At 37.2% G+C, this 243,793-nt stretch overlaps 3 protein-coding genes, 2 long non-coding RNA genes and 1 other non-coding gene across 13 annotated transcripts; 2 read left to right on the top strand and 4 right to left on the bottom strand.

Moving 5' to 3' along the window:
- Window positions 1-1,023: 1,023 nt before the first annotated feature.
- On the bottom strand, window positions 1,024-207,037 carry LOC5564645 (casein kinase I). Of its 8 annotated transcripts, XM_021853318.1 has the most exons (13): window positions 206,803-207,037; window positions 185,810-186,009; window positions 150,510-150,620; window positions 149,994-150,163; window positions 114,355-114,469; window positions 87,594-87,862; window positions 86,807-86,977; window positions 86,365-86,439; window positions 63,500-63,580; window positions 62,864-62,932; window positions 51,248-51,352; window positions 17,680-17,786; window positions 1,024-4,830 (listed from the first exon to the last, which is right to left on the bottom strand). In XM_021853318.1, the coding sequence occupies exons 1-13, from the start codon at window positions 206,850-206,852 to the stop codon at window positions 4,779-4,781; spliced, it is 1,575 nt and encodes a 524-aa protein (XP_021709010.1). In that variant the 5' UTR covers window positions 206,853-207,037; the 3' UTR covers window positions 1,024-4,778. The 8 variants fall into 8 exon arrangements, with proteins under 8 accessions (XP_021709010.1, XP_021709011.1, XP_021709015.1 ...); XM_021853319.1 differs by lacking the exon at window positions 62,864-62,932 and having other exon boundaries at window positions 51,248-51,349; window positions 206,803-207,031; XM_021853323.1 differs by lacking the exons at window positions 51,248-51,352; window positions 62,864-62,932 and having other exon boundaries at window positions 206,803-207,031.
- Window positions 64,853-65,405, bottom strand: LOC110679205. The gene is made up of 3 exons (XR_002502302.1): window positions 65,126-65,405; window positions 64,964-65,059; window positions 64,853-64,903 (listed from the first exon to the last, which is right to left on the bottom strand). It is a non-coding gene; the product is annotated as an uncharacterized LOC110679205 (long non-coding RNA).
- LOC110679206 lies at window positions 71,435-71,991 on the bottom strand. The gene is made up of 2 exons (XR_002502303.1): window positions 71,546-71,991; window positions 71,435-71,485 (listed from the first exon to the last, which is right to left on the bottom strand). It is a non-coding gene; the product is annotated as an uncharacterized LOC110679206 (long non-coding RNA).
- Trnar-ucu lies at window positions 96,811-96,883 on the bottom strand. The gene has a single exon. It is a non-coding gene; the product is annotated as a tRNA-Arg (tRNA).
- Window positions 164,951-166,049, top strand: LOC5564644. The gene is made up of 2 exons (XM_001648927.2): window positions 164,951-165,724; window positions 165,784-166,049. The coding sequence occupies exons 1-2, from the start codon at window positions 164,990-164,992 to the stop codon at window positions 165,973-165,975; spliced, it is 927 nt and encodes a 308-aa protein (XP_001648977.2). The 5' UTR covers window positions 164,951-164,989; the 3' UTR covers window positions 165,976-166,049.
- On the top strand, window positions 180,878-182,638 carry LOC5564658. The gene is made up of 3 exons (XM_001648928.2): window positions 180,878-181,254; window positions 181,317-182,261; window positions 182,321-182,638. The coding sequence occupies exons 1-3, from the start codon at window positions 181,201-181,203 to the stop codon at window positions 182,510-182,512; spliced, it is 1,191 nt and encodes a 396-aa protein (XP_001648978.2). The 5' UTR covers window positions 180,878-181,200; the 3' UTR covers window positions 182,513-182,638.
- Window positions 207,038-243,793: the final 36,756 nt, after the last annotated feature.

Below are 243,793 nucleotides of genomic sequence, written 5' to 3'. Positions count from 1 at the left end.
CTGAAAGTACCGGAGAAGACCGAATGCGAAAAATAAACCGTGGGGACATGATGGATTTAAGGTGAAACAGTTCGGAACCTAACTTCTAAGATTGCACTAAAACTTCGAAGGCACAAATCTCGCGAAGAAAGCATCCAGCAACAGTGCGCTTTCTATTTTGGCTTTGTGCACTAGCAGAAAGCTTAAAAGAAGAAGATCAGAAACGTTTTCCAAATATTTCTCCAGTTTAGTGTCTTTGAAAATGTGAGTAGTGGCACAACTCAGCCATTGTAGTGGCCATCTTTGGATTCCGAGATGTTTCACCTTAAAGGCAATTTGAGGGTGATCTGAGAGACAACCCCAAGTAGAATTCTGCATGCCTCCATGAAAAGTTGTGCACAGTCTTGGAACGCGATTTTGGCTTCCCTAACAAACTCTTACGCTTCTCACGAGATATATGAGCAAGTATATGAGGGGGGTCATGATGAGGCATAATAGAATCTAGGGAGGCATAATCGAATAACTTAAGGGAATTTGAATATAAAGATGGTGGATGTAAAGGATTTACACAAAGCCCCTACTGGAATCCTGCATGTTAACCACCCCACTTGAAAATATAAACTATAAGCTGATGTAAGAATGGGTCATAATGGTGTCTAGGGGTGGGACACAACGGATGTTGAGGCGATTTGTGAGGGAATTAGAATATAGTAAGAAGCGGGATGTAAAGTAGTTACACAACGCCATATACGCCCCGACTGGATTCCTGCTTGACGTGAGATAATACAGTGAAGTCAAGAATAATTAGAAAAGTATACAAGTATACTACATTGTAGAACTAGAATTGATACCCAATGTGATCCTGACTATTTTGTCTTTGGCTCTACAGTAAGAAACTAAATACACGCGGCGTTACCTGTCACTTGTAAAACAAAGTAGTAAAGTGCACAAAACAAAGATACAACAACCAATGGGATAAAAACAAAACGGAAACAGAACATAAGGATGTGAAATTAACACGCAACAGAAAATAACAGCCGAAAATTAATATTTAGCTACTACAGTCGTTTCATTTTTATTGTTTAGCTTTTCTTTTCGCAATTTGTTTTATTTGCTCATTAGATAACTGCTTCCTACTAAACGCAACATTTTCTCTTCCATCGCGCTCTTCGGTTTCTCTAACTCTCGCTCTCTCTCTCTTTCTCCATTCTCTCATCATTTGCTAGTCTAATAGTTTTCTTTCAGCTGACTTAAATACAGACTTACGGCTTACTTGGTACGCAGTAAAAATATACACTATACAAAAGAAACTATTTATATCACAATTAGATTAAACAAAGAAGAAAAGTAAAAGAAAATCATGTGCCTGATCGCTTCCTTCCCGTCGTTCAATCTTTCTCTGATGTTTCACTTAGCTGTGTCTACTACTAGGTACATGCTCACGAAAAACGAAAAATTGCTTTGGACATAGAACATACTCAGAGAAAAGAACAACAAAACGTTATAATGCAACTTTTCTTCGCTCCCGGAAATCATTCATAAAAAATAAACAAAACATTACACGTTTGTAAAAAGACTCAGATGAAAAAAAAAGATTCCAACTAGCAATTATTAGTCCTAACAAACGGAAAATAGAGTACTAGAATTCTAGGAGAAACAATATGCTGCCTACTAGTGTGATCTTTTCGTTCTTTCTCTCTCCCGCACGCTCTCGCGACACGTTTACGATAGGTGTTTTTTTTTGTGTATTAATGTGGGGTTCATTCTGCTTTCATGACGTACTAGCATAACTGCTGCTGGTTTTCTGATTACCTTACTGTACAAATCGAAGAAGGAAAATGACTGATTGGTTTTTTCCGTGCTTTGAGTCGGTTCACGTCGTCTAATACAAACACACGAACAACAATAGCAAAGAGAACAAAGTAAAAACAAAAACGCCGCGGCTTCCAATGCCATTCGGTTGTTAGATTGGATTGGGCGAGCAATAATGGGGAAGTCCCGGTAGTACTAGATCGACCCAGCTGGTACCGCTGAAGTGACCGAACTAGTACTGCGTTGCAGTGCTTGGGCTTTTCGTTAAATGCATGGCTGGCTAAAATGAGCATGGTTTTGTATGTTTCTTGGAAAGTTCGGACGCGATCTAGTTCCTCACAATTAGTAATATTCGGTACTAGATCCGGATTTTCGAACATTGCTTTGCTGCGCTCCAATCGCGATTTCTTTGCCCGGTTTTTGTTTTGACATTCAAAAAAGAGAAATTGACGACATCCTCAATACTGATAAGAAGGCGTTTCGCGGCTAACCCGTTTTGTCGCGAACGCAAGAAGGACTAGATCCGAGTAAATTCCGTCGCGTTTTGGGATTTGTTCCGAGTCGGTATAATGTGTTTGAATCCTGCTACGACCAGTTGGAAATTTTGAACGGCTGCCGCATTGACGTGCCATACGCCCAGAGAAATTGAAATAGCACCAATCTGTTTTTCCACTGCTACGTTAAAAACTATTTAGCAAATCCTTTGGGTTTAAGAAATGAGCACAAAATCCAATGTTGGAATGATTCGTGAGGACTAATGACATTTCATCGCAATGATACATTTTACAATACTGAACAAACAATTTCACCAGAGTTATCATGATTTGAACTAAATACGGCTCCAAAACACGATTTATTTTGTGTTTCCGATAATAGAACAGCAGATTAACCCGTTGTTCTTTTGCGAAGGTTGCCGAAGAAAATAAGGCTGTCAACGTGACTATATTTGATGGTGCGATGCCTTAAATGAAATTTGGAAGAATCCATAGAGATTTTACATGAGAAGCTAAAAGAAACTTGATACCAGCCCTGGAGTGGACTTCGGAAGCTTTTAAGAGGCTTTAAAAAAAATAGTGACCAAGTTTCTAAGAACAACCTTCTACCAGCTCTGAGTAAGGCATTATTTCTGATGAAATGTAACAAGTTCAGTCAATTCTTGAATTGAAACTCAAATTTTTTAAACGCACCATTTTTTTCGTAAGTCTTTGTTGAAATGTACATGGTTTTCAAAACGCTCCAATCTAGCATACATTCATGTGCGCTCATTTTACAGTGAACACCGGAAAGATAAGTAAAATAAATTTGGTGAAACAGTATAAAAAACGGGGTGATGCCTTTTTTGATTTCGCTGAGTGTAGTGAGGAGTTGTGGAAGGAGTACAATGTAAGCTTTGTGAATTTTACATTCATTTATAAATATCTGTGAACACATTTAACGGGTTACTTATCCCCAATCTAGTACTTCACTGTTCCAAAAATACTGTACGGCATAGATAGTACTATATCAAAAAGGATGATTTTTCGATTTTATTGCACATTTTTAATTGTCAATTGCGGCATGGTTGCCAGTTTTACCTACAGATTTGCACTCCCTGTCACAAACTCCCAAAGCAGGGCGCCAACGGCATCAGCCGGCGGGTCAAATTTTCTGGGAAATGTTGTACATGTTGATATATGGCAGAGAAAAGAGTTTTTTTTTTTTTTGTATTAAGGCAAGGTGGCTCGCGGTGGCCACATGATTCTATCTATACCTAACGTTAGTTTAGTTGCTTAGGAGGCACTCGCTGCAGGGTGGGATCGCGATTGTTGCTTAGTGGTGTGCAACGCGTGAGGCGGGGGAAGTCGGAATGTTTTTTTTTTGTAGTAGTAGATTATTATTTTGATTCTATTGCTTCTGAGCTTTGGAAGTTTGCTAACTGGTTTTGTGATTCGATAGCGAATAGATAGAGGGAGATGAAAGAAGCTGCCAATACTGGGAGGGGATTGATATAGTTTCTGACATAAGTTTTTTTTTCTAGAAAAGAGAACATCGTTTTGCCGTGTGTCGTAGTACTAGAGGAGAAAGTAGTAATAGAAGGTTTGTGTGGTACAAAGGAAAGGTTGCTGGTGATCGGTTGATTTGTTGTGTTGTACTTTGTTGTAGCAGTGGTGGAAGAAGAAGAATTGGTGGTGGCTGAGATGGTGATGTAGTACTAGAGCTACTGAGAGTCGGATAGACAACACATACACACACACAGGTATGGCTGATATTGTGGTAACGGTAGCAGTGGTCGTCTGCAGGATCCCTTCCGGGACACCCGGAAGTCGATATCAAAGCTTACGGAAAAAGTGTAACAGGATCGTAAGGTCGTCGGGGTCGAAATCAATGTCATCATCAAAGTCACTACTCATCGGTGATCGTTTGGATTGTGGGATGATTATTGGGATGATCGGTTTCGACACATGTATGGGACACATACGCACGCACACACACATACGCGCGCGACGTGTTCACAGAAAATGGGCCACGGCGGGTTGTTCCGATTTTGGAGGACGCGTTTAATTGAAGTGTGTGTGCGATTTTTTTCGTTATTCGGGCAGAACCGGGGGTTACGCGACAAAATAGCGTATTTACGACCATGATTCGTGAATGGAAATGGTGGTGGTACCATTGTTGTATTTTTTTGCGATTTGTGTGTAGTTTTTTTGTTTGATGTTGGGACGTAACACCGCGCGGAAAAAATTATAATAAATAATTTAATAATTAATTAATTAATAATCTGGATTAGCATAATAATAGTTAGCAATAAATTACAATGGAAGTGTCGGCGTTTGGGCGGTCGGTGTCGATGCCAGTACAGAGGTGGATGGATATCTGATCGTATGCTGCGACGAGGCCTGGATGTAATCCTGGCTTGGATTCAGCACGCTGTCGCGCGAGTTGGAGTGTGACGTTGCACGTAGCAGCTTGACAGCCTCACGTTCCGGACTACATTGCACTGCTTCTAGTCATTTCTGGCGGGTCGATTTCTTCTTCTTTCGTTTAAAGAAACAACAACATCTGTAGGAGGAAAAAACACAGAGAGAGGAAAAATCACAAGATTAGCATTCGGTAACTCAATCACCATCTAGTACTTCAGCTCAAATCAATGGGCAAAAATCTCGAAAACCTAATCAAAGAATTTCAGCTGTGATTACGGGGGCGAATCTAATTTACTACATGATGACACGTATCTGCCACGCAATTCCTATGATTTGGCTTTTGCCGCCTGTTACTTTTTGTAGGAATTCGCCAGCTGATGCACAGGCGGCTGCTTGCCAGCAAGCAGATTTATATTATGATGAAAAATGCGTGGGAAGGCATTCCAAAATGAATAGGTATAGGTTGGGCACGCTGCTATGCCGGGTGGATATGGAATGGCGCTGTGAACCATGTTCAGAGAGTCTGAGGCGTTATGGTTTTAGGAAAGATATTTCTTGATCCTAATCATAATTCGTAATATGGTTACAGTTGTATGGTTAAGTTCAAGTAAATGTTTTATTGTGATATATGGCTAGCTGACCCGACTAACAATTTTAGCGCTATAAGGTGAAGATGAATTAAAACCACACATCATATTTTTGAAAGCACAAATCTGGAAAACTAGATATCTGTTCAAGCTGATAACTTGATTGATTGCGCACTCGGTGGTGGTGACCAATCGATCAAATTTTCAGCGTGATCGGTTGATTGGTTTTTTAGATTTGTGTTTTTGAAAATTTGAGGTTTGACTTTCCCATAAGCCAAGATTTTTTACTTTCTGCTGTATAACAGTTGAAGAAGCTGATGAAACTGCAAAAAATGATTTATTTTTTATTACATTTTGCAACAAGACGCCTGAGAATGTAACTCAGGGAGTGTGGGGATGCCGCACCAACGACGACCCACTAAAATCAGCCCAGTACATAAGCAATTCTTGCTGAATCGCTCAAGTGGTGTACAGAGTGCACCGACATTACCTTTGGCCACATACCCTCATCTCCCCGGAACCAACTTACGGTATTTCTTCGGGTAGGATCCAGTGCATATAGCACTTAACACATGTAGCAGAAGTAGCCTAGACAAACTGGTTCTCATAGCCTACTTAAACAATGTTACAAGGGACCAGTCTCGCAGGGCTAATCTTCTGCAGCCGACTCTTGATCGGCATACCGTTTTAAATCATATTACACTTAAGGACCTTAAGGCCTCAGTGAATTGTTACACATCAAAAAACATTTACAATAAATCAGTTTGTATGATTCTTTTGCGCTATCGAGCCTTGAAAACCTTTAGCTTTCGAATGGTGGGTGAAGATTTTGATTCCGCAAAATGAATAATTTTAAATAAATGGAAATGTGTGGACTTCCCATGATTCTTATTCCGGACGCTACCTTACTTTTGCCTTGATTTCCGGACACTTTGATTCGAATTTCGGACAGCTCATGAAAATCATAAATAGAAAAGTCAAATAATCGATTGAAATCGCCAAAGCACTGGGCATTGAAAATTTTCATGGATATTTATGAAAAATGCTTATTAATGCTGTTTCCATTTGACGTGCAAATCCAGTCTAACTGAGCTTCAAAAACGGTAACACAAAGTAACCAAAGGATACTTAGCAAGTTGCTAAGGCGCCAACCTACCAAAGAAAATCAAATTTTGACTTCGCCTTCCTTGTTGCAAATCTTACCGCATTTGGTGTTCCCGCATTTGATATTTGCATTTCAAACGCACACAGCAATAAAACTAGCTTCGAAAGTGCGAACTTTTGAACGGCAAAAATTGAAACATTTCGTGTGAAATGTTTCCCATACAAAGAAGAGTGTCCGGAATAATGTCCGTAATATGAATCAAAACGGTACCATAAGCGCTGTAATTCTAACAAATTGTGTGTGACAGCCGTAGTTACTGCATTCCAGCACTCGGCATCCTCTCACATGCTCTCTATTATATTATCGGAGGACGTGTCCCTTCCGCATGTAGCAAGCATGCGACGTCTCACAACAATGAAACGGGGGACAATCCACCACGACATGCTCCGCTGTTTCCTCCACACCAGCACAATTGGGACATGCAGGAGATTCTGGTGCCCGCACCTATGCAAATACTGTCTATAGCAACCATGTCCTGACAGAAACTGCGTCAGATGGAAGTTCACTTCCCCATGGTTCCTTCCATACCAATCTGACACATTTGGTATTAGCCGATTGGTCCATCTAGCCTTAGTAGAGTTATCCCATTCCTGCTGCCAACTTCTGAGCGTTTCCTTTTTACACGTGTCGCGGACTCCTCTGGTACCCCTTAGGTTGAAGCATTGAACCCCTTCCTTGATGATGAGCCTGATGGGCGTCATCCCGGATAATGCTGATGCACACGACCTCTTTAGATACCGTTCGGTATGCGCTTGTTACTTTTAAACATATGATCCTATACGTGCTTTTCAACCGCTTTAGGTTTCTGCTTGTTCTAAGCGCTTTTAACCAGATTGGTCCTCCATACCTTAGTATGGATAGCGCCACGCTTGCCAGTAGTTTGCATTTGCTGGCAATTACGGCAAAGCTGTTAGACATCATCCTCGAAAGCGCCGCTATAGCCGTAGATGCCCTTTTACAGGCACATTCAACGTGGCTAGCGAAGCTGAGCTCGTCATTGATCATTACCCCAAGATGCCTAGGGATCGCTTGGACTCTATGGTGCAATCATCTACCGAGATAAGCGCCCGTTGCTCGGACTTGCGGTTGTTGACCACCAGCACCTCAGTCTTGTGACGGGCTAATCCTAGACTTCATCCATTCCTTAACTATGGAGATAGAGTGCGCTGCTGTCAACTCTACTTCCTCCATCGATTCGCCATAGACCACTAGGGTGATATCGTCGGCGAAGCCAGAAATCTTAACACCCGTAAGGAAGGGGCAGCCTCAGTACGTCATCGTACATCGCATTCCATAACATTGGGCCCAGGATTGAACCTTGATGTACTCCCGCGGTAATTCGAACGCTTTTCTGCCCCTCCTCTGTGTCATACAGTAGAATCCTGCCATCAAAATAGCTTTCTAGAAGCTTCGGTGTCACATTTTCTGCACATCTTACAATTCCACAACTAATGGCCCTTCCCGAAACACTTGAAGCAAACTTCAGGAGGCTGCTGTATGCTCAGCCGGCAAACCGACCAGCCTACCTTGAGTATGCTCAAGTACTTCGCTTTGATGGCCTCTGCGACCGGCAGCCTGATCGCCGCCACCTGGGTGCCCTGCGGGCCCTTTCTAAGGTGGATGGCCTTACTGGCACGTCGATGTCACACTGCTCTTTGAGGGCCGCCGAGACCTCCGCTGCATCGGTGACCTCAACCAGATGTTTACACTGTAGAGTCGCTTCTGCAAGTATTTCTTGTGCCAGTTGCTTATAGACTGCACCCTTTTCCTTGGCGTCCTTCCTTAAGACTAGGATCATTTCACCAATCCTAGTTCGCCTTATGCTCCGCACGTCTGCACCCAATGGCGATAGCTTCTCCGTGCTTCGCATTGCCTTTAGATCCTCGGCGTATTTCGCTTCCTCCGTTTTGATAACGAAGGCTTCGCCTAAATTCCTACGTTTCGTTGTTTTTGGTTTAGCGCTTTCCTTGGGCACCATTTTCAGTTTCCTCTGTTTCTTCAATTATGCTTTTCGACTACGCAGTCTTAATTTTTACAACGACTTATTTATTTGCCCGACGTTTCGACAAAGCATAATTGATTACAACCATACAGTCGATTCCTTACCAGCTCTGTTTTTTTCTTATTTCCAACTCGTATCCACGGGCTGCTGTTGCCTTGCGCCCGTGGTTCCTGTGGATGCACTAATATCATCAGATATATTCGCGTTGCCTGTGAAGGAAAACACTTCGGTCTGACACGACCTAGTGTCTTTTTTGCCTTCTACCTTGCCAAGTTGTTCCTTGGCTTTCTCGTAGTCCTGCTTTGCAACTAGGACTTATTGTCGCAATTTCAGTAGACTTGTTTTCAAGTCTTTGCTGATATTGCTTTTGCTCTTAACAAACTTGATGATGACATCAAGTTGCTCAGCAGCTACCTGCATTTTAGGGAAGTATACCCCATTGCGATCCATGGCCTCGATTAGTCCCAGGCCATCGGTCACCTCACATGTTGCACTGGAGCGGCCAGTGCCTGCCGTCGTCACAGTATCTAGGCTTCTGCCCACACTGTTTTCACTAAAGTTGATGTTGGTCGCCTCCTTCCTTGGCGGGAACCTTAGCCCGTTACTGATAGGTCCAGAAGCCTCTCCTTCACATTCCGCTAGTTCTCGTGTCGTCTATGAAGATAGTTTGCGTTCCCTGTATCTTCTTAAGTAGACGTTGAACTAACATTCCTTTGCTTCCCCTAACGATTTTGAGGACGTGGCCAGGTGTACAATGTGATGCTTGTTTTATGTATTTCTAATATGTAGAAAAAGACGTTCATCCCAATTTTTTTTTTTGCGACACTACATATAGATTTCTCAAAACCAATAAAGTTGAGCATTGTACAGCCCCCTACGATTTGTACAGTCGTTAATGCTATGCTATTAACTATTTCAACATGCTTGCAGTCTACAAACAAAATTCTTCGTTTCTCTTATATGGCAAAATACAATACAGGAAAGGAAAACAACCAAACACAGTCCGATTCCAATACGGAGAGAGTAGTTCGACAATTGAAAACACATGATGTGATCTACTCTCGAGCCGACAAGGGGAACACTGTGGTGATGATGGATAAAGAGGACTATGACGCCAAAGTTTTGGACATGATCAATTTCGGCCCATACGGTGAATGTAAATTCAAGAACCCAAAGATCGAAGAAGCAAACAGCACACGGCGAAAGATTGCACGTTTGATGGGTCAAGCTTGAGAGGAGACTGAATTTCCCAAACTCAAAAGTTGCGTCGTTGTACTGCCTCCCAAAAATCCACAAAACTCCTATAGCAATGAGGCCCATTTGTTCCAATATTTGCACTCCAACGGAAAAAAAATGGCAGCGTGCTTGGTAAATGAAATGAAGGGCTATGCGGTCACTCACGGAAAGAGTGTCAAAAGTGACACATTATTGCCTATCTCACCGTGGCAGAAGTGTGCATGAACCAAAACTACTTCATGTTTAGGGGTAAGCTTGAGCTTGAGCTTGATTGGCCGCCTGTGGTTGCTATTCCAGTATCGCCAGATCAGCTGCACTTACACAAGGAACCAATCGAATGACTGCTTGGGACTAACAGACACCCGCAGTGTATAAGTGCTGGTGATCTTCTATTTTTAGGCAACAATGGCGCCTGCCACGTCAGATGCAGACCAATGAGGGAAAGGGGAGGAATTGATGATGCATTAAGGCGCAAGATGGCACAAAAGTCAAAACTGAAAAAGCAGTTTCTCCTTTCAAAACTACAAATTGATGAAAATAAAAACACCTTTTACGCCTTTTTATTTGGCAAATAGAAGAGCTGTGTGTTTTTGTTTTCTTCGATTTGTCTATTTAAAAAGAGAAAACTGCTTTTTCAGTTCTGACTTTTGCACCATTTTTACTTGGGCTTTAAATTGGCTCCGACAGTAGACCGTATATACCACTGCATCTACGCCAGTTCATGCAAGAGTGTATGGGTTGGCGAAAAGGCATGGCAGAAAGGTTTACAACTACAAAGTACGAGGAAAGAGACGGGCCTGGTATTGAACCATTTCTCTCGAATTTGTAGACGCTACGTTGACGATATTTTTTCAGTAGTGAAAGAAAGCTATTTGTCACAAGTTCTCGAAATGGTAACTGCAGTCAGTTTGCCGCAGCAGTTCAGATTTTTTACAGGTGAGTTGATTTCACCTGCTTATAAGAGAAAAAAAACGCTTTGAATATACTTAACCTAACTTAACCTAAACATATAACGCATTAATCGTGGCAATAGAAGATTGTAACGATTTTTGCCTGAAATTATTAATTATTTTATTTGACATTTATTCCAATGTTTCAACATTGGATATTCTATGTAACTCATTGGTACTATACCAGGGAGGAAGCTTCAAAATCATTTTCAAAATTTTATTTTGTATTCTCTGCAGAGCTTTCTTCCTGGTATTACAACAGCTAGTCCATATTGGTATAGCATACAACATGGCTGGCCTGAAAATTTGTTTGAATATCAAAAGCTTGTTCTTAAGGCAAAGCTTTGATTTTCTATTAATAAGAGGATAGAGACATTTTACATATTTGTTACATTTGGCTTGAATGCCCTCAATGTGATTTTTGAAAGTTGAATTCTTATCTAGCATGAGCCCTAGATACTTAACTTCATCTGACTAATTTATTGGAACTCCTCTCATCGTGACAACATGTCTACTTGAAGGTTTCAAATAAAGAGCTTTTGGTTTATGTGGGAATATTATTAGTTGAGTTTTGGAGGCATTAGGAGAAATCTTCCATTTCTGCAAGTATGAAGAAAAAATATCCAAACTTTTTTGCAATCGACTACAGATGACACGCAAGCATCGTGCTTTGGCGGAGAGGCCTGTGTCATCCGCAAACAGGGATTTTTGACATCCCTGAGGTAACTCAGGTACCGTAATTCGGGGTGTAGTTGATCAGTGGGGTGAAGTTGATCATTCCCGTACCCACATGTATGAACTGCCAGGAGAGCTATTATCCGTTTTCAATTATCACAAGTTATGTCATAACGTATTACCTGATAGCTGCTCTTGATGTTTCTAAATTTGGTTCGTGATTGTTATACCATGGAAAAAACAGATTTTTAAGGAAATGTTCGATGAACTGTTGAAGGGTTCTACCCCAAACATTCGACTATTGCCAACGCTATATACAGACACCATTTAAATAAACTGTTTTGTACATTTCATATATGTTCTGTGAACCCAGTTTTATATTTGCATTGAAGATAAAAAACCATTTACAGAGATAAAAATGTTCTTTTTGTGAGCGGGTTGCTAATTTCAAAGAAAATTGCATATCTTTAGGCGTTTTATTTAATGTATTCTGGATTTCACAACATTCAATTCTAAAATTGACCGATTTATCAACAAGTTATAAGATTTTTGAGACTTGATTCGGGATCAGTGATCCCAAATTTAGTAAATAGCATATCTCTTTATTTTAGAAAACGTGTCACAGTAATTGATCAATTTCACCCCGGAATCAAAAATTCCATTATTTGATATCTAAAAAATGTTTTTGTTATTATGATAACAATTCGTAAAAATTTTGTTTGTATAATTTGATAAACATCCAACCAGTACAGGTTTTAAAAATATTTGGATGAGAATACATGCATGCTACTAGAAATTATAGAACAGCATCGCTCAAAAGTGATCAACTTCACCCCATTTTACGGTAAGTCAGATGTGAAAATATTGTATAAAATTGGTCCCAAAATGCTACCTTGGGAACACCAGCTCTTACAGGTAGTCTTTCAAACCTGGAGTTTTGATAATTAACCTGAAGTGTACGATTTGACAGATAACTTTGAATTATTCTAACAATGTATGTTGGAAACAGAGTTGCCTAATATCAATCATATCAGCTGATGGCTGATGGCCTAAAACCAGTGTCGTAAAAATTCAGCCGAATGATACCCGATCAGTGCGAAAACGAACAAAAACAAACTCCGCTAGCAAGAAGCCAACCTGACTTCGAGTGCGAATGCGACGAGAAAGAGAGTGGGTGCAGCACACGCACACATTCAGTTTCACCCACTGTTGGTGTCATTTCAAAATTCAGTTTCACCTAGAAGCACTGAAATTGAAAATTGAATATAAAAAAATACAAATGAATTTTATATTACTGGTGTAAGAAAACGGCAATGTGATGCCTCCAGTTGATGAATCATGATTGTCTTTTAATAAAAAAATACAACTTTTGCAATTTGCGGATGTTTTGTGGGGTATTCTGACGGAAATGATTTTTTTCACTAGTGAAATTGAATTTGAATGTCAGTAGTGGATGAGAATTAGTGTAGCAAAAGTAATTGAAAAACTGAATGCACGTTCTACCAGATTCGTGTATGTATTGTCAAACAAACATTCACACAAAGAAGAATTCAACGATGACGGAGCCTACTGAGGATCGGCGTTGTTGACTGTATATTGAAATATGCAGACACTGCCTAAAACTATCAATATCACTTGCGAGCTATCAATATCACTTTGATTTGACAAACAACAGCAGTGATGCGACATCGCACTCTAGATCATAATCACAGCAGAATGAGTGATCACGTGGTCATTATCCATGCTATTCATGTTTTTCAGTGACCAACACATAGTTTCAGTCTAACTGCAACACTGTCAAAAATATCGTACTGATAAATTGCCATTTTATCTGTTTAATTTAAAGCTAAACTTAACCCATCAGTGATATCCATAGTCTATCGCCATCAATGCACTGGTGATGTAGTAGACAGCATGATGTTGATGTGATATGGAATGATCCGATTTGTATCGCAGTCGGCCTGTACAAATCAGCAAATTTTAAGCATTGATAGTGACAGTGAGCAACTCTGGTTGGAAAATTAAAGTTTTTTTAATTTTACAATCCAACCTTCATGCCAAACACTGTCGAATGCTTTTTCTATGTCTAGAAGAGCAAGACCAGTAGAATAGCCTTCAGATTTGTTGGAACGAATCAAATTTGTTACACGTAAAAGTTGATGAGTAGTCGAATGTCCATGGCGGAATCCAAACTGTTCATTGGCAAAAATTGAATTTTCGTTGATGTGGACCATCATTCTGTTCAAAATGACCTTTTCAAAAAGTTTACTGATGGAGGAAAGCAAACTGATTGGACGATAGCTAGAAGCTTCTGCAGGATTTTTGTCTGGTTTTAAAATTGGAACAACCTTAGCATTTTTCCATTTGTCAGGAAAATATGCTAATTGAAAACATTTGTTAAATATATCAACTAAAAATGATAAGCTACTTTCTGGAAGTTTCTTGATGAGGATGTAGAAAATTTCATCATCGCCAGGAGCTTTCATATTTTTGAATTTTTAATAATAGTTCTCACTTCTTCCAAATCAGTCTCCCAGGCATTTTCGAAAACGTTCTCTTGATTGAGAATATTTTCGAACTCCTGAGTAACTTCATTTTCAATTGGACTGGTAAGTCCTAAATTAAAATTGTGCGCACTTTCAAACTGCATAGCAAGTTTTTGAGCTTTTTCGCAATTAGTTAGTAATAATTTGTTTTCCTCTTTCAATGCCGGTATTGGCCTCTGGGTTTTTTTTTCAAAATTTTAGATAATTTCCAAAAGGGCGTAGAGCCAGGGTCCAATTGAGAAATTTTATTTTCAAAATTTTTGTTTCTTAATTGAGCAAAACGTTTCTTGATTTCTTTCTGCAAATCCTGCCATATAATTTTCATAGCAGGATCACGAGTGCGTTGAAATTGCCTTCTCCTCACGTTTTTAAGACGGATCAAGAGTTTAAGATCATCGTCTATAATCACGGATTCAAATTTTACTTCACATTTTGGAATTGAAATGCTCCGGGCTTCAACAATGGAATTTGTTAAAGTTTCAAGAGCATTGTCAATATCAAGTTTAGTTTCTAAGAAATGTTAACATCAAAATTAGAGTCAACATACGTTTTATATATATTCCAGTCGGCTCGTAAATAATTGAAAATGGAGCTGATAGGATTGAGAATCGCTTCTTGGGATATTTGAAATGTAACAGGGACATAATCAGAATCAAAATCTGCATGAGTAATCAGTTGGCTACAAAGATGACTAGAGTCGGTTAAGACCAAATCAATCGTAGATGGATTTCTAGAAGAGGAAAAACATGTAGGGCTATCAGGGTATTGAATTGAGAAATATCCTGGAGAGCACTCATCAAATAAAATTATGCCGTTGGAATTACTTTGAGAATTATTCCATGCCCAATGACAAAAAATTTTGACTTATTGCGAGTCAATTTTCGCAAGTCAGTTTGGAGCAAATTAACTTGCTGTCCAGAGCATTGGAAAGGCAAATAGGCAGCTATGAAAGTATATTTACCAAACTGTGTTTCAACAGAAACACCTAAAGTTTCAAAAACTTTAGTTTCAAATGATGAAAACAGTTGATGTTTTATACGCCTATGAATGCAACTCCCCCACATGATAAACAAAAAAGTTAGGATCTCTTTTGAGTTTAGATCCAGGTTTTAAATACGTTTCGGTAATAACTGCTATATGCACGTTATTAACCGTAAGAAAATTAAACAGCTCGTCCTCTTTACCATTCAGAGAACGAGCATTCCAATTTAAAATATTTGAATTATTATTTGGATCCATTAGAAAAACGTAATCCAATAACAATTTGATTTGTAAATTTTACACTTACTTGGACTGCTTCAGTCATAGTGGTGGCTTTGAACATTGCATCAATCATTAGATTCAATTGTTCAGTTAGAAAATTAAAATCTGAGGCAGACATATCACTTGAAGTGGGTCCATTTGATGATTTCCCATTAGAATTTTCGGTAGACGAAGAAGCTGAGTAAGAGTTACCTGTGGCGGTAGGGTTTTTTCCATTTGATTTGAAACAAGTGGAATTGGTACTCATGGAACGAACAGGGGAGGAGTTCAAATTTCCTGCTACGATATCGGCAAAGGATTTTCCGTGGGTAGATACATTCGAAATTGAAAGATTCGAACGGCTACCCGACGGATTAAAATTAGTTTGTGAATGAGCATGATTATGATCTTCCTGATGGGTATGATTCATGATCAAGCGATCGTTAACTGAAAAATGAGCATTGTTCGATACTCTACCAGGGAAATTCCGGAAACGACCGTTATCGTAACGGATCTTATCTTTCATCTGCCTGGCACGAGCCTCAATGACTCTATTGCGCGAAGGGCAAGACCAATAATTGGACTTAGGGGAACCTGGTCCAATACGGACCCTGTTCTAATTCGGACCATCAAGCATTTCTCAATACTAGCGTAACTGTAGAGATCGTGAGTACCGTTGTTCTACCCACCGTCTGGCTTGGATCTAACACAATAAATTTGACGCCTTTCAGTTAATTCGTTTGACTTTTATAATAGTTTGTTGTTTTGAGGTGCTCTGGTGTGCTGTCGGTTAGCATTTTTCCCAAGCTTCTGTAAGTGACAATAAATCTCCAATGTTATTTAGTTCTTTTTTGTTAAAGTGAACTAAATAAAATTCTTGAGAAAGCCCTTTCCGAACAATGCCAGATTGGGTTCTCTTTTTCATAATGATTACTTGGACTGGGGAGAATCCAAGTAAATCATTTGTTCCATTATTGATCTCTTCAGGTGATTTATAGTCACTTGAGAGACCTTTCAAGACGACTTTGAACAAACGTTCAGTTTTGTCGTCATAAGTAAAAAAATTGTGCTTCTTCTCTTCAAGATGCCTGAGAAGAAGTTCACGATCTTTAAGAGTTTCCGGCAAAACGCGACAGTCTCCTTTCTTTGCGATTTGGAAGGAAACCTTGATTCCCCTAATGGAGTTCAAGATCTCCTGCCTAAATCCCCCAAATTCGGAACAACTGACCACGATAGGAGGCATTCTTTGCTTCCTCACTTGAATCAAAGAGCCTGGGCTAGAGGCTGCTTCGATTTGGTATTCGGAAAATTTGTCTAGAGCATCGAACTGATTGCTCATTTCGATACAATTATTCATTTCACCCTTGGAAGAAAGTTCGCATTCCGGGGAAACGTCCTTTCTTCCATTCTTGCCACGTGTAGTGACAGTTTTAAAACCCACTTTTTTGGAAGGAAGTAGTGAATTCAGAGATTCACCCTTCCTTTTGTTAGTTGTTGATACCATGTTTAGTTAATAAACGAAAGAAGACGTGACCTTCGAGAGGTTTTTTCCCAAGACGGTGTCCAAGAAGGATTACCACCGCTAGCTTTCGCCAACGGGTCCAACGAAAAATCGAAGGCACGGGTCCTAACAAGGATCGTAAAGGGATCAATAGTAGAAAATATTACTGAAAAGTACTGGTTTAGTAGCACTGAAAAGTACCGTTTTTAATTTTAGCACTGAAAAGTACTGTTTATGAAGCACTGAAAAGTACTGTTTTATTGCTTTAGGTAGTTTTTAAGAAAACTTCCAAGAGCAGAGAGAATTCGTGTACGCACAGCACGAAGGTACGATGCGCACTGAATGAGGCTTAATTGGTGAATGTGATATGCTTTGGACAAAATTAGAGAACAATTTACTTAAGGTGACATGCTTGCCCCAAATTCCGCTATGTGTATCGTAAGAATTCGTTACACAACTTATTTTCGTTAGTTTACGATTCATCACATAAGTAAAATAAGTTTGCCATCAACTTCCACTAATTGTAAAATTGTAGTAGTTACGTTATTAATTGTAGTTACGCAGCTTTATATAATTTCTGATATCCCAAAGACGCGTTTTTTGAAATAGCAAAAAAAATATTTTGCAATTTCTCATCATAATAGGCTGTTTTTCATCATGCCAATCTTTCATGAAACGACCTACTTTCCTGCACTGAAGTATACAGTGCGGGAATAGTCATTATACGACTGAAACCAGTGCTGTGATGATTCATTACGCAACGCTTTCTCATTAAGCAACTGTTTGGAGTTTTGTAATGAATCATAACACAACAATTTTTCAGAAATTGTAAAATAATGGTGAATGCATTCCGATATAATTTCTGATACCCTCAAGTGGTCTTCTACAAAATATAAAAAAAAATGTTGTACGTAACTCGTTGCAGAACTCGATTTTTACAGCACTCATTGTAAATATCCTACTCGGCAAGCCTCGTAGGACAAATTTACGACTTGTATTGTAAAAATCATCATTCTGCAACTTGTTCCGCAAACTATTATTACTAACTATTCACCGAATGCGAAATCGCTGAAAGGATACTCACTTTGTTTCGTCGACCAGTTCCACTTCCGGCTGCTGCGTGATGGGCGTGTTCGAATGCCCGGCGGTTGGGTCATCGGCATTCAATTCTCCGTTGGTTGAACTTACGACCTGTCGGGGGTTTGAGTGTACATTTTTTTGTGTGTTGTTTGCAAAAAAACATGGGATTTCGGGGACATGGTGAATTTGGTGATTAGGATATGGAAATAAATCAAAAATTAAGGATCAAATTAAAGGATTCGGGACGTGGTGTGGAAACGGGGAAAAAGAGAAGAAAACAATTTGATTAGTGAAATTTTAATTGACGGCGGTCACGATTAGCTTGTGACTGGTATCGAAACGAAAAATCAATATCACTACTAAGTACTGGATGTAGAGTTTAAAAGTGGTGTGAGTACATAATATATTGAGGTTATTAGCGCCATTATCTACATGACTTTAGTGTTTCCTGTGTACAGTGAAAAAAGTCAGACGTGGGGAAGCCAAGGTGTGTAACTGAGTGTAAGGTGTTTGTGATAACAGCAAGAATGTGTTAAGAAAACCAGAAAACCAGGTGCGTTCTGTAGCTCAGCTTGTGGGGTTAGGCAACAATAGTTGGGGTTTGGGAGTTTAAATTCGCTGTTTACACGAATTTGGAAATTGATTTGTGAAGAGGGTGGACGGCAGCTTTGGTGCAAAGTGAGTAACGTTACTAAGGGCTACAAGATTCTACTTTAGCAACCCCGATCGAAAAAACCAGTGTGCAGTGAGAAGGCTGTGTGGTTTCGTTTCATCTTTCTGTACATAAATTAGGACTAATTGTTTCCAGGGATCCTGATTTAGCAGAATTTTAACGAAAATAAACAAATAAAACGAAAAAGATGAAATTAATTATCCATTCCTAACGAAATCACAAAAATAAGGGGGAAATGAGTGGCACCGATTTAAATTTATCGGAGGATTAGAATTTAGCGTGACTGACGGATATTTAACATCCGTATTATAAAAAAAGCACAAATCCCATCAAATATAAGCTGTTAGAAGCTTTCGTTTGTCAGCCCGGGCAAAAATTCAGATTCATAGAAGTTTATGCCAATCATAACATCGCTTCAAGCCTATAGCGCGAAATGCTCACAAAGTCTAAAAACATGTTTTCCACGATAAGGAGCAATCATCTAAGTATTTGTTTCAGCAAATTCTGTTGAATCAACAATTCAGGGAGTCAGGCAATTAAATCCATGCTGTGTCATGACAAACGTTCATTATTCTAATCAAAACGACGGAAAATGGTGCTTAAAAAGAAGAATAATCATTCCTGGGAAACATAATTGAAGCAAAGCGTGTGTAGGGGGATTATGCAAAAAAGGTGAAAATGATGTGGCAAGCAATGAAAAACGTAAGCCGAAATGAATGATTGAATCTGATGTCATAAGTCAGTACTATTACTACTATTTTACAACGATGTATTCGTTTGAAGAACTCTTTTGACAAAATGATTGAAGGAATTGCTAATTTTGAAGTTGTGCATTGAAGTGGATTTTTACTTATTAGTGTTTCCGGAGAAGTCCTATTTAATTAAATCGCAAGGACACAAAATCAATAATTTGAAGGGAGAAAAGAATCCTAGATTCGGAATGGCCATCATCTTAGATGGAAGACCATTATTGTAACTACAGGTCCCCATATCGAGTTGACATTCGTGACAGGTGTCCGAACTACAAATAGCTTTTTTTGAGGTGACACTTTCCTTGGTTATTCTTTCCTTCGGGTCACTTTCCGACACCGAACACTAATGAGTTAGCCATGCATATCAAGTGGCCTTTTCCGACATTGGTACCACCTGTAAACAAATCTCTGGTCGGATTTCCTAATAAGCTGCTTTTACTCTGCCCATTGCCATTCGGTCGTCATCCGTTTGGATTGAAATGGTAGATGTAGAAAGGTAACATTTTACCGCGCTTTGATGTGTTCATTAATCCAAAGTCTGATCGCTTTTCCAGCGTGATGGATTGCTGTTTTCCGCTTGAGAAAGGTGTACGCAATAAGGTGGAAAATTTGGATTTTCCTTTTTTCGATATGGATCTCGTGAACCCTGGTTGGTTAGGCGAGAATTAATTGATCATGAAATAAAGTATGTGCTTTGGTTAGCAATCACTTTCAAATGAAAGATTTATGATTGATGAAATGTTTTGCTTTATAATGTGACATTAAATCGTTTGAGCAAAAAAGTAGTGAACTTGAGTTTACTACGTTCTCGATTGTATCGAAAACTTCTTTACTACAATACACCTTTCGAGCATACTACAAAGAGCATGTTCGATATGAATAAGGATAGTATTTACTACAACCTACTGATAAGAAGTTACAAATGTTGCTACTCATGATTCAATATTCGTTGTCGTTTCCCAAAAGCACTGTTCTAATCGAACGAGAGAGACAGAGGAGAAAATCTCTTATTGTTACATAGGTTATGTTTAAAAGTTACGCGACATTTGAGATTTCCGTTCTGAAATTCAGACAGGAATTTTACGATTGAGGTTGCAAATCTAAATTGCTAGTAAAAACTCTGGTATTCGAGAGACATTTTTGTTTTTTTTTTTTTGGTACGACACCTGGAATTTCGATGAGAGTTCAAAGCTTTGATAGGCATTTCAGGGTTCCGCTATAAAGTCTCAGAATCTGGTAAGATTTTTTTCGGGAATGTTAGAAATCACATAGACATTCTGATATTTCCGTTGGAATTGGTTAGGAAACCGGAAAATCCTATGAGAATTCTGTAAATCCAATAGGCCATATGGGATTTTCATAGAAATAGTTAAATTTCGTTGGGAATTCAAATATTCTTGCAATACATTTGAACGCCTCCTCGAGGTATGGAACGCTTCATATTCGTTTCGAAAACCGATTAATCCATGTTAAATTTAATGTCGTAACAACATTTGTTTTTACAATAACATTTTAAGCAGAATGCAGAAATGATCAGACTTTCTTTCGGAAGGCTATCAAAGTTACAACATTTTACGGTACCCATCGCAATTTCAATATTTACAACGGCGTCAAAGAAATCTATCACCCAATTTCCAAAGATTTCGTCAGACATTACCATCCGAAAACAAGAATTACAGAAATTCTCAAAAGTACATTGTGGTTTCTGCGGATTCTATGCTATTGGATTAACAAAAATATCACTGATGTACCAATAACATTATTCCTACTAACATTAACCCGTATAGAGTGAAAGCAAAAATACTAAAACCCTCACCGCTCAGCGAATTCTTAACGGATTGAAATGTTTTTTGTAAGTTTACTGGCCCACATATCTAGTTTCTAGAAGTGGCCAGAGGAACTCGGAAATATTCCTGTGGTCGGAGTTATTCCGATGGGTCACTGGGTCAAGTCGGGTAAAAAAGGGCTATTTTTTGGGACATGCTAAGTTAGGGGGGCTGGGGGCAAGAAGGACACCTTAAGATATATAGGTTCAAATCATGGTTGATTAGCACAATTTTTGAAGATCATTCCAGTGTAGGGGCAAGCTCAGCTCTTGTTCTAAATGATGTTATCGATAGATTACAAAAATATAAGAAACACATGATGATTTGAGATTTTTGAAAATGTCCCTTCTTTTATGAGGTTTTTAAACGAGGCACGGGGCAAGAGTGCCACTCGTATGGGGCAAGAAGACCACCAGAGCAAAATGCCACAAATTTTGTATATTATTATTTCCCCACCTAAAGGATAAATTGTAGAGTAAGTAAAATTAAAAACTGAGGGATAAAAGTTGACTTATAGTTAAAAAGAAATTTTACGAAATTAATTTAGTCATTTCATTTGACTGTAACAATAATGGTAAACATTTTCAGAAACCATTTTGAATGTCCAAGATGGTTTATTTTGAGTTTATTTAGTAGGAAACATTGATTGAATGCAATATTAAACAAGAAAAATAAAAGTTCATTTGATTTTATATGAGAAAATTGCGGTGTCCCTCTTGTCCAATAAGACATACTTTTATTATATATGTAAAATTTAATGTCAAAAGGACTTTTTCGTAAAAAAATCCTCACAGCTATATTAAACAATTGAAAATCATCAATACTGTGCGGAAAAATCAATATGTTTTGTATTTATTGGGAGCCAAACCTTGTTTTCCAGCCTTACATTCTTATAATATTTCGCATATTTTGCGTTGGTGAGTTAAAGACATTTTTCTATTTTTTTGTACTAAACATTTTTAACTGTAATATTTACACAACCCTCAATTAGTACTCAATTTATACTTATCCTGCTTTAAACATCAAAAAATTGATTTGAACTACGTGAAATTAGAGGTGGCACTCTTGCCCCGGGTGTCCTTCTTGCCCCATGTCCCCCTACCTTTATTTATTTGCAATGACAATCATTTTAATTTGCATAAATCATTAAGATCTGATATTCAACATTATGAATGCAGAGTTTTGCATAGTTTAAAATATACCGGATGTGGCAATTCGGACGTAATGCCCGGAAGAACCGGCTATAGATTTGTTGGATAATAAACCGTTTCAATTCTCGAAAACTAGAAATCAAACATAATTGTGCACTAAAATGCGTTCCCATAAGCTTGGCCACTTTATCGTATGTTTGAGGCGGGACCCGAAAATGATCATTTGTAGGATCAATCAAATGCAAAACTCATTGTTATCCAATTCAATCGTTTCTCAAAAGGTTCACAATGATGCAATTTTCTTAAAACTCCGACATATAGTGGCCACATTATAGCCGATTCTGGAAATTATCTGTGACTTGAAATTTGCCTACCTCCAGGGGCACAAACGCACAGTGACCTTTTCACCCGACCTGACCCAGTGACCCACCGAAATAACTCCGGCCACAGCAATATTTTCGAGTTCCTCTGGTCACTTCTAGAAACTAGATATGTGTGCCAGTATACTGACAAAAAATCATTTGAATCCACTAAGAATTCGCTGAGCGGTGATGGTTTTAGAATTTTTGTCTTCACTCAGGCCTATACGGGTTAAAAAAAAACATAGAAATCTGGTAATCTTAGAAATTCTACTGTCATTTTCTCAGAGTCTTACGAATCCTACTGAATGTTTTGAATCATTTGAATTATAACGATGGTTGTCGTAATCTCAAGTTTCCAACACATATAAAGATGCAAACGGAAAACCAAAACCATTTAACCTTTCGGTTGTCGCGCGAATTTTTGTAACGCGAGTAGTCGCGCGTTGTGCTTTGTACAACACCCTTGGCTTTTCATCTTCAACATGAAATACCTTGCGATCTACATGGAATATAGAAAAAAAAACATATTCGACAAAATTGTTTAGGAGACATGCGGTGGTCATTCGGATACGGAATTCCACCACCAGACGTGCGCTAGTGCGCTTGAAACTTTTGTTCTGCACATATCTTCGGCCTTGTTGCTTGCTCCTGCGGGGGCGGGCGACGAGGGCAGGATCAAACATGTCGCGCGTTCTTCGCGTTAGAGTGAAAAAGTGCCGCGAGCGTCAGTAGTGTATGATCTATTGATCGTGTCGCTTGCTCCTGCGGGGGTGAGTGATGAACATTCTTTTGGCGTATAATGCGATTATCGAATAATATCGCGAATCCGGTTAGGCGTGATTATATCATGGATCGCATCACCAAACATTGGTGACTCCCAGATCTATACCTTATCCCACTAACTCAATATCCTGTCATGGAAAGGAGATGCAGAGGTGATCTCGGTCTCTAGTAACAACGGTTGTCGAACTAACATTCCTTCCCTTCCTCGATGACTGTAAGGACGTGGCCGGCGCCGTTATTGGCACCTTTATTTGAAGAAAAAAGGTTTGATGAAGAGTAATCGTGTGTTACGTTCACCCAAATTACAGCTCATGCTTGAATTAGGTTCCACCGTTAGGCACGAACCTTTATTTTTCCAGTAGAATAAAGTGGGGCAAGAGTTTTTTTTTAATTTCTAGCTCACTTTAAAACAAAGCTTTTAATGTCATGGTGGTTCGAATTCTAATCAAGTTAGATACTTTCCCTAAACATATCATAAAAAATGATTGAGATTTGGAAAAGTTATGGCTATTTGTTGTTTTTCAACGTGAATATTGTAATTTTCGATCAAACTTTCGTTACATGGAACTAAATGAAGATAACATCTATTTCAATATTCAGTGTAAGGGCGTTTCTAGGCCTATCATAAGGATGCTGTGAGGTGTATTAGTTTTTGCATAAATGCTTGAAAACAATTTTTGGCCCATAGTAGGGCAAAAGTTCGAAGCATGTAAATATTTTGACACAAGTTTGTTCAGCAAAATTATAGCCAATATGTTGGAGGTACACTGTATAGTATTTGTTTTGTTTCAACTGCTATTGTTTTCCTGGAAACTTTGATTATACTACTAGGATCGAACTTAAAATTTGATACTAGCGTTACCTTGCGGTAGAATTCTCAATCAGACTTTTCATGGCTAATTGCCTTGATCAGATGATAAGGATCTTGAGATACAAAAATTTGTTACTAGCACCATCTAGTGGATGTGTTTCAAATCAGATTTTCCACCACAAGATAGTCCTTAATCTGTTAAACGGCTTGGCCAAAGACTTCAACCTTCGAGCTGATAAGGGTCTAGCGCAACAATGCTGTTGCATATTGTTGCTGATTTGCTTCGGTTATTTGTCCAATCAGGTTTTCGAACAGCCCTTCCATAACCTATCAGTGAAGACACCTTGTAGCCCTTGATCTACTGAACAGCTTTACCGAAGACATCAACCTTTAGCTTATAAGGATCTTAAAATACAAACAATTGAAGAAAATTTGTTACTAGCGTCATCTAACGGATAAATTCTGAATTAGATTTTTCACCTCCAGAAAGCCTTTGATCTACTGATTAACTTTGCCGAAGATACCAACCATCTAGCTGATAATGATCTTGAGATACAGAAGATTGAAGAAAAACTGTCACTAGCGTCATCTAGCGGATGAATTCTCAATCAGATTTCGCCAGATAGCCCTTGATCTGCTGAACAGCTTTGCCGAAGACTCCAACTTTCCAGCTAATAAGGGTTTTGAGACACAAATGATTGAATAAAATTTGTCACTAGCGCCATCTAGCAGGTTTCATTCTCAATCACACTCTTCACCACCTGATAGCCCTTGATCTGCTGAATAACTTTGCCGAAGACATCAACATTCTAACTCATTTGGATGTTGAGATACTCGTTTGGGCCAATTTTGGACCCCTCGTGTCCACGCTTTTTCCGTTACCTAGAAAAGGGGGAGGGAACCATGGACGTATTGATCATGAATGAATCAAGAATGAGTCAAAGCGGAGTCCAGAAGAACCCAAGAGTGAGCAAGATGAATCATTTTCGTGCCCGATTCACTATTTCGAGAATAACTCATAGTGAGTTGAGTGTGTTTCGAAAGTGAGCTCAATGACGGTCAGTATTAATTTCACACCCTGGATATGCCCTATTTCAACTGCAGCGATTGCCAGTAGAATAGATGCCCCGGGCCCGATCCATCTGACAAGCCAATCGGGCCCGCTGCCATGAAACTGAGTCAAGCATGAGTCTAGAGTGAGTCGAACACTATACGAGAGTAAACATAGTGAATATATGGATGATCAGTACCGTCAAAACAAAGTGAGATTGTGTCAAGGGAAAATCTAAAGTGAAAGTCGTGAAAGCACTTATTCTCGATTTATAGTTTATAAATTGGCTATGCTGAAGGTGTTAGAATATTACAATTTTCACTTCAAAAAACCTCAAATAGACACAACTGGCTAAATCTAAGCCGAAAAATGTTTGGATTGAAAGTTTTTCCATTCATGACATTTGTTTTCGATCTGTCTAGAAATTCAAAAAAAAAAGATCTTTTGTCTCACCTTACTTCGTGACTGTTATTATAATTAGGGCATCTTCATAACGTTACAAGTCATATGACGAGTTATGTTTTTTTGAAATTCGCCTTGCGATTTGTAACTAAGCAAAAAGATGCCCTAAGCTTATGAGTTTCAAAATAAACTAATTCAAGTAATTGAATCATGAGACAAAATGGGTTAATACTTGTCATGATGCAAGTTTCAAACTTTATGACCTTTCAAGTTATTTAAATTGTAGCTTACTTGTATATTACATAAAGCCTGTCCACGTTAAATTTCGGACACCCAAATAATGGCAGCAAAAAAAAGTTACTCATAATTCAACAAAAACAATTGTTTATTTCAGAATAAAAGAGTTATATCTACAAAATAAACAGTTGACAAGGATGTTAATCCTTCTTTCTGTAAAATTCTCGAACTTTCTGTGGTACACCCGCCATCCGTGTCCGAAATTTATCGTGGACAGGCTTTAGCCTAACGAGAAAAATAAATCCCATATGCCATGGAAATCTATAAAAAAAATAGAATTAGGGGTTGACATAGTTGAAATGCATTAAATGGGATCTTTTTCCATTTTTTTTTTGTTCTAATAAATGTTAATTTCATAATAAGTACAATCCCAGAGTTGCCTGTCTGTCGGTAACGCTTTGAAATGCTTCACCGAATTTTTTTATTGAGCACGACATAAATTTATAGAACACTACAACAGTTTATTTAATGTTTAATTTATAATTGATAATGTTAAAAATGGTAATTTTGCAGACTATTCGAGATTTTTAGAGACCCTTTCATACGTAGAATGTTCTGGAAGTTCTGAAATTTTACTAGCAGATGAAATTAAACCAATTCTCGCATAACCTATGATCTCGCCCTAAAAGACATTAGTAATCGAGTGTGTAGCTTGTTGTTTCCGAGCAAACGAAAGGATTTAAACGTTATTCAACAATGCAACGATGAAAAGAAGATCCTCCTCTATCTCCCAGTGTTGATCCTAGTCTCTTCGTTTGCTCAGAAGGAGCTACACATTCGTTTACCAATGGCTTTTAGGGCGAGATCACAGGTTATGCGAGAATTGGGTGTTAAAATGTTCACTGAATTCTTGTTGAAAGAGCATATTTTTGCAACTACTTAAGCAACTTTTCCAGCTCAAATAACAGCTATAACATATTTACACTTTAATTTTAAAAATAGTTCCAAATATGAAACTCGACACTTTTGATCATGAACGTCAAACACACACTTTGTCGAAAAAAATACCACAGGGTTTTTAGTTTTAACACTGAAGTTGTTCCTTAGCCTGGGACATGGTTATATGAAAAAATAGATTCTCGCACTAATCCACTTTTTGGATTGCATTTAGGGCCCACAACAGCTGTGCAAAATTTCAGCTCGATCGGAAAAACTATATTTACGCGCCAGCTGTTCAGTTTGTATGGGATTTACTATGAGAATTCTCACTTTTGCAAAGAAAAATTGCCAGAGGTCGCCCATTGACCTCTATAAAAATATTCAACACAAATCTCGATAGGTATTTCTACAATTAACCACATTGTCGAAGACCGCAAAGCAATCCGATGCTTGTGAAGAAAGTTAGTACCGTCGTTGGGGGTGAGAATGGGTCGAAAACGGATATGTACGATTTATTTATATAATAACTTTCGCAATTCAACTCCAATAAACTTCAAATTTGGTGTGTATGTACTTTGATGGTACTTTAACAACTGTCCAAAAAATATGGAAAAATATTTATTCACTTCGGCGCTATAAGTGAATGAAAAATGATCCAATCTCACCCCACAGAGGGGGTGACATTGGGTCACTGTAATTGAAATAACTTGTTTTTGAGAATCTGACTGCAAAACCATTCACAGTAAAAAAATATTGATGAAATACGATGCAAAAAAGACGAAAAGATATCTAAAATGTTTTACAAGTATGATAAACCCACTTTAAAGAACGATTATAGCAAAAAATTGAAAACCTATGAGAAAAAATATGTAAACCCGGCATTTCTCGTCAAGTTTACACAAATTTTCTTGTTTTTCCCCTCAAATTGTCTTCAAAGTCTCATTCCCATTTTTATGGCCTATTCAGGTTCCCTAAAAGTTTATAGAAACAGTGATTATCTGAAACCTTCGCAAGTAGTTAAATTTCGGTGCGACATTCCACGATCAATACATTTTAGGCAGATGTTGACGTCATAATCCCGGTATTTCAGTGATCCATCTCATTTACACTTCCGTGTGTTGTTTCTATGATATGAAAACACTAATAAATAATTAAATTAAAAATAAAAATATTTGATAAAATATTACGATGTTGTTGAACACGACAAGCAGTTACTGGTTTTAGAAGTTGTCAACATGCGTTACATTGTTATTCAATGCACGGAATCGTCAACTAGACTTGTTTGATGTTTCAGCGATGCTGTATTTAGAAAGAATAAACACATCTTAAGGCTAAGTAGCCCGTCATTCGTTTTGGCAACAATGATGACTTTTCAGCTTGCATTTCAAAGTGATAAAACTCAGTCTCGATAGTTTATATTGACTTTAAAAAGTATCACTGTACGCGCTTACATGCATAAAGTATGCTGATACTTTTTCAGCAGTGTCAGTGCAAAACCAACTGATTTTCTTCGATTCGAAATCGTGAGATGAATTAGCAACAATCATCAACCACGCGTACAAATTTTAATGACGGCCTACTTCGCCTTAATGAAGAAAGAGTGCACATGGCACCATAAAACGACAAAAAAGTAGACTTGTGAATTCATTCACCATCGTTCTTGCGTGACCCAATATCACCCCCATTTTTAATGTTTTAGACGTACTGAAAATATATGAAATTTTTGTGGAAAAATCAAATAGATGCCGGAAAATACATGTGAAGTGTATTGAAAAGATTTTCAACCTTCTACTAATATAACAAAAGAGAATAAAGTACATGCGTTATACTTTGCACAGGAGAAATTTAATGTTGCAAATTTTGTCTAGTTTCAACATACAAGTTTGTTGATATATTAAACAAAAACTACTTTGTCTTAAAATGTATATTGTGATTAATTATGTGTAATAATATGTTCCCTATCATATGAATTATAAATTTTAGTAATATCAGCGTTATTAGCTGAAATATTTCATAAATCATATTTTTTTCCGTTTTGACCCAATCTCACCCCCCAGACTCATTGTCACCCCCATCGACGGTACACAAATACTATTCGGAAATTATGCTCAATTTTGTTATTCCTTTACGTGTTAATCAACAACGCCTTGTTAATAGGTTTCCATTAAAACACATTGTTCACACATGTCGGATTGTTTCGCGGTCTTCGACAATAATCTTCATCGTATCGAGATCGATCTGTGTTTAGAATTGTTATAGAGGTCGATGGGCGACCTCTGGTGATTTTTCTTTGCAAAAGTAAGTTTTCCCATAGTAAATCCCATACAAACTTTGAACGGCTGGCGCGTAAATATAGTTTCACCGATCGAGCTGAAATTTTGCACAGTTGTTATGGGACCCAAATGCAATCCAAAAAGTGAAGTGGAGCGAGAATCTAAATTTTGTCCCACACTAATGTTCCTATCTGACATTTCGGAAGGGACACGGAAAGCAAAATATACTCAAAATTTGAGTTTAAACCAAAGGGTGTGACAAAATCTCAAAAACCGTAAAAAAGTGCTTTTTGGACTTAAGCCAAAAAAATCATTTGAAAAAATAGTAAACTTGTGTTTCTGACTTTTGGACCCTATTATAACCAAATTATAATCAATATCATTTCTTGACATTACATGTCTACTGGAACGGCCACTTCTTAGATTTGTTTTCTTAGAGCGTTTCAATAGATGTTAAGAGATTTTTTATTTGCCCAAGCTACTGTTTGGCATTTAAACATGGAAATTATCAATCTGTGAAAGGCTTCCATTGTTTTGGACCGTGGTTAGCCACGTTGGGTATGCTAGTTGTTGAATTAACTGAAACCTTACAAAAGTATAGAAAAAATCGAGTGCTTCTAGAAACGTGTCGTTGCGATATATGTTTGTGCAATATGATGTCTTTTGACCACATACATCACATTGTTAGTGTCAAATGTATCAATTCAGTTCAAGAGGTCGTGCAGGAATAGGAAAATTAGAACAAATTTAAGCTGTAGAGACAGGAACTGTCGAAACTGTCGACTAAAAGCTATCCAGCGTAACAAAACACAAATATTTAAATGATTGACTTGAGAACCCATAGCATTTTATACGAATTCTTGTCCCGTTGGGCTCAAAGATTGACGTTCCTTACACTAGAGACAGAGGGAACGTTACAAATGTCTATTTGTGATTTTGTTCATTTCTTTTGTACCTTAGTTGTACTTTTTTACAACCAGACTCAGAATGCTAACGTTGTTTCACTCTGAGAGATTCTGAGAGTATATCCAAATCGATCAATTTGCATGCACTCAATCTTACATGAGTAAGGGCCACTTTCCTCTATCTGTACCATAAATTTACAAGAAAATATTTACAAAGCATAGAATGCATGAAACGTATTTTATTATAGCGTCATGGTATACAATCGACCCAAAGCTCTGATCGTAGAGTGTGCGAGAAAAACTATATAATCATATAATGTTTTTTGCTATACACAAAGAAAAATCCCGAAAACCGCAATTTTACAGCAACGGCGCTAATTTGCATAACATGAATCTACTAGAGAGTGCATAAAATAGCGTATGCCGTGATTCGCAGTTATTGCTGCTATTTAATTTCAATAACTGATAGTTGGCTCATCTACTTGCTACGAAGTGGTTCGGAATGGAAAATACTCTAGAGCATCTACTAAAGTCTACCACTACTACACAACGTTGCTAGAGGTGGTGGGGATGGTGAGACTACAGGGAGTTTTTTTGAACGGTTAGTAAGTAGAAAGAACACCACTCATCAAATACCTTGAAATTAGTATGTAGAGCATATCAAGGCAAAATAGTAGAACATAAACGACCAAAAATAAGATAGTCAGCTGCGTTCAGTAGGGGGGGTGATGGTAGTAGAAGTAGTAGATTATTCTTTTTGGATAGGGCTCTGAGACGGTGATCGGGAGTTACAAATCAATTGCAAAACTAAAAGGGCCACTTGAAAAGTGACAAGAAGTGGTTCGGTGTTTGGGGAAAACTTGAAGGAACAGATAGAAAACTTTAACGGAACAAAACGAGTTCAAATGAGCAAACATCACTTGGAACTGAAATCGAGTAAAGGCGAAAATTCAAATGAGTATGCTTCAGCGGGAAAACCGAAGGGTTGGGTTGAAACGAAGGGAATTTGGAAACGACAGCAGCACCAAAAGCTGAACTTTTGGTTTGCTAGAAACTTTCCAACGATGACGACAGCGGCGAAGCTACCGTTGCAGGGAAAACTGTTTTGTCTGTTTGTTGTTTGTGGTGATGAAGCGGTCCAGGGCTGGTAGCGACTGAGTAGCTTTAAAAAAAAAAACGAATTTAAAGGGCATGAGCTCCTTTAGGGCATGAAAAAAGAGTCCAAAAAGGATCCGAGAAGAGACCAACAGATCAAACAGGAACTAAGATAACACTTCAAACTAAACATTCCTCAGAAATTCATTTCATGCATCCCTTGAGAAATTTTTTAACCAATTCCTGGTAAATAAATTGCTGAAGAAATCTCTAGAGGTATTTCTGACGAGATAGCTGAAAAGGATCTTTAAAGTATACCAGAAGAAGACTGAAGCGTTTCCTCGAGGAAAATGAGAAAAGAAACGAAAATTTTTCACTCATAAGGAAAAATGTGACCAAATGTCTTAAAAAGAGACTTGCTACCAGCCCTGTGATGGAGGAAAAACGAATACGGAAAATGATGAAAATCTAGGTCAATCGAGAAAAAAGTATAAGGAGGATATATTCTCACTTCTGGCAGCAGCTCAACCAGTCGTTTACAATTATATAGTTATACGCGAATGAGGCAAATGGCAGCATATTGGGACGAGCTCGCTTATCTAGGAAATGAATATTCGTTGAGAAGGAAGAGGTACGCCTGCAACTAGGCTAGAAGGCGTCTTGGTTGGGTTCTTTGCCCGGATACCGTGACTAATGTCGTCGAGGATATTGGGAAGGATGTGTGTGGCAAAGCGTCCGGCTGATTATGACGATGGTGATGATGCAAATGTTAAAGTTTAAACTACGACAACCGCTTCAAAGAGTCTTGTTTGCTTGTTGGTAAATCAAGGCATATTGATAAAATGAAAGATCAAAGAAGTACGCTTCTACAGCAACATTCTGGTTCTACTGTGGGATCGAGCTTTCCCGTTAAGGCCATCGCATCGAACAAGCAGCGGCTCATATTACTAGAAAATTAATGCGACAAGGTGATCGGCAACAATTGCTTGCAGTAATCAATCATTCATTCATTATCGGGGGGTTCGGTGGATTACCTGACGATAGAAACGTTTTGAGAGCGGTATTTTTTTTTATTTATCGAACGGAGTTTAAAGGATATATTGATATAACAATAAAAGACTAAAGTTAAAACGAATCTGGTGCCGAACAGAAATGCAATAGGACTGGAGGTGATCCATCATGTTTTGAGTAAACTGAACAGAAAAAAAAACCTTACCTCGTGCAAAATATTTCAATAAAAGAAAATGTAAGGATGACACGCTGAAAAATATGTAGTTTTACCAATAGGCAAAACCAAAATAGTTGATACTGATTTGGAGGCATTATTGTCGTTTCGAGATGATAATGCCATTTTTCATAATGGTCACTTGGCATAATAGCCATTTGGTTTAACGGTTATTTGGCATAATTTAATAAAATCATACATTTTTTTTTAGTTTTTTTTTCTTTGACAATTCGAACGTTTCTAATTCAAATTGAAAATTTAGTACTTGAAGTTGGAATTATGTTTATCTCAAGTCATTACTGATATAAGGGGAAAACATTGGCCATGATTTTTAGTAAAAAAAGTGAAGTGTGCTTCAAACAAGGAATAACTTAAGGGAGACATAAGTGAAAGATACAACTACAATGTACGAGGAGAGGGACATATATAAGAAAAATAATATCTGTAACTGTGTTCTTAAAATTATTCCAAATGAACATTATACCAAATGGCGTTATGCAAAACGGCATTATGCCGAATGGGATAGAGTCCGCTGTATTGGATAGCAGATGCTCTGCACAGCTCACTATGTTTATCATACAGGAAAGGCAGCGTAAGTATAAAAGCGGAAGGAGCTATTCGGTTTAGTGCCAGAGGGACGATGTTGGTTGGAAGGGCCCTATTTTTGCGAACTTTTTTTTTCCTTCTTTTCCAAATTTGGGAAAGAACTCTCCAAAAAACCGTTGGGATTTCGTTCTGAATGATCGATGAGATTGTAATCTGTGAGTAAAATTGAAGCGGCAAAGATTTTTTGATTAAAATAGTTTAGTTTTAAAAAGGGTACAATAACACCAGGAATTGAAACTTCTAATGAAATTCTAATGCTCACAAATGTCTGGAAGGGGGGTCTGTAGCCTTGAGGTTACGCTTTCGCTTCATTAGCGGAAGGTCATGGGTTCGATTCCCAGCCCCTCCACAAAACACCCGTCCAGCCACCAGAAGACGCCTGACGGAGGACCGTGCTTTGGGGAGCACATCCATCCTTCGTCAGTATCAGATGGTGACTGAGACAAACTGACCCTCTTCGCAGGCAGCTGTGAGAGTAAAAGAGTAGGAGAGAGTGAAAGTAAGATGTAAATATAGATAAGTTGAAAATAGATCTGTATCGGTAAAGAAGAAGCTACAGAACAACTGATTCCGGCACAGTAGTGGCCACGAGCAAAGAGTGCCTTAAAAAAAAATGTCTGGAAAACGGTTTACAGAAAATCTCGAGAAATTGTGGGCACCCCAAAGAACTCTGGAAAAAAAATCATGGAAACAGCTTGGGAAACCACCTTAGATATCCATTCTGTACCGTGCAGGATCGAAATCCATACACCTAAGAAATGAATCAAAATCCATCCTGTAACGTTCTACTCTGCTCCTCAAGCAACGGCTTTAGCACCACCTTCGACTTCCGAAGGACCGTCACTCTGTCTAAGCCCGGTATGAGACCACCCTTCTCAGGGCAGGTCGCAAATAGTTCAATGCAGAAGCGAAAACTCTCCAAAATGGCACACACGAAAGGACAAATGAACGGAAATTTAACTACAAACCAACTGAAAACCGGAAACCTAAACCAAAAAGAAAAGAAAAAGTCAACCAGAACTGAGCGGCAGAAAAAGTCTTAACTTAAGGAACCAACAAATCTAGATATTTACAAAAAATAAACGTAAAAGAATGGTAGAGTCGTTTTCAATCCGAACTCGAAATAAATATTATGAAACAAAGTCAATTTAAACGAATTTATTTAAAAAAAATGAATTTAGAGAGTTATTTGCATAGGACCTATTCAAAACGTATGCAAGCTCTCAATTTATTGTGAACATTCAAATAAAACCTAGTAACTTGTCTGGTGACGTCACGCATTTAACTCATTTAGCTTATTCTATATATACAATTTGCGGATACAATCAATCTGTTCAAAAGCTAGTGTGGATCTGACCTTAACTGCATCGGCGTGGTGCTCCAACGGCGATGGCTTGATCGTCCCTCGACGGCAGGAGAGCTTCGTCGGATTCTAATTGGAACGTGTGCTATACGGTAGGTTCGCGCGTGGGCACGATCTTCAGGGTAGAGGCGTCCCTGGCGGTTGGTGGAGTTAGAGCGGGTTGTTGTTGCTCTACGCCTCACGCTTTGGCGAAACGAGTCCAATCGTCGATAATTCTACTCGATTACAGATCGGCGACTCGAGCACACACTTGGGCACAAGCTCACGTCTGAGCTTATCGATTCGGGGGAACGCTTGTTGGACGAGATTTTCCACCCACAATGGCCCACTAGTCGGAACAGTCTTCGGCTAGACACAGGAAGGAACTCCGTAGTCGGAACACCTATTGGAACACGTGGGCGATTCCCGATCACGTGGACTCGAAGTGACTCAGGACAATCCAGGGACAATTTGCACCAGCCTGGACAAGCTGCCCACGTTGGATGGGCTTGACGCTGCCTATTCAACGTGATAAATTCTCACTAACATGAATCTCATAATAATTCTTCACTAAAGGCTTACCTGACTAATCACAATAAATTATTCACTTTATTCAATTTACCGGTCAAACTATTTAAACTCTGAAAATTCAAAATACTGAACCACTCGATTAAATAACTTATTCGAATAATTATGGAAAACTCGCGAACTTACTTCGAGTTCGAATTCAAAGCTCACAAATTAACGATAAGTTCACTTTCGAACAAAGACTTTCACTTTTAAAGAAAAGCTTACTACTTCGGAAAATGATCCGTTCACTTTAACTGACTCCACCAGAATAAAATGGAAAGCGCACAATAAACTTGTTCGAGCCTTAAAGCTACGACGTAATTTCCACCTAATCGTGTACAGTCTTTTTTGTACGATCTTTTTTATTGGTCAGCTCTGGAGGACTCAAAATAATCTAAAAACTTTCCACTGAATCGCTTTTCCCGATTGGTGGGTTTTCGAATTTCAAAGGACCAGGTACAAGTTAATTTGCGGAAAATTCCATAACTTATCGATTGTTTCCTAAGCGTCCAGTTCATTCGCCTTTGGTTATGCACCTTGCGCAACACTTACTTAAGCTTTACTCTTTTGGGCACAAAAGCTACTCTTGAAGCTTGCTGATCTTTTGGTTACGAACAAAAAGGAATATTATTAGACTGGCACAAAACATTTAAGTGTTACATATTCGCCTACACTAATAATAATAAAAATTTTGAAATTAATTTCAAAATTTTTATTAATTTCACAGATTAAACATCAAACTCTAATTTAATTCAAACTACATCGAAGAACATACAAGAATTCAGAACTAGTAAACTAAACAAATACAAACAAATGATTGGTCCTGCTATGCCATATTGAACTCTCACATGCTTTACAAACAACCGTACTCATTCAACCAACTTATCTTAACCGAAATGACCTCAGAGACGTCTGAGAAAACTAATACCTAAAACCGAATTTACCTCAGAAATGTCTGAGCATCTTCAACTAACGAATTACTGACTAAAACCGAATTACCCTCAGAAATGTCTGAGCATATTTTCTTCCGAATAACCAACGTACTTCAGAACAATGGTCTGAAAATATACATGATTACTTAATAACTTATCATACGCGAAATCACTCATTAATTAATTAACCGCAATCATTCATTTCAAAATGTCATAGCAAAAACACGAATCACGAACGCATAAACATCTCGACAAACGCTTCACACATATCCCGAACTTTCAGTACCGGGTTCTAACACGAAAGCTTTTTGACGATCTGTCAAAAACGAAACACGAAATCGATCAACACAAAAAACGAACGCGAGCTGTGCTGATGGGATAGAGGTAAACTAATTCTACCTAATTTCTTCAAAATTAATGATTTTAACTGCGATTCGACGACGGAAACTACTGTGAAACGATTTTATGCTAACTATAAAGTGAATTGTGGATGAAATCTATGGTTAAAGATTGGAAATATTGAACAGATTTTGTGATTCCGGGCTATTGCAATTTGTAAACAAAGTGAAATTATTCGATTTGGGTCAAGGTCAACGAAGTGCATCATTGACCTATATAAGTTGCAAGCAATGCAACACAGCTCAACACAAACATAAACGAAACGATATAAGCAAGATTCTAATTGGATATCTGTTCTAGGTTTGTTCGACTTATGCAACTGCATGAAAGTGCTCTACGATGTGAGGAAACATTTATGGTGACTTCTCGAACATCGGAAATATGGATTTTTCACCTCAAAGAGTGTTTCATTGCAGACTTTTGGTTTATGTGCCAATTAGGATGCACCGTCATAGCTTGTTGTTTTCTAGTGCTTATCAGTTCGTTAACGATCGAGGGAACACTTGGACGTCTCAGATCGGACTGCATCGTTGCACCACAGATGTGTATTTTAGATTTGAAGTAGTATATGCATTACGCGGCCGTAATGCAGTCATAGCTTGTGTTTTTGGACAGAATATTTTTAGTCGACAATGTGAGGAAACAGAACTAGCTGACATCTCGAACATTGGACGTAGTTTAGGAACCTCATTGAGTATTTTCAGTAATAGTTTCGTTGTTTATGTACCTTCTCGCGAAGGACCGACATAGCTTTACGCATTACGCTCGTTTCAAGAATGACCCGTGATAGCTTCCTGCTATTCGTTGGCCATCCAGACGTTCTAAGACGTAGGTGTTCGTACCAACGACTTCTTTCACGCGAACTTTCTCGAATTTGTTAGCAAACTTGCCTACGAAATTTCGAGACTTGTCTGAGAGATACATGGTCTTCTTGTACACCACGTCTCCTTTCTCGAACTGGTGTTTCCGATTAGCACGCAAGTTATATGGATGGCTGTACTTTTGGTACGCCTTAAGCAAGTTTTCCTTAACTTTGCTGTAAAGAAGTTCCATGTCTTTGCTGACTTCTTGGGGACTTTTAGGTGATTCGCTTTCTCGCAGGGCTTCGTACTCACTACCAGAACTTATCATATTTCGCCCAAAATTAAGGAAGTAGGGGCTGAAACCCGTACTTTCGTGAACATTAGTCCGTATAGCTTTCGCGATTTGGTGTACATCCTTATCCCAATCGCGGTGATCTTTTTCTCTGTTCAACGAGCATCTTATGGCTGTCACGATGACTCTATTGACACGCTCAGCCGGATTAGGGCTGGGGTGGTAGACGGACAGGGGCCAATGGGTCACGGAGAATCTTTGCAACATTTTCTGGAACAGCTCAGATTTGAAAACTGTTGCATTATCTGTAATGCAAATTGATGGTGCGCCAAATACATTGAAAATCATATTCTCAACGAAATTGCAAGTGGACGCAGCTGTCGCAGAACGCAAGCATTGTACCATGACGAATTTTGAGAAAAAGTCGCTAACCACAAGCAACCAAACATTACCTCTCTTGGACCTTGGATATGGGCCTAAGAAGTCCATTGATATTAGTTCCCAAGGGCGAGAGCAATGCTTGGGCTTTCCGCAGATTGGTTGAACGTTAATGTTGGGTGTTTTTGACTCACGACATATCTCGCATTGGCTGCAAAACCGCTTAACGTCTGAAGCTAAGCGTGGCCAATAATGCCTTTCGCGAATTTTGGAAAGTGTCTTGACGAACCCTAGGTGGGCTTCGCTGTGAATTCTTCTGATGATTTCTCTCCTTTCAACAACTGGAACAACGTATTTCCAGCGGAAGGATGGATCTTCAGATACAGTTGACCCAATTATATACTTATAGACCTTTCCGTCTGATATACGAAAATCGGGATAACGTTTGGGTACGGTTTGAACCATCTTAATTAGTTGGGTGATGTACGGGTCCGAACTAGATGTCACATCAATAGTGTTAACTGCACGAGAGAGTACATCGGCAGGTACGTTGTCGCTCCCTTTCTTATACTGCAAGAGCATGTCGTATTTTGAGAGTTTTAACGCCCATCGAGCAATTCTTGGAGACTTACTCTCGATGGACATAGTCTTTAGGAACGTTAGACTCATCGCGTCAGTTTGGATGATGAATTGCGACCCTTCAATGAAATGTTTAAAGTTTTCAATGCTCAAGAGAACTGCTAGGCATTCACGCTCTGTGGCACTATAGCGTCGCTGAGTACTCGAAAGTTTTTTGGAGTAGTACGCAATAGGTTTGCGTACTCCGTCATGAACTTGAGCTAGCACTGCGCCTACAGCCAAGTCAGAGCTGTCAGTCTCAATTATGAATGGCAATGAAAAATCTGCATTTGCCAATATGGGAGCAGATACTAAGGCCGTTTTAAGTTTTTGGAGAGCAGCGTCTGCCTCTTCAGTCCACTGAAACTTTTTCATTCCCTTTCTCAGCAGATTCGTAATAGGGGTTGTAATCTCCGAATAGTTTGGCAAGAATTTCTGATAAAATCCGGCAAGTCCTAATAACCGGCGAATATCTTTAACCGTTTTCGGAGCTGGGTAATCGAGAACCGGTTGAATTTTGCTTACGTCCATGGACAGACCTTCTTCCGATAATACGTAGCCTAGATATTTGATCTTCTTTTGGCAGAACTTGCTTTTTTGGAGGTTTATCGTTAATCCTGCTCTACGTAGTCTCTCTGCCACGATCTGAATAAGCCTTATATGCTCGTCGATACTGTTGGACACGATAATAATATCGTCCAAATAAACGTATACATATGGCTCTAAATCATGACCTAATACACGCGTCATCAATCGGGCCATGGTTGCTGGAGCGTTTGTCAACCCGAATGGCATGACAGTATATCGGTATAAACCTTTGTTCGTACGGAACGCAGTCTTGTCCTTCGCTGAAGTCTCGAGCGGCACTTGGTAGTATGACTCCGACAAGTCAATCACCGAAAAGTATTTTGATTTGGGAATTCTCTGGAGAATTCCCATCATGTTCGGGAATGGAAAGTCATCTTTCTTGGTACATTGATTCAGCCTGCGGGAGTCCAGGCATATACGCCATTTACCGTTTGCCTTTTTTATGGGTAAAAGCGGATTGAGGAAATCAACTGGACCATGGCACTCCTCAATAACTCCTAACTTTTCCATTCGTTCCACTTCGGCATCGATGACACTTTCGACATTAGGTGACCAGCGATAATATGCAATACGTTTGGGTTTGGCATCTGGTAACAGATCAATACGGTGCTGTATCAACTGCGTCCTACCCAAGCTGCCTTCATGAGTTTCTGGTAACTGCTTGATCGCTTCAAACAAGGCTTTTCTTTCCATGTCCGAAAGGAGATGTTCTGTACTTAGGTCATCTAAGGTTTCAAAGGTCTTCTGTGGTAATTCTACGGTTGGCATCTCCAAACTCTCATCGATGTTTTCCGTAGGATCTGACAAATTATTATCTGAACTAGGCACGATCTGGAAGCAAACTTCTTTACTGCGATCTCCAAAGTAGTCATCTGCAAATGGCATGGTGTTTGAACTACTTGTTTCATCTTGACCTCCTGCTACTGTTGCTGGAGATGGAGGAAGAAGTCGAAATCCAAATTTATTCAAGAAGTCCACGCCCAATATCAAGCATTTTGAAACTTCTGGAACAATAACTGTCTGAATCACATGAGTTTTGTCCTGATATGTGAAAGGTGCATTGACGAAGCCTAGACATCGGTATGCTGTACCGTCAGCTGTCGAGATTTTAACAGCTATCGGATGAATTTTCAAACCCAATTTGTTAACTAAGTCAACCGAACTAATTATCGTTAGGCTTGCGCCAGTATCTGCAAGGCCTTCGATTTCTTCTGAGAGTATCTTGACTTTCAAGTGTGGACAACGATGAAACTTTGTGTTGATTTGATGAACATTATTGAAGATGTTATAGAAGGGTTTGGGAACCTCTGGATCGTTGCGTTGAGGGCAAGGATTCCCAGAATTGCCCACGCCTACTCGTTTTTTGGCAATTCCTCTTTCTGGCCTAACTCGTGTTTGTTTGGACACCTATAGGCCGTAGTATCGGCTAATCCACAGACGTGACAGAAGATAGTCTTTCTTTTATCGCATTCTCGCCACATGTGACCAACGCATTGACAATTCCAACACATCGTTTGCTTAGTTTTATCCTTGCTATCTCCGGGGGTTGGTTTGGTCACTGGAAATCGTTTATTGAATCTCGCCTTGAGAGCGTTCAATTCTTCCGTCTCCTCAAGTTCACGTTGTTCATCTTCGTAATTCTCGTCACAATCTAGTTGATTGATGGCTGGCCTCGAATGTGCTGCAGTTGAGTACAAATTCGACTCGAGAGCGTCAAATTTGAAGCATAATTGCGCCAGATGCTCAATCGAGTGAATTGGTTCTAACGCAAGTCGACGTTTGTACGATTGCTTCATATTTTCCACAATGACTTCAAACTTCTCAGCTTCAGTCATCTTTTTCATCATTCTTTGGGCTAGCATTTCCATTTCCGTAAGGTAGGCGCTGAATAACTCTGTAGGTTTTTGTTTTCTTGCACGCATTTCTTCGCGAATTATGCGATCCCGGTTGGGATTGTCATACCGCATCTTAAGATAAGATTCTAACATTTCCCACGACGTAAACTTTTCCTCATACGTTGTGTACCACACATACGCGCCATCTTTGAAAAGTAGGTGGGCGTGCATTCGTAACTCTGGTTTTGTAATATCATACGATCTACACAAAATGTCTATTTGTCGCAGAAAATCCGTGACAGGGACCGAATTGGTATCGCCAGTGAACTTCGGCCACTTCTCTATTATGCTACACTGCTGATGCGGCAAACGTCTGGGGTAACCGCTAGCAGACGACCTGCCAGAATTCATCTGGTTCATCGGAGCAAACGTGACGTTTCCTACACCAGAGTTAGCTGCGGATCGGAAATCATTTCTTGGTCTACTAGTTGAATTCATCGTATTCCAACCACTTGGATTTGTCACAGGGGTACTACGTTGTTCCAAAGTAGGACCAGATAACTGCAACGGTGGCGAAGGATCAGGGAATCTGAATGTCTGATTCACACTGGTATTCCGAGTGTCACGTAGAGCTTGAGTCCGAGGATGGAAATTCATTTCGGCCAGATTATTCGAAAGTGCATCAACGGCTGGGTCCAACCGAACCGTTGAGAACCTCTGGCGAACCAACTGATCGAAGCATCTCTGGACGTACGTTGAAATCTCGGATATATGGACATACTCATTATTCTGCAAATTTATATTTTCAGGTACGGCATTGGATACCGGACTAGACCGGATAGGGTTCGGAACTGGCGTCGAACAACCAGACCTTGAACGATCGATAGTCGCCGACATTCCCCGCAATGGAATTGTCGGACGGAACACGTTTGGTTCAGTTACCGCTCCAGTCTGCACTCCGTGGTCATTCGGTGCATGGTCAAAGGTAGGACCATCTCCATGTGCTATTGTGGAAGGATTACCACACTGCTCTGGGGAGGCATCCGGTGGATTAGCTTGACGCGGAACCGCTCCGGTGGTCTGTGTTCGATCCTGGTTCCGAAAATTCAAAAGATTTTCAACAAGTGCTGGTATCACACCCGTCGTATCATCCGATCGTTCCATGTTTCCTCCAACCGCTTCTTCTGCCTCATTCCAGGTCATCAACCAGGGAGACTCTCGATTACGCTGTGTAATCTCATGTTCAACTGCGGTATTTTCGGAAATGGATTGAGGTCCAATGATCACACTGGACGGTGCACCTGCGGTATTTTCGTCTGACCGAGGTACCCGAACTGTGGATTCAGCAATTGGTACTGAACGCACTGTATCGTCAAAGTTAAGGCCATAATAATGCATGGTTATCCTTGCAATCAGATCGAGCAAGTACTGCACATCTTCTTGCTGACGACGAGTACGAGGCTGGTAGCGTCGAATCCTTTGGTGGTAGTGCACCAAGCGAGAAAGGCATGAAGGATCAGATCCACGAAACAGAATGTCCGCAATCTCCTTCAACTTCCTTGGTACTGTGCAGAGGTCATCAACCATCATGTGCTCCGTTACTCGCACTAATCGTTCCGATTGTGGATCACGAAGTAACGCACGGAGATCTCGTCTACGTTCTTCGAGCGATCCTCGCGTAGAATAGTCACGTAACAAAAGTTCATAATTAAGTTCACTTTCGTCCAAGTAACACGCGTTTATTTTATACCACTCCATTGTCAAACAAACCAAAATTCAATTCAAAAGAAAAAAAAATTAAATTAAAGATTTTTTTTTTAACAAATTTAAACACAATTCACTGAAAATTTTACACAAAACCGATAATACTTATAACCGAAAACCGACACTAATAACCGAAAACCAAAACTAATAACCGACCGAACTTAATCACTAATTACCGAAATTATCAATCAAACTTAAACCTAGCCGCGCATATACTGAAAAAAAACAAAATGAAATTGACAGAATATGTTGAAAAAGTAACTGAAAATACTATGTAAGAGTTCAATTCAGCAATGAATTCAATTTAATATGTACAAAGCCAGTCAAAGAAAAATAATTAATTAAATTTGAAATTTGAAACTATTGCTTTCCGAAGGCCCCACGTTGGGCGCCAAAATGTAACGTTCTACTCTGCTCCTCAAGCAACGGCTTTAGCACCACCTTCGACTTCCGAAGGACCGTCACTCTGTCTAAGCCCGGTATGAGACCACCCTTCTCAGGGCAGGTCGCAAATAGTTCAATGCAGAAGCGAAAACTCTCCAAAATGGCACACACGAAAGGACAAATGAACGGAAATTTAACTACAAACCAACTGAAAACCGGAAACCTAAACCAAAAAGAAAAGAAAAAGTCAACCAGAACTGAGCGGCAGAAAAAGTCTTAACTTAAGGAACCAACAAATCTAGATATTTACAAAAAATAAACGTAAAAGAATGGTAGAGTCGTTTTCAATCCGAACTCGAAATAAATATTATGAAACAAAGTCAATTTAAACGAATTTATTTAAAAAAAATGAATTTAGAGAGTTATTTGCATAGGACCTATTCAAAACGTATGCAAGCTCTCAATTTATTGTGAACATTCAAATAAAACCTAGTAACTTGTCTGGTGACGTCACGCATTTAACTCATTTAGCTTATTCTATATATACAATTTGCGGATACAATCAATCTGTTCAAAAGCTAGTGTGGATCTGACCTTAACTGCATCGGCGTGGTGCTCCAACGGCGATGGCTTGATCGTCCCTCGACGGCAGGAGAGCTTCGTCGGATTCTAATTGGAACGTGTGCTATACGGTAGGTTCGCGCGTGGGCACGATCTTCAGGGTAGAGGCGTCCCTGGCGGTTGGTGGAGTTAGAGCGGGTTGTTGTTGCTCTACGCCTCACGCTTTGGCGAAACGAGTCCAATCGTCGATAATTCTACTCGATTACAGATCGGCGACTCGAGCACACACTTGGGCACAAGCTCACGTCTGAGCTTATCGATTCGGGGGAACGCTTGTTGGACGAGATTTTCCACCCACAATGGCCCACTAGTCGGAACAGTCTTCGGCTAGACACAGGAAGGAACTCCGTAGTCGGAACACCTATTGGAACACGTGGGCGATTCCCGATCACGTGGACTCGAAGTGACTCAGGACAATCCAGGGACAATTTGCACCAGCCTGGACAAGCTGCCCACGTTGGATGGGCTTGACGCTGCCTATTCAACGTGATAAATTCTCACTAACATGAATCTCATAATAATTCTTCACTAAAGGCTTACCTGACTAATCACAATAAATTATTCACTTTATTCAATTTACCGGTCAAACTATTTAAACTCTGAAAATTCAAAATACTGAACCACTCGATTAAATAACTTATTCGAATAATTATGGAAAACTCGCGAACTTACTTCGAGTTCGAATTCAAAGCTCACAAATTAACGATAAGTTCACTTTCGAACAAAGACTTTCACTTTTAAAGAAAAGCTTACTACTTCGGAAAATGATCCGTTCACTTTAACTGACTCCACCAGAATAAAATGGAAAGCGCACAATAAACTTGTTCGAGCCTTAAAGCTACGACGTAATTTCCACCTAATCGTGTACAGTCTTTTTTGTACGATCTTTTTTATTGGTCAGCTCTGGAGGACTCAAAATAATCTAAAAACTTTCCACTGAATCGCTTTTCCCGATTGGTGGGTTTTCGAATTTCAAAGGACCAGGTACAAGTTAATTTGCGGAAAATTCCATAACTTATCGATTGTTTCCTAAGCGTCCAGTTCATTCGCCTTTGGTTATGCACCTTGCGCAACACTTACTTAAGCTTTACTCTTTTGGGCACAAAAGCTACTCTTGAAGCTTGCTGATCTTTTGGTTACGAACAAAAAGGAATATTATTAGACTGGCACAAAACATTTAAGTGTTACAATCCACTACATACAAAACACCTACTATTTGTATGAAGTGTACGGATTTCGGACCCCCACTGTATAACCCAAAGCTCCGTCCACTAATTACTAAACGCTCTAGGGGAAGGGGGAGTAGGCTCAAGCGTTACGGCTCATACAAAAAATTGAAAATTTTCATTCGAAAAGCGTTACGGACGGGGAGGAGGGGGTCAAAAATTGCCAATTTCAGCGTTACGTAATAAATGGACGCTGCTTAACAATACAATTAAAAACACTTGAAAGATCACCTCCAACGAAAGAATAGGTAAAATAAAAGAATTTAATTCGTATAAAATTATGCATGTATAATAAGTGAATAACGATTATTTCATAACATTGAAACAAACTAACAAACATGCTACACTTGAGCATTTTATAAATAATCCATTATTGCGGTAAATTCCAATAACCAAATCTATTATCAGCATTTTATGGATTATCATATTTAAAAAAACAAAAGATTCGAAAATGAAACAAAAATGTGGATCAGAAAAAATAAACAAAAGAAATATCAGTTCAAAGTTGAAACAAATACGCACACATGAGTTCTAACAGTTATTCCAAGTAGTATTCGGAGTTAAATAGGGATTCAAAAGATAAAACACAGGAAGGGTGAGAAAATCGGCTCACACACACGAGGGCACTCAAAACGAACGGTGAATGTTTTGGTGTTTGACACCAAGATACACACGGACACGGTTGTGTTGGAATTTCGATGGAGAAACAGAAGAAAGTAAATTTAGATTGTTTAAGGAAACAAAAACAAAGTGGACAACCAGCACGCTTCTGATAAGGGTGGGAGGAAAATTTTCGAATGTTACACCAATTTTTGGCTGAATTCCATAAGAATTTGCAATAAGTTTTGAAGAGACTATTAGGATTGTAGGGGCTAATTAACGTACACACTAAAAAATTTGCATTTTTAAAAGGACTATCAGTTGTTTTTGATACTAGTCGAATTATCAGATTGACCAGAGAGTGATAACGACGTATCAAGAAGACTGAGCATGAAGAGATAACATAAAGCCATTTGGCACAAGGTCATTTGGAATAATGGTCATTTGGTAAAACGGTCCTTTCTTGATGAAAAAATGTTATTCCAAATGTCCTTAATGTCAAATGGCGTTGAGCAAATTACCTCATGACAATATGCAAAATGATCCAGACCCGAGTATGAAGTATAGCGGATCATTAATAAGTTTTTGCCAGTAAATTTAGGAGTTTTTCAGTTGAACACTACTATTATTGTTTCACCTTATGCGAAGCGCTCTAGTTGAAGATTGATGTACCAGTATAGCTCTTTTATTAATCCGATTGCAATTTTTAACGGAAAGACGAAAATCGGTATTGGAGATTTACGTCTTCTTATCTCTGGGATTGATGTGACCTGGTTAAGTACGTTGAAATCATTATTGATTCCATTTTTTCCTGAGCTCTTTGAATTCATAAACAAGGAAGTATTATGGTCTTTGGTCAATATCGGCGTACTTTTAGGGCTTGGAAACCATGTACCAAAAAAGAACAATACAATCAAATTTAGTCTATCTTCACCGGATGGTATAACAAGAGCGTTTGACGTTTCAACGTATATCTTTAAAAAAAAAAGCTCTTTCTTGCTCTTTGTAAGTGTTGTTTCCACTGAAGGAAAATCGCATGAATCGTACCTTTAGTACCTCTACTAAAGATTCTTTCATAGATTTGTTATGAAATTCTTTAAGGAAACTTCAAAAAGTCCTCCATTTAAAAGCTTTCTCAGAAACTTCTAAAGCATTTCTCCGCATTTTAAAATTTTCTGGGAAGTACTGAGTGGACCTTGCTATTTAAAGCAACATGTTATCCGTACTTTAGGTTGTTCGTTTCTTTACGGCTTCCAGGAGTCCCTGGAAACTCTTAGAGCAGTCTTACTGGAGTCTCCTTGCCTGGAACTGCTTTCGAAATTCGTAAAATGGTATGGCAACACATCAGAAGCTGTTAACTCCTTGGAAGCCCTGCAATCCTGGGAAGCAGAGTCTTTGGTGATCGATTTTTGCAAAGAAACATTTTCAAAGGGCTTTTGTGGCAGAGTCTATTAAGGATCCTGTTAAATATAACGAAATATTGAGAAAAACCATCCCAGCCTGTTTGCAAATCCTGTCCAAAATTGTATAGAAATTTTGCACAAAACTCTATGAGAAATCCGTCTTGAAATCTTACGGAACCTTGGATTATTTGAAGATTCTATTACGTTTTCATCCAGATTTTGTCGGATTCTGCCCAGAATCTTTTTCAAGATCCAGTGAGACTTCACTTCTGCACTTTTTGCCAAAGTGTGCAAAAATTCTGCTCAGTATTTCGCCCAATCTGAAGGATATAACAGTTATGTGAACGTCTTCCCCGAGAATGTGTGGTATTTGCTTTGCAGAGCTATTTTATGCGCAGAATCTCATAGATATTTGTTTCTAATTATGCGAGCTTGAGAACTCCATTTACTGTGAAAAACGGGAAAGGAATCACATTGGGCCCTCTTGCGAAACTTTGAATATCTTTTAGGAGTTTCTTGGAATCCCTGTCTCTGTTGAAACAACTAGGGCAAACGCTCCCTTAGTGGAGGTAGCTCCAATAGTGGAGGTAGTGTGTTTTGGCATGTTTCGCGCTTATAAATGATTATGTGATATTTTTCTATTATGTACGATGCGATGTATCATTATCGCAAAGCAATCGAATAAAGTTCATGAAATTTAACCGTAAAACTATTTAAAACAATTATTTTGCTTGATTTTTTTGCTCCTTTGCACCTATAGTGGTGCATCAGCACCCATAGTGGAGGTTCCCATAAGAAATCAATAGATTGCGCCACTAAAGGAACCATTCTTAAAACATACTTCCACTAAAGGAACAGTGTTCCTATTATTGGTGCAAGCCTTTTTGTAGGGAAATTTCAAATGAATCGTGATTTTTATACATTTGAATGATAGAAGGATTTAAGATCTATCGAATGATACGTTAAAATCATATATTTCATGATTTTAACACCATGTTTTAGCAGTTTTCCCTTAGGTGCACCACTAATGGTACACTTGCCCTACAAAACCCTGGGAAATATGGTCATTTTTTGAGAATCCCAGGAATGTAGGAACTCAAGGCCACATAGAGTACTCAACGGAGCTCTTAGAAGCTTTAAATTTCTAGTCAAGTTCTGAAGACCATCTTACGCAGCTCCTAAAGCTCATAAAAGGGTGAACTCTTATTAGTAAAATCGTGAAGTACACTACAAATTTAAATTAACCTTTACGTCCCCGACTCCTAACAAGGCATTTTGAAACAGCTGCTATTTCATAAATTTTCAATCGATTTTTTTTGGAACCACTCCCGGCTGACTTTGAAAAGATACCAGTGTAAATGTCATAAATGGACAATGCTGGATTCAGATCCATGCCGGAGATATTCCGGATTGTACTGGGGTCAAGGGGGCTGAGAAAAAATTATTGATTATTCTTTTATTTATTGATGTTACAACACAGAAGTTTTTATGTTAAACGTAGGATAATGATCAATTGTGATCTTTTAAACATAATTCGAATTAGTTGTCCATTTCGGAACACCGTTGCAGCAGGGCCCTTTTGGGAACATTCCCGTTTCATGTCCAAAACATACCGTGCGACGTCACAATCTTCGTCAATTTGAGAGAACTTGTCAATAAATGAAGAATGAGTTCGGAACAAACATATGTGGCCACTACAGAGCTGTTATTATCACATTCTATCCTAGTAAGATCATGATCAGACACTGATAGATTTATTTATTTATTTATTTATTTGATTTCGTCTTCGATTGGTTCGTACAGACTACTTCTAATTAACTTAAATTAACATAAACAATATTGATTCAACGAGACATGATACAGAATTTGAAACGATATTAAAAACGTAAATAAAACAACGTGAGACATCAAAACATATTCAACAGAAGTAATGCTAACAGTCAAAACATTCATACAGTTAGTTTGGAACACAATGAAAATTATTCAGATCTATTGTTGAGCAGTTGACGGTCTCCAAGCTCTTCGAGTATAGCTTCGAAATTCGCGACATCTTACTCCATCGGGCCAGCTTGAACTTTTCGTTGCAGTACTCCGGAATTGTGCGTCGACGGTCACTTTATACGAAACGTAGTCCAACGTTGCAATATTCGTCCCATATGCAACTAAACGTTTGATGCCCAATACTTCTCTTGCACCTATGGACTCGCACACCATATCTTTAACTTCATCATCAGATACATCGTTAGCAATATTCGTTACGTACAATTGCAGATTATCATCTGTAGAGGGGCTGTGATTTTCAACTATTGCATCAAGCTTAGTAGACGACAATGGAGAAGTATTCCCGGTAAGCTCCTGGCTACATTGTAATTTCGAAGACTCATTCGGATCAGTGAAATTTCCTTCAATTTTCAAGACCGTTTGGCTGATTCGATTCAATTCACTTTTAATTGAATTTAATTCCGTTATCATGGCGAAATTGTTCACCTCTTTCATTGCCTCCCGACAACGACCCTTTGCGATGACATCTTTGCAGGTATCGCACATCCAAAATATATTTTCATGCAGGCAGGCACATCCTTCATCATAGGATAGTCCAACGCATTTCGCATGGAAGTATCGGAATTGTTCGCAAAATCCTTCGCAGCTTACAACTATGTCTTCTGCAGTAATTTCAACATTGCATGCCGTGCATTGGTTTCTCATTTTGAATTTTCGTGAACCCTAGCGTCTATCTTCCACGGTAGTTCACAATATCACGACTAGATGGCAAATGCACTGCGAGTGTTGAGGCGGTCGGCGTAGTTCGGTGTAAATATCTCGATAATCAGAAATGGCAGCACCGGTGTTGTTCGATCGTTGTTTAGGTTTCTCTTCGGAGTGGAAAAAAGAAACAGGGAATGATCAGCAGCTAGTTGATGTGAAAATCCACTACTTATTGCACTTGAAGCACAAGGAAAACCGGAGCAGAATGATGTGCAAAACAATATCGAAGCAGCAGAAAAACGATCGATTTTTGCGGAAACAAGAGCGATTGAATCAAACACGATCAACAAAGCCACTGAGAAGATTTCATAAAAAAGACATCGATTATTCACCACATTAATACAGGATTTCATGAACTGAATGTTATGAGATGATTCCCACTGCTTTGTGCAGACTTTAAACCTTGAGAACATACTTGTCAGATACCTAGCAAAATCAAAAGTCAGAACACCCTAGTGTCTTCTGAAAAGTGATAGATGATTGTCTTTGCCAAAAGATAATTATATTTAAAAATTTAAACTTTTGCCCATACCCGCCAATTTGAAGTTTCTCAAGATCGTACATTACAAGTCTTCAACATTATAAATTGAAGAAAAAATCTTTTATAATCGCTGCTATTGAGCATATGAGCCGTGTTCAGATTTTGAGATAAAATGGAATTTACAAAGATAAATTGTGAAAATTGCCAAATTTCCTGATTTTGAACCTCCAGGATATGATCACCCTATTAAATTTGGCTGTTTTTTTCTTCAAAGGTCGAAGAGAAAGAGTAAAGAGTTTTACCTCTTAGGCTTTTGAATAGAAATCGCCAAAAAATATTAATAATGTGTTCAAATTAGTTTGGATCAGTCTTCTTGATACGAAGCTTTTACCTGAAGATGGAATTTGTAATACTAAATGTGTTTTGTTAGTTAATGCATTTAGAGTTTTAGGCGATAGAACTAGAGATAGATGAAGGGAAAGAAAGAGACAGATAAACCGTTAGATTGATTATTTGTTCGTTTATTGTGGCTAAATTGAAGTTTTGTCAGTTGTTTGTGTGCCTACTAAATCGGTCATTGTACCATCAAAAACCAAATCTAAGTTCTTTCTATTCGCAAAAAAATCACAATTTCCTCACACTACACACTTATAAAACAAGGCAATCCTTAGGATTGGGACAGTTCAAAAACCAAAACCACACTAGGCGTCTTGTAATACTGTGAAGGTATTTGGGAATATTCTCTGGGAGACGCCACTAATGGAGGGAGCTTGCGAAGAAGGGGGAGGGGGTTAGATGATATAACGTTTCCAACAAAAAAAGCCCAAAAACCGAATACCGAATAACACAAAAACAAACACCATATTGAGAACAACCAAACAATAGAGAGAGAGAGACAGTACATGGGGGGAACGGGAAAAGAAGTTAACGTTTGAGAGGGGGTGAGTAGGATGGCCCATTATGATCAAACTACAAAAATCTTTAGCTACAACCCCCCAATTCGTTCATTTGTGCCCTCAGAAGCTACTGTGAAAATTTGGGCAGAGTTCGTTAACTTTAAGGGGAGCTACTCGAGCTTGAAGTTTGTATGTAGAAAACTCATATATTCGGTCGGTTTAATATATCTTTATGTTAAAACAAACAAAAATGTGAAAGCTTTCGAAAAACTTACTCATATGTAGCCAAATAGGGAACCAATCATAACATAACTGTTCGATTTTCTTCATACAAATTTCAAGCAGGTTTGGCCCTCCTTATAGTTCACGAATTCTGCTCAAATTTCCTCAGAAGCTTCTGGGGGTCCAAATGCACGAAATTGAGGGATGTAACTAAAGATTTTTACAAGTTGATTTTTTTCATATAAAAATGGGCCACCTTTTGTTAGGAGTGAGTTACAGTTATGGTGGGGAGGGGGGGTCATTCTTTTCAAACATCCCGGAACAGAACACGGAGGCAAAAAAGCGGTTAGAACACACATACCTGAACCGAGCCATGTCGGTCGGCCGGCGTTAGGTTGCCCAGGGTTCCAGTCTGTTTGGGCACATCCGGCCAAGCGGCGACACCTCCTTTTGAATTCGTCTGCTGCTGCGCCCCCACAGGTGTGATTTGTGCGTGTTTTTTTTTTGAGTGGGGTGTAAGTTTGTTTGTGAATGATTGCGTTCGGGTGCGTTAGTTGACGTGAACACGTGTTTTTGGTGAAAAATGTAGTTTCGATGTGCGATTTTTTGTTTTGTTTCGTACGGGATTTCATTGATCCGTAATTTTTGATTGGCCGGATGTTGTTGTCAATCGATCGACGACGATTCGATTCGACATTGCGGAAACACGGAGAAAAATGGTAGGAACGAAAGTAGCGAGAAAGAAAGAAAGAGAGAGAAAAACAAGGCAATCAGTATTTGTGCTGTAATTCGACGATGCACAGTGGTCAAAAACGGAACCAATATTACAACTTTGGGAAATCGCTGCTGGTTTGAAATGTTTTTTTATATCTTTTTTAGTGTAAAAAACTACAAGGAACCAATTGGTCTTCATCTCTTCTTATTCAGACTTCGGAAGTGGCTGATTTTACCCTATCATGATCTATTTTCATACGTAATTAGTTGAAAAAAGCACATTTTTTTGGGCGGGCTGGTGTAGTGGTTAGAACACACGCCTCTCACGCCGAGGATCCGGATCGAATCCTATCCCCGAGATAGTAACTTATGACAAAACAAAGTTATAGTGACTAGTGTTGTGAAAAACTCAATTTCTCACAACTCACGCTTGAAATTTTTCCTGCGTGAGTTGTCAATCACGCAACGCAGTCAATTTCTTGTTAGTCTGGTAAAATTATAGTAATCCTTTCTAACGTAAACAACAACATTCGGGTTTCACGAGTTTTTGCCCAGTTTTGCGACTGAATCATTTTTTACGGTTTGAGTTGATTGAGTTGATTTTGCATCAAAATCTCAAGCGTGAGATTTGCGAAGCAGATCTCTAATGAGTTTGCTCTCACGGGAGAGCGTATTGATTGAGATTTGAGTGTGAATCTATCAACACTGATAGTGACGACTTCCTTCGGAAGGGAAGTAAAGCCGTTGGTTCCGAAATGAACTAGCCCAGGGCCCAAAATCTCGTTAATACAAATTAAAAAATATGATCCAAAATGGCTGCTCAATATATATTTATAGTAAGAATGTAAAATTTAACCGTAAGTAGGCAGCAATAGTCTAAACATGTTTTATCGATATGATTATGTATGAAAAACAAACGAAATAGGGCAACATTTACAACTTCCTCGCGATTTTCACATGTAAATAAGTATATGATAAAATTTCAAACCAACTGCGGTTATATATCCATTTCTGTTCACAAGCTGCGCTTTCGAATCCGTTTTTGCCCACTGTGCGCGATTGGGTTGGTAAAAAGCTGTTTCTATTGGGGGGAAATATGGAGACACTACTTCTTCTCGGAGACAGTTATGCAACTCGAATAACGGGGAATCGTTACGGGGGGGTCAGGTTTTCAGGGTCTAGTGACTACAGTTGGAAAATTTTTAATTAGGGAAATCAACTGACACCGTTATGAAACTTTTAACGGTAATGAAGTATGGTGGAAAGGGCGGGGGCATCAACGAGAGGACGACAACTAGGACTTGCTTGCAATAAATGGGGAAAAGTTTCTGGCAAACGGCAATGATTTTCAATTGCTTTGTTGGGGAGAGCTGACTTTATGCGCATCTGCATTGTCTGTGTTTGTCATCGGAATTGGTGGATTCTACTGGGGTTGAATATGAACAAGGGGTACAACTTGAACATGGAATCGAGCGTTAAATTTATAACGTTGAGAATCATGTCATAAACAACTAGCAATATCGATACATTTCTTGGAAGTCTATTACGCAAATCGAGTGTAATTGTTTTCCCGTAAGGATCACACAAGTAGTCTTAGGCTATGCAGTATAATTTTATCAATTAAAAACCTAACAATTTTAAATAATTATATGGTTTACGGCTACTCAAAAGTAGATCGGAAAATTGATTCAATGAATGAGCATGCCCTGCTTAAAACACCCGGCTTAAAACCGTTTTAAAACTTACATTTCTGCATTTCCAAAATTAATAACAACACTACCCAAGTAATCAAATAGCACTATATAGCGCTATAATACAGCTTACATGCCATATATTAGCTGTATAATAGCCCTATAAGCCCAAAAAGGCGAATTAGCGTGCAAGTAGCTACTTGGATAAGACTGAATCTACCAACAATTATGCTAATTGTAACCAAACAATTCACTTTCACTTGTATTGCCCAAATCTTATTTTCTGAGGGATATCTGAAGATCGTATCTTGCATTATATCTAATAAGGGCTTAAAAACCATTGGTAACCAAGTGTGTAGCTCTTCTCTCTTAAATGTATATGTAAATATTAAATTAGTACCACTATCTCTCGATCTACGATCTCTCTTCTTCATCGAACCAGGTTTTGAATAACGTAAGAACTCGTTAATTTGTTCAGAAAAAAAAATGCTACACATTCAATTACCAATGAATATGTGTTATCTTTTGACATAGTATGCATATCCTATCCTTACAGGAGAATTTATCGACTCGCGTTGCATAACAGACACCTAGCTTGCAACTATTCGCAATGAAGCCGTATAACTCTCTAGTTAACGCAAATATTCTTCAAATGCGACGCTCCATAGAGGCAAAATGAGATACTTAGTCGTGTCGTCAGTCAGAATTCTAGCTTTTGGCAAACCTACATTTCTGCGCTTGGTCTGAACATAAGTAACGCCGTTTTGTGATCCGTAGTGACTCATTAGTATGATTGTTATAGTTTTTATTTATCATTTTCTTCGCTGCGCATAACTTTCTTTGCACTATTGGCCGCACATTTTGAATACAAAAGAATCTTGTACTCATCACCCTTCAATAAAAAACTATGCAAATTATATTTGTTAATGAATATCCAGAAATAAACTTATTGCGTGAGAATTCGTTTAAAATATCACATAAAAGATGGTTTCATTCACGCCAACAATATTATGCAATGCGCCAAATATCTTCTTCTTCTTCTTTTTGGCATTAACGTCCTCACTGGGACAGAACCTTCTTCTCAGCTTAGTGTTCTTATGCTCACTTCCACAGTTATTAACTGAGAGCTTTCTTTGCCAAAATTGCCATTTTCGCATTCGTATATCGTGTGGCAGGTACGGATTATACTCTATGCCCAGGGAAGTCAAGGAAATCTTCATTACGAAAAGATCCTGGACCGACCGGAAATTGAACCCAGACACCTTCAGCATGGCTTTGCTTTGTAGCCGCGGACTCTAACCACTCGGCTATGGAAGGCCCCAAATGCGCCAAATATTTTTAAGGCAAAAATAAAAATCAGCAGAATCTAGTCCAGGCTTCCCGACAGAAGTTGTTACTCACTTCGCACGTTTTTTTTTTGATAACTAAATATGTTATAATTTTGGCTGGCAAGTAGTCAAAATAACAAAAAATATAACATTACATTAAATTAAATTGAGACAAAATGTTATCTATATAAATAAAAATGGAATGTTGTTTGTATGTCACGAAATGGCTTACGAACGGGTCAATGGATTTGGATGATTCTTTCTCTGCTTTGTTTATTAAGGGATCCGACGTGTTTTTGTGTATAAAAAATCGGAGATATTCTCCGGGAAAGTTGGAAAAACGAGAGTTAACGAAACTGTCAATTTGTATGGGACGATCCATAACGTTTTTCAACAGCATACTTGATGGCAAGACGAAGTTTGCCGGGACCACTAGTAATTAAAAAAAAAAATAACCATATCCTATCTCAATAAAAACAACCATAAAAAACAATTGAATAACATATTATTCCGCAGATATAAATTTTCTCATACGCTTCCTTTTCTGTTTGGCATAACGAACCAACCGGAATAGACCTTTCTTTGCAAATTCAGATCTATTTTACACTGATTTCATAAAATTATTGATAAACTTTCTTGAATTTTCAAATCATTTCCATTTCGAAAGTCTAAAACTATCAATGACTTCGAAATGTGCAATGCATGAATCAAAAATATAGCTCATATATGATTTTTACTGAAAATTTAATCAAAATCGTTCGACCGATTGCGAAGTTACAGAATTTTGAAACTCCGATGTCGGCACCCAGCACTGTAAAGGTTAAATGTGTAACCGTCAGAAACGTTGATTTTTAATTGATTAACGATGTACTTTAACACCTAAAGTCGCTTTGGAATGTTTTAAATTATATAAAATCATATTTAAAAAAAAACTTACGATAACTACTTGAATATGGGCAGGCTCAAGTGACATTAGTCATTGCGGAGCCGATTAAATTTTGTAATTACTTACAAACCTCGTTTTTCAACATAACAATCCTAATAAATTTGAGAATATGAGTGCTGATGTTCAAATCATTTGTTTATGTGTGCTTACTAAGTTCAAGTTATATTACAAAGCATATGTTTGTTCCGAAGAATTCCTAGGGGCCTACAGTTTACGTACGGTGAACGACTTCTTGGTACCGATTTCGCATGGTTATTTTTTTTAGTTTATTAATTCACATATTAGGTTTGTGATTCAATCCCTGATATAGAATATACAAGATTGTTCAGATTAGAACAACGTTTGTTGCTTTTATTGTATTTTTTGTATGGAAAATGCAAAAACTTTGTATGAAATGTTGCGTTTTTCTGATCCCCCGTCACTCCCTAAATGCGTTACATAATTTATGGATTACCCTTTACATGTGATTACATAGAGCATTGGGTTGTACTGCGGACGGATTTTTTGAATATAAGCACTATACAAAATTTGTTTCTATTTTCGACCCAACATTTTGTTCAGCAAATAATAAGGAACATGGTGTGCCTAATTTGACGCACAATATTTTCATACAAAAATATGTCTTAATCCTTTAAAAAAAGAAAAATTTCGATGTCAATTCTTGAATAAAAGAATATTATTGACTGTTGTTGATGATATTGTTGTAAAACAGCACAATATTTTCACGAAAACTGATCAACAATATTTAGCACATTCACTAAGGATTCAAAAATTGACGCACTTGTCGGATGCATTTTCAAATAAATTTTATTTTTTGCCTATTATTAATCAAAAATATACTTCTTTTCGATTGAAATCCTTCAATAACATGTAATCGAAGATTAAGCACTTAATTTCCGAGTGCTAGTCTGAACTAAAATTAAATTTATGATAAAATTAATTAGAAAATGCGTCAAGTTTGGACCCGCGTCATATATGGTACGTTCACGGTACTCCTTAACCAGCACAAGTATGAGAATGAGTTGTTTGTGATAAAAATCCAAAAAATTTGCCACGGTGTGTGATCTTGGCTCAACAAGAGCACCAGAGCAAATATCCTTGCATCTCCATGCATTCAACGTACTGTGGAGCGTTCTGAACCGATACATGAGAGTTAAGAATCGAGTTCGGTGGTAGCCGTTGCTGAGTTTCTACGTAAATCTTCCGTGTGTAGGATTCTGTAAGAATTTATATTATGATTCATAAATACAGTCACCCCACGCAGTTGAATCACCCCCATTTTTTGAATCAGTTAATTTCGAAAGGCAAAATTATTATCAAACTTATCACAAAACAACACAGAATCATTTTTACTGATAAGCAACATATAGTGTGCAGTCATTCCAAGGCTTTTTATCTCAGTAAAATAGCTCTTGATCGCGGTATGATATATACAATATTATTAAACTCTTTTTGTAGCTACAGTACTGGACAGAATAAAGTACGCATTGACCGTTTTCCCATACAAAATGGTCAAGTTTGGAGATCTGAATCTCAGCTTTTAGTGTTCCGATTGATCTGAAATTTTCACCACAGCCTAGATATAACATAGATTTTACTCCATTAAAATATCACTGCATTTGAAACACAATCTTTTAAATTATTGAAAATCTCTCAATTTGCAAAAAAATGCAAAATTTAATTTTGAAAACAATCAGTTTTACCGAAAAATGATGTTCTGCAAATTTGTGTGTCTTATCAAATTGTACATTTTTGCAGAAGGACATATTGCTCTAAATATTTTCATTTAAAAATTATTTTTACTTTAAAATTTTGTCATTTTTATCAAAATTTGAGATTTGCGATAACTTTAAAGTTCGTTAATGAAAAACTATGAATTTCTAGCCTAGCAAATTTGAGGTTACTTTCAAGCTGCGGTTTCAGGTCAATCGGACAACTAGGAACCGAGATATAAGACTCCAAACTTGATCATTTTGTATGGAAAAACGGCCAATGCGTACTTTATTCTGTCCAGTACTGTATTTGGACTGTATTTTTGGCCAATTTTGTAAGCCATGCGCCTATTGACGCTTAGCTAGAAACAACGTTTTAAAGTATGTTTCAAAGATTTTTGTGAGAGTTTGAGACGCAGACAGCATTTACAGATTCAATAAACATAGCTATGAGAGATAAATGCGTATTTATACGGATTTGGTTGAGATTTTTGAGTAAAATACTCGATAAATAAATTGTGGGAAATATACACACCAGTCACAATTTATGAATCAGCGTTAAAACTACTAGTACTTAATATTTTTAAAAATGATTCTTAGTTTTAAATAATTTTCAATGTAAAATTTTGTTACGGGAGAGCGAAAGTTGTTTGGGACCGTTCATAAACTACGAAAATTTCTTTTTTTTTTGTGGACAATAAATTTGAACATACTAATGAATGAAAAAATCAGAGGTCATGGAGTATCGTTTACATTCATGCAACAGATTTTTTCACGTGCGTAATTTGCCACCACATAATCGCCATATGGCCGGCAGTGTCGTAAAAATTCAGCCGAATGATACCCGATCAGTGCGAAAACGAACAAAAACAAACTCCGCTAGCAAGAAGCCAACCTGACTTCGAGTGCGAATGCGACGAGAAAGAGAGTGGGTGCAACACACGCACACATTCAGTTTCACCCACTGTTGGTGTCATTTCAAAATTCAATTTCACTTAGAGGCACTGGAATTGAAAATTGAATATAAAAAAATACAAATGAATTTTATATTATTGGTTCAAGAAAACGGCAATGTGATGCCTCCAGTTGATGAATCATGATTGTCTTTTAATAAAAAATACAACTTTTGCAATTTGCGAATGTTTTTGTGGGGTATTTTGAAGGAAATGATTTTTTTCACTAGCGGAATTGAATTTGCTGTCAGTAGGTGGATGAGAATCAGTGGGGAAAAAGTAATTGAAAAACTGAATGCACGTTCTACCAGATTCGTGCATGTATTGTCAAAAAAACATTCACACAAAGAAGAATTCAACGATGACGGATCCTACTGAGGATCGGCGATGTTGACTGTACATTGAAATATGCAGACACTGATGGCCGGTGTTCTGCGGGGATTGAATCCTGAGAAAATTGAAAGAATCTCTCACGTATCGCTCTCTGTAACTATCATAACATGCAGCACATTTTTAGAGACTGTTTATCGTGTACTGCTACAACTTTGATCAGATCGGGGGGATAGCAGTGCATGATGAAACCCCTCTAAACAAGCTCCAAACCTGGGGAACACTATTGCTATCGGAAGTTCGGGGATTGTTTATCGTGCCAGTAAAGTAAAACACCTACCCCCAACGGTAAACAAGCGAGAAAAATGGATTTTATCATCGCTATCTCTTTTTACCTCTCGTTCGCTGCTCCTATTTATCAGAGTTGTTACAACTTGCGACACATTGTCGATCATAAACCGCAACAGATGGGATGTTTTTCTTCGCTTGCTTTGATCGTGCTTCAAAATCAAATGAGATCGGATTCTGCAATGCCTGGTGTTCAGACAGACTGCGGACCAAGTGTGTTTTTAAGAGTTTCAGGAAAATATTCCCCAGGCATTCGAAATATCAAAATACTTGCATAATTTGCTGTAATAATGGAATTTTTCTATTTGATGATACACATGTTTCATAATAGCACCGGAAAAAATGATGGAGTTCTTGACATAACTATTGAACACCAAAATATCATTTAGTCCAGTCTGTCTGAACACCGACCATATAATATTGGAATCCTTAGTAAAGGCAGTCGAAGAGTCAAGCATTTACGAGTTCTGCCATCTAGATCTAATGATTGTCTAATTACACTACACTGCCATCATCTTCCAAATAAACATGCTCCAGATGCATATAAATCCACAAATTCAAGCCGAGTAGCAAAATTAAAATCAAGCAATGTCATGCAGATTCTTGAAATACTTGGCTGCAATTCACCCCCCGGATATAATTAACGTTGTCCGAGGCAGAGTTCTTATAAATGTATGAGCTATATTGAATTTAATTGCAAAATAATTAAAAGTAAATAACTGATTCATAAATCGTGTACACATTGATTCATATTTGTGGACAACTTTTTTGCCGATTCATAAATTGTGTTTTTAGACAATGTTCAAATAAGTGAAAATTTCAAATGTTTTCAACCATTTTAATGACAACATTGTGCATGAACTGCAGTGTCATACCGCACTTTACCATTTTACATTGATTTTATCAAAAAATATTGTTTATTTTGCTCTCTATAATTTTTCAACTTTAAACAGAGCCTTAGAGCCCTATTTTGTGAATCGAGCAGATGCATGTGACTCGTCTGTATTCACTGTCGATCAAAGTAAGCATGCATATTTCATATGTCACCCGTCGACTCCCATAGTAATCCAGTCACATAGAGTGACAATCGTCGAAAAATTCGAGTGACAGACCCTAGTCGAGCGAATTTTTCGGTCGACAGCGACTCCAGTCGAGTCATTTTGATCGACTCGACTTATAAAATAGACCCCTTAAATGATTCATAATTGTGGGAGCAGTGTATTACTTTGATTAGTTTCGGCTTTTCACAAAAACCGACACGTATTCAAACATTTTTGAACATTTATTCAGTGAATTGACAAATTTGTATAAACAATAAGCTAATTAGGATCAATGAGCAATTGAATAACTGGGCCCAAATGAGCTGTTAGCGTAAGAGCCTGTTTTATAAGTCGAGTAGATCAAAATTACTTGACTGGAGTCACTGTCGCAGGGTTGGTAGGGACAAGTATTTAAAAACTTCAGAAACCTCATGCTTGAAAAAAGAGATCAAGGAGACACTGAACTGAAAACTAAAAATACCAAATAGGGACCAGAAAATACTTCTAAGTTGTAATAAGGATTGACACATCTCTAAGAAGTAATTCCTAAGATTTTCTTTAGAGATTCATCGTCACGTTACGCCAGGATTTCAGCAGAATGTAATTAAGGTATTTGTTAAAAGTTTCATTCAAGTATTACTCTGAAGATTTCTTCAGGAGTTGATCCAGGGATTATTTCACGGGCTCTCCAAAGAATTTCTCTAAGATTTTCGTTCAGAACACTTTCAAAAATTTAACCAAGAATTTTTACAAGGATACCTTTAAAAATTACTATAGAGATACTTTCAGAATTTTCTCCCAGAGATTTCTCCCAATGCATCCAATGATTTCCTCCAGGATTTTAAGTTTCTCCAGAATTCAACCAGTATTTTCTCTAAAGATAGGTTTAAAATTACACCAGAGAATACCTTCCGAAAATTCCTCCCAAAATTGCCTCAGGAGTTTTTCAGCAGGTACTTGGAAGACATCCTAGAATAACTGGAAGAAACGGTTGATGGAGGATTTCATCGGATCATCCCATGAGAAATTACCAGAAAAACTGCAAAACGAAATCATGGGAAAATTAGTGGAGGAATCTTGAGGGATCCTTGAAGATTCTGAATAAATTCCTAAATCATTGTTGAGGAATTTGTGAAGGAATCACTCCTTTATCTCATTTTTAACTATTTTCAAGAACCTTTAAATTTAAATTTCGTCATATTTATAAGCGGTTTCTTCACCACCGCTTAGGCCTTAAACCTAGTTTAACCATATGGGTAAACATGGTTTACGGCTTAAGCGAAAGTGAAGAAATCGACCCTTAGAGCGATACAGCACATAGCAAATAATTGAATCCAGATGTTGATTCGTTGTTGAAACTGCAGAATTTCTTTTCGATCTGCAGTTAAATTCGAGGTTAAGGTATCGCCACAGGAAGGAATTTATGAAGAAATAATTAAGTAGTCTCGTAGGGATCTGGACATGTCAGGTGTCATGGAATCATAAAGTACGGATTGACCACTCCCCCAGCAATCTTGTGAGTTTTTAGTGACTCCGGACAATAACCACCTCAATTATATATTGAGCGTAACGTTGATTGGGGTAACGGTCGTATATTGGACCATTTAAGGGGTTTTGTTGAAAATTATTATTTGCACAGCGTAACTAAGTCAGGGAACATGCTAAAATTTAGAGAAAAACTCCATCTATGAGATAAAAACGCTCACATGATCATGTAGAGTTTGAAATACGTCGGAAATAATTCAATTTTGAAGCACTGTTTTTTTTTATTATTTCGGACACTCCATTATATTTTTGATGGATTCAAATTCTGTGTGTTACGTGTTGTAACGGTTGAATGGATGAATCGATTTGCCATTAATTCGGAGTTTCAGTCAAAACAAAGATATTATCCATACAGAAACGGTTGAAGCAAGTATAAAACAGTTTTATCTATCCAAATGACATGCGAACTGAGTAGGTCTTATGATTTAAACTGCGAAATATGTTGGAAATGGCCCAGAGGGTTCAAATCACATTGGTTACCCGTTCTTGTTGATTTATACTACCCGCCAAAAGTATGAAATCGCTTCACCGAGTATTGCATCATTCGTTTTGAATTTTAGAATCAGCAGAACAGCAAGTTGTGTTTATCGGTGTTTCTAAATGTTCTGAGGTGTTGCAATGTTCAAAATGTGCGTTGCAATATTCGGTGAAGCGATTGCATACTTTTGGGAAGTAATGTGTATCGGTGGATTTTTGTGAATTCAAATCCCTATGGTTTTGAGTTCACGCGTGTTCTTCCCTGCAATTCTTGTGGACTGCTCACAGGAATCTTTCCTTCCATGGTAACTACAATATTACAATCTGTAGTCTGGTGCTACTGTCGAATCTGAATCTGCTTCAGAAAATCCGAGACAGAACATTGAACATTGTTGTAGACACAGGAGTACTGAACAGCAAACTCGCCAAGGGTGAATATTCACTAAAATTCACTTATAATAAACTGGAACACTTGACATTGATAACAACATTTTGCTGAATTATGTTGAATGTCAATAATTTTCAACAAAGTCTTATGTCCATTCCATTTTTGGGATCAGAATCTTCTATTTGACAACAATAATTCTCAACAGAAAAAAAACTATCTCAAGCTTTCACGACTTCACAGTTTTGTCATAGTTTTATGAACCTGTCTAGTCCAAATCATGGCCCTTAACCCCTATAAAATGTCACAATTTACTGTTTGCAACGAGAAAAATGAGTCATTACGGATCAAAATCAGTGCGAAACCTTTCAGGTTGAAATTTCGAATTAGCCAAACATTTAGGACCACTCTAGCGCATCGTACGAACATCTAGAAACCAAGCACGTCTTCCGACGTTTTTTTTTCTATGTCGAAGCCCGAGAGGAGGACCGTAACCAACGGCTCGAACCTGTTCCAAGATCTGCAGCGTGGCGTCGTCTAGTTCTTCGTCGTAATAACTGAACAAATCATCTCCGTCCTGCAAGGTGGAATTTGGATTTTGTTCAAAATTTAGTCAACAGATGTGGTGTTTTTGCCGCGGTTCAAAAACCGAAACGGAAGAGTGATGTTTGTTTGTTTTTTTTTTAGATTTGGATGAGCGAGTGTGTAGGGGGGTGGGAGGTCTGGTCCTCCGGCGATGGAAATCAGAAAGTTGTTAGATTACACAGATTTGCGTACAGCACATTCAATGAGAACATCTGGATGGATGGATTGATTGTACAGTGGGGCCAGACGGGAGTCGAATTGAAGTCGTGAGAGGTTTTGTGGGAAGATGAGTGGGCGGAAATTGCAACATTCAGACACATTTATATTACATGGGGAAGACATTTGATGCAATTAAAACACGAGACATAGATTTTGGGAATCGTTTCTTTTAGTTACTGGTGGATTGAATGGTTTCTTTGGAAAATTGGGACGTCAGAGGACAGGTGATGGGAAATGGATCTTTTCGTCGTTAATACAGCAATTAGTACGATGCTCAATAAATCATCGATACGTTCAATAGACTCTCAAGGCAATAATTACGAAAACAAAAATCAATTACCTTATTTACAGGTGTGTGTCTTTCTCTGTTTGGTGATACAACTACTTCGTGGCCAGTTTGTAACGATCCAACTGGTGTGGACTGTGGGAGAAAAGAATAAAAGTTGGAGAACAAGCACTCGAATTAGTCTAAGATATTAAGTGTTTCAATTAGATTTGGTAACGACTACGATTACTGATAGCTTACGGCGGTGGTGACAGTGTTGTCAATATTACAAGAAACGCTTGATTTAATTTTTAGCAAAATAAATCTGGCGACAACCCTAACACCTATGCTTACTCAAAAAGGACACATACTTTTTAGCAATACGCCGAAAAAAATAAAACCGAACCTTTTACCCAGGAAGCAATCATTTCGCTGTGAATTAATCCGTACTGGTAGATACGATTCGAGCTTCCTTCTTTCGTCTTCATCTTCTTTTTTCTTCATTATCATCGCCACCCGCAATTCCATTCCAACAACCGAAGAAACTGGAGACCGACCTCGTCACAAGGGAATTGGGGATAAGCTTCTGAGGCGACCATCATTTCACGGACTATCGATTTTCCTTGTGCCATCATCATTGCCGCCAAATTACACGCCCACGATGCTTTCTCCAAAATGGGGATGCATAACTTCTACTTGAATGCCTAAGAAGAGATACGGAGAAGCCTAACCGTCCCAAGATTAAAGCCGCGAACAATTACATTAGAGGAATCGGCGAAGCAACTGTCAGCTTGTAATTGTGTCAGTTTTTTTTTTTCACGAGTTTGAGAAATGCATTTCAATGTTTTCTAACGTCTGCTACTGTGGCATCGAGGCGCCAATTATGTACAAAAAAATTACAAATCTTGCGTAACTTTTCAAAAGGATCTTTCTAACATTGGGAGGCACTCTTTATTTACTATCTATATCTGTTGCGTTTTTTGTATGAAACGCTAATCAAGGACATTGCCTTCCGATCTATAGCTATAGTATCGCACTGTTATAATCAAAAGAGCGAGAGAGGGGAAAATCTCTCATTGTTACATAGATCCTTTTGAAAAGTTGCGCGAGATCAAACGCATATTACCAATAGGGCGATATTCAAAACTGAAAAGGCAATAGATGGCTCTTTTTCAGTGATAGTAAAAACAAAATCCTGAAGTAAAGAAAGCACCATGGAAGATGAACTAAAAACAAAAAGTTATCTATTCACTCCTAATCTCTACTTTTTCGATCTAGTTTCCTAATTGCTAGTTGTTGAGGAATATTTGAATAAAACGCTGATTCTCGTTAGCAGCAGCTACAAGCTGAAAGATAATTATTTATTACTGATTGGAGGTCATTTGGTATAGTTAAAGTTACCACTTACAATTTCAGTGTATTTATCGAATTTAACGAATATTCCTAACAATAGCTTTGCTTTTAACTGGTTTTCACCGGCTACAAATGAAATATTGAATTAGGCAATTGAAAAAATATACAAATATAAAAAAACCTCACTCCTTGAATTGAACACGGTAATTTGACTATAAACTACTTCTGAGTGTCCAGCGTAGGTTAGAATTCTAGTGGTGCTATGTGGTCCAAACCTAAGACCTGAAATTCACCAAAATCGTGTATAAATTCATTTATCCACTTCACATCCACCTGTGCATTGCACACCTGCCACTTATGCTTCCGAAAATCCAAATTCTACGCTTTATAATGTAAATTTTCCAGATATATATAAATTTGTGCCACGCACTAGAAATCACATCGTCATTGCATCGATACGTATAGGTACTTTTCCTGGGCAATCTATACTTGACGTTTCTACATTTGTTCTCCCGTTCCGTCAGGCGTTCGCTCGTTCTGCTTTCGCTCTGGCGGGGTTGCCAGTTTCGCAACATTCTCCCCCCTGGTGGAACCCTCGATGTCTTCGGTTCCAGCACCTTTCGATATCTCAAGGACCGCCAGTTTCGAAATAGACTTCCTAGCAGGAGCATTTCCGGCAGTCTGTACGATCGCCTGGCGTATACGTCCATCTGCACCAGTTAATACCTCGAGTACACGTCCGCGTACCCAGCCATTCCGCTTAGTATCATCTATGACCAGAACCAGATCTCCGGGTTCGATAGGTTTGACTTCATCGAACCATTTTGTGCGTTTGGTTAGGGTCGGTAGGTACTCCCTAGTCCAGCGCTTCCAAAAAATATCCAGATATTTCTGGATTGCTGTCCACGAACCTTTAAGAAGAGATACTTTGTCTACCGTCTGCACCATCGGCAAACGGACTCCTGAAGAGCTGCCCAATAAAAAATGATTAGGTGTCAATGCCTCCTGCTCCATTGAGTCCAGAGGCAAGTAAGTTAACGGTCTGCAATTCACTATCGCTTCTGCTTCCGCCAAAAAGGTCAATAAAGACTCATCGTCCAGTTTCTGGGTTCCGTTTTGAATAGAGGTCAAAGCAACTTTAACTGACCTTACCATTCTCTCCCAAGCACCTCCCATGTGTGGGGTGCCTGGGGGAATGAATTTCCACTCAGTTTGAGTACTGGTGAATTCCGTAGCGAGTCCTTTGTTGATTTGCTCTCTTAGAAGACGGTCAGCGCCATGAAAGCACGTAGCATTGTCGCTGTAGATTTCGACGGGACTCCCACGTCGACAGATGAATCGGCGAACACTTTTGATACATGATTCAGTAGTCAGTGTGTGAACTACTTCCACATGAACCGCGCGTATCGTTAAGCATGTGAATATGGCCACCCACCGCTTCACGTGACTGCGATTGACCTTCACCATCAGAGGCCCAAAATAGTCTAGGCCACAGTATGTAAAAGGACGTACATAAGCCGACATCCTAGCACCTGGTAGAGAAGCCATCCGTGGTACAGCAGGTTTGGATCGACGTATCTTACACAGTTGGCATTGATTGGATACCTGCCGAACTTGGGTGCGTAGTTGAGCTATGTAGTAACGTTGCCGTGCTTCGTTGACGACAGCTTCATTATTGGCGTGCAATAATTTGCGATGAAGATCCTCGAGCACCAACATGGTCAAACGATGCCTCTTTGGGAGGATTACCGGGAATTTCATTTCGACTGGCACATGCTGAGCTGCACTTATTCTGCTATCCATACGCAAAACCCCGGCTGCGTCCAATATCGGGGATATTTTGTGAAGAGCACTGTTTTTTTTCCAGTGGTTGGCGCTTCTCAATTGGGAGCAGCTGATTATTGGTCAAAGTAGCTAACTCGTCGGCGTACGATTCCCATTGTACCGCACGAAACAAACATTCTTCTGCCCTTTGGTACTCAGGCTGTGTCAGATGACCGATCTCCCTCTCTTGGCCATTGATCGATAATCTACAATTGTTCAAAAACCGGTAAACATAAGCCATCACGTGCTGCATCCTTTTCCAAGAAGAGAATCTTTTCACATCCAGCAATTGTTCTGGAACTCGTAACTGACGATGAGCATAGCAGGCCCGTATTTCGTCCGTCACCATTCCAGGTGTCTTTTTCTGTGGCCACTGGTCTACAGGGTAGCGAAGAAAATCTACCGGTCCACCGTACCAGATGCTTTTCTTGTTGAAGTGTGGTCCTGAGCCCCATTTCGTTGCCTCGTCAGCTGGATTTAGCTTGGAAGGAACCCAGCGCCATTCTTCACGATTAGATTTCTCCAATATTTCACCCACTCGAAAAGCAACAAATGGGCGATACTTTCGGGGATCTGCGTATATCCAACTCATTGCGACCTCTGAATCACTCCAGAAAAAAAATCCTGTGAACGGGTAGCGAATGTCCATCGACTACATATTTAGCCAGCCGTACTCCCAAAACGCATGCCATCAGCTCCAGACGGGGAATTGTTACTGGTTTCAATGGGGCCACCTTGGTTTTTGCTGCCACGAATGCCACCTCGGCTGGACCATAAGCAGTAGATCTCCGGAAATACGAGACGCTCGAATATGCTGTCTCGCTCGCATCCACAAATGTGTGGATTTCTAATGTTGAAAGATCTCCTGAAGAGAAGTAGCATCTTGGAATTCTTACACCGTCGATGTCATCTAACATATTCATCCATTGCTTCCATCTTTCAAACGTTCCGTCACTGATTCGTTCATCCCAACCAGTTCCTTCGCGCCAGGTGTCTTGTAGTAACACTTTCCCGAATACCAAGTACGGCGCTAAAAACCCTTGAGGGTCGAAGAACGACATGACGCACCTTGCTAGCTGGCGTTTTGTTGGCCTGATGTTGTTCTCTCGTAGCTGGGCAATGTCTTCGGGCATTGATGTGTTGAATCGGAATTCGTCCGCTCTAGTGTCCCAAAGTATTCCGAGAACCCGTTCCGATTGCTTTTCTAGGCCAGAGTTCAAATCGATGATGGTTTGTTGCTCTACTTCTCCAAGTTGTTCTAGGACGGCTCGTTGGTTACTACACCAATTCCTAATTTCAAACCCACCGTACTTGTGGATTGCCTTCACCTGTGCAGCAACTCGGGCAGCTTCTTCTATGGTTGCAAAGCTGTCGAGGTAATCATCCACATAGTGGTTGTGGACGATTCCTTGCACTGCTCTAGGGCATTCAAGGGCGAACTGGTTGGCATTCGTGTTTTTTACAAATTGCGCTGTGGCCGGGGAGCAAGTTGACCCGAAGGTGGCTACGTCCATCAGGTACGTTTCCGGCGGTGATGTTGGGTCGGCTCGATACACAAACCGCTGTGAATGGCGATCTTCTGGTCGAATGCGTACCTGGTGGAACATCTCTTTAATATCGGCGCTCACTGCTACCGGATGTTGTCGGAAGCGAAAGAGTACCGTAGGGAGAAGCGTCATTTGATCGGGCCCTTTTAGGAGCATGCTGTTCAATGATGTGCCATCAACCTTCGCTGAAGCGTCCCATATGAGCCGGACCTTTCCGGGCTTCCTTGGGTTAGTTACAGCTCCAAGCGGTAAATACCACACGCGACGAGGATCACCGCTATTGAGCTCCTCGGGTGACGCACGATGTGCGTAGCCTTTCTGCTCGTACTCATAAATCTGCTTTCGAACATTCTCGTTGAGCATTGGATCCTTCGCCAGCCTTCGCTCCAGGCATTGAAGCCGTTTGACAGTCATTGGATAGCTGTCGGGAAATTCGAAATCATCATATTTCCATAACAGACCCGACTCATAACGTTGATCCATCCGTTTTGTTGTTTGCTCGAGGATTCGAAGGGCACGTTCCTCGTCCGCGGAGATTCCGGCGCCGGCCGGTTGTATTCCAACTTCTTCTAGCGAAAAATATGCTTTCAACGTTCGGTCCAAATTATCACCTTCAGAACACTCGCAAACATGGTAGTTAACCGAGAGTTGTCCTGCATCACGATGGCCTCCGTATACGCACCAACCAAGCCTTGTCTTGACGGCTGTTGGACCACCTTCGCACCCTTCCTTAACCTTTAGTGGAACGGCCAACTTCAGGTTATCGACACCGATTAGCAACTGAGGTGTCACGTTGTGGTACTCTTGTATGGGTAGACCTCGCAAATGTCCAAATTTATCAGCTAGCTGCTCGATCGGCAAACTTTGTCTGGGCAGTTCGAGCGACTCCACAGTTCCTACCTCTGACATAATGTACCTCGGTGCTTGTTCATCAGTGCCAGAGATTTCTATTGTTACTCGATGCGAATCATTCTCTTCTCTTGTCACATTGCCAGTCCATTTGAGACACAGGGGATGTCGGTAGCCCGTCACTTTAAGCGTCGCTGCCAATTCCCGCTCGATCATCGAAATATTGGAGCCTTCATCGAGGAAGGCGTATGCAGTGACCTTCTTTAATCCACTGTACAAAACGACGGGAATTATACGGAATAACAAAGATGGAATGTCTCTGTTGTGGAAATGGTGATCAAGTGGTGCCGGTGCACTGGAAGTCGTTGCATCCTTCGCATTGGAATGAAGAAGTGGATGGTGACGTGTTAAGCAACCATTCACTCCACATCTGTTGCTGATTCTACAGGATCGTCGGCCATGGTTGTACAAGCAGGTGCGACAAAGGCCGAGGCTTTGAACTCTTTTCCAACGTTCATCGGTTGATAGTGCCTTGAAAATCGTACAGTCCCTCACACGATGTCCAGTTTTCTTGCAGACCGAACAATCAAAATTGTTGCTGGAATCTGCTGGTCGATTCATGCTACTCCTGGCAAATGTACTGCTAGTTACCCCAGCATCGGAATGCATAAAGGTCCTGTCGGGTGCCTTTCCTTTTTCGCGTTTCGTTAATCGTTCAATTTCGCTCCCCCCATAAGACGATACGCTGCACGCATCAGCGACGACTTCTTCCATATACTCGCCGAACGTTTGAAGATTAACCAGAGGTCGATTCTTCCGGTACGATGCCCATCGCATTTTGTACTCTGCAGGAAGCTTCTCAATTAAATCTTTCAATAGGGTTGGGTTGCCCAGGTGATCCAATAAATTGGCGGCGGTGATATGGTCACACAGAGTTTGAATTTTTGTTCCATACTCGATTATGGTGTCCAGCTTATCAGCCTTGGGACTCGGCGTACTTCTAACTCTCTCGATCAGCGACTCTATCAGCAGTTCAGATCGTCCATAGCGCATGCGGAGTGCTTCAATCACATGGGGTACAGAAGCAGGCAGAATTAGGCGACTTCGAGTAGCTTCCCAGGCTACACCTTTCAAACAGCGCTGCAACCGAATCATGTTCTCGCCGTCACTGTATCCACAAGCTTGCGTGGTATAGGTGTACTGGCTTATAAACACCGGCCAATCTGCCGGATTCCCAGCGAAGTGTGGCAAGTCACGTGGCAAAATTTGTCGTGCAGCAAGTTGTTGAGGTGTGGGTCCGAGTGATACCGGAAACATGGGAGCTTCTGGCTGCATCCGAATTTCGTCTTGAAAACGGACATTTTCGACAGGCAGCTCTTCACTGTGGAGTCCATTGTTCCGAATGTCTGCGGCAAATGTTACGCTGCCGTGACCGGTGTTGCGGGTTAAGATTTCTTGCCTTGCTCCACGTTCAGCTTCAGTAGTTTGCCCTAGGACGTTTTTGACGCCCTCGCTTATTCCATCGGTTGCTGAGTACGCTGCCGCTTGCTGTTGGTATTCGGAACGATTCTGAGTTTCTCCTGCTAGTTTCTGAGTTGATGAGGGACGACCGCTGAAATGCTTGGAAACTTCCACAGTTTTCGGATAAGCTCCTTTGCTTCCGGCGATCCGGTCCGGTACCGATGGTTGCCGTCGGTTTTTCTCCTTCTCTGTGAGGTAGAGCGTCTTGTACTGCTCAAGCATTCGTCGTAAGTCCTCTACGTCTTCGGCGGTCGAGGTCTGGTCTAACGGGCGCATTCCTGGGTCTTCCTCTCTCTTCAAGCTTTCGACGTACACTGGCATTTTTGCTGCTGGAGGTAGAGTGTTGGTCTTAGTTTGATCCTTCTCGGGACCCGTATTTCCAATCTCCCCACCGACCGCGCCTTCCTGCTCTCCGTGGACGTTTGAGGCAACTTGATTGACGGAACCAAATGGAATGTTGAGGTTTTCCATCCAATCTCGTATCTGCTGGTCAGATTTTCCTCTACTAACTTTGCTGCGGACGCTCGCTGCATCGTCCGCTATAGACGCCTCCAGAACCTCGAACTTCTTCCTGGTATACTCTGCTTCGATTTCGAGTGCTGCCTTTTTCTTCTGGATGGCTTGCTCCTCTTCGAGCCGCTGTAAATGTATTTGCAGCCTGGCCCGCCGACTAGCACTGGTAGAGGCTGAGCCCAAGCTCTCTACGTGGCTGGTAGTTTCATCATTGTCCCCTCGGGTTGATTGCTCTCCCACTCGACTCATGATGAAATTCTTGTAGAAATTGTTGAGGAATATTTGAATAAAACGCTGATTCTCGTTAGCAGCAGCTACAAGCTGAAAGATAATTATTTATTACTGATTGGAGGTCATTTGGTATAGTTAAAGTTACCACTTACAATTTCAGTGTATTTATCGAATTTAACGAATATTCCTAACAATAGCTTTGCTTTTAACTGGTTTTCACCGGCTACAAATGAAATATTGAATTAGGCAATTGAAAAAATATACAAATATAAAAAAACCTCACTCCTTGAATTGAACACGGTAATTTGACTATAAACTACTTCTGAGTGTCCAGCGAAGGTTAGAATTCTAGTGTTGCTATGTGGTCCAAACCTAAGACCTGAAATTCACCAAAATCGTGTATAAATTCATTTATCCACTTCACATCCACCTGTGCATTGCACACCTGCCACTTATGCTTCCGAAAATCCAAATTCTACGCTTTATAATGTAAATTTTCCAGATATATATAAATTTGTGCCACGCACTAGAAATCACATCGTCATTGCATCGATACGTATAGGTACTTTTCCTGGGCAATCTATACTTGACGTTTCTACATTTGTTCTCCCGTTCCGTCAGGCGTTCGCTCGTTCTGCTTTCGCTCTGGCGGGGTTGCCAGTTTCGCAACAGCTAGTAATTAACGTTTTTCATTATTTTCCATACGTTTTGGCAGTTCTCGACTACCATTCTTCCATGCGACTGTGTTGAAAGTTTGAGAAACTTGAGGATCCAGCGTAGCGCGATCGGTGAGTGGATTACAAACATCAGTGTCGCTGCTCGGCGGCCAGTGAGAGAAACTGAAGGTTGTTGTCTGTACTTTTTGTCGCTGGCGCCAACTGTTAGCGATTATGAACTAAATAAACAGTCGTTACCCTATTGTTATACGGCACATGCGTTGGTAATAAGAATAACAAAAAATCTAACAGAATTAGATCCAAAAAAATATAACATATGCTATTATAATTACAACAAAATTATTACACGATGTGTTTCAAGGATATTCTAAAATAACAAAATGATTGCATATTGTGTTACTGACCATAACTGATGTTGTTTATAACAAACGTACAAATGCGTGACAAATATAGCACATATTATTTTATAAATCTGTTACGATTGTATAACATTTTGCGGTAATCCGCTTCGCGGTGTACCATTTCGCGGTTGGTCATTTCGCGGTACGACATTTCGCGGTTAGTACCATTTGGCGGCATGTCAATTCGCGGTCAGTACCATTTCGCGGTGTACCGTTTCGCGGTTTAGACCGAGATGTTTCATCTATCTTAACAGTAAAATTTGAAGGTCTGCCTGTGTTTAAAAGAAGGGTAAATCACCGATGAAATTATTATTAGTGATATTTCCAACAATTTTCAGTGCAACTCGTAGGAAAAATCACACCGCGAAATGGTATAGTCCGCGAAATAGCATACCGCGAAATGGTACTAACCGCAAAACGGTAAACCGCAAAATGACACAAACCGCCAAATGGTACACCGCGAAATTGTTGACCGCAGAATGGTTTACCGCGGAATGTCGGACAACCATCTGTTACACAAAAATGTAACAAGCTAAAAACATAGCCATCTCATAAGAAATTTATATCAACTTCTGATGTCGATATAAAAGTGATATAATCTCGTTATGTGATTCTGATCGGGCATGTCAATTCGCAATAAAGGTCTGAAGGCGTCTGAAGAAAAATCGAATTGAATTTCGAGTCCCGAGAGCGTTTTGCCATTGATTGTAGGTAGAAAGTTTATCAGTTCACCTTGGAGATATAATTCCGTAGAAAATATGGGTATGGTGAGTAAATGTTAAGATTGTCACCCACACGGTGGGTGCAATCCAATTGATGTTATACCATACATAAGTAAGTTGCGTACAATTTGTTATACAGGTCCATTCCCACGCAAAGTGACAACATAATGGGCAATCGAACTTCACAGATTTGGATCAAATACAGTGCCCGTTCGATTTTCGCAACATGACAAAAAATTCCATGTTGCCTAAATCGAACAGTTGGTTTTATTAACCCGTATAGGCCTGAGTGAAAGCAAAAATACTGAAACCCTCACCGCTCAGAGAATTCCGAATGGATTCAAATGATTTTTTGTCAGTTCACTGGCCCACATATCTAGTTTCTAGAAGTGGCCAGAGGAACTCGGAAATATTCCTGTGGCCAGAGTTATTCCGGTGGGTCACTGGGTCAAGTCGGGTAAAAAAAAAGCTATTTTTTGGGACATGCCAAGTTACCTTTATTTATTTGCAATGACAATCATTTTAATTTGCATAAATCATTAAGATCTGACATTCAACTTTATAAATGAAGAGTTTTGCACCGTTTAAAATATACCAGATGTGGCCATTCGGACGTAATGCCTGGAAGAACCGGCTATAGATTTGTTGGATACTAATTCGTTTCAATTCTTGAAAAGTAGAAATCAAACATAATAGTGCACTAAAATGCATTCCCATAAGCTTCACACAGATATTCAGATACAAATTGGCCACTTTATCGTAAGTTTGAGGCGTCCCGGGACCCGAAAATGGTCATTTGTAGGATAAATCAAATGCAATACTCATAGTTATCCAATTCAATCGTTTCTCAAAAGGATTACACTGATGCAATTTTCTTTAAATTCCGTCATGTAGTGACCACATTACAGCCGATTCCGGAAAAAATCTGTGGCTTGAAATTTGCCTACCTCCAGGGGCACAAACGCACAGTACCCTTCTCACCCGACCTGACCCAGTGATCCACCGGAATAACTCCGAGCACATGAATATTTCCGTGTTCTTCTGACCATTTCTAGAAACTAGATATGTGTACAAGTATACTGACAAAAACTCATTTGAATCCACTGAGAATTCGCTGAGCGGTGAGGGTTTTAGAAATTTTGCTTTCACTCAGGCCTATACGGGTTAAAACTGTTATCGCCGTAATAATGATTCAAATTTACCTATTTTGAACATGGTAAGCCTCAAAAAGGCACACAGAAACATTGAGATTAACAAGATTGGTGACAACTCACGATCCATTTTTTTTGTACATGCATTTCCGTGTTGCCAAAATCTAACGGATACTGACGATAACATTGTTATACGTTAGTAGTAAGAATTTCACTTTCTCTGAATAGTTTTAAACGACCAGAATTTCAACATTTGTGAAATAAAATGAATAGAACTGAATTGAAAAAAAAAAAATTACCGGCTAGAGTAGTTAATTGATTCGTGGTGGTCTAAAAATTCTTCAAAATATCTAAAAGAAGAGCTTCAGGATTTACATTAGAAGAAATTCCTCCAGTACATTCCAGAACTAAATCAAAGGATTCCTCTAGGAAAGTTTCGGAAATTCTTCTAATTTTTTTCTTGGAATTTCTGTAGACACTACTCTAGTTACTAGAGTCTAGTAATTCTGCTAGGTATCATTAAGGTTTTTCTACGAGAAAATTGCTTCAAAAGCATCAGTAATCACAACCACAAAAGCAGCATTCTAAGAAATATAAGTATTATTTAAAACAACTTGGGCCCTTTTAAGTAGTTTTCTAATAATATAACTTTTGACGCTTCCACGATTTGTTTTTTTTTTTTTTGAGTTTCTTCAACCAATATCATAATATCATCGAAGTATTTTAAAGAAATAATTCCAGACTTTGTCTTTTTACGGCTGCTTGGGCACGTCAGGAGTTAATCATCAATATTAACCTCCTTTTCCCGAGCAGCCTAGATAGCCGTGTAGTGTCGGTAGCGGTTGTTTCAACTGGCTAAGAATTAACACTACGGATTGCCTGTTCCGGTGGTAAAAGTCCACCTCACAGGTGACCCCTAATTTATGGTGTGATGCGTACCGTGCCTAAGAATGAATGGTTAGGGGGGTCTAAATAAAACCTAACCGCAAACGGAGCCTGTGGGGTACCAGGGCGCCCTCCACAGTATTGAGTCCTTCCTGTGCTACCCGGAGCAATGGTGCAGGTGACCTTGTGTTTCTCCGAGATAATCGGCTGCCCTTCTTCAGTCTCTATCTTGAGGCTTAATAAGGGTGGGATTATGAATATGTTGACATTTAATTTAAATTATCACCTATATGGATTCGCATTATGCGTTTTACACAGTGTATTCTGTGCTCTTTCGCCTTTGGCGACTTTAAATAGATACCGATCTGGTTTTTTCGTTGCTGGTCTTTTTCGTGCTGAGATTGCAAAAAGCTTAATCCTGCCTAGTTTGGGTAGTGGCTACGGTTAGGTTAGCTCAGATCAATCTTCAGCATAAAAGAACAGCAACGATCAATCTTTGCAGACTCATGCAAAATGGTGCAGCCCAAGTGGCGCTAGTTCAAGAACCCTACTTTCGTAGAGGGAACTTCTATCTAGGTAACCTTGTGGACCCAGTTTTTGCTACTTTTAGCAAGCTTGAAATGGCAAACTCGCGCTCCATGCCCCGCGCATGCGTGCTCGTTAATAAAGCAATCGTTGCTACACTCATTTCTGAGTTAACTACCAGAGATGTATGTGCTGTCACAATCGATGTTTCTGTTGGTGACCTCAACAGGAAATACGTCTATTGTTCGGTATATTTACCACATGATGAACCATCCCCAACGGATGACTTCAAACGAGTTGTCGTACACTGCGTAACAAAAGGCCTTCCGCTGATTGTGGGCAGTGATGCCAATGCTCATCACATCATCTGGGGCAGCTCAGATATCAATTTGAGAGGCTCCAGTCTGATGGAATACTTAAGTAGTACAGACCTTGGATTACTTAACATAGGCAATCGCCCAACCTTCATGGTTTCTAATAGAGAAGAAGTGTTAGACATAACGCTCTGCTCGAATAGAATCAGTCACGAGTTGACGAATTGGCATGTATCCGATGAGGAATCATTATCTGATCATCGCTACATCTTCTTTGAACATTCAAATGTAACTGCGCAGACTTTGCGTTTTAGGAATCCCCGGTCAACAAACTGGGAACTCTACATTGAATTGGTTGCGACCAAATTTCATGGATATTCTCCGTCCATTGAAAATCCAAGTGATCTGGATGATGCCGTTGATACTACAACATCCTACATTATGGAAGCTTTTGAAGAAGCATGTCCTCTGCGGTCTGTAAAGACTACAAGAGGGACCCCATGGTGGAATTCCGATCTGACTAGACTCAGGAAACAATGTAGAAGGAGTTGGAACAGACGCCGTTCAGCTGGATCAGAGTCGTTCAAGTCAGCTCGCAAGGCTTACAAGAAGGCTCTTCGTTCTGCTGAACGATCCGGCTGGAAAAACCTTTGTACAAATGTTTCCAGTTTGAGTGAAGTCAGTCGGTTGAACAAAATTCTTGCAAAATCTAAGGATTTCCAAGTGAACGAAATTCGCTTACCTAATGGTGACTTTACTTCTTCCGATGAAGAAGTTTTAGAATGTTTATTCAATACACACTTCCCCGGATGTGTGGACATAGCATCTACGGATGAACCAAATGTCTTTTCATGTAGTTACGAGTCTCTGGCCTCGGCTCGCAGTATCGTAACTACTGAATCGATTCAATGGGCACTTAACAGTTTTGCTCCTTTCAAATCTCCAGGAGCGGATGGGATTTATCCTGTTCTGCTCCAAAAGGGATTTGAGTCTATCAAACATGTTTTGAAAAAGCTACTTGTAAGCAGTTTTGCTACCGGGTACATTCCCAAATCCTGGCGTGATATTACTGTAAAGTTTATCCCAAAAGGAGGACGTGCGTCGTATGAGGAAGCGAAGAGTTTTAGACCAATCAGTCTGACCTCTTTTCTTCTGAAATGTCTGGAACGCATTATCGATCATCACATCCGTGATGTTTATTTGGCAAACATGCCTCTTCATGTGAATCAACATGCTTACCAATCTGGAAAGTCCACTGTGACTCTTTTACACAAAGTTGTATACGATATCGAGAAAGCATTCGCTCAGAAGCAATCGTGCTTGGGTGTTTTCTTGGATATTGAGGGTGCCTTTGATAACGTGTCTTTCGATGCCATATTGGAAGCCGCACGAAACCATGGGCTACCTACAATGATTACCAATTGGATTCATGAAATGCTCAAAAACCGACATCTCTTCTCGACATTGCGTCAAGCAGCGATTCGAAAATTGAGTGTTTGCGGATGCCCCCAAGGGGGAGTCTTGTCACCACTTTTGTGGAATCTCGTAGCAGATACGCTATTGAGGCAACTCAATAATTGCGGTTTTCCAACTTATGGATTTGCCGACGACTATCTAGCTCTGATAGTTGGTATGTGCATAAGCACCCTATTCGACCTGATGCAAAGTGCTCTTCAGGTAGTCGAGAGTTGGTGTCGCCAATATGGCCTTTCGGTTAACCCGAATAAAACATCTATTGTTCTTTTTTCGGAAAGACGAAACCGCGATGGAATTCGACCTTTACGTCTTTTTGGCACTGAGATTAATGTGACTGATCAAGTAAAGTATGTCGGAGTCATTCTAGATTCCAAACTTTCATGGACACCTCACATTGATTTCAGAGTCAAAAAAGCTTGTATGGCCTTCGGTCAATGCAGGCGAACCTTTGGTAAAACTTGGGGCCTCAAACCCAAATATATCAAATGGATTTACACAACAGTTGTTCGACCAATATTGGCATATGGATGTCTTGTGTGGTGGCAAAAGGGCGAAGTGAGAACAATCCAATCAAAATTGGGCCATCTCCAAAGGATGTGCTTGATGGCGATGTCTGGTGCGTTCTCTACAACTCCCACGGCAGCGCTCGAGGCCCTTTTCGACGTTGCGCCACTACACATATATCTTAAACAAGAAGCACTTTCTTGCTCTTACCGTTTATGGGTACTGGATCTACTGGAGAAAAATCCAGTGAATCGTAGATCTACACACACTTCGTTGTTTCCACTTTTGGTGAATTGGGACAAAATTGTCCTTGCTCCAAGTGATCTCACAATTGCTTGTCACTTTCCTTACAGGACATTTACCACACAATTCCCTTCACGGGAAGAGTGGACGTCTGGCTATTTGGAAAGAAGTATATCAAACAATATAGTATGTTACACTGATGGCTCCCTTCTTGAAGGTAGAGCTGGTGCAGGAGTATATTCTCGTGAGCTAAGGCTGAATCAGTTTTACTCACTTGGGAGAAACTGCACCGTTTTTCAGGCGGAAATATTTGCTCTTATGTGTGGAGTGCAATCAGCACTTCAACAGCGCGTAATGGGTAAAGTCATATACTTCTGTTCAGATAGTCAGGCTGCTATAAAAGCTCTCGCTTCGGCCAACTCAAGGTCGAAGCTTGTTATCGCATGTCGAACTCAAATTGAGGAACTGAATTCAGTCAACTCTGTAAACCTTGTATGGGTACCTGGCCATTCTTCCATCGCTGGAAATGAATTGGCTGATGAGCTAGCTCGCGATGGAGCATCGCATGACTTCATTGGCCCTGAGCCGGCTATTCCAATTTCGAAGTGCTGGGTGAAGCTTCAGATAAACTCTTGGGCGGCAACTCAGCACAAGCAATATTGGAATAGTTTGGAGTCGTGTCGTCAAACAAAATTGTATATTACTGAGCCATCTCCAAAGGTGGCGAAGTATTTAACAAATCTGTCAAAGCAGAATTGCAGTCTCTTGGTCAGAGCGTTGACAGGCCACTGCCGACTCAACTATCACATGGCAAATATTCAGCGTGCTGACTCATTTGTGTGTGATAGTTGTGACTCCGATTATGGAACTTCGTATCACCTGATATGTAACTGTCCAGTTTTTGCGCAAATGCGATTCCAATTACTTGGTAAACACTTATTAAGTGAAACTGAATACAGAAGCCTGAATCTTCAGGACATCCTGTTATTCTTAACCCGCTGTGGTAATGAGCTATAGGCTCTCTTTACGCTCATGCGTTTTGCAGTGCCCTTTTTAGGGCGCTGTTCGAACCCATTGTGGTATGGAGCTACATGCTCTCATTTCGCTTATGCGATCTTCCCTCTTCAAGGGACCCCACTCCTATTTCCTCCCATCTTTCCCTTCCCTTTCCTCTCCCATCGGGTAGATGATGAAATAGGCTCACATATGGCGATGGCACAAATCTCCCAACTGGTGGGGAACGTGCCTTTGGAGCCGGCCTTCTGATACCTGATTGTCTTTTTTCGCTTTTTATTTTTCAAGACATTTCTACTCATAGAATTTCAGAAGATCTCTGAGAGATAGAGGTACGTTGTTCCATGGAGGGAGTAGCACTTGTGCCGAATCCCAGCACATAATAGTCCGAAATCTCCAAAAACGAAAGGAAAAGTGTGTAAATAGCAAATTAAGCAAAGTTCACCCTATATAATAAGTAGGGATTTATTAGATTTTGCTTCTTGAAGTATTTTTCTCAAGAACCATAAATAAATCCCTGGGAGATACAAGAGAATTTCTGGGATTCGTGGCGGTTTTCAGGAGAACATCCACACGGGATTAGCACAGAAGGCCGAATCATAGGAGGCCGAACCCATTCTAGCCTACCACAGAAGGCCGAATCACACAAGGCCGAATAAGGATTTAAATTTACAAACTTCTAGAATATGACTTGATTCACGTGATAGATTTTGAGAATTTTATTTGATAAGATTATATTTTTTGTTATATATGTATTGTTAAGCTGATTGTATCATTGGGAATGTAATTCTGTTGATGCGAAAAGATAAGGAGGTTTTGCGCCCGTTTGAGAGAGAGCGATAGTAAAAACAGCTCAACTCAAACAGACTTTTCCCTGCTCCAAATAAATAAATAAATAAATAAATTAATTAATTAATCAAGTCCATGCCTTATTAAATTCAATCATAAGTACTCTTAAAAATAATAAAAATCACTCCGGACGTAATTTACATTATGACTGAATGACACATGATGTAAGTGATGAAATGACGTAAAAATAGGTTCTGAGAGATGTATTAGAAGAAAAATGTAATTTTACACGATGATGGACATGGAAACGTTGCCGCTATGATTGACATTACCCGAATCAGACACCATCGTATTTAAAATGTACACAAATTCACATCATTTGGCTCGCTTCTTTTATGTGCATCCAAAAGACGTAAAATCGCATGATTTTTTCGGAGTGTGTAGGGAATTAATCAAGATACAAAAATCAACCCGTGGGAGGTACTGGATAATTTTTGGGTTTCGTAGCGGGTTTCAGGAGAACATCTACCTGCCCAGCAACGCGGATCTACTCAAACCTGAGTTGTTTCAACGCAAAACCGTAGTTGAGCCCAATAACCCAAAATTGGCTAAATTTCCAAGGCCTGCATTAGGAACTTTGCCATTGAAGCCATAAGAAAACTTTACATAAATTTAGTTTCATTTAACGCAAAATCAAGTTTATTCAGCCCAAGCTAGAGAAAAATGCATTTACCCAAATTTGGCTTATTGGGCCAAACTACCCCTATTGGGTAGGTGCAGCTCTCTCTGTTTTTGACAACATTGGTGAGGAAGCGAGAGAATACCGATAGATTTTGAGTTGAGAGAATAATTGATATACTTAATTTTGGGTAAAGTCAACCCAAAAATTAAGTAAACTGTTTTTTTCCGTGTGAGATTATCACAGAAAGCCGAATTAGGATTTAAATTTACAAACCTGAAGAAAATGACTTGATTAATCAAGTCCATGCCTTATTAAATGCAGTTATAACAGTGCAACATTTCACGAGGAACTAAGGCGGCAGAAGGCTGCTGAAGTCTTCGATGTCCAATGGGGGTGCATAACCTTAATTCAGTGTCATGTAAGCAGCAAATCCAAGTGTTTGTCCGATATAATGCAAACAGAGGATGTTTTTACTGTTTTAGGTCCGATAAACGACTGCGAGTTTGGACAGCAAGCTTTTGCCAGATGTAATGCCAGCATAGTTTTTTCGCAACAACCAGGAGAATGAATCTTGCTGGGATAGGGAGGCAACAAGCGTTTTACTGCTCATAAGAATGTTAAGCTTACTAAGAACACTTTTCATCGTATACACTCCCGTGCATAAGCTTGGGTTCACCCCCTAAAAACATGCAAAAGTGTTCAGTCTATATCTCTGTGATTACACGTCCAATTGATACTCTCTTAGCCGCATTCGAAAGGCAAAGAGTTACTCTTACTTCGTATTTATTTTTCCAAAAACATTTTTAGAACTTTGTATACCAAATTTTTACTTAAAGTTGTTATATTTTTCAAAAAACGCACTGAAAAATCATATCTAATTTCCTCAGCATTGGATCGATCAAAATTTTAAAACAAGGTGTCATTATAACCGTAATCTTATACTCATTGAAGAGCACTAACGAAATTTTTGCGGAAAAATATGAAAAGTATTCAAAATCAATGAAACAGTCAGTCAAGTCATCGTGCAAAAGTTTGGGTTCACTCCTTAGTACGGTGTATCGTGCAAAAGTTTGGATTCACCTGAAATTACTTAAATCTGTGGAATCTCAAACCAATCATGTACGCGCCATCATTTGCGCTCAGAAAAGCTTTAAACTATTAAAATAGGTTGAAAAATGGCAGAGATATTGAAAAAAATATATGCGTGCGGCTCAGGTGAACCGAAACTTTTGCACGATTTGCATCATACCAAGGGGTGAACCCAAACTTTTGCACGGGAGTGTATGTATTTACGCTTCCAGTACTCGCAAGGTTTTTTTTCAACAGCTTTGTACAAAATACACAGGGTATCGGCTCAATTAAAAAAAAATCCCTGACTTTCCCTGATCTTCCAGCCGTTTTTCGAGAAAACTCCAGACCACTGAATTGGTTAATTTGAACCGAAATAAGTATGATTTTGGAAGGTACATTTTCGGCAATTAGCATAAATCAAAATTATAGGTCGTATGAAAAAACTGAACAAAAATCTCACTTTACTCAAGTTGTCTTACAAATTTTCTTGAGCGTTTTTTAAAGGTAAAATTCGAGCTATTGCTGAAGAACTATCTTGGAGAATGCGTCCAAAGAATCCAACAGATTTCCCTAGAAATTTGTTTTGAAATTCTTCAACGTATTTATCCAGATTTTTCTACAATACTTCTCCAGGAACTTTTCTGAAATTTCCTCCAGAAGCTCCTTTTCTACTATTTTTTTTGTAAATCACAAGGAATTATTTTATTTACTGTTTTAAGAACTTCTACATTATTCTTCCAAGGATTTCCTTAATAATTCCTCTAATCTTCTTAAACCGCTCCAAAGCTTTCTCCAAAAATAATTAAGAATTTATTTCTTTGAATTTCTCCAAGAATAACTTTTGGAATTCCTGAGAACATTTCAGGAACACTGTCGAACGTTTTTTCAGGAATCACAGATTTGTTTCGCAAAATGTATTCATTATTTAAAAAGACTTTCAATAATTCTTCACGATTCGTTACAGGAATTTTTAAAAGTTAATATTTTAGGATTCCGACATGAATTTTGTCTAGGTTTTCTACCCTGATTAATGTATCTTTCTAAAGGTTAATAATAAGTTTTCTGATAGGAGATGAACGAACATAGGGCTGAACATCTCATTAACAAAGAAAGAAAGAAAAAGTTTTCTGATGTGTCTCTTGCATTTGTCGAGCCGCCAGCAATGCTGTAAGGGACTTCTACAAGATCTTCTATATGTTCAATAACTCTCACAAAATTTCAATGCATTTTCATGCCAACTTCTTCTTCTTGGCATTACGTCCTCACTGGGATAGAGCCTGCTTTTCAGTGACTAACTGAGAGCTTTCTTTAGCAAAGCTGCCATTTTCGCACTCGTATATCGTGTGTCAGGTACGATGATACTCTATGCCCAGGGAAGTCAAGGAAATTTCCATTACGAAAAGATCCTGGACCGGCTGGGAATCGAACCCACACACCTTCAGCATAGCTTTGCTTTGTAGCCATGGGCAAGAAAGCTCTCAGTTAATAACTGTGGAAGTGATCGTAAGAATCACTACGCTGAGTACCTGGCTCTGTCCCAGTGGGGAGGTTAATGCCAAGAAGAAGAGGCTTTCAAAAATAGAATAGGATGCGGCTCCTTTTCTCTTTATATCGTTTTACCAGTTTTAATTCGTCATTTTGAGTAAACTTGTGAAGATTGACATGATTGAATGGAGTGAACTCTTATTTTTTCCTCAAAATTTTGAGCAAAACATGCGAATTTAAGCAATGCGTTGATCCAGAGCACTTCTTGCGAGAACCTGGATCAGTATCAACTCGAGGATCCCTATGAGTACCTATCAGGGACCTTTCATGTAATACGACTTTGTTTTGGTATTCTCAAAAAAAAATATGGATAGGATGATTGAAAACGTGTAATTGACAACTGAATTTACATCGACAAAAAGTTTGAGACTAAAACACAATTTCACCGAGTCTTAAGGTTAAGGTTAACCTTTGGGCATGATTTTTTTCATGAGAAAGATAATAGTAAATATATGGCACATCCAGAGGCCGATTGACAGTTTTTAAAATTTTATACTGGATTCTCACATAAATTTCACCGAAAACAAAGACAGATTCTCACAGAATGTTGAGTAAGATTGTCACAGAATTCTTCATATGATTTCACAGGATTCACAGCCATGGTTATCACCGAGTTCGGGACATTATCCTGGAAAGGTTCTCATAATATCATTATTGAATTTCTTACAGATTTCTGAACAGGATATTTTTTTCCAGATTCTAGAACAGGATTTGAAAATGAGTCTCAAGTTGAGTTCTGAAAAGAATCCTGTGGTAGATTCTCACAAAATGCGGGATTCATGCTTAGAAAACACTCGGCAGGATTTTGAAATAATACTAGATGAGATACAAACTATGGAAATTTCTGGTAGAGTTGTGAGAATGATTTATACAAAATCGTGAATAATATTCTGACAGGGTCAGCGCGGGGCATTTTTTTAAGTATCCTGGGCTAGATTTTAACGTAAACATGAGCACAATTCTTACGATTTCTCCAAATGAAATTTCTATTAGAGTAAGGTGGGGCAAAAGTTCGACCTTAGTGGTATAATCAAAGTTTCCAGAAAAATATTAGCAGATGAAACAAAACAAATACCATACAGCCAACCTTCAACATATTGGCTATAATTTTGCTGAACAAACTTGTGTCAAAATATTTACCCATTTTTAGTTATAACAGTTTCAAAATTGATTGTCTTAATCGAACTTTTGCCCCACCGGTGGGGCAAAAGTTCGAATCTAGTGTGGGGCAAAAGTTCGTTAGCTAAAACACAAAATATCAATACTTTTATGCCAGGCATACTTTATACCAGCCGTAAACTTATGTTTGCCGAAAAATACACACTAAATTTTCATCAAAAAATGCCCAAAACAGGGTTAATTGTAATACTCCCAAAAAATAGCAGTTTTTCGCAAAACTAAGTGGAAATGTAAAATTTTTGTGACATTTTTCGCACGATCATGCAAATTTCGCCAAATTTAAAGATAATATGTAGATTTCAGGATATTTGAAAATGTGTCCGCGGATTTATACATGGGTCGAACTTTTGCCCCGCAGATTCGAACTTTTGCCCCGCTATGGGCCAAAAATTGATTCCAACTATTTATGCAAAAACTAATACACGTCAAAGCATCCTTATGATAGGCCTAGAAACGCCCTTACATAAAATATTGAAAAATATTTTATCTTCATTTGGTTCCATGCATCGAAAGTTTGACCAAATATTACAATATTTACGTCGAAAAACAACAAATAGCCATAACTTTTCCAAATCTCAATCGATTTTTATGATATTTGGAGTGAAAGTCTCTTACTTGAATAGAATTCGAACCACCATGACATTTCTATGTTTTGATTTGATTTGAGCTAGAAATCTTAAAAAGAAACTCTTGCCCCACTCGAACTTTTGCCCCACTTTACTCTACTTTAACCCTCTAATACCCAACCCCGCCTTTAGACGGGGTACACTTTGGAATTTTGTGTATTTTTTCGTAGCTCGCAAATCAAAATGATTTTATTTTTGGCTTTTACCTTGACTCATAACACGCATATAAGAAAAGTTTTTTATGGCTTTTGAAACATTTTTGTATTTTTAGAAGTTGTTTGAAAAATTGCATTCTTATATAACCTACAAATGCCTGGGCTTCATTTAACGTGTAATATAAAAAATCGTATCTTTTATATTTTTCTACGATTAACCTATCACAAACGAAGAGCCTGGTGGTATTAAAATCATTTCAAACCTGTTTTTCCGTTAGTTACACGGAAAATAAAATACGCTCCGAAAAAAAATTAAAAATTTAATATTTTTAAAAATACCGTAACAATTTAAATTTTTATTATTGCCAAAAATCAACAACTAGAAAAGGCTTCAAGAAAAAATGAAAAAAGCTAGGGATGTTCAAAAATAAAAATTATAAAAATCAAAAACCAAAATTTAAAAATTTGCGAATACAAATAAATAAATGCCCAAAACGTGTTTAGAACGATTTTAGATAACGAAAAATAATACTTAAATCGAAAATAAAAATTTGGGTATTAGAGGGTTAATGTGATTGTACCAAACATTTTGAAACTGCTTTATTGGAAAACTATTGTTTCTCAGTTGGGCTGCAATTCAAGGTTGAAAGGACTGGTTTAGAATAATTGCAACAGCAATTTACGCTTGCCAGTGATTCTAAACTCTTTGGGTTGTTGCAGTTTTGTAAACGAGTGTTGCAATATTCAATAAAGCGATTTCATATTTTTGGCCGCTATCGTATTTTCAAAGAAACATCGGAAGCATGGATCCTTGCAACATAATGATCATAGATGCCGTGTCGCGTCTTTATCTTTGTACCTAATCAAGAGTTTTCAATCAGAATGGCCAACAGTTTTGCAGGGAACCGCTGTGATTATCGATTGGATAACACTTGAAATAATGCCATAAAAATGGTATTCAATGAACGATGTACCTGCAAGTTTATCTAGCTTTTTTGTTTATCTACAATGCAGATCAAACGATTACGACCAAAGTTTTACCGCCGCAATTCTAGCATACCGCAAAGCACGAAAACAAAAACTACGCCCATCATATCCGGAGGAATATGGGGTAGGGGGGGAGCTTTCAAACTGATCGCGTACCTTTGCCGATTTCGTTTTGACAATGTGTGACGGTGGAGCATTGCGCAGCTGACGCATCGCGAAGAAATTTGAAGGCTGTCGTGGGCGGGAGCAGGTTGGAGAATCAACGGAAACAAATCAGGGTTAATATCACTTGAAAAATTGATTTGAGTGGGGCATTTATAGTCGAAATTCAATGGATACAAAAATGTTGAGTAATTTAAATTTAAGTCAACCTAATTTGGTCTTGAGAACCACAGGATCGATTCGTCGAGATTCTTAAATTTTCTTGAAAAGCAGTTGAGTTTTTCTAAGCTTCGTCACAATTTGGAGTCCCGAATCAGTTGCCTCTCGAGTCGCAGCAGGGGCTAAAGATAGGCGCTTGAAATCAAGGATTGCAGAAAAAAAAGGAAATCAAACCGTAACGCGGAAGGCGGCGAACCTTCCGCAGGGCGATACTCACCATCGTTTTGCCGGTCCAATCGAATTCGCCGTCGTCTACATAACCCTTAAAATAGAATAAATCTTGAAATAATCTCCGTAAGTGATCGTAATCAGGTGTTTCAAAAAAGTCTAGCCGCCGCACGTAGCGCAGGTATTTCGCAAATTCCTCCGGGTGTCCCTCGCACAGCACCTGGATGGGGAGAAATGGGAGAGAGGAAATTGGTTGATTAGTAGTGCAAGATCATCAGTGCGCATTGCGTACACAAATTGTTTCTACTCTCGGAAGTTTTGAAAACTGCCTGAAGCTATAAAAGTACTATTAAAACTATAAAAGTACCTCAGTGCATTTTTTTTTCTATCAGGAAGGAAGCTACCAGGAAGAAAGCTCTGCAGAGGATTCAAAATAAATTTTTGAAGATAATATTGAAGCTTCCTCCCTGATATAGTACTAATGAGTTTCATAGAATATCCAATGTTGAAACATTGGAACAAATGTCAAATGAAATTATTAATAATTTTAGACAAAACGTTTTGCAATCTTCTATTGTCATAATAAATGCTGTATATAATTAGATTATGTTGGGTTATTTTAATGAAAACCTATTTTTTCTTTTATTAGTAGGTGAATTCAATTCACCAAAAAATGTAATGAAATGTAATATGTTGTTACCAACAAGTTGATATTTGTTTAATTTAGTTTTAGGATTTAGATTTAGTTGCCTTACACAGAACACCTAGGTATAAGAAATGAATGCAATGTTTGAAATGATACTAATAAAGGAATTACAAAACTCAAGGTTACTCACATCGATCGGTGTCGCCCGCTTCGTGTCACCAATTTTTTGGTATCGCTCTTTGAGTGTGTCGGCTTTCAGACCTTGCCATGGCAGTGAACCTCTTAAGAAATACATAAACATGTGACCGAGGGCCTCCAGGTCGTCGCGCCGGGACTGCTCCTTGCCCATGTGGGTGTTGATCGACATGTACCGCGCCGTGCCCGTCAGCGACTTATGCTCTCGATATGGTATGTGTTTATTCGTATCTGAGTCAATATACTCTTTGGCGAGACCAAAATCTGAAAATTGGAAAATAGAAATAGAACACAAATTAATCTATTTAGTTGTACTTGGTGATTGTTGGATGGTATTTTGAAGGGGAGTCGTCACAACACAGTTCTGTGCATCGGGTCAGGAGACGGCATCCAAGCTTCGAATTCGCCAACATCAATCCCAGAGAAACGCCGCGAATCGATGAACGCGAGGAGGATAAACAAATAAACAAGTAATCAATTTGTTCTAGTGTTTCTGCGAGACGGCGGAAATATTTTTCCCATAGAAGAGATGCGCTTCATCGTGTAATTTCAAAGACAACACATGTTCGGACTGAGAACCTTCTTAGATTCAAAAGTAATTATGATTCCGTATTTGGATTTTTTTAATGAAATATAAATTTTATAATTTACCTGAAAAAAAGATCTACAATATACGTAGGATTTGAGCATGACAAATACTAACAGGAATTCTCTACAAAAAAAATCTTCAATAAGTACACCAGGGGATTGTTAAGGAATTTCTTCACCAAAAACTCCATCAAAAACCCTTCCGAAAAGATTCTTTAAAGGATACTCCTGGAATTTCTCCATTTTCTTCTGGGATTCATCTTGGAATATCTACAAGGATGCTTATATGATTTCCTCCAGAAATTTTGTGAAGCATAAGAAGTCGCCAGGAATTCTTTGAAGAATTCTGCCGGTAAATGATCCAAGACTCCTTTAGAAATAATACCAGGTATTCTACCAAGATTTTTTTTCAAAGATGTCATTTCTATGTCTTGTTGGGAGATTTATCCAGAAGATGTTATTGTTGATATTTATGTGTTCAATTACGTGAGTTTTAACCTAATGCCATTCAATTCACGTCTCCAGGGGTGTCTCCAAGAATTCCTATAGAGAATAAGTAATAGGGTAGGTGTACCAGTTATGGCCATAGTGGTTCCCTATTTCGGCATATGGGATAAATTGAATGTCTCCACATTTTGAAAAGTTTTAGCAGTAAGATATAGGGTATATCTTGATGTTAAAGCTTTCGAAAAGATTAAAAATGTTAAAGTTATCAGAATTTCACATATGGCCAAATAGGGAACCACTATGGCCATAACTGGTACACTTTCCCTACTCCTATTTATTTTTATCTTTCAAAAACTGTCTTCAGAAGTTTCCCAGGGGTTGCTCAAGAATTCTTCCAAATGTCCAAGCAACCAAGGAACTATTTCTGAAGAATTTTCCTTAAGGATTTCTCTTGTATGACCGTGTAGCTAGGAATTCCTCATGTAATTTCTTCATGATTTGTTTAATAGATATTTCAAAAAATTTCTCTGTGCGATTCATCGGTGATTCTTCCCAGATTTTCTTCAGAATTTTGAAAGGATTCAACTACGATCTCTCCGAGGAATTTCTTCAGGGATTCTATCAGAATTTTTCCGGTTTTTTAACGATCCCTCTATGAACTATTTTAATAGGACTGATAGCGATTGAATACACTAAAATAAAAACTTAAGAATATAAAAGAAATCAAATCAAAAAAAGGAGATAAATGTTTCAGAGATCCGTATCAGAGAATTTTTTTCTCATGATTTTTTCCAGTAATTTCATCAGAAATTAATTTAGATTTTTGCCGAAAGCTTATTTCGAATATTATAACGAAGATTTTTCTGTAAGTCATTTAATGATTCAGGATTTTCCGAGAAATTCCTCCAGGAGGCTTCTTCAAGAATTCAACCTAGAATTTTTCTAATGATGATCCCAGAAAATACTCCACAAATTTCATCAGAGGTTCATCCATAGATTTTTTATCAGACATTCCTCAAGAAAGTCCTAAGTCCTCCAGGATTTCATTCAGTGATTCTTCCATAGATTTCCCAAGGATTTCTTCCAAGATTTTAATTTAGGACGCCTTCAGGAATTCAACCAGTAATTTCATCCGATATGCCTTCAGGGGTTTCATAGGATTTCCTCTAAAATTTTCGTTCAGGTTTTATTCGAGTTTTCAACTAGAAATTTCTCTTAGAATAAAAAGAAATTTCTTCGGAGATTTCATCTATCCTTCCAGAATTCAAAGGTTTCAAAGCATTTATCCATTTTTTATCAGTGATATCCAAAATACTGTCAATTGTCTTTTTAGAAATTATTTGGATATTTTCTGAAAAAAAAACGGGAAGTCAATTCTATAAGATATCTTAAACTTAAATCTCTAATTGGCTATTTTCCATATTAAACTCAAGAAAATCCAGTTTCGACGACAGAATATTTTTAACCTTCCAATGGATTACATACATGGCCTGTTTCGCTACTTACCGCACAGTAACGCACTTGCGCTAGTGTCTATGCACGAAAAATCGCTAATAGGTAACGCGAAAAATATTTGTATGGCGAAAAACAAATCTCACGAATTATTTCTCAAAGTTGGGAACTATTTTCGAAAAAATATTTGGTTCCGGTTGTACGTGATGATAATGACTATCACGCCTACCAAATATTTTTTCGATAAATGCTTTCATTTACGAGAAATTTGAAGTTAGTTGTCTTTCCCCATACGGCCATACAAAATAAAACGAGAAAACTTCTGCTGATCAACTGTGGACAAGAGCAAAGCAGGTAATCCATTATAAAATCGTAACCTTAGAAAAGGAACGTTTTCGTAAAACCCGGACAATAAAAATGCACATATAACGAAATATATGTACTTGAAATATATGTGCATTATGCGATGCTTGTATGTGTAAAATTCCATGTATAAGATGTCGTCAAAAGGCCTTATACGGAGGCGGGACGTTTCGCATAAAGACGTTCCTTATAAGGACGTTTCGCATATTTTTTTGGATGAACGTGTCGCATTATAATTATAAGCCTTATTTAAAATGCTACTTGTTCTACTATGAAACTGCATGATGCCAAATATCCTTTTGAAAATTGGACCACTCCCGCCTTATACCTACAAAAGTAGAGGCGATATACGTGCATATTTCTATGATGAAAATGGCATTCAATGCGACGTGAATACGGGACGAAACGAAGTGCAACAATGAAATCAGAAAGTAGCCTTTTAAGCGATGAAAGTCAACCAAACGATTTCACACACCATCTAGTGCGGAGTAGATGCAATTTAAAAAACGACTGTTTACGGTAATTCTTATGCGATTTCTGGTTTCCTGGGATATATCCTAGATACATAGAAGTTAATCGAGATTTGATTGTATGACATTTGTCCGAACCAATTCGCCAGAATGTTTTTTTTTTGGCGAAAAACCATTTGGCAGAATGCACCATTTGCCAGAAAACCATTCCCCAGAATCATTGTTAGTAATTAAACCTTGATATGGAGTTACTCAGGAGTTCGAAAATATTCTCAATCAAGAGAACGTTTTCGAAAATGCCTGGGAGACTGATTTGGAAGAAGTGAGAACTATTATTAAAAAAAATCAAAAATATGAACGCTCCTGGCGATGATGGAATTTTCTACATCCTCATCAAGAAACTTCCAGAAAGTAGCTTAAAATATTTAGTTGATATATTTAACAAATGTTTTCAATTAGCATATTTTCCTGACAAATGGAAAAATGCTAAGGTTGTTCCAATTTTAAAACCAGACAAAAATCCTGCAGAAGCTTCTAGCTATCGTCCAATCAGTTTGCTTTCCTCCATCAGTAAACTTTTTGAAAAGGTCATTTTGAACAGAATGATGGCCCACATCAACGAAAATTCAATTTTTGCCAATGAACAGTTCGGATTCCGCCATGGACATTCGACCACTCATCAACTTTTACGTGTAACAAATTTGATCCGTTCCAACAAATCTGAAGGCTACTCTACTGGTCTTGCTCTTCTAGACATAGAAAAAGCATTCGACAGTGTTTGGCATGAAGGTTTGATTGTAAAATTGAAAAACTTTAATTTTCCAACATACATTGTTAGAACAATCAAAAGTTATCTGTCAAAACGTACACTTCAGGTCAATTATGAGAACTCCGGGACTGGAAGACTTCCTGTAAGAGCTTGTGTTCCTCAAGGAAGCATTTTGGGACCAATATTATACAATATTTTCCCATCTGACTTACCTGAGTTACCTCAGGGATGTCAAAAATCCTTGTTTGCGGATGACACAGGCCTCTCCGCCAAAGGACGAAGCCTGCGTGTCATCTGTAGTCGATTGCAAAAAAGTTTGGGTATTTTTTCTTCATACTTGCAGAAATGGAAGATTTCTCCTAATGCTTCCAAAACTCAACTAATAATATTCCCACATAAACCAAAAGCTCTTTATTTGAAACCTTCAAGTAGACATGTTGTCACGATGAGAGGGGTTCCAATAAATTGGTTGGCCATTGATCAGGACGTTATGTCACTGATCGCTAGTTTTCGATAAAACTTAAGGGTGGTCCTTTCGGTTGTCTCAAGTTGGTACGCCAGCTAGCTAAACATTTTGCTAAAAATCCCATTTTTTATTAATCTTGGGTATTTCTTCACGTGATATGTCTATTTTTTTTTTCTTGCAACACATAACAAACTTACTAGCATCGAATAGAGAAAGTATATAGCTTACTTTTGAAGTTAAAAAAAATGGCGGCCATTTTGAATTTGTTAGAAAAATCGTTTTTTTTACCATTAGCGCACCGCTCGTTTTGAATTCTGAGATTACCACCAGAAAGCTGAGAAAAAAATGCGTAAGATAGGCTTAAAAAACTAGGTATCAATGGTATTTATCGTATGAAATAAATGATTTTCTAAATCATGTTCGACGATTTTGACGTATATGGCGAGTGCAATCAATGCAAACATCATTTTTTGTACAACAAAGATACAAGTTTTCAATCGTTGGTGTATAATTCGAGTCAGGTGAAGAATAGGAGTATTATTTTGAGTGAAAAATCTGGCGTCCATCTTGGATTTTGACGCCATCTTGGTTAGAAGTAGTAGAATGAGTTTTTACCTTGTTGGCACTCAACATGTTGAATTTTAATGCTACCGTTACACTTATTCTTCTTCCTGATCTTTTTCCTGACGTAACGTCCCTACTGGAACAGAGCCAGCACCTCAGCTTAACTAGCTTTAAAAACAAATGATTAAGATTAATGACGTTAAGATTTTCATTCTAAGTTAATGTACTTTTGGCAATGCTTTACGTTAAAACTACAGATATTATCACAAGACTTACTAATGTCCCAACGGGCAATCTATAAACTTCATTCAATGAACAAATGAACAACAATGCATATGGTTAAGAAAAATTAGTTTTTGTTTCAATCAATGTTTTTGGACGGTTTTCATTTATTGAATTTATTTATTCATTATTGCTGAATTCAAAGATATTCTGTTATCAAAATCGCATTATAAAAGAAAGTTCTTATTCAATAAGGCTGATACAAATATTAATTTTCTTTTATGTCATCCCCCCCCCCCCCTTCGAAAATTCGAAAATTTTGAAGGGGAGAAAAAATAAGGATCATCATTGTTTTGACATCAGTTAGGTTTTTTTTCAATTTACAAAGTAAAAAACAAGTAAAATAATGATCCAGAGGACGATTAAAAACAGTTTAACAACTATCATCAAAAATAAAAATTCGAAAAAATAACTTTTTTTTTCATTTTTATTTTTTTGTTCTTTATTTAGTTTGCCGGGACCACTAGTATTCAATATAATTATCGGAAAGTTAATTTCACAATATTGTTAATATAACATTCATTTCTTTTGTTTGCCGCAGACAGCGATACACCTTTTCAGTACAATTATGAAGAACAGCCAATTATATAAAGAAGAGTAAATCTCTTTTGAAGCTGTGCTAGCATTAGCCCTAAAGAACAGTTTAATATTCAAAGAAGGGAAAATCATTCATGGAATTTTGAAATTACAATTGCCCATAATATCATACAAGCTATTATAAAATGGACTTGGATCTTTTTGAGGTGGGAATTACACACATGACAAAATGCTCTTAATAGATAGAATGATTTTTGCTCATGTAGAAATTAAGAAGGACACCCGTAACGCAGGTAGATCATCTTTTCGAGGTGCGTTACAGGGTAAGATCTACCATATTGTACTCTTGTTGTATCTGCTCTTGTTAATGTTACTTTCGGGCGAGTAAATAGATATGAAAGAGTAACAAGCCACTAAAACCCACCTATTTGTCCTAGATGATGAGGAGCTCGAAGTGGAAAAATGATTCAATCTGCATCTGAGGCTGGTTTCAATTCATGAGACAAGTTCTTTCCGAGTTCAAGTGCTTATCTTTCGATATCTATGAGGTGAACGATTCCGAATCAGCCGACCTCCTATTATCTAAAATAAGCTTCTTGTTTTACGGAACCTAAATGTCTAATTCGATGAAAGCTGTTCACGGTTACAAAAAATGACTTTGAACCTTATGAGAAGAAGCAATAATTTGATACGCTAGAGCACCGATACATAGTCAAAAATAGTATCATTCGACTGAGCTGTTTACAAAGGACACGGATCAAAGAAAACTGGTCGCAGTGCTTCATCCCGAACCGAAACAGGAAAAAAAGAAGGACACGGCGAAGTAAGAAAGTTGCTAACTCTTCGCAAAATTCCACAAAGTTATGTGCTTTTTCCTCTTTTTCAAGAAAACTCCAAATCATTTCTGCAAATATTCCTTTAAAGGATACTTCGGGGATTCTCATAGGAATTTTGCCAACGTTCTCCAAAGATCTCTCATGGCTTTCGCGGAGGGTCATGAAAAGTCCTCACAAAAAATATTAAATATTTAGAATGAAATTTACCGAGGATCGCGTGTGGCTTTCACTTAAAACGTCTAAAGTTATCTTCTGAATACCTCGGAGTATATAAGGTATTGTACTAAGAAATTGAGGACGCACAGTATAGGACAGAATGAAGTACGCAATGGCTGCAAATATTCAAGTTCAATCTCGAATACTAGTGCTCCGATAGATCCGATTTTTTTTTATATTGTTGAAAAATGTCATTCTACAAACTTGTTTGCCATACAAATAAAACAATTTTACCCCGAAAATTCTCAGTTTTTATTTTTGTATTCAGGATTCATGTAAAGCATATCTTCTGATTCATTCGATTCTAAATATTATAAATATTCCTGTCACATCCCTCGGGAATGATCGATGAGGCTTTGATGTCTAATGAGACTTGGGAAAATCTTTACTACCATGGAAATTTCGAACTCCGGGATATTTTAAAAAGAATAAAAAATAAATCAGGCGGTTTGAATTCTAAAGAATTTTAATTCCAGATTTGATAGGTTTTTCCATGACCACTTGAAAACTTTGATTCAAACAAAGTAATATTCTCGCACCCTATCAAAGCATGGAAATCCATTCTCAATGCGTTATCTTCGATGGCACATGTAAACCAAGACGCCCATCTTAAAATAGACCAAGACGCCTCTTCCTGTGCGGCTTCTTGCTCAGTTGGGATAGTATTTGCGTCTTACTGTGTGCTCTATTTTTAGAACGCGTTCTTACGGTACCATCCTCGCACCACGTAGAACCTAGCAGCAAACAAAATCGGGCAGCTAAACGATTTGTTTATTACTTAAACGGATAATTAAAGCGAAATAAACTGTTGTGGCTGCCTTGCCTGCCTCTCGTGGGAGACGACGGCGTGCACGCGAATCAGTCCGTTTGGCGGCGGCTTGCTTTCGTTTAGGTATGTGCACGAGGTACACACATTTTCTGACTGATTTGGCGTGTTTGTTGTGCTTACCTGGCGCAATTGAATCCCAATGAAACACTATGCCAATGGAAAAAAAAAACTGTCTAGAGAAAAGTTGAACTTCTTGAATGGACATTTATAAGGTGTCGATAATTGTCGAAATTTTAATTAACTGGTTTGCAACAAAACTTAACATTTCATTTGAAGTTTTCAAAGATTGTCCTCATCGTAGGCATTCCTTAAAAAAAGTTTCGATATTTTTTATTGGACTGTTCTTGAAGTCCACCTAAAGATAAGCGTTCTGTCGAAGATCTTATCAGAAATCGTTCGACAAATTTGTTAAGGATCGTGCCGGAAAAACAACAAAATATCACAAAATAAATCAATTCAACTAGGGAGGGGGTTATGGAGTTCCTCTAGATATTGCTTTGTCTGTTTGTCTTCAGATTTTTCTAGGAATTTCTCCAAGAATTATTACCTTTTTTCAAGAAATACTTACTTCGGTGAGCAGTTAGTTATCCGAAAACAAGCAAGTTTGTTTTCAGTTTGGTTGAATAAATTTACAATATAACAAACATGTATACTGATAATATCATAAAAATAGCCCAATGTTTTATCTTTTGAAACAGCAAGATAACGAGTTCTGTTTTTTATTTTTAAAATTTATCACATAATTTTAACATTTAACATTCAATCATTTTAAATGTCGACTAATGATTATAAACATTGTACTTGTCAATTGTGCCTCAATCTGACAGTTCAAAACTTGTTGATAACAAACGTCTTTTCATGATCATTAAATTTTCATCGATAACCACTATTCTTCGATGAATCCCAACATTAGCACCTTTAAGTAATTCTTAGCTTTTTTTAAATAAATTTCTCCAAGTATTTCCTCGTCCTGAAATTCGAAACCGAAATCCTTGAAAATCATTGAACCAAATACAAAAGTATTAAGGAAGGGTGCAGAGTTACTTGGGCACTTCAGCATGCAGGGTTTTTTCTCGATCGAAATATCTGAAACTTTACAATAAGAAGCACTTCGATACGACGCATACTTATTGTGGCCCAAATGAAACAAAAGTGTCAAGAATAGGATCCGGCTCCTATAAAGTGAACGACACCAAGGTTTCCCAGAAACATTTCAAATGGTACTGAAAAAAAAACTTCCCATCATTATCTGTATCACTGACTACGAAAAGTCAAGCCATCTATCTGCTACCACCTACGCTGAAGCGAAACAACCAACCACACACAGAAATCGACTCCACCGAACCAAAAGTGCTCGGCTAGCCGAACAAAAAAGAATCCAAGTTTCAACTTGCATCCCTTGTGGGGATCGAACCCACGACCTTTGGATTAGAAGTCCAACGCGCTATCCGCTGCGCCAAAGGGACATGCGGAAAGCGAGCGCTCAAAGCCCATCAAAAGCCAGAGCCCGGCCACGGGCGTACGCAAAAACCGGCAACGACCGGCGAAACGGGACTCACGAGTCGCTGTCTGTATTGGGTGTTCTCTTTGTATGGTGGTACCGTTACGAGTAGGCGACACAGACAGTGCGGAGAGCGAGCATGAATCAGCTGGTCCGCGTTTTGTTCGTTCCATTCGGCACATATACCCACAGGGAGAGCGAGAGAACCGGCGCAGCTGCGCACGGTTCACTCGATTCAAAACAAACTTCATTCTGTTTCCTCGCGTTCCGTTCGCAGTGGCTTTCATTGATGACGGTGGCGGGGAGGTAGCAAACACACCGGCAGCACAACGAGTGACGATGCACAGTGGCGCGCCTTCATTCAAAGGTTGGAAACAATCTAAATTGCATCCCAAGTAAGATTTTAACCAACTACTGTTGCATACATGTTCTTAAAGCCATCCTATAAAAAAAAACTTATTAATTAAGAAAAGCTTAATTTATGTACAGTAAATTTTCCACTAATCAATTCAATGAAATTTATGTAAATTTTCTCTGTGAACTGTCATGGATTTGAAGTGTAATTTTAGTTTATTTCTGACATACAAATTTTCATGGTTATTGAATATTTGTTCAAGTAATATAGTTCTATTGATCAAATAAAAATAGATGTATGAAAACAACATGTTTCATCAAACGAAACACTAATGAAATATGTACAAATACATGGATGCACAGCTCTCGTTTGGGATGGAATATTTAGTGAGGATTGCTTAATTCATATAACAAATGTGAAATATCAATATTGTTTTCAATTTTACCCTGAAAAAAATAATAGAACAGAACACGAATAATAAAAGTACCAACAAACGTATTTAAGAGAATTCAAACTTATAATAACAATGTATTGGTTTTTCGGATATTTGTCACAAAATAGCTAAAACACTGAAAGTCATACAAATTACTTCTAAAATAAGACATTATATTTATTTTCCCCTTTCGAATTTTTGCCACCTTTGAAGGGCGGGGTGACAAAAGCAAAAATTCACATTTGCTCTGGCTTAATCTATTAACTTTATTTGATGCCATGCGCTAGTAGCATATGAGTATCTTGAAAATGGGAGGACCTGAAAAATGAGACCAAAAAATCCGAAAAAGAAACTTAAACGAGACCAAACACGAATCAATAAAACTAGCGGGAACTCTAATTTTCAATGATTTTCTCCAGGAATTACCTCAGAAATGAATTCGGGTATTTGCCCAAAGTTTCCTTCAAACATTACATCGAAGTTCATTTGATGATTTGTTTCCGAATGTCCTAAGGAATTTTTCCGAGAATTTCATTTCAGTTTCCTTCAAAAACTATCCCATCAATTTTTCTCAGGACAACCCTAGATAGAACCAAGAATAGAAGAACCCTAGAAGAACCAAGAAGCTTTCCAAAAAAATTCTCAGATTTTTTAAGAACGGCTCAAATCTCTCAGTAAGTCATCTAACATTGTATCCCATTCCTCCTAGATTTCCGTTTGAAACATTCAACAAGCAATTTCACCAGATATGATTTTTTATATAGCAATTTCACCAGATATGATACTCAGGAATTACTCCACAGATTCTTTGCAAAATTTTCTTAACAAGTCTTCTAATATTATTTCCATCGATTCATCCAGAGAAATGAAACATATGAACATATGAAGTTCTAAAAAAACCTTGCTGAACTCCTACAAGAATCTCTTCAAAGGTTCTCGGTCATTGTGGTTGTCTTGGAGAATGTCTTAGATAAATTGCAATAATAATTATTTAAAATACGTATTATTCTCTGATGAAATTTCTTGAGGAACATCAAGGTAAACCCAAGAGAAATCTGTATTTTAGTGCTCGGGGAAAAATTAATGGATTTTTTTCTGTAGTATTTACGGCATTAAACCAAGGTGTAAAGCAGGCATGCCTAACCCTTTTGGCTCATTTTTGACATAAATAGTAGCCGCGTTCGCAATAATAGTCCGAGAAAATTGTACCTCAAATGAAATCTTGGCTTTATATCTGAATGATAAACGTTAAAAAAATCAAATTCATATAAAACTCTCCGCTCGCGATGCATGCAAAAGCAAAAATCAATCCAGCCCGCGGGCTGCATCAATTTTTCGACTTAAATGAATCTGTAGCAAACAGTTTGATAATATTTCGATTTTTCATACATGGATAAGTTAGATATAATGCCAAGCTTTCATTTGAGGTACAAATCTCTCAGATCGGACTATAATTGCGAACGTGGCAACCACTTATGTAAAAAAAAGCCAAGAAGGTTGGGCAGGCCTGGTGTGAGCTGTTGAAGAATACATTGAGATTTTACTTGATAAAATACTCGAGAAATGTTTGAAATAATTGCAGGATGTAATGCTGATTAAATTCCTAGGAGAACTTAAGGTTGAGTTTATTGAAGACTCCTGAGAGAGTGCTCAAAAGATTTCTTGTTTCCTGGAGGAATTTTTTGAGCAATTCTTGGGAGAATCCGATAACAAACTGGAGAAATTCATATGAAAATGCCTAGAAGTATAGCAGGAAATATAGAGTAAAGTGGGGCAAAAGTTCGAGTGGGGTAAGAGTTTCTTTTTAAGATTTCCAGCTCAATTCAAAACAAATCTTATAAATGTCATGGTGGTTCGAATGCTATTCAAGTAAGAGACTTTCAATCCAAATATCATAAAAATCGATTGAGATTTGGAAAAGTTATGGCTATTTGTTGTTTTTCGACGTGAATATTGCAATATTTGGTCAAACTTTCGTTGCATGGAACCAATTGAAGATAACATCTTTTTCAATATTTTATGTAAGGGCGTTTCTAGGCCTATCATAAGGTTGCTTTGAAGTGTATTAGTTTTTGCATAAATGCTTTAAAATAATTTTTGGCCCATAGTGGGGCAAAAGTTCGAATCAGCGGGGCAAAAGTTCGACCCATGTATAAAATCACGGAAACATTTGCAAATTGCCTAAAATCCATATATTATTTTCAAACTTAGTTAAATTTGTCTGATCGTGTGGTAATTGTCACCAAAATTTTACATTTCCACTTAGTATTGTGAAAAACTTCTATTTTTGAGTATATTCCAATTAATCCGGTTTTGGGCAATTTTTTGATGAAAATTTAGTGTGTATTTTTCGTCAAACTTAAGTTTACTGCTGGTGTAAATTATGCCTGTAATTAAAGGATCGATATTTTGTGTTTTAGCCAGCGAACTTTTGCCCCACACTAGATTCGAACTCTTGCCCCACCGGTGGGGCAAAAGTTCGAATAAGACAATAAATTTTGAAACTGTTATAACTAAAAATGGGTTAATATTTTGACACAAGTTTGTTCAGCAAAATTATAGCCAATATGTTGAAGGTTCACTGTATGGTATTTGTTTTGTTTTAACTGCTATTGTTTTCCTGGAAACTTTGATTACACCACTAAGGTCGAACTTTTGCCCCACCTTACTCTACATTTAACAGCTGTGCTTGGGACTACGTTTTCAAGTGATGCCTATTGATGTCAAATCGATTTCGATTCCATTGAGATATAGCTGTTTGGAGTCCACACTTAAGATGCAACCAAAATTCGAAAATAAAATTGATCAATCTCAAATCACATAATTATAAAAAATGAAAAAATATCAACAAGTAATTTTGATAACATAATTTTTGAGGTTTAATGTGCCACTGTGCGATGGATGTGGGATTTCGCGGCCCGACTGATAGTGTGAGTATGCGCAGTTCATCAAGTCAGCCGGGTCTAAAAATAGATTGCTGCGAGCGGGAGAGAATAATGAGCATAGCAGGGAGAGTCTCAGCTATGCTCTGGTTATGCTGTAGAGACGATGAATGGGTATGCTAGTGGAGGAGCATTCGAGCATCTGCTCGCTTTGGGGTGGTCGTATGATTCTAACCGACACATGCGCACTGAAGGGGGTGGTGGATCGTTATTGTACATGTGCTGGTCGTGGATTGTGTATTTGCGTTGCGATACCGAATACCGATGATAGGTGTGGATCGCGTTCGAGTGGATGCCGTTTCCGTAGGCGTCAGGGTGAGTCAGCATACACAGTATATGGGTAGGTAGGCGCACATGGCATGCACTACTTGTGGATGATGCCGATGAGCGATGGTTGACCTTACTAACTAGAGCAGAGTTTCCCAATTTAATTTGATTCACAATTCCCGTTAAGATTTCTGTCTAGTTGATTATAAATCGTCGTGAGTACCGATAGCAATTTAGATATGCTATACAGTATTTTAATTCACTTTTTTACCATCTTAAGGTGAAGATGAATCGAAGCCAAGCCTCAAATTTTCAAGAGCACAAATCTGGAAAACCAAACATTTAATCTGAAAACTTAATCGATTGGTCACTAGCTAGTGGTGACCAATCGATTAAGTTTTCAGCTGAAATGAGTGTTCGGTTCTCCAGATTTGTGGTGTTGAAAATTTGAAGTTTGACTTCGATGCATTTTCACCTTAAATCACATTCTTTATTTTTCAAAAAGTTTATTGTACTGCAAAATTGAATGCAATCCACTCCAAAATAACCTATTTTGATATACTAATACATGTAGATAACTTTTGTTGCAAAAATGTGTACAATTTTCAAGAAACTATGTAGGGTAGGTGTACCAATTATGGATGCAATAGGTCAACCGTATGGATAAAAATCAGATTTTACCAGCGTTTCTAAAACGTAAGCATGACTTGTTGATTTCAATTACTAGTTTGAAGCCTTGCAAAAGAGCTGAATTGAAAAGTTTGAAAAAAAAAAAGTCTCAAAGCTACTAAAAATTGATTTTAAATTTTTGTCAAATATTTGCACGCAATCGACTTAAATGCAGTCCAGTGAATGATAATGCATCGCTAATAAGTAATGAAGTGATTGCTCATCAAATTTTACAGAAATTTTGTGTAATATAGCCAATAAATCAATTTATTGCAATGAGTTCAAGGGAGCAACTAATTTTTTAAAGGAGTCAACAAGTAGTGAAAATTGAAAATATGATATAAAACAGCATTAACTAACTCACATTACTTCTCCAGTGCCTAATTTTGGAGAAAAAAGAGCGAAAACTCCAAAATCGAGTATCGCTGAAACAATCCTCTCTACCATGAAATCAGCAGCTGCCGCTTGCGAACATTTTCGAACGTGTGATTGAAAAATCGTAGTAATTGAGCACAAAACCTGAAGTTAATGCCTTACCGAATCGTCCCGTCGTGGAAGTGACCCATAAAACGACTAGGGAAGAAGCACCGGTTTTGGTCATACGCCAATTTTAGCCATAGTGGAATATGCACCGTTTTACATAGCCAATCAGCATGAAACCTTTTGTGTTCAGTAGATCACATTCACATGATAACTTGCGATATTACTTTTCCTTAAAATTTCAGCACCTATACATGTAATCAGGCCAGGGTACTCCTAATTTAGCAACTCTCATAAGAAATCAATGCGATTGGCCAAATTAGCAACCGAAGTTAAATATGTGGCCGAAACTGGTTATGGTTGCCTATTTTGACTAACGAGATGTTCAATGCGACAAAAGGCTTTCAGCTCAGTTCCGAATTTTTTTAACCGGTGCTTTTATCCTATACTTCTTTTATTTCACTGATAAAAAAATACAATATTTGTACTAGTTATCGACATAGTGGAAATATCATGATTAATGATTCACAACTCAAGGCTAAGTAGCCCGTCATTCGTTTTGGCAACAATGATGACTTTTTAGCTTGCATTTCAAAGTGATAAAACTCAGTCTTGATAGTTTATATTGACGTGAAAAAGTATCACTGTACGCGCTAAGACGTATAAAGTATACTGATACTTTTTCAGCTAAGTCAGTGCAAAACCAACTGATTTTCTTTGATTTGAAATCGTGAGATGATTTAGCAACGATCATCAACGACGCGTACAAATTTCAATGACGGCCTACTTCGCCTTAAAACTGTAAATTTAATTGCTCACCAGCTAAATTTGTTCATTTGTTCTCACTAGGCAACATACATTTATCGGTTGAAGCAGTTTTACCGGATGAAAACATAAATTTCGTAATGGGTGTTCTTTAGCAAACTGCTAAGAAGGTGACATATGTGTGAGGCAAAATTTCCAAATGTTCATTTTTCGAAGCTTATTGCACGTATGTTCTTATCAAGGCTTAGTTATCATCAAAAACAAATAGGTTTATCATTCTTGTGAATATAAGCTGTTATATTCTAGTAAAACATTAAGAAAACATCTCTTTTTGTTCCCACAATTACCATAATTGGTACTTCTACCCTATTAAGCTGTAAATGGTGTACCTGAAACGGTACCTGATCGAATTCAAGGAATGGAACAGTAGTTTCCAAAAGCTTGTTTTTCAGAATCCTAACTTCAAAAACTTATGAATTTAACAGAAATTATCCCAGAAAATCCACCATTGACTCGTGCAGGAAATTTTTCTACAATTTGCTCCAACAATTTATCCAGCATTTCGTCCAGAAGGTCACCCTAAAACCTTTCCATATTTTTTATCAACATATCTGAGCATGAGCATGATTGATCGTCCACACAAGGAACGAACGGATGCTACTTGGGATAAGTTGCACCCTCAGTGTGCAAGTATTGAAGTTCCCATTCTTTGAACTGAGAAATAACGGCGCCGGCTGCGTCCGAATGCAGGTCAAATTTGGGATGGGATGGAAATGTTAACGTGTTACTCGCTTTAAGGAAGCCGTTAAGTCCTGTGCACTTCCACAAGAAAACACTGTAATTTTGAAAAATGGGAAAGGGTAGAATTCGTCTTGGAAAATGACAGGCTTGATTATCTTGAGATCATGCAGAAATAATGCATCATTTCCACGGATCAATGTGTAGAACCATTAAAAAATCTTGTATTATTATCTCAGGTAACACGAAAAACCAAACCGCTTACCTAAGGTTTACAACGCGCACTCTCTTGTTTTTTCTTTCAACAAAACCGTTAGAATTCATTCAAACGGTTAATTCGGTAGATCATTAAAATATGACACCATTGATAGCCACTAGATTTAAAAACAAATCTAGTAATTTCCCTGGGGATTCTAAAATATAGAAACTTTGGAGACTAAATGCCTGAAAAAGAGACCAAAAAAAAAAAAAAATACTCGTGACTTCACGCCGGAATTTTTTTCATGAATTTCATCGAGATACTTCAGGCATTTGTTCAAAGTTCTAGTGATTGTTACAAAATTGCTTTAAAAATTTAATCAGAATTTTTAAAGAATATCTTTAAAAAAACAATCTTTTCGAAGGAAGTTATCCAGAAATTCATCCAGTAATTCATCAGTATATTTCCTTCATTTTTCCACTATTTTGTTGGTAATACTGTAGAGAAGCATGTTTGGGATTTTTATCATAAATTTTTGATCAAAATATCTTGAGTTTTCTACAAGTAATTCCTATAAGGATTTTCCAGAAATTTCTTTAGAGTCTCATGTTTTCCTCCATAGATTCATGCAAGAATTTCTGAAAAAGTTCATGAGGAATTAATCTAGGAATCTATGCATTGATTCGTCTAGGTTTTCCCTAGAACGCTCAAGAAATACCGGAACAATTCTTAGATCCTTGGATCTCTGGAATGAATTTGCTTAAAAATCTTGGAGACATTTATGTAGGAATCTTTGAAAGTTTTCCTGGAGGAAACTGAAAATGAATGTCAGAAGCAGGGCTAATAGCGACAATTGGTGCCAGAAATAGTTATTTTAGTGAATCTGATCACTAAATAAAAAAATGATCAAATAATAACATACAGGTTTCAAAAAAGTGACTAAAAATGAAAAGTCAAAATGTGATAAGATTGATTTCACTTCTTTTACCACTGTGTTAGAAAACAACATCTGATATACTGCAGGTTGTAGGTCTAATCGTGTACTATTGAAAATCGATTTTTGAAATATGCACTATATTGTGCTCCCAACATTTCGAGATATTGTTTACAAACTGTTTGTATTGTCAGTGCGCATCGTACCTTCGTGCTGTGCGTACATGAATTCTCTCTGCTCTTTGAAGTTTTCTTAAAAACTACCTAAAGCAATAAAACAGTACTTTTCAGTGCTACAAAAACAGTACTTTTCAGTGCTAAAATTAAAAACGGTACTTTTCAGTGCTACTAAAACAGTACTTTTCAGTACTACTTTTTCTACTATTGATCCCTTTACGATCCTTGTTTGGACCCGTGCCTTCGATTTTTCGTTGGACCCGTTGGCGAAAGCTAGCGGTGGTAATCCTTCTTGGACACCGTCTTGGGAAAAAACCTTTCGAAGGTCACGTCTTCTTTCGTTTATTAATTAAACATGGTATCAACAACAAACAAAAGGAAGGGTGAATCTCTGAATTCACTACTTCCTTCCAAAAAAGTGGGTTTTAAAACTGTCACTACACGTGGCAAGAATGGAAGAAAGGACGCTTCCCCGGAATGCGAAGTTTCTTCCAAGGGTGAAATGAATAATTGTATCGAAATGAGCAATCAGTTCGATGCTCTAGACAAATTTTCCGAACACCAAATCGAAGCAGCCTCTAGCCCAGGCTCTTTGATTCAAGTGAGGAAGCAAAGAGTGCCGCCTATCGTGGTCAGTTGTTCCGAATTTGCGGGATTTAGGCAGGAGATCTTGAACTCCATTAGGGGAATCAAGGTTTCCTTCCAAATCGCAAAGAAAGGAGACTGTCGCGTTTTGCCGGAAACTCTTAAAGATCGTGAGCTTCTTCTCAAACATCTTGAAGAGAAGAAGCACAAATTTTTTACTTATGACGACAAAACTGAACGTTTGTTCAAAGTTGTCTTGAAAGGTCTCTCAAGTGACTATAAATCACCTGAAGAGATCAAAAATGGAATAAATGATTTACCATGCCCACACAGTTACGGATCACCCACAGTGACGGATCACTTTGGCGTTCAACATCGGATAACTCGCTCAAAACATAAACGTTGACGTAAAACATATTTTTCCAATGTTATAATATTTGTCTTCTACCATTTGTAATGTTAAGCACAACATTCAACCGCTAAATAACGGTGTTTTTGACAAATGTTCAGTTGGTACCACACAGCTACCATTGTATGGTCGTTTTCTGTAAGAAGTGCCGTCACCATTCATAAGCTCCCACCGGTGGTAAAATTCAAATGTTATAACATAAAACATGCTCGTTCGCTTCGATTTAGTATGAATTCATCTTTGGAAAACATTTTTCTTGATTGTTGATTCTAGATACCGAATATTAGCACTTCTAACTAGTGATCCATAATATGGACCAGGAAATGATTGTTTACCACGGTTATGGATCACCTCCAAAGAATGTAGATTTCTGCCATTTTAGGCATTGGATTCGAAATTTTCAGACAATTGCACTAAGGATATAACTAATAAAACATCAAGGTTTGTAAATTTCACTTTTTAGCAGACAAAAATGGGTGGAAAACTTGGTGTGGAGCGAAAACAGTACATGTCTCAGTTTTGCTACAATGCAGTATCACAAAAAATGGCATTTTACCCTTGTTTCCAGCTCTAACATTGCTATTTTTTGCAGTAATATGTGACACATTGTTAACTTTCGCCAAATCATTCAATACAGATGCATTGATTTGAAAATCTCTTGATTTTGCGCACTGATCCGTAATATGTCACAATTTGATCCATAATATAAAAATTGATCCATAATATGGTTTTCAGTAACCGATACAATTTTTAATGTTTATGCAATCCTACGTAAATATTACACTCAAAACAGTTTACTAACCGAAGTTCCAATTTGAAACGATTCAATTCGTGCTTTTAAATTACAATTTTACGTTTTCCATGTCGTTTTATTGAATTTTATAGATTGGAATCCACACTATTTGATCCATAACTGTGGGGTCATGGTACTTGGATTTTCCCCAGTCCAAGTAATCATTATGAAAAAGAGAACCCAATCTGGCATTGTTCGGAAAGGGCTTTCTCAAGAATTTTATTTAGTTCACTTTAACAAAAAAGAACTAAATAATATTAAAGCTTTAGAAAAAGCAAAACTTTTGTTTGATGTCCGTGTGACATGGGAACATTTCCAGAAACCTGGAGGAAATTACCAGAACCCCACTCAGTGCCGTCGGTGCCAAAAGTGGGGTCATGGTACAAAAAATTGTCGCATGGATGCTAAATGCATGATTTGCGGAGGTTCTTCTCACGCCAAAGACGTCCGTCCAGTGAAGGAAGATACCACCAAATTCATATGTTGTAATTGCGGGGTTAACCATAAGTCCAATTTTTGGAATTGTCCTTCACGCAAAAAGGTCATTGAGGCTCGTGCCAGGCAGATGAAAGATAATATCCGTTACGATAACGGTCGTTTCCGGAATTCGCCTGGTAGAGTATCGAACAATGTTCATTTTTCAGTTAACGATCGCTTGATCATGAATCATACCCATCAGGAAGATCATAATCATGCTCATTCACAAACTAATTTTAATCCGTCGGGTAGCCGTTCGAATCTTTCTATTTCGAATGTATCTACCCACGGTAAATCCTTTGCCGATATCGTAGCAGGAAATTCGAACTCCTCCCCTGTTCGATCCATGGGTACCCATTCTACTTGTTTCAAATCAAATGGAAAAAACCTTACCGCCACAGGTAACTCCGCTTCTTCGTCTACCGGAAATTCCAATGGGAAATCACATGACATATCTGCCTCTGATTTTAATTTTCTAACTGAACAATTGAATCTAATGATTGATGCAATGTTCAAAGCCACCACTATGACTGAAGCAGTCCAAGTAGGTGTAAAATTTACAAATCAAATTGTTATTGGATTACGTTTTTCTAATGGATCCAAATAATAATTTAAATATTTTAAATTGGAATGCTCGTTCTCTGAATGGTAAAGAGGACGAGCTGTTTAATTTTCTTACGGTTAATAACGTGCATATAGCAGTTATTACCGAAACGTATTTAAAACCTGGATCTCAACTCAAAAGAGATCCTAACTTTTTTGTTTATCGTAATGATCGACTTGATGGGGCATGTGGGGGAGTTGCAATCATCATTCATAGGCGAATAAAACATCAACTGTTTTCATCATTTGAAACTAAAGTTTTTGAAACTTTAGGTGTTTCTGTTGAAACACAGTTTGGTAAATATACTTTCATAGCTGCCTATTTGCCTTTTCAATGCTCTGGACAGCAAGTTAATTTGCTTCAAACTGACTTGCGAAAATTTACTCGCAATAAGTCAAAATTTGTTTTCATTGGTGACTTTAATGCCAAACATCGGTCATGGAATAATTCTCAAAGTAATTCAAACGGTAGAATTTTATTTGATGAGTGCTCTTCAGGTTCTCAATTCAATACCCTGATAGCCCTACATGTTTTTCCTCTTCTAGAAATCCATCTACGATTGATTTGGTCTTAACCGACTCTAGTCATCTTTGTAGCCAACTGATTACTCATGCTGATTTTGATTCTGATCATGTCCCTGTTACATTTCAAATATCCCAAGAAGCGATTCTCAATCCTATCAGCTCCACTTTCAATTATTTACGAGCCGACTGGAATATATATAAAACGTATGTTGATTCCAATCTTGATGTTAACATTTCTTTAGAAACTAAACTTGATATTGACAATGCTCTTGAAACTTTAACAAATTCCATTGTTGAAGCCCGGAGCATTGCAATTCCAAAATGGGAAGTAAAATTTGAATCCGTGATTATAGACGATGATCTTAAACTCTTGATCCGTCTTAAAAACGTGAGGAGAAGGCAATTTCAACGCACTCGTGATCCTACTATGAAAATTATATGGCAGGATTTGCAGAAAGAAATCAAGAAACGTTTTGCTCAATTAAGAAACAAAAATTTTGAAAATAAAATTTCTCAATTGGACCCTGGCTCTAAGCCCTTTTGGAAATTATCGAAAATCTTGAAAAAACCTCAGAAGCCAATACCGGCATTGAAAGAGGAAAACAAATTATTACTAACTAATTGCGAAAAAGCTCAAAAACTTGCTATGCAGTTTGAAAGTGCGCACAATTTTAATTTAGGACTTACTAGTCCAATTGAAAATGAAGTTACTCAGGAGTTCGAAAATATTCTCAATCAAGAGAACGTTTTCGAAAAGTCCTGGGAGACTGATTTGGAAGAAGTGAGAACTATTATTAAAAAATTCAAAAACATGAAAGCTCCTGGCGATGATGGAATTTTCTACATCCTCATCAAGAAACTTCCAGAAAGTAGCTTATCATTTTTAGTTGATATATTTAACAAATGTTTTCAATTAGCATATTTTCCTGACAAATGGAAAAATGCTAAGGTTGTTCCAATTTTAAAACCAGACAAAAATCCTGCAGAAGCTTCTAGCTATCGTCCAATCAGTTTGCTTTCCTCCATCAGTAAACTTTTTGAAAAGGTCATTTTGAACAGAATGATGGCCCACATCAACGAAAATTCAATTTTTGCCAATGAACAGTTCGGATTCCGCCATGGACATTCGACCACTCATCAACTTTTACGTGTAACAAATTTGATCCGTTCCAACAAATCTGAAGGCTATTCTACTGGTCTTGCTCTTCTAGACATAGAAAAAGCATTCGACAGTGTTTGGCATGAAGGTTTGATTGTAAAATTAAAAAACTTTAATTTTCCAACATACATTGTTAGAATAATTCAAAGTTATCTGTCAAATCGTACACTTCAGGTTAATTATCAGAACTCCAGATCTGAAAGACTTCCTGTAAGAGCTGGTGTTCCTCAAGGCAGCATTTTGGGACCAATATTATACAATATTTTCACATCTGACTTACCTGAGCTACCTCAGGGATGTCAAAAATCTTTGTTTGCGGATGACACAGGCCTCTCCGCCAAAGGACGAAGCCTGCGTGTCATCTGTAGTCTATTGCAAAAAAGTTTGGATATTTTTTCTTCATACTTGCAAAAATGGAAGATTTCTCCTAATGCTTCCAAAACTCAACTAATAATATTCCCACATAAACCAAAAGCTCTTTATTTGAAACCTTCAAGTAGACATGTTGTCACGATGAGAGGGGTTCCAATAAATTGGTCAGATGAAGTTAAGTATCTAGGGCTCATGCTAGATAAGAATTTAACTTTCAAAAATCACATTGAGGGCATTCAAGCCAAATGTAATAAATATGTAAAATGTCTCTATCCCCTTATTAATAGAAAATCAAAACTTTGTCTTAAGAACAAGCTGTTGATATTCAAACAAATTTTCAGGCCAGCCATGTTGTATGCTGTACCAATATGGACTAGCTGTTGTAATACCAGGAAGAAAGCTCTGCAGAGAATTCAAAATAAAATTTTGAAAATGATTCTGAGGCTTCCTCCCTGGTATAGTACCAATGAGTTACATAGAATATCCAATGTTGAAACATTGGAACAAATGTCAAATAAAATAATCAATAATTTCAGGCAAAAATCGTTACAATCTTCTATTGCCACGATTAATGCGTTATATGTTTAGGTTAAGTTAGGTTAAGTATATTAAAAACATTTTTTTTTCTCTTATAAGCAGGTGACATCAACTCACCTGTAAAAAAAAAACTGAACTGCTACGGCAAATGAAATGTAATATGTTGTTAACAAAATGTTAATTAAATCTTAAATTTGTTTTACCAAATTAGGATGATAGTGTTGTCTTATAACACAGAACACCTAGATATAAGAAATGAATGTAATGTTTGGAATGATACTAATAAAGAAATTAAAAAAAAAAAAAAAAAAAAACTGTTTGTATTGTATAAGTGAACACTTTCATGAATAACTCAATCTTAAAACGATTTTCAGTGTTTATGATGTTCTAGACATAAAAAAAGATGTTTAATTTGTTAAGAGATAGCGTTTTAATGGGAATTAATCGACCATATAATTTCCAGTAGTGAAAAGAGGAGAACTATTATTCAAAATAAAGTTTAGAACATTCCACAGTGACGTGCCTTCATACAAAAGTCGGATAAAAGCTCAAAAGTGCCCTAAATCGATTGATAACATTAATTTCTCAACTTTTATTGTTACTCAAAGTATTATTTATGAAAATAAGCCCAAGCGATCATTTGATGTATTTCGTAGATTTATTTAGTTTGCAGAAAATAACAGATACTGAAAGCAGCGATATAAGTTCAGCTTTCTAAAGTGTGGCCCATTTAGAATTGGAACATACACAAATTGGACCAATTTGGATATAATTCAACTTAAAAGAATTCTGTTTTAACTCAAATGTTGCATTGCTTGTAAGATTCAAAGAAAAATAATAAAAAAATATTCATCCCCTTATACAAGAAACTGTCGGACTTTTCCCGGAGTACGGTTAATTAATTTGCGCACACTGTTTTCATCCATATTTTTGACAAGTTTATACTATTTAGTTTACAGTTCGTCGATATTTTGACGATACTTTGATTCACTTTTGGCTTCCGATTCGTAATAGCCCAAAATCTCTTAATTGGGCAGAAATAGGGTCAATTACGTGGGTATCACCTATCATAAAAAATCCTTAAACTTCGTCAACACTTGACCATACAACTTCATGGTACGGAATTTGGCCACATTTCTTCATTTTTGTTCCCTATTTGGTTGTCTGCAGACATGGTATGATCGGAGGCAAACTTTTTGGCCGAATCGCGGTCTGAAATGTTTGGATTTGAATCACTGGTCCTGACTTTAATCCACAGCTAACGGTGCACAGTAACTGCCCGACGCTTCCTTGCGATCTGTCAAAATAGTTACTTCGTACTTATTCAGTACAAGCTACACAGTATTTATTGAAAAACCTAACACTTTTGCAATTTATATTTCTGATCTAGACGGTTTTTTTTTCAAATTTTTGTGCGCAATTATTTCCCTCCTATCATTTTCTATATTGAATTTCTCAGAAGTGCGTTCGAATTAAGCTGCGAAAAAAATCATGTGATGTTATTATTGTTATAGGGCACGCATGGACGGTTCAGCTTCTAAATTGGACCACTAGAGTCGTTGTAAGAACCAAAGTTGTTTATTCCAATTCTAAGTGGGCCACACCTTAATGGTAGATTATCTAATAATTCAAAATTTAGCAAAATTGTGAAACAAGATGCAATTCTGTGGATTAGATTGATTACGGTCTAGCAAAACATGAGTGTGAAATTTTCACCACTCGGGGACAAGAGGGGTAGCGAAAATGTTAGAAAGCATCAGAAGTTGCTAACTTTTTCACAACAAAATCATTTAACAAGCATATTAATACTGCTATGTTGTTGTGTGGATAAAGAATCATTTATATGTGGGTATGATCTAATTCAAAACTTGGACTAACTTTAAGAAAAAATGTCCGTATAGGTATTTCTTGTCCAAAAGCTGAAAAAAACTGCCTTTTTGTTAAAAAAGTGACTTTTGTGGACATGTCTAGACTTTTTATTGACTTACTTCAAAAAAGTGGCAAAGTCACTTAAAAGTGACTCGCTTCCCGCAGAAATTTCTACAGGATTTTCTGGAGGAGAATGCTCGATGAGAAAATATGGATAATTTATAAGGAAATTCTTTGGATAATATCTGAAGCAGATTCCTTAAATGATCCAAAAATCGCATACAACACACTCAAATTACTATGAAAAAAATGCTATGACAATTTTCATACTGAAGAAATTAGAAATAGCTAAGAGAAGATTTTGACATATTTCATAAATAACTTAATTAAATTTATTTTTGAATTCAAGCGAAGATCTAGTTTTTACAGCTAAGCATTCCTTCATTTTTCATGTTTGGTAGAGAAGTGGTTTATTTTATATCATTGATGTTTACTGTAGCTTTCGACTGTACTTCCATATTGATACTTGAATACACATTCACAAAAAAAAAATCATATGGTCTTAGTTCTTTCTGATGTACGTGAAGTCAAATTCGAATGATGTAAATTTGTGCCGCATTTTAAATGCCATAACGTCTGATTTTGTGAATGTCGATCTTAGTGGCATCGTTTTCGTTTGATACATGTTCAAGAACACATTTTTTGTCGTTTTATAATTAACATCATGGGCCTTTCAGTCATACTGTGGATCACGTTCACAGGGATTTTTATTGTTTTGAGTGTAGATTAATCAAAAAGAAAATAAATAACAGCTTTTAATTTAGTCAAGACTGAAAGGCCAAGACGATCTGTATCTTAGTTTCTGGTAGTCTAGATAAGATTTAATTTTGAAGACGAACTACGATTAACCTGAAGTTTTGTCTGCAGTGAAAACTTTACATTTCAGTCATTTTTCAAGACGTTCTAGAGGGTTGTTCAAAGACAAAAGTAAGTAACCAAGAGGTTATTTCAATTTAATTCCAAGTTGTAACTAGTTGGTGTGTTCAGCAAACTTGTGTAACTTCTAAAAGTGAATAAGTTTGCAGAACAAACCAACTACCCACAACTTTTTTAATTATATTAAAAATCTCTCGGTTACTTACTTTTGTCTTTGAACAACTCTCTGAAACTCTTTGGAAAATGAGTTAACTTTAATGAATTCACCACAGACAAAACTTGAGGCTGTTTTTTGTTCGTCAGCAAAATTTCAGCGAATTCGAATTACCGGGTTCTGAGTAACAGATGGTATGATTAGTATCGGTGGATTTATGGTTAATATTCTATTTCCACTATTATAGGGGTGGTTTTATAGGTTACAATACTAAAAACAATAAAAAAAACGTAAACTATTCTGCCCATAACTGCAAAACAGTCACATTCGACATTTTTGTCAATTTCGAATTAATACCGGGGAGAGTCATCGAATAATGAATACTTTCGATCAACTTACTGAAATCTGTGAGATTGTTCTAGAAAATTCGAAAAAATACCAAGTTGTTTTGTCACATTGATAATTGTAATCGCATAACAGTCACATTGAGATTATACAAGAGCCCCGTAATGTAGTAGCAAAGAAATTTCCACCAGAATTTATTTCTGACTATTCATCCAGTATGTGATATGAGTTATACAAAATTTCAGCATCGAATAAGCACTTTTGAGTTCTTGATAATTTTTAGAAATTTTGGTTTCCTCCCATACTGCCATGAAAAGCACACTTGGTATTCCATTCACTCAAAGCATACTTTTGTCGAATGTTACAAATATGCAGTTATAGGCAGTATACTATTACCATGTATTCCAATGGTGATCAAAAACAAAAAATAAGTATAGTTACACTATTTTTTTTCCACAGAAGTATAATTTTATATAGTTACAGCATACAGCCATCTATAAAATCGTTTGAAAACTATGTTTTACCATATATCATATAGTAATTCACATTTTTTATATTTTTGTGCTATCGTTTAAATGGACAATAATATTTCTCAAGGGACATTACATAAAGATATCTACTATCATAAGAAAGGAAACAAAATAAGATTGTTTTTTTCAGTTTCAATGTTACAATAAGACAAATGATACAATAAAGAAATGAAATCGTACTTACCTATTATATGTATAATTTTATCACGTTTATTTGAACTTCTACCGATTAGAAAATTTTCTGGTTTTACATCTCTATAAATTAAATGACGGCTATGCACATACTCGATCCTGTGGAGCTGTGGAAGAGAAATGCAAATGCGAGGGAAGAAAGAAAGGGAAAGAAAAAAACGATACTCAATTAGTGTGTGATTGATATTTAGGTCAATTAGATTGTTTGGTAACACGGAGACGCGCACGCAATTCAGCTCCGATGAAGAGCAGCACACAGGCCACACACACTCACATACATATATAGGAAGAGAATTAATAGGTATGTAGATTGCAGCAGCAAAAGAAGAAGAAAGTGAAGCAAGGCAAGCAAGCAACCAGATAAACGATGATGATGGTGAGTGATGATATGATATGATATGGTCTCGGGATGGTAAATATACACACCAATAGCAATGTATGGCGCAAAGTTATGTAAACAAATCAAACAGAAGGAAGGAGGCGTCGTGATGTGTGTTGTGCTCTAGATAGGGGGCAGGGTGAGTTGTTGGACGAGAGAAAAACGAAACGAAACTAGGGGAAGGTCAGCCCCAGAAAGGTTAATTTGATATGATTGCCAGTTTCGGATTTCTGTATTTCATTCTACGAAGACGTCGGACGCGAACCGGACACCTGTCAATTGATGGTTCGTTACGTTTTATGGCAACGAATTTGATTGGCTCTGATTACTAATTAGGCAATAAAATGGATTTAGTGATTGTTCTTAGTATTATTATAAGCTTCATTTCACGGAAAATTTGGATCTCACAAATTCTTCGTGGACAAAAGCAACAGAGTTGGAATCAGAAATATATAATGAACTTTTATACCAAGCATTCCAATATGACATTGTTGCTGCGGGTACACGTAACATACACATAGCAATTATGACTGAAACTTATTTGAAACCTGAATCCAAATTCAAAAGAGATCCAGTTTTATTTGTTTATCGTAATGATCGCCAGGATGAAGCATGTGGTGGAGTTGTTTTCATCATTCATAGGCGTACTTATGAAACATCGACTTTTTTGTCACTTTAAACAAGGTTTTTGATACTTTTTTAGTTTCTACTTCAATACAGCTTGGTAAATTTGCTTTCATAGTTGCCTATTTGCTTTTCAATGCACTGAACAGCAGGTTCATCTGCATCAAACTGACTTGGCTGAAAGAAATTGACTTGCAATAAGCCTAAGTTTTCTTATCATTTAATATCAGACATCGGTTTTTGGAACGGTACGGAAGAGGGGGTAAGATTTAATATAAGAATATCATTGAAATCCAGTTGTTTGGTATTTTCATGTTTCTTTAGAAAACCACAGTTTCTCCACACCCTTCAATATTCATCAAACGCCAAAATTTGATTAGATACACTTGCCACGAAAAACTACTCCACTGAAAACAAAATGAGACCGGTACATGGAAATGAGTTGGATGATGCTTGAACACTTTAGAAAATTGACGTTCTGCTCAAAAAAACCGACACACCATCGTCACCGGCGCGGTATAATTCGATGATAACTTTTTTTCCCACATCTTGAAAGACTCGACTGTCTGCTAAAAGTTGGCTAGCAATCTTTAGAGTCAAAGTCAAAGTGATACCGGCGGCAATCGGAAGAACCGGCTGCCCATGGCTAGTTAGGAGGAGAGATTGGCGTTACTGTGCGTGGGTTGAAGAAAGTTCAAAATTGGCGAACGGAATTTCATTATGATAATTGACTCGGAATGGAACTTGAGATTCGTGATGAATTTCAGTTGCTGAGGAATGCTTGCTAAAAAAATCAGGTTTTAAGCTATTGCCCTTTGGTCCGACATAATAGAAAAATATGACAGGGACTCCCAGGAAATAGAAAAATATGAGTCCCATATAGACGCCCTAGTAGCAAAACATTTATTGACATGAAGGTCAAAAGAGCTGTTGATTCACAGCTCAAATTTGTTCAAAAAATGATCGAATTATTTATTCGCAATTCTTCTTCAAGAAAAATAAGTCAGTAGAGAGAAATATTACTTAAACTCTCGAAAACCTTTTGTATTTGATGTAAAATCGAGAATAACCAATTGATTGCTTTATTGAAAATTCCCGCATAAAACTTGAATAAATGGCTATTTATAGAGAGCTGATCATGCTAATCATTATCGTTACGATTAAATTTAAGCTGCTTAATTTTTACAATCAAAACGTGTTTATTTAAACAAAACACAAATATTTGAAAATCGACTAAAAGTTGTTCCTTTAAAAACTTGTTTATTGTAAATTTCTCCATTATTAAAAATTTTGTCCAAAACATCTATTTACTATCAAAATGCTATGCTTAAAATTTATAAAATATTAAAAATGGGGTTTTTGTGTAATTCGGATGAAAATTTTCAAGCAATATAGTGCATTGGATGGCCAGAACGTTTAGTTTGTAATCTCGCCACATGTGGCGCTGTAAATTTCAACTTTTTTATTTGGCGATCTTCAAACATGCTGTCTTTGACATATTTGTAAACTAATGAGTTTGAAACAAGTTTGCTGAACACACCAACTCTCCATCTGGTCACTCTTCCGAAATACAAAAAAAATACGTCGAAGGGACAAAACGTCGAAAGGAGCAAAACGAAAGGAAGGTCACGAAAACTTCTTGAAAGAATGATTCTTTTCCGAAAGAATAACAGGGTGTTTTCCCTGATATATCCAGGGTTTTCAGGATTCAAAAAATAATTCCTGGTTTAAGAAATTCTTCAAAATACATAAATGATTGACGAATTGTTAATTTTAGGTGACTTAAATTTATTTTCAAAGATCTTTGTAACAATAAATTGCAAAGTATTTTCCCTTCAGTAAAAAAAACTATCTGTTTTGTTCTAAAGGTGTAAACAGCATAGGAAAAAAATCAAAATAATTGGTGATTTTTATTTAATTTCCACGAAAAACAAGAATGTTTATCAAATGATCTGAAAGTGCCTTTGATCATTGTCATTTTCTTAAAATGGAATTCAAATTTTTGCAACATCAGCGACATATCTAGAATGTTTCTCGGAGAGCATTTTTTCTGTATTTTTTTGATAGATGATATCTTGAGGAAATCAGGGCTGGTAGTAACTGATCGTCTCAAAAATAAGATTGTTGAAGAACTCTTGCTTGAAAAAAAAATATAAATCAAAACGAGTCCTTACATGAATTACAAATACAAAAACACACCTAATAGGAATCAAGACATGAGGGTTCGATTCCTTAGTTGAAAAAATATGGTTATAAGATTCTTTCTGAAACATTTTTTCTGATTCCCCGTGACCTTACATTAGTATTAGTGCTTGTTTTACTGTACATTTCATTGAAATATTACTCCGAAGATCTCTATAGGAGGTTGTTTTGAGATTTATCACGAACTTTCTAAGTAAAATCCTTCCAAAAAATTCGTTTCAAATACCTTCAAAAATTCAAGCTGGAATTTTTCACAGAAATTCCTTTGAAGACTCCATCAAGAATCCCTCTAAAGATCGTTTCACTCATTTTTCAATAAGGTCGGTATCCCTAGGACTTTCTCCAATATTCCCGTTTAAAACTCCTTCAATATTTCAAAATTACAGCATTTTTTTTTTGAAAAATACTTAAGGATTTTTTTTAAAGAATTTTTCCAATCATTATCATACCGGGATGTCTCCAGGGAAATGTCATAGAATTTTTTCAGATTGTTTTGGAGAAAATTGTTAAAAAAACATCCGCAAATAATTTAGAAAGAAAATCCTAGAGTAATCTCAGATGAAACTAATATGATATACATTGATGAATTTCTACAAGGATCTCTGAAAGAAGGCCTATATTATTTATAAGATTCTTCCTAGAATTGTATTGATAAATTGATAAGATAACTAAAAAATATAAAATCTGAATAATGTCCTACAAGAGGATTTGAAGAGATTCTTTGATGAAATTCGGACAGCATCCATGAAAAAACTATCTATGAATGATCAGAGCAACAACTGTAATAATTGCTGTAATATAAACTGGTGTAGAACCTTGAATAAAGTTTTAAAGCATACATGGAGATTTGTAAATATTATTAGAATTTTGAAAAGAATGAAATGCTGGGGAAATTCCGTGAGAAAGTTCTGGAGGAACTTATTGTGAAGTCAAAGGTCAAATTTATCGCGGAATTCTTGGAAAAGTATATAATAGATTTAATCGAACAATGCCTGAAGGATTTTTGGAGCGATTCTTGAGAGTAAACAAGGATGAATTGAATTTTAATGAAACTGCCTAGAATAAATGAAAAAACCGCGTACGATTTATTGTAAAGTTACTTCGAAAAATGACGAAACGATATTTACGAAAAACTCTGTGATAAACCTTTGTGGATCTGCAGTAAATCTTCTAGAAGTAACAACTGAAGAAATCGGCCAACTAGGGTTGTCATGTCTATCACGGCTTAACCAGCCGACGGTGTTTTGAAAATACCTGAAGGTCGTAGACACAAAAGTCGATTTGGACAAATTGAGATGTAAGATTGTGAAAAATAATAGGACCTTTCTGGTGGGCTTCGATCCCACGACTCCCAATACGCTAGACTGGGCGCGTTAACCAAATATACCACAGAACGGGTAACGATTCTGCAGCGCAATCGGCCAACCTGAAACCAAAGTGAAGGAGAATATAGGATCGTGACGGACTTTGGTCTCTTCTTTCCAAGATGTTCGCGAAGTAGTTCGGGAACTATGAGGGATTTTCTAACTCCTTATTTGGAAGAATGCCTTGATTCCCCTAATGGAGTCCCTTCTGTCTAAATACTGACTGGAAATACTGACCACGATTGGTGGAGCCCTTTTCTTCAATTGAATTGAAGAGCTTGTGTTAAAGGTTGCTAGAGGCACAATGATACTTTCTATCCAACGAATTCAAAGATATTCCAGAAATTTCAAAGTAATTTACGAAAAGATCATGGACCATCTGGATATTGAGCTCAGACATATTTTGCGTGGGTGTGCTTTTGTCCCATCCAATAGAACGAACCTACGCGGATATCCGGCTCGTAATCGTCCCCAAATTTTTCACAACTGATTGGCACCACGAAAGCTTAGACCTAAAAACAGATAACGGTCGCTCACCATAGCAAAAAAAACCTATGTCCCTGTAACAACTCAATCAGGCAGTTCGCTCACATCCTGTGCTGCTGCTCGTTCAAAATTGCACATGGGCACGATATGCCATCGTCCGAAAAATGTCCAATGCTGAACCGCACATGTGCTCGTGCTCGCTCTGCTCCCAAACCAGTGAAGTTAAATTGTTATATCATCATCGTCATCGCCGCCATCATCATCACAATTCACAACACCACCGGCACCGTCTGTGTCTGTCTGTCTCTCCTTATGTCTGATTGTCAGTCTGTCTGTCCTGGATATAGTGTTGGATAATACATTTGCCACTTTTTCGATTTTCCATACAAAATGGCCAAAGGGTTAGATCTGAGTTGTTTATGGGCCGGTTTGTATGAAATTTTCACAATCAGGCATTGCAGAATACGTGCTCAAATGATTTCGAAGCACGATCAAAGCAAGCGAAAAAAACATCGCAGCTGTAGCGGTCAATGATCGGCAATATTTCACAAGCTGTAACAAGCTTGATAAATAGTACCAGCGAAGGAGAGACGCAAAGAGAGAGCGATTATAAAACCCATTTTCTCGCTTATTTACCATTGGGGTAGGTGTTTCACTTCACTGGCATGATAAACAATCACCGAAAATCCTTTAGCAATAGTGCCCTCAGGTTTGGAACTTGTTAGGATGGGTTTTATCCCATACACTGTTAAGCTCCCGATATAATCAGAGCTGTACTGCCCATAATTGCATATTTGTAACATTCGACAAAAGTAGGCATTGAGTAAATGAAATAGAAAGTGTGCATTTTATGGCAGTATGGAGGAAACTAAATTTCTAAAAAATATCAGGAACTCAAAAGTGCTTATTTTAGGCTGATATTTTGTACAACTCATATCGCATACTAGGTGAATTGTAAGAAAATAATTCTGATGGAAATTTCATTGCTATTACACCACGAGGCTCATTTATTAATCTCAATGTGACTGTTATGCGGTTATAATTGCCAATGTGACAAAACAACTTGGTATTTTTTTTCGAATTTTCTAGAACAATCCTACAGATTACAGAGGGTTGATCGAAAGTATTTATCATTTTATGACTCTCCATGGTATTAACTCCAATTTGTCAAAAATGTCGAATGTGACTGTTTTGCAGTTATGGGCAGTGTAGCAGTAGACTATAAACAGACTCTCATTATGTGTTTCGGGTCATGATTTTTGCAGAGAGCGATAATTAAGAGATACTCTCAATTCTCTCAGAATTCAAACCCTGTCGCACTGTTCTTCAGGCATCACTTACGATATGAACTGGTTTGCTAATGACAATTTTTATGTAGGGTTCTCATATTTTGGATAAATCGTTTATAATGTTTTGTCCAAATATTTGCTTAAAACTAGTGATATGAAAAATTCACAAAAAAAATGTTAAAATTCCAGTTATGTCTGTCGTACTGTGAAAATGTCATTCAAATCGGTACAATAATAACTGAGATCTACCAAAGTTGTTCATTTTGTATGGAAACTCGAAGTTACAAATGTCTGGTCCAACACTGTACGTGTCTGTCTCCGAGGTCCGCACACCCAAGCGGTGGCGTGCATTTTGTGGCTGGATGCATTTCCGGTTCGGTACGTTCTTGCAATTTTCCACCGATCAAACACCGAGAGGCACAGAATACCACATGTGGCATGTGGTTGTCAGTTTTTCAGTGTCTTTTTTCTGTTTTTTGCTTGCCTCAACTCAATGTGGCCGTTTAGCAATGATTCCGAACCACAAACCAGAACTTGGGATTATGACGACAAAGTGTCGTGAGAAGAATTGGAAGAATTGCTAAAACGTCCAATGTGGAGCTTGTCTGTCACCAGTAGTAGACACTGCACAGTGTACTATTTACGAATTAATTGTAAAAATATCTAATTGGATCATAGGTGAAAATTTAAAAAAAATGCATAGTACAATACTTTTTGGAAATCACGAAAAAAAAGCATTAAAGGATTAATCGAAACTTGCTCATAAAAGCTCATTTATTTAAGTTTAATCAAATTTTATTACGTTTCAATTTTTTTTTCTAAATGATTATTTTTCTATATTCAGAACAAAATTAAAATGGAATGATGTTTGTATGTCACGAAATGGCTTGAGAACGGGTCAACGGATTTCAATAATTCCTTCACTGTTGTATTTTTTATGGAAATCTACCGGGAAAGTTGATTATATGAGTAATACAAATTTGACGTTCTGTATGAGAATTTTTTCAAAAGATACTTGGCAGTACAACGTTTGCCTGGTTAACTAGTCTTAAATAACAGAATCACTAAATTCCTAAAGACCTAGAATAGACGAAATACCTACAGGAAATTCTGGAGAAAAAATTGTCGAATTTTCAAAATAGTCCTGGCAGAATCCTTGGAAAAATCAATGTAGGAATACATGATTTGTTCATAATGGAATTATTGTAGATATTTCAGGATGGATCTGTGAAGAAAATATTGTGGGAAGCCTTGAGGTACTTCCAGGAAACATCCCAAGAGAAAACCTCTGTAAGGATTTTCAATGGGATCTAAAGAGAAAGTATGTGATGTTTAGGGGATAATGGGCAAATGAGATACTGTTTGAGCTCAATATTAAACATAATAGGCACCAAATGATTATATAATATTTCTTGCAATTTTTCACAAGAGATAACGTATTTTCATAGGTCATTCGATTACGTCCTTTTCCCTCCTTAAAACAGTACACTGTGCACTGATCGAAATTCTAAACGTTCTATACAATTTCCAAATTGTGCGACGATCAGCAATCTTCACTTTGAAGCGCTTAATTTGCAACAAAAGGTATGGGTTCCATTTTACGAGTGACAAACTTTGAAAACCGTCTCTAGGTCGAAGGTTAAGGCCAAGTTCAACCGCCAACAACAGACCAAGCGGAGGTGAGCACTTATCTTATCAAGACAATCTCGTTCGCTCTTTTTCACTAGCTGGCAATGGGCATTATTCTAAGGCGAAGGTACGACTATGAGACTACGACTAAGGCATCGTGCGTCAAAATGCTAAAGAGAAAAGAATCGGTGGCGATCCAATCTAGCAATTGCGCTTCATTAGACGAGGTTAGTATGACGCAGCGGGCACATAGTTACGCTGACCAATTTTCCAATTGTGGGGTGATATCGAATTGTTTTCGAAGCATGATCTTTTTATTTGATTGTGGGATACGAAAAACTGAGAAATTGTTTGGAATTCTTTTGGACTACCAATCGAATTGCTGTCTGAATAGATTGTACATTAGTTGTGAAATGAAGGGATCTGAGAAGATGAAATGGTGAGCTCGTTTTATGTTACTTTTTTATATGAGTTTGCATTTCTTGACTTTTTTTGTAAACTTTTGAGCGAAATACATATTTTTTGTTTGTTGATTGCGTTAGAAAACCCTAATTCATAATACATATATGGAGGGAACACATATGATAGAAACTCATTATGTGCCAAAAACAGACTGTGGCTATCTTTTCAGTGTCAAATACAAGTGTAATGTCTAATACACGACCATGAAGATGGTCATTCAGTGGAGCTTAGATACACCATAAAACGTAACAAATGAACAGATTTCATTTAGCAGGCATTGTTCTCCAAATAATTCCTTATAATAGTAGCAACCACCCCTACAAGCAACATTCAACAAATCGATCTAAATTTGTACCATACAACTCAAATCTGTAAATCGAAGCCGCCACCCACCTTCGCAATCATGGCAATCCGAAAATAGAGTCCTTGGGGAAAATCGATAACTCATCGAGAAAACGCGTTTGTTTCTGCGCCCAGGTATGGGGGTCACATATACGAACCCAGACCGCTTTCCAGTCCACAATGCCGCGCTCCACAATGCCATTCGATACCAATGGAATTGCATTTAAATATCTTTCTACCAGTTTTCCCTGCCCGTGGCAGCAGCTCGTTGTTTTCCTATCCTCATTGGGTTGTTGCTTTCTTGCCAAGCTGTGGCATACAAATGGGCAAATGGGCACTACCACACCGTCCGTTACAAACGATGTTATTTTTAAATCTGTACCCCATTAGCATATTAGCCTACTCGAGTTATCCTTGCGCCTTGATTGTCGTCCCCCTGTCGAACCGCGACGGTTGTCACTTCTGTTGAATTGTGTTTTGAGCTGGGATTACTTCTTTTTATAGCAATTTTATTGTCTATCGAATCTATGACAAAAGGTCGAAAGACAACATGTCGAAAGAACAGAAGGTTGAATAACGAAAAGAGGTCTAGAAAAAGAGGAAATTTGAGAGAGAATTTATCTCAAAGTGAATAATATTCGACATTATATCTCTCAACGTTTTGTCATTCACCTTTTGTTTTTAAAACTATACACAGATTAAAAAAAACTATGTACATTAAACAATCCTTCGTTGCTTCGATAGATTACTATTCGTATAAAAATTTTAATTTCTATCGGATTTATGAAAAAAGGATGAAGACAATACATCGAAAGTACAGAAGGTTAAATAACAAAAAAGGGTCAAAAACAAGAGGAAAATTCAAAATTCCTTTTTAAAGAGGGAGATTATCTCATTTCGACCATTTGTTTTTAAAACTATACAAAGGTATTAAAAAAAACTATAAATCTATATATACATTGAACATTCCTTTGGCAGCGTCCATTTATTACGTAACGCTAAAATTGAAACTTTTGATCCCCTCCCCCCCCCCTCCGTAACGCTTCTTGTATGAAAATTTTTAATTTTTTTACGAGCCGTAACGCTTGAGCCTACTCCCCACCTCCCCCTAGAGCGTTACGTAATTGTGGATGCCGCCTTTGTTGCTTTTTGTTCCATACGATGGATTACTACTTTTATAGCATTCAATATGTGCAAGGGCCCAGAGAGCCGTAGCGGTAAACGCGCAGCTATTCAGCATGACCATGCTGAGGGTCGTGGGTTCGAATCCCGCTGGTCGAGGATCTTTTCGTAAAGGAAATTTTCTCGATTCCCAGGGCATAGAGTATCTTCGTACCTGCCACACGATATACACATGCAAAAATGGTCAATCGGCAAAGAAAGCTCTCAGTTAATAACTGTGGAAGTGCTCATAGAACACTAATCTGAGAAGCAGGCTTTGTCCCAGTTGGGACGTTAACGCCAGAAGAAGAAGATGTCGAAAGGACAGAAGGACAAATAACAAAAAAGGTGAAAAAAAGAAGGAAAATTCGGAATTAAGAGTTTAATTAAGTTAAGAGAATGAGAATTTTTCTCAAAGTGAATAATATTCGAATTTTAGTCCTTTCGACCTTATATCTTTCCAGGTATTGTCAATCGACCAATTTAGAGATGGGTAAAAAGAATAGGAGCTGTTCAAAAGATCCGGATCACTTAAAAGAACAAGTGATCCGTGATTTTTTTTAACGAGTGTCGGTTCATTTGATCAGCACGGATAAGATAAAAAGTGATCCAGAAATGAATAAAACGATTTTTTTTCCTATTCTCCTTCGTTCGTTTTTCGGCTTGTATAATAACGCTTGGCACGTGCATTGCTTTGCGCGTCACGCCACACATGCAAGAAAAGCGTTTTCTGCTTCTTCTTTTTTGTTCGGATAGGGGAAATCGACCGAGTGTATCGTGAGTTTCCTGGGGAACAATGAACGAAGAATGAGAGAGAGAGAAAGATACGAAAGGAACGACGCATGTCACGCAACATGGGAGTGAATCGCTATTTTTTCGTTCGATCGGTTCAGAACCACTTTTCTTTTGAGAGCCGCTGAGCCACTGAACCGTTCAAAAAGATCCGGTTCACTAAAATGAGTGATTCGGATCGTATCCGTTAATTGCAATGAGCGTTTTGGCCATCTCTAGACCAATTGTTTTTAAAACAATACAAAGATGTTAAAAAAAGAACTAATCTATACATTAAGCATTCCCTTCGTTGTTTTTTGTTGCCATTAACAGCTACGAAACACTTCCAGGGCTGGTAGCGACTGAATATCTTGAAGCGGCTAGTTTAGAAACCACATTTCTGAAAAAAATATCAAACAGGAATCAAAAAAGGACCAACAAGGAAGAAAGGCGAATAGAAAAATTCGTTCGACCTTCTGTATTTTGACGATTTGTTCCTTCGACAGTTTATCCCTCCGCCTTTTGCTTCAAACCCCTTTTACAAATATATTCAAAAAGTACTACAGTCAATTCTCCCTTACTCGATGTTTCGTAACTCGATATCGAGTTAAAGAATCATAATGATAATTGGTTTTCATGGCTACCTCAATCGTGCCTTGGATCGTAGTTGCACGTGGTGTTATGTTCTGTAACTCGATACCTCCCTAACTCGATGGTCCCTCAATATCGAGTTATGGAGAGTTGACTGTTCAATCCTTTGAAAGCATCATCCCGCTTGTTTCTTTCTGTTTCATGGAAGCAGTTCAGGGTTGGTAGTAACTGGAGTGTCTTACAACCAAGTCGAAACCAGATCAGGAAATCAGGAAAAATTCTCCAAGTTTTATCAGGAGACTTCCTTGAGAGAAATTCCGACCAACATTTTCCTGCGAGCACCTTTTAAGGAATTTACCGCCCAGGCATTACAGCTATGTATTTATTATGCTTCTCCCAAAAAAAAAAAACAACGTAAATTATTTCAGGCATTTTCACGTTTTCTTTAGGTAGAACAATTACTCTAAATATTACTCCAAGGAGCTCATCCAGTAACTCTTTCACGGGTTTACACAGGAATTGCTCCGAGATTTACTTAATGTATTCCTGAATTTAACCAACAGAAGAAGAATACATTAAAAAATATTCCATAAGTTGCCACAAAGATAGCTTGAAAATTTCCAGAATCTCCTCCTGAATTTATCCAGTGATTTTTCCACGGATTTCCTTCAAAATTTTCGTTTAGAACTCTTCAAAAGGAGAGGAGAATACCTCTAGAAATTATTCAAGAAATCTCTCCATTAATTCCTTCAGAGATTCAATCATTGCAGAATATCTTCATGAATTCAACCAGTAATTTAACAGCCTTTTCTTACGAAGAACTAGTACAGCGTACAAGGAAACCACGTAGCAGGGCACTTGTAGCAGAGCCGTTGCGTGCTGTTGGCCAGGTTGGCACCCGCCAAGGGCTTCTTATTAGTAACAATTTGAAAAGAATTAGTAGACATAATAAGGAAAAAAATAATTCCTGAAAGGCTTCTTGCAAAATAAGCAATAAGCATTATTATTTTTAAGTATGAAGTTTAAATAACTGCACATGAATTAAGTTTTATAATAAGAAGAAACAAAGATTTTCATTATTCAGGTCTGTATGTACACTGGGAGTTAGACTGTATGTTGCATTCATTTGATTTATTTATTAAAATCATAAGAGAATCCTAAATAAAATATTCATAGAATACTCAACATGAATCTTGTAAATAACACTTCCAGGATAGTGTCCATAAAATTCATAAATTATGTCCGGGATCCATAAACTTCTGAGCGAGATTTCAACATAAAATTGGACAAGATTATCACAAAATTAATTACAGAATTCTGAGCAAAGCTCTCGCTTTATCTTGATAGGTCTTTCACTTAATTCTAGGTGTGATTCTAACAGAACGCTGTGTAATTTTCGAATCTATGACAATTGGTCGAATGACGTTTGGTCGAAAGTACATTTAGCCGAACGGACATTTAGCCGAACGGACATTTCGTCGAATGGACATTTGGTCGAAAAGGTTTATTTGCAAAAGAAAGCATATGATATTTGGTCGAACCGACATTTCGTGGAAAGGATAGTGGTCGATCCTAAATAATATGAAAACAAAAGTTTATGTTTAGTCAGTTTATCGTCGAGAGTAGCATTTTGTCGCTAATACAAGAGTGATTGAATAATTGAAAAATTATTAATCATTTTATCAAAAATCTATATGCGATTTTGTTATTCAATTCGATGGACGCTCTCCCTGCCAGCTTTTACTGCAAACTCTGTTTTTCACCCGAGATCATCAATACTGTCAGCAAAGCCATATATTTGTTTGAGCAATGTTATTAAGCTGGAAGTCACAATAAGCCAATTGACCATAAGTAGAGTTACCGACATCGAACATTCACTTTGCCATAAAGATTTTCCTTAAAGCATTTTTTTCCTGCCGTTTCAATACTCCATAAGCTACAAGACCTGAAATTCAATAGAAGATCCTGAGCACTATCTCCGAATGCTTCCATCAGATGAAGATCAGCAGTTCATAACAAAGAACAATGCCATTTCAAAAGAATAATAAAAAAAATATGTTCATATCGTTGAGCAATAAAATAACTTGTTGCGTAGTTTCTCTAAGAATGATAATATTTACAGAGAATAATAAATTCACTAGAGTTAAATATTTCAGTCAATGTACAAAAAACTACTTCTAAAATTTCATTTTAATAATCATCAAAATCCTCGATTTTGACATAACAAATAATGCATACAAATAAAAAGATTTATGGAATTAAAAAAATAAGACTTCATAAAATGTACCGTCAACAGAGAATGATTCAGATTATTCAAAAGAATACGTTATCTTACCAACTTTGAAAACTTAGGAAACAATAATCAATTTTACCAAATGATTTTTCAATAAACCATTTGAAAATAAGCTTTCAACCAAATTTCCGTTCAACTAAACGTCATTCGACCAAAATAAATGTTTCAAAGCAATTCGACCATACGTCAATTGACCAAATGTCATTTGACGAAATGTCCTTAAGCCGTAATTTTCTGTTAAATCTGACCATTTTTAAAATTGCTCTTAACCTAGCTAAAACATAACAGACATAATTTTAGAATCTGTAATCAATTTTTTTAAGTAGGAAACAGTGTTGTTAAGGTTTGACCACCTTTCAAAAAAATTGCCTGGTTAAGATTTTCGTTATTCATTTCATTGGGGTACTTCCATTTCGTTATTATTTTATTGGGGTACTTCCATTTGATATTCCCATTCTGTGATATCTTACTGTAAAGAAAACATTCAATTTCAATGGTAAAAACAAGTCCTTGGAAATTGATTGAAAACTCTTGTTTCGGTATTCTTTCTTGATTGATGACAAAATTTGTGATTTTGTTCCTCATTGCTATTTTTTAACAAAACTTCAAGAGAATATCTTGACTAAATCTACGCAAAACTTCTATAAACAATATCCTTTGAAAAATATGTTTAATCCCGAAGAATCTAAGCCATCCTATTTTATTTACAGGAATTTTGCTATTATTCCTTTTCAATTTCAATTATGAGGTAAGCCATCCTTAATTTTATAAGGTGTTGCTATGGCTTTTGAATTCTATTTTAGGCATGAGCTCTTAAATTCCTTTCAGTTCTTCCAAACAAAAAGATTTAAGACTCTACCTGAAAAAAATGGCTCAAATTTGTCCAAAAATGTAATTTCAACAAAATTTGCAACGAAAATTTTTGTTTGGAATATCCAGTGACTTCTGTAGATTTTCTCTAGCCATATGAACTGTAAAATTCTTTCGGAATTTTTCAAAGCATCTTTTTGATATCATTTAAAAATTCTCAGATAGTTTTCATGAAAAAATAAGAATTTTATATGTTCTGAACATGAGTTTTTTTATTTTTTTTTAGCGACAGTATACACTTGTGAGTACATTCATGTCGGATCACTAAAAATAATATTTTGACGTTTTATGACACTTACCATCATAATTCTTGCACTAGAATTTAAAAAGTAATTTTCATTGGAATCATAACTATATATTTTGACAAGCTTTGATCAAGGGGTGCTGAAATGGAGGTTCGCCAAGGGCGTTATGAAACCACGCTATGGCTCTGCTGGTAGCGTATGATATTTCAGCTAATTGGTTGGCCTTTTGGGAAAAACAAAGCTGCAACATTAATGAAAAAGCGCAGGATTCCTCAATAAATGGATTCCTGGTTCAATTCTTAAAAAAAAACATTTTAGAGGAAATCCTAAGGATGCATGCATTTCCACGGAAATCCTTAGAGTTTACTCCAAAATTTTCGTTCAAGATTTCTTTGAGAATTGAACCAGGAATATATCTGAGGATCTCCAATTATTCTAGTGTTTCCTCCAGTTTCTTCCCGAGATCAAGAATCTTTCAGAAGTTTCCCAAGGATTCTTCGGGACATTTACCTACGAATCCTCCATGTAATTTAAGCAGGAATTCTTCCAGACTCCTAAAGGAAATTCTGAAGCGAACTTGGGTAAAACTCTGACTTCTGAAGGAACTTCTGAACACCTGTGAAAATCTTGGAGAATTGTCTAAATGAATTAGTGAAAAGCTATTGAATAAAATCTTGAACAATATGTAGGATATCGACTGTAGGATTTTTTGGAATTATTATTGAAAAATCTCTGGAGAAACTTATTGAAGCAATTACTAGAATTTTCTGAAGTAAAATCCTGAGATTTTCCGAGAAAAATCTGTGATGAAAAATTCTGGAAAAAATTAAGGACGTGTCCCTGGAGAATCTAATTTTTTTTTAGGAATGCCTGAACGAATTTATTGAGAAATCATGGTGGAATTTCTGTATGAATTTCAAAAATAACGCATGGAGGAATCTTTAAAGTAATTACAGCCAAACCTTTTTTACGCCCGTAAAAAGAAGGAGCATACGTTGAAATTTGGAGCGTAAGTTGGAATTCTGTAAAAAGAATTAAAAGCGTAAAAAAAGTTGTCGGTTGTTCTCAAGGAGTTTTGTTAAGAGGTGGAGTTCATCCGTGGTTCTTCTCAAGGGCATCAATAGGGATGACGAAAACCGAATTCTGACGCAATTTCGGATTCCAAGATTGCGACTTGCGGTTTGTAAAAATCACTTGAAATTCATGGAATATGGGTATTTTTGGAACGGGATTGATAAGTAGATGGAGGACGCTTCATTCCAAGGCTGTGAAATATTTATTTGAGGGTTTGAAAGAAAATTATTACAGATTTTTTAAAGAATTCATTCAATGGTTTTTTAAGAAATTTGTATGAGAAATTTACGCTCCCTCTTTTTACGCCCCTTCTTTTTACGCCCTTTCTTTGAAGCTCCAAAAATTCTAAGTTACGCTCCCTATTTTACGCTCCAAAAATTCCAACTAACGCTTACGCTGCCTGATGATGACCCATGAGAACCAATGTATTGTGGGTATTTCTGGAACGGAACCGATGAGATGTCGTAAATTGATGTCTGACGCTATAATGGATTTCACGATGGCAACTTCCGGGTTGTAAAAAATATTTAAATTTCATGCAATGTAGGTATTTTCGAAACGGGAACGATAATTACATTATGCAAATCGATGTCTAACGCCATGTTGGATTCCAAGATGGCGGTCGCCATCTTGAATTCCAAAAATCGATTCCAAAAATCGATTCCAAAAATACCCATGTTGAGTGGGTTTCAACAGATTTTTACAAACCGGAACCGGAAGATCTTGAAATCCAGTATGGTGTCAGACATCAAATTACGGCATCTCATCGGTCCCGTTCCAGAAATACCCATATTACATTGGTTCTCATGGGTCACCAGAGGGCAGCATAAGCTTAAGTTGGAGTTTGTGGAGCGTAAACATAGGGAGTGTAAGTTATAACTTTTGGAGCGCAAAAAAAGAGGGCGTAAAACACAAGATGCGTAAAAAAAAACGAAGCGTAAATTTCTCATAAAAATTTCTTCAAAATCCTCAGAATGAAATCTTAAAAAAAATTGATATAAATTTCTTTAAAACCCTCGAAAAAATATTTCAAAGCCTTGGAATGAAGCTTTGTGGGTTTTCTTGAGGAAATTATTTTATCAGCTAAAAAAACGGAAGAACAAATATCGGAAAATCTTAGGTGGAAATTCCGGAAGAATTTGCAGGAAGAAATCCCGGGAGAATCTCGAATGGAAGTTTCAGGACAATTCAGTAGACATTGCTTATGTAATTAGCGTTGCGGTCATAGAGACGAATGCTCCTTCTGGGTAAAGTCTCCCTGAACAAAATAAAAAAAAATAGCGTTGCGGCAGTGCCCTTATGGGGACTCTACTCTTGAGGAATTCATTTGGGCATCCTTTGAGAAATCCGTTGGTGAAGAGGTGGAATTGAAACTGAGTGTACCGGCAGCAACATTGACATAGGTAGCTCCGTTTGAATTGCTAAAATTCGAATGGTTACCTACCCCAGCGTTGGTTGAAACACAATAAGGAACTCATGTCATGAATTTAAAGGTGAAGATGAATCGAAGCCAAACCTCAAATTTGCAAGAGCACGAATCTGGAAAACCGAACACCCGTTTGAGCTGAAAACTAAATCGATTGGTCACACCCAGCTAGTGACAAATCGATTAAATTTTCAGCTTCGATCCATCTTTACCTTAAGAAGATATTCACAATACTAAACACCCGGCATTTTTGAATCAATCTTCTATTCCGCGATCCCCTCTCACATGTATCTATTCGACGCCAACCCACGTGAGGAAGTGGAGCATCCACATTTCTCGAACGCGAAACCGCATTCCTGCCAACAATCGACCCATAAATCGTCCAACGAATGCGCGCATATATGAGTACAACTAGGCCTTCGTTCGCCGCGCCAAGGATCGATTTTCGCATAGTAATAATATGGATCAAGTGCATCATGGTTGCTAGCTACCGTGTGAATTGGCGAGCAGCTGAGCTGACAGTGCCAGTCTGCGTGGCGGTGCTACACTTCATCAACCGCCGCCGCCCAAGGCGAACTAAAACTCCCCTCTCTGGTGTACGACTGATGGGTTTCGCTACTCACCTTGAAACAGAGAAAATTCAGAAGACACACATGTGTGGTGTTGGCGACCTAGTAGCTGAGGTATGCTTTCTCGCACAGTGCACATGGGTGGACCAAATCTCAATGAATGCGATACATGGATAAGGACGAAAAATACGACTCTAACTTAAAACTAGTTTTAAATTCTTGTCTCGTGGTGAAAAGATATTTAAAGAAGATTTAAAAAGTACGTCGGCACTGATTATTGTTTATATAATAATCAGTGCCGACGTACTTGTTAAATCTTAACGTTACCACAATAAAATGTGTTATCATTAGCATGAAACGAGCTCACCGGTTGGCGATCCATTGACGATTGAATACAAATACAGGGGTGGTTACAAAAATCTTAAAATCGTATCCGCGAAAATCGCGACTTCAGAAATTCGATCCGCGCCTAGGAACTTCAATCCGCGCCTAAAAAAATCTGTGTCATTGACATATTTACTGCCCATAAACGCATGTCAGTCCCATGTTTGCTGGATTTCCTATTCACATGGGACAACTATGCGTTTTATGGGCAGTTTACTACTCATTAGAAAAAAATTGTAAACGTGCTTGAACAAAATCTAGTTTTTAAGCTTAGCTTTAGCTTAGCTTAGCTTAGCTTAGCTTAGACTGACTACACATATCAATGGTTGCTATTCCGTGATTGACCGAAGTCAGTGGAAAATGCACAAAGAATCAACTAGAAGTTCGGCTGGGATTGGCCATAATCTTCTTCAGTGTGCATAATTCAGTGCCTCTATTTATACAGGATCAATAACGGCGCCGGCCACGTCCTTGCAGTCAGGTGGGATTGGGGGAAGGAATGTTAGTGTGTAACCTTTGCTATTTGGAGACCGTGTTTGCCTCTGCATCTCCACAAAGGTTACTGGGAAGGATGTTTGTTAATGGGGAGGATCGTTGGGTCAAAGGATTCACTTTGATAAGTGATTAGACCATCATAAATAGTTTTTTGTCAAATATAAATATGCTTTTATGAAAATATAATATTTTCATTTGATATGAACAATTTCTATGTAAAGGAAAATTATGCCGACACTTGAGGTGACGAACCATTCAAAGTTTGTTGAACAAATATCTAAATGTAACATTCCTACAGCTGTCAGGACGAAAGCATGTGTATTATATTTTACTTATTTGAAAAGAAACAAAAACTCGTTTGGCTGGAACATCATAGAACACTCTTATTCTTATGCCGACACTTACAGTGGCGAACCATCCAAAGTTTGTTGAATAAAGTGAACCTTTCACAAGTCTACACTTGTAGTGTCGAACCTTTCAAAGTTTTTTTTTATAATTACAAAAAATAAAGATAAAAAAAGGGGTGTTTTGAAAAAACAAAAAAAATGTTAAACATAAATAATTAATGAATTAGAGTTCATGTCGACACTCACAGTGACAAACCATCCATAGTTTGTTGAAAATCATATTTACGTCCTACCGTTGTATCGATTAAATGTGCAGTCATACATATTTTACAGATTAGAATAGTAGCATGGAACGAGCTCACCAATTGATCCGTCATCCTTGACTGAGCAGCAACAATCCACATTCAGCTTAACTCGTTTGCTCGGCTATATAAAAGCACTCAGAGAAAATAGGCGCACGAACCCGAGAGGGAAACAACTGACGACTGCTCGGCCTTTTCCTGACGCACTTGCCAAGGAGCAATCGTCAAGGCGAAGATCCCCAACAGAACTAACCGATCCGCGGCACTTTTCACTTTATCGATCCCGACGCGCGACATGTTTTGATCCTGCCCTCGTCATCCGCCTCCCGCAGAAGCAAGCGCAAGGTCGGAAGATCAAACAGGGACCGAAAATACTCAATCTACCCTCGCCTAACATTGATACTTGCTGGGTAGAATCTTCGTTGATTTTATTTGTTTTATCTCGCCTTGACTACACAACAAAGATTGGCAAAGCGCTTGCCGCAGGATTGTCAGTTTTCCCTTTTAACCCTGTCTGACATACTACAACCGATTATGATAATCGGAAGCAAAAAATGATATTCATTCTGGACAGCTTGACTTTTTTACATTCCCGGTTCGGGGAAGTTGTAATTTTTGCAACAGAAGCACAGTAAGACGCGTCAACATTCATCGATTCGTGCTATCGGTCGTTCATTACCCGTAAAGCAGCATATATTTTAATTATTATGAACTCAATGATAATCAATTTTCTAAAACTGACACTCTTCTGCTTCTGATAATCAAAAACACCAGCGACGTACGGGCATCGTTGTTTGTTTTTTCATCTACTTTTGTGCCATCTTCATTGGTGCAATCATGTTGGTGGTGGTGCGTTTACTTTGATGGTGGCATAAATGTCAGTGAATTGAGTATAGTGAGCATGATTTTTTTCGTCCCTGGATCAAACAGAACTAACCGATCGCGGAACTTTTTCACTTCACTCGACCGACGCGCGATATGTTTGATCCTGCCCTCGTCATCCGCTCCCGCAGAAGCAAGCGTCAAGGTCGAAGATCAAACAGAACTCTTGAACAAAATCTAGTTTTTAATGATACAAAGTGATTATTTTCGCCTTATGTTAAATTATCTACAATTGAGCAAGACAAGTTGGTATACGGATTTCTGTCAACACTAAGGGTAGAGTTAAATTATGAAATATGTTTATTTAATCCAGTTGCGCCACTAGGCAGGAAAAAAAGGAAAAATCCAATAATTCGAGTTTTTTTATGGAGAAAATCGTATTCAACAATATCACTCGAAATGTATTTGTCATCAACATTTAAATATATTTTTTTATAGAAAATCATGCAATTTAATAAATGGTAGTGTCACTACAAGCAGAGAGGAAGCCTAGTTTGCAACTATACTTTACACAATTCGATATGATCTTTGCATACAATAGGAGATACAAAATATAGTTATTAATGATAACTTATATTATTATATTTCATGAAATACCTGGATAGGCAAACACCATCATAACCTCTCAAAGAAAAAAAAATGTTGCAAAAATATTGTTTCTTTTTTTCAATGAGATGAGGGCCTTCAACAAATAATTTTGAAATGCATGCCATTCATTGTATTAAACTGGTTTTATTTTTATAAAACTTCAAGTCTTAATACTCAATCAGTTTGAGGTAAAAATACAAGATAGTTGTGATAATTTAATATTTTTAACAAATTTTTGTACATTGTACAAAAAATGACTATACATTTAAAACACTCTCGACGTTTGACCACCCAAATACCCAACTCTACAGACAGATCTGAGCCAAACTATAAATCAATTTTGATAAAATTTTAACTAGACCTTATATATATTAAAACAATGAAATTAAAACTTCACCAAAAAAAAAACACATAAATTTTATTAATTTTGTGTTCAGAAAAATAGTAGTGAAAGCGAAAAATTCTCAACTTTGGCATGTTGTAACTTTATTTTCCTCTGAGCAAAACGCATAGAATTTCGACAGATAACTCTAATATCTCTTCAATTTCATTATCACAAAATTCGTCATCTGTTTTTCAACACCTAGAAAAAACTAATATTAGCGTACGTAACGTAAATTTGATTTGATTAAATTTTTCTTCCACTCATCGGTGTTCAACAGTTTTCTCTCCAAAGTTACTAATTTATAAATGATCCATTTTTTTTATTACAAATATTGTTGCTGACTACAAATATACCAAGCAAAACTATTATTATTTTGACCGATTTCACCAAGTGCTAACATATTTAAACTGATTGTTGTGTGGTGACTAGATTCAATCGTTGCACTGGGTTTTAAAGCAGATTCGTAAAACCGGTTTTATGGTGATCACCTTAAACTGCAAGTGGTTTTATTTAGTTGTATTTGCATCAAACTATTGCAAATTATACTTACCTTTTTAGTTGCTGCTTTTCATTAACTTGAAGTAGTTTGTATCTTCTAGATAAACAATACTTATTCTTTAATAACAAACCTCCTAATTTGACTGCGGAGCTATCTACTTGATTTAAACCCTTTCCATCGATCCTAAAATTTCTATAGGGTAACCAACTATGATTGCAGCGCTAACACTCAGTGTATCCTGAGTGTCCCACCATATTATCCGTACACAACTTTCAAGGCATGCATTTATGTAATCAAGCTGAACAAATTTAGCATTCCTACACGGTTTAATAGTTTTGATATATTATATTCATGATCAGTAAATTTGACACATTTCTGATTTCAAATATTTAAAAGCCAAGCCAAATGTGCTGAGTGGTCTTAATGAGCGCCATTTTCTAACGAAATAGAAATATCCTTCAAACTCACAGGTTTTGATCGGTAGAATTTACTATTTCCCGTTTATCTTTAAGTCAAGAACCTTTAGATCACTGTCAATAGAATAGAATTTTAGATTAGTGTCATCAAGAATTTCTTCCCTAAGGGAACTATTTCTTGATTGACTAGCGACCCGTAAACAAAATGACTCCAACTAAAATGAAAATGATTTTACAAAATAAAATGTTACTGGCTTTTTATATTTTCTCTGACTATACTACACTCAACTTTACTGCTCCTCAAGGGGAAGACTTTGATTTTCTGTTATTAAATAGAAATTTTCTAAATTATGAAATCACGACCTGTAATGTATATAACTGCAATTTTTGCCAGCAAGATTAGGGAATCCCGCGATTTTTCGCGACAGAATTTTATCTGACCCCGCGGATTTTCGCGTTTGGCTGGCCAAATCCGCTACACATCCGCGAAAATCGCGAAATCCGCGAGAATCGCGAATTCGCGCCAGTTGTAACAGCCCTGCAAATATCTTTTTGCACTCAAACAACGCAAACTAACACGATTTATCTTGATTCCGTCGCTCACCCCACGGGAGCATGCAACGGAATCATAAAAACCACACACTACTCCAAATTTTTATACGATGTAAATGTTATTTTCCGTTTACCTAACGTTCAAGTTTTAATACTTAGGTAATAGATGGCAACACTGCTCGATTGTTATCAAAAGATCCAATTATATGGGGGTGTGATATGCAAATACAAAATAAATTTTAAAGGTAACGATACCGAATGTTTCACCAAAGTTGCTGGAAGTGTTGCGTGTCATACAGTCGGCCAAAGCACAAATGTTCATATGGCTGGCAACACTGTTAAGGAAGCACAAAGAAGAGATCAAACCATAAAACTTGAGCGGAATAGAAAAATAACTTCAACTGTTAATCCCTGTTTTTGCGGATATCTCAGGATCCTGATCACTTAGAATGATGGCGTCTTCGACAAAGTTGTTCAGTAGCTCAAGGACTAATGATTATTTTTAGCCAAGAGATTAGAGATTTTGCCACCACAGCCGGCGCTAATGAGCATAGAAATTTGGTTTTGCGGAGCTCAACCCAACCAAGCTTGAGACAATCGCAAAAAACAAAAGTTTCCTTGGCTTGAATTTTATAATAAAAGCGCATGAAACTACTGACAACTTTTCCGAAGGCGCGCAATTTTCTAAGTGGTCTGGAATCCTGAGATAACCGCAAAACAATCTTTCTAGGACAGTTAAAAATAATGAAGATTACACGTCATGTAAACCTTCATTTAATGCGATGTAAACATGAAGTCATGTAATTTAAGTCTGGAATATGTAAATTTGTGTTATATGTCATGTAAATCACACAGAATCCCTGCTGAATTACATGACATATAATTGAAGTTTACATGACATTGTCATGTAAATAATCCATTATATACCACGCTCCCAAATTATGTCGCATTATATGTCTCAGAAATTTACAACGTTTCGTTTCGTACTGTGTAGCCAGGATCCTCACAATAATCGCAAAACAAAAGTTTCATCCTAACTAGCGCCGTCTGGTGGCAAAAATTTTTGAATCGCATAGCTTTCATAATGATAGCGCATGAGCTACTGAACAACATTGCGAGGCGCCATCTTTCTAAGTGGCCAAGATCACTAAGATTACAGCAAAAACAAAAGTTTCATGTGCTCACTAACGCCGCACTGCTGGCAAACATTTTGAAACTCATGGCTTTTACTATGGTAGTCTTTGATCTAATGAACAACTTTGCCGAAGACGCCATCTTTCTAATGGCCAGGATCCTGAGATAGCCACAAAAACAAAATTTTGATGCTCACAAGCGCCGCCTGGTGGCAGAATTCCGCATTTCAAAGACCCCCTCATGTTAGCTTTTAATCTACTGAACAAACCCTCTATTTTGAATACTTTTAAAGATATTGATATTTATAAAATGGTTCATATATTCTGAATTTCGGTAGTAAAACAGTGGTCGTAAAAAGAACCGCCGGAAAAAGAACGGTCGTAAAAAAAGGTTGGAGCGTATCTCAGATTTTTTCAAAGAAGTCTTGAATTAAGGTGAAGTTAAATCGAAGCCAAATTTCAAACTTTCAAGAGCACGGATCTGGAGAACCGAACACCCATTTGAGCTGAAACCCTAATCGATTGGTCACCATCAGATTAAGTTTTCAGCTTAAACGGATGTTTGGTTCTCCAGAGCACGGATGCTCTTGAAAATTGAAATTTAGCTTCGATTTATCTTAACCTTAATGTATCCACAAATTCTTATAGAATTTCTCTAATAATTTATCTGAGATATGCAAACGAAATTTCGCAAATTATCTAACAAAATCCTTTCTTGGAGGGTTTTGTTTAAGTAGGCATTCTTAAATAAAACCGGATGAAATCCTTGAAGAAATTTATGTAGAAATAATTGATGTAATTATAAGATTAAAAACTGTAGCATTTTATGGTGTAAAAACCTCCATTAGCTTTTCATAAATCCATGGAAATGTTACATGAGAAATCGGCAAGGAAAAGACTACAGACGTAGTTCCTGGATAAAATGCTGGAGAAATCTCTGGAGGGAAACACCGGTCGAATTTGTTGAAGAAGGAAGAGAGCATTTAAAAGTTCTTAATAGGTTTCGTGGAATGATCTTAATAGACATTCATCGAGCAATTCCTGGAACAATCACTGAAAAATATCGTAGGGAGGATTTGTCGTTGGTATAATTCTTTGTGGATTTTCCACGAAAAAAAAATTGTTAGTATATTTGGAAGACATGCTAGAAAAACAAAATTCCCGGACTGCTGAAGGGTTATCTAAAATTAGTTCTGGAGGGATTTAACTAAGCATCTTCCTCACTTTTTACTTGTTCAACGAATATAAAAATTGAAATTTCATTATATTTAGAACACACAGTATACAATAAATAATAAGATTTGAATTTTCTAGCAATTTTCTAGGGTAAGTATACCAGTTATGAACATAATGGTTCCCTATTACGTAATAATTTAATTGTTTTGATTTTATTCATAATATTGTGTGTTAAAATTACATGTAAAAACTATTCAAAATGTGATTGTTTTTCGAGAATTCGCTTATGGCAAATCTCCTAATTAGTAAAAGTAAATTGGTTGTTGAAAAACTTTTTTTCGTTTAATTGGTAGATTTGAGGTTAGGGAATCGTCACAGAAAAGAATTGAAGAAAGTATGGAAAAAATCTCATAGGCTCTCTCTGGAATTTAGGGCATTTACACAAGGACGTTTTTTACTACAGGGAGAAAATAGAAATAAGTGCTCTAAAAGACCATTTTGCATAAAAATTAGACAAAATAGAGCATCGAGACTTTCATTTAAATAGAGACCAAGTCTAAAAAAAGACTTGCTACCAGCCCTGCCGCGTCTATTCTAACATATAGGATTGTCCCGTAAATGTCAGTTAGAATAACATTAAAAATTTGAATTTGCATCCCTGCTTTAAATTTTTGTTAAATTTTGTGTAAGGTACACTGGAGGAAGTGTATCAGTGGGGTAAGTGGATCATTCGTCAATATTAAGCATAAATACTTGCATATGTGGAATGTTTTCGCACCATTGCTTCGTTTTAGGTTATATTCTTACGCACACACTGATACTATTTCAAAACTGTTAGTGTACGTGTAACACAAGCAAACTTGTTAGCTACAAAAATTAATTAATTTTAAAATTGTTTTCCATCAATCAAAAATCCACTGTATCTATGTATCTAAAAATGCGAAAATTGTTTGAATGTGAATTTAGCATCCACAAGCATAATTTTCATTGTTTTTGTGAGTGAATGTAATTTCAAATTACTGTTGTATATTCTGACATATCTTCGCTATCTAGTAAAATTTTTGTCATATTTTTATTGCTGTTCTAAATAATGTAATGAAGCAAAGATGTTTAAAGGTTTTGTCCAGTCAAGGTTAAAAACAGCGGCTGATTGTCGTATACTCTGGTGATAAACTTTCCACCTTCAAAGATCACACTTTATCGTTGAAAATATTAGTTTGTATGGTATCGGAGGATGGAAGAGTTCTTAAAGAACATGTTTTCCATGGTCACAATAAAATATTTTGCCAGGGTCATAGTTTTGAGGACATTTGCGTCTTATGGGTTTGATATGCTTTATTTTTTTGATAAAGTTTAATAAAACATACATACAAAATCTAAAAAAGTTTTTTGATGAAAAAATGTGTTACTTCGGTTAGAGACAACTTATATCAATACTAGCTCATAGGTTTTGAGCAAAACAGAGCCGCTTATCACACTTATATAAAGGTTCAACTACGGTTTTCCAAAATGAGTCGTTTTTCGGAAATATGTTTAAGTCTCCAATAATCCAGGTATAAACCCATTCTATAATTTGATATGGGCGAATGCTGGAGACAAGGTCTGTGAAGAATCTCATCTCATCGTTGATGTTTTAGAAGCTTTCATCACGAAGATATTGAACTTGATGACCGTATCATAAAATTTGAAGGTATGCTTCCAATTCCTCTCTTGTAAGGTTAAAATAACAGATAAATATCATGTCCAAAGTGAAACACTGAGTCTAAATAGATTAAACAATACAAATAATGAATAACTTTTATGTTTCGCTCACATTTTCCTTATAAAAACTACCATATAACATGATACTGTAAAGTCGAATAATATTAGTTTTTCTACACGTGGTGAGCCTTTCAGTTCTAATTGAATGAATCACAATGAAAAATATGTGATTTTTATAAATAAATAGATATATTGGACATGGTACACTTACCCCTACTTTTTAATGGGGTGGGGTAAGTGGATCAAGTATTATTATTATTTATTGGCAGCCTGCTTACGATAATTTTAATAAGTTTTAATATCCGCAAATGTTGTTTTCCTCAATTTTATTCATTTCCAGTTTAAATTTGTCAAATTGACCAAAGAAAATTTGAATTAATCCATCAAATAGTTTTTTCACCTTTCCGGTATAAAAAAGTAATAATTTTAAAATTTACACGAAACTTTTCGTAGTTTAGCTAAGCTAAGTTGCAGAAGAGCCAAATATACAAATTTTCCAATTGAAAGCATGTAATCGTACCTTATTTGACCATATAAATTGTTCTAGACAAATGATACAAATATATTCATAAATAGAATAAAAGGATTTCAGTTTGTTATTCAAAAGTAAATGTACAGTGGATCCACAATTAAGAATCGCCCACAATTTATGAATCAGCTGACTTTAAATGACAAAATAACAACAAAAATCAACACAAAACATCACGTAAACAATTTTACTCAAAATAAATTATAAGTGAAAATGTTTCCGTGATGTTTTGTGCTATTTTTTACTGTTATTTTGTCCTTTAAAGGTAGCTGATTCATAAATTGTGGGTGATTCTTAATTGTGGATTCACTGTACCTAATATTTTTAAACTACGAGTGTTTTTATAAAACATTGTTAAGAATAATCCTACAATACTTCTTTTTAACTTATATGTACAAATGGATGAATTTTTTTTAAACTATTCTAGCTACAATTTTTGTTTTGTTCGAATTATTGTGAACTAATGTATAAAATATGTATATACATATATTTTGATTAAATAAAGATACTTTTTAATTTCAAAGCATTAAAATGTACCATTACTAGCACTAATAACAAGAACGAGAGTATTATCATTTGTACTATACATAATTAAACCACATTTGTTTGCTTTGCACATTTGATTGCTCAAGAGTAAATTTAGTACATTAGCGATTGGGGCACTTTTCAACATTTTGTCCGACCGTTTGCATGAAGACGCGCCACTGTGCGTCGATAGTCTCTTTTTGGTCTTGGATGCCGCGCGGCCACTCGCTTTTGTGCTGATGCGGGTTCATGAATAAATTTCTTCGAATTTACATTAATTGCTACGACACGCCCCGCACTATGCCCCATGTCTCTCTATACGCCACAAAGCCCCACGGGTCGTTGGTTTGTTGATGGCGCAAAGACGCTCGCTCCGGCTGACTAAACGACCATTCGCGCCCTAAAATAGAACACTGACTGTCATACTCGGGTGCTCAGTCATCTTAGAATTGTAGACTGCCGGCGAAAGAGATGGTTAACAATGGGGCCATTTCGGAAAAAAAATGATCAAAACCTTTAACGGATCTAAAATAGCGTTTAAGAACAGCGGTGTCATCAGAGCATGTGTTCACAATGTTCTACTACTGAGAGTACTCGATAAATCCTCAAGTTGTTGAGTGGAATCCCTATAAGTGAATGAGAGCCGAATTTAATACTATACCATTTAATTCCATTATAATTTGTATCCTTTGACAGATACGCGTATTTTGACCTCAACAGTAAGGCCATCTTCAGTGTAGTTTACTAAATTTGGAAGTCGAATCTAGTACACGACACTGAAGACGACCTAACAGTTGAGGTCGAAATACGGGTATCTGTCAAAGGATACAAAGTCTGGTGGAATTAAATGGTATAGTATTAAATTCGTTTCTCATTTATAGATATATATTTTTTAAATTTATTATCGTCTTTTTTTCTGAAATGGACCCGTTGTACTGGTCTGGGACGACTAGTTGAACGCAGAGAACACTATTATTTTGTGACATAATGACGAGGAAACCTGGTGCTTTTCGGCACGTTTGTCATCAAGCAAGATTGGTTCGTGAGGTCACCCTTCGGGTCCACTGTCCGTGCCTCGCACGAGGTCTTTTGACGCCTCCCAATGCGATTAATTATCATCACCTTTGTATCAAGACGACAACGTTGATAGCAGAGACAAAAGAGTGGCCGAATTTCCCAGAAAAGGACCCGCCAAATTGGTGGCTAAAAATGAAATCACTTCTTTTTTACGTAGGGTAGATTTTCCGGTATTCGCCATAGTATCAGTATTTTTGCCACCTTAGATTATAAACCGTTTTACGATTCAAATAGGAATCGCATCAAAGTTATGTGACAACATTCTCCGAAACTCGCTGAGGAAATAACTGAAAAAAATCATTTCTTTAATTTGTTTGTCATTTTGTACCTAATTTCGTCATGATATTTCTGAATTCGTCAAGCTCCATAAAAAATCAATGTAAATGGTGATTTGAAGAACCATAATGAAAAACATGACGAATGTTGATGCAGATGTTCTAGTATTCGTGATCCAAATTTTGAATACGAAAACAGCCTTTCTATACAGTTCTTATATTTTTCCTTCTAAACACAGACTGAAAGCATTTTTTGACGTATTAAAAGTTTTCAAAGTTTTTTGATTGGTTTATAAAAATATTTTTCCTTAGGGTGAATATGCATCGAAGCCAAACCTTAAAATTTCCAAGAGCACAAATCTAGCGAACCAGACAGCGGTTTGAGCCATCGATCAAGTTTTCAGCATGAACGGCTGTTTGGTTCTCTAGATTTGTGCTCTGGAAAATTTGAGGTTCGGCTTTGATGCATCTTCTTTACCTCATGGTGGCGAATACTGGTACACATACCTTCTAAAAGACATTGGACAGTTCTTTTCGTTGCAATCAGAAATCGCCGCATTATCGTCGTCGTCGTCAACGACAAACCGTCCGGGCCGTTTGGTTGAAGGCGGTATAATGTGATTTGCATTTTTTAATCGTTCTGCCAAAAAATACGACTACCGCCGCTCCGACTGCGCTTAATGAGACCGAATGCGGGGCGATGTGTCTTGAATTTTATAATTTAATAAAGTTTTTGCGCTTCTTATTGTTTGCTCCCTGATTCACTTGCCTTTCGGGTACGTTCGATGAAAATTGGTATGAAAAATGAAATCAACTCTTTTTACCTCGGAATTGAATATAAATAATTGGAATTTTGATCATTTATTAGTCGAAATTATTGAACAGAATCCAAAGTACAGTCGACTCTCCACATCTCGATATTGAAGGGATCATCGAGATAGGGAGAGGTCGAGACAAAGAAAAAATGTTTAATGAATACTACATTAAAAATCACTCCTTTACTATGAAACTCGCGTTCCAACATTGTTTTGAAGATATATCGGAATATCTTTAAACCCAGTTAATCAATGATCAAAATCGACAGATTCTAAAAGTAGAACAGTTATTTGAGAATTTGTGAAAAAATCTTGAAAAAACATAAAATAAAAATAACGTAATTGGAGACTACTTATGGGATTAAAAATGCTGCCGCTGGTAGTCGGGTTAAAATAACTACAACTTGTTTTACATCATCATAATTCACGCTTTCATTTGAAGATTTTATGTGAGAACTTTGTAATGTTCTACAATCCCAGGGCTGGTAGCGACGAGACCAAACAGGAAACAAAATAAGTTCAAAAGAGACCAAATGGGAACCTAGAAACCTAAGAGGAACCAGGAGATAAGAGTTTTATTCCCCAGAGTATCAAACCATGCATTTCTCTAAGAATATTTTAAGAGAATTTCTCATCACATCATGGCAAGTATTACAGCTCATTACTTACGATATAATCGAAATTCAAACTCTTAGAGAAAACGATTTTTGTTTCAAAATTTTCAGTTTTCCGAAGAAAAATGTGCATGTCAAAGCAAATTCCACATTTATAACACTGTTTGGTGGGCTAAAAGTTTGGCCTTGTGTGCAGAATATCAATGGATAAAATGGGTTTTAGTTTTAAAGAAAAAATCAAGTAACAATTTTTTTAGATTTTTACAGAAAAAATGCACATTATCATATATATAAAATCCTGAAGTTTTCTGTCGGTCAGTAACGCTCGAAAATGCTTCATCGAGCGCTACAACAGTTATTTAAAAACACTACAACGGTTTTGTTAGTGTTAGAACATTATAATTGCAAATAAGAGAGCACTACAACATTTGTTTAGCGGTAGAGAATATTCTGGACCATTGTTTTTCATGGAAGGTTCTCGAACTATTTATTTTACAAATGCAAGATAACTATGATTAAGATAAATGTACGCCATATATTCAATGTATAAGGATATTGTTTTTCACGTCGATTTTGCTAAGAAAAGTTTCCAAAAATTTCTTAAACAATAAACATCCAATTTTTATTCCCGCAGGAGACAACTCATCCATCGACAGAAAATTTGGATACCATCATATTTATAAAATACCAAACTTGTATCTCTTTCAGTAACACTTCGAAATCATTTACCGAAATGTTTCTTTGTTTTTTGACTTTATTTGTGTGAATTTTAACCCATTCGGCTAGTTCTTCACTCAACGAAATGTTTCGTTAAGCACTACGCCATATATTTTAAAGCACTACAACACTTTGCTTACATTGAGATCTAGCCGAGCGGTGTCGCTAGCAACGTCGGGTATGTTAGTTAATAACTATTGTTGTAGAACGATTTCTAGTTTATTACATCGTTTTAGGAACAGTTTATATGTTATATGGAAATATTTACACTCAATCACAAAAATTAGATCAAATCGTGAAAAAATGCCATTCGTTTATCAATTTTATGTTCCACTTCAACTATTTGATCAAAAGAGTGTGCTTCGAAAAGCCCAAGCAAGTGGTTTTGCTTTTTTTTTTCACCGCCACGCCGGTGTGAATGTGAAGCTTCAGAAAGCTCAAAACAGTGTGTGGTCTTTTGATTCCGTTGCATGCTCCTATGGGGCTAATGACGGAATCAGGATCATGATCGTGTACGGTTTGCGTTGTACGAGTACGAAACTATATTCGTGTACAGTCGGGAATGGATTGTCAACTGGTGAGCTCGTTTCATGCTTATGATAACACATTTTTATCGTGGCAATGTAATTATGTAATTTTCAAACAAACTATGGATGATTCGTCACTACAAGTGTCGAAAAAACCCCTTATTCTTGTTTCATATAATTTATACTTTTACCATTCTTTTTTCGTCATTAATAAAAATAATTGTTGAATACATCGACATTATGGACGTCAACGTTCTTTTTTTCAATCTTCTACCAATAAGTACAATTATCTTTTCACTGCGAGTCAAATATGAATCGAAAACTAGTTTCAAGTAAGAGTCGTATTATTCCTTCTTATCCGAGGATCAAATCACCAATCAAAGGTGACTCCCAGATCTTCTTCTTCTTCTTGGCATTACGTCCTCACTGGGACAGAGTCTGCTTCTCAGCTTAGTGTTCTTATGAGCACTTCCACAGTTATTAACTGAGAGCTTTCTTTGCCAAAGTTGCCATTTTTGCATTCGTACATCATGTGGCAGGTACGATTATACTCTATGCCCAGGGAAGTCCAGGAAATTTCCATTACGAAGAGATCCTGGACCGACCGGGAATCGAACCCAGACACCTTCAGCATGGCTTTGGTTTGTAGCCGCGGACTCTAACCACACGGCTAAGGAAGGCCCAGATCTTTTTCCTACCTCACTAATAAATACCCTTCCCGTGTTGATTGTGGAGATACAGAGGTATTCTCGGTCTCTAGAAGCAGCGATCATTACACACTAGCATTACTTCCTCATCCGAGCTGACTATAAGAGCTTGGCCGGCGCCGTTATTGATCAATAATATGAGAGCTGCTAAAATGTGCACTCCAATAGTGACCCTTCCGGTCTAAGAACACTTTTGTTTTTCAGTTTCTAAGAAAACTTTTCACAATCACTGCTTCAACTTCAAACATTAACGATGTAAAATTTACAGTGTACTCTGTGCTATGATTTTCAAAATCATTTATTAAACAGTAGCTTATTCGAATATTAAATATGGGAGTAATTTAATTTTATATGTACACAGGAATAAAGTTTAACAAAGTAACAGCAAATCTACACATTGTTTCAATAGTTTCGAACAATCACAAAGAGCTCAGAAGAAAAAAAAAACACATTGAAGTAGTTAACTCAGACGATTCCATTTGTTGCGACGGCCAATGGCAGCAGGACAACATCGAGAAGTAAGAGAAAAAAGCCATCTTGTGGTAGAAATGCGACGACCGAAAGAAGAGTATGTGAGAATACAGTTGGATTATTTTTTAACTGTCCGTTTTTTTTGGGTAAGTTAAGCGAGTTGTCGTATAAGATTAACACGAGACTTGAAGATTGACGCATTCCGAATAACTGGGGCCAGGTGAGAGAGATTTGGTGTGAACGAATTGGTGTTTGTTAATAATTTAATGTGTTTGTGAGAGAGATAATTATTGAGAGAGAAAAAACTTAATGCTAGTGATGTGAGAAAGAGAAACATTTCTGAGGTGAGAGTATCGATAAAAATAGAGAATGTGTGTGAAAGAAAGGACAAAAACAGAGAGAGATAAAGATAAAGAGATAGAGAGAGAGAAATGAAACTACTTACTAATTGTATTGCTATCATGAGTACTGTCTTCAGCGAGAATCGCCGGCCGCACAGATCGAACAGATCTTCGAGCGAAGGACCGAGTAATTCCATAACTAGTGCATTGTATTTGCCACAGGGACCAAAGTAGTATACCTCCGGTATACCTTCTGCTGGGTTGTGGTTTTAGGCGAGTCAAGAGAGAGCCGACGGCATCGATGGAAAAAAAATGGGAAAGAAACAGAGTGTAGAAATTATAACAAAGTGTCACTTGGGAATCGAGTTCTCCCGGGACTAGTTTTGAAAATTTGGCTTTGCCTGAACGTTCTTCGCGGTTGCATACTCTCAGGGGAGGGAAGGAACCACTACTATTGGTAACCGGAAGAAAAATTAATTGCAACACCATTTGGAAGGACGCGATATCAAGACGGGTGAAATAGATGGCTACCGGAAACGGAAGTGATTATTCACGTGATGCCACCTGGTGTTTGTGTCTACGGTAGAAAGTGCGATAGGATATAAATGACCTAATTAAAAAGGGAAAGAAAGAGAAGGGGGTACGATTCTCTTTCTTTCCCGTCTTTTCAATGGCCGTTCGATGGAAAAACGCGGCGCGTGTGGTGGCAGGGAACTTATAATAGCCGGCTGTACTCTTCAAGGACAATTTATCAGGGTCTCACTCCGCTCGGTTGAGTGCGGCATTTTCTCTGAGAAGTAGGAAAAATGATAACGATTTAATATCAATAGCTATGTATGTGTCACTTTCTATTGTTTGGACCACATTTCTTCGTTGTTTTGTTCTCGGCAGTGACTATTAAGTACGGGTCGGCTTAAGAATTAAACGAAAATGTTTCTGAACTGATCGATTTGATTCTCTCTGCTAAATATGAAAGTTTAGTCAAGCGAAAGATGTGTGTGTATTGGTTGGGTAAAAAGATAGGGAAAGTTAAAACAGGTTAAAACTGAAAACGAAAAAAAAACTAGTGAACGAAACATGAGAAAACAAAGGAAAGATGTGTCTGGTTATCTACACTGGATGAATTCTGGCACTATTTTTTTTCGATTGGGTTCGACCGGTGGAAATAGCGTTCGATTACAAAGGAATACGAATGGGATTACTACTTCAATGGTTGACAGTTGCTCAAAGGTGATGTGTTTTTTGAATAATTTTTGACGTAAAGATGGCGCTGATCGTGTGAAACCCTCACTAGCGCCATCTCTTACCGAGCTTTTCCAGATTGATGTGTGTTGATGCAGTACTTGTGTTGACATACCATTACTGAAATGGGAAGAGGTAAGAAGTCGGATTTCTTTTTCGATTGGTCTATGCAGATTAGCACACGCGAGGCGCATCATCCGTTAAGGGAGTGGGCCGTATACCAGTTTACGAAACGGGAGCCGATAAGAGACATCTACATTTGAGAAATGAAAGTTACTTCGAAATGTTTAAGCACTACTGCGATAGTTTAGCACGCTACCTAGAAAACCGCTACCCTATTAATTGGCTATTGCATAATAAAAAAACAAAAATGGCGAAACGACTCATTTTTAAACAATCGAGAAGATACTGAAATCAATATCCAAACGGAAACTCACAACTGGATGTTAAATGGCGTGGAAACGGAAGCATCGAATGAAATTAGTGACAATACTGGCTGCATTTGTCACTTTATTCTGGCTACGGTGTATGTAGTTGTCGATTTAGGTATACCGACTGTGTAAGATTTGCATTTAAGTGAACAAAGCGATATCTATTATAACAAAAACGTACCAACCCACACGCACACGACACACAAATAAAGTATATTGAAACGAAACGAAAGGTTGCTTCTTACTGTTGTATTGGTGAGTTTTTTCCTCTACGATGAAAATATATTTACAAAAAATGAGCAGATGAAATGGCAAAATATAAATGATGCTTAATATAATGGGAACTCTGAGCCGCAAAATAACTACAACCAAAAGCAATGAAGCAAAAGAAAATAGGACTGAATACAAAACAAATAAAAATAAACAAAAAATGTAGAAAAAAGATAAACGATAACAAAAATCAGGAAAGAAACAGAAACAGAGTAAGAGCAAAGCAAACAGGTAGAAAATAGGAAGAATAACGATTAGTACACAGTTTTAAGGACAGACTAACAGAGTAGGCAAAGAATAATCAAATAAAAATATATAAACTATAACAAGATATTATCGATATTACTGAAATATAGAAATATTTAAGAGGGTGTTTGCCGACCCGTGACTTACTAGTTGCTTAGCTATCATCAGTACAGTCTTGAGTGAGAATTTCCTTCCACATAACGTAAAAAGGTCTTCTAACGATGGTCCCAACAGTTCTAGTACCATTGCATTGTAACGGCCACCACACAGACCTAGGTGATACACACGCGGGATCCCCTCGGGAGGGGACTGTGTATCTGTGGAGAAGAAGAACATTAAGGATGGGGAAGAAAAAGGAACAAAATATAACGTTTGTGTAAAAGACAAGAAGAAGCAAAAGACAAACGGACGGACGCGGAACGATCATTTCCCGAGGTCATCTAGGAACGTGAAGGAAATATCGGATCGGACAGGGGTTTGCCGGGATCGTTTCCGGTTGGAGCAAAGCGAAATTTTCAAAACTTTACACGCCCTTTGTTGTACACGGTTCGGAGACGGAACTCAAATCGGCTAAATTCAAGAACCAAACTAAACAGTGACAACAGCGAGAGAGAGTGAAAACGGACAGAAGAACAAACTAGGCATAGCAACGCTTCGACTTACCATGTGATCCTAATAATTTGTAAAACCTATACTCTAAGTGCAGTTGTGGTGCTTTTGATTTCATTGGCTCCATTTTTATTGCTACGTGTTCATTGTTGTAGAGGTTCTTCCCTGGAAAGAGAGGAGAAAAGATAAGTGTTAGATCGAATGCCGTTCAATCTAAGGGTACAGTAAAGCATGTTAAATCTGTAACACTCAAATAAACTTTGTATGATTCAATATTCAACATAATTGGGTCGTAAAATGTTTAATGAAATCTTGTTTTTATTTTATGACACGAAAGAGCATGTTACTGCAACTATTTTAGCAATTTTTTCCACTCAAATAACAGCTACATCATATTTAAACTTTAATTTAAAAATTGGGTCCATAAATGAACCTTGACACTTTTGATCATGTTTGACGTTCGCTTAATCGACAAAAACACCACAGGGCTTTTAGTTTTAACACTGGGGTTGTTCCTATCTGACATTTTGGAAGGGACACGGAAAGCAAAATACACCCAAAATTTGAGTTTAAGCCAAGGTGTGTGACAAAATCTAAAAAAATGCTTTTTGGACTTAAACAAAAGAAAAACATTAATAAATTAAGTAAACATGTGTTTTTAGCCTAAACTTAAGCGTTTGGCATTAAAATTGGGACAGGCCTTTAGGACCCTATTCATAAAACTGAATGACATACAATTAACAGTGTACTCTGTGCTTTGGTTTTGACGTTTTTTCACAGATAAATTTGTCCTGTAAACATAATAAAAATAAATTCCTCACGTAATAAATAAAATAATGGAATTGTATGTTACACAATTCGAACATTTGATTTTGATCCATCCAGCGTAGCTCGTATCTGCCTAATTAGTTTCATTGGAAAACCATGTTTAGAAATAATTAGCTCAATTATTTTCACTAAATCGTACGCCGCACAGTGCGTTGAATGTATGGAGATGCGGGACAAAAATCAAAACTGAAAGATCAAGCCATTTAAGCACCTTGGTATGAAAGGAAAAGTTTTTTCTGGTGAAAAGAGCTGCAATTTGCATAAACGACATAAAGTATACGCATAATCGCAAAACTGCCCTAAGCGCCAATTCCATTATTTTCCAAGAAAAACCTCGTAATTTGTACTATTATTGCCTATAATGATGTAAGTTATTTGCAAATATGTCTCTTCACACTCATAGCTGCAAAAGTTACTTATACGTCTTTATGCAAAAAAATGCGCATATTTTTAAAATTTTCTAGTTTTTAACATAAAATTTGAATAGAATCTTGAAAATTTCATTAAAAATATATTATTTTAAGCATAAACTTGCTCTGGTGTAATGTCTGGTTCAGCTTTGACCACATAGCGTTACGAGATTTTCGGATTTTTTATCACAAACACTCATTTTCATACTTGTGCTGGTTAAGGAGTATACCGAAAAATAGTTGAAAATCTCGAAGAGTTGCAGGGAGTTGCAGCTGTATCTTTCAGATCTCTTAGAGGGCACTCTGAGAAACATGTCTGTGAGTGACTTAGGGTGGAACTCGGTGGTATTTTTTTTGAATCGATAACCAAAAGTTACATGTTAGTATTTCATAAGTTTGATTTCATAGCCAACTCATCGTGCCAATTTTTCATATTCAAAGTAACTATAGTTGTTCTTATCCCATCAAATATACTTTACAAACCTTCAGTCATGTTCTCTTTTAGATTTTGATTGAATAGATTGGTTTCAACACCCTCCGTACTAGTTGAAAGTAATTTTGAAAACATGCGACAACATTAAGTTTTTCTGCTACTCCGACAACTGCCACTTTCGACGCTTGTTGTAGTCGTTTTAGTGCTTTATAAATCTTATAAATACACGTTTCAATAGCCGATGTTATCTATAAACACTTGTGGATACTTATTATCGCCGAATAAAATAACTTGAAATTTGATTTTTGTCTATGGAGCAACGCACTGTGCGCCGCTTTGAAATCATTACACAAACGGTGAGTCTGCAAGTTATACTCCCGGAATTTAGCTAGGATCATTCGCAAAGTAAACATCTGGTCCGTTGTCGAGCGGCCCTCACGAAAACCAGCTTGGTATTCGCCAACGAAAGACTCCTCGAGCAGTCTCAGTCTCTTAAACAGGATGCGCGACAGCAGGGTAATATTCTCTGTAATGTGTACACGCCAGTCGATCGACTGGTTAAGTAGCTCACTTCTGTGCATGAGAAGCTCGACCGAGATCTCGTCCTTCCCAGCAGCCTTACAGTGCTTCAGCTCGCTGATAGCTTTTATAACCTCTCCTATGGACGGTGGGTCCACAGCTTGGTCGTCATCATCAATTTTAATCCTGTTTCCTGACTATATTTTCATTTCCATTTTCACCGTTCAACAATCGCTGAGTGCTCCTTCCATCTGTCAGCCCCACCGTTTTATCGGTCAGCAAATTTCTGTTACGGCATTTTGCCACGCGCTTTTGACCGTTGGTTCCGGTGCAAGACCAAGCTGAGGGTCGTGGGCTTGAATCCCACCGGCCGAGGATCTTTTCAGGTTGGAAATTTTCTCGACTTCCCAGGGCATAGAGTATCTTCGTACCTGCCACACGATATACGAATGCGAAAATGGCAACTTTAACAAAGAAAGCTCTCAGTTAATAACTGTGGAAGTGCTCATTAGAACACTATGCTGAGAAGCAGGCTCTGTCCCAGTGGGGACGTTACGCCAGAAAGAAGAAGAAGAAGAAGAAGCTATTAACATAGACACTCAAAATTGACACGCCAACGAACATGATTGAAATATGCTAAAAAGTAATTGAAGTCAACATCATAGGAAAATGCGACCAAAGTTTTCAAAACCAAAAGCTTCGTTGAATTCAAATCACAAAACTTGACCCTAAATTTTAAAATTAAAAGGGGATGGTAGCAACTTCAAAGTTTACGAATTGTAAAAACGACCTCCAGTGAAGTAAATATAATTGTTTTTTTTTTTTTTAACAAATTTCTAATACCGTAGCTTTTCAATATTGAATTTATAAAGTATTTAAAACATCAAAATTGTTGGAAACTACAATCAGTATTAGTTAAACTATGTAACAAAATAATTTTACGAAAAAATGCTTCTGTTTGACCATTTCATGAACTTCATGACTTCATGATTTATTACAACCCGTTTACAATCTACTCTCCCTAACGCGATATTCAAGAAAACATCGAGTAAGCGAGATATCAAATCAAAGATCACTGAATAAAAAAACCCTCTATCGTTTTGTCTCATATTCCGAACACTCGGTTTTGTATGGTGATTTGGTTGAAATGTTTCGTTGATATATGTCACCAAATAAGAAGGAAATGGCATTTGTTTGCAATTCAATTTAAACGTCTTCCAATCTATTTTATAATTCGGGGTAGTGTTGATTCTCTAGTTCGAGGTCAGTAAAACTAGCTCAGATAAATTTCATTCGCGAAATTTTTCACTTGAATACGATAAAGTCTTGCTGTTCTGGATTGGAATCAAGGTGTTCGGAATATGAGACAAAATGAACACTGTGTTCGGCATTTGAATCAAAATGTTGGTCCAAACTTTTACGTAAAAGCAATACTAAACAAGGTAAAATCAACATTTTCACCGGCACACCTAACAGCTAACAGTTAGACTTAACAAAGAAATTAAAATTTACACAAATATCAGCTAATTTATGCATATTAGATGCATTTGAAGTCACTGTTGGCCTTTAGTGTTCGGAAACGGTATAATCTCGAACAAATGCCAAATCAACAATCATCGAAAAACTTTCCGCTTCCCCCACTTTTCCTTCCCGCAACCTTAGCAACAGGATGAAACTCCTTGAACTCCAGCTCAGTGCCACTCGCGCCAAGTTTTCCATCGGTTCAGGGTACCAAAGCTGAGTGGAAATAGATGAAATCTCAAACGATTTGCTACGAACGGCACTCCATGCCTTTCCGATGATGCTTACGTACCTACAGTACTGCACAGAATAAACTACCGTAGGCCTTTTTTCATACAAAATTGCCAAATTAGGACGCCAAGATCTAGGATTCTAATGCTCCTGAATTGTTCATCGCATCAATTGACCTGAAATTTTCATCGCATCAAATGACCTGAAATTTTCATCACAGCTTGGCAATAACATGAAATCTCAACTGAAAATTCGAAGCTTTTCATCAACAAGTTTTAAGCAAACTTTAAAACAAGCTTTTAAGTTAAATCTAAAATTTTGACAAAACTTTTTAAACGTTGAATATGAAATAATTTTTGAATTGAAATATTTAGAACAATAAGCACTTTTGCAAAATTGTCCAATTTGTTTAAAAAGTTAGTAGATTAACATTATTTTCGAATGTGTTATTAAGGTGAAGATGAATCGAAGCCAAACTTCAAATTTTCAAGAGCATGGATCTGGAGAACCAAACATCCGTTTAAGCTGAAAACTTAATCGATTGGTCACTAGCTGGTGATGATCAATCGATTAGGTTTTCAGCTCAAACGGATGTTTGGTTCTCCAGATCCGTGTCCTTGAAAATTTGAACTTTGGCTTCGATTTATCTTCACCTTAAATTTATGCTATTCTATGCAAAATGTGCGATTTGCAATAACTTCAAAGGTTGTATTTGAAATATGTTATTTCTGAGCCTCGATGAAAATTTAAGCTCAATTAGAACACTAGAAGCCGAGACCCAGGCCTCAAAACTTCACCATGTTGTATGATAAACAGCCAATGCGTAATTTATTTTGTCCAGTACTGTACATCGCCAAACACTACTCGTGTTGAACTCGTCGCATTACGGATGAAGGGAGCCCCAATAAATCCTTGACCTCATCCTGGTGATGGAGGAGGATGAGAAAAAACACCGCAGCCAGGATTTGTGGCTTCTATGGACGAGTTGATGTTGGTCTTTGGACTTCACGATCCGCCTCGATAAGGATCTTTTCCTCCCCATGGATGAATGTGTGTAGGTGTGCGTTCATAAAAGTTGGTGCGAGCCACTTGAAATCTACACCTCACGCCTTGGGCCAATGTCGTCTTCGGAACACAGGTGTGCGGTGTTCGAATTTGGTGTATTTGTGGTGGGGGGGAGGTGCGATTCGAATGGCGTGTCGAATCACAATAAAAGTCCTACCCCCTAGCAAGGAAAAAGGGGGGTGCAGCCGGAATGTGAGAATTCAAATTAGCTGTTTAGGGAGGACTTAAAGTTGATTTAATTCGATTTAGTTGATTTCCTTTTCGGGTGGTTTTTTTCTGTGCGTGGCACCGAAGGTGCATGATGACGCGCGCTTTTTCTGGGCAGGTGTTGATGAACGGGAAGAAAGTGGGCAAAGGGGGTGGGGCGTTTCCTATGGCTCGATGACCTGTCGAGGTCGACCTAAGTGGGTGGTAGTAGTTATCAAATAGAGTGATTTAACGGGTTCTGCCAAAAAGGTTAGCTTTTTGATTGGTTGGGTTCTTGGTCAGGGTAAAGGCTTTGTCAAATGCTGGTAGGAGTGAGTTGAAAAAATCACACGGAAGTTCTGAGATATACCAATTTCAAAAGATTCATTTGAAACCATAGCGATTTTGGTCAAAATTGAATCATTATGGTAGAAATGATAACAAACTGAATTATCAAAATCTTGCGACATCACAACATCCGAGAAGTTTTCAATATGATGTAAATTTTTGTTTGAATTTATTGGAAATCTACCATAAGATTCCGCTCTGCACAGACCGCAGAGGATAAGCTTCTTTGAGAGGTTCCAGAAGTATTTGTGAAAGCCGTTTGCATTCAATTCGATAGTAGAGTTTCAAGTTTTGTTGACCGAGAATTCCTTAAATGCAAAGTAACTTTCGTAACCAAAGTGTTCTAAATAGATGTATCGATGGTCAGTTATGGCCATTGCCACTAACGAAAGTAAGGTTTTTTGAACTAGCGCCACTTGGGCTGTACCATTTTGCAGGGATCTGCAAATATTGCGCATTTGTTGTTTTTTATGCTGAAGGATTGAACTGAGCTTTTTTAACCATAACCACTGGCCCCAAGGCTGGATTAATGTTTTTATTTTTCAAATCTTAGCAATGAAAAAAATAACAGCAAAAAAAATATTGATATTATGAAGAGTCGCCAAAGACGAAATGGCACAGAGTACACTGTAGAAATTATTCATTTTTGAATGACTTCAGCCAAACATAGTCAAATGAAAACAGTTATCAATCCAAAGAGCTCGAGAAGATCTTCCAGTATCTGTTATGTCATTCATTTATAGTTGACATAACACCCAAAAATAATATGGTCAACTAATTCTCAAATATCGAACTCCAACCAAAAACACGACTCTACAGTCGCAAAGTTGCCGTTCGTATCACAATCGGAAAATTATCACCAACCACCAATCTAAACAAATAAATATTGATTGTGAGTCACACACACAGCACTTAAAACGCCACAAGCCTACAATCGTGACCACCGTTAATCTTGGCTTTAAACTTCCTGTCGAGCAACCAAAACGGCGCACCGATAAGAGCGTAAAAGCGTATCAAGTTTGAGGAAACAATTAGCTTTTACCACCGGGCCGAGCCGGTAAATAAAATTACGAAATCAATCGCCGGAGTATGGGCGTGAGCATACCGAACACAGAACCGGAACCGCACTCTTCATTCTCTAAGAGAGAGAGGGGGGAAATCGTGCCTACACCCCTGGGCACCTACCGATAATGCGAACGGTAAATATTGATCCGATGAGATACGATATGATTGAGGGATCGAAATAGCAACCGACCACCACGGTCACACGGAATGGTACCACCAATGCACAGTGGGTAAACATGGCGTCAAAACCGCAACTTTTAGTAGGCTTGTGTAGACTACGAAAAGTGTCTGATTTTGCCCCGTTTGCCCTATTTCATAGCAAGTCTGTCGGTCGGTAACACTTTGGAATGTTTCACAGGCATGTTTCAATGCGCACTACAACATACATTTTTAGAACACTGCAACAGTTTTGATTTAGCATTGGAACTTTACAACTGTCATTTTTAAAGGGTGGCAGTAACAAAGCTCACAAAGCACTTAAACAGCTATTTAGCAGAAAAATTCTAGAGTCATCGGGAACATTTTTGTCTGCAATTCGTAGAACATTTTACAACTTGCTGTTTTGGAAAAGCTATATGAAACATGAATGAGATGTTTCCATTTATTTTTCCATTTTAATTTAAATAAAAAAAATCCGGAAAAACCTTGAGTAATACACACATATTTCTTAAGCTCGTATGGAAGACGAATAAGTCATGGGGAAAAGTCCATGGATTTTTAAAATTGTTTTTATAATTCCTCAAGCTGTGAATTGAATTGCATGAAAGTAAATCTCGAAAGTTCTATTCAGCTCGTTTAAGCCGCTTCAAACAGCTAATCAGCTTTTTTTTTCAGAAAAATCTGCAAAGAAGTGTACCAGATTTCTTCATAGATATATCATTCTCTATCATATCTATATATATCTTTTCAAATGACATATGAAAGTTGCATTCTTATATGAACTTATTATCAAACAAAAATATATAGCCCTATTCATCACAATTATAAACTCAGCACGGTTTATATACCTATTCTACACCTCTGGTCAGTTTGAAAAAAAAATCTTTAGACGAAATTTTTGAGTTACGCCCTTTTAAAACGTAACTGCAAAAAAAATGCTCAAGTCGTGACTATTACTAATCTTCTTATTCTTGGCATTAACGTCCTCCACTGGGACATAGCTTGCTTCTCAGCTTGGTGGTCTTATGAGCACTTCCACAGTTATTTTAATGAGATCTTTCTTTGCCAAAGTTGCCATTTCCGCATTCGTTTATCGTGTGGCAGGTACGATTATACTCTATGCCCAGGGAAGTCAAGGAAATTTACGAAAACATCCTGGACCGACCGGGAATCGAACCCAGACACCTTCAGCATGGCTTTGCTTTGTAGCCGCGGACTCTAACCACTCGGCTAAGGAAGGCCCCTTATTACTAATCTATTTCTCGTGATTTTTACATAAAAAGGCATATAATACCGTTTTTTAACCAGCGGTTAAAAGCGTTTTTACGGGGCCTTCCTTAGCCAAGTGGTTAGAGTCCGCGGCTACACAGCAAAGCCATGCTGAAGATGTCTGGGTTCGAATCCCGGTCGGTCCAGGATCTTTTCGTAAAGGAAATTTCCTTGACTTCCCTGGGCATAGAGTATCATCGTACCTGCCACACGATATACGAATGCGAAAATGACAACTTTGGCAAAGAAAGCTCTCAGTTAATAACTGTGGAAGTGCTCATAAGAACACTAAGCTGAGAAGCAGGCTCTGTCCCAGTGAGGACGTAAATGCCAAGAAGAAGAAGAAAGGGAACCAGCGGTCTCTAAAAGTTACGTTTTTAGCAACGTTCTGCCCACTGTGCAGTGTGTCGAGGTAATGGTCATCGATAGGTGCTAAATGAAGATGAAAATGCGATGTTCAGTTGGAATTTGCGGTTCGGAAGTTAGCCGGTTGATGTTTAATGAAAATTCAAACATATTCAGAGCGCTTCAAATATTTATCTAATTGAAAAAATCGCTCATCTTCGACCATGTCAACCATACAGGTCCGTGCTCATACTTCGAATTATCCCAACAAGCATAAACATACGAAAACATATTTCCATCTATCGATTTTATATCATCCCACAACGAGTATTTACCTCATAAAACAGCAATGCAACGAACAAACGAGCAGTCGTTCCATATGTTAAGCGATAAATTTCCCTGATGATAGATAAAATTTTCCGACATGACAGATCCAACGGCGAGAACAACTCTCGTTCTCCCTCTCTTTCTTTTCCTCAATTGCACTCTATTCCGCACTTGGCACCTGAGCCAGTTCCAGGCACTGTACGAATCGGTCAGGGCTGGTAACGAGTAGGCCGTCAAACAATAGTAATCTTGGATACTAAAATTATCGAAATAGTAATCGAATACAAAGTACATAGTGACTTAAAAAATATAGTGAGCAGAAGATAAAAGCTTAGCAACAACAACAATCGAGTTGAATAGCTAAAATTATAATGACTTGATAAGAGATAAAATTAAAATTTTGCCAAAAAAAGTCTGTGACATTTGAATAGTTTTGTACCGTCTAGTACTAAATCATATATAATAGTATATGCCATATAATATCCCAGAGTTGTCTGTCTGTCAGTAACGCTTTGAAATGTTTAACACTTCAGTCGTCGCGCTGTTGTATTTTGTACAATAGTGGTGAAAAAACCCTCGCTTATCGTACCCAGCATCAGCGTGGTGGTTCTGACGGTGGCAAACCGCGCGAAGACTGAAGTGTTAATCGAAATGTTTCATTGAGTGCTACAACAGTAATTTAAGAACACTTCAACAGTTCATTTATACGTTAGAACATTACAATTGCAAATATTAGAGCACTGCAACACTGTTTAGCAGAGCATTTGTTAATATTCTGGAACATTGTAAATCCCAATTCATGGAATGTTTACGAACTTTTTGTTTTAAAAAAAGATATATATGCGTCAAATATCGAAAGTTTAAGAAAACAATTTCCACATCGATATTTTGAAGGAGTGGTTTTAGAAATTTCTTAAACAATTCACATCCAATTCGTATTCTCACATAGGAGACAAATCTTCCATCGACAGATAATTTGGATATCATCATATATTGACTGATCCGGTGGATGATAAATACACCGAGTGGATGTTGTAAAGTTTCCAAGAACACTTATTTGCCCCAAGTTTCATGCGACGAATGGTTCAGGCAAGGAACAACCGCGTTTGATGAACCACCGCAATGTTATCTACCATAAGAATGAAGTTAAAAGGGAGCAACACCGCAATTGTTCCTTTCCTCAGGAAAAGGCGTCGTGTCCTTCTGAGCAAATGCGCTAATACATAAATATTTCTTAAGCGTTTGTTAGAGATTTTTTGGGAATTCGTGGATAAATTTGAGAAGTTTTGGAGATATTCCTGACAAAACTCGAAACTAATATTTAGTTTAAAAAGTGTTGAAAAGAATTACTATAAGTTTCAACTTCCTCTATTATAGCTCCAAAGCTCGACTGATTTTCGATAAAGTCTAGACACACCGATCCAGGTCGATGTACTGTGCAAAAGTATTTCCCAAACGATTCCACTCGTATTGGATATGCTCCAGATGGAAACTGATTGATTCAATTGTCGAACTGTAAAGCGCAAGATCAAGCTTGTTGTTTTCAAGGAAGCTTTTTGGCATTGAGAAGGTCGATTTAGTGAACGGTTTTCTTACCGAACTCCTTGATAATTTAGGCGTAACTCCAGAAGATGTTAATTACAAATTCTTTGAATAATTTTTGGTAGGACTTCTAGAGAAGTCTTTGGCTTAGGAAATCAGCTAAAATTCTTTCAGATAGTAAATCGACTTTTCGCTTAAGATCTTTCTGGAAATTTCTGCCGAAATACTGAGAATTTCCATCCTGATGGATTATTTTTTAATTCTTCCAGAAGATTTGCAGGGATCTCTCTTTTTCGTTACTCTTTGAATTCTAGCTCAATTTTTGTTTCCATTTTATCAGATGACTTTGGTTATCATTTTTCAAATGACACTTTTTAAGTGAACAGATCGGAAATAGTGACCCGCTACCAGCCCTGCACATTGGACGATGAACCGGCGGCAACAGCCACTGCAGGTTGAGTTGATTAAATTTTCATCCTTCCTCTTGGTGGAACTGACGGTACAAAGTTCACACCAGTTTGACCTCCCCAAACCAAGTCATCTATTCTGCCATTGTCATATTACCATTTTTTTTTCTCGATAAGGAAATTTACCGCTCACAAAAGTTGTAAAAAATGTGGGAAATGTCTGAACGGCCTCCTAGCGATCTGGTGGCAATAACTAAACTGACAAGCAGCAAGCAATCGTCTTGATTCATTTTCGCCTCCGTTAATCATCGATCCGAACCGAGAGAGGGATGATGGTCAATCACGACATTTCAGGACGATGGTATGGAAAAATATCACAGTGACTCGCAATCGCATTCTAATGTTTGCAGAGAACAAATTTGTGGCGGTTTTTTCATCGTTGGTATTGATATAAAAAACACAGTCATGTGTTGTACTTGGCTTTGTGTTCCATTTTACTCATTGATCATATTTAATGGAACTGGAAACAGTCCAGAGTCGACAGGTTAGAACACTCAGTTGCACAGATAGGACAAGTTCCAGTGAAAACGTAGAGACATTGATAATAGAAAGAATTCTTTATGAGCTAGAGCACTAAATTAAAAAATGAAATTCGGCATTAAAGTATTTTTTTAAGGTCTCTAGAGGTGTCGGACCATATTTTTTTATGAAATACCGGGATAGAGGGCTAGTAGCGAACTTTGAAACTTATGATAGACAAAAAAGAGACCGAACCAGTGTTGTTAGCAATCATGGTAGTCGACACATTTTCGTTGACATTCGACAGACTTTGCCCTCAGCATTCACAACACGAGCGATCGAACGAACGTACGAAAAATATGTCAATTGAATGCAGCTGACCAGGAAACGGTACGATTTTGTTTGTTTCTATCATTTTTCGTAATAAACGCTGGTTTTATGGTATGGTCACATTCGACATAACAAGCCTGATAAATCTTCTTGTTGTTTACGTTTGAACATATCGGAAATACAGGCAAAATCAATGACTTATGAAAATGTCATCGTGTCAGACGACATTCATTCTACAGATTTTCTGTTTTTTAACGTTCATTGAACCGCTCGTGTTGTGTGTGAGAGGTGACTGCAGCGGATGAGTGTATAGAAATCGTTCCTCGCGTTCAGTATCATAAGGGCGTATTTCTTTTCATCGATTTTCATTAAGTACACATAATCCAAATAGAAATCAGGAGATCAAAATTTGCATGTGAATTTAATGGTCGTATTACTGTATGCATTATTAAAGGAACATCATCAACAACTAAACGACGTAGTTGCCCAAACAATTCATTTATTGATTCTTTAATGGTCTTCTTTAGAAATTTTTCCATAAAAGAAGTTCAATAAACCTATAAAAACTCAACCGAGATTTTTTATAAGAATAACCCCAGAAATAACTCCATATACTTTACCATGAATTTATTCAGGAATTACTCCAAAGGATCTTCCACAAATTTCTCAAGACTTCTGTATAGAACATTTTCAAGAATTCAAGCAATAATTTTCTAGTAATTTCATGCCGATGAACTATATTTCGTCGATTTTAATTCTGATTCACAGGCAAATGGGTGTTGCAACTAGTGATGTTTTTTTTTGTATTTTTTTAAGCAAAAAAAAGTTTTCAGTCTGATCTAGAGTTCCTCTTTCTGCTCAAACATAGGTTTTGTTCTTGTTCAGTAAAATTTATGTCAAAAAACTACATGTCATCCCTTTGATATTTTTTCTGGAGGCACATTATTGAAACAAACAAGTTTTTTTTGGTTTAAAGTAAAAGAAATTTAGAAAAATAATTATTTCTTTTCAAATCTATTCACAAGATTTCTACCAAAGGATGGCAAGCCCCAAAAACTACATGTCACTGCTTTGAACATTGTTGTTTGATTAAATTCAGGATTTTCCGTAGGTTTTTCAATAAAATAAATTTTGGGTAAGCAGGTGAGTGTAATCCAGAATTCATATATCTGCTCAAACATGTTCACTGAACTTATTCAATAGTTTTCATGCCGGAAAACTACATGTTATTACTTTAGAACTTGATTTATAGGCAAGTTAAGTTAAACAAACTAGGAATTCTTGAAATTTTTAAAATGAAATAAATTTTGAGTGTAATTTCGAATTTCTATTTCTAATCAAACATGTTCTTTGGACTACTGCAATCAAATAAATGTCGAAAAAATGCATGTCATTGCTTTATATTTCAGTGCTTAGGCAAACAGTCGAAAAAAGGTATTTCTTAGTTTTTTTACAGTAATATAAATTTTGAGTGTAATCAAAAACTTATATTGCTGCACTTATACAAGCAAATTTATATCGAAAAAAAATTAAAAATGTTTCATTGAACTACATTGCAGAAGGAAGTTTTGAACTAGAACGTTCATAATAAAAGATAAGAAATATCTAGATCAGTTACAAGTAATCTAGATCATCGTTTCCCAAACTTGGTTTTCGCGACCCCCAACGTCTTCTCAGCTCGCTTGGCTCGTAACATACGAAGCGACGTGCCGACAGGCTAGGGGGTCGCGAAAGCCAAGTTTGGGAAACGATGATCTAGATCAAAACCAAAGAGATCAAAATGTAGTGCAACAACTTCAGGTTATGGACATGAGATAGGTGAAAGAGTTTTGAAAATCGACAGAGCCATCACTCAGATAAAACCAATAATCCATATAGATGTTTTTGATCCCAGGGCTCTGCGTTACCTTTTGATCCCAGGGCTTCTAGTGTTAAAGAATTACTGGAAGACTTCTTGAAAGGATCCATAGAACTAAATGATGAACTGATGGTTCAATTTATTAAAGAATTCCTGGAAGACTTCTTAAAAGATTTTCCGGGATAACCCCTGGAAAATTTTTGGAGTAATTTCTGAGATGCTCAGTAGATAAATTGACGAATGAATTTATATGAAAATGGCTGGAGAAACTGAAAAAAATGGCGTAGGAACTCCTTAAGGAATTCTTGTTGAATTTTATCAAAACCCCTGACGTTACGTCCCTACTAGGACAGAGTCTGCTTCTCAGCTCAGTTTACTGTTGTAAAGTATTGTATTTCTGGTTTTCTCTCGGTAAATATGGACAAAGAGTACAGTATTATTGCGTAATGCGAACTGAGGAATTGAAAAGTTAATGTTGAAGTTATTTTACTGTCCAGTCCTACTGTATACCGATATCAGAAAATATTTCGTTCCTTTTATTTATATTATAATGGACTGCACCGCACAAAGTAATTTGTGAAACCCTGCCATTAACCGCGAAAGATAACAAAACACTAAAGCCCTTCGTGTTGCAAACAGGGTGATTAGAGCTCCAAAATTCTCCAACTCCCAAAGTAGGAAACAAACCGACGTGTCCGAAATTTACATAAACAAGACACGAGAAGTGACCCGTCCAAAAATTGAGCTTTCGCGTGTCAGCTGACCCATTCCGATATACTAGTGGAGAGAAAACACGGAAGATCCATTTATGATATCCTAATTAGAAAGTTCTACCGTAGGCTCCGTCCGCATTAGAACTGTGAACGCGAAAAGCGGCCTTCGATGGCGTCATGAATATGATGATGATGATGATGATGATGATGATGACGATGGGGAGACACGACACGACACAGTCCTTGCCCTTCATGTTCAACGAGTAGTAACGAGTCCGGTATCAGCAATTCAAACGTCCGATTTTGAATGTGCATTTTGCGGTGTATCTGTTTGGAGGTTTCTCACAAGGGAAGAAAGGTGAACACTTGTATCAACACGGCTCTAGATTGACGCTATAATGTATAAAAACTAGGGAGGTGTTCGGAGCTTTAGGCATTACACTCAAACACTTCGTCAAGATGTTCTCGTGGATTCTGGTTCTAGCTTTGGCCCTATTGATCCCAACGGGTACAAATGCCTTCGGATGGAGTTGGTTCTTTCCAAGACAAACTACAACCACAACTGCATCATCCGGAACAACATCCGCGACATCGTCCAATGCGGTTCCCTCCATGTACAACATATCCATCGGGAACCGAGAAAACACTAACGCCTCCATAGACTACGGAACGATGATCACCAACTTGCAGATCAACCTGGCGCGGTTTAACGGTAGCGCCATGCTAGGAGACGCCACCGAAAACCGCTTGAACGAAGTGATCTACACCGTATTGGAAGGCTACCGGAACCGTTCGGAAGCTATGGTGGACAGTCGTCTGGCGTGGATCGATGAAGTCCTGTTGGACATCGTCCAATACGCCAGGCAGCTGCGCCAGGACGAGAACAATCGCTGGTTGAAGCAGTTTCCGGAGCATGTTCGTACGAGTGTGGCACAACTCAACGAAACCATCCGTAGCTGCCTTGAGCGAGAGGTTGTGGTGGAGGAACTGATACACGCGGTTGAGAACCGCAGTAGAAGCGGGTGCCTAGAAGGGAGACTTCAGAAATTGTTCGAACTTAGGGAAGTTGCCAAGAACAATTTGACGGAGTTCCTAGCCAGCGCCGGAGACTTGGAAGATCGACTGGAAACCTGTGTGAATCCGGATTTCGATGATGCGCTGGATAACGTGTATCAGGAAGCCTGCATTTCACCGGTAAGAATGTAAATGGTACTTCAAATGTCCATGAAAATGATTTGCTTGTTTTCCCAAAGATCCTCCTGGAAGTGGAAATGGAATCACTCAAGTTGGGATATACTGTCAGCAATTTGACTGGTGCCATGGAACCTGCCCTGGGCCTAGCGAAGGCCGTATTACTGGAGTGCGCAGCCGATCTTGCGTGGTACGCGTTTGATGTTTCGATGAGCCTTCGACAGTGGATTAATTCGTGTTCCGGTTGGGAGTAGAAGATGCAATTTAACTGCCTTATGTGGAACTGTCGAAATAATATTCTTGCAATAAAGTCATTGTGTTCAGCATATTTTTCATATACTTACTGCGGTGCAAAACCTCAATGGTACAGATAGAAGTAGAATCCGAACTCTTTTTACGATCATTATAGGCGAATTGTAAGAAAAATCGGTCATACAAAAATTGAAGTCATGATGTTTTTGAAAAATGCAAATACCAATCCAAAAAAATTGGCAATTTAGGAGTATAACTTGAGATCTCTCCAACATGGTCCTTTAAGTGTCCAAAATTGATGGCAACACTGTTATAGATAATGTTCAACAAAGTTGAAGTAGGTGTTGAATGCCATCCAATCCATAGATTTACGAATGTTTATGTAGCTGGCAACACTGCTTGATAAGAATAATGACTAATTATTCCATGCCAAATCCATCAGTCACAAACACAACCAGCTTCAATTTGCAGTAAGTTTTGCACTTTTTGTAATGATAGAAAGTGTTTTCTTTAGAAAAATCGTTCATTTTGATTCACGAATAACTTCTAAAAATGCCCTATGGGTTTTTGTCATGCAATTTATTAGAAAAAAAAAAGCTCCAATACTGATAATTTTAGAGAAAAACGATCTATGGCGAAGTTGTAGTGAACCGTATGGGCTACAAGAGAAAAGATACACACTGAAAAAATATTTTATTTTATTTTTCATAACGAAAAATTCAACAATAACGCTTAAATTTTTAATTACACTAAAACACCATCTTTAATATTTTTAAAATTTTCCTCATATAATTTTGGTGTTTGGGGAAAAGTTTCATGATGGAAACTTTTTTAATAAAAAGTTTTTCTAAGATTAAATTTTGGTCGATTATCTAAATTTTGCTTATTTTTGTTAACATACCCACCATAAGTATGGAATTGCATTGCAACACCCCAGTTGAATATTGCAGCACCTCGAAAAGTTTAGCATCACCTAAAAACTAGAATATTTATGATGCAATATCTCAGAATTCTTACTTTCTGCAAAGTTTGGTCATATTCTAGCAGATCCAGACCAGCTAGAAAGTTCGTGTTTTCAGCAGTTGTTTGGAAGCTTTAAAGCATATTGAAACAGCACTGTTTGGTTTGAAATTTTGCCGCTACGTGGAGCTAGCGTGCATGTAATTTGGTTATATTCCAATAGACTCTAGCTCATGTCCCACTCAATTTAGCCGCTACCTGGCGCTAGGGTGCATGTAAATTTGTTCAATTTTATGTTTACTCTAGCTTACGATCCTGACCTAGAAAGTTCGTGCTTTCTGCAAAGTTGTTCACAAGGTGACTTCGGGAGAGTACCACCCACCGTATATATGCACTCTTAAAAATAATGAAAATTACTGTGGGATTAATTCTTGTTATGACTGAATGACACATGATATAAGTGATGGAATGACACAAAAACGTGTCCTGAAAGGTGTATTGCACAAAAAATGTAATTTTACATGTTCCAGGACACGAAAACGATGGAACTGTGATCGATATTTCCCGAATCGAACACTAACGTATTTAAAATTAGATACAAATTTACGTCATTCTTCTCGCTTCTTTTATGTGCATCCAAAAGACGTAAAATCACATCATGTATTACAACGCTTCAATTGAATGTTTTCTATTCTTAAAAATCAAGCATCACCAGGAAGCAAATTTACGATGGGTAATCTCAAAACCTTTATAATTTGCAATTTCCTGGTTTTCAACAAAGTTGACCAGGATTTTTTATAGGATTAAAATGCATCAAGTTTATTTTAGTCGCTTTTCATGTTGTTTTATATTATGATCCTTGTCACGTAGACCTAGTAGAATAGTGTCTTAATCATAGTTGCTCAGAATACCTAAAGCAAACCAAAAGTGGTGCAATTAAAGTTTTGAAGTGCGAATATTTAGAAGAAGGTATATTTCTATTTGTACACTTAGACAAAATTCAAAACATGGTGGAATATAATAGAATACAATATTAAATATTTGTTTGTTTCCAAAATATCCAAATATTAATATTGCTTACCAAACAGGCATCAAAGCCATCACGATTGCTTCTGAACAATTTGGTGGTTAGTGTAAATACGTTTTGATGATCAAACAAGAACCTTGAAATTATTCTGAACCATAATGATTATCTTGATCATTTCTCTAGAAGAAGCCATTTTAGAGTTACAGACAACTCTCCCTTACTCGATATTCTGTATCTAAATATCGGGCTAGAAGCACAGTAGCCATCTCGATGAACATCAAGTTTTCTAGATTATAGATCATATTTCTCTATACTGACTTAATATTCTTGATGCAGAATCGCGAATTACTAATGAAAATGGCATATTTTATGGTTTGAACTATAACTTGGCATAAAACTTAAAAAAACGCCAAAATTATTACTTCTAAAGAAATGATCATTATAACAATTATGATTTAAAAAAAAATCAAGATTTTTATTTCATCGTCTGAAAGTTTTTATTTTAACAGAAAACGAATTTTGAAAACCAAAAGTTGTTGTTAGATTTTATTATAAAAGTCACCATCGTGAAATTATGTCATACACATCTATTTTTTATCAATATTTCATGATGAAAATTTTAAAAATATTAAAAATAGAGTTTCTGAATAATTTAAATATTATATTTTTTAATTTTTCATAATGAAATTTTTTTTTTCAGTGTATGTAGCCCAAACGGCTCACTAAAACTTCTTAATAGAATGTTTTTCTCTGAAATCATCTGTTTCGGAGCTATATTTTCTCAAACAAGTTGCATGCAATAACTCATATGGCATATTCAGAAGTTATTATAGAGTCGAAATGGTTGATTTTTCTATGAAAAATTTTCGATGAGCTTTACTAAAGGCCTTATGTGACAATGAGAGTTTCTCTCCTCTATCGCTTTCTTTCGATTATAACAGTGCAGTACTAAAGTTTTTGTTGAGTTTTTCATTAAAGGTCGAAACACAATGTCTTTTACTAGCGTTTCATACAAAAACGCAACAGAAGATGTTAATGTGGATCAGTTATTGATTAAAGCAAAAGTAAACAAAAAAAGCCTTTTAATGTTGGATAGGTCTTTTTGAAAAGTTGCGCGATAAATATTTTTTACGTTAGTAACACTGGACAACCGGAACGAATAAGCTAAATATGCTTAATTCACGATGAGATAGCAAAACAGCAAATTTCCAGCGAAACAGAAGTGGGGCCCAACATTATCCAATGCTTACATATATTTTCAAATATTTTTGAAAGCTAGCAACACTGTTCAAATAAATCCCAAGTGGCTGTCCATAAGCCACGTGATTATTTGTTCTGGATTCTTAGACTTAACTTCCTCCTAAATTGTTGAATAGTTTGATTTACCTATACAGTGACCAATAACCATTTCTCATATTAAACTTCAAGGAGGTCCTAGACAACCTTTCGTACTTTGAATTACTGCGATAAATTGAGCTTTCTATGATTTATATGGCAGAGTAGCCAACTACTATGATTATTTTTAATTATTTATCTTTTATGGCATCTCATTTAACTTGACTCTAAACTCTGAACTTGACTTGACTTTAACTTAACTCATTAAAAACTGTTATTTTATTTTGTCCAACGTTTCGGTCCGTTTGGGACCTTCCTCAGGGACTCAATTGTTACAGTTCTTTCGTCCAGTGCGGTTCGGTAGAACCTGTAACTGTCTGGTGAATCGATTTTTCCCGCACGACCGCAGCCAGTTTAAGATGCTTTTTCGGTGGGAAAATCGAACTTAAAGCTGCGCACCGGAATTTAGTACCTGATCCAATATCGATCACCATTGCTTTTAACTTTTAAGCAATGGTGATCGATATTGGATCATACTTTGAATTTGAATGTTCACAAATTTTCCATCTCGCAACTGATTTGATAAATCAAACTTTCTACAATTTATACGGCAGTGTTGCCAAGTTCTGTGATAATTTATTATCATTTACCTTTTAAGGTATCTCATTTCATTTGACATAACTCTAACATTCAATTGCCTATAACTTTGCGGAGCATCTCGATTGTCTAATTTGATGACTACCGAAGCTATTGATTATCTATTAGAGATTGAAGTGTATATCTCTTTCATACCTAGGTAGGGAGCCTATCCTGTGACACTTCGACAGGTTTTTTCTAAGCTACTGAGTTCATATTTGACCTAAATGTGTGTCGTTTTGAAAAGTTGCTTATTGCCACGTTTCAGACATTTCGCCCAAGAACAATCCATGCCAAAGTGAGTCATGGAAGTGCTCAAGTAGTTCTTTACCCTATCCGAACTCGTATATTTCAAATTGAATTGAGAACATCGGCAAAAAATTGAATATTAAAAAAACCTGTTTTGAGTTGCACCATGAATCACATTATTTTTTTTCAATGCAAAACACTGATGAACGCATCCCGATATGATTTCTGACACCCTAGAATGTCCTATTACAGCCAATTACAGAAAAAATGTGGTACGCAACTCGTTGCTGAACTCGATTTTTACAGCACTTGCCGTAGTTATCCAACTCGAAAAGCCACGTTGGATAAATTATGACTCGTGTTGTAACTTGTTACGTAAATCACTATTTCGAAACTGTTTTGTAACATAAGAAACCATTAATTTAGAATTGGAAATCAAAGGACAAGCATAGCATATATGGTAATTATAGGAAATAAATTCGTTTAAAGCAATATTGATGACTTTATGACGTAAACATGATCTTGAGAAGATTCGTGGAATTTCCTAGATATTGATCAAATTTAAGCAATGTGATATAAAATATAATTTCTTTTCATATGTCTTAGTCACAAACTAATGAAAACCTTTTCAAAACTGTTTGACTTATGATTAGAAACTATAGTACGACCATGACATATATGGTAACAATACTGAATAAATTCGTTATAAGCAATATTCGAGGCCACATTATGACAAAAGGCGACATAAGGAGTGCGACACTCAAATACTGGAAAACCACCTTTGTGCTCAACAATACATAGTATAGTCACCATCACAACGCAGCCGATTCGGTATCAATCACATCGATTTCCTAGAAAGAAACCCATGTCGAAAATTTTCCCCGAACCTAACAGTATAACGAACTCTGTGTCCACACGATTGGAAGCAACACATGATGCTTTGCCACACGTTTGCTCAGGGATCCGAACCGTACATACCGTACAACCCTCAAACGGCAAGGATAACGAGCAAAAATTAGGTACGCACAGCCACCGAAGACAATAAATCGTCATTCCACACTTTCAGAGAACAGGTGGATGGCTTGTTTCGAAGAGCGAAAGTCAAACCCGTGTTCTGCGTTTCGCCATATGAGTGTCTGCGACGGCAGATTTTAATTAAAATGGATTACTGAATAGCAATCATCTAGGTGGGTCTCTGCTTCGACATTATGTGTTTTTGCTTTTAACATGTGGAATCTACTCGGGCTTACTCGAAAAATTCCACTCTTTACTAGCAGCACAATTTTTGTTCACCACAAAAAATTGTTGATTTAAACAATTGACTTGTTTTTTTTTCGATGTTTTTGCATAATTTTAAACAACTTTTCGAAATCATTGCAATTTTTAGAATTTTTATTGGCTTTAATGGTTGGTCTTTATATTCTTCATATACAATTTAATTGACCACCATTTTGTTTAAATAATAAATAGTTATTATTGGCCAATAAAATACTATAATATTGGCTGCTATACTGAGAGCTATAATAAGAGGTAGTAGGGTGTTTCACAGCTGACCAATAATCCACACAAATACTGTACAAAGTTTTGTACAAAATTATCAATGTTCTTTACATCACTGCGTACATCATTCTCAATTACAGTGGAAATCGTCATCAAACTGGTGAAAAACTTCCGACAATTCCCGACGGAACACAACGATATCACCAACAGTTTTGCAAAGTTTTCTTTTTTCCTTCTGCTAACAAAGTATCAGAACTCAGGAGCAACGGAAAAGTTAGACCGCAAATCGAAACGAAAGCGTTTTGGGATTCTGGGATGTGAACTTTGTGTGGACACCAAAGTTGGGCCGCAATCCGCAATCCAAGCTGCCTGGCTTCGAAACTTTGGTCGGTTGGGGGCTGGAACCAGTCAAATAAATTGATGGATTGTGTTATACAGATGGATTTCCGGGAATTTCGCCGCGCTAAATCTGTACCGAGATTCCGTACAAGAAGGGTTGGGTAGGGGGTAATGGAATTAACAGACTCTCATGATGTGTTGCGTATCATGATTGTTGCAGGGAGCGATAAATGAGAAATACTCTCATTTTTTTCTGAATTCAACCCCTGCTCCAAAGATTTATTCATAAGTTCATTTGAGCTAAGAAATCACTCCAAGAATTTCACTAAAGATACCTTCAAGAAATGGGGGCCTTCCTTAGCCGAGCGGTTAGAGTCCGCGGCTACAAAGCAAAAGCCATGCTGAAGATGTCCGGGTTCAATTCCCGGTCGGTCCAGGATCTTTTCGTAATGGAAATTTCCTTGACTTTCTTGGGCATAGAGTATCATCGTACTTGTCACAGGACATACGAATGCGAAAATGGCAAATTTGGAAAAGAAAGCTCTCAGTTAATAAATTTGGAAGTGCCCATTGAACACTAAGCTGAGAAGCAAGCTCTGTCCCAGTGAGGATCAGGACGTAATGCCAAGAAGAAGAAGAATCTTCAAGAATTTAGTTTTCTAAGGATAACCCCTGAAATGACTCCAGAGATTCTACCAAGATTTTTTTCAGGAATTTCTCCAAGCTTCAGAAATTTTCTAGCATCAATTTGCGTAGGATTTCGTCCAAGATTTACGTTTAGGACATTTTCGAATATTTCAACCAGAACTTTCTCCAGAGGTGCCTCCACTGACTACATAGTATTTCTTTCAAAACCGTTGTTCTTTAGGATTTTAATCAGGAATTTTACTTCAGGAACAAATTAACAAATTTCTCCAAAGATTCATTCAGCGATTTTTCTCAGAATTCGAAATTTCCCAAGGAAGTCCTTCAATTTTTTTTCCGAGAATGTGTTCAAGGAATAGCTTCAGTTCAGAATTTTTTGAAGAAATTTCCGGAAAAAATATCCAGGAGGTATAGTTTGAAAGGAATCCTAAAGTAATTTCTGATGAAACTTCTTTAGAAACTCTTGCAAGGATCTCTAAATGAACTTTTTTCTTCTTCTTCTTGGCAGTGGGGACCGGGACAGAGCCTGCTTCTCAGCTTAGCGTTCTTATGAGCTCTTCCACAGTTTTCAACTGAGAGCTTTCTATGCCAAAGTTGCCATTTTCGCATTCGTATATCGTGTGGCAGGTACGATTATACTCTATGCCCAGGGAAGTCAAGGCAATTTCCATTACGAAAAGATCCTGGACCGATCGGGAATCAAACCCAGACACCTTCAGCATGGCTTTGCTATGTAACCGCGGACTCTAACCACTCGGTTAAGGAAGGCCCAAATGAACTTTAGGGACTCTTGAAAAGATCTTGGGCGAATTTTATAGACGAGTTTAGAGATGGGCAAAACAACTCATTTTAGTGAACGGAACCTTTCCGAATCACTCATTATAGTGAACTGAATCTTTTGAACGGATCAATGGCAAAGCAAGAGCGAACGGAAAAAGAGCGGTACACTCCGTGTTGCGCAATATGCGTCGTACCGTTCGCCCTCTCATTCTTCGAATGTAGGTACGTAGGAAACCACGATGTACTCGGCCGATTTCCTCTACCCCAACCAAGGAAGAAGCAAAATGTGCTTTGCCATTCAAGTTTGCACTTTTTCTCTCTATTTCTCATCTGCCCACTTGCATACAAGTGGGCGGGGCATGCTGAGTGGCTGTGTATGCTGAGAGTGCGAAACTGCCGCAAACTGGTTGCATGTGCGCTGTGGCGCGCAAAGCAAGGCATGTGTCAAGCGTTATAATGAAGCCTAGACACAAACGAATGAAAAAAGGGGAAACAAATCAGTTCGTTCTTTTTCCGGGTACCTTTTGTCTGATTTGTGCTGATCAAATGAACCGACTCTCGTCAAAAAAGAGACATGGATCACTCGCAGACTTTGGAAAATTTTACGATCATTTACACACGTGCCATAATTTCATCCCATCTCATTCATACAACACGCAAGACATTTATAGTTCGTGAAAGATAACGAGCCATGAACGAAAACAAGACAGACACACACCGCCTACTGATTGGCGCCGATCACTGTGTGTAAACAATTGTAACATTTGCTGACCCACTCTCGTTCTGATCAAGAAACAGAGGCGAATATTTTTTATTTTCTATGCTATGTTTGCAACCAAAGGGGTGTGCAATGATCAAATAGATTATAATTAGGTTGTTAAAGGCTGCATTACCCGAAAATGTGAAAGTTATTACCAATTTTATGCAAAACATAAATCACCCGAATGGCTCGATACTGTTGTAGTCTGTGAGAGTTGCTGCTCTCGTGCCACGTACTAAACGAGAGTGAATGTAAACTCATAGGGCTCTCCGAATGCGATTTGCCACGAACTGTCATGGTTCGTGAACTGTTACACTCTCCGAATATAGTTCGATCGGCTTATTCGGATCAAAATCCAAACACTGATGACTCGTTCTCTCGAGTGACTAGGATAATTATTGAGCATTCATTCAAATCGCTGGAGTAAATCCTACAGGATTTTCTGAAGGAAATCCTAGAAAAAACATCGAACAGAATCCCTATAAAAATATCTGAGAATGATCGGATAAATAACTGAAAGAATTTCTGAATTTGATGCAAACCCTTTAATGAAATTGTGAATGTTCATCAATCTCTTAATACTTAGGAAATTACTCAAGAAATTAAAAAAAAAAGCAAAAACTGGAGTAGTAATCTCACAATGGAATGCCTCGAGAAATGTTTGAAGGAATCCGTGAGGAATGTTGGTCAAATTTATCGAGAAATTCCAGAATGAGTCCCCAATAGATTTCCTGGAACAATTCCTGGAGGAATTTTTGAAACATTTCCTGGGAGAAACTGTGGATGATTTCTTGAGAAAATCAGTATGAAATAGGATGGAAGAGTTACTGAACAAATCGACGAAGAAACCCCAAGATGTGTTCTTGTAAGTTTTGTCGGGAAAAATCCTTGAACAAATGTCTTCAACTTTCTGGAATATGCCTTCAAGGATTTTCATGGCAGAACTCCTCTTGGATTTTCTGCAAGATCTGAAAGCTTAACAACTGGATATAGCTTTGGAGACTCCATCAGGGTGTCTACTCATTCACAGAAATGAAATTCCCTGAGAATTCCAGGTTTTTCCAGATTCAAAATAAAAACAATTCCAGGTTGTTGAAATTCTCCAAAATACATAAATGATTGGCAAATATTTAATTTTACATGATTACAAATTTATTTAAAAAAAGTGCTTCAAAGCACTTGAACAAATTTTTTGTTCTTGTTCTTCGATAAACTTTTAAGGTATTTTTCATTTTATTAATGAAAATTTTCATTATCATTTTGTTCTAAACGTATAGGTAAACAACATCAGAAGAAATAAATAAAATTTGCCGATTTTTTTTATTTCCACAAAAAAAAACAATTATTTTTATCAAATAAACAAGTCTTCAATCATCATAATCAGATATGAAGAAAATAGTCTATTCGAACTTAAGGGACAACTTTTTTCTATAAAATGGGATTCTGAATTATGGACATCAGCGATACACCCACAAAATTTGTCTGAAGGGCGTGTTGTATTTTTGTTTAGATTTTGGTAGCGTTTGATCGCATTAGAAATAGATTTTGAAATACCTCTTGCCATAAAAAACGAACATGAACCAAAATCAGACCATAAGGTACACCGGGGCAAGATGAAATACAAAGTTTTGAACTTGATGCCAATAAATTTTCCTAAAAGCTTGTTCCATCTGTTAACTTGATGTTTCTGTAACAATATTTCACATCATAATAAAATTTCGCTATGGAACCTTGCTATTTCATCTAACCCCAGCCGTTTCAACTTGCCCTAGTGTACCTTACATGAATTATGAATACAAAACGAAACTTAACTTCATTTGAACGGACATACCTCTAAGAATAATAGAATTTTCTTCATGGAAATGTCAAGGATTTGATTCAAATTTGTTTGGAGGAAATTTTGAGAAAAATCCGCGTTAAATTTCTAAAGAAAATTTGTGTGTGAGTTCTAAGTATGCCTCGATGAATTCTTACAATGATCTCTGAAAAAACTCCTGTATTCTTGATGAAATTTTTCTTAATATTTTTTTGATAATATAATCGATATAATCGAAAAAACATCCAATTTCTGTGTAATTTCCTACAAGACTTTTTGAAGAAATTCGGAGAGACTTCCTGGAGAAATTTAAGTATGAATAATTAGAAAAATACCTGTAAGAATGACTGTAGTAATAATTGATGTGGAACCTTGAATGATGTTTTGAAAAATCCATGGAGTTTGGAAACATTATTTGAAAAATTATCAGACAAATGTTTGCACCACAGCAATGCTATTTTGATGAAATGGTGTAGAAATTCTGGATAATTTCTGGAGGAACTTAATGAGGAATTCTAGGCCATTTTTTTTAGAAATTCTTCCAAAAATTCACAAAAGATTTCATCTGATAATGCCTGAAGGAAGACATTTTGAGCAATTTCTGAAAGTAATCGTGGCTGATTTTTATAGGAACTGGAAAGTCGGCGTAATCGAAACTATGGAATAAACATTTGTGGAAGAACTTCATTAGCATATGTGGTAAATCTCATAGAAGTAATAACGTGAGCTTCGTGGCCGTGCGGTTAGTGTTACCAAGCATTTAGCCGCATCGAGTCAAGGGGTGTGCGTTTGATTCCCGCTTCAGTTCGGAACACTTTTTGTCAGGAATGTATTTCAACTGTACCACTGAGCGTTGCATGCTAGTCCGTTGTCTAGTGTTGGTGAGTCCTTCAAAGGGCGAACCATCCACTGGAAGCATTAACGTGTAGTGTATTTTTTTAACTGAAAAAATCGGTGAACTAATCAGTGGAAAAACATTTGAAGGAAATCCTGGGATAATTACTGTCATTTTTTTTTTCAGAGTGATCTATGTGAAAATTACTGGAGGTAATAATGTTGCAGTGCTCTACGATTTCCTTGACAAAATGTGTGAAGGAATTCATTTGAGTTTCCTTGAAAAATTACTGCTAGCATCTCTCGAGAAATGCATAAAGGTATTCCAGAAAAAATCACAAGAATACCTGAATCCTTCCTTGAAATTTCCTCCAGAACTTGTGGAATAGTCGAAAAATATTTTTGTAAATAAATTAGAATGCTTTCAACCAAGTTTCATATGCTCATGAACGACACCCAACTGTAAATGAGAACTGTACTTGCCCTTACCAGCTTTCTAATCTCAAGTTAGGATTAGAGTTAGTTAAAGAGTTAAGATAAGGATGCAATTATCTGAACATGTTTTATGTTGGATAAATAAAATTCGTTAAACAATTTAAGGACTGAACATCTCTAGTAGCTTCTTAACAGCGGCGCAGCCAAAGATGTTTATGATTGAAAAGATTTTCTACCACAAAAAGGACATATTCTACCTTGTATTACTGATTCAAGATAATTTCCCTGATTGTGGCCGAAATTTCCTGAGAATTCCAGGTTTCTCCAGGTTGAATAAAATTCCCTGTTAATTCCAGGTTTTCCAGGTTTTTCCAGGTTGCAGACACCCTGCTCCATCCAATGCTTGTCGATTGATGGGGTAACTGCACAGTACCGAGCAGTTGGGAAGAATCAACTTTTCTGGAGCTGTCAACAGCTGTGACAACAACGGCGCGGGACGTGATTGGCACTGGAAGATGCAACGACTGGTTCGATGAATAGTGCCAGAGAGTGACAGACTTGAAGAATGCCGCCAGAAGCCGTAAGCTTGTGGCCGGTACTCGACAGAGCAGAGAGCGGTACAGGGCAGCGAGGTGGAAGGAACCCTTCTTGAACGGTGAAAATGGGAATGTAGCGAGAAACAGACTGAACATGGATGATGACGATCATAGGAGAGGTTAAAAGGCTATCAGCGAGCTGAAAACTGCAAGGCTGCTGGTAAGGATGACGAGAGTCCGGTCGAGCATCTCAAGCACGGAAGTGAGCAGCTTTACCAGTCGATCCACTGAGTAATACTGAAGGTCTGACGAAGGAGGACGAAGAAATTCCCAAAGGCTGGTTGGATGGCTTCATACGCCCAATCTACAAGAAAGGGCACATACTGGAGTGTTCTAATTACAGAGGAATTACACTGCTGTATAAGGTGTATAAAATAAAGTCGCGCATCCTGTTCAACAAACTGAGACCGCTTGAGGAGTTGGCGAATACCAAGCTGGCCGCGCGACAACGGACCAGATATCTACCTTGCGATAAATTCCGGGAGTATATCTTACAGACCTACCTGTTTATTAATTTCAAGGCGGCCTGCGAAATAGATCAGCTGTAGCAGATAATTTCTGAACATGGTTTTCCGGCGAAACTAATTAGACTGATACGTGCTACGCTGGATGGTTCGATATCAAGTGTTCGGATTGCAGACGAAGTGTCAACCCGGTTTATGACGTCAGCCGAATTGAAGCAGGGAGACGCACTTTCGAATGAACTTTTCAGCATTGCACTCGAGGGTACTATTAGGAGATCTGGCGTGCAGAGGAACACTATTATCACACGGTCTCCTTGGCCTTACAGTCCTCGACCTTTTTAGAATTGATCGCAGGTCTGTGGAAGCCTTAGTGTCTCTGATGATGGAGACAGCGAGGATAGGCCTGACCACTTATTCTACCAAAACGAAGTACAAGGTTGCAGTTAGAGATAGAGGTGTTTATGTAGTATTCGATGGGGATGTGTTTGAAGTTATTGAATAATTTTTTAACTTGGAACCATTGTAACATGTGACAACGACGTTTCCCGCGTACGAAGTAAAAATACGTATTGCGGCTACGTATAGGGCCTTCTATGGACTACGTAACCAGCTTAGGTCCCGCAACATACAAACGGAAATAAAATTCGCTCAGTGTAGAACATTAATTCTTCCGGTGGTTCTCTACGCGCACGAAACGTAACGCTGAAAGAGGCAGACCTTCATAGGAAAGCCTTCGCTGTTTTTAAGCGCAAAGTGCTGCGCACAACACTCGGTGGAAAACTAGAAAATGATGTGTGGCGTAGACACATGAGTTACGAACTATACTGCCCATAACTGCATAACAGTCACATTCGACATTTTTGACAAATTGGAGTTAATACCATGGAGAGTCATCAAATGATAAATACTTTAGATCAACTTACTGAAATCTGTGAGATTGTTCTAGAAAATTCGAAAAAAATACCAAGTTGTTTTGTCACATTGGTAATTATAACCGCATAACAGTCACATTGAGATTATAAATGAGCCTCGTAATGTAACAGCAATGAAATTTCTTTCAAAATTATATTCTGACTATTCACCTAGTATGCGATATGAGTTGTACAAAATATTAGCCTCAAATAAGCACTTTTGAGTTCCTGGTATTTTTTTGAAATTTTAGTTTCCTCCCATACTGCCATGGAATGCACACTTGGTATTCAATTTACTCAATGCCTACTTTTGTCGAATGTTACAAATATGCAGTTATGGGCAGTATACCAAGTGTATAAAAATGCGGCAGACTTCAGTGGGCTGGTGACTTAGTGCGATGATGTCGGAAGAAAGAATTGCGAAAATAATGTTAAGTAGGGAACCAGGTAGAGGTAGACGTCCCTAAACGTTCGAGGCAACTGGAGAAGTATCGCCCAAGGCCGACGCAGATGGAGCTCTACAATACGCCCGGCAATGGCGTGACACCAGGTCCGTCCCACTCGGGCTCAGATTGGGTACCACTTCTAGTACTGCATTTGGTCCCTCGGTAGTGCAAAAGGTACCCAAGTTTGACAGATCGCAGTACACTTTGAACGGCATTTTAGATTACCTTATGAGCCATAAAATTTTGGGCAACTGCAAGGGACATGGGGGTCTTTGATTTGTCTTTGGTGACACTACGCTGTAGCCATCAAGGAATAAAAGGTAAGTTGATAGCTTTGGAGTGCTCAATAGTTTCATGGATCAAGTTCTGTAAAAAATTCTCTAAGAATCCCATGAATAATCGCTGGATGAATTTCTAAGAGAATTGGTGGAAGATTGTCTAGAAAAATTTTCTGAGGGATTGCTGGAGCATACTTTGAAAGTATTCCAATAGAAATCTTTGGAGAAATCACAAGATGAGTTACTGAAGTTTCTCCTTGAGAAATCTGATTATTTTTTGGAAAGACCTATGAAGTAATCACGTAAAAGTCTCTGGAGGATTCTCTTTCGCCGCTAGAATTTGTCACAAGTCTCTAAAAAGAGGTTTGAATCCAAAAAATTAAACTGAGAAGAAGGATTTGTCCCAGTTGAGATGTAGCGTCAGAAAGAAATAAATAAAGTGGATAGGTCTGGTTTATAATGGTTCGGATTTTCGATCCTAAGAACCGAATGGATATTGATATATTCAAACAGAGTCGTCGTAAAAAGAGCGGTAGTAAAAAGAGATTGAGGTGTAAACAAAACCTTGATAATAAGTCTGCTTCAATCACTTGCTACCTTCTCTTGCTCAAATCGTCTGACGGAAAATTAAACATCAGGATTTCCAACAGGCGACAGTAGTAGGCATAAAGGATACGTGGCGTCGTCATTGCGATAACGTACACTCAACCAAGATAATAAACCAGGCAGTCTAGAGATGTATGCAAAAAAGGTAACACAGAAGGGAAAATAAGGGCCGGGAAACGCCAGATAAGAAGAACGGAAAAGATACAGGTAAACAAGAGCCGATAAAGGTACTATATATAAACCCAGGTTGATAGAAAATGTTGTCAGTTTCTTCCTTTATCAGCAAGGTATTTAAATTATCCAGATTGTTCATAACATGTAGTTTCAAACATCCCTAAAGATAATTAGTGATTTTTATCACATGATGACGCATATCGTCGTCACCGAGAACCTCCAACAGCGATCTTGACCTTAGAATTGATACTAACAGCCGTGCAATAAACTTAAACAAGTTGTAAATTCAAATTGCAACAACTGTTCAAATATGTTTGTTGTGCAAAATACTGTTCCGAATGCGATCCACGTGCGGACGTCAATGCATTAATGCTCGAAATATAAGCCATCCAGTGACATTAAACGCGTTCAAGCTCCGTAATCAACAAGTCAAACGATGGCGCAGCATCTCCACTTGGTTGGACTACTTTCCGTAATGGGACTTTTTCTGGTAAGTCTTTCTATCAGTTAGCGTATTCTTCCTACTAATCTGACACATCTGATCCTTTACAGATCCCATCCCTGGAGGCAAGTCCCTGGTTCTGGCCCTGGCAGAGCCGAGCTTCCCCTTCGATCGTTACAATTTCCATTGGAAACCGTGTCAACAGTAACTCTGTGACCGATGAAGGTACCTCCATTCGGGACCTAACGTTCAACTTATCCCGCTGGAAAGGAAACTTGACCTTCGAGAAGAACGGAACCGAGATCCTCATCACCCGAGGCAATGACGGAGTCACAAACATCCACATAGACTTCGGTTCCAACTCCAAAAGCCAGCAAAATGAGACCGTTCCGTCAAATGTAACGCAAAGCCGCAGAAAACGCGCCATCTTTGAGCTACCTTCCATACCGGCCATTCCGATCCCGACACTCAACGGAACTCAGGCCGCCATCGGCGAGAACTTCTTTCCGCTTCCGAACGAAATCGCCAATCCGGCGAGCAACGCTAGCAACTTCCTGCAGCCGTGGCAGTTCTTGCAAACACTCATCACTCGTCGTCTACCGATGCAGTTCCTAGATACCGCCGTATCGTACCTTTCGCAACTGTATTCATCCACGGCGAAGAGCATGCTGGACACCGGAGTTAACACCCTCGCTGAAACCATGGACACCCTCTCCAGTATCGTCAACTCCACTCTGGACTACATCGAGGATCAGACTGCGGCCGGAATCCGCGGGGTAGCCATATCTTTCAGGGAACTCCCTCAAGCTCGCCAAAGCTGCGTTGGCCAGGTGCCGGACGATGCTGCTCAGCCTGTCGTGACCAAAGCTACCGGATGCGTTCGGGATCGATGGAACGAGTTGGACGGAATTGTGAATCAATTTTTGGTCGCGGTCAGCGATTCGGAAGAAGCCTACGGTGGATGGCTACGGGCGTTGGACGGGTGTAACGCGAGGAACTTCGCCGGGGTGGATGAAGCGGAACTGGATGCTGCGCAACGAAGCTGCTACGTTCAGGTAAGATGGTGAGTTAGGACTTGAGTACAAATGAATATTGACCTTTGTTCATATTGTAGAACATTTCCAAGTCGGTGGAGAAGATGGTCGACATACCGATCCAGTGGGCTAACTTGGCGGCCAGGGCCAGCAGCATCGTGATGCAGTTCCAGCCCCAAGTGGGACTTTGCGTGGCCGGTGTGGGAGCGAAAGTGGCTGCCGTTTCTGCGAACATCGGAGTACAGATAATGCTGTGTCAGGCTATGCTATGATTGTGCAATAAAGTTAAGGGTCTTCCAAAAGTTCTACGATTAAATTCTGCTGAAGTGTTGCCAGAGATTGATATCCACCTGAGAGACTATCTAATGAGTTTCTCTAGGATTCCAGGCAAACCTTCAGTTGTTGAGTGTTAATTGATTTCTGTAGAATTCCCTTCATAGATATTAGCAAGATATTAATAGTTGCTGGGGATATCTTAAACATCGTCAAGTAAAGGTCTCAATGCACAGCTTGGGGAAATTTCTCACCAAATGGATAACAACGCTCAACTCAGACACGCTCGCAGTATCTAGTGTGAGCACGAGGTTTTTATATTATTTTTTTCGTTAAGAACGGATTTCAACCAAGGATTCCATCAGAGATTTCTGAAGGAAATTCTCCGAGAATTCTTCAGGGAAATTCTGAAGTGATACCAAGTGATATCTTCTTGGGATTTATCTCAAAATTTCTGCAGTAACTACTAGAAATATTACCTGTGGTTTTTCTGAGGCTTCGTCCGTGCGAACATCTCTAGCAATTTCTACAAGACTTCCTTCTATTTACAGGGTTTCCTCATACAGGAATTTCCCATCCGGTTATTTTTTTTTTTTTAGATTTCCGGGGGATATATTTGCTATTAATTCAGATAATTTCTCTTGAAATACTTCCAAATATCCGTACACAGATTAATCGAGGTATTCCTTCGGAAGATTCTACATTTTCCTAAAAGTTTTTCTGTAAATTGTGCTAAGGATTCTTTGAGGAAATTCTTCGAGAACTTATCAGGAAATATCATCAAGGATTGTGCTATTTTCCCCCGGATGTAATTTCCCCGAACGCCTGTTCTCCGAATGACCCGCTTCCCTGAATGACCCATTTTCCCGAATGCCAGTTCCCCGAATGGCCTATTTCTCCAAAAAGTGATGCAGTTCTAAAATGTGCAAGAACAGTCTTTAGTAACAAGATGCTGAACTAGAAATATGTAACGATAAACAATCCAAAAATAGGAAATAATGGTCATTCTCGAATAAATACATACTCGAAAGAACCGCCAATCAAATAAAGAAAGGTGCATAACAGATGATCGGTTCGCTAAGCACATTGATATGTAAAAAGTTATGACAATTCAGGGAAACGGAGTATTTGGGGAACTGGGTTCGGGGAAATGACATTTGGAGAAACGACATTTGGAGAACCGACATTCGGAGAAATATGGCACAACCATCACCAAGAATTACTTGATGAATTCTTATACAATTTTTTTTCGGGATCCTCAAAGGATTCAAAGGACTATTTTGCCAGTAATTCGTCAAGCAGAGTTTTTTATGTGAATACTTTGAATAATTTTTCCATGATTTTGTGCATAATATCAACATATCAAGAGTATTTATAGGGAATTCTTTACCAGATTAGTCGGAAGATGTGTTATGCATATTTTAATTCTATAAAACATGGCTGTGAAGACTAATATAAGGATTCTCTATACATCCAGGAGTTTATCCATGAATTCATTAAGAGATTTTTTGAGGAATGTCTCCACGAAAATCTCGGAAAGCTCTTCCAGAAATTTCGTTATGTGTTTCATATAGACATTCTATGAGGAGTTTCTTGATACTCTCATTCACTCAAGAGATCCATTGGTTTTCTACGAACTTCAGACAAACCGAATTGAAATAACACTACGCAATAGTTACCAGAATATGCTTCCCCTACTCATTAGATTAATCCAATAGTTAACACACTGTTTCAATAGTAAAACTATCTATAGACAATCAATTTACTATTGAAAAATAACTAAAATGTGTTAAACCGATTTCAAAAAATGTTGCAAACAACGTTCTAGCAATTTTTATACAAACATTTTTTTTTCGTAAGCAAAAAGTCGATCGAACACGTGGGAAAGAAAGAGTCAAGGGATTATATTATACCAGAAATTTCTCTGGAATTTTCTTGAGGTATATATAATACAGCATAACATAATTTCTATAATCATTCTTATTGAGTAATTTCTTCAAGATTACCCTTAGAGATTACTCAAAAAAAAATCTTGATTGATTTCTAAGAATTTGTCTATTAAATCTGCCAGGTTCATTCGGGGATTCATCCAGAAATTTCATCCAGGTTTTTTTTAGGAATTTCGACATGAATTACTCTTACTACGTATCCCTCCAAGTGTTGTTGATTTATTGAAGGTAGTAATTATTAAACAGCTAATAATAAGACTAAAACTGCTTTAGCATAATGATCGAAGAATGTAGGAATTTTTCCCAAAAAACTTCAAGAGATGCCTCGAGGCATTTATTCAGCAATTATTTTATGAAATTTTCCACAGATTAGATGAGAAATTCCTTCATTATCACTCCCACAGATTATTCTAGAAAACTCTCAGAATTCTCATCTGTATTCTCTCAGGATTCTTATTCTCCTTCCAGGATTCACCTTTCAGTGGTCGCATCAGAACTATTTCGCTACACCACTGTTGTACACGATTCAACAGTGCGACTACTGAAGTGTCAGTGTCACTCCATTGATGCTGATCTCGCTGGAATGGGATTTCTACCTTTATCCGGGCTAATAAGTCTAGGCGTAAGCGCCATGCCTTTGGTATAAGAAGCTTGCAAAAGAGATCCTGCATCTGTTAAGAATATCTCAAAAAATTGGCTCTCGATTTTCTTAAGAGTTCCCCACGGGACTTGGGAAGAAACCCCTATAATCTCATTAGGAACTCTCCGAGGACCTTAACAGACATCTATCTATCTTTGGAATCTACCTGATGCTACTTTGAACATCTGACGAAGATTTTGACATGAATCCTTTCTGGATAATAGAGAAATTCGCATAGAAGCTGTTGTAAAGCATCTGCTGACAATGTATGGACAATGACAATGTGAATTTCGACAATAATTGAAAAAAGCAGAACTTTTTTTACTGAAAATTTGTTCATTCAAATAAAAAAAAAACTGTTGGGTTCGATTTTACGACTGATTTAAAACCAAACATAATTTCATAAAACCTGAACAGGTCAAATGCTTTGAGATTGTCTTTGTTGTCGCAAATTTGGCATAAATGTTGCATTAAATAGTGAACATCATCAGTTTTGATACCACTTAGAATTATTAAAATTCCTTTCTTCTGATAGTTAATTTTTGGTTTGAAAGAGTTTTCGAACATTTAGTTCTAGTCTGATCTCTTCTCAAGAAATCATGTTGCATTCGTCCGAAAAGTAATAACTAATGTACATATATTGAGTCTGATTTGTGAACCTGTAATTTGTGCTTATGCTTAACTAATCAAAATCAATCTTTACTTACCCAGCCTCAGTTCGCCAAAGTTGCCACAGCCGATCTTCTTGCCGACCCGGAAGTTTGGTCCAACCATGAGGACGTTGGACGACGAACTGACCGAGTGCCGGGCGGAGTACATGCTGGTGCCGCCTCCGCGGGTGGTGCCTCCACCACCTCCTCCTCCGCCGCCACCGGCCGTTGTCGATGTTCCGGTACCGGGAACTCCACTGCAAAATAGAAGAGAACACAGAGGTGAGACTAGTCATTTATCTTGTGGAAATGTAACAGCGTCGGCGAAGGCGGACAACGATATCTACGTAATGGAATGCGAGAAGATTCTACAAACAGTTAGGTTTCCTATAAGACGCTGTCTCCCTTTTTTTCTTTCATCGCAATTTCGGAGTATTTTTTAAAAAGGTTCAAGCCATTTTTTTCTGAAAAAAATGAGAGTATTTCCCACTTATCGGTCTCTGTAACAATCATGATCGGCAACACATCATGAGAAACTGTTTATCGTCCACTGCTACAGTTCTGATTATATCGGGTGGTCAACAGTGCATGATAAAATTCATCTAAAAGTAAAACACATTTCCCCAATGGAAAATAAGCGAGAAAGATGGGGCTTATCTTTACTTTCTCTTTTGGAATCTCCATCGCTACTGCTATTTATCAAGCTTGTTGCAACTTGCGAAACATTTTCGATCATGAACCGCTGCAGATGAAATGTTTTTCTTTGCCTGCTTTGATCATGCTTCGATACGAATTCAAGAAGAATTCTGTATTTGTTTTAAAATATAAACCACAAAGCGGGTGGAAACGTCTAATAGGAGACCTAACTGTCCTTCTGAATTAATTCCGTGGACTTCTTGCGGGGGACGAATTGCATAATACGGAGTCATTGGTCCGAGGGTCCGTTCGTCCCCATACAGCGAATCATTAATTTTCAAGAACAGATTATGTGGGGCTGGATTTCCCTTGGTTGGTGCTCCCTCTCCCCTGGTGCAGTCTATGGTTAGTGGATGAGGAATGACGAACTGAAAGGAACTAGCAACTGGCAACTGTGACGATGGCGACAACCACTATACTTAAACTTAACTAGGTGTCGGCGATTATTAATTATGGCGTGATAAAGAGCGGTAAAACGTCTTGACGGGGGACTGCAGACCAATAAATTTTGATATCAGTTGTGCTAGAATGATGTGTAGGAAAATGGGTGAACGAATGAGGTCGAAAGAATGGACTTATGAGATGGTTGGAACAAGATTTAGTGCTTTCTATTCACTGTTTTGATTTGATATAAATTCTGTCGTTTCAGAGTTATTACTATCGTAAACATGGTTGAACCTAAGCAATTCGTAGAAATTAACAAAATTATAATATCGAAGCTTTTTATAACAGAATGTGTTATAAAATTAGCTGATTTGGTGATAAAGTAACAAAAAATATAACAAAACATGACAAATTACGAACAAATTTACAATTATTACAGAATTAGATATCTTTACATCGAATTTATAAACAAATATAAATCAGATATGAAATAACAAAATTTGTGGTATTGTTTATACAATTCACTATATTTATTCTAACAATATGTAACAGATTGTGTTATACTTCTGAAATAAAATAACAAACAAATATACTTTTTGTTATTATATCTGACATTGTAATTATTTTGAAAAAAAAAAATGGAAATGGACCACTCAAAAGAAAAATATGTGAAGATTTTATATAAATTTGATATCAATTATAATTAATGATATAATTGTGTTATATATTTCTGGACGGGGTTATACTCATTTCCAAGTTGTGTATGTAGACATCAGAACCGTATGTTACTTGGACTGATGGATATTGCATGACCTTGCAACCTAGACACTGAATCCTTAAAGGTTTTAGAGTGTTTTATACGTTTCAGTAATTTTTAGCGAAAAATCGATATCTTCTCGTCAGAAAAATGCAATTCCCATTAGCAACTCTAATGGGTTTCACGAAGTCGCTTTGAACTGACAGGAAACCACAATCATAGAAAAGTTTTCCTCCCAGTAGGAAAAAGCCAATTACCATTCTCTGTACTCTATCTCCGTCTGGAGTTTGGATACTTATATCAAATCCAGCTCGGCCAGCAAATGGACTTTTTGCTCTCGAGGTTTTTTTCTTCAAGATGAGGTGAGGAGGGAGGTGAGAGAACAACCTACACTATACAAACAAGTTTTCAGCAGATTAATCTGAATGAAGCAAACGATTAAAGTTACAAGGTCAAAAATGTATTTTGAAACGTCCTGAAACAATAGACTGACTGGACATTCATAGCCACGCATATACAGTATTGAACAAAACGTTTGCAACTTTTTCGATTTTCAATACAAAATTACCAACTTTGGTAAGCTCAGTCATTTATATACCGATTTAAATGAAATTTTCACGGAACATCATACATAACTTGAATTTTAACATAAACACGAACGAAACGTGTAAATTTCTGAGATATAAAATGCACATAAAAGGAGCGTGGAATACCATTGGTATTTACATGATATGTCATGTAAACTTCAATTATATGTCATGAAATCCAGATCCAGTTTTGGCTACTTTACCCTAGGATACAACTCCGAGCGTAGATGAAGGAGGAAAATAGTTGTTGAGAGAAAGTTAGGGTAATACTGTTCGTCGTGATCGTGATAGCCACTCATTCCTTGCATGCAACATTGTAAGAAAATGTTAAAATTGAATTCTGAAAGTAAGTTTATGATTTACCCCACCGCCAACTGTTGGTTTGAATAATGAGCGGTTCCATTTGAATTCAAATGTCGGTTTACTTTTGTATTTTTTGATTTGGATGACAAAAAAAAGGTATATGAGAAAATTTTGCTAATTGCTACCGAAACATTTGAAAAGTTTATTATGACCATTTTCAACAAATTCACCTTTTTTTAAATCATAACTTTTTTGTCCATGATTTCTCCATCTTGACCCACTGTGCAAAAGACTTCATTTTTTGTCTACTTTGATATGTAAAAAAATAAAAATAATCAAAAATACGATTTTTGAGAAAATTGATTTTTAAGCTTTATTTTCGATAGGGTAGGTGTACCAGTTATGGCCATAGTGGTTCCCTATTTCGCCATACGTGATAACTTGAATGTCTCCACATTTTGAAAAGTTGTGTGTGTTTTAGCAGTAAGATATAGAATATATCTTGAGGTTAAAACATTCAAATAGATAAAAAATGTGAAAGTCATCGAAATTTCACATATGGCCAAATAGGGAACCACTATGGCCATAACTGGTACACTTTCCCTATATAAAAAATTACGAAATTTTTTTTACAGTGTATATTTTTTTCCAGATAGTCCCAACAATAACCTAAAACTTTGCGGAAGGCACCAAACTGATCGGACAAACCGTTTCTAAGTTATAATTTTTTGAAAATTATTAAGGATTTTTTTCTTAGGCGCTTCTCAAAAGTAAGGCTAGAGTCAAAATGGCGAGCCGATGATGCAAAAAGGCATTTTTGGGCATAAAGAAAGCATGTGCAAAATTTCATCCAAACCAAAAAATATAAAAATGAAATTTGGGAAAAAAGTCGTCATTTTCTGTGGAACCGCTCTAATGGAAAAAAATGATTGTAACGCACATAACACATGATACACCACACACAAAAGGATACTGGAATGGGAGGAGTAAGTGGGGATTATTGGATCAACGGATAAGAGGAGGGGCAAAGGACATGGAAAAGGAGGTGCAAAGGGGGGAGATAGGGTATGCTAAGGGGTCTGCCTCAAGTTGTAAGATCTAAGGCCAGTCTTTTCCAAAGTTTGGGAACCCCTGGTGGCTAGGCCTGTAAGTCTCGTCCCCAGCAAGCTTCTCGGGTTTAAACCTAAGAAAGTATAACAGGCTGAAAACTCCTATAGAAATGTACAGAAACAACTGGAATTCCAGGAGTGATCCTTGGATGCACACCAAGAAGCATTTTTGGAGAATTTATAGTGGAGTCTTCGAAAGATATCGTTTTTCAGGCTCCACAATACTGTATGCCAGAGAAGCCAAGGAAATCGGTAGGCCGAAAAATTGCTGAACCGTACCTGGAAAAGAATCTGGTTATCATCAGTACGGGATTTCTGTACAGCCGCAGACGTTACCAAGACGCTAAAAAAGGCCTCACCCTTGAGGAATCAGAAACCATCGAAGACGTGTCTTGTGGAATTCAAAAGCCATACGAATCACAGAAAGAATCCTTGGAAGAACAATTGGAATAATTTATGATGTATTTCAAGAAGCAATTCCGGCAAGAATTCTTGAGCTTCAGCTTGATTGGCTGTCCGTGGTTGCTACTCCAGTATCTCCAGATCAGCTATACAAGGAACCAACTAGATGACTAGATGACCCTCGGTGTATCTTCTATTTTTAGGCGACAATGGCGCCAGCCACGTCAGAATGCAGACCAATTATGGAAAGGGGGAGGAATCGATGTTACATTTTAAACTGGACCACGGTATACCGGATATACCTCTGCATCTACGCCAGAGCATGCGGGAAGATATAGGAGTAAGGTAATTTTATGGACGCGAGGCTTGCTTTTGGTTAGCATACTGCCTACGTACTAGGCGTAAGGAAGGGCGTGCTACTTGGCCACAATATGCGTCGTATTGAAGTGCTTCTTATTGCAAAGTTTTTAGGAAAAACCTCCCATGCGAAAATGAATTATGGAAGTGCCCAAGTAGCTCTGCACCCTTTTCTAATTTTATATAGATAAGAAATCAAAAAAAAAAAAAAAATAGTGCAATAGTGTTTCAAGCTTCCAGGTTTATTGAAATGCTTGTTGAAGCTATTTCAAGGTGGAACAATATCAAAGTTTAAGTTTTATTCAACTGAATTTCGTTTGATAAAGAAACTTTTATATGGTTTGTAAGAGTTCTGCTCATCATTGTGAATTAAAAAGAACATTCAAATGCATCAGCATGCCTCATCCTTAAATAATCGACTTCTACCTGTATAACATTTAAATATTGTACTTTTGATATATATGATAAATTGTTTGCATTCCAATGGGAAACGTTCAAATTTTTTAAATTGCAGGGCTAGTAGCGACTGAGTGTCTTAAAATTAGGAACTTTTGAGACTTTTCATCCGGTGATTCTTCAATTGATTTTCCTAGGACATCCTTCAAGACTTCCGTGTAGATGTAGAACTTCTTCAAAAAATCAGCAAGAAGTTTTTTCAAAGCTGCCTCCAGGGATTTCTTAAAAATTGACTTTTATAATTTCTATAAGATTTTACCTAGGAATTTCTCTAAGGACATCTCCAAGGATTACTCAGAAACTTCTTTGGATATTACTACAGTAATTCTTAAAGATTTCTCGAGGAAGTTTTGAAGATTTGTCCAAGTATTCTTCCAGGGATTTCTCCAGCCATTTCTCCATGGAAGTGCGAATGATTTTTTTTTCAGAAATATGAGAAAATGCTCAAAAAAATTATGGGAAAAATTTGTAAAAACCTTTAGAAGACCTCGTAGCGTAACAACTGAAAAATACGGTTGAAAAATTAGTGGAAAAATATCTGGAGGAAGTCCTAAGATAGTGCACGCTATGTCTAAACCAGCAGATTATGCAAATCGAATGTACCTACAGTATTGGACAAAACATTTGCAACTTTTTCGATTTTCCATACAAAATGACCAACTTTGATAAACTTTATCTCAGTTATTTATGGACCGATTTGAATGAAATTTTCTCAGAATATCAGACATAACTTGAATTTTAACATATATTTTTGAGTGATTTTTCCAATCACAAGTTGAAAAGCAGTAACGGTTTGACTAAAGTGAATTTTTTGACGATTTTTTATAATTGACATAACTGAACATATTGAAGGAATAGCTTTATGGTATCTTCAGCAAAGTTGTAGATTTTGACGAGATGAATAAGTTTGCTGAAGACAGTTTTTGTGTAGGGCTATCAGATTTTGAGATAAAAAATTTTGAATGATTCGTCGAAAATTACTCTTCAGTCAAACCATTATTACTTATAAACTCGTGATTGGAAAAATTATTCAAAAGTATATGTTAAAATTAAAGTTATATCTGATGTTCTGTGAAAGTTTCATTCGAATCGGTCCATAAATAACTGAGATCTAGCTTACCAAAGTTGGTCATTTTGTATGGAAAATCGAAAAAGTTGCAAATGTTTTGTCCAATACTGTAGGATTTTTTTCCGCTAGAGTTCAGTATTTGGGTTATATTTTCATAATCGAAAAGTTTTAAAATATTCCATCGGTGAAATATTGATTTTTTTTTCCACTTTTAAGCTATTTTTCCATATAAAGACTATGAAAATAAAATTACGTTTTCCTACACATTTCAGCCCATACAAAATGTATGGGAAAAATTTCATCGATGGAATATTTTGAAACCTTTCGATTATTAAAATATAACCCATATACCGAACTCTAGCGGAAAAAAATCCGAGGTACATTCGATTTGCATAATCTGCCGGCTTAGACATAGCGTGTAGTGTTTGGAAAAAAACATCAAAGTAATCCCTAAGCAAATTACTTAAAATAGTAACGTAGCCCTTCAGCTCAGACATTTATTATTTATTTATTTATTTTCACTAAAATTTGGAAGAGGGAAAAACCCCTTTGAGTGATCAATTGAAAAGATCTTTCTCAAAAAGGCACAAAACCTCTTCATCTTTTCTAAAACGTTATAACAAATAACTTATGAACTAAAGGCACACTCGGCTTGAACCATAACCGAGCCAGGATCTTGATCTTTCGATGTGGGATCAGAAAAAGGAAAAGGAGAATCCGTCTTGTTAAATGGCTCAAATTTCAATCCTGAAAAATAAACAAAGAAAATTACGGCAGTAAAAATCAAACAAGATATGATATCTCATTTAAATAATTAAATAATAAATTCAAACAAGGATGAAATTTACTACCAAGGATATCACGGACAGATGTAGGAGGAGTTTGATATAAAGTTTTCAAACTACTAATGAATTTACTTCTGGGTACCGTAAATTTGTTGCACACAAAAACAATATGATCAATATCTTCATCCCCACAATCACATAAAATTGAATCCTTCATATCTATGCGATATAAATAGCTGTTGCATATGTAATGGTTCGATATTATTCGTGAAAAAGTGCAAATAAAATTTCTATTTGCAGATATGTTTTTAAACCATGGGAATTTATCAACAAACGGACAAATGGAATGACACCAACGTCCTTTATCACTTGAATTCCAAAACTGTTGCCAATTATCCATGCAATATTTATTAAGTTTTGAATGATATTCTGAAGCAAAAATTTCTCTATTATAAGTAACCCCACGTGCAACACCTAATTTAGCCAAAGAATCAGCTTGTTCATTGCCATAAATATTACAATGAGCAGGAACCCACAAAAATTTAATTAAAAATCCTTTAGTATATAAATCGTATAAAAGATTTTTAAGCTCCAAAAGAATGTGATGAGTTTTTGAATTAAAGTTTATAGAGTTCAACGCATGAAGAGAACTCAAACTATCAGAACATATTATAAATATGTTCGGAGAAAAGAGTTTTATCAAGTTACATGCAACATATAATGCGGTTAGCTCAGCTATGAATATAGAACAAGGATTTTGTAATTTAAAAAAATTAGCTAAATGATTATTGAAAACTCCAAAGCCAGCAACATTTTGAATTAAAGATTCATCAGTGAAATAGAATTGATCATGACTAATACCTTCAAATTTTCGTATAAATAATAAATTCGCATAACGAGGATGTTCATTTTTTGGAATTTGTTTCAATTCTTCATATAAAGTGAAATCAATAAGGGGTCGAAAAGTATGAACATCAATACTATAATTTTGGAATCCACACACTCAGTTGAGCTCGGCTAATTTTCATTCTTTTACCGAGATCCGCACAGCCGAGCGGTCAGCAACTGAATTTTAACTGATATTTCAGCAAAAAATCTAGTTTGTTTATAGCAGCACCTTCGAGTGCCGCTGACATCAAACGTCAGTTTTGCTGAGATGTCAGCAAACGAACTTTAACCGAGATTCGCACAGCTGATTTCGGCATTCTGATTTAAGTGTGCAGGGGAAGAAATTGGCGTTTAATTTCCATTTAAACAATAGATAAAGGAACTTAATATTTTACTTGTAGGATTAATTTCATTTAAAGATTTTAAAACATCAATGATCGGATGCTTATATGAAAAACATAGCAAGATAAATTTGCAATTTAATTTTTGAAAACGAATCTTAAGAGGTTCAATACCAGCTAATACTTCAATAGATTGAGTATGAGTTGAATTCAACAGCTTTAAACAAATTCTTAAACATCGAAATTGTATTTTTCAAGTTTTGAGAAATGAGATTGAACAGCATTTCCAAATGTAAAACAACCATATTCCATAACAGAACGAATAGTTGTTTTGTAAAGAGTAATTAAATCAGAAGGATGAGCACCCCACCTAGTACCAGTAACCGTTCGAAGGAAGTTTATTCTTTTTGAACAAACGTTTTGAATGTATGAAATGTGACTTGCCCAATTTAATTTTGAATCAAACCTTAGACCAAGATATCGATAATCAAAAACCTGTTCAATTTGATCTCCATTTAATTTCGGATGAAATCTCTGGAGAAACCACTAGAATTATTCCTGAAGCTTTTCCTAGGGTTATTTGAGATGAAATTCTTGAAGAATTAGTTAAAAAGTCTCGTAAGAGTCTCTGAAGATATTTCTGGAGCCTGCAGAATTTTGCATCAGAATTCACAGCAAGCAAGATAAGGAAAACAGGAGATTTTAGAGACCAATTTGTATTAAAAATCAAGACTCTAGAGACCTCTCATCAAAAATAGAGACTTTTTAAAGCCAATGCGAGACCAAGTCTCTAATAAGAGACCTGCCACCAGCCCTGACATTGATCAATTGATTACTTCGATTTTTAAAATTGAAAGCTGTTTGAATTTCAGATCACTTTCCCAAAATCAGTTTTCCAGTGTTTCAAACTTCGAATAATTTTGAAAATCGTGCATGAAGATATGTGAATCTATAACTGAGCAAATGTCTTGGGAAGTCGATAAAATTTTAGCTCAAAGAATATTGTAATAGCGTAATTTTTTAGGGGGTTTTGACGCGAAACTTTTTTGTCATGGATTACTACATCTAAGATATTTCCCTGATTGTTATCGAAATTCCCGGATAATCCCAGGTTTTCCATGTAGTAGACATTTAACCTCAAATAACCATTTTTTAGTTTCTGGTAATTTTTAGAAATATTAGTTCTTTTATAAAATGCAAACTTAGAATTTCATTTACTCAATGCCTACATTTGTCGAATGTTACAAATGTTATTAGCAGTGAAGTTCAACAGGGAATTTTACCAAAGATTTAAACATATTTATCTAAAAATCTAGAAACTTAATAATCTCCATAAATACCTACGATTCAGTTCCTTTAGAAATTCCGTAAGATTGCCAAATAGAGTACAAGTTATGCAAAAAATCGTTCTAAATTTCTCCAGGAGTTCGAATTTTATCTTATTTCTTCAAACGTGGTTCACGAAAAGTCGCCAAGAAATGCTCAAATCAATTCAACAAGAGCTCTATCATATCAGGAAAATTAGAGCAGTTGAAAAGAAAATAAATGTAGAATAGCTACCTTAAATTCATTACTACAAGTTTGCGGAAAAAACTTTTTCAGAGTTTTTATTCGTTTTTAGTTGTAATGGTTCAAAAATTGATTGTTTCAAACGAACTTTTGCCATAACGTTTCGAATATTTTTATGAGCAAAAACTCAAAGTTCTGAAATTTTAAGTTTCACGAATATTTTATCCAACTATTGAGTGATGTTTGTTTGAAAATTGAAGCTAACTTTTTATCAGATATTTGTTAAAATTTTTGAATATTTTTTTTTTCAAAACTACGATAACATTTGCAATTTAGATTACCTTTTTCGTGCTATCAGGCGTATTTCGCTAAATTCAAAGATAATTTGAACATTAATGGTACCCACAATAATCAAACTACATAATGTCCAGTTATCCGCACTACAATTGATCATGAGGATCTCCAGAAGCTGTTGGGAAAATTTAGGGGAAACCTTCAATTATAAGGTGATCAGCTCATTAAGATTGGAATGTATATGGGAGAATCGACCAAATATACAGCATCTTCTTCTATATAAATAAAAATGGAATGGTGTTTGTATGTCACGAAATGGCTTCTGAACGGGTCAACGGAGTTGACGTGTTTGTGTGCATAAAAATCCCAAGATATTCAACGCAAAAGTTGGAAAAACAAGCGTGAAAGGAAGTGTTGTTCTGTAAGGGACATTCCATAGCGTTTTTCAACAGCCTACTTGATGGCAAGACGACCACTAGTTGGAAGAGAAGAAACAAATGCCGATTTTCATACCAAATGGTCATTTTTGGAGGTCTATAGTGCTTTTTGTGATCCGGAAGACAAGAAATTTTGGCTGCGAACTAAATATAACACGAATTTACCATTGTTGTTAAATTTTAAGATTTTTATTCTCAATTTTTGGACAGATTTTTAGATTGGAAATAAAAAAGAAAACAACATTATTGTCTTATAACTTAAGGAAGAAATAATCTTGGTGAATTTTTCACCACTAATTTGTAACACAAACAAATATGAGATGATTTTGCAATATATTACTGCTATTATTGTTGTTTCAACTCAAACTCTCAAAGTGGCTGCTATGGGTCCAAATTAACAAAGTTATGGGGTGTGACATACGATATTTAGTAGAATACCTATAAAAAGATGAAAAAAACCGAATTAAGTACTATACCATTTAATTCCACTAGAGTTTGTAACCTTTGACAGATACGCGTATTTCGACCTCAACTGTAAGGCCGTCTTCAGTGTCGTGTACTAGACTCGACTTATTTTTTTCATCTACTCATAATTTTTATTCAATTTCATCAGCAACTTCCAGAGGAATTCTTTAACGACTTCCGTTTAAAATACTCTCCAGAATTCAACTTGCAATTTTTCTAAAGCCAACCTCAAAAATTTCTCCAGCAATTCCGGCAGAAGTTAATGTAGAATTTTCTCCTAGAAATTTAGACAGGAGTTTCTGAAAGTTTTAAGTTTCCAGTGATTATTTTGTCGATAGGATTCCCACCAGGACATATTCAAGAATTTTTCCCGTAATTTCTCTAAAGATATCTAAAAAAATACTCCAGAGTTGCATCCAGGGATTTCTTGTGGATTTGTTTGAAATTTCAACAAATAATTTCACAAGTTACTTTAGAGATTCTTCTAGGAATCCTTCCGGGAATCCTTTGAGAAATTTCCCGAGAAGTAATCGAACAATCTATACAGGTGTTCTTTCATGTCTGCAGGGAATTGTTGAAAGTTTTTTTTATAAACTATTAGAGAAATTCTTGAAAAAGATGCGGAAGGAATTTCTAAAGGAAATAATATTGTAATCTCGAAATGAAACACCAGTAAAAATACCTGATGAACTTCTGCAAGGATCTCCGAAAGATTTGACATCTGGAGGAAGACTTGGGAGTTTCTCTAGAAAAAAAAAATAATTTGAAAAATAACCAAACGAATTCTTGTACATCCTTTCTGAAACAATAGCTGAAATACATAAAAAATAATCCTTGGAGAAACTTGTAAAGGAATGATCGGCGGAATCACTTTAGTATTTGGTGGTGTGAATCTTAAATGAATTTGAATAATTCATGAAAGATTTTCTTGAGAAATGTTTGGAAGAACTGTAGGAGTAATCTAAGTATGAAACTCTAGAGACGTTTCTGAGGAACTTAAGGAACAATGTCAGTATCGTGGCAATGCTGACGGATTTCCTGGAAAAAATGTAGATAAATTTCACTAAGCATCCCTTGCGAAATTTCTTGAAGAATTCCAGGAGAGAAAACTTTACAACAACTCTCCTTCGATCAATATTCTTGAAGGTAACGGACTACCTGTTTATTTTGTTTAAGAGAAACTCGGTTTGAAATCCACATCACTTCAGATTTTCTATTAGGGGAATGTGGGGCAAGATGAGCACCCGGGGCAAGATGGGCACCCCTAGTATGTGTCGTTCCTACCGATTTTTTTTCAATACATTATTTGGGGTTCTGATGAATATCATTAAATTGATATGATGGCCATAAATTTCAGCTAAAAAATCAACAGCACAACGTAAATATTGTCCAAAATACATAGAAGTCCAAAAATTAACCTTTTCATATAAGATTTGTTCATTTAAAAGTGATATTGTTGTTGCGTAAGCAAATTAATTCATACGTTTTTGGCCGTATAGTTATAGAATAATCTTCTGTAGATAATCAGGAGCAAAACTTTTTATCAAATTTAAAAAATATTTCAATTGTTTTGATTATATTAATAAATTTACACCCTTGGGGCAAGATGTGCACCATGTTCAAAATTAAGTAAAAGTGTGAAATTATAGAACCACATTTAGCTGTGAGCTTGACTTACGGTATCTTCTTTGCACAAAACAATTTTTCTAAAAAATATATAAACAAACAACAAATTTAATCGTTTTTTAAGTAAAATCTTAGCAATTTATGAAAAGTTATTTATTTTCTGATAAAAGTTTTAAAAACTAAGCTAGTTGAAGATAATTATTATCAGATATTAAAGATAATATCTTGGGATATTGCAAGCATTGAATAATAATAGTTTTCTTTAGTAAATTGCATCTTTTTATGGGGGTGCCCATCTTGCCCCGCAGTTTTTTTCACCGATGATAAAAAAGCTATTTTTTAAAGTGTTATTTGGAAAACTATTTATCACTTTTTAAAACTTTTAATGGTTGGAGGTCAAAGTAATAATGTAAAAGATAAGGATGGTTACCAATTTTACCAAAATAATAACGTTTAAGTAGGCTTAAATCGCGCTTATCCTTAGGGTGCTCATCTTGCCCCGCCTGACCCTACAAGGCCAAAATCGGTCCACGCAGTTCACGATCAACCCCTGGTATGAATATTCACCTGACCCAGTTCCGGAGGCCGTAAAGCACCTGAAAACATAGCAAACGAAACAAAAAGCTCCTTCCACAACAAAAGAAAAAAACTAAACAAAGCAAAACACAAAAACAAAAGTTACCAGATGTACAGCCTCATGCCAGCAACATCAGCATCAGCTCAGCACCGGGGCGGCAATCGCAGTTTCAGTCCGCAACTTCTTTGTTTTGCAAGCTCACGGAGCAGACTTCGGCCAAGTGGGGCTCGGCTTTGGGGCCTCTTCCTTTTATGCTGTTGAAGCTTGTTGTTGATTAAATTTTTATCACCACGGGTGAGTGAATGCACTGACTGCTTCTCACATCCACAAGTTCACAGTTCGAAACACAAAACACACTGACTGACTGCCTGCCTGCCGACTGTCGTTTCTTCTAGTTTGGAGCAACAGTCGTTATCGTTGTTGTGTTATTGCACCGGTGGCTGCCTCTGCTGCTGCATTCATTTTTGACGTGCTGCTGCACATTGCCGTTTCCTGGCCTAACGAACGAAGGTGTACGTGTGCAAATAGGGTGCGGATTATTTTTCGATATTTCTTAAAACCAAAAATATGTGTGCTCTTCTGAATTCAAATCATATGCAAATAAAAACCTCAAAGTTTGAACCAAATATATTAATATTGAGAGGGACAAGCGATTTTAAGGTGAATTTTCTTGTTATAAAGTATGAACTTAATAATATAAACATAACTTTTTTTAATTTTTTTAATTTTTTTTAATTATGAATTTACTAGCTCCATTTTTTTCCAAATACATTTTAGAAAATGTTTGTAGAATATCAAATTGTGATCAAATATCGATTCGATCTTTTGTTATGTGATTTGAATTTAGTAGCACTTATAAGCATTTGGTTTTGAGAACTTCATTCGAAAAATAAGCCGCACCCTAATGTGCAAGAGCGCGCGCGAGAAAAGGTGCGTTTTCGCGATGTAAGAGTTGCAACCGTTGAAAAAAAAATGAAAACAATAACCACCGCGTTGCATAACGGAACAACGAATAGAATAAATAGTAAATGTGAAAGGAAGGGTAGGTGGTGGAAGGGGTGCTACACGGCACCCAATAAATGAAAACAAACTGGGCAAATCGGTGAGTAACGAAGGCACAAAGAGGTCCAGTTTTTCAAAGAGCTGACGAAAACACTTTTTCATCAAAACAGCTGTTCCAAAACCCATGCAAATGCATATTTTTTACAGGTCGATAACCCATTTTTACCTAGATTTACTATTCTCGGATGCAAATTTATTTTTAAGTATCATTAATTTAAAAGGTTTACAGTTTTTGTTGTAGGTAAGACAGATAATTAATGGACACTGTCCATTGGACAGTTTCTGTATACCCTACGCCATTCCTAGCGGAGATATTTTTTTTAATTTGAAGGCATCAAAATATTTAAAAACAGCAATTTTGTTAAAATTTCGTTTTGAGAACCAAAAAAGTTTGTTTTTTAGAAACAAAAAATTTTGTCTATGCCCAAAATAGTCTTCAGCCCCAAATCAAGTTACAAAACATTTTTTTTTTGTTTAGCATTGTAAGGAATCCGGAGCTTCTGCAACATTTCTTTTTTTAATCTGGACCACTGTGAGGGCAGTGGCGGCAAGTGCGAGCGCGTGGCTCAACCTTTATGGGTGATGATGACGGTTCATGACAAAATCGCGTTGCATTTTGGATCCGCACTGGGCGGCGGCAGCGGCACAAGTACGGCGCGGTGTAAAATCCATTTATATTTTTGCGATAATATTCACGCAAGTTTGTCGGAGCTACGGCCGCGAAGTTTATGATTCGTGTGGCTTGCACCATTCGGTGGTGTTGCTATCGCAGTTTTCTGGCTGGTGTCGGTCAATCAGCTTCGCACGATTCTCCGGATCGGAATTGAATTTATTGTTTCTTGTTGTTGTTTGTTTATTCTATCTTAATTCGATTTCAATACAGTGCATGGAGTGATACTGTGCATACAAAATCGTTTCATGCAAATGGTGAATATGTTTTGTTTGGAAAAAGACCTGTTGAATAAGTCCGGTAGAGCGACAGACCGGATTACTGCCTTAGCTTAAGTATCATAGCTCAATATTTAAATAATGATTCTGAAATCAGCCACGTGATACGAATCGTTGTGTGAATTGTTCATATACACTCCCGTGCAAATGTTTGGTTTCACTCCCTCAAAAACATGTGCAAAAGTACTTTTCTAAGTTCATATTGAATTTTTACTTGAGGTTGTGACATTTAAAAAAAAAAAATATGGTTTATTTTCTCAGTATGGACCAAAATTCCAAATTAGTGCGTCATTAGAACCGTAATCTTACGATGTTCATTTAATTTTCGCGGATTTTCGCCGAAAAAATCTGAAAACTATTACTAAATCTAATAAAACAGTCATTCAAGTCATCATGCAAAAGTTTGGATGCAATAGAACTTACTTGAACCTAAACTTTTGCGCGATATATACATCATACTGAGGGGTGAACAAAAATTTATAATTTTTGTCGATCCGACGCTGAGAAAATAAGCCATGTTTTTGGTGTTTCACTACTTTGAGTAAAAATTGAATAGTCTAAAACATGGCTGAATCATGTATACCATAACTTCTACAAATAATAATGTTGGCTATTTAATTTCAATGAAAATCTGGATCGCAAAAATTTGAACCTAACTAATACAAAATACAGTTTTCATCTGCTTTCTGGATCATAGTGCAATGACTAACCGGATGACGAACGCCCAGCTATAAAATTTTATTAATTGTTTAATACAGATTAATACAGATTTTGATAATACCACGGATTTTGTTAGAAGTACACCAACCTCAATTTATGATCGATTTTTACGTACATTTGACGTATCTTTTTTTTACGAAGTGTGTAAATTTAATTTGGAAAATTAAAGGGGAAATTTTGCATTGGCATGATGAGTGCCAGGAAATAATCTGATTTGTTTCAACTTATGCTCTGTAGCTTAGTTCAGTCATATCTTTCATAAACTTCAGAATACTCGAAATCCACATAACAAGCGTGAACCTTGGAAAGGAGTTTAGAGCTATATGTTGCATTGATTTTGTGGTTGTGTTGCAATCAAGGGATATTCTGAGTCATATAAAAATTTGTGAGAATATAGTACTTTAAATAAATAGTAGCATAATTCGATAAACATTGAAGAATTTTGAATTCGGTACATGCTCCGATATATTTGAGGAATTGAACCGCAAAACTTGATGAAAACAACGGAAGTTCTTAGTCATCCAAAAACTTCCGGAAAGACAGCCCATCACACATTGTTTGAAGGTCGAATTTTTAACCGAATGAATTGTTAGGAGTTTGGTCGAGGTTGTCGGTATTACCTTGAAGCTCACAACATCCGTTGTTAAAAATATTTAGAAAGAACAGTATTTGTTTAAAAGAAGGAAAACACTGATAAACGTGTACCACTTGTAAATGTTGTTTGTATATTTCATCTTAAATTGCGAAATAACGACCTAACGACGCTTTAGGCTTAACAACATTTTCGACCTAATGGCATTCGGCATAACGACTAGCTCCCAATTCAATAGCTTCCTGTAATATATATCATGAGATCTACACTAGACTGGCCCTTAAACAAAAAAGTTGTAAAACTTAACGGGGCACCCCCTAGATATGAGCCTTAGGGTAGGAAAAACGCTCTCTCAAAATTTCAACTCAATTGGTTGCTCCACCAGCTGGCGCAATCGTTATGAAGATTGTATGGGATAATCGTCTCAAATATATTGAAAATTGACCCTATGTCACAGAGATATTATAACATGAAGTTATGTTATTTTGTAGTCAGTAGTAAATGCCATAGGATTTTTATCTGAATTTTTCCGGTTCAATCAAAACCCTTCTATTGGCTGATGAAAACCATCAAGGTTATATCAAAACTTTAAAACTCAGCCAACTGGAAAAATATTACAATGCTCTATGTCCTGAAATGATCTTTTAAAGACAAAGATACTCGGTAATTCATACATTTTCTTGATTTCACTAGCAGGGTTCTGAAACCAGGCTTTGATAATACTCCTGAACATCATTAGAGTTCGGTAACATGCTCTAGAGCAGCGTGTTGTCTTTGACTCTTTGTGAGGGAGCAAAAAGCAACTAGCAGAAAGACAACGAAAAATGAGCGAGGGAGATGCGGCCCAAAACACAACAGAGGAAAATTTCACCATAAAAGTGTGCCATCACAACTCCGCGAGGCCTGTTTTGTTCGGGCGGGTCACTCAGTTTTCACTTCAGTTCTTGAAAAGTGTGAGTAGAGGTGAGCATAGCAGCAAGAGAGAAAGAGTACCAGAAAAATTCTCGCATTTCTATAAACTCTCAATCGAACTGTTTGAGGATTTGTGTTATAAATTTTGAGTTCAATGTTCACTCTTCATAAAAACCTCGAAACCGTCTTTCTTCGCATTGCAGAGGAGTTTCGGTCAAGCCTGACTGAAACTACTATTCTATCAAATACAACTGAAATTCAAAAACACATGTCACGATATAATCATTTTTCCAACAAAACAAGCGTCGTTCTAGTTTATTAAAAGAAAATATCTGCAGCAAGACTGAAAAAATGTATAAACATGATCTTTGCTATTGTGATCTAAAGTCTCGATGACTAATATAGTCTTGATTTCAACTTGAACATTTTTAATGTTGGATTTGATTAGAACGATTCAGTCAAAATTCAATCTCATAATTTATTATGTACGACTTTTTAAGGGAGCGAGATCCGTCATAAATTTGAGCAGTTTTTTTTAGTTCATAATCATGAAAGTTTACATGAAAATGTGTTTGCTGTATTCTATTTTCCAATCAAAGCACAGTGAACACATTTTCGTCAAATCAATTACACTTTTGAACAGAAAAAGTACTGTTGAGTTTCGATGATGAAGATGATTACGATGAACGTTAAATATTTTATACAGAGGATTTATTTCACGCAACATTCCCGAAGTAATGTGGATATAGTCGACTAATATTAAATATTTTGGAGTTTTCCGGATATTTTATTTTCATAATAGTAAATTTTTCTATGCTAAGCGATTCTTGCTCATTTTGTATCAAGGGCCCCCGTCAAGAGATCTGACCCGGGCCCTCCGAAGCTCAAATCACTGCTGATATGTATATGTAGATCTAATGGCCTGTACTCCATAGAGTTCTTGTAGGATCGAGAACATCGGTACAAAAGAAAAACGATACCAGTTTACTTATGTAAATGACTAAGGGTCTGTATCATAATCAAAAATTATCAATGGACGACTTAGAGCGTGACCTTATAGATTCTAAGGCTTATGTTTGATGGAGTCCTTGGAAGACGAAGGACATCCGTTCTAATGTGTAATTATGTGAAGGGTTAAGAGTCTATGTCATGTTAGGGGTTGATGCCATATTGAAAACCATCAAAACATTGCTTATCACACCAGAAGATTGAAGCGAGTTATTCCAGGAAGTTTTTGGATGATCTAGAGCACCTGTTGTACTCAATTAGTTTCCAAAACTGGGATCTTGACGAAACAAACGTTTCTTCAATATATAACAATCATTTAGGGTCCAGTATTGCGAGATATTCTTTTACCTGGAAAATAAAAATTTATATCCCTTTCACATGTAGAATTATATGACCAAATTCCAAGGAATTCTTGGAAGACCTTAACTTGCACATATTTTGCCCTTATTAAGAATAAAATATATCAATGATGTGTTACTGAACATTGAAGCATAATTTATCGAAATAATATAAAAAAATGTCTTACAAGAAGACTCCAAAAGGCAAAACCTCGGTTTACGAACTGATTCAATTTACGAACCCCCGATCTAGTTCGTTAATTGAGGTTACTGTATACAAAAAACAAGAGAAATTGTATAGAATCTTGTGCGCATGAGGAGTCGGCTTAAACGAAAATCATTCGAAGAGCTAGCCAGAAATTCGTTAATATCTCGCATTTAATTCGCTAAAGCTCTTGAGATTTTGTATAGTGACGGAACATCAAACATCAATCGCAGTTAAACAGCAAGCCTGATTCCGAACATTTTCTTCAATCTTTGCTTATGTTTCGAACATTCGCATATCGACATGACGAGAGTGCAAACGATGTGCAATATTTCGAATAACCCACCCGCTGATCCGGAGCGTTTCTTCAAGCGCAAGTGGTGCGATTTGGCAAGAAGCGTTCCATTTTGTACGTCGCTCAGTGGTCCGAAGCTGATCAAAAGTAAAAAAAAATGTTGTTAGAAAATCGTTTGGCTAACAATATTTTCCTTGCTTGCTATAGTATTGAATAGTAAAGTTTTAAATCAATCGGTGTTCATTTACATTTAACGCATCATGTAAATTTCCAACGCTTTTAGCACGAGTTGTACTTTTGGCCAACATGATATATTTCTCCCTTATCCATGGATCGCATCTCCGACCAAAGGTAAGTCTCAGCTCTTTTTTCCCTCTCACTCATTAACACCCTTTGTGATTCAAGAGATGCAGAGGTATTCTCGGTCTCTAGAAGCAACAATAATTACTCACTAAAATTCCTTGCCGTGCACTAATGAGCACGGCAAATGGTCACATAAAACGGTGTGAGGCGACCTTAGCATAACATTTGTGAATACAACTTTTGAGCAATTGTTTAAGTATGTCAAGGATTTTTCATTTTTTCTCGAATTATAGCGTAAAAGTATGATACATAATTGAGTGCGACCACTGTTCCTCCAATTAACGACCGACGGGAGTGTGTCGAACGTTAGAGTTCGGAAGAAACCCCAAGTTGTTTGTTTTATAAATTGGATTTTATTGCACGGTGATGCTCCGTTTCTACCGCCAGTCCACACGATCCGACAAAGTGCTTGCAAACTTGTGACTGCGGGTAGCTCCATTTCAACCGCGTTGATGCGTTCCCTACTCGGAGGTTTTGAAGTTGGACACCGCGTGCTAGTGTAAATTCTAACTCGTGTAACGTCATTTACGACGGAGGATCGGAGAAGTGTACGCCGTCAAATCGATGGACCATCAGCCGTCTGATGGTGGCCACCTGTTTTGGAAAGTGTTTTTTTTTTGTTTTGTATTAGCGAAATACTGCCCCAAGAACAAGGGAGCATTATATAGAAGAGGTCAGAATAGGTAACAGTTGGTTTGAAATGTTTCAGGTTTGAAGCATCACAATTAGGGCAGTAGTATTCAATGATCGATCTACAGAACCGTTACAATGTACGATTTTAATCTGTAATTTGGTTGAAGATATCAGAAAGCCAGCTCCAAGAGTTGATCAGAATCGCCTAACATTTCGAAATTTGAGTAGATGGCATTTCATGACTTCTACAGGTTTCATCGGACGGTGTGCCAAAGGATATTTGAGGAGATGAAGAAGTGATCTGGGGGCCTGATGGAGAACTATAAAGTGAAACTGATTGCTGCCAATCAATTTGCAAGGTTCTTGAAGTTTCCGAGAGGCGGATGATTTTTTATTTAAGACATCGAAGCCAATGGATTCATTGATACGAGGCCTATCAGTGAAACATCTCTTGTAGAAATCGACATTCTGGTATTTATCATTGAAAATCCGAGAAATAGTTACATAGAAGTTGATCTGGAATTCCATGATTAGCTTGAATTATGGACTGATCGTAACAGCGGAACTGTAATAGGTGAAGCGTTCACGTAGAGGATTATAACAATCAAAATCTACCAGAATCGGGTCGGTAGCGTTAAAATCGACGCCAATATCTCTGGACTTGTATTATCATAAAAAGACCTGCTACAAACAACTTGACAATAGTATTCGATAATCAACCAACAGAACTATAACGATGTACGATTATAATCAGTGCTCAGTTGACTGTAGGTTACAGACACTCGTGCTAATGCGTGAATGTGTGTTATCAAAAGCGAAATCGAAAAAAGAAACAAACACTGATAAGTGCAAAAACAGCGGCCAACCCTTCTTGTTTGCCGATAGTGCGCGCTGGTGCCACTTGTGATAAGCATTTCCCTGCCCCTTATTACCTGCAGTCAGTGATCTTTTTCGGTCGAAACTTCATCGGAACGCATAACATTTGCACACGCGACGACACACTCACTTTCCTCTCGCGGGAGGGTCACTCACGCGGCACTCACTCGACGTTCTGCTGGCAATTCGTGTTCCGGTAGCAGATTTTGCGGAAAAAATGTCGCAGTTCACATACACCCCGTCCAAAAATAAGAATCTGTAGGACCCTACACCAATTAGGTAGGTTTGCTTCCATTAAGATTGCTGTCGCATGATAAACGAGATAAAGCGTGACGACGGCGCACACAGGAGTAACTGGATCAAATTCCTGCCCGAAATCCAACAACATTACTTAATTTACGTAAGTTTGTAAGAATTTTTCACAATTATTCAGGAAATCAAAATGCTCACAGTTAGTTTTAAGCTAGAGACAGTGTTTCCAAATAAAGTTGTTTGCATAATTGTTCGCAAACTATCACTGGCTTTAGCATGGTGATAGGCCAATGATTCTCTCTTGCTCATTCGTTGAAAACCGAAAAGGCATAGAGCTTTGGGCCAAGGCACGCAAACAAAATTCATGTTGGCCTATAAAAAAGGCCAATTTATGGTTGAAATTCAAAAATGGGCCAAGCATTTAAATTCATCATTTTTTCCACATGTTTGATAGTTTTCACAATAAAATCTATTATTAACGTGTTGTAATAGAAGAAACCACATTGATTGATTTGAATACTGAGAAATAGGAGTAGAAAATGTCGTGAACAATATTCACATCAAATTATCTCAGAATCAACGATTTAAGAATTGGCCCTTTTAAATTGTTACGCAAGTTTTCTAAGTGAAAATATGTTCGGAACAATAAAATCTGAGCTTTTACGGCTCATAAAAGTATAACAGATCATTGAAATGCTTTTGAACATTTTAGTCATGAAACTAATCCTGTTTCTCCTATGTGCGACGGAGCGAACTAGCTCCCAAGACGCACACCAACACAATAGTTAGAGCGCTACAAATGCGAAGCCACTTTCAGTGGCCAAAGATAACGGAAGCTGTCACCGAATCACTTTGCGACGCAGCAGGGTCGATTTTTTTTCCTCCCTTCTTATAATGATAATAATAATAATAACGGTGATCCCCCGCCGCCTATCGTGAGCCAGCCGAAAATTGCGGTCCCGATTATTGTTGACGGACGGCTAATTGAGTGGTATTGTGTGAGAGTGTGGTGAAGTTCGACGGCGGCGGCGGTCCGTTACGGATTGCGGTTGATTGATGATCGAGCAAAATTTCTGCGCAAATTCGAAATCGATTTGGTACGTGTGTTAATTTAACCGGTGGTGGCGAAAGTAAGCTTACCTTCACCTGCCCGGGTGGCTTGGTGGGTAAGCTAACAAGAGGGCAAATTTTGTGAAGAAGTACTATTGCTAATCATATTCCCAAGGATTACGGATCTCCGGCTTAATTTGAGAGCCATGGTAGAAGAACTTGTTATGGGGATGCTCAGTTTAATCGCTTTGATCCCAATTTTGTCTAGACAAATTTTCCGAACACCAAATCGAAGCATTATCTAGCCCAGGCTCTTTGATTCAAGTGAGGAAACCAAGAGTGCCGCCTATCGTGGTCAGTTGTTCCGCATTTGCGGGATTTTGGGCAGGAGATCTTGAACGCCATTGCCGGAAACTCTTAGAGATAACGAACTTCTTCTCAAACATCTTGAAGAGAAGAAGCACAATTATTTTACTTATGACGACAAAACTGAACGTTTGTTCAAAGTCATCTAGATAGGTCTCTCAAGTGACTATAAGTCACCTGAAGAGATCAAAAATGGAATTAATGATTCACTTGGATTTTCCCCAGTCCAAGTAATCATTATGAAAAAGAGAACCCAATCTGGCATTGTTCGAAAAGGGTTAACAAAAAAGATCTAAATAATATTACAGCTCTAGAAAAAGGTAGACTTATGTTCAATGTCCGTGTGACATGGGAACATTTCCAGAAACTTGGAGGAAATTACCAGAACCCCTCTCAGTGCCGTCGGTGCCAAAAGTGGGGTCATGGTACAAAAAATTGTCGCATGGATGCTAAATGCATGATTTGCGGAGGTTCTTCTCACGCCAAGGACGTCTGTCCAGTGTAGGAAGATACCGATAAGTTCATATGCGCCAATTGCGGGGCCAATCATAAGTCCAATATTTGGGTTTGCCCTTCGCGTAGGCGGGTCGTCGAGGCTCGTATCAGGCAGAATAAAGATAATATCCGTTACGATAACGATCGTTTCCAGAATTTGCCTGGTAGAGTATCGAACAATGCTCATTTTTCAGTTAACGATCGCTTGATCAAGAATCATACCCATCAGGAAAATCATAATCATGCTCATTCACAAACTAATTATCATCCGTCGGGTAGCCGTTCGAATCTTTTAATTTCGAATGTATCTACCCAAGGCAAATCCTTTGCCGATATCGTAGCAGGTAATTTGAACTCCTCCCCTATTCATACTATGAGTACCCATTCTAATTGTTTCAAATCAAATGGAAAAAACCCTGCCACCACATGAAACTTCTACGGCGCCTCTTCGTCTACCAAAACTTCTAACGGAAAATCATCATATAATGAACCCACTTCAAGTGATATATCTGTTTCTAATTTTAATTTTCTAGCTGAACAATTGAATCTAATGATTGATGCAATGTTCAAAGCCACCACTATGACTGAAGCAGTCCAAGTCGGTGTAAAATTTACTAATCAAATTGTTATTGGATTACGTTTTTCTAATGGATCAAATAAATAATAATTTAAATAGTTTAAATTTAAATGCTCGTTCTTTGAATGGTAAAGAGGACGAGCTATTTAATTTTCTTACAGCTAATAACGTGCATATAGTAGTTATTACTGAAACATATTTAAAACCTGGATCCAAACTAAGAAAAGATACTAACTTTTTTTGTTTATCGTAATGATCGACTTGATGGGGCATGTGGGGGAGTTGCAATCATCATTCATACATAGGCGTATAACATACCAATTGTATTCATAATTTGAAACTAAAGTTTTTGAATCTTTAGGTGTTTCAGTTGAAACACAGAGTGCTTCGTGAAGCCCAAGCAGGACAGTTCGGTTTTGCGTCGTCCGATAGATTTAGCTCACGGTTTCGCGCATGTTTTCGTCGCCGGAGATTTATTTTTTCTTCCTGTTTTAGAGCGTCTTGCTGGGTAGTGCTTCGTGAAGCCCAAGCAGGACAGTTTTTACATTCAGAAATGGAATAGTGAAAAGTGAAAAATGAAAAAGTGATTTGTTTGATTTGTGTCCTTTTTGGCTGCCCTAAGTTCACCGAACCATCAGGAAGTGACAGGCAGCACATAAATTTAGAGAATCAATCCGGTGAGTTTGTTCCAGTATGATACTTTTTCTTTTGTGAGCCTTCTGAATCGTTTTTGTCCGCGTCGTGGAACTACTGATCGTTTCTTGAACGGAAAATGTTATTTTCGGAGTTTGATAATTATGTTCAGATTGCGCATTCTGTCCGGGCGGGTGTTACGCAACTAACAATCGGTTGTGGATGCTTTTTAACCGTTCGATGACCCTGGAGGGATCGATTCTGCTTTTCGTATAATTTGAGCAGAAAAACCGACTGTGTTATCCTAGGGTGTTTAGTTCGAATGCGCTTCCTTTCGTTTTTCGATTATCTAAAAATACAGTACAGTACTGTTTTTCAATAGGCGTGATTTTTTTTTTACGCGTATCGTTATTTTATACAATCCGATGACCCTGGAGGGATCGGTTTTGCTTTTTACTGGTTATTGAGCAAAAATATTACTGCACAATCGACAAGCATTTCGCGAAATACTATTTATACTATAAATAAGCTATTGTTTTCTCTTTTGATTGCCGGCATTCAAAAGATTAATTTGAAAACGCCTAAACAACAAATATTTATGGTCTATCGCCAGCTTTCTAGGCGAATCCTGACAATATACCTTCCCCAACCTCCAACTCCGTAGCACTTATGAGGGTGTCGCTGAGTCGGTGGCCTCTCATTAAGTAAGTGCTACATCAACATTTCCTTCCTCTATCCCAAGTTACGGTAAAGATGGGCGTGGCCGGGAATAGCGATATTCATGCTTTTAGTATTCTTGTTTATGATTTGAACAAGGTATACTCCCCTGCCTTGTTCTTGAAAGTAGTCAGGATGAGATTATTAAAAAGAAACATGAATGTTGCTAGTATCCAATCTACGAAGTATACCGTAACTACGCTAACGCTAACGCTTTAGGTGTTTCAGTTGAAACACAGCTTGGTAAATATACTTTCATAGCTGCCTATTTGCCTTTTCAATGCTCTAAACTGACTTGCAAAAATGGTCATTGGTGACTTTAATGCCAAACATCGGTCATGGAATAATTCTCAAAGTAATTCCAACGGCAGAATTTTATTTGATGAGTGCTCTTCAGAATATTTCTCAATTCAATACCCTGATAGCCCTACATGTTATTCCTCTTCTAGAAATCCATCTACGATTGACTTGGTCTTAACCGACTCTAGTCATCTTTGTAGCCAATTAGTTACTCATGCTGGTTTAGATTCTGACCATGTCCCTCTTACATTCCAAATATTCCTTGAAGCGATTCTTAATCCTATCAGCTCCAAATTTAATTATTTTCAAGCCGACTGGAATATATATGAAACATATATTGACTCTAATCTTGATGTAACATTTCTTTACAAACAAAACTTGATATTGACAATGCTCTTGAAACCTTGACAAATTCCATTGTCGAAGCCAGGAGCATTGCAAAATTTGAATCCGTGATTATAGACGATGATCTTAAATTCTTGATCCGTCTTAAACATGTGAAGAGAAGAAACATGTGAGAAACAAAAAAAATTGAAAATAAAATTTCTCAATTAGTGCCAGTCTTTTTGAATATTAAAATAGTTTTGAAGAAGCCAATTCCGGCATTGAAAGAGGAAAACATACTAACCAATTGCGAAAAAAGCTCAAAAGCTTTCTATTCAGTTTGAATGCGCGCATAATTCAGGACTCACTAGTCCAATTGAAAATCAAGTTACTCAAGATTTTTAAAGCATTCTTAATCAAAAGAACGTTTCAGTAAATTCCTGGGAGACTGATTTAAAAGAAATGAGAACTATTATTGAAAAAAAAATCAAGAACATAAAGCCCCTGGCGACGATGGAATTTTCTACATCTTCAGCAAGAAACTTCCAGAGAGTAGCTTGAACTAGAGATAAAAAGTTTGTATCAAAATTTCAAAAGAGTTGGTTCTGTTGCTTGTATTGCGCCGTTAGCCTATTGTAAGCTATGGTTAAAATATAAAATGATTTTCAAAATCACCCAAATCACTTCGTTTACCTTATGACACAGTAACATGAACACCGATTGTGCAGTTACAACTCATGACGCACGTCAAGTTTACGCTTATCATCAGGAGCAACGCGTCTCTTTCTCGCTTAACTTATATCACTTCAGTTTTCACTCAAGTGTTGTTGACACTTGACTGCCTCCAGTTCCAGCAAGCGGGAAACTGCGTTGGTTGATAGGTAACGTGACACAAATGCTAATCCATTACTATCAATGGCTGCAAACAGACAAAAATCAACAATGGCGGCTTGTTAAAGTGGCTCTCACTCGGACACGTGAAACAGGTGATTCTTTTTGTCGAACATGTTTTATTGCATTCACAGCAATGGGTGTTGTTCCTGGTGATTTATCAGTTTCGAGAGCTGATTGTTTCTCTACGCTTATATGTTTGTTATCAGTGCAGTGACCACTGCACTGATAGGCGATAGATAAAAGATGTATGACTCAGCAAAGCGGTTCTTGTTGAAACAAGATTTCTGAACAAGAATCTGGTGGAGTTGCTATCATCATTCATAGGCGTAGATAACATCAACTTTTTTCGTTATTTGAAACCGAAGTTTTGTAACATTTCGGTTGAAACACAGCTTGGTAAATATACTTCTATTTGCCTTTTCGACGCAATAGGCAGCAAGTTAATTCGCTTCAAACTGACTTGCGGAAATTGATTTGCAATAAGTCAAAGAAATTTGTCATAATTATCATTAGGTAATCATTAACTTGGAGTTCTGCAAATCTGAAAGACTTCCTGTAAGAGCTGGTGTTCCTCAAGGCAGCATTTTGGGACCAATATTATACAATATTTTCACATCTGACATACCAGAGTTACCTCAGGGATGTCAAAAATCTTTGTCTGCGGATGACACAGGCCTCTCCGCCAAAGGACGAAGCCTGCGTGTCATCTGTAGTAGATTGCAAAAAAGTCTGAATATTTTTTCTTCATACTTGCAAAAATAGAAGATTTCTCCTAATGCTTCCAAAACTCAACTAATAATATTGCCACATAAACCAAAAGCTCTTTATTTGAAACCTTCAAGTTGACATGTTGTCACGATGAGAGGGGTTCCAATAAATTGGTCAGATAAAGCTAGGTCTCTAGGGCTCATGCTAGATAAGAATTTAACTTTCAAAAATCACATTGAGGGCATTCAAGCCAAATGTAACAAATATGTAAAATATCTATATTAACAGAAAATCAAAACTTTGTATTAAGAACAAGCTTTTGATATTCAAACAAATTTTCAGGCCAACCAATATGGACTAGCTGTTGTAATACCAGGAAGAAAGCTCTGCAGAGAATTCAAAATAACATTTTGAAAATGATTCTGAAGTTCCCTCCCTGGTATAGTACTAATTAGTTGCATTGAATATCCAATTATGAAACATTGCAATAAATTGTCAAATAAAATTATTAGCTGAGAGCCACTAAAATTCCATCAAGTTCAAAAGACTATAATTTTGTACCGAAGAGAAATCGAAGCAAAGAAATCTGTAAAATCAAGAAAGTGAAATATTCAATATCCGTAAATCCGAGCGGTAAAACGATTCAATTGCGACTTATAGAAGAACCATTACATCCAATTTCTATTGTATCGATCGGACATAAAATTGCCCCAAGAATTAGACTTCCCAACGATAGATAACAACGCACGCTTATCTATAAATCGATACGACCTTTTCTCAACGCAGAAACGCACACATACACACTTCTCTCCACCTCGAACCTCGAAGGTATTTTGCAATAGTCAGTCAGCAAGTAGACAGTAGACGATGATGATGGTGGCACAAATTATCTCATTCCATGCCGCATCATCAATTCGTTGCACCGATTTACGCCGCCGGAAAATGTGCCAGACCGTTTTATGCAGCACCACCACCGGATGTTACGTACGTACACGTAGAGGCCCCCCCGAGTAAGTACAAGCCTTTCTTCGCTACCGAACCGAGCACCGGACCGTTTTGCATCACTTTCACATACAGCACCAATCAATGGGTTTCGCTACTTCTTTCAAGGTATCTTCTCTGCGAACCAATAACTCACGTTTTCACTGAACGAACGAAGCAAAAGTCTTCATATTTTTCCAAAATAGACGAATTCGATCAACTTTGAGTTGGATTAAATGTTACACATGTTTTCGGTGTGGTAGAATAAGTGTTTTCGTAAATAATGACACCATTTTGACTCAAGAGTGGTTTCTGAAAAGGGCCTAAGAGTTTCTGCAGACGATTTATTTGAGAAAGAATAAAAATAAGAAAGGTATTATTTCATGAAGCAGTTCTCTAAAATTTATTCAAACAGTCTCAAGTCAGAAAAGTAAAAAAAAACTAACTTTCTCGATCCTACGTGTTTCGTAGACGAAATTCTAAACGGTCCGCTCTAAACCAACTCAATTTTTCACTTTTAGAGCGTTTATTTCCGGATTTACAAAACGGCGTAAGTAAGATTTTCACCTTTCGCGATCTAACCACTACTTTCACCGTTTCGTTGCATGGAGGGACAACCACGAATCAAAACAAAACACTACTTGCGTCGATTTTACACTGGTACAAAAACGTCGTTATTGACTGAATGAAACGGCTTATTATTCTGTATTTTTTTGTGGGAAATAATAAAAACCACCTAGTTTTTTTTAAACGCGAGTTGATTGTATGCAAAATTTAAGCGATGCACTCGGTGAAAAAATGTTAAAAAGTTGATACATTTTAATACAGTTTTAGAAGACAGGTTGTGATTCTTCTCAATTATTTTTCTCCAAACCATATGAAAGTTATTTGCGTCGTTTTTCAAAGTAATCGAGAAATCATTCTGAACCATACTGATCTTATGATTAAATTGCTAGAATTGGCCGTTTTCCACGCAATAGAAGAAGCAATATCGAAAGGTACAATGTTCACGTCAAAAAACATAAGAAAGGTCATAACATTTTCAAATCGCTGAACTTCACTAAAGGGCCTATGTAACTATTAGAGATTCTGCCCTCTCTCGCTCTATTTCGATTATAACAGTTTCAGGAAGTATTTCGCTATAGATCGAAAGACAATGTCCTTGGCTAGCGTATCATACAAAAAAATGCAACAGAAGAGTTCAATGTGGCTCAGTTATTGATTGAAAAGAGAGTAAACAAAGAAAGCCTTTCTCAATGTTAGACTGGTCTTTTTGAAAAGTTCCGCGCGTGAATTGTATTGATTTATTGCAGCTGACTATGTTTGAAATTGTCAATTCAATTAGTTATGTGCTTATAGTCGTTCTTACACTAAACCGAATAGCGCCTTCCGCTTTTTTTACAAGCGCTGCCTTTCTCCTACGTTGAACCTAATTAGTGCGCTGTATGGCAATTCAAATGCTCTTTATAGCACACTAATTCCGACATTAGGTTTAGCTTAGGGAACGCAGCGCTAGTAAAACATTAGAGGGCGTTATTCGATTCAGTGCCCAAACGACTATAATGTCAACAATGAAGCAACAAGTATTTATATTTCTAAACAAACCCTAAATTTTTTAGTTTTGATCTAAATATTATTTTTCGCTATCTTAAATCGTGCTGAACCCGTTTTGAGCAATAATTAATTTTATTCGCGAATTCATAAATTTTGGATTCTTGATTTTTCTAATTTTTATTTTTGAACATCCCTATCCTTTTTATTTTTTCTTGAAGTCTCTACTGGTTACATATTTTCGGCACTAATAAAAAAATTGAGGTCTTACATTTTTTTAAATATTAATTTTCAAATATTTTACTGTACATATTTTATTTTCCGTGTAACTAACGGAAAAATAGTTTTCGAGTAGCTTTGATACCATCAAGGTCTACTTCTGTGATAGGTTGGTTGTTGGTTGCAGATTATGAAAAAATAAATTTTTTTAACATTTGTCTAAAATACAAAAATGTCACAAAAAAACTTTCCTTAAATGCGTGTAATAGGTGTAGGTCATTTCATTTTGGTTTACGACAGAATACATAAAATTCCAATAAAAAAAAAAAAACAGTGGCTCCCAACCTTTTTTAAGTAGCGACTCCTTTTAAAGTTTCAAAAACATACCGTGGATACCTAAAAATGGGTATCGTCGGGTAATTTATGGACTTTTTGCAACTAATTTACATGTTCTAGCAACAACTTTGATAATTTTCTAGCTCAGATAACAGCAAATCCATGATAAAAACTTTAATGTAAGAAATGCCTTAAAATTTGAACATTGGCACATTAGATGCTAAGATTTTTTTCTCGAGCTCGGCTGTACGAATCTCGGTTTTCCATTTTTAACCGAGACTCAGCTAATAAACATTCCGGTTGCTTAGCAACGAAGCACGATTTACTTATACTCGGTTTTTATTTCCTGAGATCCCAGGAAATATGTTTGCCGACTAATCGGATCTCGGTTAAAATTAGTCGAGATTCGGAATTTTAAATTAAGTGTTTTCTCTTCGCCGACAACCAAAAATAGAGTTTAGCTTTTTAACACTGGGTTATTCCTATCTGATATTTCGAACGTTACACGGTATACACGGTATAACAGTTTTCTAAAACTTATCGGGCTAACATTTGAATCACTATTTTGAACACCCCTATCTAGTTGACGAATTTCAGATCACACTTTTTTATTAAATTTAGGGGAGGGTTTATTAGAGTATGTTTAACAGAAAAGAAAACTACTAATTGAACTTTGAACACTTAACTTTTTGTAAAAAAATATAAAATACTAAAATCACTAGTAAGGCGAGCAAATACCTTTAAACTCTAATATGTTGCTTATCTTGACAGGTAGGCTTATTTCGTCTGCGACTTACAGACTTCTTCAGTGTCGAGTGCTCGAATTTCAGACCATTTGGCCGACAAAAACCTCCCATGAAAAAACCAACACAAAACAGGAGTTCTTTTTTGTAAACTTTTGAATGTATTTCGCGCCAACTCGAATAGATGTTGGCAGCGCCCTCTCAGATTTCAATGGAACTTTCTGGATATGTAGACAGACCTTGACTAAGTAAGTCGCTTTGCATAATTAGTTTTTTTATTCAAACATTATTTGGGCTATCTTTTGGAAAGGGTCAAACTTTGCCGACTTTTTTTTTTCAAAATAATGTGATCGAAAAATGACCAGTCCTATAAAAAGTGCTGTATGTGCTTGTAAATAATTGTCTTAATTTTTGAATAAAAATACTCAAAAAATATCATAGTGAAAAAAGATTTTCACAACTTAAGTCGAGTTAAAAATGCTTATTTATATTTTTATTAAATCTTCATTCAAGATAGGTAATTATTTTTACTACCGTCCATACATCGCAAGATGGGCACATTTGAGGGAAAAAAGTTTTTCTAACAAAAACTTTTTCTTGACCTAAATGATTTTTTAGTGAAACAAGTGAAAGTTACAATTATCTCAGAATTCAAAAAAGCTCAATAAGCGAATGAATTTTGTCTAATCAGTTTACTTTAAATTATCGAGAACTTCATACAAAATTGTCTCATTTGTGGGCCACACTGAGAAAAAAATGGTTTTCAAAACTTGAAGTCTAATAAAAAAATGGATATTTTTTTGAAATTTTGTTTCAAGATAGGTTATTATGTTTTCTACCAACCATCTATACATCGCGAGATAAGCACTTTCAAGAAATAGAAGAAGAAACTTTTTCTTCTCCTAAATTAGTGAAAATCACAATCATCTCAGAATTCAATGAAGCTCAGTAAACGAGTCAATTTTGTCTAATCAGTTTACTATAAATTATCGAGAATTCTATATAAAAATGGTCTCATTTGTGGCCTACACTGAAAAAAAAATGACTTTAAAAAATTAAGGTCATTTTTCAAAAACATGTCCATTGTTTTATTAGGATGAGTTTTTTTTTTCTTAAGATAGGTAATTGTGTTTATTACCAACCGTGCTTGCATTGCGAGTGCCCATTTAAGGAAAAAAATATAACAAAAACTTTGGCTTGTCTCATATAAAATGTGTATACCCTAAAACATTTTATATAAGACAAGACATTTTTAAACAAAACTAAACAAATGAAAGTCACAATCATCTCAAAATTCAAAGGCGCTCAATATGCGAGTCAATTTTGTCTAATCAGCTTACTTTAAATTGATGAAAACGTAAATTTTTTATTTGGATGAGATTTATTCTCAACTCAAGATAAGTAACCGTGTTTACTACCAATCGTCCATACATTGCGAGTGACCATTTCAAAGAAAAACAATTCTAACAAAAACTATTTCATGTCTCATAAAAAATAAATTGGGGTATCATTTTCAAACAAAACTAAACAAGTGAAAGTCACAATCGTCCCAAATTCAGTGAAGCTCAATAAGCGAGTCAATTTTGTCTAATCAGTTTGCTTTAAATTATCGAGAATTCTATATCAAATTCGTCTCATCAATAAAAAAAAATAACTTCCAAAGGTCAATTAAAAATATGTCCATTTTTTGTTTGGACGATTTTTTTTTGTTCTCAGGTATAGATAATTGTGTTTATTGCCAACCGTACATACATTGCAAGTGCCCATTTTAGGGAAAAGTTCTAACAAAAACTTTTCTTGTTTTAAATTAAGTTTAATTTTTTAAGGTATCTTTTTTTAACAAAACTAAAGAAGTGAAAGTTACAATCATGTCAGAATTAAACAGAGCTTAATAAGCGAGTCAATCAGTTTACTTTGAATTATCCAGAATTTCATATAAAAGGGATTCATGAAGCGCTTCTCGCCACATTGTATTCGGAGTTGGCCTCTTAGCATACAAAAAAAATGGATATGAGACCATATCGGAAATCATCTGCGGATTAATGTAACCAAACAAGAAAAATGATCGTTTGTAGGTTATCAACATGTTCAGCAACGTTGCATAAGTTGGTTAGAAGTATAGTTTTGTGCAAAACAGTCGTGCTTAAACATGAACGGTTTAGGTAGAAGATGAAGAATATTTCGTCCGAAGGTTGCATCGAGAATTTCCCAATATTTCGTGAGAAGGAACCGTATTAGGGAAAAATGAAATCCAAAAATTGATAGAGAGTATCTCCAAATTTCGAACAAATCTATCAAAACCCAGACAGGGTTTTGCTAGTTCCGGGTACCCCCGTTGGTTTGACCGCTTCTAACCTGAACACTTTGATTTGAACTCCGCTAATTAGCACATCGTTCATATTAAAAATGGTTCAAACGTCATTTAGCTCATGGAACGCAATGAAGTGAAATGGAAAGCTGTGAAACGGGGCGCAGAATTAAAACAAAACGGCCAATGAGTTGACCAGAAACACGTTTTTTCGTTGTGCGTAGAATAATCAGATGTTCAAATTTAAAATAAACCCCGATGGTGTATGAGGTATCGTTCAAATTAGCGAGGGCGCACGGTATGAGTGTGCACTTTCAGGATCTGACGAAATAATTTTGTTCACATTCGATGATCTCGAAAACGTTGCATTGTGTAATTTTGATGAAAAAGGCAAAATTTTAAACCAGCAATAAAGTGGTCCAGCAAACTAGTCGTCGCGGAAAACTTTGTTTTATCATCAAGTAGACTTTTGAAGACGTTGTGAAAAAGTCACATGCAAAATGCCAGATTAGTTTTTTCATGTTTCTTTTTTTTTTAATTTTTTCAATAATTCCGGAGATTTTCTTGGACTTTTCTATTCCACAATCACTTCGGCACCCTTGATAAATACAACAGTGCGTGGGCCTCGTGGCCGTGCGGTTAGTGCCTTCAGGTATTCAGGCGCATCGTGTCATGGGGTGTGGGTTCGATTCCCGCTTCAGCCATTGAAAGTTTTCGTCAGAAATGTTTCTCGGCTGTGCCACTGAAGCATGCTTGTCCGTTGTCTAGTGTTAAGATACAGCCTGTGCAGCTAAATGACTGAAGACGGTGTCCGTGTCTTTTTTTAACAGTGAAAGAACCACTCACTGGCCCGTTCTCAAGCCATTCCGTGACATACAACCACCATTCATTTTTTTTATTTATACAGATAGATAGACTTATTTAGGGCAATGTATCCTTCGGAAAATCTAATCAATTTGAACATTTAAACATTGAAAAATGAAGGTAATGTCGCTTTTGCAAAAAGGAAGATTTTCGATAACTAAAAAGCTTGTTTGTGAAATATTGTGAATTCACTTCATACAAGTTGGTTTTTCATGGCTACCTCGATGGTCCTTTGGATCGCATTTGCACTGGTTTTGTGTTCTATAACTCAAAACCTTCCTAACTCGATGATCTCTCGAATATCGAGTTATGGAGAGCTGACTGTAGCATAAACAGTTACCTACAACTTCTTCATAGAACGTTTTCCGCTAAAAGCAATAATTTCAAAGGTAGATTTTTTTTCAAATGAATCGCATCAGGCTTGGGAATTGTGACGACAATTTACCACAGTTCATCGATTCTGCCAGTCAACCAAAACATAAAGCAGTAGCAGCATCAATACCATCAGGTGGTGCGCTGCCAACGGTTCACACACTGCTTGACTGTTTTTGTCTCTCCACTATGATCGTTTTCGGACAGCCATTCCGAGGTGAATGATTGAAAAAATGTTAAATAATTCAATCGCTAATATTTCGCATGTGTTTTCAACTAATTGAAATATATTAGCTCCAACAGCAAGAGCACAATCATTCCGTTGCGATACATATAAACAAGTTCAATTTTATGCCGCCTTTATCGAGCAAAAATGCAAAACTCCGAAAACCGCAAAAATTGTGTCACTACTGGGCTCCAGTCATTTCGCAATCGGGTTTGAAAAACGTTGGGAAGAAGAAGATTACAGTTTTGAAAAGCCGTGACATTTTTTTGTTTTGAACGGTCATGGTTTGCTTTGGATTCTGATGGTCGTGTAGAAACATGTAAATGTAGAGGCGGTAAATGTTTGCTACAGTACTTTTCCCATCCCTGAACCGCACGCACAAACTCATAGGCCCTTTTTAGAAATAAATCTTGTGTCAATTGATCGCTTTACATATGGGGAAGACACTTATTCTATCACACCGAAAACACGAGTTAATTTAATCCAAATCGAAGAATATTGAACGCGATTTTTAGTGATTTCCATATATTTTGGATGGTATTCGTCAACATCCTTCTCTCACATCACTTGACAGCTTTCTTACAGCTGGACGCTGTACCTATAATCAACCTCTGTGGTTAACTTTTTTTCGGCGGCTTCAATCACTTTTTTAGCATTAATTTTCCGCTATTTATGCACCTGTTTGACCACAACACTGAAGACGAAGTTTCCCCTTTTTCACCGAACCCTGCTGCGTGAAACGAAATGCACTAACAATGGTACCTTCCGAACCGCACAAAACATCAATTGCAACTAATTTGATTTCTCCCAGGCCGCAGACTAGCTTGCATAAAGCTAGACCATAAAGCTCTCTGCTCGATGCCACCCCAATCAATCACTCTTGCTCCGAACCGTAATACTCGCACAACAAGCTCTACGTCAAGTGACAGCTACGTTATCTGTTCAAACGTAATGTACACCAACATAAAGAGGCCGATTACGATTCGTTGGAGGGTCCTTGGGAAAAACTACACTGATAAGAACCGATAGCTGAATTTGAACTAAAGAACTTGACGACGGCGACGACGACGAAGACGAAGACGACGACAGCGAGGTTGCCACTGTAGTGGACGACGGTCGACTGCCAGCAGAAACTAACTCAAGCTCAGCCCATCGACACACCACCGACCGTTAGGTTAGGAAGAATAGTGCGAAGTTGCGAGCCCGGCCGGGCTACTCACCTACCGCCAGAGCCGAAGCGCTGGTATGACGACGACGTCGTCATAGCCGTCGTCGTAAAAGGCAATTTTACTTAGTTGTAATACAGCGCGCCATGCCTCCCTCGCACGAGAACTACACACGGGGCTATAGGTTACAGGGTACAGTGGGACGGAACTAACAAGTTGATGGTCAAACTTTCAAAACTGATATCGATCATACAGCAAAAGTTTAGTGACTTTAGTGACTTAGTAATAAACATAATCGAAATAGTAACCAAAAAGTGAATTAAAAGTACAATATTAGTTTAAAAATAACTACCGTAAAATGGGGTGTTAAGGGATGAAAAAAAATTTCAACTCGAATTTCAAGCAACTTTTAGTGTCAATAATTGAACAAAGTACAACCCTACCATTCTCTCGTCGTGTATATCAAAAGCCAAATGCAATTATGAGGATCCCATGGCCGATTTCTGAGATAATAATGAAAATGTGTGATTTTTGATGGAAATGCAAAATGGGGTGTTAAGGAATTTGACTGTCGTAAATAAAATCATATTTTTCAAACAGCAAATCATAATCTTTTTGATCAATAACTTTGATTACACTTTTTATATTAAACTTTGGGAGGGATTATTAGAGTATGTTCAAAACTACAAATGAACTTTAACACTTCACTTTTTGCAAAAAAAATTAAATACTAAAATCACTAAGGTGAGCAAATACCTTTAAACTCTAATATGTGTTGCTTATCTTGACAGATAGGCCTATTTCGTCTGCGACTTACAGACTTCTTCAGTGTCGAGCACTCGACTCCTGAAAACGCAAACCGTTTCACCTGCTAAATTTTTCATATTTATTAATCCTATTTGGGAACTATCAAAACATCATATAATTGTCTTGAAATGATTTTAATACTTATATGCAGCAGGATCATAACCTAAATATTTGCAGTTTACGAATCCTGTAAGCTTTGCAGAGCAACTTCGTAAATAATCTATAATATAAGGATAATTTCAACAAAATTTTAGTTTTAATAGGGGGAATGGTCAATTGCATGCAACACTCAGTGGCAAGGTTAAAAAAATACTGAAGAAAATGTTCCAGTATGGAGCGGAAATCTAACGCTCACTATATAACATTCTATATAATATTCTCGGAAAGAGCTCAGAAATGACAGAGTCTATGTACAGAGAGTTACGCGAAGAGGCTTCTTTGAATGATTGTTCTCCTTCGTCTTCGAAAAAAGCCCCTATTTATTTAGCTGATTTGCTTAAAGCTGGACCATTTGATTTGGTTTAACTCTTCGCGCAACTTTTCATTTATAAACTCTGGGAAATTACAAAATATTATTATTGTTTACCACTTCATAGGATTACCACTAAAGGAAACAACGGCTGCAAAACCATTTTGCATTTCCAAATAAAAATATCATTCTGACTTCCCAAACATTTTATTAGTATATTCGAACGAGTTTCTCGACTTCCTAGGGCATAGAGTATAATCGTAACTGCCACACGATATACGCATGCAAAAATGGTCATTGGCATAGTAATCTCTCAGTTAATAACTGTGGAAGTGCTCATAAGAACACTAAGCTGAGAAGCAGGCTGTGTCTCAATGGGGACCTAACGCCAGAAAGAATAAGATCTAGAAAAATCCTATATTTACTTTAATAGACCTATTGTTTATTGTTTAACCTGTGTTAACAAGATTTTCCAACCAGTTTAACCAATTTTTGAGATTAGACATTTTTGGAGATATTCAGTAACAAACAAAACACAGTCCCAAACTTTTACAATGCAGTTCTACCTCACGGAGTAAGGTAAAAGAATATTGAAATATATTACAGCATAAATCGAATGAGTTTAGTAACTTGGAAAAAGTAGAAAAGATAATCCCTTAACACCCCACGTATTTTCAAAAACAGACTTTTTCCATAAAAAACATTAAAAATCGAAATCTAGATAAAATTTTCAAAAGTTTTTGCCTGCATTGTGATCTCCATTAAATATACTTATCTTCTAAGTTACTCACATATTTTTCTTAATATTGTTTTCAATATCTAGACTCCACAATACATTATTTTATTAGACATTCCCTATTACATAATGCAGTTCACTATCCTCCGAACAAATCAAGCATTTCAGATGACTGATATATCGACTTTCGACGTTTTTGTGACTTGCCAAAATTGATGGAGAAGTTCAATCCCTTAAAACCCCACCAGTCCTTAACACCTCATTTTACGGTATAAGACACATTTTTCTCGCATAACTTATGATCTCTCCCTACAAGCCATTGGTAACCGAGTGAGTAGCTCGTTGTTTTCAAGCAAATGAATGAACCACTACAAAAACTATCACTACTGGGAGATAGAGGAGGATCTTCTTTTCATCATAGCACTGTTAAACAACGTCTAACTCCTTTCGTTTGCTAAGTAACAACAAGCAACACAGTCGGTTACCAATGGCTTTTATGGCCCGATAATTATTTATGCGAGATTTGAACTATTGGACAATTGAAATGTAGTACAGGGTGGCCACCAAATTTTGATTTTGAAATTCCCGCTTTTTTCCGGTTTTCCCGGTATATTTTCCATAATTTTCCCGGTTTTTTAATGTCATTGACTTTAATTGACTTTTTCCATATCAAAAATCGTTTCTATGAAAAGCACTGCAACTTTTTTTAAAAATCGATTTATTTTTTTTAGTTTAGTTTGCATAGTACTTTGATTGTTTATCAATAGTTTCACTATTTGAACAATAAGTTCTAATCTATATAGAATCTTATTCTAAAACCTATGGCATAGTATAGTATTTATTAGATTCGATTTGTCTCGCGTTCGTCGAAAATCAATGGAGCTCTGGAGCTATCCATCAATGGGTGCTAATAAATCAGATCCTACTTTTGACACGACAGGGGTTTAATTTTATTGCTATTTGAATCATATTTACCAACAATATGCCCTTTAAGCCAAACTTCGATTTTTCAAGTTCAAGTTTTAAGATCTAGAGAACTTGACAAGCGTTCGCGTTGAAAATTTGATGGATTGGTTCATTCTGGTGTTTGGTTTTCTAGACTCGTGCTCTTGAAGTTTCGAGATTTAGCTTTGGTTTATAATCATCTTTATGCCGAATTTCAGATAATTTGGCCGACGAAAGCCCCAGGTGCCTAAGTAAATCATTAAGATGCCCAAGTAGTTCCTTACCTAAATTGAAATTATTTCAATCCCTTATCTTTCATAAAAAAGGGTTCTCTAAAGCAAATAAGTTCAAGGTATGGATGAAACAATACCACACATGTAGAAGCACTTACTTAGGGCTCACTCATAATTTTAATAACACCGAAAATTATCATTTCTGACATGCACCTACCCATCCTCTCGTAATGCTTTTTGTATGGATATTCTATACATTTTATATGAGCTGTAACAGATTGACGTATTCAAAATCGTAAATGAGCCCTTATTCAATACTTTGTCGATTAGATAACTTTTATAAATAAATAGCTTTCATAAATAAAGGCTTGTTTTCAATATTAGTTGTGGTATTCAGAAATTACAGAAGAGAGCTAAACCAAACCAAAACGTCGAGTAAACAAAGTTAAAGATAAGTTCAAAAAATATTAGCCCTGACAGTGCGAGAACAAAAATTCAAAAAAAAAAAAGAAATAATGTATAGCTTATTAGAAATTAAATCAATGTTGAAAGAAATTTGTTCAAAATTGAGAATGCTTCATAGCAATATCATTAAGCATAACTGCTTTATATAACTTATTTTGGAGGTTAGTTTGTAGCAGTAGCGCAACCAGGATTTGACTCTAGGGGGGGTTTTGTTAACTTTAAGGTAATGTGTTTTTCGGAAAGTAAGACGTGCGTAAATTTTTTTAAATATTGCTTAATTAACATTAAAGAAAAAAACGTAACAACATATGCAAAAATTAAGCTTTTCTCATCCAACATCCATTTTTATATGAATTCACAACGCTCCTCTAAGAAAATCTGTTGCACCAGGTGAAGTTTTCCAAAAGTATTACGAAATACTTTTTTGGGGTTTGGAAAATCCTTCAGTTTCCAAAGAATACGTCGTTCTCTACAAGCATAAGACAAAGCCTTTAGAGAATGAAATATTTTTGGAACCTGATTACATTTTTTATATGTTAATGGCTATACGGGATTACAATATTCTGATATCGATTAAATCTACATTTTTCGTAGTTTGTTCGAAAGTTTATTCAAGCTGCATTTGGATGCACGCACACACATTGGCGTGATAGCGTTCAATCACTCTTCCTCTGTTCTATTCTATTTCTTACATACGTTTTCAAATTTGTCAACGAAAAGAATGATCTTTCATTGTAAGTCGCGGTAAGAAGCATTGTGACTATCATTAGCAGTCTGTCGAAGGCAAATCAGCATTGCAAATATTAAAGCATTTTCAGATTGTAGACGAAAGTTTGTGAATTTTCGGCTTAGCAGCTTAACCACGGTCTTCATTAAACTAAGATTTTAAAAAACATCGAATTTTAAAATTATCATCGTTTTAAACGGTCTCGATATGCATACATATCTGCACTTCTTTTCTGAAAAATGCTGCTTTTTTATAAAAAAAAATCGAGAACATTTAGTTTTCTAAACACATTAAAGGTATTTAAATAAGAGAGCCACATCTTAGAACAACATTATTTTTAATACAACCTACTGCTCCGTTGTTTGTGGACTTAGTGTTGAATTCCAAAAATATGTTTGATAATTCTTATAAACATTTTCTGCTCTGGGGGGGGGGATTTCACCCCCAAAACCCCCCCTTGGTTGCGCCACTGGTTTGTAGATAACCTTGAAGATGTTTGTTCAAAACGATTTTCCCGGTGATCTTCTCAAATTCCCGGTTTTTCCCGTCTTTTTCCCGGTGGATTCAAATTCCCGTCTTTTTCCCGGTTCGGTGGCCACCCTGGTAGTGAATTGTATTAATCTGAAGCAATATTTTACAGTTGTTCGTCCGAAATAAGGCTTTATTATCATAAGCTAGCAAAAACCATTTTACTTTTTTCATCTACAAATCTGGTTACCTAATTATTATATGAAAGAAGCATTATAAAAAGGAAATAGCAAGCGCCATTGTATTGTAGTAGTACTAAATCTATGAACTCCGGAAGAGCAAACTCAAGATACAATTCTACACTGTTACTTCAATAGAGACCTAACTGACATGAGCGATTTCTCTTCATCGATCCTCTCTTTCGCTAAATTAGATAAATCTGCAATTTTACTTGTTAATAAAGCAAGATATAGTGATTCAAAAATACGTAGGGAAATCGATGAATGCAGATAAGCCCTTATAAAAAAAACAATGCTGAATAAATCGTTAATATTTTTAAGATTTTTCAAATGTCGTAAACGTACAATATTAATTGAAAAATGCCTCAAATTCGTAGAAGAGTTCGATGAAAAATTTTCGGTGATGATTATAGACAAAGCTTTAGTTAATTTGGCAGAATTCTTGACAGAATCTTGAATATAAGAACAAAATAAAAAGAATTTCAGGAGAGATTGATGGATGAATTCTCGTACAACTTGACAATCCGAATTAGATGAGTATTGTGTATTAGTAATTGAAAAACGAATCTACGTGTATTGAAATTTAGATTCAATCGTGAAAAACTAGCCTGTTTGTGTTAAAATAAAGTTAAAAAAAAAACTAGATTTCAATTCAAAATTGTAGGAAGGGGAGGATCAGCGGATAAATGGAACTATTTATAGGAAACGAAACTCCTTACTCCTAAATAAAAATGAAACATAAGCATAATTCTGGACAAATTTCTGACGAACTCTTTAAATAATATTGGGTAAAAGTCTTACTGGTTGAGATTTTTGTAGAAGGTAGGTTGGAGAAACCTTTTCACTTACAGCCGAAGATTATTGTAGAAACTCCACCAGCAGTTCATTCAGCTCATTCAATACCTCGGCTAGCTATGAAATTCAAAACAAACCCGTTTTCAAACTTATCACCATCAAAAAAAAAATCAGATTTTCCCATTTGAAATATCTACTAAGCATTCTCCTGTATTCTCCCAGAAATTAGATATCCAAATCAAAACACAAAATTTTGGTGTTTAGAATTTCTAAAATCTGTGATTCCTCCATGTCTTGCTTTTTAAGTAAGGAAGATTACTAAGCCCCTAGTTTTTTAATAATCATATCATAACAAATAGTGACTTTTTAGTGACCAAATCGAAAATTGCTAAAAATCGCTAGCAGTGGCGATTCCCTAACCTCAAATCTACCTGTTCCACGATTACAAATTCTTGACTTTCAGCAACAAATTTGCATCTAGCAAGTAGAGCTTTGTTAGAAAGGAAGATTCCAACCATTTACTTTGTGCTTTATAATCTAACTTCGCCGAATTAGTCATTTTTAGATTCGTAGAACAGGTAAAAAGTGAGGTTACGAGTCGCCTCTGATCGCTAGAAAGTTATTCGCTAACAGCCCTTCATTTTAGCCAATAGAGTAAGATGGGACAAAAGTTCGACCTTAAGTTTTTCGGAAAACTAAGTAAAAACGTGAAAAATTTCGCTAAATTTAAAGATAATTTGTGAATTTTAGGCGTTTTATTTTTTTTTCCGCGAGATTATACAGTATTGGACAAAACATTTGCAACTTTTTCGATTTTCCATACAAAATGACCAACTTTGGTAAGCTAGATCTCAGTTATTTATGGACCGCTTTGAATGAAACTTTCACAGAACATCAGATATAACTTGAATTGTAACATATATTTTTGAATAATTTTTCCAATCATGAGTTTATAAGTAATAACGGTTTGACTAAAGTGTAATTTTCGACGAAAAATTCAAAACTTTTTATCTCAAAACAAAAACTACACAAAAACTGTCTTCAGCAAACTTATTCATCTCTTCAAAATCTACAACTTTGCTGAAGATACCATGAAGCTATTCCTTCAATATGTTTAGTTATGTCAATAATAAAAAATCGTCAAAAAATTCACTTTAGATAAACCGTTACTGCTTTTTAACTTGTGATTAGAAAAATCACTCTAAAATATATGTTTAAATTCAAGTTATGTCTGATATTTTGCGAAAATTTCATTCAAATCGGTCCATAAATAACCGAGATATAGTTTATCAAAGTTGGTCATTTTGTATGGAAAATCAAAAAATTTGCAAATGTTTTGTCCAATACTGTATATGGGTCGAACTTTTACCCCGCTGATTCGATTTTTTGCCCACTAAGGGCCAAAATTGGCATCCATACATTTATTCAAAACCTATAAAACCTCGAAGCATCCTTATGGTAGGCTTAGGAACACCCTAAAATAAACAGTAGAATTTAATTTTAACCCTCTAATACCCAACCCCGCCTTTAGACGGGGTACACTTTGGAATTTTGTGTATTTTTTCGTAGCTCGGAAATCAAAATGATTTTATTTTTGGTTTAAACCTTGACTCATAACATGCATATATGAAACATTTTTATGAGTTTTGAAACTTTTTTGTATTTTTGAAAATTGTTCGAAAAATTGTATTCTTATATAACCTACAAATACCTGTGGTTCATTTAACGAGTAATGTAAAAAATCGTATCTTTTATATTTTTCTACGATCAACCTATCACAGAAGAAGAGCTTGGTGGTATTAAAATAATTTCAAACCTTTTTTCCGTTATTTACACGGAAAATAAAAAAAATCCAAGAAAAAAATTAAAAGAACGATTTTAGATAACTAGAAATAATACTTAGATCGAACATAAAGATTTGAGTATAAGAGGGTTAATTTTGTTGCAGTGAAAGTTTGACAGAAAATTACAATTTTCACGTCCTAAACCAACAAGTAGTCATAACTTTTCCAAATCTCTATAGATTTTCATAATATTTGGAGTAAAAGTCTCTTACTTGAACAGTGTTTGAACTACCACACGCTGTCAACTAGACTATCGAAATGCATACATTTTGCCTTATGAAAGGTGGAACGGTTATTGCATTACGAACGCTTTATGTATCGATTTAGCATCAACTCACTTCAAGGCATGGATCGCATGGTCCTTGGTTCGATTCCAGGTTGCCGCGAGAACATTGTTTTGTTTTCAAAATTTGGTTCCATAAGGCAAAACTAAGAGCTTCAATCCGTTTTATTGTGGCGATTTTTTTATAAGTGGTCCCTATGTATTTCGATAGTCATTTGCCTGAGTGCATGACATTTAAAACATCTGTTTTGAATTGAGCTAGAGGCCTTAAAAATAAACTCTTGCTCCACGCGACCTTTGCAACAAAGCAAATACGAAAGTAATCACTGATTGGTTTAATTGGTTAATGGTTTAATTGGTTAAATATATGATAAACTTTTGCAGAAGAGAACTACAGGGCTTGCAAGGATCTTCGGAGGAACTTCTGCACATTTGAGGATGTCTTGGATGACTCTAGTAAAAAAATACTAAAAAAAATTGCTCAAATATTACCGGGAAAATTACATGAACATTTTCTGGTAAGAAATCCTTGATGAACTTTTCAATAATCCATGGAAAAATTACTTTAGAAATTTTTCAAGTACACTTAAAAAAAAAACTACAAGAGTAATTCCTGGATAAATTGGTGAAACTCTTGGAGATATCTCTGGGGGAAATCTCTGGAGAAACTTCATGAGAAATCCCTGGTCGAATTTTTTGATGAATTCGGGGAAGAGTTCTTCAAATAACGTGGAATACTTACAGCAGAAATTCATGGAGCAGTTCCTGAAATAATCCATTCTCCAAGAAAATCGCTACGAAAAGGGTCGAGAGATGTCTCCACTTTTTTTAAGGTTCCCCCAGAATTGTCATTATTTTTTTCTAAGATTTCACTCAAGAATTTCTCTGAGGATAACTTTAGAATGTACTCTAGAGATACCACTTACATTTCCCGGAGAAAATTCAGCATTCTAGGAAAATTCATTAAATAACTTAGCTAGGATTTTTTTTCTGGGATGTCTCCTGGGAATTTTCAAGGACATTATTGAAGAAATCTACAAAAAAAAATCCAAACAGATCGCTCAAACAAATCCTATGGTAATCTCTGAGGAAACTCCTGTAGAAAATTATTTTGAACTGTTGCGAGAATCTTTGAAATACTCCCAGACTTCTGAGGGTTTTGGAGGTTTTTTCTAGATCAATTTCTAAGATAATAATTGAAGAAAATGAATCTCTGGATAAAATCCTGTAGGATTTTCTGGAAAAAAATTGGTTGAAATAATTCCTGCTGCATTTGCTGCTGTGAAACCTCAAATAAAATTTTGAAAAATTCATTTGGATTTGACTTAAACAAATTGTTAGGAAGAACTGTTGGAGCAATGTGTGGATTAAATGTCTTAGAAAGTTCTAGTGAATTTGTGGAGGAACTTAATAGATTTCTCAATAAATTCGAAAAATAATTGAAAAATTTCTGCAAAAGTTCTCAGCTGATTTCCAGGAAAATTGGTGAAGCAATTACTGATATAAAACGTAGGTAGATGAGTTTACGAATTCTTGTAAAAACCTTCAACGAATTTCATCAAACACGCTAGAATAATTCGTTGGGTATTCTCATGAAAGAAATGCAATAGCTGCAGAACTGCAAGTTGAAGGAAATATGTTGGTTGAAAAACAGACTATACAAACCTACCATTAAACCAGAGACTTTTTAGAGATTTGCAATAAAGCCAATTCTCTGAATAAATACCTGCTACCAGCCCTGTTAAAATGATCCGTTGAGGATTTTATTACTGGAGTACTGCAGAAATCAATAGAAGAATTAAAAAAAGGCTGAAGAAAATTTTGGGAAAAATTTGAAGATTAATTCCTGAAGAAATTTATGGAGATTGTTTAGTTTGAATTGCTGAAGAAAATTCTGAATAAAATTTAGTGGGAGATCACCATTTGGAAATTTCTGGAAGGAACTCCTGAAAGTGTTCCAGAAGAAATCACAAGCATAGTTCCTGAAGCTTTGACTTAAAGAATCTGAAAAGAAATTCCTGGAGAATAATCACGTGAGAGTCTCTGGATCTTCTAGAATAATGCACTAAATTCACTGTAAGGAAAAAGCAGGGTTGGTAGCGACTGAATGTCTTAAAAATATAAAAATAATACTAGATGGTAAATAATAATATTAAAAATATAATAAAGGCTAAACTGAAATCAAGAAGAGACCGTTTTTGCGAATTCTTCAAGACATTATGATACGAATTATTCTTCATGATTTTCTCCATTAATGTTATCAGAAGTGAATTCAGGTATTTGCTAAAGTTTCAGACACATTCTAAAGATTTCTTCAGGAATTCAAGTAGTTGTTACGGGCTTCCTAAAGAATTTTTGCAATAATTTTCAAAATGACTTCAACAATTTCAACAAGCTTACAAGGATCATCTCAGAAATTACTAGATATTGCATCAGGCACTTCTTTGTCAAATACTTCTCAAATCATCTATTGATTCTTCCATCGATTTTCCAAGAAGTTTATCCTTCACCCTTCGTTTCAAGAGTTCAATATATACTTTTCCTACTAAACACTTACGAATTACAGAGATGGCTCACAGATTTCCTAGAGTTCCCTAAATAAAATTTGCTGAGAATTTATCCAGTGTTTTTATTTGAGAATACTTTCAGTAATTACCTCAGAGATTTGTTCTAAGCATAATTCATAGTATTTATCCAGGATTGTTTCCAACAATTCGGGTTTTTATCAAAAATAAATTGAATATTTTCTGAAGAAAAAAATCCAGGAGATATTTCTAAAGAGAATCTTTAATCTTTAATACAACTTCTGTAGAAATTGTTAATGACTTTTGCAAGCATCTTCGAAAAAATTCTATATAAATTACTAAGAGAATATTGGAAAAAAAATCAATGAAATTTCTAGATAATATCCTGCAAGATTTTCTGAAGGAATGCCTTGAAAAACATCGGCCATCCCTGAGAAAAAATGAGTAAAAAACGTCAGAGGAACTACTGGAATAAGTGTTGTATTTTTTGCTGATCTCACTTAAATAATGCATACCTTATTAAAAAAAAATTACTGGAGAAATGTTTGAAAAAATGCTAAGGAAATACTTCGAGGAATGCTTTATACGGTCTAATTTATTGAGGATGAGAAAATCCGATTAAACTTTCGTAAATAATTTCTTAATTAATAATTTGACTGATTTTCAACAATTCCTGGATGAAACTGGGGATCAGTTCTTAAAGAGTCTTCATGAAAACGGCTGGAAGAATAACAAACCTAAAAATGGCGTAGGAACTTCTGTTGGGATTCTTGTTGGGTTTTCTGAAAGATATCTCTGAACGATTTTCTTTTTCGAAAATCTGAAATAAACCTTTGTGGATTTAATTGGAATAACTCCTGTACAAACTGGAGAAATCGTTAAAGCAATAACTGGAAAAATAACTAGAGGGAAAAATAAATTCCGGGATAACTCCTGTGATTTTTTCCCTATATGTCTTTGAAAATATTATTTTTTATTGAAATGGCATATCGAGTAATAATAAACCATAATTTTCAGGTTAGATTACAGAGTGACAGGGCTGGTAGCGGCTGAGAGTCCTCGAAATACTCTACACACCTCATTAATTTACAACATAGCAAACAGAAATTAGGAGAACGAAAAGAAACCGAACAGTTGACGGAAGAAAAGTTTTTTTTTTATTTTCTCGTAACGTTACAAGCATTACTGCTTGTATTGCTGTATGTACATTTCATGATATTAAAAATTGCGAGCAATTACACAAAAAAATCAGGGGTTTCACTAAAATTTGTTTGTTTGAAGAGTTTGTTTGGCGATTCCTTTGCAGATTTCCCAAGAAATTCCGACAAGAATTTTGGTTGAGATACCTCCAAGAATGTATTCTGGAATTTTTCCAGTGATAATACCAGAAATTACTCTGGATATTGCATTGATATTGTAACTGGACGATTTAGGAACCCCTGGTTGAATGCACCGAATGGGCATTTGCTTGACGATGAGGAGTGTAGGTTTGAACCATACTTCGACCGGTCGCCTTCAATATAATCACCCTTAATTCATTCTAAATTTAATTTGTATAAATAATTGAATGTGAAGTAGGGAGACTTACGGCTTCGGCACCATGCGACTATTATCGGCAACCAAATTTCAAACGCCAAATACACAGTGTTTTTCTTTCTAAACACACAAATGAAAACATTCAGATGATTCCTTGTTCTGTCAGCTTCCCGCTGACGAGATTTTCGAGACGACACAAACAATTTCGCCAGAGATGTCATCAAATCAATTGAACACGCCTCAAAATGCGACTGATTTGGAGCTGCCGAACAGATTCGCCTGCAGCGCTTATGGGAAAGTTGCCGAAGAGAATGAGGCTGCCGACAATAGTCACATTGACAGGAGATGTTCGCAGCGTTGCAAAAACGTTTCCAGAAAGATTTTAACAAATCTGTCGGTGTGAATCGATAGAGGATTTAGCAGCGCATAAATGTAAACAAACCAACACGTTATTTGTCTGCTGATGTTCGAGAAAATTACAAAAGAAGCGCGGCATCGGCTTAGGCTGCCGAGAATATGTCATAGAGTCCCTACCCTACGAGAATATGTCATAGAGTCCCTACCGAGATATGCTGGAACAATATTATTTAAATCACAAATTTTCCCTTCTCTCAATAAGAGAGAGTGTTTTTGATGTACACTTCCAAAATTAGAACTTATATTGGACCGTTGGAAACTTTTGCATAAATATTTTCCTTTAAAGATAGGTTGATCATTTGAGCTGTGCTGTGAAAATATTTTTTTGCGTTAGAGCCTTAAACATTTTAAACGAAAAATAATTTGCTTTCGTATATAAGCTATTTTTGCATTAAGTCGCATTGATAGATCTTTGGATTAGAGCTTTTGATAGTTTGCAAAAAAAATCCATTTTTTTATCAAGTAATTTTCATTGAGTGTTACGTCCAAACTGAGACAGAGCTTGATCTGCAGCGAAATATTCTATGCGCGTTCTCTTGATGAATAACTGTGAATTTTCTTTGCCAATTTACTGTTTTCATATTGACTGGTTCGCTGAATATGATGCACCGCGCGGTTGTTGTAAAGTTTCCAAAAACGCGCATTTGCCCAAAATTCCACGCGGCAAATGATCCAGGAAAGGAACAACCGCGTTTGATGAAACACCGCAATGTTATCTCCCATAAGAATGAGGTAAAAAGGGAGCAAAACCGCGGTTGTTCCTTTCTCCTGGGGAACGCCGCGTGTCCTTTTGAGCAAATGCGCCTATATTTATCTATGTTCTGAGATGTAGAGACCTGCCACGAGTTTTATTTAGTAATGCTCTTTAATGTCACAACAATTTTTGAAATTCTTAGCTTGGAAAATCTCTGAACGAACACCACGCTTGTTAAGAACCTATCAAAAAAAAATTCTATGGGCTCGGTGGTGTTGATCTCGGTAAAAGCTAAAAAAATGCCGATATTAATTTTAATTACATTATTATGCCAAACGGCCAGTATCCCAAACGACCATTATGCCAAACGGTTTTATGCCAAACGACCTTATGCCAAACGGGGTACAATCAAAATGAACACCTTAAGGATGCAATCTTGTTTCGAACGTGGTTTTCTAAAATCATAGTTTTTAATGATATTTTTTAACGAAGTTCAGAGCAATATGTTGCTTTGGTTTTGAGGTTGTATTGCTGCGTTGTATTGAGGAGAAGGTTTCAGCCATCCAAGGAATTTCTGGAATATGTCTTAAGATCTACATACGTAATATATATATATATATATATATATATATATATATATATATATATATATATATATATATATATATATATATATATATATATATATATATATATATATATATACATATATATATATATATATATATACATATATATATATATATATATATACATATATATATATATATATATACATATATATATATATATATACATATATATATATATATATATATATACATATATATATATATATATACATATATATATATATATATATATATATATATATATATATACATATATATATATATATATATATAGAGTTGTCGATTATAGATGCAGTAAGTACGTGCTCTTGGGGGCCCAGATAGCCGTATCGGTAAACGCGCAGCTATTCAGCATGGCCATGCTGAGGGTCATGGGTTCGAATCCCACTAGTCGAGGATCTTTTCGTAAAGGAAATTTTCTCGATTAACAGGGCATAGAGTATCTTCGTACCTGCCATACAATATACACATGCAAAAATGGTCAATCGGCAAAGAAAGCTCTCAGTTAATAACTGTGGAAGTGCTCATAAGAACACAAATCTGAGAAGCAGGCTTTGTCCCAGTTGGGACGTAACGCCAGAAAGAAGAAGAAGAAGTACGTGCTCTTAGTAATTCAATGAAGTAAGTTCTATGGAATTCAATGAAGTAAGTTCCTTTTAACCCGTACAGGCCTGAGTGAAAGCAAAAATACTAAAACCCTTACCGCTCAGCGAATTCTTAACGGATTGATGATTTTTGTCAGTATACAGGCACACATATCTAGTTTCTCGGAAATATTTCTTTGGCCGGAGTTGTTCCGGTGGGTTGTTGGGTCAAGTCGGGTTGAAAACGGCTATTTTTTGGACCATGAAAAGTTGTCTCTATTTATTTGCAATGGCATTCATTAAAATTGGCATACATCATTAAGAGCTGATATTCAACATTATTATTAGAATGTACCGGATGTGACCACTCGGATCTTATGCCCGAAAGCACCGAATATAAATTTGTTGGATACTAAACCGATCCAATTCACGAAAAGTGAAGATTAAACATAATAGTTCACTATATCGCGTTCCCATAAGCTTCACACAGATGTTTAGATACAAAATGGCCTGTATTTCGTAGAGTGAGTATACCCTTAGTAAACCTTCCCTTATAGCATTTAGTGGCTTTTTACGACTGGGATAAATTATAAATAGTGCCAACATATTTCTGCCATGAAGGTCAAGCGTCAATTTTGTCCAAGATATGATCGAAATAAATAGTTTCGATGAACATTTAAGCACCCTTGTACCTACAGTATTGAACTAAATAAGAAAATGAAAGAACTGTTTTCCATCAATCGGAAAAAAATTGATCTACTCTTGAAAGAAAACTTATAAAAGTTGAATAAAATACGAATACGATTGACTTTTGCTTTGCATGGATCGTGAAGCTAATGCTACTATAGGAACAGAAATTAGAAATAGGCTAAGTGATGCAAAACACAAAAATACATATGATTTTTCTTAGTTTGCAGATTTTTCTTTCAAATCGAAGACAAAAGGGTTTCAGATGACGTAAAAATACTATCAGTAGCTTTTTTATTTGATTTTAACGTACGTACGAATCCTTCGTCAAAGATTTTTGAATTATTAGAACTGGTTGGTGCATTTAACTCAAGATACGATAGGCTAGAAATCTTATCCTATTCTTGCCTAGGATAAATTACAAGATTTTCTATTAAATTAATCTACGATACAAGTTCGTGGTAGAAAACAAGGAGTGATTTAGTTGAGCAAACGATCTATCGCGTAACACTAAACAATTTTTATCCAGTATGAGTAGCGTTAATAGAAAACGTGTATCTAACGAATAATTCATAAAATTTTGAGATATTGTGTCGAATAAAAATATTTCGAATGGAAAAGGCGTTAAATGTGCAACATTTTGATTTACGAAATGAATATAAGGAAAAGAGTAGGAAATCTGAAAACAGTGTAAGAGATTTTGACCGTCCTTTACCAGTTTTGTCCCACTATGCTTTGCGACGGCGATGATGAAGGTATTCGTCGAAAGCTTTCCAATCTACTGTGGTCAGTAGCTACCTAGAGGGCTAGTTGCCTTCGCCCGTGTCGAACTGGGAGCAATCGATAGTTCTACCGCCGTTTCGCGGCTTCCCTGAAAGCGTGCACAGGAAACCTGACCAGTGCAGGAATGTGCCCTTCTCTAGGTTTGACAGGGTAGGTGGCGGCTAAAATCCATTTAGCTAGGAACCCACTTTGCGCAAGAATACAAAGTAAGTAATCAATGACGTTGTCTCAAGGTTGTGGACTGGGTGCATCGATTTATTTGCAATTGTTAGGGACGGAAATGGGCGCGTGACTCAAAGCTGGATGGACCTTTTTTAACAGGTCCTGGAACGTGAGGAACGGTGTTACTTCAGAGGGGCTGTAATGAATGTGGCAACCTGGCTAGGAAAACAAATCAGGATTATAAGAAAATAGAAATTCGTTATATGTAGGAGTATGAAAGCTCCGTCACTAAATGATTCTATTTTTGTTGAGGCTTGTTTTTTAATAATGAAAAGGACAATAGATCTGACGACTGTCGTCACCAGGCATTGCCAAATTCGCTCTGGTTTGATTTCGAAGCACGATCAAAGCAAGCGAAGAAAACCATCGCATCTGTATCGATCCATGATCGGCAATGTTTCATAAGTTGTGGCAAGCTTGATAAATAACAGCAGCGAACGAGGGCCCCAAAGAGAGAGCGATGATAGAACCCATTTTTCTCGCTTATTTACCATTCGGGGTAGTTGTTTTACCTAACTGGCATGATAAACAATCCCTGAACAGCAACAATACCCGATACACTCAGAGCTGTAGCAGTTGACGATAAACAGACTATCATGATGTGCAGCGGATCATGATTGTTACAGAGAGCGGTTAGTGAGAGATACTCTTAATTTTCTCAGAATTCAACCCCTGATTATAACGTATGGCGAACTAGGGAGCCATGGGAGTGCAGCTAGTCTTTGGTATTACCATTGCTAGAAGGATCTGAATAGAAATTTGATATTTTGAAGGTTTCACATAAATTTTGAAATATCTACACACTTTTTTATATATATTTATTTCATCATTTCCCAGAAATTCCTAGCAAATTAATCCCGGGAGTTCCAATAACCCATCTCTAATGAATCATTCATCGCACATCGTCAATCACAGCACGTGTATCCGCTGTTCTCTTGCACAATGAAATTACATATCTGTGTCTCAACGTCAACATTGACAATATACCCGGAGCATAAATCTCCTACAGTTTCCTTTACTGTGGCCGTTCGAAGAAAACATTCTCGGGATTCGTGTCCATCCACCAATGCAATCAAAGCCAACTTTTCCCATAAAAGAAAACAGCTTATTCCCATTACGTCTACTGTCTAATGGTGAAATGCTGCTCTCTGCCTTCGGTGCGACGACACGTGCTGACGCTGAGCGACGAAATGATTCGCATGAACTTTTCCGAAGTTATCGTTTGATCATGAAACAAATCAATATTTGGAGAACCGATCAACTTTTTCGTTTGCGGTGAAAGAAGCTTTCCCGACTTCTCGCGCGACAGTTCTGTTTCTGAGAGGAAACCGGTTCAACATCGGCAACGATATGTTTGCAGAAACTCTTCGCTGCTTCAAAGCGAATCAGATGGTGGTCTTATTCTTCGCTTTGGCTTTACGGCCCTACTGGGGCAGAGCCTGCTTCTCAATTGTCTCTTATGAGCATTTCCACAGTTATTAATTGAGTACAGTTATAATCTATGCCCAAAGAAATTTCCATTACGGAAAGATCCTGGACCGACCGAGAATTGAACCCAGACACCATCAAACCATTTTGATTTATAGCCGCGGACCTGATGATGGCTAGCTTATTTTTCCCCTTGTCATCGTAACCATCGTCGTTCATCTTGTATCGGTGGTGATGACGGCGAAGTGGTGACCATTTTCAGTTAATCGTGCTCTGTTTCTATACAGATGAAGAATAACGACCACTGACCAACGGCATCCGCAGGTTGGGGATATGAGCGCAATCGGTTGTTTACTTTTGCATTGCTTCGAAAAAAGGTACAGTATTTAAAGAAGTTAAGAAATATGAAAGAAAAAGTTCTTCTGAATGGAACATAGAGAAAGCAACGACTCAGGTCTTATTTATTCTTGAGCTCAAACAACGGTTGGAGATTGCCCTAGGAATTCGGAGATTTTTGAAGGAAAAAAGAAATAAATTTCTTCAGCAAATCTAAAGTAAGCTAATTGAGCGAATCAAGAGCAAAATCTTCGGAGAAATACAAGAGGAGGCTCCTCCAGCAAGTCTGAAAGAGGTTCCTTTAGCAAGTCTGGAGGAGGATCCTCGATTAAGTCTGGATGAAGTTCCTTGAGCAAGTCTGGAGGAGGTACCTTTAGTGAGTCTGGAGGAGGTTCCTTTAGCAAGTCAGGAGGAGGATCCTCGAGCAAATCAAGAGGAGGCACCTCCAGCAAGTCTGGAGGAGATTCCTCCAACAAATCTGGAGGAGGTTCCTCCTGCAAGTCTGGAGGAGGTTCTTCCAGCAAGTCTGGAGGAAGTTCTTCCAATAAGTCTGGAGGAGGATCCTCCAGCAAGTCTGGGTGAGGTTCCTCCAGCAAGTTTGGAGGAAGGTGCTCCAGCCAGTCTAAAGGAGGTTCCTCATGCATGTCTAGAGAAGTTTTCTCATGCAAGTCTGGAGCAGTTTTCTCCAGAAAGTATGGAGAAGATTCCTTCAGCAAGTCTGGAAGAGATTCCTCCAGCAGGTCTGGAGGAGGTTCCTCCAGCAAGTCGAGGAAATTCCACCAGCAAGTCTGAAGGAGGTTCCTCAAGCAAGTCTGAAGGAGGTTCTTCCAACAAGTCTGAAAGAGGTTCCTTTAGCAAGTCTGGAAGAGGTTCCTCCAGCAAGTATAGCGGAGGCTGCTCCAACAAGTCTGGAAAAGAATCCTCCATCAAGTCTGGAGGAAGTTTCTCCAACAAGTCTGGATGAAGATCCTTGAGCAAGTCTGGAGGAGGTACCTTCAGTGAGTCTGGAGGAGGAACCTTCTGCAAGTCTGAAGGAGGTTTCTCCAGCAAGTCTGAAGGAGGTTCCTCTCGCAAGTCTGAAGGAGGTTCCTTTAGCAAGTCAGGAGGAGGATCCTCAAGCAAATCAAGAGGAGGCACCTCCTGCAAGTCTGGAGGAGGTTCCTCCTGCAAGTCTGGTCCTCCTGCAAGTCTGGAGGAGGTTCCTCCTGCAAGTCTGGAGGAGGTTCCTCCAGCAAGTCTGGAGGAGGTTCCTCCAGCAAGTCTGGAGGAGGTTCTTCCAGCAAGTCTGGAGGAAGTTCTTCCAATAAGTCTGGAGGAGGATCCTCCAGCAAGTCTGGAAGAGGTTCCTCCAGCAAGTTTGGAGGAAGGTGCTCCAGCAAGTCTGAAGGAGGTTCGTTCAGCAAGTCTGGAGGAGGTTCCTTCATCAAATCTAAAGATTCTTCCAGCAAATTTGGAGGAGATTCCTCTAACAATTATGGAGAAGGTTCCTCCAGCAAGTCTGGAAAAGATTCCTCCATCAAGTCTGGACGAAGTTTCTCCAGCAAGTCTAGAGGAAGTTTCTCCATCATGTCAGGAGGTGGTTCTTCAAGCGAGTCTGGAGAAGGTTCTTCCTGTAAGTCTGGAGGAAGTTTCTCCAAAAAGTCTAGAGGAGGTTTCTCCAGCAATTTTGGAGGAGGTTCCTCCAGCAAGTCAGAAGGAGGTTCGTTCAACAAGTCTGGAGGATGTTCCTCCAACAAGTCTGGAGGAGGTGCCTTCAGCAAGTCTAAAGATTCCTCCAGCAAATTTGGAGGAGATTCCTCTAACAATTATGGAGGAGGTTCATCCAGCAAGTGTGGAAGAGGTTCCTCCAGCAAGTCTTAAGGAGGTTCCTCCAACAAGTCTGGAAAAGATTCCTTCATCAAGTCTGGAGGAAGTTTCTCCAACAAGTCTGGAGGAGGTTCCTCCAACAAGTCTAGAGGAAGTTTCTCCATCATGTCTGGAGGAGTTTCCTCCAGCAAGTCTGGAGGAGTTTCCTCCAGCAAGTCTAGAGGAGGTTCTTCAAGCGAGTCTGGAGGAAGTTTCTCCAGTAAGTCTAGAGGAGGTTTCTCCAGCAATTTTGGAGGAGGTTTCTCCAGCAAGTCTGGAGGAAGTTTCTACAGCAAGTCTGAAGGAGATCCCTCCAGCAAGCCTGTAAGAGGTTACTCCAGCAAGTCTTGAGGAAATTCCTCCAGCAAGTTTGGAGGAGGTTCCTCCAGCAAATTTGGAGGAGGTTCCTCCAGCAAGTCTGGAAGAGGTTCCTCCAGCAAGTCTGGAAGAAGTTCATCCAGATAGTCTGGAGGAGGTTCACCCAGGAAGTCTGATGGAGGTTCGTTCAGCAAGTCTGGAGGAGGTTCCTCTAGTAAGTCTGGATAAGGTTTCCCCAGCAAGTCCGGAGGAGATTACTCCAGCAAGTCTGGAGGAGGAGAGTATGGAGAACATGACTCCAGACAATCTTGATGAAGTTTCTCCAACAAGTATGGAGGAGGTTCCTCCTGCAAGTCCAGGGGAGGTTCCTCCAGCAAGTCTGGAGGCCCCTTCAGCAAGTCTGGAGGAGGTTATTCCACCAGCAAGTCTCGAGGAGATTCCTCATGCAAGTCTTATTCCAGCTAGTCTAGGAGAGTTTTCTTCAGCAAGTTTGGAAGAAGTTTTTTTAGCAAGTCTAGAGGAGATTTCTCCAGCAAGTCTGGAGATGGTTCTTCCGATAAGTCTGGAGTAGGTTCCCCCGACAAGTCTGGAGTTGAGGTAGCTACAGCAAGTCGAATATTATGCTAGCGAGCATGGAAGGGGTTAACCTTGCGTTTTTAGATATCTTTATTTGAGATATTTGCAGCCCGAAGCTGGCACACCTCTTAAGAAAACATCTAGTGATTCTAGAGGAGATTGTTCTATCAAATTTGGAGGACATTTTTCCAGCCAATACAGAGAAGATTCTTTCAGGGAATCTGGAGGGACCTTCACGATACTAATCTTAAAAAGCTTTTTTTTTTCAATAATCTGGTGAAAGGACCTTAAACCTACGTCGCTAGAGATTCCTTCAACTAATCGAATTGAGATTACCTTAACAGCTTTGAAGTACATTCCCAGAAACCGAAGGAAACAGAAGGACAGGTGATTCAACAAATCTTAAAGAGATTCTTCCCAGAATACTGATGAGGGATTCCTCCAGGAGAAGATATTCGGCGAGATTCCTTCCAAAATGCGGAGAAAAGATTCCTTCTGAAATCCGGAGGAGACGATTTCTTCAGAATCCGGAGAAATTTAGAGTAAGAGAGAACTGCTATTCAATTGGATCAAAAAGTAGGTTCAAACTAAAATGTGTACAGAGCAGTTAACCATAAAAGTGGTGAATTTGTAGAGTACAAGGAAGTAAAACAAATTTAAACGCTCCCTATGTGAATCGATTTGGTTTTCTTGTACCCTCAACGACTGGAAACGCAGCAGAAAGCAACTGCTGACCAGTTGCAATGATGATGATGATGAGGTCATGTTTCTCCTCCTGCTGTTTTTTTTTTTCCACTAGAAAGAAGCCACCGCCAATTCTTTCCAAGCAACAGCGATGAAGCAAGGTGGTCCAATTTCTCAAGTTAATATTTTTAATCATTATTTTTATTAATGATAAATATGATAAACAATATATTTTAAACTTTTGGCAAAATAATCAATTCTCAAATCATGTGAATCTTGAAGCTTTGAAGAATTGTTTAACATATCACGACATTTTTGCTGCTTTGTAGAAACTAAAAACTATTGACAAGGCACTGATTCATGTTCAAAACCCCTATCCAAGGACTAAGGCACTTAACCATTATAAATTCGTAACTTTTGCCATGTTTTTTTTGCGAATCTAGACCACACTGCAACGACGATGATGACCTACCTCATCCGGTGGTGTGGAGCCAAATTTCCATTTGGATTCCGTCCGGTTGACCACCACAACCAAGGCGAACAACATAAAATGAGCAGGACTAACGGAGGTACCAACATTACAACAACGACATGACGACGGCAAGGGAGCAAAATGTAGGCTCATTGTAATAAATTTACATACAACGCAACGGTGCTTGCTGTTGTGGTTGGGTTTTTTCCAGGGCA

This window comes from Aedes aegypti, chromosome 3 (genome assembly GCF_002204515.2).
Source record: "Aedes aegypti strain LVP_AGWG chromosome 3, AaegL5.0 Primary Assembly, whole genome shotgun sequence".
NCBI classification, from domain to species: domain Eukaryota; kingdom Metazoa; phylum Arthropoda; class Insecta; order Diptera; family Culicidae; genus Aedes; species Aedes aegypti.
This window is presented reverse-complemented; position numbering and strand designations above follow the sequence as displayed.

What these genes read in the sequence shown, in the direction of transcription:
- LOC5564645 (XM_021853318.1), bottom strand. Translation starts at nt 206,852, where the DNA reads ATGTTATGCGTTCCGATGAAGTTTCGACCGAAAAAGATCACTGACTGC. An exon ending in AAAAAGATCACTGACTGCAG is followed by an intron (nt 186,010 to 206,802) that starts GTAATAAGGGGC and finishes TCTATTTTGCAG; the next exon opens with TGGAGTTCCCGGTACCGGAA. An exon ending in ACCGACATGGCTCGGTTCAG is followed by an intron (nt 17,787 to 51,247) that starts GTATGTGTGTTC and finishes AACCCCCGACAG; the next exon opens with GTCGTAAGTTCAACCAACGG.
- LOC5564658 (XM_001648928.2), top strand. Translation starts at nt 181,201, where the DNA reads ATGGCGCAGCATCTCCACTTGGTTGGACTACTTTCCGTAATGGGACTT. An exon ending in CCGTAATGGGACTTTTTCTG is followed by an intron (nt 181,255 to 181,316) that starts GTAAGTCTTTCT and finishes GATCCTTTACAG; the next exon opens with ATCCCATCCCTGGAGGCAAG. An exon ending in AACGAAGCTGCTACGTTCAG is followed by an intron (nt 182,262 to 182,320) that starts GTAAGATGGTGA and finishes TTCATATTGTAG; the next exon opens with AACATTTCCAAGTCGGTGGA.
- LOC5564644 (XM_001648927.2), top strand. Translation starts at nt 164,990, where the DNA reads ATGTTCTCGTGGATTCTGGTTCTAGCTTTGGCCCTATTGATCCCAACG. An exon ending in AGGAAGCCTGCATTTCACCG is followed by an intron (nt 165,725 to 165,783) that starts GTAAGAATGTAA and finishes GTTTTCCCAAAG; the next exon opens with ATCCTCCTGGAAGTGGAAAT.